We start from the raw sequence: 288,358 nt of genomic DNA, 5'->3' as shown, positions 1-288,358 counted from the left end.
AATGCATTTTAATTAGAGAAAATTTAAGGGAAGGGTTTTGAGAAAAAAAAGGGTCTCTTTAAAAAGCTAAAGTTAAATTGAAAGTAAAAAGATAATTATTGTAAGATTTTATTTCTGCGCCCTTTATTAGTATTGGATTTTTTTTTCTTTAAGTTGATGTTCTGCATTAGGAAAGCACAGTTTGGGAAATCAGTATCCTTGGTTAGAAAGAGTAAATGACACTGGGCTTTTGGAGTGTTTGAGAGGGTGGTGTCCCGCTGGTATTTTTGGTAGCTCTTGTTTGTAAACCTTTGGTAGCAAAAAATTACAAAGCGAAAAGACCTTCTTGACCTCTTTAGAGAGGTCAAGAAGGTGGTTGTCCCACTTTTCTTTGAGCTTCGTTTTTTGTGAAGTTTCAAAATGAGAAATGTAATGTTTGATTTTTTTTTCAGTAAAGAACAAATGACTTTGGCCTTTCGGAAAGTTGTTAAGACCGGTAACCCCACATTCATTTCGGTAAAATTCTGTTCACTTTAATTTTGAATTGATCATTCGTTTGAACTTCAGGTCATTTTATGTCTTATTTATTCATTCATTGTATTTTCTGTTGGTTTTTACCTTGACTTAATATAAGACTTAATTTCTGCTCGTTTTAGGTTTCAATTGTTATTGCTCTGTACTTTTTTTCAGTTTCTTTTCTTGAAAACATTTTTCTTAATTAGTTAGCGTTAAAATCCCCCACTATAATGGAACAATTTTTAAAAATTCAGCAAAATTTGTGGATGAATATTTAAAGTACTTACGGAATAGCTGTAAGACCAAGCATTAAATACAACAGCTATATAGCAGCAGTCCACAGCAAACGTTTTTATCTCAGTTCTAGTAAACGTGTCACCCATTTTTAAAACAAGAGAGTAAATTGAATATTCACAAGGTTTTTTGAGCAGTGAAAATAAAGCTGGCAAATTGCAAATAATTATCCTCTTAACCAATTTAATTTCACCTGAAAATCAAACTTAGAAACTTAGAAATATGTTCAAACAAATTTTAAGCTTGTACAGTAAAATGTGGCAGAAAATGTCCATTTTGAAGGTTCTATATTAATAGTCTTGAATTCCGTATAGTACCTGCTCTACAGTCCGTACTATCGTGCCGTATATCTGCTCTACGTCCTTACGTGCCGTATATCCGGTCGTTCCGTATAGCTACAAAATCTGTATATCTGCACGATTCGTATGTGTCAGCTGTTTGCTAAAAGTTAGTGGGTATGTGACTTGAAAGTACTTTCAGAAAACACAAAAGAAAAACATAACCAACCCCTTGATCTATGTCCTTAATATTTACTTACCCTCCTTAGGCCCTGTGTAGTTTTGAAAACATTCGGTTTCTTTTTGTTTTATAAAATCGTCAATTGCTTTAAGATGGATGGTATCAAATTCCTCGCCCGGGTCATACAATTCTTGAAGAATGTCGATCTCCATTATTTGCTCTAGCTTATCTATACTGGATCTTCATTGTTCACCTTACACCTGCTTCAAAGAAACTGAGTCTCCTGTTTGAAGATAAAAGGTTCTTAAATTCTCAGGAGTTTGTATAGTCCCCAAAAAGACGACTGAAACAAGGCAATGCGCAAAACCAAATTAAAGCGAAAGAAGTTAAATTTAACCGTGCCTAAATAGTCTCAATATTAAATGAAATAAATCTACTTCTTAAAAGATTGGTTTTCCCAAACGTAAAAAGGAATAAATTATTTGCGAAGGATTAAAGGAATAAGTTTCGATGACCATACCTTTGTGTTTAGTATACTTAAAGCAGATTAAATCATTTTCATACACGATGTAGATGAGGCTCGGAAGTAGAGTAGGCCTAGAAAGTTTACTCTCTTCTATCTTCTTGGCCGAAAATACTTACCCAATATGCCATATGTGAGTACGACCACTTTCGTTCAAAGGCACAAACAGAACAGCCTCTGAAAATCATGATTCTCATGTACCACTGGGCCTAGTACTTGCCCCATAAGTTTAAAGTTAATAGGAGACAACAACTGCCCATCTTTCTGCATAAAAGCAAGTGGTTGGGGATGGTACTGGAGAAGATACGGGCCTACTTTTTGCTCCCAATTTTAATTTGATTTGTTTAAGGGATTGTTATAAGGGATTAATTAAAAAAGATACTATCCGGAAAAGAAGTTTTTCAAAGAAAAGTAAAGGCCATAATAATCTTAAGACCAGAAGAAATCTAAATCTACTATATTTAAAACTCAAAATGACCTGAAATTACTATTAAAAAATAAATGAAACCCAAAAAGAACAGAAATTAAATAAACAATCATAGCAAACAAACATAACAACAGATAATACTGTAAATGAATAAATAAATCTTAAAAGGAGTAAAACTTAAATTGAATATACAAATCGAGCTTAAAATGAAAAAAATTCACTACAAACAAGAGTTTGACTACTGCCACATTCCCTAACTGTAAAAGTCGAAAACCTACCGCGTCACTGGCGCTTTACTGAAAACTATATGTGTCTTGAACAGTCTTGGAAAGAATTAATAAACTAAAACAGAGTATGCTATATATAGTGTTATTAATTGTTGAAAGCTCATCAGTTCAAGATTTTATTTCACTACAATTTTATTTTCATTTTCAATGCTGAAATAACTGGAAAAGAAAACATTTGTGATATATAATTCGCTTTCAGTAAAACGCCAATGATGCAGTAGGCTTTAGACTTTTACAGTTAGGGAAAGGGGCAGTAGCCAAATTTTTGTTTGTAGAAAAAAAATAGATTTGTCTTTGAAAGTCTTGGAATTAAATAATAAACTTAAATTTTCATCTTTATTTTCGATGCTTTAATAAGTACAAAAGAAGTTATTTGTAATATAATTCGTTTTTAGTAAAGCACCAATGATTCCGTAGGTTTTTGACTTTTACAGTTAGGGAAGGAGGCAGTACCCGAACTCTTGTTTGGAGAAATTCCAACTGATAAAGTCTAAATCCTAATGCATCATTGAAGATTTACTGAAAGCTATGGTGTTGAACAGACTTGAGAAGAAATAATAAATTTAATTCTTGTTCAACTCTAGAAATCAACTCTTGTTATTAATATTTTCTTTTTCTTTTTAAGCTTGATTTGCATAATCAATTTAAGTTTTATTCTTGTTAATATCTATTTATTCATTTATATTAGTACCTGTTGTATGTTTATTTACTATGATTTTTTATTTTATTTCGGTTCGTTTCAGGTTGGATTTGACCATTATTTGATTTATTTGTATATTGCCAAAACTATTTAACATTTTGCGTATAGTAAGTATTTCAACCTCATTTTAAGTACGGCCGTTGAGTGAGAGAATAATAAATCTTGAACTGATGAGCTTTTAGCAATTAATATTATTATATATCAAATACTCAAGTTTAATTGTATTATTTCTTTCAAGACTGTTCCAGACTGCGAAGCTGATGGAGTGGCTCGGGCCCATAACGCGTCAAAAGGGTGGTTCATTGCCCTCCAATTTGTGGTATCCCGTAAAAAATTCATTAGAGCTTTTATAACGTAATCGAATAAACCCTACTCCAAATTTTTTCGATCAGAAGTTTTTTCTAATGTGAAACTGTTTAAAGGATTCCAATATAACTAAACGTATTGAGGCACCCTTGACCACTGAGTAGGCTTTTCAAATAGTTCATGGTAAAGAATTGTAAGTAGGGAGCGATTTGGACTAATAGCAACCAAAACTTTAAAAAAAAAACTTTGAAAACAATTGATACATCAATAGAATTGGATTTTTATCCCAATTCCAAATATATAAAACTCATTAAGTTTAATGTTACCCATCGAAAGCTAAAAGCCTGAGAACCTAAACTGTTTATTTGTTTCTTTGTTGTTTGTTTTTTCCCAGATGGTGACACTAGTAGAGTGCTAAGTTATACTTCTAAGGGTTTATGTTCCTTCCTATGCTATTCTAAGGGTTTATGTTCCTTCCTGTGCTGTACTACGGGACCTCTACACCTTTTCAAAGAGAGTGAGTATCCTCTCACACCTATGTTCCCTTGGTACCTTTCCCAGCAAAGTGATGAAAATCACGTCTTTAGCAACTTCGTTCATCATAACGTGTTTTTTTTAACCAAAAACTAGAAATTGTCAAATACGATATGCCTTTACAGACTGGTTTAGACACAGGTTTCTAAGCCAAAACTTTTGATTGTCACATTACGTAATCAAAATTGGTCTCTGAGGCAACATCTATTTTTTGGACAATTAACTTAACTTGATAGTAGTTTCTTAGGAATGTCTGGTTGCTAATTACAAAATCGGATGCTACACTCAGAATTGTTTGATTGACATATGCTGTTAAAAGCTAACTCAATTTGCAAAAAGGGATAAGGGATTCGCGAATTGGACTGTACGAACGATCTTATTTGAATAATAGGCAAAAAAACAGAGCTAGATAAAATTTTCGAATTAGATCATATGAAGGGGGAGAAAAAGGGTTAAACTGATTAATAGTTAAAGTAACCCTGAAGGGCTTGTTAACTCAGACAATTTGCTATAAATTTGGAACAACACCAATCTATGAAAATTGTTAACGAATATAGTATGATATTATGAGTTGACCTAGATTTACCTCTCCGATGTGTTCTGTATAATACACAAGTGGTGTTTGAACAGTGTTGTCAATTTAAAATAGGGTCTAACGTTATAGTATAATAAAAGGTTGATACTAAGAGAGATGTAGATGGGGAGAAAAGAATTTTAATAATGAAATTCAGAAAAATCCATTCAAATCCTTGCAAATTAAGTAGTATGGTGTGTTTTAGAATAAACCGTCAAGGATAAAAAGCATCAACGACCCTAACCACAAGAGACTACAACCCCCATAGGTCTCCAATATCAACAAGCTCAGGGGGCCCCCTGCCCTCCGACTTTTTGCCCCTCCCCATTTTTATAGTTTTTTTAGAAGTTTTTTTTTAACTTTCTTTATTATTTTTTTAACATGATAGTATTTTCAACTTTTTTTTACATCTCTTAGAATGACATGTAACATACTTAAAACATAAAAAAATCACATTTAATATTTTCCAAATTCAAAATGAGAATGATATAGAAATGTTAGTCGCAACTTTTACTATTAGAAAAATATTGTTTGTAGTAGCACTTTTTTTTATTGGACTAGATTTTTTTTTGCACTTTGAAATTATTCAACTTTCTTTTCACGTATCTTAAAATGACATGAAATGTGCTTATGGCTCTAACAATTGTACTCTATGCTTGCTCAGAGACACGATGCGGCATTCCCAGTGGTACTCTATGTCGTGACAGTAAGTGTACCATTGGGTAGTGTACCCAATGGTACACTACCTAGCTTACTGAATGTATTAAATCAGTATTTTTTACACAGTGGAACAATAAACACAACTCATATCTCTAAGAAGTGAAGATGAAGCATTTTAAGAAAGTATGTTCACAAGATAGTGTTATTGTAGCATTGAATGCTGACAAGGAGAAGTATTTAAAGCATGAAATAAGTACAAATTGTAGAACTATCGGAAACGTATGCGTGCATTGTCATGACAGTAAGGAATTAAATTTCTTTGGAGTACCAAAAAAATCAACTCTTATGATGGTGGATATGCGAGATTGAGATCTCCAGAGATGATTGCACTCAAAGAGAATGCCAACATAAAAATAATAGTTGATGAAGAGGGGTATCTTCTTGCTAGTGCTTGTGGTAACATGTTATCCAGTGTTAAACCATATCGTCAGCTTTCGGGTATTAGCATTCAAATGAAAGCAAAGACGAAAAGAAAGGCCTATTCTTCTACTAATATCATAAACCATACCTTGTCTACGTGCCGGAACTGTTACCTGTATAAAAATAGTGTGATAATAGACAGTGAAGTTGCCGGAAAAATAATAAGGGTATTGGCAGAAAATATCACTAAGGAACATAAATATGAATCGATGAAAAACAAAATACAAGCAAACGTTACTGCCATTGATCAAACATTCAATGAACCAAATAATACCAAAGACGAAAAGCTTATTGAGCCTGTCGATGACACACCTGTAAAAATTGTGTATGACTCAAAATGGAATAATGATTTTTCTACTGATTACGAACTAAGAGAGGACAACAGTTATAGTATAAAGAGAGAACATGGTGAACCATTTTATGAAACAGATTCAAAATGTCTAAAGTTGTTCATTGATATTAATAATGTATAATAATAATATTTTTTTGTGTTAATATTCAACATGACATTATTTCATTAAAAATATGTTATGCATTACATTGCTATTTCTTCATTGTTTTTAGAGTAAGCCAGCATATCAAACGTTTAGAATGTCTATTAAAACATCGGATATGTAAGAAAAGGAATTTGCATACATCATATGTCGGATAAATAGGTTAACATAGAGAAAATCTGAATGAATAAATTCTCTATCAACATCTATTGACAGATACTTGGGATAGCTTTGACGAAATTTAAGTATCAGAGTGAATAAATTCTCTGTCAATGTCTTTTGACAGATACGTTTGATAACACTGACATAATTTAAGTATCAAATTGAACAAATTCTTTATTAAAATTCTTTATCGATATCATTTGTTGAGTACGTCAGATAACATTGACAAAATCTATCTATTAGAATGAATAAATTCTTTATCATCAGCCGTTGTCGGATTTGTCATTATGAAAAAATTGTAAGTAAGTAAGTAACAAACTCTTTCTTGAATTCATCTCTTGGATACACAATACAGAAATTATAAAAAAAAATAATTGTAATTTCCAGACTTCATTTGCATATAATAGATAACGAGAGCTCTATGACTCCTCCCCACAATGAATTCTAAGGGTTTTATGACTCCTCTCTAAAATGAATTCAGATGGTTTTAGGACACATCCCCCTAGCCATAACTCCATTCAACCTTGAGCGAAGGTATAAAAGCTTGATGAAGTACTTCTATACGTAACAACTACATTAATAGCTTCCAAGATGATAGGACTGTATGAAACAGAATTTATCGGTTTAAAAAAATCATCTTGTAGTGTTATATTTGAATGTGCATTTTTATTATCGTCTATAGAACTCGAAGAAATTGACTTTTATCATTGGATAGTGAACTATAATATGTTTGAGTATGATAAAAGCTTGTGGAGTACTACATTACGTTAAATAAACAGACTGGGATTCTACGTTAGAGTGATTACGCCACTTAATAATAGTGGTCAGGAACTGAGAAATGATCAGGAGGAAGTCAGTGAAATTTTCAGCTTTTTCGGGGTTGAAGCACTCTATGTAAAGGGTAATGTCTCTACAGATAAGGCTTTAATTCAAAAGCGTGACCCTTGAATTCCAATTTTCAATCTATAAGAAATTAAGTGTCTTAAATTTGATGGGGCTTTTCACCGTCCTGAAGACGAGGTTAGGTTCTTCGCGCAGTGGATACCTAAGGACATACCTGATCGCGATAAATGCATGAGAGACGGTGAACTTTAAGTACTATTTTTATGTAAATATGTGTTTTACCTCCAAAAATCTATTAATGTGTTTAAGCAATAAATATCTTTAAGCTTAACCCGTCTTTATTCTTTAGAATAGTTCTATTCATTTCATTAAATTATGAAGAAATTGTAAGTAACAATTTCTTTCTTGAACTCACCACTTGGATACACAATGCAGAAATTCCTTTCAAGAAATTATGAAAAAATTGTGAGTAAGTAGCAAATTTTTTCTTGAATCTAACAGGCATACAACAAACACATATAAATATATGAATTCAGGCATAGAAACCGACAGAGACAGGCATTGAGATAGGCAAACACCCGCACAGACACATAAGCAGAGGAAGTGAGGGAGACAAATACACATATAAATGTAATGATTCTGACATACAAACCGACAACGACAGGCATTGAGATAAGCAACCATCCTCCCAGACACATAAGCAGAGGAAGTGAGAGAAACAAAAACACGTATAAATATATGGATTCAGGCATACAAACCGACAGAGATAGGCAATGAGATAGGCAAACACCTGCCCAGAGACATAAGTAGAGGAAGTGAAGGAGACAAAAAACATGTAAATATATGGATTCAGGGATACAAACTGATAGAGACAGGCCTTGAGATAGGCAAACATCTACCCAGACACATAGGCAGAGGAAGTGAGGGAGACAAAAACACATATAAAATGTAAGGATTCTGACATACAAACCGCCAAAGACAGGCATTAAGATAGACAAACATCAGCCCAGACACATAAGCAGAGGAAGTGAAAGAGACAAAAACACATATAAATATATAGATTCTAACATACAAATCAACAAAGACAGTCACTGAGATAAGCAAACATCCGCCCCGATGCGTAGGCAAGGAGAGTGAGAGAGCCAAAAACACATGCAAATATGTTGATTCAGGCATACAAACCGATAGAGACAGGCATTGAGATAGGTAAACATCCACTAAGACACAATAGCAGAGGAAGTGAGGGAGACAAAAACATATATAAATATATGGATTCTGACATACAAACCGACAAAGACAGGCATTGAGATAGGCAAACATCCGCCCAGACACATAAGCAGAGGAAGTGAGAGAAACAAAAACACATATAAATGTAGGGATTCTGACACACAAACCAACAAAGACATGCATTGAGATAGGCGAACACCTGCCCAGACACATAAGCAGAGGAACTGAGGGAGACAAAAACACATATAAATATATGGATTCAGGCATACAAACCGACAGAGACAGGAACTGAGATATGCAAACACCCGCCCAGACACATAGGCAAGGAGAGTGAGAGAGACAAAAACACATGCAAATATATTGATTCAGGCATACAAACCGACAGAGACAGGCATTGAGATAGGCAAACATCCGCCCAGACAAATAAGCAGAGGAAGTGAGGGATACAAAAAACACATATAAATATATGGATTCTGACATACAAACCGACAAAGACAGACATTGAGATAGGCAAACGTCCGCCCAGACACATAAGAAGAGGAAATGAGAGAGACAAAACACCTATAAATATATAGATTCTGACATACAAATCGACAAAGACAGGCATTGAGATAAGCAAACATCCGCCCAGACACATAGGCAAGGAGAGTGAGAGATACAAAAACACATGCAAATATATTGATTCAGGCATACAAACCGACAGAGACAGGCATTGAGATAGGTAAACACCCGTCCAGACATATAAGCAAAGAGAGTGAGAGAGTCAAAAACACATATAAATATATGGATTCTGACATACAAACCGACAAAGACTGGCACTGGGAGAAGCAAACATCAACCCTGACACATAGGCAAAGAGAGGGGGAGAGATAAAAACACACTTTGGGCGCGCCACTCTAAGTAAACCTAGATCAACCAAACTTTTTGAATATCTCTCTCACTATTATTGTGTGTCTGAGCGGGTGTGCTGCCATCTATAATTGATCTAACCTAAATTCAACGAAATAATGCATAGTCATATCTCAATGCCTGTCATTGTTGTTCTGTATGTCTGAATCAATATATTTGCGTGTGTTTTTATCTCTCCCCCTCTCTTTGCAATTGTGTCAGGGTGGATGTTTGCTTCTCCCAGTGCCAGTCTTTGTTGGTTTGTATGTCAGAATCCATATATTTATATGTGTTTTGACTCTTTGCTTATATGTCTGGACGGGTGTTTGCCTATCTCAATGCCTGTCATTGTTGGTTTGTATGCTTGAATCTATATATTTGCATGTTATGTGTCTGGGCGGGTGTTTGCCTATCTCAAAGCTTGTCTCTGTCGGTTTGTATGCCTGAATCAATATATTTACATTTTTTTGTCTCTCTCACTCTCCTTGCCTATGTGTCTGGGCGGATGTTTGCTTATCGCAATGCCTGTCTTTGTCGATTTGTATGTCAGAATCTATATATTTATAGGTGTTTTTGTCTCTCTCATTTCCTCTGCTTATGTGTCTGGGCGAATGTCTGCCTATCTCAATGCCTGTCTTTGTCGGTTTGTATGTCAGAATCCATATATTTATGTGTTTTTTGTCTCCCTCACTTCCTCTGCTTATGTGTCTGGGCGGGTGTTTGCCTATCTCAATGCCTGTCTCTGTCGGTTTGTATGCCTGAATCAATATATTTGCATTTGTTTTTGTCTCTCTCTCACTCTCCTTGCCTATGTGTCTTGGCGGATGTTTGCTTATCTCAGTGATTGTCTTTGTCAATCTGTATGTCAGAATCTATATATTTTTATGTGTTTTCGTCTCTTTCACTTCCTCTACTTATGTGTCTGGGCGGGTGTTTGCCTATTTCAATGCCTGTGATTGTTCCTTTGTATGTCTGAATCTATATATTTATATGTGTTTTTGTCACTCTCGCTCTCCTTGCCTATGTGTCTGGGTGGATGTTTGTCTATCTCAATGCCTGTGATTGTTGCTTTGTATGTCAGAATCCTTACATTTATATTTTTTTTTGTCTCTCTCACTTCCTCTGCTTATGTGTCTGGGCGGGTTTTTGCTTATCTCAGTGCCTGTCTCTTTCGGTTTGTATGCCTGAATCCATATATTTATATGTGTTTTTGTCTCTCTCACTCTCCTTCCCTATGTGTCTGGGCGGATGTTTGCCTATCTCAATGCCAGTGATTGTTGCTTTGTATATCAGAGTCCTTACATTTATATGTGGTTTTGTCTCTCTCACTTCCTCTGCTTATGTGTCAGGGCGGGTGTTTGCATATCTCAGTACCTGTCTCTGTCAGTTTTTATGCCTGAATCCATATTCAGGCATACAAACCATAATATATGTGTTTTTGTCTCCCTCACTTCCTCTGCTTATGTGTCTGGGCAGGTGTTTGCCTATCTCAATGCATGTCTTTGTTGGTTTGTGTGTCAAAATCTTTACATTTATTTGTCTTTTTGTCTCTCTCACTTCCTCTGCTTATGTGTCTGGGCGGATGTTTGCCTATCTCAATACCTGTCTTTGTCAGTTTGTATGTCAGAATCCATTTATTTATATGTGTTTTTGTCTCCCACACTTCCGCTGCTTATGTGTCTGGGTGGGTGTTTACCTATCTCAATGCCTGTCTCTGTCAGTTTGGATGCCTGAATCAATATATTTGCATGTGTTTTTGTCTCTCTCACACTCCTTGCCTATGCGTCTGGGCGGATGTTTGCTTATCTCAGTGACTGTCTGTGTCAATCTGAGTGTCAGAATCTTTATATTTATGTGTTTTTGTCTTTCTCACTTTCTCCGCTTAAATGACTGGGTGGGTGTTCGCATATCTCAGTACCTGCTTCTATGGGTATTTGTTGACAAATCATTACATTTATATGTGTTTTTGTCTCCCTCACTTCCTCTGCCTATGTGTCTGGGCGGATGTTTGCCTATCTCAATGCCTGTTTTTGTCGATTTGTATGTCAGAATCCATATATTTATATGTGTTTTTGTCTCACTCACTTCCTCTGCTTATGTTTATGGGCGGGTGTTTTCCTGTCTCAATGCCTGTCTCTGTCGGTTTGTATATCTGAATCCATATATTTATATATGTTTTTGTCTCTTTCACTTCCTCTGCTTATGTGTCAGGGCAGGTGTTTGCTTATCTCAGTACCTGTCTCTGTCGGTTTGTATGGCTGAATCCTTACATTTATATGTGTTTTGTCTCCCTCACTTCCTCTCTTATGTTTCTGGGCGGGTGTTTGCCTATCTCAATGCCTGTCTCTGTCGGTTTGTATGCCTGAATCCATATATTTATATGTGGTTTTGTCTCTTTCAGTTCCTCTGCTTATGTGTCAGGGCAGGTGTTTGCTTATCTCAGTACCTGTCTCTGTCGGTTTGTATGCCTGAATCCTTACATTAATACGTGTTTTTGTTTCTCTCACTTCCACTGCTTATGTGTCATGGCGGATGTTTGCCGATCTCAATGCCTGTCTTTGTCGGTTTGTATGTCAGAATCCTTACATTTAAATATGCTTTTGTCTCCCTCACTTCCTCTGATTATGTTTCTTGGCGGGTGTTTGCCTATCTCAATGCCTGTCTCTGTCGATTTATATGCCTCAATCCATATAATTATATGTGTTTTTGTATGCCTGTGGGATTCAAGAAAGAATTTGCTACTTACTTACAATTTTTTCATAATTTCTTAAAAGGAATTTTTGCATTGTGTATCCAAGTGGTGAGTTCAAGAAAGAAATTGTAACTTACAATTTCTTCATAATTTAATGAAATGAATAGAACTATTCTAAAGAATAAAGACGAGTTAAGCTTAAAGATATTTATTGCTTAAACACATTAATAGATTTTTTGAGAAAAAAACACATATTAACATAAAAATAGTACTTAAAGTTCACCGTGTCTTATGCATTTATCGCGATCAGGTATGTCCTTAGGTATCCACTGCGCTAAGAACCTAACCTCGTCTTCAGGACGGTGATAAGCCCCTTCAAATTTAGGACACTTAAATTCTTCTAGATTGGAAAGTGGAATCGTAGGGTCACACTTTTAAATTAAAACTTTATCTGTAGGTACATTACCCTTTACATAGAGTGCTTCAATCCCAAAAAAGGTGCAAATTTCACTGACTTCCTCCTGAACATTTCTCAGTTCCTGATCACTATTATTAAGTGGCGTAATCACTATATCGTAGAATCCCAGTCCGTTTATATAACGTAATGTAGTACTCCACAAGCTTTTATCATACTCAAACATATTATAGTTCACTATCCAAAGATAACAGTCAATTTCTTCTTGTTCCATAGACAATAATAAAAATGCACATTCAAATATAACACCACAAGGTGATTATTTTAAACCGATAAATTCTGTGTCATACAAACCTATCATCTTGGAAGCTATTAATGTAGTTGTTACGTAGAGAAGTGCTTCATCAAGCTTTTATACCTTCGCTCAAGGTTGAATGGATTTATGGCTAGGGGGATGAGTCGTAAAACCATCTGAATTCATTGTGGAGAGGAGTCATAAAACCTTTAGAATTCATTGTGGGGAGGAGTCATAGAACTTTCGGTATCTATTGCATGCAAATCAAGTCTGGAAATTACAATTATTTTTTTTATAATTTCTATATTGTGTATGCGCGAGGTGAATTCAAGAAAGAGTTTATTACTTACTCACAATTTTTTCATAATGAAAAATCCGACAACGGCTGATGATAAAGAATTTATTCATTCTAATAGATAGATTTTGTCAATGTTATCTTACGTACTCGACAAATGATATCGATAAAGAATATTAATAAAGAATTTATTCAATTTGATACTTAAATTATGTCAGTGTTATCAAACGTATCTGTCAAAAGACATTGATAAAGAATTTATTCACTCTGATACTTAGATTCCGTCAATGCTATTCCAAATATCTGTCAATAGATGTTGATAGAGAATTTGTTCATTCTTATACTTAGATTTTCTCTATGTTAACCTATCTATCCCACATAAGATGTATGCAAATTCCTTTTCTTATATCTCCGATGTTTTAATAGACATTCTAAACATTTGATATGCTGGCTTACTCTAAAAATAATGAACACATAACAATGTAATGCATATCATATTTTTAATGAAATAATGTCATGTAGAATACTAATACAAAAAATATATTATTATTATACATTATTAATATCAATGAACAACTTTAGACATTTTGAATCTGTTTCATAAAATGGTTCACCATGTTCTCTCTTTATACTATAACTGTTGTCCTCTCTTATTTCGTAATCAATATAATAATCATTATTCCATTTTGAGTCATACACAATTTTTACAGGTGTGTCATCGACAGGCTCAATATACTTTTCGTCTTTGGTATTATTTGGTTAATTGACTGTTTGATCAATGGCAGTAACGCTTGCTTGTACTTTGTTTTTCATCGATTCATCTTTATATTCCTTATTGATATTTTCTGCCAATACCCCTTTTATTTTTCTGGCAACTTCACTGTCTATTATCACACTATTTTTACACAGGTAACAGTTCCGACACGTAGACAATATATGGTTTATGATATTAGTAGAAAGGTTGGCCTTTCTTTTCGTCTTTGCTTTCATTTGAATGCTAATACCAAAAAGCTGACGATATAGTTTAACACTGGGTAACATGTTACCACAAGCACTAGCAAGAAGATGCCCTTCTTCATCAACTATTATTTTTATGTTGGCATTCTCTTTGAGTGCAATCATCTCCGGAGATACTGAAATAATCCAACTCTTGCATTTCAATAAAAAATTTAAAATGAACTTTGAAAAATCAAGAGAATGTAACTGTGACAAGGTAAACCACGACAAAATACTACTGAAATATTCCAACTCTTGCATTTCAACGAAAGAAAACCAAAATGAACTTTGAAAAATCTAGAGAATGTAACTGTGACAAGTTAAATCATGACAAAACGCTACTGAAATATTCCAACTCTTGAATTTCAAAAAAAGAAATTCCAAAATGAACTTTGAAAAATTAAGAGAATGCAACTGTGACAAGGTTAACAACATCAAAACACTACTGAAATATTCAAACTCTTGCATTTCAAAGAAAAAAATACAAAATGAACTTTGAAAAATCAAGAGAATGTAAATGTGACAAGGTAAACCAAAACATAACAATACTGAAATATTCCAACTCTTGCATTTCAATGAAAGAAATTCAAAATGAACTTCAAAAAATCAAGATAATATAACTGTGACAAGGTAAATCATGACAAAGTAATACTGAAATATTCCAACTCTTGCAATTCAATGAAAGAAATTCGAAATGGACTTTGAAAAATTAAGAGAAAGTAAGTGTGATAAGGTAAGCCATAACAAAACATTACTGAAATATTCCAACTCTTGTGTTTCAATGAAAGAAATTCAAAATGAACTTTGAAAAATTAAGAGAATGTAACTATGATTAGGTAAACCACGACATAACACTATTGAAATATTCCAAATCATGCATCTCAGTGAAAGAAATTCAAAATAAACTTTGACAAATCAAGAAAATGTAACTGTGACAAGGTAAACCACGACAAAATACTACTGAAATATTCCAACTCTTGCATTTCAATGAAAGAAATTCGAAATGAGCTTTGAAAAATCAAGAGAATATAAGTGTGACAAGGTAAACCACGAGAAAACACTACTGAAATATTCCAACTCTTGCATTTCAACGAATGAAAACCAAAGTGAACTTTGAAAAATCAAGATACTGTAACTGTGACATGGTAAACCATAAAGAAAAACTACTGAAATATTAATACTCTTGCATTTCAACGAAAGAATTTCAAAATGAACTTTGAAAAATTAAGAGAATGTAAGTCTGTCAAGGTAAACAATCAGAAAATACTATTGAAATATTCCAACTCTTACATTTCAACGAATGAAATTCAAAATGAACTTTGAAAAATCTAGAGAATGTAACTGTGACAAGGTAAACAAAAAAAAAAAACTACTGAAGTATTACAACTCTTGCATTTCAATGAAAGAAATTAAAAATGAACTTTGAAAGATCAATAGAATGTAACTGTGACAAGGTAAACCACCACAAAATACTAATGAAATATTCCAACTCTTACATTTCAACGAATGAAAACCAAAATGAACTTTGAAAAATCTAGAGAATGTTACTGTGACAAGGTAAACCATAACAAAACAATACTGAAATATTCAAACACTTTCATTTCAACGAATGAAATTCAAAATGAACTTTGAAAAATCTAGAGAATGTAACTGTGAAATGGTAAACTACGACAAAACACTACTGAAATATTCCAACTCTTGCATTTCAGCGAAAGAAAACCAAAATGAACTTTGAAAAATTAAGAGAATGTAACTGTGACTAGGTAAACCATGACAAGAAACTATTGAAATATTCCAACTCTTGCATTTCAACAAAAGAAATTCAAAATGAACTTTGAAAAATTAAGAGAATGTAACTGTGACAAGGTAAACCACGACAAAACACTACTGAAATATTCCAACTCTTGCATTTCAATGAAAGAAAACCAAAATGAACTTTGAAAAATTAAGAGCATGTAACTGTGACAAGATAAACCACGACAAGACACTACTGAAATAATCCAACTCTTGCATTTCCTCGAAAGAAATCCGAATGAACTTTGAAAAATTAAGAGAATGTAACTGTGGCAATGTAAAACACAACAAAACACTACTGAAATAATCCAACTCTTGCATTTCAATGAAAGAAATTCAAATGAACTTTGAAAAATCAATAGAATGTAACTGTGACAAGGTAAACCACGACAAAACACTACTGAAATAATCCAACTCTTGCATTTCAATGAAAGAAATCGAAAATGAGCTTTGAAAAATCAAGAGAATATAAGTGTGACAAGGTAAACCGGAACGAAATACTACTGAAATATTCCAACTCTTGCATTTCAATAAAAGAAAACCAAAATGAACTTTGAAACATCTAGAGAATGTAACTGTGACAAGGTAAACCATAACAAAACACTACTGAAATATTCCAACTCTTGCATTTCAATGAAAGAAATTCAAAATGAGCTTTGAAAAATCTAGAGAATATAAGTGTGACAAGGTAAACCACGACAAAGCACTACTGAAATATTCCAACTCTTACATTTCAACGAATGAAAACCAAAGTGAACTTTGAAAAATCTAGAGAATGTAACTGTGACATGGTAAACCATAACGAAACACTACTGAAATATTCAAACTCTTGCATTTCAATGAAAGAATTTCAAAATGAACTTTGAAAAATCTAGAGAATGTAACTCTGACAAGGTAAACCACGAGAAAGTACTATTGAAATATTCCAACTCTTGCGTTTCAACTAATGAAAACCAAAATGAACTTTGAAAAATCTAGAGAATGTTACTGTGACAAGGTAAACCATAACGAAACAACACTGAAATATTCAAACACTTGCATTTCAACAATAGAAAACCAAAATGAACTTTGAAAAATCTAGAGAATGTAACTGTGAAAAGGTAAACCATAACAAAAAACTACTCAAATAGTCCAACTCTTGCATTTCAATGAATGAAATCGAAAATTAAATTTGGAAAATTAAGAGAATTTAACTGTGACAATGTAAACCATGACAAAACACTATGGAAATAATCCAATTCTCTCATTTCAACGAAAGAAATCCAAATTGAACTTTGAAAAAATAAGAGAATGTAACTGTGACAAGGTAAACCACGACAAAACACTACTGAAATATTCCAACTCTTACATTTAAACGAAATAAATAAAAAATGAACTTTGTAAAATAAGGAGAATGTAACTGTGAAAAGGTAAACCATGACAAAACACTATTGAAATATTCCAACTCTTGCATTTCTACGAAAGAAATCCAAATGAACTTTGAAAAATTAAAAGAATGTAACTGTGACAAGGTAAACCGCAACGAAACACTACTGAAATATTTCAACTCTTGCATTTCAGTGAAAGAAATTCAAAATAAACTTTGAAAAGTCAAGAGAATGTAACTGTGACACTGTAAACCATGCCAAAACACTACTGAAATATTCCAACTCTTGCTTTTCAATGTAAGAAATTAAAAATCAATATCGAAAAATTAAGAGAATGTTACATTTACAAGGCCAACCATTGCAAACCACTATTGAAATGTTCCAATTTTTGCATTTGAACAAAAAATAACCAAAATGAACTTAGAAAGATCACGAGGAAATAACCGTGACTTGGTAAACCACAACAAAACACTATTGAAATACTCCAACTCTTGCATTTCAATGAAAGAAATTCAAAATGAACTTTGAAAAATTAAGAGAATATAAGTGTGACAAGGTAAATAATGACAAAACACTACTGAAATATTCTAACTCTTGTTATTCAATTAAAGAAATTCAAAATGAACTTTGAAAAAACATGAAAATGTAACTTCGATAATTTAAACCACGACAAAACACTACTGAAATAATCCAACTCTTGCATTTTAAGGAAAGAAATACAAATGAACTTTATAAAATCAAGAGAATGTAACTGTGACAAGGTAAACCATAACAAAACACTACTGAAATAATCCAACTCTTGCATTTCAATGAAAGAAATTCAAAAATGAACTTTGAAAAATCAAGAAAATGTAACTGTGATAAGATGAACCACAGCAAAACATTACTGAAATATTCCACCTCTTGCATTTCAACGAAAGAAATTCAAAATAAACTTTGAAAAATTAAGAGAATGTAACTGTGACAAGGTAAACCACAACAAAACACTACTGAAATATTCCAACTCTTGCATTTCAATGAAAGAAATTCAGAATGAACTTTGAAAAAATAAGAGAATGTAGCTGTGACAAGGTAAACCACAACAAAACACTACTGAAATAATCCAACTCTTGCATTCCAATTGAAGAAATTCAAAACGAACTTTGAAAAATTAAGAGAATGTAACTCTGACATGGTGAACCACAACAAAACACTATTGAAATATTCCAACTCTTGCATTTCATCGAAAGAAATCCAAAATGAACTTTGAAAAAATAAGAGAATGTAAGTGTGACAAGGTAAACCACAACAAAACACTACTGAAATATTCCAACTCTTGCATTTCAATGAAAGAAATTCAAAATGAACTTTGAAACAATAAGAGAATGTAACTGTGACAATGTAAACCACAATAAAACACTACTGAAATATTCCAACTCTTGCATTTCAATGAAAGAAATACAAAATGAACTTTGAAAACTTAAGAGAATGTAGCTCTGACATGGTAAACCACGAAAAAAACACTATTGAGATATTCCAACTCTTGCATTTCTTCGAAAGAAATCCAAAATGAACTTTTAAAAATCTAGAGAATGTAACTGTGACAAGGTAAACCATAACAAAACACTACTGAAATATTCCAACTCTTGCATTTCAATGAAAGAAATTCAAAATGAACTTTGAAAAATCTAGAGAATGTAACTGTGACAAGGTAAACCACGAGAAAATACTATTGAAATATTCCAACTCTTACATTTCAACGAATGAAAACCAAAATGAACTTTGAAAAATCTAGAGAATGTAACTGTGACAAGATAAACCATAACAAAACACTACTGAAATATTCCAACTCTTGCATTTCAACGAATGAAAACCAAAATGAACTTTGAAAAATCTAGAGAATGTAACTCTGACAAGGTAAACCACGAGAAAACACTATTGAAATATTCCAACTCTTACGTTTCAACGAAAGAAAACCAAAATGAACTTTGAAAAATTAAGAGAATGTAACTGTGACAAGGTAAACCATAACAAAACACTATTGAAATATTCCAACTCTTGCATTTCATCGAAAGAAATCCAAAATGAACTTTGAAAAATCAAGAGAGAATGTAACTGTGACAAGGTAAACCACGACAAAACACTACTCAAATATTCCAACTCTTGCATTTCAACGAAAGAAATCCAAAATGAACTTTGAAAAATCAGGAGAATGTAACTGTGACAAGGTAAACCATGACGAAACACTATTGAAATATTCCAACTCTTGCATTTCATCGAAAGAAATCCAAATGAACTTTGAAAAATTAAGAGAATGTAACTGTGACAAGGTAAACCACGAGAAAACACTACTGAAATATTCCAACTCTTACATTTCAACGAAAGAAATTCAAAATGAACGTTGAAAAATTAATAGAATGTAACTGTGACAAGGTAAACCACAACAATACACTACTGAAATATTCCAAATCTTGCATTTCATCGAAAGAAATTCAAAATAAACTTTGAAAAATCAAGAGAATGTAACTGTGACACTGTAAACCACGACAAAACACTACCAAAATAATCCAACACTTGTATTTCAACGAAAGAAATTCAAAATAAACTTTGAAAAATCAAGAGAATGTAACTGTGACACGGTAAACCACGACAAAATACTACTGAAATATTCTAACTCTTGCATTTCAATGAAAGAAATTCAAAATTAACTTTGAAAAATCAAGAGAATATAAGTGTGACAAGGTAAATCATGACAAAACACTACTGAAATAATCCATCTCTTGCATTTCAATGAAATAAATTCAAATGAACTTTGAAAAATCAAGAGAATGTAACTGTGACAAGGTAAACCACGACAAAACACTAGTGAAATAATGCAACTCTTGCATTTCAAAGAAACAAAAACAAATGAAGTTTGAAAACTCGAGAGAATGTAACTGCGACTAAGTAAACCATGACAAAACACTAGTGAAATATTCCAACTCTTGCATTTCAATGAAAAAAATTCAAAATGAACTTTGAAAAATCAAGAGAGTGTAACTGTGACAAGGTAAACCACAATAAAACACTACTGAAATATTCCAACTCTTGCATTTAAATGAAAGAAATCCACAATAAACTTTGAAAAATCAAGAGAATGTAGCTCTGACAAGGTAAACCACGACAAAACACTATTGAAATATTCTAACTATTGAATTTGATAGAAACAAATTCAAAATGAACTTTGAAAAATTAAGAGAATGTAACTGTGACAAGGTAAACCACAAAAAACACAACTGAAATATTCCAACTCTAGCATTTCAAAGAAAGACATTCAAAATGAACCTTGAAAAATCAAGAGAATTTAACTGTGTCAAGGTAAACCACAACAAAACACTACTGAAATATTCCAACTCTTGCATTTCAATGAAAGAAATTCAAAATGAACTTTGAAAACTTAAGAGAATGTAGCTCTGACATGGTAAACCACAACAAAACACTATTGAAATATTCCAACTTTTGCATTTCATCGAAAGAAATTCAAAATGAACTTTAAAAAATTAAGAGAATGTAACAGTGACAAGGTAAACCACAACAAAACACTAGTGAAATATTCCAACTCTTGCATTTCAACGAAAGAAATCGAAAATAAACTTTGAAAAATTAAGAGAATGTAACTGTGACATGGTAAACCGCAACGAAACACTGCTGAAATATTCCAACTCTTGCATTTCAATGAAAGAAATTTAAAATGAACTATGAAAAATCAAGAAAATGTAACTGTGACAATGGTAAACCACTACTGAAATATTTCAACTGTCCTAGTCGATTACGTCATTCTATGCCCATAAATGGATTCCCGTCAGGACCTCCTGATAGGGTTCTACCGATTATGTAATCAATTTCTCAGAAATCCAATTGTCTTAGTCGATTACATCATTCTATGTCCATAAATGGATTCCCATCATGACCTTCTGATAGGGTTCTATCGATTATGTAATCAATTTCTCAGAAATCCATTTGTCCTAGTTGATTACGTCATTCTATGCTCATAATTGGATTCCCGTCATGACCTTCTGATATGGTTCTACCGATTATGTAATCAATTTCTCAGAAATCCAATTGTCTTAGTCGATTACGTCATTCTATGTCCATAAATGGATTCCCGTTATGACTTTCTGATAGGGTTCTACCGATTATGTAATCAATTTCTCAGAAATCAAATTTTCCTAGTCGATTACGTCATTCTATACACATAAATGGATTTCTGTCATGACCTTCTGATAGGGTTCTGCCGATTATGTAATCAATTTCTCAGAAATCTATTTGTCTTAGTCGATTACGTCATTCTATGCATATAAATGGATTCCCGTCACGAGCTCCTGATAGGGTTCTACCGATTATGTAATCAAATTCTCAGGAATTCTCTCCCTTCGATTACGCAGTCAATATATCTCTTCCCCACCTTCCCCTTTGAAACAGCAAATAAATTCCCCTTTCTTGAATCGATAATTCCCCTTAGAAACATCAAATTAATTCCCCTTTCGTGAATCAATAATTTCCTTTAGAAACAACAAATTAATTCGCCTTTCTTGAATCAATAATTCCCCTTAGAAACAACAAATTAATTCCCCTTTCGTGAATCAATAATTATCCTTAGAAACAACAAATTAATTCCCCTTTCGTGACAATCAATCAACCTTGACATCACCTGTCAGACATTAGTCTAACTGTTTCCTAATTCCTGGAAACTCTTAGCTTTTGCCTCGAGCATGCACTTGGCCAAAACAACAACAACATCAAATAAATCGACCTTTGGAAATTTAGGTCATTGACCCACTTCGATTAACTACGTGTTCTCCCTAGGGACTCTATGCCCATATATGGTGTACTCGTGGGAGTTTTTAAAAAAAAGTGTCCGGATCGGGATTCGAAGGGGTATTGTACTCGTGGGGCTGGTACCCCCCTTTCTACTATCGCTTTTGCGCAAAAGTTTTTTCCAACAATTCTTTAAGAAAGACAGCGCAATCACAGGGGCTGTTGGATTTCAATGGGAAGCATTTTAAAATAACTTAAAGACTAGTGAAAAGAGCGAGGGTCAAGGGCGGGGCAGCCACCTTCATATACGGAACGATTTATGTTGATTTTAAGTTTTAATGTTTTAATGTTGTTTCTTATCTTGGTGTGAAAAAAGCTTGTTTCTTTTATTTTATCGCTATCAAAGTATTATATTGCTAATGTAACTGTAATCAGTTGTAACATTAATTAAAACGAATGATTTATTTCAGTTAAATAAAGAGTTTTGTTAAATTAAGTTAATAAAAAATAAACCACTGAAATAAATGTAACACTTGAAGGTTCTTTCCGCTGTCAGACTTGAAATAGAAAAAGACATATCAGCATTTTCAGTAGAATGAATGTTTTTTAGTGATTAGAGCAATGTTAGTTAAATCTGAGCTTTAATATATTGCTATGGAAAAAAGTAAACTGAAAAGAAATCTAAAGCAAGATCTCATTTCAACTGATTTTCAAGAATTCTAGAAACAGCAATTATGTTTCCTTTAGCATTTTTTCTCAGCAAATAGTATTGGATACCTTAGTATTTTGGACACAGCTCAGACTAACTAATATAAAACTTTTTTCTTTTTTTTCTTACAGAGTTGTAGCATCCCCAAAGGTACTTTAACGACACCCATAGCCGATTTCCATTCTTCCTGAATGATTTAAGAACACGAAGAAGTTTAAAAATGATTCCCTCAAGACGCAGGTGTTATTAATTTTCTTCAAGACGCAGGCGCTTGTTACATAATAAAAGTTGATGCAAGTGTAGGAATTTATTGCTAGGGTCCCCGTTGGAATTTTCTGACGCCCGAATCAAGATGCAAACGTATGCGTTACGTAACATTTTCTTTGATTGTTTAAAATTCCGCAATGTCCAGGAAAAACCTTCAGGGCCCGCTAGTGAGGAACCTTCAAAATGCCAGTCCCTAAAGAGTAATTCTACCGGGCCCCTAGCAACCTTTTCCACCGGGGATAACTTATCAAGCAATTCAACCGGAGGCCCTAGCAACCAATTTGACCGGAGACCCTAGAAACCAAATCCAATGGGGTTCTAGCAGTCAATTCCAACAGCAGCCCTTGTAGCAAATTCCAACGGGTCCCTAGCAGTCAATTCCAACCGGCGCCCTAGAAACTAACTCCAGCGGGGCCCTAGCAATAACTTCCAACCGGGGCCCTAGCAACTAACTTCACTAGGACCCTAACCTAACCACCGGGGCCCTAGCATCCAATTTTACTGGGGGCCAGAGCATCCAATTCCAACAGGGGCCCTAGCAAGTAATTCCATCAGGGGCCCCATGAATTCTATTCAACCGGGACCCTGGCCTCCAATTCCTAAGAGGGGGGGGGGATCTAGCAACAAATTCCAACGGGGGCCCTAGCAGTCAATTCTAATGGGGGTATAGCATCTCATTCCAAAGAGGCCCTAGTATCCAATTTTACTGTCAAGACATTTTTCAAGACGTTTCAAGACATTTCAAGACGTTTTTTAAGGAGTTTTCTTAAAAACATTTTTCAATACGTTTTAAGACATTTGAAGACGGTTTTCAGGACATTTTTCTTTAAGGCGTTTTTCAAGACGTTTCAAGACATATCAGGACCTTTTTAAGAGGTTTTTCTTCAAGAAGTTTGTAAAGACGTTACAAGACATTTCAAGACGTTTTTTAAGACATTTTTTTTCAAGACGTTTGTCTTCCAGGATTTCTTTAGTTCTTACGTAATAGGGAAAGTTTACCAGTATTAAGGATGACACATTCTCGTGTGACATGTTCCTTCAGGCTCCGTGGGGAATCCCTACTTGTAACTGAGGAAGACACACATGTGGGATTTTACATAATGACGATGCACACATGGGTGTTACGTAATATTATAAGAGATTTTTTCAAGATTTCATTTTTCTTTCAAGACGTTTTTTTCAAAATTTCACTATCTTCAGAGGATTTTTTTAGGGAACCTTTATTATTCAAAGATTTTTGTCCGCATTAAGATTCGAAAGGGATTTCCCCTCTACGGAGTCGTGCGCTAGACAGCTGGATCAAGAAAGCCTTTCTAATATTTTGATTCGGAGAATACTTTCTCATGAAAACATTTTAAAAAATCTATACATCGCGTGTTTCCTATGTCTGCAATAACTGACGTGCGGGGGAGAAAATCCATTACTGGAAAATGGTTACATTTGACGGGCACCTGCATGTTAAGTAATACTTTAAGGGGTATTATCAGGTAATATTGGGGATTGTTCTTAGTATATTTTTTACTAATAGTTTTTTACTCTATTGGAATGCGCTATCAGTGTTGAAATAAAATCAAGAGTATCATTTTGGCTAGAATATGGTACACCTTCATATTAGATCAAAAGTCAATCTTTTCGTCTTTACTACACAAAAATATACAATTACATTAGAGGCAATCTTGAACGAGCATACCTACGGAAATAAACTAACAGATGCTTAAATTGCATTAGCGAAATATATTGAAGTTTAATCCTGGAACAAGAAATCTAAAGAATGAAGACTTTTTTATGCATACATGTTTTATTAATAAAAACAAATTTACAAGCATTATTAAAATACTTTATTCTTAGGATACTTAAATCAATGTTATACAGGTAAGAGTGAGGTATTTTCAACTAGAAAGTCGTCCAATCGAGGATTATCAACATTGATGCTGAGATATCCACCATAAGTATATCCACAATATTAAAAATATAATAGTGCATGAAAACCATGACTTTTAACTAATAAATCCTGCTTTATTGAGAGGAGGGGATTGACTTGTTAGTGGAAAGTTGAAGGGAGCACAGGACATATGATTTAATTCTATATTTTGTTCATTTGTTCTTGGTATTATTTTCTGGCAATTCCCAGCCTGTGAGACTGAATGGCTCACAAAAGGCACCCTCTGGCAAGCATTGTCACACATATGGCATTTCAATGGCATTTTCCTGCAAAAATATCCGTTTACACTAGAATCAATTGTTTAAACTTAATAAAAATCCCCAATAGCATTTCTTCTGATGATTCCTGGCAATTGATGCCAACGAAGAAAATTGTACCAGCCTGATGACACCATCTGGCACAGAGGGTTTTTTCAGGGAATCCTTATAAACCAAAGATTTTTGTCCACATTATGATTCGAAAGAGATTTCCCCTCAACGGAATGGTGTGCTAGACAGCTGGACCAAGAAAGACTTTCAAATATTTTGATTCGAGAAATACTTTCTAATGGAAATGTTTCAAAAAATCTATGGATCGGGTGTTTCCTATGTCTGCAATAATTGACAAGCGGGGGAGAAAATCGATTGCTGGAAATTGGTTACATTTGACGTGCACATGCTTGGTAAAGCCAGTCTCCATTTGGCAGATTCTACAAATCTGCACCGCCAATCTGCAAATTTTATTTCAATGGAGGCTTCTTTTCCGGTTCCGTATTGGCAGTTTGCAGATACTGCAACCTTCGACGTTGCTTTTTCTGCAAGATGGAAGATTTGCAGAATCTGCCAAATGGAGACTGGCTTTTAGGTAATACTTTAGGGGGTATTTTCAGATAATATTGGGAATTGTTCTTAGTATATTTTTTATTAATAGTTTTTAATATATTGGAATTTGAAAGCGCTATCTGAGGGGAAATACAAGCAAGAGTATCATTATGGCTAGAATGTAGTACACCGACATATTAGATCAAAAGTCAATTTTCTCCTCTTGACTACACAGAATTTTACACTTATATTAGAGGCAATTTTGAACGAGCATACCTCTGCATATAGGCTATGCGATGCTTAAATTGCATTAGTGAGATATATTGAAGTTGTATCCTGGAAGAAGAAATCTAAAGAATGAAGGCTTGTTTTGTACATACAAGTTTTATTAATAAAAACAAATTTACAAGCATTATTGAAGCACTTTATTCTTAGGATACTTAAATCAATATTATACAGGTAGGGGTGAGGTATATTCAATTAGAAAGTCGTTCAATCGAGGATCATCAAAGTAAATGGTGAGAAATTTGCCATACGTATATCACAGGATTAAAAATGTAATGCTGCATGAAAACCATTACTTTTAAACAATAAATCTAGATCTATTGAGAGGGGACGGGATGACTTGTTACAGGTAAATTCAAGGGGCACCGGAAATGTGACTTAATACTATATTTTGTTCATGTTTCTTGGTATTATTTTCTGGCAATTCCCAGCTTGTGAAACTCAATGGCTCAAACACGGCACCCACTGGCAAGAATTATCCAATATATGGTATTTTACTGGCATTTTTCTGCAAAAATATCCATTTACACTAGAATCAATCGTTTAAATTTGATGAAAATCCCCAATCACGTGTCTTCTGATGATTCCTGGCAATTGATGCCAGTGTAGCACATCGTACCAGCCTGATGACACCCTCTGGCACACATTATCACACCTAAGGGATTTTCAACCTTTTCCTCACAAAAATTAACTTATAAACTAAATATGACCATTGATGTTATTTGACCAGTGGAAACATGCCGTTTCATTGTTAGATTGCGATGTTCCATGACAATTCCCAGCCTGTGAAACCCAATGGCTGACATAAGGCACCATTTTGCAAGCATTATCATACATATGAGATTTTTTGAGTATTTTCCTGCAAAAATATCCGTTTACACTAGAATCAGTCGTATAAACTTCATGAAAAATCCCCAATAGTTTTTCTTCTGATTACTCCTGGCAATTGAGGCCAGTGTGGCACAATGTACCAGCCCGATGACACTCCCTGGTGTACATTATCACACCTAAGGGTTTTTTTAATCCTTTTTCCACAAAAATAATTTTATAAACTAAAAATGGCCTTTGTTTTTATTTGAACAGCGGGAACTTGCCATTTCATTGTTAGATTGCGATGTTTCATGGCGATTCCAAGCCTTTGACACTCAATGGCTAACAAACAGAACCCGCTGGCAGGCATTTTCGTACATTCAGCTTTTTTCGGGTATTTTGATGCAAAAATTCCCGTTTACACTAGAATTAGTCGTTTAAACTTAGTAAAAAAAAATAGGGTGTCTTCTAATGACTAATGGCAATTGAGGCCAGCGTGGAGCAATTTAACAGCCCGATGACACCCTTTGGCGCAAATTATCACACCTAAGAGTGTTTCAACCGTTTTCCTACATAAATAACTTTATAAACTAAAGTGGCCATTGTTCTTATTTGAACAGCGGGAACTTACCATTTCATTGTTACATCCCGATGTTCCATGGCAATTCCCATCCTGTGACACTCAATGGCTGACAAACGGCACCCTTTGGCAAGCATTATCATACATATGGCATTTTTGGAAATTTTCCTGCAAAAATATCTGTTTAAACTAGAATTGATCGTTTAAACTTATTGAAAATCCCCAGAAGTGTTTCTTCTAATGACTCCTGGCAATTGCGATCAGCTCGGCACAACATACCAGCCTCATGACACCCTCTGGTACAAATTATCACTCCTAAGGGTTCTTCAACATTTTTTTTCAAAAAAGTTATCTTATAAACTAAAAATGACCGTTGTTTTTATTTTAATGGCAAGAACTTGTCATTTCATTGTTAGATTGTAATTTTCCATAGCAATTCTTGTAACTCTAGCCCACTATGGTTGGCCCATGCCCCCCCCCCCTTGTGATACATATTATCATTCCTAAGGCATCTTCGGACATTTTCTCCATAAAACTATGCATTAAATCCAATGGTTCATGTTTTATCAAGCCGCCCCCTCGTGGTGCCCCCCATGGCAATTCACACCACTGGGGTGATACTTAGCTGGCCCGTGGCATCCCTGTGATACATTTTATCATTCTTAAGGTATTTTCAACCGTTCACTGATTCCAGAATTTTGTATTCGGCTATCCCATGGTAATCTATGGTTGGTCATCGACAATAGTTAGTTTATTGTACGTTTTTAACCTGTGTCATTTGTACATATCTTAAAGTCTTTTATTTTAAAAGTTTTACTATTAAATATTTCAAACTTTCAGTTTTAATTGTTTTAGTTTTAAAGTTTAATTTTAAATTATCAGTTTTAAAACTCGGGTTTTAAAGTTTTTTATTTTAAAAGGTTAGTTTCGAAAATTGATTTGCCCTTAAAGTCTAAGTCATAGTTTTATTATTAAAGTTTAACTTAATTTGTTTCAAGAAGTTATAGGTTTTAGGGTTTGAACTTAAGAAATTAAGTTTTTAATTTTTTATTTTACACTTTAAAGATTTAAAGATTTTACTTTTAAAATTTAGATCTTAAAGTTTCTTTCGATTTTAAAGTTTTATTTTTAAAGTTTTTTTTCTTAAATTTAAGGTTTTAGTTTTAAAAGTTTTTAGTTTTAAATTAATAGTTTTAAACTTTTTCGTTTTAAGGTTTTTGTTTTAAAGTTTTAGCTTTAATATTTACTTTTCTAGTTCTTAAGCATTAGCTTTAAAGTTTTATATTGAAGTTTTAGTTTTAAAGTTTAGTTACAAAATTTTAGTTTTAAAGTTCTAATTTCAAAGGTTTTAGTTTTAAAAGAATTGGTTTTAAGGTTTCAGTTTCAATTTTTTGGATTCAAATTACTAATTTCAAAATTTAGGTCTTAATTTTTTTGTTTTACATGTTTTAGCTTTTAAAGTTTTTCTAAGATTTTCAGTATTAAAAGTTAAGTTTGAGTTTTAAAAGTTTTATATTTAAAATGATAGTTTTTAAAAGTTTTCAGTTTTAAGGTTTTACCTTTATAGTTTTAGTTTTATTTTTTTCTGGCTTGAAGATTTTTGTTATAAACTTTTATTCTGAAGTTTTGGTTTTGCAGTTTGATTTTTACGGTTTTACGAATATGTTTTGCATTAAATTTTCAGTTTTAAAGTTTTAATTTTAAATTTCAATTTAGAGTTAGTTTTAGAAATTTTAGTTTTAAATTTTAAAGTTTCTGTTCTAAAGTTTAGTGTATATTTTCAAATGTTAAACTAGCTGTTTTAAAGTGTATGTTTCATTTTTCTCTTAAATCAAAAAATGGTTTTAAAAGTTTTTTTATTTGTAAAGTTTTAGGATTAAAGGTTTAGTTTTAAAGGTTTTGTTTTAAAAGTTTTAGTTCTATAGTTTTAAACATAAATTTTTTGGTTTCAAATTATCATATTTTGAGTTTAGATCTATACTCTTTTATTTTAAAAGTTTTAGGTTTAAAAGACTTTATTTTAAGGATTTTAGTTTTAAAGATTTTGGTTTTAAAGTTTAGATCTTAACGCTTCTTTCAATTTTAAAGTTTTAGTTTTAAATAAGGCTTTAAATTTATAGTTTTAGTTTAAAAAGCTTTTAGTTTTAAAGCAACAGTTTTTAAAATTTTTGGTTTTAAGGTTTTTGTTTTGAAGTTTTTGTTTTTTAAGGTTTCAATATGCTAGGTTTGTACTTTAAAACTAAAACTTTAAAACTGAAACTTTAAAACTGAAAATTAATGCAAAAAAACTTCATAAACCAAGAAAACTAAAACTAAAAAACCGGAACTTCCAAATAAAAGTTTACAAGATAAATTTTTAAGCCAGAAAAACAGAAGCTTTAAGATCTAAACTTTAAAAGTAAAATCTTTAAAACTATAAACTGTAAAATAAAAACTCAAAACTAAACTTTCTAAGTTAAAACCCTAAAACCTATAACATCTTGAAATAATCAAGCTAAAACTTTAAAAATAAAATTATGATTAAGACTTTTTGGGCAAAAAAAGTAATTTCAAAACTAAAACTTTTAAAATGAAAAAAACTTTAAAATCTAAGTTTTAAAACTGATAGTTTAAAATTAAATCTTTAAAACTAAATATATTAAAACTTAAACTTTAAAAAATTTAATAGTAAAACTTTTAAAATAGAAAGGCTTGAAGGTCTGTAAAAATGATACTGGTCGAAAACGTACAATAAACTAGCTATAGGTTGATAATCTATCAACCATAGATTATCATGAGACAGCCACATGCAAAATCCTGGAATCATCGGAAGGTTGAAAATACCTTAGGGATGATAATATGTATGACAGGGATGGCAAGGGTCAGCCACATATTGTCACGGTGGTTTGAATTGCCTAAAGCCTTAAAATTGCCTAATTGCCTTAAATTTTCAGTTTTACAGGATTAATTTTTAAGTTTTAATTGTAAAGTTAGTTTTTGAAGTTATAGTTTTAAATTATCTATTTTAAAGTTTTGTTCTAAAGTTTCCGTTTTAAAGTTTAGTTTAAAAAAATAAGTTTTAAATCGTCAGTTTTAAAGTCTAGGTTTCATTTTCTCTTAATTTAAGAGAAAGTTTTTTACGCTTAAAATTTTAGTTTTAAATTTTTGTTTTAAAAGTTTCACTTTTAAAAGATTTCATTTTAAAGTTATTAATTTTGAAGATTTTAGTTTTAACGTTTTGATCTTAAAGCTTCTTTTAATTTTTAAGTTTTAGCTTTAAAAGTTTTTTCTAAGGTTTTGTTTTTGTAAAAATAAAATACTTCATTGAGGTTAGTTTTAATGTTTAAATCTCTGAAGTTAGGTTAGTTTGCGCTAGGTTGACGTGGCACGCCGCGTCAACCTAACGTTAACTAACTTAACTTAAAAAGTTTCAACCTAGCGTAAACTAACATATCTTAAAAGTTTTAAACCGTAAAACCTTGTGGGAATTTTCTTGAAAGACTGTGATTTAAAACGTTAAAAATAAAAGATAAAATTGTAGAAAAAAACTTGAATTTTAGGACTAAAATATTAAAATTAATACTTTAAAACTAGAACTTTAAAACTAAAACTTCAACTAGAAAATTAAATCATTAAAACTAAAAATTTAAAACTAAACAATAAAACCCTCAAAGAAATAACTTTTTAAGACTATTACACTAAAATTAAAAATTTTTAAACTCAAATTTAAAACCCGAAACTTCAAATAAAAACTTTAAGAGTAAAACTTCAAAACTAAAAAAAGAACTTTCAAAACTAAAACCTTTAAATTAATAAGAACTTTAAGACCTAAACTTTAAAACTAACATTTTAAAACTAAAGCTTCTATAACTAACTTTAAAATTGAAACTTTGAAAAAGTAAAGCAAAAAAACTATAACTAAGACCTTAAAACTAAAACTACAAAACAAAAACTTCAAAATAAAGTTTTCAACCAAACTTTCAAGCCAGAAAAAGAACAAAAACATTAAAACTAAAATTTTAAAGGTAAAACCTTAAAACCGAAAACTTAAAAAAATTTATTCCTTTAAAAATAAAACTTTTAAAACTAAAACGTTAAACTATAACTCACTAAATCCAAAAAAATAAATTGAAAATGTTAAATAAAAAAAAGAATTTTAAGGCCTAAACTTTAAAACCCGTAATTTAAAGCTTTTAAAACTAAACTTTTAGCACTGAAACTTTTGGAAAAACTTTCAAAGCTAAAGCTTGTAAAAAAAAATGAGACCTTAATTTTAAAACTGATAATTTGAATCAAAAAACTGCGACTAAAACCTTGAAACCAATACTTTTGAAACTGCAACCTTTAAAATTAAAAATTTAAAACTATAATTTTATAACTAAACTTTTAAAATATAACTTAGAAGCAAAAGTTTAATACTAATAATTAAAAACTATAAAAGTAAAATAATAAAGTTAAGACTATAAAACGAAAACCTTAAAATCATAAACTTTTAATAGCTATTATTTTAAAACTAATAACTTTTAAAACTAAATCTTTAAATTTGGAACTCTAAAAGTAAAATCATAGATAAAAACATTTAAAGTTAAAACTTAGAACTTGAAAGGAGCTTTAAGATCTAAATTTTAAAAGCAAAATCTTTAAAACTTTAAACTTTAAAATACCATCTTCTAAAAGTAAAACTCAAAAAAAGATCTAAACTTTAAATCTGATAATTTGAAACCAAAAACTTTATGTCTAAGACTTTAAAAGTAAAACTTTAAAACAAAACCTTTCAAACTAAAATTTTAAAACTTTATGCTTAAAACTTTCCAAAAAATTCTTTTTTTAAGCTACCTTTTAAATTAAGAGAAAATAAAACGTAGAATTAAAAACTGATAGTTTAAAGCTTAAATTTTAACACTAAACTTTAGCAAGGAAACTTTAAAATAAAAACTTTAAAACGGACAATTTAATATTAAAACTTCTAAAACTAAATTTAAAATTAAAAGTTTTTAAACCGAAAATTTAATGCAAAACAACTAATCGTAAAACCTTTAAATTAAAACTGCAAAACCAAAACTTCAATATAAAATTTTATAATAAAAATTTTAAAGCCTGAAAAAAAAACATTAAAACTAAAACTTTAAAGGTAAAACCTTAAAACTGAAAACTTTTAAAAACTGTTGCTTTAAAAATAAAACTTTTGAAACTCAAACTTTACAACTATAACTCAAATGAAATTTTAAAAAAATTAAATTTAAATTTTTTAATTAAAAAAAATACGGCCTGAACTTTAAAACCGATAATTTATACTTTTTGAAACTTTTACTGCTGTAACTTTTGGAAAAACTGTCAAAGCTTAAATTTGTAAAAAAAATTAAGATCTAAACTTTAAAACTGATAATTAGAATCCAAAAATTTTGTAAATAAAACCTTGAAACCCAAACTTTTAAAACTAAAACCTTTAAAACTAGAAATTTAAAACAAAAATTGTAGAACTAAACTTTAAAACTAAGACTTCAAAATAAAATTTTAGAACTAATACATAAGAACTTGAAACGTAAAACAATTAAGACGAAAACGAAATCTTAAAAAACGAAGACTTTAAAACGAAAACCTTAAAACCAAATTTTTTTTTAACTATTACTTTAAAACTAAAAATTGTTTAACTAGAACTACAAATTTAAAGCTTTATTTAGAACGAAAACTTTAAAATTGAAAGAGACCTTATTTAAACTTTAAAACCAAAATTTTTAAAATAATGCAAAAGATATTCGTAAAACCTTAAAACTAAAACTGGAAAACCAAAACAACAAAGAGCACTATAGCGTCTGTTTACCAATCAAATGAGCCCCTTCTGAAGTTTATATGACCACGCTTTCTATAAGAAACCTTTTATGTCCCCAGGGCATAACTTACAACCCTTGCCCTGAGGGCTGGTTTTTTTTATCATCAAAAACATAATTTCCAGACCTTTCTGATGCGCTGAACAAAATGGCTATCTCAAAATTTGGAGTTTAGGTATTTGGCGAAACTATGAGCATAGGGGAGGGCATTTGCCCTCTGATCACTTTCTACTAAAACATGGAACTAGTCCTCTCAATTTCCAATCGAATGAGCCCTTTTTGAAACTTCTACGACAAAACTTTCTATAAGAACCTTATATACCCCCTTATATTATATTCTTATTGGGGAGGGTGGTCATCCTCAAAGACATAAATTCCAGACCTTTCAACTACATTGAACAAAATGGTCATATCAAAATGCTGATCAGGTGTGTTTGGGAAAATGATGCGCATGGGGCGGGGATGTTTCTCCCACTGATTACTTTCGACTACTGAAAAGGACATTAGACCTCTCAATTTCCAATCCAATGACCCTTTTTTAATTTTTTTTTCGACAACACTTTCTATAAAAACATTATATGCCCTCGGGGCATAACTTACAATCTTAGCACTGAGGGCTGTGGGGGGGTGTCATTTAAACTCCTCCTAAACACTCCCTAAAAATTTCACCTTAAGACCCTTTATGTCATAGGTTATAATAACTGTAGTGGTAGTAATAATTGTACACACATAGGATCTTCTCGCCTACTTGGAATCCGTCACAACCTATCCTTAAAAGTCTAGCTTCACCATGTAAGCCGTTCTTGAGATATTAGTTTGCCACCTTTTTGAAAATCTACTTATTCATAGCTCACTTTGAATTGTCTCACTTTCAACGTAAATGTTCCTTGGAAGCTTCACATTAATACCCTTAACCTCTGTAGTAGAAATAGTTTTGGTAACAGTAGTAGCATTAGTAGCAGTATGCGCATTGCATCTTCGTTTTTCTTCAACATTCCCTTCAACAAACGCTGAGAGTTTCAACTTAGTATCATCAACCGTCCTGAAGCATTGCTGATACGTCCTCTTGAAAGTGTAAGGAGGCCTTATTTTTGGGTAATTTTGGTAACTAAATTTCAGTAAAAGTTGGAATCCCCTTTGATCCAACAGATCAGAAATAAACCGACTATTTCAAATTAGTTAAATTTGAATACAACTTTGTATAATACACTTTGTGTAACTAGTCATAAATCTTGTAGTGATAATTCTTTGTTTAAGTATCGAACGACTTTTGAACACATAATACATAGTTGAATACCCGAATTAGACCATTTTTGTATAAAACAAGGAGGAATGTCCTAAAGTGTTACAACATTTCAAGCTAAAATCAAGGGCTCGAAATACTGAAAAAACTACTTTATAACAAAAAGGTTGGTAATTGGCTAAAAGAATGGGGGAAGGTCGCTAAGCGAATCAAGTACCAAATTGAATAAAATGTACGGATAAGAGAAAATAGGGATTATCTTGTGAGGAGAGGAGGCTAGAAGGCAACTTTAGGTAAGTAATGTTTTTAACTAATTATGGCAAGTACCTGCCTTGTCTCAATTTCTTTATATATAAAGTTAAAATAATAATATTAAACCTTTTCGTCACTTTGACTAAGCCGAGAAATCCTATTTCTGTGTTGAATTAAGTTGTCAATTAAATTTCCTTAGAGAATAACACTGATATAAAGTAATTAACTTCTGAGATACTTCCGTCCCTTGGGATAAATCAAGATCCTATTTGAATTAGTTTAATACTTACATTTTAGCCACTTGGAGTTAAATTGGAGTCAGGGTGAAAATCCCCCTTTGAGGGTTGCCAATAGATTTATAAAAAGTTTTGAATCTAACTGATAGTGAAGTAATCTTGAGGTCCTTTGTGATTAAGTAAAGGATGCGTAATCTAATTAAAATTTATTAGAAGCGGAATTACCCACATAAATAACTAAGGACTCTTATTAGATCTTATTCTATTTTTGGTTATTGGGTTCATAGTTCCTGAAGTATATTTCACTTAGTCAAATCTTGAGCCATTTAGACAAAAGACAGCATTTTAAAGGTTAAAATAAGCTAAAATCAATTTATTCCCAGAAACTCAAATTTGTGGAAGAAGCTTCGATTAACCGAAGGTGTGAGAGGGGAAAACCCTAACCAAGAAGTCCACGTTAGGAGAGTCTTGGCACTTCCCTTTTTTAGCCTAGTGTCCCTTGGAACTTAGCCTGACATTTCTAAAAATCTTACACCCAGAAAATTAGAACTGTCAGACAATAACATTACTTACCTCCTTGTTAATTCTTCTGACGTGTATACGGATGAGGACCCTGTTCACCTTTTAGTCATTCTTTCGTTTCTTTAACCCCGTACCGACTGTTTATACAAAGGTGGCGTCAATGATTATATATACAGGTTAGGGAAAAGGGGAATAATATTGTCAAACTACGAATTTCAAGTCCTTTCTGTCTAGATATATTCAATTAAGTGTTTTCTTTGCTGAAGTTAAAGCTTATCAAAAGTCCAAGGAACCCTAATCAATTTTACAAGATATAACAATAGTATATCTTTTTTTGTGTTAAGGTAATAAATTGGTACTAATTAAGTACGGTTATTCCTAGTTTGGCTCCCCTGAGGAGCGAAAAGTTGAACCAAAGGATTTTAATACCCCAGAACTCAATCCTTGACTAGCTACTCAAGCGTAACTCCTTCAATTAAAAGTATTCGATAGAACTGAACTAAAATTAGCCATTTTTTCGATGGATCACCTGTGTACCAGAAGAACAAACACCCACATAAAAAGATTAACTAACCCTGAAGAGAGATATTTGGAAGAGTTTATGGAATTACAAAGTTTCTCCTTTTTTTTTATTTGATTTAATAACAAGTTTAGTTGTCACTGGATTTTTGAGTACCGATTCTTACCAAACACTTTAGTTTTTTTCACGCTACCACTTTTGGTCCTAAATAGTAGGGCAATTTTACAAATGGTGTCTGCGGTACTCAGGCTCGGTACAACTTTCGTTTAATGGGGGTGAGAATTAATAAAAAATATAAATTTTGGTCAAATTTAGTACTCTGTTCCTCCCAAGAAGGCGTGTGTTCAGTTGTCTGGCGGTTGTTTTCTGGCTTATTAGTGACAAAAAGGTTTTAACAGTGTTCATTTTAGTAGTAAGTTTTAACCGCGTTCATTTGAATATTAATTTGAAACAGTATTAGTTTGAATAATAATATTGACAGTGTTTATTATTATAGATTTTTTTTTTCCTTCTTTCTTACGAGTATTCGTCTGTAGCTTAACGTTTTTTGTACACTAGGTATTTTGAAAGTAGGATCGAACCTTATTGCTGAGCGAAATTGGTCTACTAATCTTGACGAGTAAATAGCACTATTAGAGAATAAAGTCCCAATTCATTTCTTTGGAATAAGTAACGAAGAAATGAAAAGATTCCAACTAGAAGACCCTGAAATTAAGGTGGCAATCAGGGAAATAATGGAATTAGTAAATACACTCTTAAGCTTAAAATCTCCCTAAGATGCTTATAGAAAAAATGAGAAGTTTAAGGAGGGTATAAATGAACAGTCTAGCCAGACTGGGTTGACGAGGCCCTGTAAGGGATATGAGTTTGTTTAGTTAGCTTAAGCATTCCCTGGGATAACAAAACATCAGAAATAAGTTCAGAAATAAGACTAATGGAGATGATCTACCTTCTATGAGAGGGAACAGGCCTGGCAGGGAGATATGCTTGACCTCCGGATCTATTCCTAGCAAACTGGGTGAGGTCAGTGTAGGAAGAGTCAGTCCAAAAACGTGTGGAACTGAAGACGGGACAGTTTTAGAGGGGAGTGAAATTGAATCCTGTGTAAGACAAGTTCTGGCGGTGAAAGTTGCAAAGACCAGGACTATGGAAGGAGTCACTGGCACATATAGTTCGGCTGGGTCCGAAACGCCCACGGATCTAGACATCGAGAGGAGTGAACCGCAAAGAGAAAGACAAGTTCGAGCGGTGGAACTTGAGAAGACCCACACTCAGGAAGGGGTTACTGGCAGAGATAATTGGGATGGGTCTGGAATACCGACAGATCTAGACGCCAGAAGGGTCAATTTAAGGTCATTTTACGAAGGAAAACTAGTTAATGGAGTCATCCATTTCACACATTCAGGTCTTTTTTTCTGGGGGCCCAAATGAGAGCTGTCAAGACCCTAAATAAATTAAGACAATGTGGTGTCTTTGAAAATATTTACTGCCAGATTTAAGAGGTAGTAAAGAATCATTAACTCTGTTTGAAAAGAAATAAAGTTAGTGTTAATTACCCCACTTTTAGAGATAATATTTTCCCTTGTGACCTCTTTCATGTTCGGTCAATTGATACCACAGGAAAATTGCAAATTAGCGTGAATGTTGACCTATGCACATTGGCAGAAATATAGTAGTAGTACCATCTAAGGAAAATTGATGGGTGTAAAACGCATTGCCGGTAGGATTTAGAATATTGTTCAAATAAAAAGACACTGCTCATTGGATTTTAAATATTGTTGAAATTAAAACAAACTATCCATATGATAATATCCGCAAAATACAGGATAAGAATTATAGAAATTATACAAGAGATTCTTTGTAATGTACCCATAAACTAACTTAAACTAGTAATAATTTGTGACAAAGGAAAATAATTAGTAACAAAGGAGATGAGTTCAGAAGTTTCAAAAGGTTAAAAATTTCATAACTCGTATTTTTTTTTTCAAATAGAGAACGGGCACAGACTTTTTTTTGTATTGTAGAATATATTCGTTATTTGCCTTTGGGTTTTTAAGTCTTCCATTGTTACTAGACCTTTTGGCACCTTTAAATACTCTTTCAAGCATTCACCTATAATTTAAAAAAATGTCTCTAATATCGTAATCAAAGTACAGTTATAACTGTCAATATAGAAGAAGAGTTATGACTGAGCCATCGTTTTACTTGATGACGCCATGCTTGAATTACACAAGCCAAAAAAATGAAACGTCTGAAGCATAGTTTAAAAGGCTTATATTAAGACCAAGTTATGCTCAAGTATTTTTTTAATAACTTTTACCAGATTCAGGAGAAAACACTAAAACGTTCTACTAAATTTCGGTAGACGAAATTGAATATTTCGTCCATTTAGTAGTAGTATAAGGAGAAATTGAGTTACAATGGACCTTAAAAATTTGTGTTCCATTTTTATTCTTTTTAAAACAAAATTATGCTAAGATTTTAAGTGGTGGAGATTTTAAGGTGGCCTTTTTTTTATGTAATTTTGGTAGCTCAATTTCGGTAAAAGTTTGAATCCCCTTCTCCAATAGATCAGAAATAAAGCGACCAGTCCTAAGTCTTGTAGTGACATATCTTTGTTTAAGTATCGAAAGATTTTTGAACCCATAATAAATAGTTGAATACCCAATTTAGACCAGTTTTGTACAAAACAAAGAGGAATGTCCTAAAGTGTTACAACATTTTAAGTTAGAATCAAGGCTTCGAAATACTGGAAAAAACTACTTTTTAACAAAAATGTTGGTGATTGGCTAAAAGAACGGGGGAAGGTCGCTAAGCGAATCAAGTACCAAATTGAATAAAATTTACGGATCACAGAAAATTGGGGTTATCTTGTGAGGAGAGGAGGCTAGAAAGGACCTTTTGGTAAGTAGCCTTTTTAAATAATTATGGCAAGTACCTGCCTTGTCTCAATTACTTTAAAAAGCATAGTTAAAATTATAATATTAAACCTCTTCGTCACTTTTGATTAAAGGCGAGAAAATTCAATTTATGTGTTCAATTAAGTTGTCAATTAAATTTCATTTGAGAATAGCACTGAAATAAAGTAATAAACTTCTGAGATACTTCTGTCGCTTGAGCTAAATCAAGGTCCTGTTTGAATTAATTTATTACTTACATTTGAGCCACTTGAATTTAAATTGGAGTCAGGGCGAAAATCCCCCTTTGAGGGTTGCCGAATAGAATAATAAAGGGTTTTGAATCTAACTGATGGTGAGGTAACCTTGAGGTACTTCGTGATTAATTAAAGGATGCGTAATTTAATTAAAATTTATTAGAAGCGGAATTACCCACATAAATAACTAAGGACTCTTATTAGATCTTATTCTATTTTTGGTTATTGGGTTCATAGATCCTGTAGTATATTTCACTTAATCAAAGCTTGAGCCATTTAGACAAAAGACAGCATTTTAAAGGTTAAAATAAGCTAAAATCAATTTCCTTTCAGAAACTCAAATTTGTGGAAGAAGCTTCGATTAACCGAAGGTATAAGAGGGGAGAAAACCCTAACCAGGAAGTCAACGTTAGGAGAGCCTTAGAACTTCTCTTTTTTCCAGTGCCCCTGGAGCTTAGCCTGGCATTTATAAAAATCTCACACCCAGAAAATTGGAACTATCAGACAATAACATTATTTACCTCCTTTTCAATTCTTCTGACGTGTCTACGGATGAGGACCCTATTCCCCTTTTAGTCATTCTTTCATTTCGTTACCCCCGTACCGACTGTTTATACAAAGGTGGCCTTGATGCTTATACAGATAGGTTAGGGAAAAAGGGAATAATATTCTCTAACTAAGAATTTCAAGTCCTTTATGTCTAGATATATTCAATTAAGAGTTTTCCCTGCTGAAGTTAAAGCTTATCAAAAGTCCAAGGAATACTAATCTCTTTTACAAGATATAAAAAAAAGACATCTTGGTTTGTGTCAAGGTAATAAATTGGTACTAATCAAGTACGGTTATTCCTAGTTTGGCCCACCTGAGGAGCCAAAATTTGAACTAAAGGATTTGAATACCTCAGAACTAAAGCCTTGACTAGCTATTCAAATGTAACTCCTTCAATTAGAAGTATTCGATATCCCTAAACTAAAATAATTCCCTTTTTTTCGTGGATGACCTGTGGACCAGAAGAACAAACACCCACATAACAAGATTAGCTAACCCTAAAGAGATCTATTTGGAAGGGTTTATGAAATTACGACGTTCCCTCCTTACGTTCTGTTTCAGACACCACCATGAAATGCCTACAAGGTTTAAGGTTTTAGGCGTTATTATTAATACCATATTTACACAGCATATTAAATCTCCTGACAGAGAACACTCGACAGAATCAAAAAACTCGACAGAGTCAGTATCTACCCATGATCATCAAGGCACAGGATGGGGCTGATTGCCCTCTCCAGTCATTTTCAACTCTTAAAAGGTTAACTTTCAGTTTTCACTTGATTTAGCCCACTCCCTTCTGCCAAAATATTTAGGATTGCTCCTTCCTTGTGAAACGATCGTAAAGAAAACACATTGCCTCATGAAAAAAGAAATACATATATATGCTTAATGATCCTTAGCAGTTCTCTCATTCGCAAGGAAATTGGAGCTTATTATTTGTTATTTTCTAAGGAGAGGTATTAGAAAGTAAGCCAATAGGAAGGAAATAAACTATTATAACAAGACGAACCTAATTCCTTTTGCGATGCTGATCAATAGCTCTTGATGATATCATCATAAAAGTAATATCAAGTTCCTGAACAGCAAATCCATTCATCATTTTGAAAATTTGAAGTTCTGCAGTGTTACTGTGCGTCTAATTGCTATTTCTTCATTTGTAATTCATACTGAGAATTAGCCGAGAAGGATAATATCAGATTTCCCAAGATCATATTTCATTTGGTGAGCGTCTGGGATTCATACTTTCTTCGTTTATTTGGTTAAAAGTTAGCTGTGAGCATCCTTTCCACTACGACTTTATCAATATAGTTTTGCTAGAAAAATCTAAACTGAGGTTACAGCTGCTACTTGGTGCAATAATTGGGAATCACAGAGAATAATGGACTAACCATTTATGCAGACAAGTCAGTGAAGATATCCGTCACAAATTAACACCTTCTTCTTCATCAGAAGAATAGGAATTTAGAGCAGGTCAAGGAGCTCATGTAACTGGGTGGCTTATTTTAAATATGGTGGCGAAATGAGGACCAAAATAAAACACAGTTTATCTGAAGTCCTCAATAGATTAAAGCCCGTTTTGATGAGTAGAAAAATAATCCCTACGACTAAAGCTATGTTTGTTTAGTAGCAATGTACTCTAAGCATTTTCCTATGCTATTAAGCGCTGGAATATGAGCCAGCAGCTCGAAAAGACGATTTTCTCATTTTTAAATATATGCTTGAAAATATAAGCTGGCACCAAATTTCATAATAGAACTGGCCTGCTGGTTATTAACGTTCATCTAAAAAATAGGAGAATGATTTGTTTTGGAAACATTTTTTTTCTGTGTAACAAAGCAGCCTTTCCTTTACTTGTCATAATAGAATACCAGACTGCGAAAGAAAATAAGATTGTCCAACTAATACCTTAGGGCAAACTCTAGACCGATATCTTAAGGTGAAAGAGACATTTTTAGCACCGAAATGTGAAGACGTCACCACTCTGGCAGAATTTTAGAACGATTGGAGAGGTTTCATCAACATCCTATGTGTCATTATTGGTTCTGGAGAGAATTGAGGTTTTATGGTATCTACTATACTCTAAACATCTTTAACTGCTAAAAGAATTAGAGCTTACCCAAATTTTCATGAGCAGTAACAATACCCAGGGTAAAAAATGATGTGGGCACAATATGTTTTTTTTGTTTTTCTGGCCAAGGTCCTTCGTATAGAATGAGTTGCTGTAGAAACTTTGAAAGGGACTATTCCCATTGGATATTCAAAGTTCTAGTTTTTTTTTTAAGAGTAAAACGTGATTGGAGGGCAGCCAGGACTCCCACGCCCATCATTTACTTAAACACATCCAATTGAAGTTTTGAGAGATAGCCATTTTATTTCAAATAGTCCAAAGGTCATATAACAACGTTTTCAGGGTTTAAAAAGTAAACCAGAGCCTGGGGACAAGGATTGTAATTTATGCTCTGTGGGCATATAAGGCACTTATGGAAGAGTCAAAAGTCCTTTTTGACTCTTCCCTTTTAAGAAACGAAAGTGACGGAGGACAATGAGAATATAGCTTTGGCTATATTCTTATTATGAGCTTTGGCTGCCACCAAAGCTCATAATAAGAATAGCCTGCCTGTTATTACTGTTGTTCTAAAAAATAGAGGTAAGATGGGTTTGGGAAACCTTTTTTTGTGTATCAAAGCAGCATTTCTTTGACTGGTCTTAATTGAATACTTGATTACAAAAGGAAGTGAAATTGCCCAAGTAATAACTTAAGGCAAATTTGTGACTGATAATTAAAAACCAAAGAGACCTTTTTAGCACCGAAACGTGAAGAAATCAACACTGTGGCACAGTTAAAGAACGATCGGAGACGGTTTGATAAACATCCTATGCGTCATTAACGGTTCTGGAAAGAATCAAAGTAGAAAATATCTACTAAACTGTAAATATCTTTAAGTGCTGAAAGGATTGGAGCTTACCCAAATTTTCATGAGCAGTAACACTACCCAGTTGACCTTAATCAAGAAATATAACTTTAAAACAACACATGCAAAATTTTCTTAATGCTAATCGACAGCTTTTCCATTCAACCGAAAGGATGGTCTAATTAAAATAGTGTTGCTCGTTACAAACCGATTAGAAAAAATGTATCGCAAAAAATCACTAACTAGAAATATTCTTTACTCGCACCTTGGATTTACTTAAAAAGTCTAGTGAATTTAACTCAATGGTTGTCTAGTTGAGAATATTTCTTACCTGCAGTTCTCACTTACCGCAACAGTTGGCTTGAAAGGGAAGCCGGCTGAGCAAGACACCTCGCAATTGCGACCTAGGTAAAAGTTGAGTTAAATTCAAAGCAGAACATCGTCTGGCTAGTTTTTCGGTAAATATCTAGGTGGCGCAATAACTTAGCTAGTATGAAAATGAAATCATCATTTGATGCTTTTTTTATTCTCTTTCATAATTCAAAAATCGCTTCTGGGGCTAATTGCGTCTTGAGCACTAAAATGGGCCCCAAAGGTATTTTATTTTTGTAACCACACAAAGAAGTTATCAACACTAGTTAATTTATTGAAAAGTGTAAAAACATATCACTAGTTTAAAAATAACAGTAATATATGCCCAAACTACTTTTTTATAACAATTTAAACTTCATTTATTAGGCAATTAAAATATAAAACGTTTTCCTACCGTTTTAAGTTTTTCGAATACCGTAGACAAAAATAGCGCTGAATTGTGCGATTCGAAACTTTGCCGTCAACAATTCAGGGTATATATTTGCTCATTAGTGGGTGGGTAAATTTCATGGTGAATTTGCAGTTGGCCATATAATTTAGCTAGGATGAAAGTGAAAACATCATTTGATTTTTTATGCTCTTTCATTATTCATATAAAATACCTTTGGGGCCCCTTTAAGGGCTCAAGATGCAATTAGCCCCAGAAGCGATTCTTGAATTATGAAAGAGCATAAAAATATGAAGGTCTAAATCGGGTCATAACTTTCCCAAATTTTCGTTGATAATTTTCCCAAATTTCGTTGATTATTTTCCTAAATTTTTCACATGTTTTTAAAAAATTTGGGAAAATAATCAACGAAATTTGGGAAACTTATCAACAGAAATTTGGGAAAAATTATCAGTGAAAAAATGGTAACAGTGGTCCAAATCGGGTCAAAACGTTATACAGTTACGTGGTGACATACCTTTCAAGAATTGTGAAGTAGACAAAACCCATCTCCTTTGTCACGATCATTAATTGCGTGAATTTTGAATGCTTTTGAATGCTCTTTTTACAATTTATTAGATTATCTCTGAAATACTCTTTTTAAATAGGCTAAATCAAGTCCAAGATTGTGATTCTGTTGTTCCTGTTTAGGAAAGATAAATCTTGGTAAAAATAATTGTGTGAGTACTGGGGGTCTTATCCTATAGCCTTGGGATATATCTGGTCCCATAAGGGAAGGGGGATAGGTAATAATTGTGATAAATTATAGCCTAAATGCCTAGCACATGGGTTTAGATAATTAGGACTAGGCTAAGGTGTAAATGTATAAGCAGTCCATTACACAAGGAGACATGCTAATAAAGCAATTCTTACTTTATGATATGCAAAATGATCCTAGTTAACATAGCCTATTTTCAAGGAGGAGAATTAAAATCAAGTAGGCAATTTTGCAGGCATCAAGACAAGGCTAATTACAGAAAAAGTCAAGACAGACACTCCAAGTTATTGAAAGGCAAATCTGGGATAAGCCCATTTTAGGATTGTGTAAAAATGATGTCATTTCATTTGTTGATAGATAAGTCTATCATCCATCCAAAGGTCATTCCTAGGGTGGAACTAAGGTAGATTAGTCATAGAATTAAGGGATGAAAGATTAGGCTAGATTGATGTTAGGTTGTCATGTGACAGACAATGTCCACTAGAATTGTAAATAAAATCTGGGACTGATTTTGGTTAGACTTAAAAGCAGCAAACAAGTGAAACCTAAGCCTAATCAGCTTGGCCACTTGTGGTCTAAAGCTGAAATACCATGTCAATATATTGATGTAGCCTATAACCAACAAGTCCCCTGGAATTGCAGGCCAATGGTGAAACCTATAGTTTCCCAAGTGTTTGGTTGAATACATTTTGCATGATATGCAAAATGATCCTAGTTAACATATTTGGTACAAGTGCATTACACATACACTTTTATGTACTAATGACAGACAAAACCCATCAGACTGGTTATTTTAAGAGACCACTGGAATGCAAAGAGTAGTTTTCATTGTGTTTTCAATATTTAAACTGTTCTTTTTTGTGGTTTAGGGGAGGAAAAAGGTACCTAGGTTAGGTTATGCATTTGATATATGCTATGCTTTTCAAATGTTGATTATAACTACTTTCAAAAAATAATTCCAACCAGCAAAATCAGAAAACCTTTGGTTAAAATTCTGGTTGGAGCTACTTTTTGTTATCTTAGAAAGAAGTTAGATAAGGAAAATAAACACTTCCTGGATGGATGTATAGACAAAATTATGTCATAGTGAAGTATTTTGAAATACCTACCTCTACTCCTTCTCAATCTAGTGGGCAATGGTATCTCTCTCCCTAGCTAGCTGAAATATTTTTAAGGTCTAAATTTCACAGCCTTAGGTAAATTTCTTGTTGTTTTGTAATTCCAAGCATTCGCATATTACCTTAATTCGCACTTCGGAGCAAATTAAGGTCCATACTGGATCTGTTGTGCTCCGGGTCAAATGATGGCAAAAATTCGTCACGGTGTTAGGGCCCAGTGACACGCCATAGGAGAGGTCTGCTGGAGAGATGCAATTTAAGCCCACTCGGTAGCGGTGGCCACGAGGTTGGTATGGCCCGTAAAGACCATTCTCAGTGGTATAGAGCTGACACCGCCTCACAACAGCAACTTCGGATTGAGTATGCGAGATGGTTGGGTATGATAAGCAGCATCAGCCTCCTAGCAAGACACTTATTATGATAAAGTTGGCATCAGTCAGTAGTTGAGTGGGACGGACAGTCCCACTCATATTTCCATGGCTTGTTATTCCATTCCATGTCAAGTCTGGACTTGAAGGACGCAGCCGTAGGTGCAGTCGCCGTCTCAGCTTGAAGGCTATTCCAATCGTTGACAAAACGCTTAGAGAAGAAGTGTTGCCGTGTTTATGTTTTAACAAAACGTTTTGACAGCTTATGTGAGTGTCCTCTTGTCTGGTGCTGACTTGAATGTTTGGTAAAGAGGGGGTTATTTGGTTGTGCGTTATACTTGTAGGTCAGCATCATATCACCACGGCGGCGTCTGAAGACAAGTGTTGGCAGCTGCATGCGTTCCAGTCTCTTGTTGTATGGGAGATCTCGTAGGCCAGCTATGCATTTCGTGGCACGTCTCTGAACTCCTTCGATTAGACTGGTGTCATTCTTATAAGAAGGGGAGGTGAGACACGTACCAAAATCCAAAAACGGGTCTAACTATAGCCTTATAGAGCCTTAGAAAGACTGTACGGGAGCAGCTGGTTATAGTGCATTTGAGGAGACCAAGGCTTGAATTTGCTTTTGAAACTGCTTGTTGCCAGTGGCCGTGGAACTTCAGTTGTTCATCTATCAGCACTCCTAGATCTCTTTCTTCGGGACTTGTCTTTAGTACTAAGCTAGCCAGTGAATTGGGATCGGACATGCTATACTGGTGATGGAGGTTGTTGCTTCCAAAGTGAAGGACACTGCACTTTGATGTGTTGAATTCAAGTAGCCAGTCTTGTGCCCACATTTGGATTTTATGAAGGCCATACTGCAGACTTTGTTGGTTTGCAGGCCCAAACAGCTTGGAGTCATCGGCATAGAGAGTGATGTTGTTTTCTGTTCTGTTCATCATATCATTGATGTATATAAGGAATAGGGTAGGGCCCAAGACAGTACCTTGGGGGACTCCGCTTACAACATCACATGGTTCGGAGAAGACCTTATCGCCATTATTTGTGAAGAGTCAAACCTGCTGACTCTGACCAGTCAGAAAGTCCATGATCCAATTGACCACGTCCAAGTGGGTACCTGCTGCTGAAAGTTTCAATCTGAGACGGTTGTGTGGTACCTTGTCGAAAGCCTTGGCTAGGTCCAGTAAAATCAGGTCCACAGGGGTTCCTTTCTCCAGGTAATCTGTTATGGTGCTGTATGTCTCAAGGAGATTGGTCTCAACCGATTTTCCTGGCAGAAATCCATGCTGGTCGGGGGAAAGTATATTATTATTACGGAGATGTGTCAAAATATCAGCATTCACCATCCGCTCAAGGGTTTTTGCAACCACTGAGGTTAGACTGATGGGTCTGTAGTTTTTGGCTTTGGTGCGGTCACCTTTCTTGAATATTGGGGTGACATGGGTCAGCTTCCAGTCTTTGGGTACCTTTTTTTGAGTCAAGCGACAGTTGGAATATATTGCATAGTGGTTGTGCAATTTCTTTGGCAAGCTCCTTCAATAGTCTTGGGTGCAAATTATCAGGACCCGCGGACTTATTGACGTCTAGTGCTTCAAGTCGCTTTTGGACGACAGGGGGGGGAGAGTAGAATAGGTGGCAGTGGGGTAGGGATGTCGTATGGTGGACTATGAGGAAGAGGACCATCTGGTTCATTGGTGAAAACCGACGCAAACTGCCTGTTGAGGAGTTTGGTGATGTCCTTTAAGTTGGTCAATTCCTTGCTATCATCTGTACTGAGTGCTTTTACTGACCGTCTGCTATGGTCCTTACTTGATACATACTTCCAGAACTTCATTGGGTTTTTCTTACTATCATCTGCTAGCTTGGACTCGTACCGTACGTAAAGTTGTTTGGTTAGGCTTCTTAGCTTGTTTCGAGCTTTCGCAAACTTTTGGTAGTGTTCTTTTGTGCCTTCTTTATTGTACTTTCTCCAGTATCGTCCCTTCCTGTTTCTTTTCTTATATATATCAGGGGTCATGAAAGGCAGCATTTTGGGCTTCGGCGTGAGTTTTAATAACATGTGTTTTTTTTGAAGTGTAAGTAGCTCGTCCTTTAGGTTAGCCCATTGTTGGTCGACGTCCCCTTGAAGTAAAGGTGACCAAACTACGCCTTCCAGCTCTTTTCTGATCGCCCCGTAGTCTACATAAGTTTTCTTTATGTAATAATTTTTTATCTTACGAAACGACACATTCACTTCTAGGATTATATGATCGCTCTTTCCTACAGGAGGTAAGTAATTTTTGTTCTGAAGCTTGTCTTTATCCTGTAAGAACACTAGGTCCAGTAGAGTCGGTCTCTGGAAGAGACTGCCTCTAGTAGCTTGTTCGACAATCTGGTAGAGATTAAGGTTGTGAAGGCAGTCTGTGAATAGATTCGTGCTTCTGCTTCTGTTCGTAAGTAAAGGTATATACGGATATCCATCCTTCCATATGAGGTCAGGGAAGTTGAAATCACCAGCTATAAAAAGGTTCCCCGTGTAATTCATAGTTGCTTTATGCAGCATTGTTGCTATTGTCCGCTCGGTTTCTTGGCAATCAGAGGCAGATGGGCTTCTGTAAATACAGCCTACTCTGGTTATTACTCCACCGCTGTCATCACATAGGTCGAACCATACAGATTCAACAAATTGTGAGTTACCTGGGAGACATAATGATTGTATACTATAACATGTCTTGAATAGCGCCAACAGACCACGCCTGCATTCTGAAGACTGTAGGTTTGACATGACACCATACCCTGGAATCTTAACATGCGAAACTTTGGGCCTGTTTCTACTGAACTTGGGACAAACATCGGTCAATAGGATCAGATCATAATTTTTGGAATAAATCACGGATTTCAGCTCGTTCAATTTGTTAGGAAGTTGGTCGACGTTAGTAATTAGAGCATAAAAATCTGTACTTACTCGTTTTTGGTGTTGCTTACTCCGTTTGTTGGTCCTGTTGCCCGGTTGATCCAAGTCCTCATCTGTTTTGCCTAAAGTGGTTGCTGGTGCCTTCGAGTTAGAAGTGTAGTAGCGTCTAGAGCGTGTTTTGGTTTCCAATGAGCTTTCACTAGTCATGGATGAGAGTCTTTCCATAGAAAAAGCACTAACATGTTCGGTACCACCCATATTTACATTATTTACATAGTTCACAACTTGGAAATCTGCATTGGTTTCGGAGGAGAGACTTCTCCTCCGCTTTTCGCGTTTTTTGACACAATACGAAGGTCACGGATTGCGAGGTTTTTTTCACCACCAGCTATTCTGTCCTTAAGCTCTGCAACAAGTGCTTTATATCTCTCTCGATCTTGTTTCGATTGATCATGGCGGAACTGTACTGCTCCTTTCCTTGAGAGAGACTCTTTCAAGATCTGTTTTTTAATTTGAAAGGATGACACAGTAAACAAAAGGGGCGGTGCCGTATTCCGGGTTGGATTGCTAGCCTGTATATTCTGCTTTAGGCGACGGACATTAGTTAAGGGACCGCAATTGATTCCGTACTCGGTTGATAAAAACTGCTTGAGAGCGTTAGTGTCATCAATGGAAGTGTCAATACCGTATACAACAATTCCTGAAATAAAACCTTTTGACAACCCATGTATACATAACAAGTTTTGATTTAGTTCAACATTCTTCTCACCATTTCCTGAAAGACCCATTTTAATGCCCTTTGTATTTTGGGAAAGTAGAAGTCAAACATGCATACCTTTTCTGAATAACATATAATATATGTAAACAATGAACAAATTGCATTACTTACAGCCCTTTACCTGAGACCTTGGGATGGGGGTGGAGGGGGGGGGGTGACATCCCCAAATGCATAATTACTCTACCTTTCAACAATGCTGATAAAAATTGATGTCTCAAAGTTTTGTTTGGATTTTTGTTTTGGGTGTGGGGGTGGGGGGGGCTGATTGTTCTTAAAAAGGGCACTATAAATTCCATTTTCAAATCAAATGAGATCAATCTGAATTTCATATGACCACCCATTCCATTAAAACCTTATATGCCCCCAGGATATAACTTAAAGCCCTTGCCCCAGGGTTCTGGAGCAAAAAGGGCACTGGAATTTCTGATTACCAATCCAATGAGCCCCCTCTGAAGTTTAAACAGCCACTCTTTCTGTAGAAAAACTTATGACATAACTTACAAATATTGTCCAGAGCGCTGTGGGGGGGGGGTGTCATCCTCAAAGACATTTTTTCCAGACACTATGTTGAACAAAATGGCTATCTCAAAATTTTGATTGGATGTGTTTGGGGAACTGTTGGGCATGGGAGGTGGTTCATTGCACTCCAATTGCTTTCTACTATAAAAAATGGCACTAGCCCTTTCAATTTCAAATTGAATGAGCCCTTTTTGAAGTTTCTATGACAATTTCATTGATACAAAGTGCCCTGGTAAAGAAAAATTAATATATAATACATTGTGCCAACATTGTTCTTTGTTTAGGTTGCACTATTGTGCTACCTATGATTTCTCACCATTGGAGATGGCCCATGTTGAGTAGCATGCGTGCATACTACTAAAGAATAAATCATACCATTTAGCTCAAAACATAAGATAATCTTTGAAAATTGTGTGAATACCCATTTCCTAATTATATTCACGTTTATGCTGATGTTGCTGTTAAACATTCAAAAGCTGGTGCAGCTGCTTGTATCCTGGACCTAAACTTTAATGTTTTGTTCCTCTTACAAGTAATTATTCAGTACTTTCTGCTGAATTGTGTGTAGTACAACTTGCATTAGATTCTTTCAGTGGTCTGTTAGATACTTTATTTGGGTTAGACTCTTTAATACGTCTTCAAGGAACATCCTGTTCCTGTCAAAATCTCTTTTAATCAATTCATCTTTTAAGTCATCTTTATTTATTTTTTCAATTCTTTTATGAAATAAAAGAATTGATGATTTTGCAAGTAAGAACAGATGATTTTGCAAGTAAGGCTTTTTGAAACCATTAACAATCACATGTTTGATATGCGAATATTTTATAGTTTTGTACTGTACTGTAGGAACTTTGTGCTGACATTTATTATTATATTCAGTAACAGCATTGGATTCTCAATTGTATGATATGTTTAATTTTTAGATATCTTGTACCTGATCCATTGTAAAAAGGTTCATATGAATCCCACCATTGAGCTTGCTGGAATAAAAGCCTACAATCTAGCATCATCTAGCCTCTATGACTAGGCTCTGTACATTGAGTTGTTGCTCAAGGGTAATTGTTACTCTAAGAGTGATTCTCTTAAACTTCAGTTTATTTTTCCATTTTTTAAATTAGCTACTGTCACTGGCCATTCTCTGTAGTTTCTGCAGCCGCAACAAAATAAAATTGGATGGTGATAAACACAATTATGTGGTTTCAGTTGATTCACGTTTGTTCTATTTTTATATTTTTTTTTTTTTTTGCTTGTTTTTGTATGTTTTGAAAACTAAATTGGTATCACTTCTTTTCTAAGCAAGAACTTCTTTGGGTCCACAGTTCCTTTTTACATTTGTTACCATGACTAAAATAAGGACAAGACACCAATCTTATCTTCTCTCAAGTATTCTTTGAATCCAAATGATCAACAGTGAAACTTTAATTTTCCTGAGAATTTAATTGATCCCAAAAAATAGAGAATTTAAAATTTAACTGAATTTATAATTCTAAAACTTTAATTAAAATTAATTTACTTGCACTACCTTATACCTATTTTACAAGTCATTTATGTCCCCTCCCTTCATTACAGTACTCAGAAAAAACAATTTTTATGTACACTATACTATTATTTTTCCTTCAATGGCATTGAAACATAAATTAAAGGGGAATGTCAAGAGTGTGAAATTGGACTTTACAGTTCCTACTGGTGGTGCTGATCTCTGTTTTCTAGCCCTTCAGCAAGGAACTGCAATGTGAGGGGGGGGGGCAGCCATCCTTTGATTTTGCAAACCCTTCTACCTTTCCCAGTTGAGTTTTAACTGCAAGTATGCTGACCTTTTCTTCATCATCAAAGGTTGCAAATTGTTTAGATTTTACTGTATCTTGTTCTTCATACTTCATTTGATTTTTCTAGACTGTTGAGTTTAAACTGTTGATATATATATTTATATATATATATATATATATATATATATATATATATATATATATATATATATATATATATATATATATATATATATATATATATATATATATATATATATATTTCTCTAGTGTTTAATGTTTAATGCTCTTATTGGTAAGAAATCTACATCTCTATCACTCATAAAATATATAAGCCACAAGTATTTGCTCTCATGTTAGCAGCTTTCACATGAAAGATTCTAAGGGCTTTAGGCTGTCAGATGAGCAAGATTGGTGTCTTAGTATAACTTTTTGAATCTTAATTGAATAAAAACATCTATTTTTATATATGGTAGCATAAACATTCAATTAATCAGTTTTTCCACTTACAGATGAACATCTTGATTTGATAACAAATCAATTGGGATCTGAACATCCTTCTTGGGGCAGGCGAATGATATTGGGCTATGTTGAAAGCAAAGATTTAAGAGTGCCAGCAGAAAGAATCAGGCAAAGCATGTTGAGGACACAGCCGCAACTTGTAGCAGATCGTGAGCATAGACGTCTTTCTAGGCGTGTGTATAATGTACCTCATGCTCTCAGCTTGTGTCATATTGATGGCAACTACAAACTTATTGAGCAGGTACGGTATTATTGTGGCACTATCATAGAAGATTTTCCATCACATGACTCTCAGAGTGGTTACAACTCCTCCACTAAGTAATGTTAATATTTTCCTAATCTACTTATTCCAGGGAATCTAACATCACTTTTTTCCAATATACCTTAACCACCTACACAAAAGGTGTCCTTGGGCTCTACGTACCCCCCCATAACAGTGGTCATTTTTACTATAGCCCTTTTTATCATCCCCTGTCTAACCATCAATGAAATAAAAAGATGTGTTTTTGTTTACCTTTATAAAATCTAAATTTACATCTATTTCAGGGATATGCACAGGCAATAATCACTCTTACTACTACTAATATTTCTAACAACTAATCACAGCACCAAGCCGTCTGAGGCAACATGGCTGCGCACATTCCTGATCAAACCTATTCTTTTCAAAGCCTCCCTCTTTACACCCTGCCAGGAAGTTCCCATTTCCTTTAAATCTTTCTTTAAGACATCCTTCCACCCCAACTGCAGACAACCTGCTTTCCGTTTAGGCCTAGACAGTTGGCCGAAAAGGAAAAACTTTGGCAATCTGTCATTTTTCATCTGCAGAACGTACCTTAACCATCTCGACCTTTCTCTCATTATAGCCCTAGAAAGCGGGATTGAGTCACACTTTTTATACAGCCTACTATTGGAAATACAGTGAATCAGCCAGGTACCCAGAACAATCTGTTGGCAATTTCGTTGGAAAACATTCAACAAATCTTCATTTGCTTTTCAGAGCACCCATGCTTCAGAGCCATTTTTGACCACTGTCATCACTGTAGGTGTATTTTTTTTCGTAAAAATCAAGTGTTTGTACAAGGCAACATTGATGTAAATATTTTTAGAGGAAATCAAAGATGTCTGGAACTCCTTGGTGTGAATAAGCAAATATACTAAAAAGACTTCTTTCCACACCCTGGGGTTGTAAGGAGAAAACCTTACTCCAGTTTTATAAATCACATATAAGACCCTATATTGACTATCGGCTCATTGTCTATGGTGCATGTGCAAAGACCCAGATGCAAAAAATTGAAACAACACAAAATGATATAATACGTCTCATATTTGGTCTTAGGAAACCCACAAGCACCAAGTTTCTGCCTTTGGAGAGTGGATTAACAACAATAAGGGAGAGACGTAGGTTTCTCTTGATAAAACATCTTACAAAAATTGAATCAAATAGCTCACACATATTACATAATTGGTTAAGAAATCCAGCCATGTATAGAGGTATTGCCGATGAGTATGCCAATATTCAAAAGAAGTTCCATGTGCCAGCAAAGTATATTGCACTTAGTTTCCCCCAATTCCCTCCATGGAATTGGTCATCTCCCATAATAAATACTGAATTTTCAAAATGGAATAAAGATTTAACCCCCATCTCTTTTGTTCAGAAAAAATTTGCAGAACTTAATACAATTACCTATAAAAATCACTTCCAAATGTTTGTTGATGGGTCAAAAATGAAAGAGAAGGTTGAAGAGATTATTTAATAATTTATCTATAATGTCTGCTGAGTTAAATGCCATAATCATGGCATTAGAATACCTTAAGCAAAACCAATCTTTGATTGAAAATTTGAATAATATTATCATCTATTCCGACTCTTTATCAAGCCTGGAGCTGCTGGCCTCAGCTCCTCAATATAAGTTGGACATTGACACTTATCATTGTCTCAGTATTATTGATAATCTTGCTTCAAGTGGCATAAACACTTACTTTCAGTACATTCCTAGCCACTCTGGCATAAGTGGTAATCATCAGGTTGATGAAATAGCAAAAAATGCTATAAATATTGACCAGCCAAGTGGGAGACCAATTCCAATTAGAGATATTTACAGATGGAGGCTATCAGATATTAATTTTAATAAGATTAATACTATCCTTTCCCCCTTTCCCAATAAGCATCTTTCTAAAACTTATCATAGAATTCGCTCTGGAACAAATGGACTAAATTTCCTTGCATTCTCTTATAAGCTTTCTAATTCAAGTGGCTCAATTCCCCTGTCCCCTCTTTGCAGGCATTGTAATATGAATAATGAAACATTTGACCATTGCCTATTTGAATGTAATATGCTGACGTCTGCACAATATACCTTGCTTTCTAAACTGTTAAAATACTTCAAACACCACAAAATCCCACTATCAGCCAAGAGCCTAGCCAACTATACCTGCACATAGAGCATAGAAATCGACATCTATCATCTTATATTTGAACTCCTAGAGTCGAAAGATCTGCTGAAAGATATCTGAATATATCTAATAAATATGAGGCAATCAAGCCAGTAGCTCTGTAGCCCACAGAGTGAAGCAAAAGGAAAAGGGCTAAATAGTGTTACTGAAAAGCCCGCCTGCTGTAAAATAGAAGAAGAAGAAGAATAAGGGTTTCACAATGGCCAAAGCATCCAGGATTTTATCAGAATGCCAAAATTCGCAATTGCAAAAGGTACAGTCACAACAGAAAAGACTGTTTTCACCAACTACAACCCCCATTGATAACAGTATTAAAAAAAGAAAAGGCTCCATGAGATTCTTCTGTCTTGCATATTGTGATCAAAAAATTGTACCAAAAGATAAATCAAAGTACAATGAAGCAGGCCTTGGTCCTTCCACAGTAATCATTGATAACCCAGACATGTGCTCTATAGGCTTTATAAAATTGATTGAAGATGCTTATCCAAAACTCAAGGGATATGGAGGTTTTAGTTTTCTTCGAACCTGCATTGGCTCTAAGGCTGCAAGTTTGGAACTTATTCAAGATACCCCAGGTCATGGCATGAATCCAAGAAGGCTGCGTTCCAAATACCCTGGAAGTGGTATAGTCTACTTGCTACCTCTCCAGTGTAATCTCTCATTAACAAAGGTAAAAAAAATAGGTGTTTTCTGATGAAAGGAAAGAGCAAAATTTAAGTTTAAAATGAACATAAAGCATCACCCTTCTGCCCGTGTAGTTTAGTCTAATACTTAAAATAAAATTTTATTAATTAAACTTATTGAAAGGACAACATGTAGAGGTGAGTTTTCTGTTGGAAACTAGGTTTACTCCATTGCAGTGTTATATTTGATTTGTGTTTCTACTTGTGTACATTGCTAGTAATTTTGCAGATATTCTGTATTGGTTGAGGAACTGGAATTTCTTTGTTTCAAGTCTTGATTTTGTTCTTTAGTTTTATTAATAGAAAAAAAATATACTATTATGTTGAAAGTAATTAGCAAAATGGAAATTGAAAACAAACAAAATGATCACCTCTCCATCCATGCTGAATACTTATCTGGAAAGTTTTCTAGCACTATAATGAAAGCAAAGAACAAAACATTAAAGCTAAATTATTCCTTAAAAACCAGGTTTACTGGATGCAAAATATTATTTTCTGCTTTGCGTTTTGACTGATATGCTAGTCTATTTGACAAATAAATATGTTGCTTCAATTATGAGTAACAATTTTTGTCTGTTTAGTGTAAAAATCCTCATGTGACACTGATTCAGGAAAGTTAACTATCATATCCTGATTCAGCTTAAATTTATTTTGCGATTGCAAAACAAGCTCATGGAATTTAAAGTAAACCCTCAAAAATGATGTAAGATCAAAATAATGTGTACACCATTGAGATTGCCATATCCTAAAGTACTTAACCAGAGGTTTCCAGTCTTCAATGTCAAAAATTAAGGAAAATGGTATTTTGACAGGGGTCGTACATGCGAAACCCCTGTTTTTTTGGGCTGCTCAGAAGGTCACTTTTTTGCCATGTCTAGGTTAATGCTTGAATTGTCTCTCAAATTCATGCCTATAATGGAATCATCAATACAATCCAAAAGGGCCATATGAAACTTTGATCTGGTGCTATCAGTCTCAATATATAAAAATTGGATACATGAAAGCATTCAAGTGCCTCTATGTTCAGCATCAGGGTATGAGGCTCCTTTCAAAATTACTAAAACTTAAATTTTCATGATATAACTTTGACTTGAATAATGGTTGACTTTTGAATTAGCATTATTTCAGGATCTTTTTGCACATGACAGTTCCCTGGAAAATGTATTTTTGTATCTTTGGTTACTATGAGTCAATCTTCACTTTACTAGGTTGCAGTTACTGCTGCAATACATTTTGTCTTTTGTATGCACAGATTTGGATATTTTAAGTTCCTAGAATCAGTTTTGAAAAATACAATGGTAATAAAATAAACCAATGTAAGACAAATAAAGTCCAGGTACGAGCAAAGTGTTAAATATTCCTGGAAGTAAATAGTTTGCCATGAAATTACCTGCCAATTTAATTAGTAGATTTTTAGAAAAAGCTTTTTTATTTAACAAATGGGTAAAAGAACCTATAAATCTCTAGACAATGTTAACAAACCAAAATAAAAACTACTTCATGCAAACCAAATTTAACTTTGTCTCTCTCTTTTCTTTTTTTATAACTTTTATTTCAAACATATTAGAAAAAAGTCAGTTACTACCCCCAGGTTTACTTATTTTATGACTTAATATTTAATAAAAATAGGTAATATTTAACACTGACCTTCCAAATTTTGTTTAAAGATGCAACATATTCTCTGTGACCGTACTTTCTGAAGGAAGAGCTTGAGATGTTACTGGTAGAAAGTAATTAAAATCCTAAATGGGAAACATGTAAGGGAAATTTTGAGAAAAAAAGAGGGTTGGGGGGGTCTAGTTGTTATTGGATCACTTTTGACTCTTAAAAACAAAATTACAACTTTCAATTTCTAATCATTTCAGTCCTCTTTAAAGTTTATACAACCACCTCTTCTATAAAAAAAAAACTATATATACCCCCAGGGCATAAGTTACAACCCTTCCCCTGGGATTGTTATATTGACCCTGAAGTTTTGTTATCTGATTGTTGGACTATTTTAAACAAACTGGCTATCTTAAAATTTTGATCAGATACATTTAGGGAAAAGAGGGTGGGTGTGTTTTGGGGGTGCGGGGGGAGATGTCCTCTGATCAGTTTTGACTCAGAAAAACATAGCTAGAACTTCCAATTTCCAATCAAATGAGCCCTCTGTGCTATATCTGTGCTGTCCAATCAAATGAGCCCATAATGCTAATGAAAAAAAAACATGATGAAAATAGAATACTTTATTAGCAAAATTATGAAAATTACAACTTGGAAATATGCTCCCAGAACATTGAAATGTCCTGAAGAATCATGTTAAAATGAACTTGGCCTTCTGCCTTTACTGCTGCCTGCCACATGTAGTCTACTAAGTATGAACGTAAATGGTGGTGGGATGTACCTTGGTAATGATGTACATTTGTTAACTGGGAAATAAATGAAACAAACTACAGCAGCACATGGTATTTTGCTTTTAGAAAACCATGTATTGACACACAAATTCATGGTTTTCAAACATAGCCTGGTGTTACACTTCCAAAAATGTTACTTCTAGTAAGAGTACAAAGCCATGGTGGTTCATTGATGCAGTGTTTTGTTTTGGGCAACAACCCCTTATCCTGGAAAAATATAATTGCTGTTTTTGGTCCTTGGCAAATCCCAAATCTTAATCTGAACATCCATGGTAAGACACTATATTCTATCATTAGTCAAAGCAAACTAACCGGTGTCCTCAAGAATGATGAACTAGATCAAGAATTGCGTAAATAATGAACTTTTCTTTGTCTTTTGAGATGGTCAGCCAATGCTGAAGCTCCTAATTTAATAATTCACAAATGACCTTCACAATTTTGCTACTAAAGTATTCTATTTTCATTATACTTTATTGTCACCAAACTTCACTTCTTGGGTGTGTTTTATAAATAGACACCAAGTATCTTTCCTGTACACAGGCAGCAAGCCCATAATCTTGGATAATATATATGTATGTATATATATATATATATATATATATATATATATATATATATATATATATATATATATATATATATATATATATATATATATATATATATATATATATATATATATATATATATATATAGTTAAATATTTGTGATTAGCTGATGATTATGACTAGGCTAGACCAGTTGGAATTGGCTGACTTTGTGCAGTTACAAAAATGATACAAAACTTCTTTGTGCAGTTACAAAAATGAAATATCTTTGGGGCCCTTTTAAGGGCTGAAGATGCAATTTGCAACAGAAGCAATTATTGAATTATGAAATAAAATAAAAAAAAGCATCAGATGGTGTTTTCACTTTCATCCTAGATAAATTATAGTGCCACCTAGAAATTTACTACCTTTTGTTCCAGTTTAGGAAACAAAGATCCTGATTAAAATATTTGTCTGATTGCTGGGGTCTTATCCTATAGCGTTGGACTGTATTTGGCCACACAAGGACAATTACTATTATAATAATATAATAATTGGTCACATAAATTTTAAAAAGATAATCTACTGGTGTATTTTCTTTTTCATACATAATTTCTGCCCTAAACTATATTATTACCTTAATCTTTTTGTTTGAAACGGCGTGCAATTGATGATTATGACAATGGAGATGGGTTTGCTTTGTTTCAGTAATGCTGAATGAGACCAACTGTTAGGTGAGTTTTAATTTCATCTAGGATATTTTTTAAGCTAGTTGGGTCAACTAAGTCGCATGATAATGTTCCACCTGTTAACGCAAATAGAGCAAATTCAAATTTACTCACATCAGAAGCTAAATTTAGTAACGACATAGTTATGATGTCTATTGAGATTTGTATACGTCGCCTTCTGCTATTTTTACTTGGTGGTATCCCTGAGTTAAGTCAAGGGAGGTGAATATTTTATTTTTGTTTGAAATCGAGTCCAAGATTTCATCTATTCTGGGAAGTGGGAATTTATCGATAACTACTTGTTTATTAAAGGCTCTGTAATCTACCACTAATCTAAGGTCCTTGTTTTTTGGGTACAAGGATCACAGGAGAAGAATAAGGGCTAATACTGGGTCTGATTATTTCTTTTCGGTCGAGCTCCTTGGTTTTATTTTAATCCACTCCTTATGTTCGTATGGAATACGGTATGGTTGTTTAGCAATCGGTAATCCTGTAGTTTGTATTGCTTGTTCGTAGAATGGAATTAGACCTATGTCATTCTCGGATGTTGAAAAAACGTCTTTAAATTCCCAAAGTAGTTCGCATAACTTAAGCTTTAGCGGGATATTGGTGATATGATTTAAATCAAATTTTTCCAAAAATTGGGTTTTGGATAGGGGGTATTTGTTTTCTTGTGTATTTATATTATTTAGTTTTCCCCTGATTTTTTCCAATTATTTACGTCTACTTCTGACACAACTTGTATCTCTACTAGGCATGTTCCCTTTTTTAAGTTAATTACATCATTTTCGTGGGTATTGGTTATCCAAATGTAACCCTCTCCTTTTTTGTAGTTTATAATTTGTTCTTCACATGTTAAATTTTAGGGATATCCTCTATTGGTGAAGCAATCCAAATTTCATTTTTGTCATTAATTGGTTCAATCATTTGTGATATTTGGACTCTTTGTATTGATTTAGGTGGAATTTTGGTTTTACGCACTAAGAATCCGTAGTATTTTCCAGAGATTTTTGTATTTATTGAATTTAAAACAATTTTGTTAGGTTTATTCTTAGAGGGTTCTACTCTTACAATTTCTTTCCATAATTTGGTAATTTCCTGAATTTGTTTGTCTCTGTATTCTTTCATATCATTTATTTTCACCTTTGTGGAATTGTTTTGGATATTGTTCACTCTGACCTGTTTCTCCAACGGATAGATAAATTTTGAATTAGCTACGTCCAATAGTATGTTGTTTGTTTTTAAAAAATTTGAGCCTATTATCGCCTCATAAGGGAAATTTTTACAGATAATAAATCTAGTAGGGAAACTTCTATTATCTTTACTTATGGTCAGGTATATAGATCCTTTAACCTCTGAATTATAACCTGTCATGCTTGATAAGTTAGGATGTGAATAGTTTATTCATTGTTTGATGTGCCTGGGTAATCCATTAAACACGGATGTATTTATTACATTTACAGTGGCTCTGGAGTCTATTAGGGCATTAAAATAAATATTTGCAACACTAAAATTGTTAAATATTGGTAATATTTTGTTATTTTCTGCACTTAAAAATGGTATTATTACTTTTAGAGACCTATAAAATATTCTGCCGCCAAAATTAGGTCTTATGGGTTTTGGAGGCTTGTGTCGTTTCCCTGGGGTGCCCAGTTATTTGGTGTCGAACTTTCATTTATTCTATTTTCATTATTCTGGTTATTTTGCCAATTAGCATTGGCATTTTTATCTCGTCTGTTTGCATATTTGGCGCTAGTATTCCAATTACTTCTTGGGTAACTAGTTCTCCCTCGGTATTGTGACATATGGCGTTGGAGATTTTAATTATTGTTATATCTACCTCTGGTTAGGGAGGTATTTCCTCTATTGCCTTTCATACCGTACCCACTATTGTTTGTTTTCCTGAACAAACTTTTATTTGTTCCGCCGTAGTTAGAGCGGTAACTTTTTGAAAAATAGTTCTTTGCTATGTGCCCTATGCGATTACATGCATTGCACTTTATTGGTTGGTCAAAGGTTGTTAGTCTGGATTGGTTATTTTCTGAAAAACTTACTAATCTTTGCCTTGTTGGGTTTTGATTTCTAGTTAGGTTAGGTTTTGGCGATGTTTTTCGTGAGAAAAATCGCGGGGAGGGATCTCTCGAGGATTTGGGCGTTTTTGTTTCTACGTTGTTAATTGATAATTTTTGATGTTGCAAGACAATATTGTCAATTTCACAAGTTCTCTAGACCTCCTAAACTGCTAATTCCAAGTCTTCGATGTTTTTTGAAATTAATAGACGGTAAAGCTCAGGGTTAAGTCCCTGTTTGAAAGCATTAAGTATTATTTTTTCATATAGTTCTCCCCCTCCTGGGCCATATCGTGCTTCTGTCGAGATTCTAATCTTATGTAAGTATTCTCTTAAATTTTGTGTTTGTTCGAACGTGACTACCCCATGTTTTAATTTGTTCAAAGAACTAGTGTCAATGAATCTTCTTTCAAATGCCTGTTGTAATAGTTCTACCGAGATTATTGGTGAGTTTGGTTCGGTACCTATTAAATTTTCAATTTGTCTTAAAAACGTAAGCGCTTGGCTTTTTAATCTTAGGAGTAGCATGTTTTTTAATACTTTTGAATCAACTTTTGTCATTGATAAAAATTTGGCCAAATGAATATTGAATTGGTCCACGTGTCGCCTTAATATTCTGGGAGGGATTTTGCAATTTCTACTGAAGCTGCAATTAATTGATGAGCTTTTAGTAGTTCTTTTTGCTCCTGTGCCATTTCACTGCAAATATATTTTTCCTACTTTTTTTTAGTTTCTTATTTGGGTAATTGTTTATTTCTAAAGAAAATTTGTAAGGTACACATCACTAGAATAAACAGTTACAGGAAAATAAATAAGAAAGATTTTTGTTATATTGTCAGTTGTCAGTCCCTCTCGTGAATTTCTCTAATTTCAGGCTGCGCCAAATGAAACGGGGGGGGGGGTATATTTAATTTATAAGTTTACTTTATCTTAAGGGGCTTTTTACATCTTAAGGTTGTTTCTTATTTTTCATTTAGAGGTAGCAGAATGAAGGGTTTGAATCCCTCATCCTATGAATTGTATGAAATGGGATCTGATTGAGTTTTGTTACCTCTATCTTGAGACTAAGGACTACGGGTTTAGGAATACCTTGTTACTCTTATGATTCTGATTGCCAATGAGAGTGTTACCTAGAGTTCGCGAGAGGCTTGTCTGACATCTGACAATACAAACAAGAAAATCATAATAAACAATGAAGTTATTAGTACTCACTTAAAATGAACAATTGACAAAGTTCAAAATGACAATTTGTGGGCAACGCCCAGCAAGTATGTTATACTTTGCACGTAAGCCATTATCCATAGCTATTGCAAAATTGTAGGGTGATTTAAAATGATTCTTTTTTCAAGAGATGCAATTTTTTGCTTCTATGCAAAGGAAACGGCTTTTCTTGGCTGTGCAATATGTTGCACTCCCTATAGGTTAAATATATGGCTGATTTTATTTATTCTACATGAGTTTTTGTGTTTTTTCATTTAGTTGATGTCACTTGCTTTGTGTTAAATATATATGTTTCTTTAAATAAAGTTTCTTCTTTCTAAAAGGAAAATTATTAATTACTGTTTGTTTACATTATGTATAAATTGTGAAGGAATACCTGGCCCCTCATTTCCCAGATTTGACTAAAAGTCTTTGAAGTATCTGATATCAAAATAAATCTGATACAATTTGACATTTTTATTAGAGATGACAGAACAGCATTAAAGCTGTGCATTTGCTTTGCTAAAAAATTGCTTAAAAAAGTGCCAAGTTTCGAGAGTTACGTTAATATTCTTCTTGCTGATTAGTATAATTGTTTTTAAAATCCCTTCTGTTTTAAAGCAATTTAATGGTTTTTTAGAGATGACATAGAACAGCATTAAAGCTGTGCATTTGCTTTGCTATAAATTTGTCTTAAAAAAGTGTCAAGTTTAGAGAGTTATGTTAATATTCTTCTTGCTGATCAGTATAATTGTTTTTAAAATCCCTTCTGTTTTAAAACATTTTAAGAGAGATTCTTGGCCAACCATGTGTATATTGCTGTCACAAATGATTTTGCTTAAATGAGCTGCTGGAAAACAAATAGAATTTTTTATTTATTTATTATTTCAAGACTAAAATATCACAAGGCTAAGCATTCACAGTGCTTGTTTGTATCTTAATTAAATAGAATCCCTGCTGGAGTTTTGTTGATACATGTCTTAAAATTTATTTTTTTATTTTTTTTATTTTATTCAATAAAGGAGAAAGCCATAGGCTTGTCGCATAAACAAAATATTTGTCTAAATAAATATATTGTTTATGGGACAGTAGTGAAAATGGCAGCTACTATGACTTGAGTTTTTTTTTCTTTGGTAAACGTTTTGTCTGTTTTCAAATTTGTACTGAATGATATTTTTTTATAGATGGCATTCATCCTGGCTGTTCATAGTTTCTGTAGTTTTGTATGTAAGTTAGTTTTGTATTTCTGCCACTGTGTTTTCAACAATCATTTAAAAGGATTGGTAATCAGTAGTTCTACTGCCATTTTATAGGGTCAAAGTGATCAGAACACAGCAACCTCCTTCCCTCTTCTATTCACACATGTCATGTTTTCCAAAGATGCATCCAATAAAAATTTTGAGACAGTCCTTTTATTAAAAATAGTCCAACAATCATATAACAAAGCTTTTGGGGTTGATACAAACCACCAGAGCCTAGGGGCAATAGTTACAAGTTATGCCCCTGGGGCATTTAAGGTTCTTATGAAGGGATGGTTGTACAAACTTTAGAGGCAGTTCATTTGGTTGAAATTAGAAATTCTAGTTCCATTTTAAGAGACAAAAGTGATGGAGACCAACTAGTCCCCCCCAACTATCCCCACCAAACACATCTGATTGAAATTGTGCAATGTCCATTTTGTTCAGGGTTGACACATTTCCCCAGAACCCTGGATCAGGGCTTTCAGTTAGGTCCTTTGGGTATATAAGGTTTTAATGGAATGGGTGGTCATTTAAAATTCAGACTGATCTTATTTGATTTTAAAAAGGAAGTTATAGTGCCCTTTTTAAGAGTCAAAATGATTTAAGAGCAACCAACCCCACCCACCCCCCAAACCCAAAACAAACATCCAAACAAAACTTCAAGACATCAATTTTATGCTGTAAGTTATGCAATTTGTTCATTGTTTACATATAGTATATGTTATTGAGAAAAGGTACGCATGTTTGACTTCTAGTTTCCCCAAATACGAGAGGCCATTAACATGGGTCTTTCAGGAAATGTTGAGGGGAATGTTGAACTAAACCAAAACATGTTACACATATATGGGTTTGGAAAAGGTTTTATTTCAGGAATGACTGAGTATGTTAATTTGGATCTTTCAGAAAATATAAGGAAGATGAACAATTTATTAAAAGGCCATATATGCTGGCTACTACTACTACTGCTGCTTCAACTAATACCACAACTACTATAACTAAAACTACTAATTCTGTAGCAAGTACTACTTAGGCTGAGGATATTGGAAACATATCTGAGAAACTGTTGAAGGGAAAGTTGAACTAAATCAAAACACACTAAGCATCTACTACTATCAATACTGGTGCTACTACTACTAATAATACACTATAACTGCTACTACTGTTCCTACCACTACCACTGCTACTTTGATACTAGTAGAATTAAGACTACATATATAATGGTGAAAATTTTACAGAACATTGAGGGAGATTTTGAACTAAATCAAATATAAAAAATAATTGAGCATCTATTTGCCATATAATGTAAAACCAAATTACTTCAGGATTCCTTTTCCATGTCAAGAGCCTCTAAATAATCAAACAAGGAAGCTGTTTTTTAGGGAATTTGTAATAAATATATTTTATTAAGTTTCTAAGCATAGCTATTCAATGATATATACATTTTAGTTCATTTTTGATGAATTACCCAGTTATTAGTGTTATATTTTAACATAATAAACATGGTTTCATCACTGGTTATTTACCCTAATTTTGTCAAAAGATTAGAATGAATGTATAATAAGAAAATACTCACTAACCCTGTAATATAACAGCAGATCTGGACTGACCACTAAGCAAAAGCCTTCTTTCGGCAGTACTTATAATAATGCCAAGACTTTCAGAGTCTTCTTTCCATGTTTTTCCTTTTTCTAAGATATTGGTCAGCTCCTGCAAACATATGTTTTTCTTTGGGCAAGGCGTCACATTTAACCCTTTCAGTCCCGAATTTTAAGAAAGCTTGTAGGATTTTTTTAATAGTCATTTCTGAGAGAGAAAAATGCGCTCTTTCTAGTGGTGTAACTTGCATCTTTGAATCACCGCTTGGTGGTGCAGAAAAATTATGTCCTCATATGTGGACGGTGGGAACTAAGGTTTCTAATTTTTCACAATTTCCAGCAGAATCATTTGCGAACAAAAGTATCATCTATTTATTTTCAATTACAAAACACTGACACTTAGCGTGTGTGAAAACTCTCAAAACATTCAAGGCACAAAACCTTTTCACATTTCACACACTTGATCCGCGACTTGCTAGTACACGACTCTAGCGAACAGCGTCCTGCGTTGGCGGCATTCGTCTTGGTAGGCCAGTGGCCAGTAAGTCCTTCACAGCGAATCTCGGGTGCAACAATGCAATTATACTTTCGTTTTCGTGTCTGAGAAACCGACGGTGACTGGGAAGGTCTCCCGCGAGGTCTAGCAGATGCTGCAAAACCAGTTTTCCCGGTGTTGATCAAAGTTCTTGCTACACTGGCCTTGAACTCCAATAGGCCAAGCTCTTTCAGTCCAGCGTCTAAATCGTGCTTTTCCATCCCTGCCTTTTGTGCCTTTCGATACAGAATCCACGCACTTACAACTGCAACGTCAACGAAGTTCCAAAAGACCTTCATGTAGTATTTTTTCCCTCTCCGGTTATGGCGGTACAAAGCAATGAAATAGTCCATGAGATCGACACCTCCCATTGATTTGTTATATTCTTGAATGGCATATGGACGCCTCACTGGTACTTGCATTCGGTCTTTCTTTGAGCACCTTTTGACTTCATCTTGAGGTTCGACACCAGCGTAGGTGGAAATGGTGTGGACGATCTTGTTATCAAACCAGCGCAAAATTGTGACATTGTTATTTGTGACGACAGAACTTGCTCCACGACCCTCAATCTTCAACTCTCTTTCTGGCTTCAGCTTGGAAGCTGCTTCTGCGATTCGATTCTGTCTGACTGTCCCAACGAGATGAATCTGATTTCCAGCGAGATACTCAGCTAGCGAAACTGAGGTGAAGAAGTTATCAGCATAGATTTTATAACCTCTTCCAGTCAATTTCTGGGAAAGACGAGCAACGACATCACCACCAACGCCTAATCCAAACGTTTCTTTCCCTACCGCAGCTCCTTCATACATTTCGAACTCGTGGATGTATCCCGAAGAACTAGCTCGAGCCCAACATTTCAAACCCTAAGGTTTGGGTTTGGATTTGATGTACTGCTTCATTTGGGAGCGACCTTTGAAGGGTATCATCATTTCGTCTATGCTGTGGTGTTCTTCGAGAGGACCATTTTGTAAGAATGTACTCTTCAAAACGTCAAGAACCAGTCTTACTTTGAAAAATTTATCATTTTCCCCACTCTGCGCTTCATTGAAATGAAGGTATTTGGAAATTTCGTCAAGACGATTGCGAGACATTGAATCAGCAACAATCGGAATCCGCATTGCTTCGTCAGATTTCCAGTACCACTTCAGGCGCGGGTATTTGAGGTAAGGGATTACTAGGTTTATCCCCAGGAAGAGCTTCATTTCATGTACAGAAACGCTGAAACTGCTACCTTGTGAAACAGCATAGCGGGTAGATTCGAAAGCAATTTTCTCGATCAAGGCATCTGGGAACAGTCTGAGGAAAAACTCTACTGGCTCCTTCAGCAATAGAATGTCTGGCAGCAATTCATCACGGTCTGCTTGGAAGGTCGGTCGCGCTCCTGCTAATGGATGGTCAGCAGCTCTCCAAACACCCTTTCGCTTGCTTCCATTGTTAGAACTTACAGCTGGGGTCTCAGAAATATGAGCACTTGCAGATCAATAAATAACATCCTCAATAATCGTAGCGACTGTATCGCTTTCACTTGCACCGTTGAATTCACAGCCGAGTTCCGTTTCTTGATCGTCAAGCAGCTCGTAGAAGGTTTCCGCATTTCCTGGAAAGTCAGATGGATCCCATGTGGGATCGCTGTCATCTTCTTCGCTTGAAAGATCAGTAACATCGAGATCGTCAGAGACGACAAGGCAATCTGCAGCACTGAGTTTTTTCGTCTTTCCATTCCTGAAAGAAACACTATGCCGATTATTCACAGATTTCGGATTTCCGAGATGATGCGTATCGTGACGTAACACATTTAAGTACGCATTCCCTTCTTAGACCACACAGCCGTTCTATCACAAACGAACAAAATTCCAAATGGGGATAAATCCATTTATTTAGACAGTGAAAAAAACATTTTTTGACAGTGTTTTTTTCACTGTCTAAATAAATGGATTTATCCCCATTTGGAAATTTATTCGTTTGTGATAGAACGGCAGTGTGGTCTAAGAAGGGAATGCATACTTAAAGGTGTTACATCACGATACATCGTACATATGGGGAAATAAGACCTACCAAGCACACAACTATAAACTCAACATTTCTTTTGCAATTAGAAGACACAGAAGACTTTGCCATCTTTATTACAAATTTATTTTACGTTTGGGCCATATTAAAGAAGAAAATTTACATTGAGACTTTGAATAAACTCTGTCAGTGAATTTTCTCTGAAAATAATCCAGTGAATAAGCCAGACGTTAATTATTTTGAGAATGACCTGAAAAGTCACTTTTGTGTTTATATAAATTTTCTAGTTTCAGTTATGTTATTTTATTAATAATAATGATGACGAGTAATGTATTTTAAATATAAATATCTTGACTTTTTTACATGTTTTTTTTCACTTTCTAAATAAATGGTTTTATCCCCATTTGGAAATTTATTCCTTCGAGAGGATGCGATCCCATGGATACGATTTTACTTGTTTTTCCGGTCTTACCGTGCATGGAACTCTGAATTTCCCATTGTCCACAAACGAGGAAATGTGCTTATCGAATACCTTGGTGCCCTCTAGCAACAGAAATCGTAAAAACAACAAGAGACCCCTAGATGTCCCTTTGACATTCACTACTACAGTGTCATCGGTCCAACTACCCTTGTTTCCCAGCGTCCACAAACGGGGACAAAACGCAATGGCGATGTGCTGATAACCCAGAGTTGCAAAGATGATGTAACAGTTGTCTAAGGAAAGTTTAATGACATAATTTTCTACAGCAAAGATCCCAGACTTCCAAATCCAGCCCTTATCAGAGTAAAAAAATTTATACAAGGAAGAATTCTTACCTTTCTGATGTTTGACCTACCTGAGACTTTCTATCGGGCTAGAACGCATGGCTTACCTTAGATGGCGATACTGTGTACAGGTGAAATACTTGAAAGACACTTCTCTAACAGATGGCATGTCAGTGATTTCATTATATTTTCACTGGATTCTGGGATGAAAGATTAAAGATTTGTCCTCAATTGTGATCGGTGGGAACGAAAGGGTTTTTCCTCTGTGTGATAATTATATCAAGAATTATAATTATAATCAATTTTTGGAATTTCCTTCTTCTAAGGGCATTTAGATATTTATATTTTTAGTTGGTAACAAATTTGTTGGGTTACATAGAAGCAGGATTGTTATCTAAATGTTAGTCCTTATCAAAACAAGGAATGCCAACATCTACCCTTCTTTAACTATCAATTCTTTTTACCTACTTAAAATCAAAGAATACAGAGTTTCAGTAGACATTTTTCTTCTCACTTAAAACAGATACATTCAAATAATGTGCATTCAATGATTGTGACAAAGGAGATGGGATTTGCTTCATCAATATAATCATGTTGTTGTTCAAATGTTTAGACCCAATTTTCCCACATTGCTTTTTTGCAACATACATTTTTGGCCCAAAAATTTGCCCTACTATTCTCATTTTTCATTGATACTTTTTCCCTAATTTTGTAGTAAAATATTGGGAAAATGTATATTTGGATGGATGATAAACAGATTTATCTATCAACAAATGAAATGGCATCATTTTTATACAATTCTAAAATGGGCTTATCCCAGATTTGCCTTTCAATAACTCGGACTATCTGTCTTGGTTTTTTCTATAATTAGCCTTGATGCCGGCAAAATAGCCTACTTGCTTTTAATTCTCCTCCTTGAAAATATGTTAACTAGGGGTAAATTTTTATCAAATCACATTATTGACTTACAAATAAAGTGAATATACCACTCAATGCATTTTTTATGCTCTTTCCAAATATAATACTCATTTTTGTCAGAAATGAATTTTACCCCCTTTCCTATATACCAATTCAGGGTATATATTTGCACATTATAGGGCTGAGGGTAAATTTTAAAGTTACCTCCCGTTTACATCATAAATTTGTAAAAATTTACCTAACTAGGATCATTTTACATATCAAAAAGTAAGAATTGCTTTATTAACATGTCTCCTTGTGTAATAAATTGCTTATATATTTACACCTTAGCCTAGTCCTAATTATCTAAACCCATGTGCTAGGCATTTAGGCTATAATTTATCACAATTTTTACCTATCCCCCTTCCCTTATGGGACCAGATATAGCCCAAGGCTAAGGATAAGACCCGCAGTACTCACACAATTATTTCGATCAAGATTTATTTTTCCTAAACAGGAACAACAGGATCGCAATCTTGGACTTGATTTAGCCTATTTAAAAAAAAGTATTTAAGAGATAATCTAGTAAATTGTGAAAAGAGCATTCAAAATTCACGTAACTAATGATTGTGACAAAGGAGATGGGTTTTGTGTGCTTCACAATTCTTGAAAGGTATGTCAGCACGTAACTGTATAACGTTTTGACCCGATTTGGACCACAGTTCCCATTTTTTCACTGATAATTTTTCCCAAATTTTTGTTGATAATTTTCCCAAATTTCGTTGATTATTTTCCCAAATTTTCTACAAACATGTGAAAATTTGGGAAAATAATCAACGAAATTTGGGAAGTTTTGATCCGATTTTTACCTTCATATAAAAAGGCATCAAATGATGTTTTCACTCATCCTAGCTAAGTTATTGCGCCACCTAAATATTTACCAGTTTTTCAAATCCTCAGCAAACTATTCACTTTATTTGGCAGTAGTGTATGTCTGAGATTTAAATTTGGGTCACAGTCAAATGCCTACTTAAGTTAAGCTCCCGCCTGCTGCTGCTGCCTACTTAAGTTAAGCGTGTTTTGTATGTTAGTGACACTGTTTCTTGATGCTATCAACCTAAGAATATCGATTCAAAATTGAGACACATAGGATAGGGTAAAATTCTAGTTTAGCTACATTTTGCTATCTTGGAAAGAGGGTAGGTTAGGAAAAATGAAACTTTCAGGGACTAGTCTACAGACTAAGGTAGGCCTATGGGTAAAGTTCTACGAAATCATATTATTGAGTTAGGACTAAAGTGAACAGGCTACACCATTTGATGCCTCTTTTTATGCTGATTACGAATATAGGCCTAATAAGCATTTCTATTGTAAATGAATTTCAGCCCCCCCCCATATATAGGCTATACCTAACCTACCCCTTAATGGGCATATTTAGGGGGGGGGGGGCTGAAATTCATTTCGGATAGAAATGCTTATTATATTCATAATCAGCATAAAAAAAGGCATCAAATGGTGTTCACTTTAGTTCTAGGGTAAGACACCCAGTAGTTGGACACTTTAATCACTTTGAAAACTTTTTGACATTTAAACTACTCTAATTACTGTATTATACCACCTAGAAACTTAATTTTTGTATCAAAAAATTTCTGAACAAGTAGGTTACTAATTCAAATAGTTTCACTTGTACAGCACCTCCTATTTTTGAATTTACTAACAAATGACAATTCTGCCTAAACTCGGACATACAAACTGCTCATTGTAAATAGTGATTAAAATATTATAATAGATTATGTCCGAGCATAGGCAGGTGGCCAACTACTGGGTGTCTTACCCTAACTCAATAATATGATTTTGTAGAACTTTACTGGCCTATGTCCTGTGAAGGTATTTTGATGTACCCACCTCTGCCCTTCTTTGTGTAGTGGCCCTGACCTCTGATAAATCAGTAAATATCTACCAAATCATATTATTGACTTATGCATAAAGTGAATATACCACTAGATGCCTTTTTTTATGCTGATTATGAATACAATAATCATTTCTATTGGAAATGAAGCCCCCCCCTATATATGCCATTTCAGGGTATATATTTATACATTAGGGGGGGGGTAGGGGCAAATTTTGTTTCTGATGTAAATGGGAGGTAAGTTTAAACTTTACCCCCCCCCCTAATGTAGAAGTAAATCCCCTGAATTGGTAAATATAGGGGGTGGGGGCTGAAATTCATTTCTGATAGAAATGATTACTATATTCATAATCAGCATAAAAAAAGGCATTGAGTGGTATATTCACTTTATGCATGAGTCAATAATATGCTTTGGTAGATATTTACCAATAAATCTTTGAGTTATAAAAGGCAAACCTTGCAAAATGATCTTCTGCTTAAATGAAGTACAACAAAACTCTTTTCACAGTTTTATGAGGTTTCAAAGACTTAAACAATCAGACTTGTAAAACTCTACAAGGGTATTGTCAAACCTAAAATATACTTGTAGTATGGGATTACAATTTTGAAACCCCACATTAATATAGATTCAGCTGCTTTATAAAGGGTTTAAAGACACACCACCAAACTTCTCTCTGGTTGTAAAGACTTGAGCTTTGAAGAATGACTGTCGAAACTGAATATTCTCACCCTAAAATATAGATAGATGAGAAGAGATGAAACAAGATACAACTGTACAAAGCAAAGTAGACTATAACCTGGAGAAACTTTCTCTCCAGAAGTAGGCCTATTTTTACCCTGCAAAAAAACATCACAAGAGAGCACCATGAAAAATTGTTCAAATCTGTAGCAGTGTGACCTTCCTCTTGAGAGCAGTGACCTTTGATGATATTTAAAAATCTTTGCATTATAAAGGTGAAACCTTGCAGAATAGGTCTACTGCTTAAATGGAGTTCAAATAAAGTGTTTTCAGCTTCACAACTGTGTTCAATCCCAATTTATGAGGTTTCAAAGATCTACAAGTACATTTCCTAAATTTCAAAAACATCTGTTTTTATGGCTTAAAATTCTACTCAAATAATAGGAATTGCATTTTCAAAACTAGAACCAGAGAAAAAGAAACTGAAGAATAAGGTAGCCTATAATGTTGTTTTGTCAAAATTCCAATAGATGTAGACCTGTCAAGTAGTCAAATTTCTAAGACTTAGAAATCAGCAGATCATTAACATATTACCTGGGCAATATCTTCCTTGGGCATGTTTTTGGTCCTGGATTCATTACTAAAAGTTTCATTTTCCTAACCTCTATCAAAGATAGCTAAAAGTAGCTTGTCCTTGATTTATACCTCAATTTTTAGAGTATCTAAGCTGTAGATGACTGGACAGCACATCCTGAAACAATCATGAAATTGGAAACTTTAAATAGTTTCAAAAATGGTCTTGAGTAACTTTGGAGAGAATATTTAGTATAAGCCTAGAATTAGGACTGTTGAGAAGGAAACATTTTAAGAAAACAATTCTAATTAAATAAAATGCAGAATAATTGTATTTAACATATTGTAACTGCAATTCCACTAGCCTACTTTACAAATACCCCCCCCCCTTAATGTGCAACCATATTGCCTAAATTACATATTTCCTATACATTTTTCCATTTCTTGATTTCATCACAGTTGGTTTAATTTACAGGTAGCCTACATAGGGTGGAACTAGTGACAGAACAAATATTTTGAGAATAAAAAAAAATTGAAGATAGATACTTTGTTTTTGCATACAATTCAGTTTGTTGCTTATATCTTTGTTCTAATAGTCTGCACTGCAAGGTGAAAAGTATTGATTGAAGCATAAGATCCAAATTCACTATGGCATGTATTGTTCTCTCAGCACATGTTCAGCTGCAATGTGATGCACCTAAATAATTATTAAGTAGTTGTCTTAGCGAAATAATTATTAAAAAATATTACCAGAAACAAAAAAAGTAGAAAGAAGATATTTCAAGATGTATTGAAAGAAAAGAAGACTATTTAGGCTCTGCATTAAACATGGTGATAGATTGGTATGTATTATATTACAGATATAATTACTAGCAGGACTTACAATATTGAGTGAAACTTTTCCACAGAAAAGAAGGATGTAAATGAAATGACAAATGAAGATAAATCTGAATAGACTATTAAACATGTATTAAGTTTTGGAAGATAACATAAATATTTAAAGAGTTTTTTAACTGCTAAAATTATGCTACATCTACCAGCTTCTTTTGCAGCTCTTAACATTGGTATCAACTGAAAAATATTTACAGACAGCAAATTTTGAAAACCACATTCATAGATTGGTTGAAACACTTATTTAATAACATTTGAAATGAAATAATTGAGAGAATCAAAGCTAGAAGAATAGACATCCTGGTATCAGACAACGTTTTACTGTGCAGTGGCTCTTTCTTCCATTAACATATTTGAAGTCGTTACAACATAACAAAAACATAATTTATTGTTGACCAATATTTGTAAACTTTATCTGGATGAGTTTATTCATGTGAGACTTCATCAATTTATGTATGGTATTCCAGAGTTAGACAAACAATTAGGAGAATGTCAGTGGATATCTTTGAGGAGGAAGGGGAGGATTGGCCTAAAGAAAAATATTTTTTAGGGCCAAAATCCCAAGAAGGTCCTTCTTGTCTAAATCAGTTCAAGAAACAGGTTACAACACAAAGAAAAAAAAAATTTAAATATTAAGACCTCTGCTTCCTTTCTATCAATTCTTTGATATCTTTTATATCAATTTTTTTACATCTGATCATATCTTTTTCATGAACTTAATCACCACCTCAAAATTTTGCTTTAACTTTAACACTAGAACTTTAAAATTTTGCTTGAAAGGATCCTCTCTCCCAATATTCTACAACAACTATTTCACTATGATTATACATGATGATGAATAACCTAAATAAACTTGCATCAGCAAGTGTCTTTCTCAGGAATTTGCTGCATTTTGATAGAGGGTGGGTTGGAATCTCTATAATAGGGTTTTCACACTACTTGAATATTTTAGTGTCTTATTGGGGTTGTTTCTCTCCTTTTCTAAAATATGCAATTTTTCTTCTGCTCATAACTTCTGGTTGGTAATCTGAACAATGCTCAGGAAGTGTCTTTTGTTGCCTTTTTACAAATTGTCATTTTTGTCTCTATGTTTTCATATAATTCACCTGTTTTATGCTGTTCAGGGATTTAATCACACTGGGGGAATTTTTGTATGTCTCTGTAATAGTTCCGTTTCTTAGGTGGAAAGCTGGAAATAGATCCAGGTATTTTCTTAGGGGGGGGGCAATTGCGGGTTTTGCCAATTGTGCCACACTGTCATCACTGTAATATTACAATTTTTGTTTAGAGTGAAAGTTGTATGTATTTCCTGGAAAACTGATGGTTTTTATTCATTATATATACATTGTTGATTAAAAATGCTTGTTTTATCAACTTTCAGTTTATTTCCTTTACTTTTGAAAGATGTTCTCTCAAGAACTTTACTCTCTCAAATATAGCCTAAGGAATAAGCCTAACTAAATAGTAGTGGGTTATATTAGTAAAATATGAAATACATATTTACATTCTAAAGTTAAAATATAAATCAGAACCTTTTATATGGTATATAATCAGAAATATTAAGATCAAAAATGTATTTTTTTTTATTTCTTTTATAAACTCTGTGTTTCCATTCAGGAATGAATAAGGATGCCAAAACTATTTGAAATACTAATTTTATTTGCTGTAAACTACCCCCTTTCTAGCTTTTCTTTCAGGATTTCTAATCTCTCCTTTTTTTTGGCAAGACAAAATTTAGTGCACATGTAAAACTTTGGTGGCTCAAAACAGGTACATGCTGATAGATCTACTAGCATAGTAGTTTATATTGCCAATTTTACCAATTTGCCTGAAACTTTTGATCCTAATTTCAGTGCACAAATTTAAGAATCAGGTTGAGCAGTGCCATAAGTTTTACAACAAGAGTCATAGGGTGTGTACATCTTAAGAAGCTTATAGGCCTATTCAAATTACAAAGAACATGACCCACCTTCTCCTAATTCTTGTATGAGATAATTAGGCGAGTCCTAAGCCATATCCACCTCTTCTTTGCATTCAAATTTCCTCTCCTTTCATTATTATTTTTGTCCTTATTGTCTCTCCTTTTATTTCAAGATAATTGGAAAATATCATGCCTGTAAGCGTCAATGGCTTCAAATCTATCTAAAATACAAAAATAGAACAGTGTTACTTAAGCATTATTAGTGCTATTTGCATCATTCACATTAATGCCCAAAAATGAATAATTATTATTACCATTATTTGTCAATTAAGACTAGCCACTACACCAATTAAGGTGGTTTTAGCTATAGAAAAACATTTATTTGCCTCTTTCTCTGCCACTGAGTTGTTTAAGTGTTAAATGTAAACTACCTGAAAATGGTGGTAAAGCTAAGGTTATGCTATCATTGCATGGAAATAACTAATGCTAATTTCCGTAGCTTAAAGCTTACCATCTTTATTTCAAAACTGTTAACAAAATAAAGGTGTCAATGTGCCATTAGGCACAGCAGCATAAAGAGTATTGCACCATTAGGGCAGTACTTGGGTGGTATAATATGAAAAATGCCTGTATTTTGGTATTGTCATTAAGAAAAAAAAACATCCTGCTCCTAGATTTTGAAAAATACTTTTTTTGTGCTTTCATTCAATAATAAAAATAAAAGAATCTTTGCCACTCAACATTTATAGAATTTGTCGTCCCTGGAAGCCTTTAAAATTATGAACAGGATTACCTACATACCTAGATGGGCAGGAGACAATTGAAAAAGTGTCATCCACGCCAATTATATTGCTGTATCATGGATTTTTTTAGAATTGTACTCTTTGGCTTGTTTTACTACCCTCCCCTCTGTGTGTGCCACCCAAAGCGCTTGCCTCTTTTCTGCCTTCCCTTAAGGCTTTGTTAAGGTGTCAATCAGAGGTAAGTTTTCCTTATTTCAGAAACTGTAAACAAAGAGATGTCAATGCTTTTGAGTGAACTTAATCATGCTGAAACATAACAAAAACAGTAACTTGCAACCCCAGTTTAAATGTTCAAATACTCAATTTCAGTTATAGTCAGAACATATTTTACCAACAGGCTAAATACCTGGATTGGAACCTGATTTCATCGATTACGTTCAGCTTGTTGTCTGCTAGAACTGCCCACACGCACAGTGGCCTAAAATTTATGTACCAGTAGGCATCTGAATGTAATATTTTTATAGTACACAGAGAAACTTTTAGTTCCCACAAGGTATTGAATGCACTTAATATGCATTTAGCATTTAATATACTATTAATTGAAAAATAAAGATAATAAAGAAAAAAATAATGACAAACAAGTAAAGAGCAAAGTTGAAACAGACAAAATTATTACTTCACAGCCTATCTAATATGTATCAATTAAACTAGTCAAAATAAACCAACTATCTTTCCCTAAGCTTTTAGGATTATAGAAAACTAGTGCTTTACTGAAAACATAGAAGTCAAGTATAAAGAACAGGAATATAGATTTGGGGGGTCAAAAGTGAGTATGTTGCCAGACAACAATAAACAAATTTAAAAAGTTTTTCATAGTCTTACACCAGTTGTAACATCAGTAAATTTCAGTATACAATTAAAATTATCTTAAAAACATAAGTGTAAAATTAAATATTTTTTGTTAATAACCACAAAGTAATTGAACAACATAAAGAAATATTGGATTGACTTATCAGGTAGCATTTTGGTCTTGTCAGCTATATTACCAATAGTGAGTAATATACAGTCTTAAATTGTAAGAAATGTCCTTTAGTATTACTTTAAATGAAGATCAAATAAGACATCATATGAACTCTGGAAATCCGATTATTTGTCTCTATACAACAGTGAATTTCAAGCTAAAACACAAATTCTAAAGCTAGTCTATAGTCCTAATACGTTCAAGATAACTTTACTTCAAAATTGTGTATAAACTAATCATGACATGTCCTTTTCAGAACCAAAACGATAGCCAGTCATTGAACTAACCCATTATGCAAAAGTTATACCAAATTAAACGTAAAAAATAATAAAGCAAAATCCTAAAATGGATTGTTGCTTTATCTTCAAAGGGATTGATCATATTTCTATTCTGTAAAAAGTGTCCTTAATTGGTTTGCTTTTACTGTACAAAAACTCCTATATTATTTTATGTTTTCAGGAAAGCGCTAGTTTCCTACAATCCTACAAACACAAGGAAACATAATTAGTTGGTTTATTTGTACTAGTTTTATTGATATATGTTAGATAGGCTGTGAAGTAATATTTTTTGTCTGTTTTAAGTTTCAACTTTGCTCTTTACTTCTCTTGGAAAACGTTTGTTTTTTTTTAAATTAATCTTTGTTCGTTTTTGATTAAAATTGAATGTAGAAACAATGCTGCCATGATCTTTTTTGTTTATACAGAATAATTTTTGTTTGTTTTAAGTTTTAATGTTGCTCCTTAGTTTCAGTTCAAAACTTATTTTTAATATAATTTGTAATTATCACCAATCTAGGAGAGATAAGACACCACTAGAAAATACTAGAAACCTTGACAGCTACAAAAACTTTCAGTCTATAATATAAAGTTCATTGTCCATACTTCACAAAACAACACATTTTTTTCAGGAACGTTTGTTTTTCGATGAACAAAAACCTGGTTTTACTCGGTCGACTTTGCCTGAAAAAGCCATAATGAAGACAGGGCTTTATAAATCACCTAATGACTAGCAGAAACTAGATGGCTACTGTAACAAAAGAGAGCTGTTTAAGGGCTCATTTGAAAGCTTATATTTATACTAAATCGCTTTTTATAAATTTGACTTGATAGCACATTCCCAGAAAGTGCACATCCGGTTGTATCTCCTATTTTTTTAAACGAAAAAAGTGCCTTTTCCAATAAAATGACCAAAAAAGGTGTCTTTCAAAATCTAGGCAGGAGCAAAAAACTAAGGGGGCAAGGATTTCCCTTCCCCTCAATTACCGCCGTTAGAACTAGCACATAGGCTTCATCACAGAATGAAGTTTGAAGGTTTAATTCAAAATTGTTCATTATTCAAGCTTAGTTTTTGGTAGATTTTAGTTGAAAAGTTTTTAGTTTTAGTTAATTTGTTTTCGCAATAACTTTCATTTTCAAGATAAGTAGGTGATTTATGAAACTTACTAAGAGGGTTGGGAGGGTCAGTATATGTGAGGGATTCTTATAAACCCCCCAGTTAAGGGATTTGGACCATAATTTTTGCAATGGTACCGTTTTATGCTTCCAAACTCTTCCACTTAAGAAGTGGTGCCGAAATTGCCGTTTTTAGTGCTGTATGACACTTTTTGTTGGTAAAGTTGATAAAAAGCACGTAGATATGAGTAATCATAGGCAGTGCGCTAGTGCTGCCTAAGTAAAGAACGATGTGGGCACAGTGTGTTTTTGGTTTCTCCATACCCGGGAACTTCGTATTGAAGGAGTCGTCGTAGAAACTTCGAAAAGGGCTCATTAGATTAGAAATTGGAGTGGCTAGTGCCCTTTTTAATAGACGAAAGTATTTGGAGGCAACACGCCCCCCCCACGCCCATAAGTTCCCAAAACACATCCCAAAAAAATTATTAGACTGCCATTTTGTTCAGTGGAGTTGAATTCCAGATATAAAATATGTTTTTGAGGAAGACACTCCCCCACAACCCTCAGGGTGAGGGTTTTAAGTTATGCCCTGGGGGCATATAAGGTTTTTATAGATGGTGTTGTCGTAAAAACTTCAAAACAGGCTCATTCGATTGGAAATTCAAAGGGCTAGTGCCCTTTTTAATAGTCGAAAGTGATTGAAGGGCAACTAGCCCCCCTCCACGCCCATTATTCCCCCAAACATATCCATACTTTGAGATAGCCATTTTGTTAAGCGTAGTTGTTTTCCAGATAGAAAATATGTTTTGAGGAGGACACTCCCTCACAACCCCCAGGTCAAGGGTTTGGCCCCCCCCCCATGCCCATCATTCCCCCAAACACATCCAATGAAAATATTGAGATAGCCATTTTGTTCAACGCAGTTTTAAGTTCTGGAAATTAGGTCTTTGATGATGACAACCTCCTCACAGCCCTCAGGACAAGGGTTGTAAGGTATGCCCTGCGGGCATATAAAGTTTTTATAGAACGCGTTGTTGTAGAAACTTCAAAAGGGCTCATTTGATTAGAAATTGAAATGGCTTGTGCCCTTTTTAATAGTCGAAAAGTAATTGGAAGGCAACTAACACCCCTTCCACGCCCACCATTTCCCCAAACACATCCAATCAAAATTTTGAGATAGCCATATTGGTCCACGCAGTTAAAGTTCAGGAAATTATACTTTTGAGCAGGACACTCCCCCCACAGTCTTCAGAGCAAGGGTTATAAGTTATGCCCTGGGGGCATATAAGTTTTTATTGAAATCTTTGTCTTAGAAACTTGAAAACGGGCTCACTCGATTGGAAATTCAAACGTCTAGTGCCCTTTTTAATGGTCGAAAGTGATTTGAGGGAAACTAGCCCCCCTCTCTTGCCCACCTTTTCCCCAAAAACATCCAATCAAAAATTTTGGATGGTCATTGCATTCAGTGTTTTGGATTTCCAGATAGAAATTATGTTTTGGAGGAGGACACTCCCCCACAGCCGTCAGGGCAAGGGTTGTAAAATATGCCCTGGGGGCATATAAGGCTTTTACTGAACGCGTCGTCGTAGAAACTTCAAAAATAACTCATTTGATTGGAAATTGAATTGGCTAGTAACCTTTTAATAGTCGAAGTGATTGGAAGGCAACAAAAACCCTTTCCACGCCCAGCATTTCCCCAAACATATCCGATCTAAATTACTTGATAGCCATTTTGTTCCACGAAGTTTAAAGTTCAGTAAATTATACCTTTGAGCAGGAAACTCTCCCCATAGTCTTCAGGGCAAGGGTTATAAGTTATGCCATGGGGGCATATAAGGTTTTTATTGAAATGGGCAACTAACCCCCCTCTCACGCCCACCATTTCCCCAAACACATCCAATCAAAATTTGGAGAAATCTATTTTGTTCAATGTAGTCAAAAGTTCTGGAAATTAGGTCTTTTAGGAAAAAAACATCGGAACCTTCAGTGCCAGGGTTGTAATTTGTGCCCTGGGGGCATATACGGCTTATATAGAAATCTGTTGTCGAAATTTCAAAAGGGGCTCATTTGATTGGAAATTGAAATTGCCCTTTTTAATAGTCGAAAGTGAATGGAGAGTAATTCACCCCCCTCTCAGGCCCATCATTTCCCCAAACGCATTCAATCAAAGCTTAGAGATAGCCATTTTGTTCAACGTAGTTGAAAGTTCTGGAAATTATGTATTTAAAGATGACAAACCCCTGAGAGTCCCCAGGGCAAAGATTGTAAGTTATGCCCAGGGGGTATATAAGGTTCTTAATGATAAGAGTCGTCGTAAAAACTTCAAAAGGGGCTCATTCAATTGGAAATTGAGAGGGCTAGTGCTCTTTTTAGTAGATGAAAGTGATTGGACGGTAAGTAATCCCCCTCTCACGCCCACCATTCCCCCAAACGCATCCAATCAAAATTTTCAGATAGCCATTTTGTTCAATGTAGTAGAAAGCTCTGGAAATTTGGTCTGTGAGGATGACAACCCCCTCCCCCCACCCAGCCCTCAGGGCGAGGGTTGTAAGTTATGACCTGGGGGCATATAAGCTTTTTACTGAAAGCGTTGTCGTAGAAACTTCAAAAGGGATCATTTGATTGGAAATTGACAGGGCTAGTGCCTTTTTTAATAGTTGAAAGTGATTGGAGAAAGACTAACGCCCCTCTCACTCCCGCCATTTTCCCAGACACATCCAATCAAAATTTTGAGATAGCCATTTTGTGTAACGTAGTTGAAAGTTCTGGAAATTGGGTCCTAGGGGATTACTACCATCCTCACAGCCCTTAGGGTAAGGGTTGTAATTTATGCCCTGGGGCCATATAAGGTGTTTATAGGAAGTGTTGTCGTAGAAAATCGAAAAAAGCTCAGTCGATTGGAATTTGAAAGGCCTAGTGCCCTTTTTAATAGTTGAAATTAATTGGAAGGCTTGACATTTTTATAGTAAAGATCGATGTGGATATAATGTATTATTTTATTTGTTGTTGTTGTTCTTTAGACCAGGGCGCTTTGTATCAAAGGAGTTGTCGTAGGAACTTCGAAAAGGGCTCATTCGATTGAAAATAGAATGAGCTGATGCCCTTTTTAATAGTCGAAAGTGATTGGAGGGAAACTAGTCCCCCTCCCACCCCCACCCTCCCATTTGACTTTATGTTTAAAAACTAAATGTTGCCCTAAGATGAAATCAAAATGCACTGTTAATGCTAATTCCCAATAAGACATCTCAGCAGTATCCCAAGAACGACTGAGGTTTTTATATTCAAAATTTTGGGGCTGCTTCTGCTCTTAAAATTTAACCAAATCAAAATAGCGTAAGTGTATCCAAGCTATCAAAGAAATTAAGCAGATTTTTTTGCGAATGGTATCAAGTTTTCCATTTCAGGTCAACTAGAGGAAGTATGGAACTAAATTAAGCACTACTATTTGTTTCCAGATTTTTAAGAGGGTGTATGTTGTTAAAAATTGCTGAAAATGTTTCTCCAGCATACAAATAGCAGACCAAACTATAAATTCTTAAAAAAAAACGAAAAGATTTAAAGTATTATTTTGTTTTTCTCTGAAAAGACTATGGCGATATAAAACGAACAGAAATTAATTAAAAAAACTTTTCCACAAAATAAGTTTTTCAAAGAAAAGTAAAGAACTCCATTAAACAAAAAATTAGCAAAAATAAAATCAAATAATCTACCAAGCGTGAAACTACAACAAATCAGCATCGATAAATAAATGAAACCCAAAACAAGCAGAAATTACAATAAATAACCGAGTCAATCTCAAAACGAGCGGAAATCAGCATAAGTTGGGCTCAAAACCCCTATGCCTTCCCAAGGCCAGAACATAATTTGCACTTTACTGAAAACAATACAAATGAATGTGCATTGTCAGTTTAATATACATTTACTGATATTTAGTAATCAAAATCTTAATATTATTTGATTTAATAAAGTTATAAAAGTAAAAATATTTATAATTTTTTCAGTAAAGTGCAAATTATGTTCTGGCTTTGGGAAGGCATAGGGGTTTTGAGCCCAACTGATGTTAATTTCTGCTCGTTTTGAGTTTGACTCGGTTATTTATTGTAATTTCTGCTCGCTTTGGGTTTCATTTATTTATCGATGCTGATTTGTGGTAGTTTCACGCTTGGTAGATTATTTGATTTTATTTTTGCTCATTTTTTGTTTAATGGAGTTCTTTTCTTTACTTTGAAAAACTTATTTTGTGGAAAAAGTGTTTTTAATTAATAGGTTTAAAATGAGCTATCCTGGGATAGCTTTAAAAAATGAGTGCATCATATTTGCAAAAATAGTGGATTATCTGAAAGTAATAACAAGAAGGGACAAACCATTATTGAAAAGAAAATCCACGCTGGAATCGAACACATAATAATCTGATTCGAACTCCAGTGCTGTCCTAACAGAACCATACTTCTAACGATGTAATTTAATATATTTGTGTTTGTAGGACTTTAATTGCGTAGCTTATTAAGGGGGCCTGGATTAGGAATTTGCTGGAGATTTTCTTGCAAACCTCCAGTTAAGGGTTTTAGACCAAAATTATTACAATTTTGCTTCCAAGCAAAATGGTTTGCTTCCAACCGTTCTATGCTTCCAAGATTTTCCACTTAAGAAGTGGCACCAGAAGTGTTGTTTTCAGGGCCATATCTTACTTATGAATCGTAAAGTTGATTAAAAGCACGTAGATATGAGCAAAATTTTTCAAATGAGCCATTAAACATCACTCTAAATAGTTCTGGTAGCGCACTAGCCCCAGCTTTTCCACTTGAGACATGGCACCAAAAGTGCCGTTTTTAGTGTCATTTGAAACTTGCAAATGGTGGAATTTATAGGAAGAACGTAGGTATAAGCAATATTTTTATATGAGCAGTCAAAATTCCATCTAAGATGTTCTGGTAGCCCGCTAGCACCCCTCGAGAAACGGCATAAAAAGTGTCTTTTTGTTGTGCCATATTGCACTTGCAGACGGTGGAATTTATATAAACCACATACATATGAGAAATATCTTTTGAATGAGCTCTTCAGCATCTCTATGATACTCTAGTAACCTGCAAGGCCTGGAAAGAAGAAGAAAAAAAAGACCGTTTTAACATATTTTAATTTTTAGTTACTATGGATGGTGGTCCGCTATTTACTAGGTTTCAGCTAATGCTTCAACCACGACAAAGAGTATATTACAAACTCTCCCCAGAAACTAGTTAACATTTAAATCTGTGAAATCTAATATATGGTAGAATTTTTAAAAACCTATTAAATATAAGCAATAGCTTTTAACTTAGCTATTAAACATTTATCTATGATTACCTTAAATCGCATTGTCCAGTGAAATAAGGAAAAAATTCTGTAGAGTCGCTGGTTGCTGGTCAGTGATGATGGGGAGCCATTGGTCCGGTGGCGTTCCATTCTGTTTTCCATGGTTTGGTGGACCAATTCTTATCAACGGCGATCGTGAATGCATCGACAGAGGAAGCGGTGACAGCTGCATTGGGAAGACTGTTCCAGGGGGCCACCACTCTATTGGAGAAATAGTGGTTGCAGAGTCTGCTGTGAGCTCTCTTCCGAAGCACCTTCTTACTATGCCCTCTTGTCCTGGATGGTTTGTCAAGTTGGAAAGGCTTCCGAGAAGAGGAATTGATATGCAGTAGCTTGTAAGCCACGATGACATCACCCCTCCGTTGTCTGTAGACAAGTGTTGGGAGCTGTAGTTTGTTTAGGCGAGATGGATAGTCGAGGTTCTTGCATCCATCAACAGCTTTGGTTGCGCGGCTTTGAGCAGACTCTATTTTCTGTTGGTCACCCTTATTCAGGGCCTGGCAACACACATCCCAAATTCCAGAAATGGTCGCACGAGACCCTTGTACAGCTTTGTTATGAGTTTGGATGATCTGCTACGTACTGTACGCCTATTTATTCCAAGGGTCTGAGATGCTTTGGCAACCGCTGTTTGTGTGTGTTTGTGGAATTTTAATTCTTCATCGACGACTATTCCCAAATCTCTTTCAGCAGCTGAAGAACCAATCGATTGACTAGAACCATCCCCTCCACTCGTATGGTACTGCCACTTCTCATTCTTTTTCCTGAAATGGACTGTCTTGCATTTCTGAATGTTAAACGCAAGCTTCCATTGACGGACCCAAAGGGAAAGTGAATCCAGGTTCTCCTGTATAGTGGCTCTTGTTGCTGTCGACTCCGCGGGCCCAATAAGCTTTGAATCGTTGGCATAAATGTTCATCTTATTTCTTACAGCCCGTGGAGCATCATTAATGAAAATATTGAAAAGTGCTGGGCTCAAGATTGTTCCATAGGGCACACCACTATCAACTCCAGTAACTTCTGAGAGGAATTCTTGCCCCTTATCCCCAAACACTTTAACTCTCCGCTTTCTTCCTAAGAGGACCTGCATCACCCATTCAACAACCTCTGCATGTATACTGGTAGCTAAGAGCCTTTGCAAAGTCTAATAGGATCATATCAGCAGGGATACCCTGGTCTAGCAGTTTGGTGACATATTCATATGCATCAATAAGATTTGTCTCAACCAAGCATCCAGATCTGAATCCATGTTGGCTATCAGTAAGTAGTTTGTTGTCAATCAGGTGCTTCGTAACAGCGGTATTCACAATTCCGTCGAGGATTTTACTGACTGTCGAAGTGGTACTAATGGGTTGGTAATTGGCGGCACAGATCCTGCTTCCATCCTTGTGAACAGGTGTAATATTTGCATTTCGCCAATCTTGAGGGACTTGTTTGGTATCAAGAGATTTCTGGAACAGTTTTGCTAGGGGGAGGGCATGCTCCGCATGAGCCTCTTTCAAAGTCTGAGGGTGAACCCCATCAGGACATCTGACTTATTTGGGTTCAAACTTTTGAGCCGTGATTCCACATCCAAAGTGTTGACAGTAATAATTTGCATCTGTTTCTGAATATCATATTCCGGCATCTGGGGCAAGGGGGCATCTTCTGGAGGTGTAAAAACTGATTGAACAGCTGGTTCAGATTTCAGCTATATCTCCAGGATTGCTTATGGTATTCCCATTAACTGAGAGTTCCGTTGCTGAATGTCTTCCGGGCTTTCGAGTGGAAGTATACTTCCAAAATTTCTTCGGGTTTGTTTTTGACGCTGAAGCTAAAGACTCCTCATACTTTCTAGTAACTTCTCTTGTAAGGTAGCGGACTTGGTTTCGTAATTGTTTGATTTGCCTGCGTTGGGACGTCCTTGTACCTTCTCCAGAACTTCTTTTTCTTTCGAACTGCTAGCTTGAATTCTCGTGTGATGAAAGGGAGCGTTCTTGGTCTTCGTTTCCAAGTGGTTGTTGTGTGTTTTGCAGTTGTCTCACTGAGGACTCTTTTCATCTCAAATCAAGTTCCCTCTGCGTTATTCTTTTTAACAAAAGACCAATCAATGATGATGGCGTGGTAGCCTGCTAATGTTTCAGTAGCTTACTGATAAGCAGACGATTTATGAAACTTACCAAGGGGGCTGGGAGGGGGAGTGTACGGGAGGAGTTCTTGTAAACCTCCAGTTAAGGGGTCTGGAACATAACTATTACAATAGTACCTGCTTTGTGCTTCAGAGATTTTCCACTTAAGAAGTGGTACCAAAAGTGTTGTTTTGAGTGCAATCTTACGAATGGTAAAATTGAAAAAAAAGCACGTATATATGAGCAATAGCTTTCAAATGAGCCATTAACCATCACTTATAAGTTCTGCTACCACAATAGCCCCAGCTTTTCAACTTGAGACACGGCAACAAAAGTGCCTTTTTTAGTGCCATTTGGAACTTGCTGATGGTGGAATTTATGTGAAGGACGTAGATGTGAGCAATATCTTTTATATGGGCTACAAAAGATCTGTTTACGATGTTCTGGTAGCTTACTAGTGCCATCCCTTGAGAGCACGAAAAGTGCCATTTTAGTGCTATACGGCAATTGCAGATGGCGGAATCTATAAAAAGCACGTAAATATGAGAAATAGCTTTTGAATGAGCCAATGAGCATCTCTATGATGTTCTGGTAGGCCACTAGGCCTGTTGAAAAAAGAAAACGAAAACTGGAGACCGATCAGTGCTACCGATGCCAAAAAAAATATTTTCCTTGTTGTTCAAGAAGGGGGACTGTTCCCTGTACATACATTGTCGACCATGCTGATTCCAATTTCCAATGGTACACTTTTCGTTTTGATCTGACGCCATTTTCGAGGGTTTTGAGGCTTTTTTTTAAATCACCATAAATTCCCTTTCGCAATAAACTTTTCTTTTAAGACGAAACGAAATGATAGTTACCATTCCTGGGTCAGTGGCAGATGGCAATATTTTTCACTAGGCAGTTTTTTTCAAAACACGTTTTTTAACTTTTGGTTACTGAGGGCTGGGGTTCGCTCTTTACTAGGTTTCAGCTACCGCTGCAACCATGATAAAGAGACTAAAGGTTCAATTCTAATTGAATAAATAAAATCAAAAAAGTAAAATTCTATTTATAATAAATAAAATGGAATAAGTAAAGTTTGAATAGTGTAAAATGTATTTTCATTTCAGTGCTGTGATCAGGCTGCGCGATAGTGCTTCGTAAGTAATTTTAATTCTTGTATTAATATTTGACACAATAAATTCGTATCGTAAGTAAAGAACGGTGTTGGCACAACGCATTATTTATTATTATTATTTTTTTGGTTTTAGACCAGGGCACTTCGTATCGAAGGAGTTCTTGTAGAAACTTCGAAAAGGGCTCATTCGATTGGAAATTGAAGTGGCTTGTGCCTTTTTTAATAGTCGAAAGTGATTGGAAGGCAATTAACACCCCTTCCACGCACACCATTTTCCCTAACACATCCAATCAAAATTTTGAGATAGCCATTTTGTTCAACGTAGTTGATTTCCAGATGGAAGTTATGTTTTTGAGGAGAACACTCCTCCCACAGCCCTAAGGGCAAGGGTTGTAAGTTATGCCCTGGGGGCATATAAGGTTTTTATTGAAAGCTTTGTCGTAGAACACTTCAAAAATGGCTCATTCAATTGCAAATTCAAAGGGCTAGTGCCCTTTTTAATAGTCTAAAGTGATTGGAGGGCAACTAACCCCCCTCTCACTCCCACCTTTTGCCCAAAAACATCCAATCAAAATTTTTAGATAGCCATTTTATTCAACGTAGTTGAAAGTTTCGGAAATTAGGTCTTTGAGGATGACAACCCCACAACCCTTAGGGCAAGGGTTATAAGTTATGCCCTGGGGGCATATAAGGTTCTTATAGAAAGCATTGTCCTAGAAACTTCAAAAAGGGCTCATTCGATTGAAAATTGAAATGGCTATTGCACTTTTTAATAGTTGAAAATGATTGGAGAGCAAATAACCCCCTCTCACGCCCACCATTGCCCCAAACACATTTCATCGAAATTTTGAAATATCCATTTTTTTTCAACGTAGTTGAAGCTTCTGGAAATTAGGTCTTTGAGGATGATCCCCCCCACAGTCATCAGGGCAAGGGTTGTCAGTTACGCCCTGGGAGTATATAAGGTTCTTATAGAAAGCGATGCTGTAGAAACTTCAAAAAGGGCTCTTTCGGTTGGAAATTGAAAGGGTTAGTGCCCTTTGTAATAGTCGTAAGTGATTGGAGGGTAAATAACCCCCTCTCATGCCCACCATTTCACAAAACACATCCAATCCAAATTTTGAGATAGCCATTTTGTTGAACGTTGTTGAAAGTTCTGGAAATTAGGTCTTTGAGGATGACACCCCTCTCCACAGCCCTCAGGACTAAGGATGTGAGTTATGCCCTTGGGACATGTAATGTTTTTATAGAAAGCATTGTCGTAAAAATTTCAAAAAGGGCTCATTCGATTGGAAATTGAAAGGGTTATTGCCCTTTTAGTTGTCGAAAGTATTCGGAGGGGAAAAATTATTTTTATTTCTTTCACTTGTCTATCTTTTTAACATCAAAAATCTTATAATATTTGAAGGAAAAAAATCAGCACATGTATGTTAGACTTAAGAGGTCGATTTTTTTCAATAATTCACTTTGAATATTTTTCATTGAATCGAAATTTGTCATGTGGAGTTATGAAGGATTTGGACGTATAAACCTGATCGTATTTATTTCTACTTCTTTTCAGTTTGAATCTTATTTATTTTAATTTCTGTTTATTTTGGGTTTCATTTATTTATTGATACTGATTGGTGGTAGTTGTATTCTTGGTAGATTATTTTATTTTTTTTTATTTTTTTTCGTTTAATGGAGTTCTTTACTTTTTTTTAAACTTATTTTGTTGGAAAAGTTTTTTTTTAATTAATAACTGGAAAAGAGAATATTTGTAATATAATTCGCTTCCAATGACGCAGTAGGCCTTAGATTTTTAAAGCTAGGAAAGGAGGCAGAAGGTAAATTCTTGTTTGTAGTGAAACTAAATTTGCCGTGAACGGTCTTGGGAAGAAATAAGGTTAAACTAAATATTTAATATATAATGATGTCAACTGCTGAAAAGCCAATCAGTTCAAAATTTGATTTTACTCTGATTTCATTTTATATTTTCAATGTTGCAATAAGTACGTAAGAAAATGTTTGTAATAAAGCACCATTTTCTGTAAAGCGCCAATGATGCAGTAGGTTTTAGTCTTTTGCAGTTAGGGTTGGAGGCAGTACCCATATACTTCTTTGAATTAATGTTTGTTCGTTTCAATCTTGATTCGCATATTTAATTAAATCTTTATCCGTTTTAAGGTTTATTTATTCATTTATGTTAGCACATGTTTTATGTGGTGTGCGTGTAACTGAACCCCAAGCCACTGAAGCCCTGTAACTGAACCCCAGTGTAACTGAACCTCCGTATAACCGAACCACCATGCAACTGAACCCCCGTATAACCGAACCCCCGTGCAACTGAACCCCTGTGCAACTGAACCCTCGTGCTTTGAACCCTCATGCAACTGAACCCCCTTTAACTGAACCCTCGTGCAACTCAACCCCAGTGCAATTCAACCCCATTTAACTAAACCCCCGTGTAACTGAACCCCCATGTTGCACGGGGGTTCAGTTGCATTAGGGTTCATTAGCACGAGGGTTCAGTTGCACGGGGGTTCAGTTGCACGAGGGTTCAGTTGCACGGGGGTTCGGTTATACGGGGGTTCCGTTACAATGGAACTGTTTTATGTTTGTTTGCTATGATTGTTTTTTTTAAGCTGGATTTGCTTGTTCAGTTTTGGCTGAAGGAGGCAGTATCCATATACTTTTTTGAATTAATTCTTGTTCGTTTCAATCTTTATTCGCATATTTATTTAAATCTTTATCGGTTTTAAGATTTATTTTTTCATCTATATTAGTACAATAAAAGAATAAAAACAAAAGCAATACGAAACCGGAAGAATGGAAAAACAATAACAGTGCAAGAAGAGATAAGAAAACTATAAACAATATACTTTTTAAAAAGGAAACCAAAAACAACTGACCCCACCTCCCTCCCCTTCCCGCACAAAAAAAGCAAACCAAATGTATCTAAGCTACTCCAACCCCATCCAGGTAATAAGAGTCCAGCCTAATGCAGGTTAGATTTTAATTACTTTCAGTTTTATTGATAAGCAATTCTGATTTCCCCCTTCTGTTCTTTACTTGATTAGTTGCAATTCCTTTTTTCTTATTGTTAGACGTTTTTGTTCTTTTCTGGTTCTTATCGGCATTGAGTTTAAAATTGGACAATGTGGAAGATGGTTGGAATAATTTAGAAAAATAGTTTATGAAGTTGCTGAAGATGTCTTAGGGAAGAAAGCTAGGACTGCAGCTAAGAATATTAGTGAAAAAGCTTTGTGTTTAATAGAAAGGAGAAGGGACTTGTACAAGAATTATCTGAGTGATAGATCATATGAAAACAAAAGGAATGTAAAGAAAGTGGAGAAAGCATTAAAATATGAACTAAGGACGCGTGAAGTGGAGGTCATGGATAATTTGCCGAGGATCTAGAAGACGCATCTAGGCGGAATACTTGGGCGTACGTAGCTTCTTGTCTAGGGGGGCAGCCGATTCTGTGATGAAGGGCGGGGGGGGGGAAGCTGAAGTTATATTGTCAGTTCACAAAACCTTACATTGCCAGCAAGTTCTATCATCCTATCATTATATTAATAAGTAATCACATGTATGTATTATTTTTCATTTAAAAATGTATGTATTACTTCCTTTGGTGATGACACTGCGCTAACAGTATTTGCAAAATTCAGTTGATGCTTTAATAGAAAAAGCTAATAATGCCCTGAAAAGACTGGAGGTGTTTATGAGTTTAAGTTTGCCATGTGTTAATGTAAAGACGTTTTTACTGACGTTCTGTAGAGTGGGTAAGTCTGTCGATGTAAGCGGTAAAGTCTTGCTGTGTGGAAAGCCTGTTGTTCAAGTAAATTCACTGCGGTATCTTGGTTTCTTCATTGATTCTAATATTAGGTGGAAACTTCACAGCGATACAATTTCAGCAAAAGTTGCCCGTGGAGTAGGAATGCTTAGAAAAGTGAAGCATATTCTGCCGCAGAGTACTCTTCGTACGATATATTATCTAATCATTTACCCGTATATATCATATGGATGTGTTGTGTGGAGCAGTAACTCTTATGTGAACTAAAAGCGTGTGCAAGTGTAACAGAGTCATGATTACGATACGAGAAGCTGTGATAATTTGGTTGTGGAGCTTAGAAATAGTGTGATATCAGGCTTTACTTTAAAGTATCTTGGTCCTTCTGTTCGGAATTCACTTCCTGTGAGCGTTAGGGCGGCTGAGTATCTTCCTCAATTTAAAAATAGATTAAATGAGTATTTCTGGGGGAATTAGTTGTTTATTGTTTTTATTAGTTGTTTAAGGTTTTTTTTTGGGGGGGGGAGTGAATGGAAGGGCTGGGGGAGGAATGGGTTGATTTGCTGCGGAGGAGTGGATGGAAGGGGTCGGGGGAGGAGTGGGTGGATGGGCTGGGGGGAGGCTGGGAGTTGTATTTGATGATGGTTATTGCTCTGGAAGTGTGTGAATGAAGGGGATTGGCTTAGTTTTTTTTTTCCTTATTATTTGTTTGTGGAATTGATTCATTAACTTAGGTTGATTTAGGAAGAGCTAAGAGCTACGCGATGTAATCGCTACGCGTTAGCAAAAATTATTATTTTTTTACCCTAGCGTAGTGATTTCTAATTATATTGGCTTGATTTTTTGTATATTTGATGAAATAAACCTGAAACTAAAAATCATCAATAAGCTTCAGCATTGATCTTCTTAGATTAGATCTAAATCCTTCCAAGGTCGTATTGCTTCTTGTTTGACTTTTATTTTGTCATTTCGGCTGTTTATTTCCAACTTTTTCAACCATCTACCTTTTATCAACTGCTTTTTTAGCCATCTAACTTTTTTCAACTGCTTTTTCAACCTTCTGCTTTTTCAACTAGACCCCGGCGCCGCACCCATAAGGGAAGACCGGCGGCAGCGGGGCAAAAAACAGCACGCCGCGCCCCCGGTAAGATGTCGGCGGTGCGCCGCCGGCGCGATCAATGTTGACCGCAAACATCAATGTTTTCATCTGTCTTTCTCCAATCACAGCTTCAATTTACAACAGATTCGAGCCTATTCATGAGTTCAAAAATTCAGAAGTCGCTGGCTGGAAACTGGTCTTCTTTGTTATTCATCAAGAGAAGTAGAAATCTGGTAGAAACGAAATGGCTGTGGCGTTTCAAAACCCTTGCATAATACGAGTAGTTCAAGTATCTATTAGCTATGTATTCTTAACATAAATAATTATCAAAATTAGTAGTTTTTTTTTCATCGAGCATTGCATATAAAATTTCAAATACCGTATCACAAAATTCATCAGTTATCTGGGTAAAAACTTTGAATATAACTTTGAACTTAGAAGCTTAATTTTTTCATAATGCCCTTTGCCTATATCTGTTTTGTCACATTTAAAACAGTTGAAATGGGCGACTTCGATATTGATTGTTTACAATTACAATTTAAATTTCAGCATTGATCAGCAAGAAGTTACAATTTAAAAAAAAATGCATTTTAAAGTTTTTTTTTTTGGCTTCTTTATAGAATATATGTCATGTAGGCTAAGGCTGAACTGCTGCTTTTTTATCGCTTTTGTCTGCTCTTTTAGATATTATTCATTTTTTCTTTTGGGGATTCATTCCAAAGTATAAACTCATAAATACCTAATATCAGCCAAATTATAAACTGTATCTAAAAGGAGTAAATTCATCAAATTGAAAAATACATGATGAACACTTCACATGAGAACACTTCAATTACAATGACACAAAAAACACTTAATAGTTTATTCGCTATGAAGAAAAATGAAGGGCCAGCTATTTTCTTAGGTAGAAAATGAAAAGCTCATCCCTTTTAAGTGTAATTAAATAAAATGATATGCAGACCGAAGTAGCTCCAGGAAGATGTTGAAATGTTCATCCTAGTTCGTCGCTTTTAATCCAAGCAAAATGTTAGGACACTTAGTATCAGTTAATGAGTTTAAGCTTTGATTTCCAAATGCTCACAAGAATTACCAAATTTAAGAAAGTCGCAACAGTAAGTCACCTGTGGTCAAAATACTTAGACTCCTCTTTGATCCCCACCCAGGCTAAAAGCTTCTGTTATGGTCATTTCCATGGAAATCTCCAAAGAGTTTCTTTTTAAAATAGCTTTCAAGCATAGTTAGGGGTATTTAGACTTTTTTGCTTTTTTTCAAAGCTTTGAAAAAAGTGTTATAATATTCCAAATGTTAAATTTGTGCATATTTTTGGTAATCATTTGTGGGGTGATTGAATTTTCAAAACCACTGTAGATATGTAAGAACGTTGCAACATCTAGTACCCTAAGGTCACAAGACTGTCAAAGACTCCTCCTTGAACCTCCAAAATTGAAAGCTTTTATTATGACCTGGTCTTTTATTGTAACTTGGGCACTGGACAAAGTGTGCCATTGTCACTTGAGTGCAACGTTAGGTGGTGATGTCAATATCACTTTCGGCAAACCAATTCGTTTTAGTTTGAATCTACCTGGTACTTATGAATGAGTGTTTTCAAAGTAAACCCGTTTCATAAATAAGAAAAAAACGGGTTGGACGCATATGTCCCTTTCCCTTTGGACGATAAAACCATGCAAGTACTGTATCAAGTATAACTCACAAAAATCTTGTTAATTTTGTCAACTTTGCAACTTTTTGGCATCCCTGCTTTCAATAAAAAAAAAAATCAAGGTACTATCACTTAAATATAATAACTCCCAATGCTCCCCCTCTGGATACCATCTTGAGAGGATACCGTCTCTGCTTTAAATAAAAAAATTAACTTATTGGCACCTCTGCTTTAAAAAAAAATCGAGGTATTATCATTTAAATACGATAGCTCAATCCCCCCCCCCTCTAGATACCACCTTGATAGGATGCCGTCTCTGCTTTAAATTAAAAAAAAGAACTTTTTGGGATCCCTGCCTTCAATAAACAAAATTTCGAGCTATTATAATTTAAATATAATAGCTCCCCATCCCCCCCTCTGGATACCACCTTGAGATGATACCGTCGCAGCTTTCAATTGAAAAATAATTTACTGAAGAATTAACAAGGTCACTATATGGCTCAAACAAATACGCAAACTACCTCTATCGAGCTTAGTGTTCCTTGAAAAATATTGAGGGTATGAGTAAAGGAGTACAAAGACAACAACAAAAATGTCGAAATTATTCAGATATACCTCAAATTATTGTAAAACTGAGTGATAGATTCGCCATGGCATTCCATAAGATCCAAAGAATCTAAATAAAAGAGAGCACACACAAGAGCCAAATAAGGCCAGTAGCCTATGAGAAATTGCAAAATACCCAAGACAATGAACAAGTCCCAATAAGGGGTCCTAGGTCTATCAAAATATTTCAATGGTTTCCCAGGGAATTTGATATTATTTTCTTCTGTCTCCACTTTAAATGAAAAAAATAATTATCTTTTTGGCATCCCTGCTTTCAATAAAAAAAATGAGGTATTATCCTTTAAAAATGATAACCCCCTATCCCCCTCCCCTATAAACAATAATTTACAATTTATTTATGAATCATATTTTTGGGGTAGCTTCCGGTTCAATCTTTAATTCCCTAACCTTGTACATAGCTTAGTCTATAGCTAAATTTTGTCTCAACCGTTGGCTATTTTTTTTTCGGGGGGGGGGGGGTAAAAATTTTCCAGAAAAAAAATTGTATTTTATATCAGGTGTTCAATAATTGAGGATTAAAAACTAAGAAAATCTTATCTAAAAACAGCCAAAAAAAAAATCTGCAAACTTACAATTCAGCTGCAGAAACAATCTGTCGGCAGTCAATTTCAAAATCCAACAAAAGGCTGAAGCTGTATAGTAGTGAATGCGTTCTATAATTCTATTAAATAACTTTGTTAAAGTTATCAAATAACTTTGGTCCTCAGTTTTATAGATTATGAGCAAGCGTTCGATTTTGTTGATAGAAGAGCTTTAGCAAAGGTTTTATCCTTGTATGGTATACCAGCCAAATACATTAAAGGGATTAGTGCTCTCTACGAGAATAACACTGCTGTGGTTAAGGTAGGAAATGAGGTTAACAGCTGATTTCGTATTAAATCAGGAGTTGAGCAGGGCTGTGTTCTATCCCCCTTTATATGGATTATTTTGATGGACTTTGTCTTAAGGAGCACAGGAAAGGAAATGGGAGACCACGGAATAAAATGGGTAGGAAAAAGTCTCCAGGACTTAGATTATGCTGATGATTTAAGCATCCTAGATGAAAGTGTGAGCAAAATAATGAACTTTTAGAGGTTTTGCGAGTTGAGAGTGCTAGAATAGGTTTCAAAATTAATGTTAAGAAGACTAAGTCACTAAGGCTAGGAATAGTTGAAGATGAAAAGGGGACATTGGTAACGAAAAGATTGATTAGATGGGCAGCTTCACTTACCTTTGTAGTATTATTAGTAAAGACGGTGGGCGTTGTGCGGATGAAAGATGACAGATTGCCGAAGATTGTTCTTTTCGGCCAACCGTATAGGGCTAAACGGAAAACAGGTCATCCTCGTTTGGGGTGGGAGGACGTCAAAAAGAAAGATTTAAAGGAAATGGAAGCTTCCTGGGAGGGTGTAAAAAGGGAGGTTTTGAATAAATTTGGATGGAAGAGGAGAGTGCGGAGGTGTGTTGGCCTTAGGCGGCTTGGTGCTGCGGTGAGTTGTTAGTAGTAGTAGTAGTATCGGCATTGAGAATGCCTCGTTTGACGCATCTAAAGATATTAGCGGTCTTTTTAATCTTTCCTTGTCCTTTTTTGGTGGCCGGCGTTTACCCCCCCCCCCTCCGGAAAATACACCCGACGGGAAATACCCCCCCCCTCACGGAAAATTCTCCAAAGAAAAAAAAGAAAATCCCCCCCCGCGCAAAATATTAACCCCCTGCAGCTGGTTGGTCTCCAATCCCTTTGGACTTCAAAAAAAATGGACTAGAACTCTGAATTTCTGATCTAATGAGCACAGTCCGAAGTTTCTTTAACCTTGAGGTGGAGGTGTTAAGGGGCAATCCCCCTCTTGTACGGAATAAATTATGCTCATTTTGGGGTGTAAAGTTATTCTTTACTTACAGAATAACAGCGTTGACCAGAAATATACCCAGAAAGCATAAGGGAGCAGATATCAATTTCACATTTTGGATGCTTTTTTTAAAGTTTCTTCACTAACCCCCCCCCCCCCCAAAAAAAATGTTTGCTGGAAAATACCATTTTTCTGGCTATTTGTTGGGAAACTTTTCACGGAGGGGACTACCGGCATGATTTTAAAAACAATCAGAAATTAATGTCTTTTTCAAATGAAAGTGTGCAAGAAACATTTTTCACCACAAGAAAAATGTCACATTTTTCATTTTGCAAGAAAAAGTTCTAAATTGTATTTTAAAAAAAAATTGAGGAAATGCTGTTAGTATTAAGCTAAAAGATTTTAAATTATTTTTTATTGGTTGTTGTTTGATTTTCGAGTAGCCAAATGGGTATTAAAAAGATGTTAGTGGTTTATTTATGTGTTATTAAAGAAGGATTAGAACGGCGTGCCTAAAGATATTGTAAGGGGCACAGCTTTCTACTCCTCCTAGGTATGTTTGGGGGTTGACGGAAGGTTGGGAGGATGGAGGATAATGTATAGTTGATTGAGAACAAGGTTTTATGAAAAATATTTGTGTATTATTAATGTATGTCCATGGTGAAAGGGGTGCGCTATGGCGGAAGGGCACCCTGCAAAACCGGGAATGGTATTTTTTTGTGGTTTTGAATTATTTTGTAGTATACCTTGTTTTCGTCAATTATGTTTGGCTACCCAAATCCAAAAATCATAAAATAAAAGTTGTTTTTAAATTAGTGTAGGTGACATTGAAGTTTGAAGTTAAGTGAAAACGATTATTATGTCACCGAGAGGAGAGGAGGTGGGATTTAATTATATTTTAAAAAAAAAGAAACATTTTTCACCCGAGATCGTCCGCAAGAAAGTTTCTCGGTGGAATTGTCTCAGGGGGGGGGGTATTTATGCGTGAAAAGAACTTTTTACAGCAGAATTTTTTCGTGGGGGACGGAATTTTTCATGGAGGAGAGCCAGATTTCGCGGTATTAATTTGAGAAAGATTCGAAATTAAATAGAAAAAAAAAAGTTTTTTAACTGAAATTAAGGAGCAAAATCAAAACTTAAAATGGACAGAAATTATTACGTATACTTTAATATAGTTTAGTATATAGTATAGCTATATATTATAGTTTAGTGTATAGTAAACGTATACTTTAGCATACGTTTACTTTTAATTAATCGTAAGTTTTGACGCAAGTTTTCCCAATTCTTTAAGAGTGACTCCTGAAATAGAATGGCCGTTTAATAGTAAGCTTTTTTTTTAAGAATTTACAATCAATAGTTATGAAATAGTGTCGGTGGGTGCAGAGTGGGGACAGCGGATGGCGCCTGAAACCGCCTTGAGGGAGGCAGATTTTCCGGCATAATCTGATTAATAATCAGATATTGAAATTTAGAAAAATAATTTTTTTCAACTGAAGGTACAGAAAAATATTGAAAAAGACAAAAAATTAGTCCATATATGAGTGGGGCTGCACCCTCCTAAATCCCTTGCTATTTATACTAGTCTCTATTGCTTTGACAAAGCTTTTATTCTAATTAAGCGGCCTTAGTGTTTGTGAATTTTTCCCAAAGAATTGAGAAAAATACTTCGCTCTTTATGCTAAAGTATGACTTTGCATCCCAATTCTTTACGAACAATAATTGAATCGCACGGTTCGTTAAATTAGAATAAGAAGCTTTTTGAAATTTCTAAATATTGTTAGCGTGAAGAGCGAGGTATTGTGGAGAGGGTATCCTCCTCATGGTTCTAGGTGTTTACCGTCAGTGGAAAATACCCCCCCCCTCCTGTGGCAAATAGGCTGGGGTTTTGGTCAGGAAAAGCTAAGTGACAGAAGAGAGTAACAAATACCACACTAGTAAATTTGATATTTTCAATAGTTTCACTTTTTTGTATCTTAATTTACATTTACGTAATTGTTGTTTTTAATTTCTAGTGCTGTATTTTTTTGTGTACTTATAATGTGCGACATGGGGTAGCACGGGGGATTGATATCTGCTTGACAGCACGGGGGCTATATTTTAATCCCAGCTGCAGTAGAGCTAATGGGAAAGGGGTCCACCATTCAAATAAATTCTGAAGGAATATTTATGTATTCCCTATGCATCACAAATAAACCAGGAGAAACTAACTATCTATCCATCTATTTTATTTCAATGTGTGTTTAGTATTAATATTATCCTCATAATATGTATGTTGCTTGACTACAGAGACTCTTATTTGAAAATATATAATTTTGTGTCAGTCTATGGAGCTGTGATGCATTTTCAAAATGACTGTAAAATCATTTGGGCTGGCTAACCCTGGTCAAGATCTTACAGGGGGTAATTCTTTATGCTTGAGCGAAGGTAGCGAAGCTGCTAAATATTCGAACCAAGGGGAGTGAGGCCCGAGTATGCCGGCATTATCAGGATGGACCAAGACTATGACGTTTCACAAATGCCTATTTTTGTTAGCAGTGTGAACAGTGCAGCCAGATTCGGTAATACAGTCCGTAATTCAGTTAAAATTCATATCGAAAGATGAATTAGATCGTGTTGTTGAAGGCGGAATCAAGATTGAATATGGTTTAGTTCAATTTACTGTACGTTGCCGATCGAGAAACCGATGCTGTGTCACAATTGTCAAGTCTTTGGTCAATTTTCTAGAGATTGTTCTAATCCAACTAAATGCAGCAAATGTGACGGTAATCATAACTTCTGTAGCAGAAGCTGTCAGATACAGTCCTTTACCTGTGTCAATTGTGGTGGTAGTCATCAAAGCAACAATCTAACATGTCCAGAGGTCAAGAAATACCTACCTGTTCGAGGGCCTGATGTTAGAAAGGAAACTATAAATCGTGCGTGTTAGCATAAGCTCTAGTCCTAGTGGAATAATTTCTGTATTTTTTTCAGGATATTAATGGCGTCCGGGAGAAATTAAGAACTCTTGAGAATCTGCTATTTAAGTATGATATTGTCTGTTTAGCCGAACACTTGCTTAATGTGAATAATTCTCCGATGCTAAAAGTTTCGTCTAACCATTTATTTTTTATTGGACCTGCTAAAACTACTGTTGGCTATCCATCTGGTGGTTCATTAGTTACTGTAAATAAGAAGTTTAGATGTAGTTGTTTTGAATCTAGAGATCTATACCTCGCAGTTGATTTAGGTAGTATTGTTCTTGTATGTGTTTATATGCCAACTAATTATCAAAATGCTAAATCTAGCTGACAATATGCGTCAGCTTGTGCGTCCCTGTCAAAATTACTGCATAAAGTTAATTCATCAAATAAATCGCTTGTCATATGTGGTGACTTCAACTCAGACCTCAAAGATGCTTCTGCACCTTTTACACAGTTGCTCCTTTCTTCAGTGCCGAGAGACTTCATTTTTCCTTTCAGTCCAAATCTTGCTCTGATGTTCACCATTCTGGTTCCACTTCCGATCTTGATTTTGTCCTCTCGAATATCCTGGAACTCCAGAGTGTCATTGTTGACGTATCTGATGGTATGTTAACAAGTGACCATTTACACTTAAAGTTTTGTATGAATTTGTTTATTCCACTAATCAGTCAGCAGCCTGTGGTTTGGAAGATGCACTGGGATAATATTGATATACCACTATATCGAAGTGTTTTGGATTCTATGCTATCTAAGATCAAAATTCCTTTTAACCTTCTTTCTACAGTGCTGAATGGCAGCAGCCTGGATCTAGATTGCTATCTTACTGATGTTACTCATTCGATTTAAGCAGCCGCCTCAGCCGCAGTACCATCTGAGATAATTAAGAATGGTACCCGGAAAAAGGGCTGGAGCGATGACCCAGAGCTACAACTTGCAAAGAACCGTCAAATGTTTTGGCTTAAGATCTGGGTGGATTGTCATCGCCCCATATCTGGTTTAATTTTTATGATCCTTAAATTGATTAAATAAAAAAAACAAGTTTTTTTAAACTGAAAGTAAGGAGCGACATTAAAACTTAAAACGAACAGAAATTATTCTGTACATGAAAGGGGCTGTCCCCTCTTCAACGCCTCGTTCTTTACGCTAAAGTTTTTTGTTGTTTTAAAAAATAAAGTTGTGAGACAGAGTCAAACTTTAGCGTAAAGAGCGAGGCGTTGAGTAGGGGACAGCCCCTGTCATATACGGAATAATTTCTGGTCGTTTTAAGTTTTAATGTCGCTCATTACTTTCAGTTTAAAAACTTGTTTTTTTTATATTTAATTTCTGATTGTTTTTTAGTTAATGCAGCTTTTATTTTGGATCACCGTCATTGAATAAGTAAACAAAATTTGCATAGAAATTTTACTTTTCTTTTGCTAAATGGCTGTCTCTAAATTTGGTTCTGACGTAATTTACTAATTAATTTACGTAACCCTAGTCAATACCTTGCTCTTTAAGCTAAAGTTAGAATTTTGTTCCAATTCTTAAAAAATGACCTCTTAATCGCAAAGGCCGTTAATTAGAATAAATAGCTCTTATGAAAGTACTAAAAAATCTTTGGCTTAAAGAGCGAGGCATTGACTAAATGGTGAACCCAATCATATAGCTAATATTTTTTGTTCGTTTTAAGTCTTGATGTTGCTCCTTACTTTCAGTTGAAAAATTTGGTTTTTATATTTAATTTCAGATTTTTTTTTTTAATAATGGTGGGAAATCTGGCGCCCCCTTCATAGCAATGTCCCTTCCCCCATGAAAACTTCCTTCATGAAAATATCCTCCCATATAACCCCCGACCCACCCCACCCCCCACTACCAGAAAAAATTCCCCCTGCAAACGTCTATATACTTCCCAATAACCAATACTATATGTTAACATTGGTAAATTTCATAACTTTCAGCCCTCCCCCTGGGGGCTTCGAGGGATTAAGTCATCATAAAAGACATAGTTATAAATTTTCGACCATGCTGAACAAAATGGCTATCTCAAAATTTTGATCGGGTGACTTTGGAAAAAAATGAGCGTGGGAGGGGGCCGAGCTGCCCTCCATTTTTTTTTGTCACTTAAAAAGGGCACTAGAACTTTTAATTTCCATACCAATGAGCCCTCCCACGATATTCTAGGACCACTTGGTCGATACGATCACCCCTGGGGAGAAGAAAAAAAAGCAAAAAAACACGCATCCGTGATCTTTCTTCTGGCAAAAAATGGAAAATTCCACATTTTTGTAGATAGGAGCTTGAAACCTCTACAGTAGGGTTCTCTGATACGCTGAATATGATGGTATGATTTTCATTTAGGTTCTGTAATTTTTAGGGGATCTTTCCCCTTTTTTTGAAAATCAGCCAAATTTTCTTAGGCGCGTAACTTTCGATGGGTAAGATTAAACTTGATGAAACCTATATATTTGAAATCAGAATTAAAATCTGATTCTTTTGATGTATCTATTGGTATCAAAATTCCGTTTTTTAGAATTTCGGTTACTATTGAGCCGGGTCACTCCTTACTTACAGTTTGTTACCACGAACTGTTTGACTAAAAAAAGTACCGGAAAGCTGTACTGCTCTTCAAGAGAAGGCAAAGTATCAAAGTTCACTTCATCGTCTTGTTCGCGTTCTAACCCTATTGATGTAACTTCCTGGGAAAAACACTTCTACTCGTTATTGTCTGATCCCTACCACTGGACACAACTTTTTGACAGATTCTCTTTTGCCATTTTTCTCAACTAGAAATCTTGTTTCTATCTCAACATCGTCAGTTCTTACGCTAATTCGTCTCCTAAAAAAAGGAAAAGCTATATGGCGTTACTTTTCCAAGCTTGTATTGTGCAGTATTTCGTACCGACTGCGCTATGCGAGGGCATTGTGACGTGTGTCCCATAAAAGAATATTGCAATTACTGCAAAATTATTTGAAAAGATTCTTCTTTTAAAAATCTCGAATAGGTGTGATCATGGATATCATCAGTTTGGTTTTCGCGCGGGTCTTGATGTTGGGAATGCACACGCAGTTTTCTTGTCTATTTTGGAGAGGTATCAGAGAATAAAGAAACCTTCATATGTTTGTACAATACATATTTCTAAAGCATCTGATTCGATCCTACACTCCCAAGCTGTTTCTGCACTTTCGAGGAGTGGGGTAAACCCATTCATTTGTGCCTCCCTGTGGCAATTGTATCAAAACTCTTCTATACTTGTCCGCGTCGAAAATCTTTGCAGCAGCCGAATTTCTGTGCGTCGCGGAGCAAAACAAGGCTCAAGTGTTATTTCCTGCAATATTTAATAATGCCATCCGCTGTGCAAGCCGCAGAATACCGTATTTTAACATCGAGCCATCCATTGATGCAAGTCACCTTTCGTACGCAAATGACATTTTTCTGTTGTCTGATGATTTGCAATCGCTACAGGCTACTGTGAACAGCCTTTATGCCTGGTTGTCTGACATAGGGATGCCAGTTGCTTCTGCTAAAACTGAATATCTCGTTTTTGGTTGTCATCACCCTTCCGATTAAGAAATTCAGATTGGCCCTGATACAATTTTTGCGACTACTCTCAAGTACCTTGGACTTGCATTCGGGACCTCGATTCGTAACAAGGCCACTAACAATAAATGTATTGAGAGAGAAATTGAGGAAGTCCTATGGACGTTTTTCTAGAGTTAAAGACCAATTTGACAAAAAAAATACTTGATCGGCTTTATAACTCGTTTTTTGCTCCCCGGATGTTTTTTCTGGTGCCATTATGGAAGTTTTTTTTATCACGTCAGAATGTTCTTATTTGGTCTCGCAACAGTTATATCTCCAAATGTTACGGAGTTTTTGAGATATGTCACAAGATGGATGTCTTAGAAAGCAGATTCAGACAGCGATTTGTGTATGTCGTAGATTTCCCATTGGGGTGTATTTATCGTTTGTTCATTGCTAGTGAATTTTTTAGAGTTTGCAATAATAAGTGTTTTTTATGTATGTTTCTTTTTTCTTACTCCTAAGTGCATTTTTGTATGAATTAATTAAAAAAAATTCCGAAAAATAAGTTTTTCAAATAAAAGTAAAGCCCTTTTTAAACTTAAGCTCAGCAGATACAAATACCTTTAAAATTCAAACTCAAAACAACCAGAAATTACTATTAAAGAATAAATTAAACCCGAAACGAACAGAAATTAAATAAACAATCATATCAAAAACATACAAAAAGTAATAACATAAATGAATAAATGGATCTTAAAGCGTGTAATGCTTATATTGAATATGAAAATCAAGCTTAAAATGAAATAAAATATTTTGCTATTGAAGTAAAAATGAAACTTAAAACGAACAGAAATACAATAAACAATCAATGCAAACAAGCATACAATAGATACTAATGTAAATTTATAAATAAATCTTAAAACGAGTGAAACTTAAATTGAATATGCAAATCAAGCTTGAAACGAACAATAATCACTACAAACAAGAGTTTGGGTATGACCTCCTTCTCTAGCTGTAAAAGTCTAAAACCTACTGCGTCATTGGCGCTTTACTGAAAACCAGTTTTATGACAAATATTTTCTTTTGTGCTTAATATTGAAAATAAACATTAAAATTAGAGTAACATTTTGAACTGATGAGCTTTCAGCAATTAATATCATTATACATCAAATATTCAGTTTAATTTATTAGCTCTTTTTAAAGTTGTTAATGACGAATATAGTTTCCCTAAAAACAAGTGTTTGGATACTGCCTCCTTTCCTAACTGTAAATAAAAACCAAAAGTATACTGCGTCATTGGTGCTTAACTGAAAACGGATTATATTACAAATATTTTCTTTTCCAGTTCTTACAGCATTGAAAATAAAAATAAAATTACAGTGAAATAAATTCTTGAGCAGATGGATCTTTCAAAAATTAATATTATTATACATCAGATATTCAACTTGATGTTGTTTATACTTTCCAAGACTGTTCAAGACGCATATAGTTTTCAACAAAGCGCCAATGATGCAGTAGGTTTTATACTTTTACAGTGAGAGAAGGAGGTCATACCCAAACTCTTGTTTGCGGTGATTTTTGTTCGTTTCAAGCTTGATTTGCATATTCAATTTAAATTTCACTTGTTTAAGGTTTTATTTATTAATTTACATTAATATCTATTGTACGCTTGTTTGCATTGATTGTTTATTTAATTTCTGTTACTTTTCTTTTACTTTACTTTGAAAACTTATTTTTCGGAATGTTTTTTTTAATTATTTTTGTTTGTTTTTGATTGCAAAGTTTTTAAAAATTCCTTATTTCAAAATCAAACTTAAAAAAAAATCAAATATTCATCAAAGTATCAAAACTGATATCAAAGTAACAATATCAAAGTGAAAAAATGGGTTTGTGTCAACCTCGGAATTGTTATTATCTGATGTTTGAACTATTTTGAACAAAATTGGTATCTCAAAATTTTTATCCGATGGGTTTGGGGAAAAAGGGTGAATGGGGACTAGATTAAGCTTCGGTCTATTTTGACACTTTAAAAGTGAACCAGAACTTTCTATTTTCAATCAAATGAGCCCTCTCTGAATTTTATACGAATATCCCTTCTATAAGAACCATATATATCCCCAGAGTATAACTTACAACGCCTGTCCCTGGGCCCTGGGGGGGTTGTGTCTACCCTGGAGTTTTAATATCTGATGGTTGAACTATTTTTAACAAAATGATCACCTGAAATTTTTATCGAAGCGATTTATCCATCCGATACACCCAACGGCGTGGAGGGCGGGAGGGGCTAGTAGCCCTCTGATCTTTTTTCACTCTGATAAAATGAACTACAACTTTTAATTTCCATTCAAATGAACCCTCTCTGAAGTTTATACGAGCACACCTTCCATAAAAAAACATATAGGCCCCCAGAGCAATACTTACAGCGCCTGCCCCGGCCCTGGGGGGGGGGGAGGGTTGACACAGGAGTTTTCCTTATCTGACCTTTGAACTATTTTTAACGAAATCACCATACGTAAAGGAGTTTTTGTTATATGATCTTTGCACTATTTTTAACAAAATGGCTACCTCAAACTTTTTATCAGATATATTTGGAGAAAAAGGGCTTGGGGGGAGCAGTTGCCCTCTGATCACTTTTGGCTCTTAAGAGGGCACTAGAACTCTCCATTTCCAATCAAATTAGCCCCCTTTGAAGTTTATATGACGTCCCCTTCTATATGAAGTGCCTCTGGGAAAAAAATAAATTGAGTGTAGGGGGAGGCTATCTGCCCTCCAATCACTTTTGACTCTTAAAAAGTGAATTACAACTTTCAATTTCCAATCAAATGAGCCCTCTAGGAAGTTTTTCGAGCATTCCTTCCGTAACAACCATATATGCTTCCAGGGCATAACTTATAACGCCTATCCCCGGGCTCTGGTGGGCTGTGTTGACACCGTAGTTTTTTGTTATCTGAACTTCGAACTATTTTTAACAAAATCTCTATCTCAAATGTTTGTTTGATGAATTTAGGGCGTGGAGGAGGGGGGGGCTAGTTGCCCTCTTATCTCTTTTGACTTTTAAAAAGTGAACAAGAACTTTCAATTTCCAATCAAATGAGCCCTCTCCGAAGTTTGTACGAGCATACCTTCCATAAAAAATATATATGCCCCTAGAGCATTACTAATAACGCCTGTCTCCGGGCCCTGGTTGGTTCCGTCGGCACAGAAATTTTTCTTATCTGACCTTTGAACTGTTTTTAATGAAATGACAATTATAAAAATTTTATTGGATGGGCTTGGGGAAAAAGGATGTGTAGGGGGGGGGGGCGAGTTGCCCTTGGATATCTTTTGAATCTTAAAAATTGAACTAGAACTTTCAATTTTCAGTCAAATGAGCCCCCTCTGAAGTTCAAACGAGCATCCTTTTCATAAGAACCATATAGGCCCCCAGAACAACACTTACAACGCCTATCCACCGGGCTCTGGGGGGCGTTTTTGTTATCTAATTTTTTGAACAATTTCCAAAACACTTACTATCTCAAAACTTGTAGCAGACGGGTTTTGGGGAAAAAGAGCAGGGGGGGGGCTAGTTTAACTCTCTTGACTCCTAAAAAGTGAACTAGAACTTTCAATTTCCAGTCAAATGAGCCCTCTATGAAGTTTATACGAGCATCCCTTTCATAAGAACCATACATGCCCTTAAGGCATAACTTAGAACGCCTTCCCCTGTGCCCTGGGGGTTTCTATTGACACCGGATTTTTCCTTATCCGACCTTTGAACTATTTTTAAACAAAATATATATCTCAAAATTTTTATCAGATGGGTTTTGAAAAAGAAGGCGTGGGGGGGAGCTAGCTGCCCTCGGATCTCTTTTGACTATTAAAAAGTGATCTCGAACTTTCAATATCCAATCAAATGAGCTCTGAAGTTTATACGAGCATCCCTTTCATGAAAACAATATATGCCCCAGGGCATAACCTATAACGCCTGCCCCCGGGCCTTGGGGGGTTGTGACGACACCTGAGTTTTTGTTATCTTACTTTCAAGCAATTTTTTACTTAATGGATATCTCAAAATTTTTATTGGATACATTTGGGGGAAAAGGAGCGTGGGGGGGCTAGTTGCCCTCCAATCTCTTTTGACTCTATGAACTTTCAATTTCCAATCATAAGAGCCATCTCTGAATTTTTTACGAGCATCCCTTCAATAAGAACCATATATTCCCCTAGGAGATAACTTACAACACCTGCTCTCGGGCCCTAGGGGGCTGTGTTGACCCCTGAGTTTTTGTTATATCGTCTTTGAACTATTTTAAAAAAAAGCTATCTCAAAGTTCTTATCGGATGGGTCTGAGGAAAAAAGGGCTTGGGGGACTAGGTGCCCTCCAATCTCTTTTGACTCTTAAAAAGGGAACTAGAAATTTCAGTATCCAATCAAATGAGCCTTCTGAAGTTTATACGAGCATTCCTTTCATAATAACCATATATGCCCCCAGGGCATAACTTATAATCCTTGCCCTGAAGACTGTGGGGGATTGTCCTGCTCAAAGGTATAATTTTCAGAACTTTCAACTACGTTGAACAAAATGGCTATATCAAAATTTTGATTGGATGTGTTTGGGGAATAGTGGGCATGGAAGGGGTGTCAGTTGCCTTAGAATCACATTCGACTATCAAAAAGGGAGCTAGTCATTTAAATTTCCAATCGAATGAGCCCTTTCTGAAGTTTATACTTAAACCTTATATGCCCCCAGGGCATAACTTACAACCCTTGCCCTGAGGGCTGTGGGGGAGTTGTCACCCTCAAAGATCTAATTTCCAGACCTTAAAACTACGTTTAATAAAATCGCTATCTCAAAATTTTCATTGGATGTGTTTCGGGGAAAGGTGGGCGTAAGAGGGTGGTTAGTTGCCCTCCAGTCACTTTCGACTACTAAAAAGGGCACTAGCCCTTTGAATTTCCAATTGACTGAGCCTTTTTTGAAGTTTCTACGACAACGCCTTCAATGAAAACCTTATATGCCCCCCAGGACATAACTTAAAACCCTTGCCCTTAGGGTTGTGGGGAAGTGTCCTCCTCAAAAACATATTTTCTATCTGGAAATCAATTATGCTGAACAAAATGGCTATCTCAAAATTTTGTTTGGATGTGTTTGGGGGAATGATGGGCGTGGGGGGCTTGTTGCCCTCCAATCACTTTCGATTGTTAAAAAGGGCACTAGCCCTTTGAATTTCCAATCGAATAAGCCTTTTTTGAAGTTTCTATGACAATGCCTTCTATAAAAAACCTTATATGCCCCCAGGGCATAACTTAAAACCCGTGCCCTAAGGATTGTGGTGGAGTGTTCTCCTCATAAACGTATTTTCTATCTGGAAATCAACTACTCTGAACAAAATGGCTATCTCAAAATTTTGACTGGATGTGTTTGGGGGAAAGATGGGCGTGGGGGGGGGCCTAGTTGCCCTCGAATCACTTTCGACTATTAAAAAGGGCACTAGCCCTTTGAATTTCCAATCGAATGAGCCTTTCTTGAAGTTTCTACGACAACGCCTTATATAAAAACCTTATATGCCCCAGGGCATAGCTTAAAACCCTTACCCTGAGGGTTGTGGGGAAGTGTCCTTCTCAAAAACATATTTTCTATCTGGAAATCGAGTACGCTGAACAAAATGGCTATCTCAAAATTTGGATTGAATGTGTTTGGGAGAATGATGGGCGTGAGGGGACCGTGTGGCCTTAACTATAGGTAACGCTACAGCGTTGCCTCTGATAGAGGGTTCAAATAAATTATTATTATTATTGGTCATAGAGAAAACCTCTAGGCTAAATCTGCAAGGAATAATTGACATTCAGAAATAAAGCCTGGTGCAACGTGCTAATGTAGGATGTTCCGTGAAATATGCTGCTCAGCTGCCTCTAGTTGACTACAAATTTTTTCAATCCTCTGTATATAAACTGGATTGAATATTAAAAAAAAATATATATATATATATATATTGACCAAAGATTTCAATAGCTTCAGGTACCCAAGGCTGCATTTCCATTTGGGGTTGTACAGAAAAGGGTAGAAGTAGATCAACTAACAGAATGACAAGAAAACTGTTTTTAGCAGTTCCTTTGGTTGATTTACTTTCCAGTTTGTCCGGAAAACGCCAACAGAAGGGTGGTTTAAGACTAAATCTGAATTTGGGAACCTACAATGTAATGAATTTTGGGCATATGGACCTAATTATAAGTTCCTTGTGTGCGACAAAATTAATCAAAAATTTAAGATTAAGGAGATGACAGCTAAATGTAGGCTATGTGCTTCGAAATTGGAAGATTTAATGAAAAATTTAACATACATTTCTTCTAAAGATGCGCATGATAAGCCTTATTATTTGTAATCTGGCTCATTGGAAGGTAATGAAGAATATTATATCACCACTCAGTAAGCAAAAAAAAGAGGGTATGGCCACTGTTTGAAACCATTGTAATAATTGTCTTGAGTCGCCAAGATGCCAGTCAGTCACTTTTTGAAACATATACACTATTTTGTTCAAGGCAATATTTTCAACCATAAAGCCTATGTAAGAAAAATCATATTAGGTACATTCATCAAGAAGAATTCTGGTCAATATTAGAAGAAAACAGCGAAAAATTTTATTGCAACACACCTCATTTTGAGATGTAATAAGACCTTTTGCAGGTGGCTAAAGAAAATATTCTCACAAACCTCTGATTGATGTCTGGTTGATCTACTGAAAAAAAAAGAAACTTTTTATTCCAGTGGCGAAGATTTGAAAACTATAGTTCAATAAATTGTTGATTGATTCATGCATGCATTTTCCTTCGAAGTTTGACTTGATGTTAGTCAGTGTAGTCAAAAGCCTTACAACTTCTTGTCTCTCGCACAAACTGTACAAAATCTTTCATTTGTAAATCTTTTATCATGGTTCTAAAATTAATTTGCATCTTTATTGGATCAGATTTCGCAATGTGTTCACATATTTTTTTTTCCTGTTTCTCTTTTTCTTTAGTGTTGATTTGTTTATATATTAGGTTTTAATTCGCTGAATGCCTTGTCTATGATCATTTCTCTGTTGAAATTACTGAAGGGGCTAATCACTTAAATTGTCCTAAACAAAACCATCGCTGAAATTATTAATTGATTTATCGTGTCTGCACACATGGGGGGGGGTGTATCCATCTCCTTGTTTGGTTCAAATGACACCCCTACCCCATAGATGGAAAAATAATAAATAGCGACCCAAAATCTACTTTGTCTGATTGTATGCCCCTCCATGTTGAAAAAGCATTAAACCTTTTCCCGTTTGTATTGGACCGTTGTGCGTAATGTAACTTTGTGCATTATATAGGAAATGTAAATACAGTAGATTGGATGGGTGGGAGCTTGCTCATCTGCACGTGCTTCCATATTATTCTCTTTCTATATTTTAAAATGATGAATTCCCCTATAGTGCACATTGCTACACGTAGACGGGGGATGAAGAGATCCCTCTGATACGTATCCGAGGAAAGTCTGTTGCTAAAATGATAATTTATACCTTCATTTTCTCCCTCCCCTCTAAATCTTTGACCTACAAGTATCTACTGATGTTACTTAATCACAAGCAAAAGTAATAGTGACTCAATTAAAAAGACATCTTTTTTAAACGATTTTATTGCTCATACCAATTTTCAGAAACTATGTATGTGTCATATTAACAGCGTGTATACTCTTGAGATTTGCTGTCGAATAGTAATTTTTTGCTTTTATATTAACAGAATGAGTGATGAAGAAATTCCTGAGGCTGCTGAATGCCAGCGTCTGGTTGAAAGCTTTGTTGAAATTACAGACACAAATGAAGCAGTTGCCCAATGTTTTTTGCAGGACAATGACTGGGAGTTAGAAAGATCTCTTGAACAGTTTTTTGGTTCTGTTCAACCACAGAGTGATTCCAAGCCTCTAGCAAGAAAAGCTTCTCCAGTACCTGATGACTCACCAGGTGCGAAGCATCTTAAACTTGAGTCAGCGCAAGATGAAGCAAGATCAAGTTTGTCTCTTCCTGAACTTATAAAATCATCAAAATTGACTGATAAGAGACCGTCACATTTTCGATTTTTAACTTGGAATCTTGATGGTATGGAACCAAAATGTTTGAAAATACGGATAAAAGCTGCAGCAAAAGTAATAGAAAAAGAAGGCTATGATATAGTTTTTCTCCAAGAGGTGACAGAGGAGACTCAGAAGTACTTAGAAACTCTTCTGCCACAGTACGTTTTTATTTCCGCTAATTCTGACGGAGCCCCTTACTACTGTATAACCTTACTAAAAATATTCTGTGTGTACCAAGATTCGTATAAAGTGTTGCCTTTTACTAATTCTGTAATGGGAAGAAACATACTGCAAGTTCATGCTCATGTTGGGGAAGTAAGATTGCTCCTTATGAATGTGCACTTGGAAAGTACAAAGGAATTCTCAACACAAAGAATTGTTCAGCTAAAAGAATGCTTCAAAATTGCCAATGAAATAAATGATGCTAATATTATATTTGCTGGGGACTTAAACCTTCGAGACAAGGAGCTTGCTGAAGCAGGAGGATTACCTGAGAAGTTTTTTGACGCATGGAGTGCTTGTGGATCTAAAAAAGAGTACCAGTTTACATGGGACTGTTTAAGAAATTCAAATCATCAAATGCCGTCAAAGTTTCAGCCAAGATGTCGCTTTGATCGAGTTTTTGTAAAGCCTGTGAATATTACTATTGCTGATTTTAAGCTTACAGGCATTCAAAAGATTAGTGGTACCACTGTTTTTCCTTCAGATCATTGGGGAGTTGCTGTGAACTTTAAACTTCCTTGAATTGTTTTAATGCCCGATTTAATTGTGTGTTTATACAGTTTTGATTATTAAATTAATAATTGCGTATTTTCTCTCGATATTCAAAAACCTCGGTTGAATATTCAGCGTTGTCTTTGTAAAAAATAATACCTCTCCAGGGGATTATTTCTTTTTATTTAATTTTTTCTCGACCTTATCATTTAGGACAGATGGTGATAGAAAATTGGGATATGGTTCATTTACTCACCATAAAAATTCTACCGCTGTTTTAGGGGAAAAATTCAATCGAAGGCTTTACACCTTCAGTGCCCCACGTGCCCCTGCAGCCCCTCGATGGTTGTTTGGAATTTCACAATAGCCACTTTTATTAAAGCAGTCAAAATGTGCCACTGAGGATAACATCATCTTATCCATGCAGTCACCAGGACAAGAGCCGCATATTGTTTAAATGGCCCATGTAAAACAGATTGTTCGTGAATAATATCGTTGTGAACACAATAGTGACTTAGGAAAGAGTGATGGGTCTGCAATGTATTATTGTAATTTTTTTTTTTTTATTTGGCCTGATCATACTGAACAGGTGGTTATAAAAACTGGGGTGGGGATCATTCGATTGCGAACTTAAATTTGTAGTACCGTTTTAAGGGTCAAAACCAATCGGAAGGGTATCTGATGCCCCTCCTATAACCCAGCTGTCTTCTGGAGTTCTGTCTGGCATCAGATCTAATTTTTAGGATAGTCAGTTTACTAATTATAATCATAAAGTCAGAAAAATATGCCTCTATAGGCGACACGATGTGTGCAGCCCCGGGACGAGGGAAGCAAATTATGAAAATAGTCCATTCTACATGACTAAAAGGTTGCCATTTTAATACACACAGCTTGAAATGCTGTACAGGTTGACAGATTTAGTGACGAATGCGCCAATGCACGACCTTAAAGCCCCTGAAACTAGGAGGCTCTGTAAATAGCTCTCCATAGTTTAAAGCCGGTTGGCTGTCTCGCCATACTTCAGCTTAATAGCAGTTTGGCAATATTACCGTTAAATATTTGTTTGGTGGCCTAAGTAAGCACTTCTTTGTTGCGTGGCCTTTTTTTGTATACTTAAAGAGCGCTAGAACTTTAAGTTTTGTCTCTTGAGTGATCCCTCTCCCGTAACCATACATCCACTGAATCAAGTCTAGTGTAAAAAGTAAACAGTCAAAGAAAAACAAATTTGTGACGATCATAATTATTGGGAAAAGTTAAAAATTTCGTATTTTCGGATATATGAGGGTCGTTCGGAAATTAAAGTGCTTTTGCATAAAAAATTAAATAACTGATGTAAAAATAGTAACACTTTGTTTGCATTCAACTTGATGCTTAGGTTCCTTTTCTACGTAGACGACTGGTGTCATCTTGATGCTCATGGGGGCTATGTGTATACTGTAGATACTACTGTGTATACTGGATGCTCAACGGCTTCCTCCTTAAACTGCTGAAGTAAGTCTTTTGTCAATGCAGCTGAGATAACGGGCTTTTTTGTGAAGAAGAATGACGCTGCCGGTCAAAAGTTTTTTTTTTTTTTTTTTTTTGAACAGCGAAGTCAATTTAACGTCTGACAGTAGGCCTTTTGAAGTTTTTAGCACTTTTAAAAAGCTTCCTATTTTAATTAAGCAATCAATAAACATTTGTGTTTCAGGAGTCGTTCTTAAAAAATTGAGACAAACAGTCGAACTTTTGCGCAAAGAACAAGGTATTTAGGAGGGGGACAACCCCTTCATATACAGAATAATTTTTGTTCGTTTTGAGTTGTAATGTTGCTCCTTACTTTCAGTAGAAAAATAACTTGTTTTCTACTTAATTTCTGATCGTTTTTAAATAATGTCGTTAAATCTGGCTTACCCTCCATGAAAAATTCCCTTTCCTCACGGGAAAGTCCTCCGTTGAAAATTCCTAACTACGTAAAATACATCCCTTCCCCTTAAAATTTCTGTCGGACAATTCCATCCTCGCTTAAACCCCCCTCCCCCTCTGTAAAATTTCTGGGAGAAGATTCAGCCTGAAAAATTCTTAGTATACTTTCAATTGAAAAACACTAATTTCTAATCGTTTTTTCGATTACTCCAGAAATACCCTCCTTCCGTGGAAATTATTTCCCGGAAATCTAAACTCGCTGAAAATTGTCCCTAGACTATCCCCTGCATCATCTCCACATGCAAAATTGAGTAGGCAAAGAGAAATAAGATAAATAAAAATAATTTCGTATAGGAATTCTGTGAAATCCCTCCAGTTTAAAATTTCCCCTAGAAAGTTCACTCCAAGAAATTCCCTCCTCATGGAAAATTATCCCCATGGAAACTCACCCCAAGCACCCAGCACAAAATCCTCCCACCCTCATCCCCCGAAAAATGTCTGTATGCTTCCCAATAACAAATATTTTACGTAAACAATGGACAAATTTTAAAACTTAAAGACCTATTCCCAGGGGCTGGGGGAGGGCTCATGTTATTTTCAAAGGCATTTTTTTTGGACTTTTCAACTATACGAACAAAATGGCTATCCCAAAATTTTGATCAGTCTAATGGGGGGAAAAGCGGGCGTGGAAGGGGGGTTACTTGCCCTTAAATATTTTCGGTCACTTAGAAACTACGCTAGAACCTCTAATTTCCGTTCAAATAAGCTCTCTCCCGATGTTCTAGGACCATTGATTCGACGCGATCACCCCTGGGAAAAAAAACAAATAAACACGTATCCTTTATCTTTCTTCTCACAAAAAATACAAAACTCCACATTTTTTGCAGATAGAAGCTTGAAACCTCTGCAGTTGGCTTCTCGATACGCTGAATCTGATGGTTTAATTTTGTTGAAGATTCTTTGACTTGTACGGGGTATTTCCTCCTTTTTCGAAAATAAGGCACATTTCCTCAGGCTCGTAGCCTTTGAAGGGTGACACTAAGCTTCATGATTGTTATGTATTTGGAATCAACATAATGAGCATAATAATTCTGTTTTTTAGAGTTGTTTTCGAAACAACTGTTCAGTTGTTTCGCTCCTTACTTACAGTTCGCTACTATGAACTGTTTGATAAGTCTTACTGTAACCTGTCTTTAACAGTATCCTGCTTCTTCGAATATTAAAGTGCGACGTCTTGGCCACAAGTGTTACGAAGTCAAGCTGACCATTGCAATTCCAGTTTCTACGCTAAAGCTATATTGCTTTGCACAATTCTTCTTCTATTTAACAGCAGGCGGGCTTTTCAGTACAACTATTTAGCCCTTTTCCTTTTGCTTCACTCTGTGGGCTACAGAGCTACTGGCTTGATTGCCTCATATTTATTAGATATATTCAGATATCTTTCAGCAGATCTTTCGACTGTAGGAGTTCAAATATAAGATGATAGATGTCGATTTCTATGCTCTGTGTGCAGGTACAGTTGGCTAGGCTCTTGGCTGATAGTGGGATTTTGTGGTGTTTGAAGTATTTTAACAGTTTACAAAGCAAGGTATGTTGTGCAGACGTCAGCATATTACATTCAAATAGGCAATGGTCAATTGTTTCATTATTCATATTACAATGCCTGCAAAGAGGGGACAGGGGAATTGAACCACTTGAATTAGAAAGCTTATATGAGAATGCAAGGAAATTTAGTCCATTTGTTCCAGAACGAATTCTATGATAAATTTTAGAAAGATACTTATTGAGAAAGGGGGAAAGGATAGGATTAATCTTATTAAAATTAATATCTGATAGCCAAGATTTACTCCAAGCTAATTAACTCGTCTTCTTCTTCTTGCTTCGTTATTTGGGATGCTAATGCATAAGGTGCATGTGATGCCAGGGCCTGCGGCAGCTAGGAATCGAACCCCTATCCAACCAGAGATCAATTCACTCCGCCACTACAGGATTTAACTGATCCTTATAAGGTATGGAGTGTATATTCTAGGGATCACACCGAGCAAGCTGTATACATAGAATTTTCTTTAAGCATTTAACCATTTCTTTAACCAATCGTCGTAGTCAAATTATAATTACTTGAAGAAAACACTTTAAACGATGACGCGTTTAATTACTGAATTGACCAATTCATGTAAACCCTCATTTGCGAGCTTCTGCGGCCAGGTGTATCAAACTTGAGGCTTCTTGTTCAATAGTCAAATGAATGTTATAATCCATATCATGATACTAACTCTGTTTAAGCGAACTTGCAAATTTCCAGCTTTAAAGCCTTTTCCCCTGACAAACCATATTTATAATATTATCAGTGGAACAACAGAGTTCGTAAAACAAGTTCATAAAACTTAAACTCACAATCAAACCCAGAACCTGGCAAAATTCTCAAAAGACTGCACTTTTTTTAGCAGAGTTATCAAATTCTAACATCCACAATATAGATTATGAGGTCACGATGCTAATTTTCAGTAGAACAGTATTTTCATATACATTGTCAATGGAATGACATACTTACTGTCCAGATTATCAATTTTCAAGTCAATCTGTCAGTAGAAAAGAATTTTAGTTGTTTAACCTTTCTTTCAAGGAAAAAACCAACGGATAAAGACCTGAAAACAATCACATTTGGATTAAGCATTCAATGCTCTTCTGAGATACCTCACTAACTAGGCATCCAGCTGTGACAGCGAGTTGTTGTTTTTCATTGGTATTGTGTAATTTTTTTTTTTTTTCAAATCTGTGAGGTACTTTTCGTTATGATTTCTTGAGCATGTAAGAAAAGATGCTTTGGGAGTCATTTTATATTTCTTAATTATTTAAAGAAAATATAAAGTTCCAATTTCGATCCATCTGTGTATTTTAGGCAAGACAACCAACAAGATTTAATGCAAAATCAAGTTGATTTCAACTTAACGACGGACGATCAACTGATACATTGAACTTAATATACTAAAGAAAGTTTTGTTTCAATTGATCCATTGAACTTAATATACTAAGCTATAGAGGATAACGCCGGTATTTTTTTCTCTTCTTAATCCTAACTGTACGTTCAAGTCTAATCAAGATACGTATGTATGTATTGAAAGTATGAATTCGTAAAAAAGCTGTTTTCCAATATTGAATGCATCGAAGTTTGTCACATTGAGTAAATAGTGAAAGCAATGTGTAGCATAGAATTCAACTATTACCTTTTCAATCTTGCTTTCATTTATCTTCTTTGTAGATATCATAGAAAAAAAATATTCAACCACAGCTTAACATTCAATGGAGAGCAGAAAGACAAATAGCAGCCCTGGAAAAAAATCAGCTAATACCATTGCAAAGACCAAAGGAAATGAACAAGAAAAAGATGCGTTTACCTTGGATGAAGAAGTAGATTGGTGTGTCAAGCGCTTGGAGATTATTCTGCGTGCAGAAAAACTACCACAAAAGAAAGGTATTGTGTATTTTGTCCTGTTGTGAAGTGCATGTTGCTTTTTTCTATTAGCAGTGTCACTTGTTTTTGTTTTTTTTATTACTATTATTAAATGCCATAGAAATACGGTAAATGCTATGCTGAACCCACTTTATTATTTCATCACCACATGCAAAAAAATGGACAAGTAAAAGTGCTTTCTTTTTTTCGAAAAAACTGCAAAATCAAATAATAATCAAGTTTGCAGAGAAAATGCAATGTCTAAAAATAAGCTAATTTGTCACAATCAATTTAGTTTTACTATTCTAAAAGGACTCATATTCTCATCGCCAATTTTTGTTTTAATTTTTTTGTTTGCTGTAATTTCTGCTGATAATCTTCAAGGAGGCACACTTGTGCCTCTATAAAGAGGCGACCCACCACAATGTTAAGCGATTTCAGGTCCTAGAGGTTGCAGAGAGACGGCGGTGATTGCATTTTGTAGCCCAAGCTCAAACTAAGAAACGTGCAAAATTTCATCCTCCTCCGACTTTATCTTCATGGGTAAAAGTGGGCCGGAAGTTTCGACCCTCCGACCACAGCCCCCCTTTAACGTTGTCCGATTGGGTTGAAATTTAGAGGTTAAGCTTTTCTAGGGCCTAGGAGCTTATCCTCGAAATTTCAGCTCAATCCGATCACCTCGTCCCTGGTTTTTTCAAAAACCAAATATAGCCACTTAAAGTTCAAAATTTTTTTTTCTTCTTAGCCACGCCTACAGGCCACAGTTGGCAGCTGATCCGGGTGAATGTGGACTCATTCGAAGCAGAATTCGACCTGTTAGGGCCTTTTGATATTTTCAGACCGAAAAAATTATCCTCCGAATTTACATTTACGAAAAACCTCGTTTTCCTATAAGAACCCGCTATAAGCGGGCTCTTATCGTTTTCCTATAAGAGCCCGCAAGCCCGCAAGCTATCAAATCAGCTAACAGTTAGTCAAGCAATAATAAGTAATAAACTGTACAAAAACGTGCAGAAATTATTTGAAAAAAACTACGTTTTTTTCGCCTAAAGAGTTAAAGAGGCTGAGTTACAAGGTTGAACCTTAAAACGTACAGGGATTAGGAGGCACAGTTGGGGGTCTGCCGCCCCCCAAACCCCCCGCTTTAGCAGCCTTTAAATAAAAAAAAATTTTTAAAAAGAAAGTAAGGAGCGACATTAAAACTTAAAACGAACAGAAATTATTCCGTATATGAAAGGGGCTGTGCCCTCCTCAACGCCTCGCTCTTTACGCTAAAGTTTGACTTTCTCACAACTCTTTTTTTTAAACAATAAAAACTTTAGCGTAAAAACTCTGTTCTGTTGCAACTGTTAGTGTGTTTAAATAGATGCATGTCTAGGTCGTTTATGAATATAGTTCTGTTATCTTTACTAATATGCCATTAAATTTATGCAGCCACTCAATTGTGCTGTAACCTATATCTTGTTTCAGTTGAAACCCTGATTAAAGCTGTCGACACACTGAAAAACAAAAATTCGCCCTTGCCAAGCAAGCGTATGGTGATGAGGAAATCTATTGGAGACTATCAGACCCTAATGAAGCAGGAGAGAGCGAAAACACTAGAAGGTAAATTTTTAGTCGTTTAATTTGCGTAGATATACTCTTCGGTCTTCACTTCCTGGGAAGTCTCACTTCCTGTGACTTTAATCGGGACGTTTTTATTTGCGCCTCTAACACGTGGCTTTTCTTTCAGCAGTGAACGTTCACTAGTCTGTCTCATGCAAAATTCGCAGGCAGAATGTGGGTCAGGTAGGGGGGGGTCCTTTTCAATAAGAGAATTCATTGTATTGTTTTTTTTTTTTGGCGTTTTGAAAGAGTTTAGTGAATTAACTGCTTCGTAGGAGGTTGTTCTGGTTAAACTCGCCTCCAGACGTGATTTACATGTTTCACATACGCACATTATTTTTTCATTGATTTGGTGCCAATTGAAACATTGTACCATCAACAGGGTTTAACACAGATTTGAAATGTGAGTCTAGACTCTGATTTGTATAGAATTAAATAAAAAAAAGAAGTTTCTAAATGAAAGTAAAGAGCGATATTAAAACTTAAGGTGGACAGGAATTATTCTGCATAGTTGACGCCCCCTCATTTCACCCTGCTTTTTGCGCTGAAGCTTTATAATGCTATGCTGAAAGCATTTAAGAGTGCAACAAATCTGTGACTGCTTATCTTTTAAGCCAGTTCAATTTTCAGTTCAATTCATTTTATTTAACATCAAAATACATTTAACAAATATGCCAATACCCGCCCCAAGAAAGAAAGATACCAAAAAGCACTTGCGACTGGGCGGGTATATACAACTCATTTACTAATTAATGATTAACTATAAAAAAAAAACAAATAATAATAATAATAAAAAAACAAAAAACACTAAAAAACAAAAAAAAATCAATCTCTCATCAATTCATTTAATAATAATAATAATAATAAAGATAAATAATAATAATAATAATAATAATAATAATAAAGAAAAAAAAACAAAAAACTATGAACCTTGACCTAACAAATATTTTTCCAATTTATTTTTAAATAACCCCAGGTGCTCAGCCGCCCGAATGCTCTCCGGAATAGAGTTCCACACATTAGGTCCTGAAAATCTAGTATGGAAGCCGGCCCTGGTTCCACTTCTATTCGGAACAATGAAATCACTAGCATGATGAGTTTCATAATGGTGCAAAGACCTATTGTCATTAAAATAATCACGAAAAACCTCTGGACTAACATCATTCCAGCATTGATAAGCAAAAATTCTTATTTGGTAGTCTCGTAGCTGTTTTAAGCCAGTTTGACTGAAAGTTGTATTATTTAAAGAAAATGCACAGCAAGCAACTTTTCCATTCTTGTGAAAAATACATTTTATTCCGTTCTAATTGCCCTTGTGCTTGAGCAGTCGTCCAGAAAGCATTACTCTATCTATTTTTCCAGAGTTTTATTTGATAACCGGTCTGTAACAAAGTTTCGTCTTTATAAACTACATTTATGCTTCGTGATGAATAGTATTCTACAGTCAGACCTCTGAGACTGGGAGGCTTTCAAGAGTCTGAAAATGTTTCCTCGACGGGTCGAGAATTATCACGGGTCAAAATGATATGGTGTGAAAATGTCCTGTGGCGTGACATCTTTTGTTACTTAAAAGGACAGTAGACGTTTATATGTTCGTCCGAATGAACCCTCTTTTAATAAGCTACGACTAAGGACTACGGATGGTCACGTACTGACCATCTTTCTATAGAAAAGGAAAAAAATCCATATTTTTTAAAAGTACGAAAGAACTTGTCATATTTTTTTCAATAGTTGCTTTAGGGTTCTTATACATATCGAATTTCGCTGCATAATTTCCATCAAAACGGCACATTTTTTTCGGGGGAGTTCAGTTTCTATTTCTAAAACTTTGCAAATATTCATGTGGTAGCCATTTTATGAGGAACTTCAAAATTTATACATTTTATATATATTTAGAACCAGGATAATTAGTGGATCTTGTTGTTGCATATATGTTGATCAAAACATTGTTTTAAGAGTTTTGGTTCCAATTGACAAGGGCCGCTCTTTACTAACAGATTGTTTCAAAAAAACTGTTGGATCCAAGGTTCTTTAGAATGTGAAGGTGGCAACTACTCCCTCTTTTAATCCCTATTTTACATTTAAGATTAATATATTGATTCGAAAATCATAATCATCCATGAATCGTGTTCCTTTCCAAATAATAATTCAGACAGAGAGAGAGAAAGAGAGGGGGATGGGGAGATTGAAGTACCAGACAATTTACAGTTTCATGGTTCTCAAGGTGAGTTTTTCGGAAAAAAATCGTCATTATACAGATGTCTCCCATAGACACTGGAGAGGTAGGGGGAAGGGGCAATGACCCTTCGGGGAAAACATGGGAGACTATTGTTACAGTATACGAACATTCTCCATGGTGGTTTTGCGATCGCAGAAGTGTCGTAAGGGTCCATGCAACTCTTCTTGTCAGACAATGTTGGGATGTGACGCATTATTGCAAAATTCGTACCGAAACTGCTGGTACGAACGAACATCGCGTACGAGCGAACACTGAATATAAATGACTGTAATAGTTTGTTTGAAACTAAGTAGTTGTTTGACAAAATTGAGGAGAGTCAGGCCAAATCGCAGGGCGTGCCTTGAACACTGACAATAAATGGAAAAAACGCTAGAATCCCTGCATCAATGGTCATAAGACTATTTTCAAGGAGAAGGTGGAAACCAGAAGTAATGGGGTACGGTTTAGTTTTTTTTGTAAAATTATTATTTTTTTAGTTTCATATGTCTATTTGTCTCTTTTTATCATTTAAATAGTTAGACTCCATTAAAATAGATCAAATTTAATAGAATACCACAGGCTCACGCAACAAATATACCTACAAGGGGGGACAAAGGACTAGAATCACATGTCTGCAAAAGTACAAAATTTGTAATATTTGGAAACAATATGACGTTTTCTGGAGGGAAAACAAACTTTATTTTTAACCTCAGCTGTACCCACTGAAAAATTCCTATGGACGCCCTTGTCATAATACCAAGACCGAAGTAGCAGATGGGTCCCAAAGTTTCTCCAAGGGATTATAAAATTCAAAAATTCGCAATTTTAGGCCGAATAACAGGATACCAAGTAACCTTAACAATTTTCCAAAATGTTTCAACTGAAGGGGGGAACAGGCTGGTGGACAATGGTTTTTTGTCACTTCTATGTGTATTTATATCTCAAAACTTTTTTTTTCCTTTTTATTATGCGAGCATTAATTGTATTTTTGGATTTCTCGTGTGTAGGGGAGGGAGCTCACTCACTTGGAATTAAGACTCTCGCCCCCCCCCCCATAGAGGAATCGCTCCTGTTAAGAGTTGGAGCGGAGAAAAACTCAGCGTGTTACTAATTTGAATAATCCAATCTGCTTTCTGACAGAAGAAATGCTAAGAATGACAAATTTAATAGTTTCAAATGTACATTTATTTGATTATTGCGATCTTAGCACAGAAATTCTTTAAAAAATAGGTTAAACTGTCATCAGTCTGGTTCTAATAACCGCCATTTCTAGCTTTATAAATAAAGAAATAACATTGATTTTAACTAAACCTTGTTAAATCGAAGCATAAAATAAATTTGTCATTTCACCTTTCCTTTAGGAGTAAATAATTTATTATTACTATTATTATTTTAGCAGAAACCAAACCGACTTCAGATCTCAATTCTCTGGTGCATATTTTCGTCCAGAAACATAAATTGTTCCGCGTTGAACAAACCGGTTTCAGTTCTCAGTTCCCTAACCATGTTTAAAGCCATTCACCCAACCTTCGATGTTTCTTATTGCTTGGCCACCCCCGATTGACCAAAGACGCAGAAAAAGACAAAAAAGAGAACTAATATCAATCTGTGAGCAAAAAGACAATTGATGCTGAAGAAAAATAAAAGTTCAAATAGGGATAAAATCCTTTTAATAGACAGTGATAGAAATTCACAAAAATACCAGATATTTCGGTCACTGCATATGTGACCGAAATATCTGGTATTTTTGTGAATTTCTATCACTGTTATCATCATCACTGTCTATTAAAAGGATTTTATCACTATTTGAACTTTTATTTATCGTCATGGAAAGGCAGTGTGGTCTCCGAAATTATTTAGATGCTGAAGAATATTGTTTGTTTATTTCGAACTTGAATTATCCACTGGAAACTTTGCTTTTATCCCTCCAATGTTATTGGGCTTTCTGACATTATATTTTATACATTGGCTTTGCGGAATTCCTTTTATAATTTCTTTTCTTTTTATATATCTATATGTTATCTAAGTTTTAATACTTGTGATTTCACAAAGTGATTTTATGCTTTGAAATATATTCACTAGAGACAAAAATAAGATTTAGTTGAATTTGGCAATGTTGATGTACTTGAAGCCCGATTCTCAGAATACTATTATTTGTTACTGCTTACAGCAGTGCCAATCCACCTTGGGCCAACACAGCTATCCACACTCCACCGTCGCTCCATTCTGCTCAGAACACCATTTTTAAGTTCCTTCCATGACTTTCTTAAATATTTTCTTTTGAAGTTTTTCCATCTGATTCGAGGTCGTCCTTCTCTACGTCAGGCCCCATTTGGAATGCCGAAAACCGCGATTTTTGGCAGCCTTCGACCGTAGAACATGACCAATGAAATTACAGGTATATGAGTGTTCTCGACCAGGATAATGTTTCCCATGTTTAAGAGATGCAAGTTAGGAGATAGATGCTGTGGTTTGGTTCTAGTGCAGTCTAACTGTGCAGGACTGATTCTTCGTTTGCATCTCTGCCCGTTCAAAGCTGCATCTTTAAATCTTTTTTGGCGCCCAATGTAAAGACTGTTTGAAAGAAAATACAAATGTTTCGGCAAGGCACCCAGCTATTCCATTGGTTTTCTCGTGACGCCCAATGCTAACTTTAATTGGATTTTATATACTATCTTTTTTCGTCTTTTTAGAAGCTTTGCCGGTGCTGAAAGCAGCTACATCATCCGCAAAAGGACTGGTCGCAAGAAAAAAACAGACATTGCCTGATGAAATGCATAAGAAAGATGAATTCTTTTTTAATTTTTGTATTGATGGTAAAACACTTGAAAAGGATTAATAAAATATTCTTCATGTACATTGTATGACTATGAACCAGGATTTTTGTAGAGAAGAGGCATTTTGAATGCTATGTTTGGCTTTTCAAAGGTTCGTCTAGTTGGTCTCGGGGGTAAGACGTCCTCTAGTTTTGGAGTATAAGTCGCCCTTTTAATCGTCTCCGATACGTATGTTTTCGGATCAAAGGCTTCGGCTGATCGTACCATCGACATCAACTCACCCTGAAATAAGATACAACAATCTATGATTTACCGAGAATTAATTGCATGTCGATAATTAATTAGAGTGACAATAAGGGCTCTTACTTATCTGGGTTTTAAAAATCAAATCCAAGTTTTTTTTTTCGGACTACTAGATTCCTGCATTATATTCTTACTTTTTTATGATTATGAAGGGAAATTTTCTTATGCCTGATATTATGATCTAAACTGGCTATTCATTTTTGGAATAAAAAAAGCAGAAAATTGGGGGATAATCCGAATATTCTATGTATGAATAAAAAAAAACGATTTTCCAGTCACAGCTTCGTCGTCATGACAGTATTTTGCTAAAGAATACCCCGTTTGAAGTTGGTGCGGAAAAAAAGAAATGTTAGAAAGCTCTACGTTTAATAAAAAGAATTGAACCATTTGAAAAGAATGGACCTTCACTTGATGAATGGGAAACTCATTTTACGGCCCATCCGAATTCTTTTGATAATTTTGAACGACTTTAGCATGTTGATCAATTTTTTAATAGAGTAGTTCTTTTGATTCGCATGACATTTCTATTTCATTTGATTTTTTATTGACTGCATGTAGTAACTTAAAATCACAATCTTCTGAAGACCATATTGAGATTTGATAAAATTACGTGAAACCCACTCAATCATTTATTTGGATGGGCTGCATTTTCATTGCTGCAGCGACAGCTACAACCTAGTAAAGAACGAACCAGGGAAATACTTATGTTTAGAGATGAATGGTGCACTGCACGCCAGTGTTACCTCTGAGACTGGGATTCTAAATAAAAACACCTTTGAATAGTTCTCAGAATTTTCGCTTGATAATATTCTGGCCAAGCTGGCGCCAAAATGTTCAACCGGCCAAAACATTAGAGCGCGACAATTTCCTGTGGGATTATCGCTTTTATTACTAGAAAAGGGCACTAGATCTTTAAATGCCCATTTGAACAAGCCCTCTTTTAATAATCTAGGACTACAGACTAAGGATGGATATATATTTGACCATCCACTTTGGAAAGTAACAAAACTCATAAATCGCTTTAGGTATCTCATATATATTCTATTTCACTGCATAATCAGGGTTGCAGCGATAGATGGAACGAAGGAACCACGGCCCAAAGTAACGGGAAGTTTAACAACCCGTTTCGAACAAAAATGTCTAATGAGGAAAATTTGCGATTCGGAGCTGATTCAGAGATGGTAGCTACAATCTCGGTTAATCTTAATCGCAAAAATTTATTGCGAAATAAATTTATGGGAACCCCTCCCAAATGGAGAGTCGAATCAAATAGAAAAGAGCGCCAGGGAATCCCCATTGCCAAAAACCCAAAACAAGAAAATTGCAGATCCCACCTTGAACAAAAGGAAAATGAATAGCAAGTTTTTTTGCATGGGTAGACTGATGTCTATTTTTTCTCCTCATTTTTTTTCATCCCAGGGGTGACTGTATCGAACCAGTGATATTAGAATGTTAGGAGATGGCTCCTTTATTCGGAAATCGCAATATCTAATGCCCTTTTAAGTAATGAAAGTGATAGTGCTCTATCAAAGTGGCCTTTTCCCCATTTTGTGCCATCAAGTATCAATTTTGCCAAAAGATAGTCAAAATGACCAGAGGTGCAAATTAAAAAAAAAACTTTTTTTTTCTCATTTTTCAAAATGAAAGGCTCAAAACCTTTGGTTGAGGGTGATAGACAACAAAAAATCGATGGACGATTTCAAAGCCTTCAGCTGAGGGTTGTAGACGAGGAAAATTGACACACTGGGCATTTTGACTCTCTTAGGGCAAAAATCTATGTTTTATGACCCACAATAGCAGAAAACCCTATTTTAGTGTGGCACAATCTCTTTTATTACTTAAAAACAGTACTAAATATTGCAATTTTCGTTCAAATAAACCCTTCCCAACACTATACGACCAACGGTTAGACAAGATCGTCCTGGGATAACAAAGAGGGAAAGAAGGAGACACATCAGTGCTATCCTTGCATAAACTTGCAACCTATTTTCCTCGTTGTTCATGATAGAGACTACAATCCTCCAGCGGTTAGCTTTTGACAATGGTGATGCCCTGGTGCACTTTTCATTTTGACCCAACTCTATTTTCAAGGGAATTCCGGTTCTTGTTCGAATTCCTATAAATCTGTTTTCGCAATAAACTTTTACTTTCAGTATTAACCGAAATGATAGTTACCATTGCTGAATCAGCTTTGAATGATAAATTTTTTCACTAAACCATTTCGTTCAAAACGTATTTTCAAACTTTCGGTTCATACAGGCCGTGGTTTGTCCTTTACTGCGTTGCGGTTATCGCTGCAACCATGATTAAGCAATGGTTGAACATGTACGAGAACCATAAATCAGCTATCAACAAATGATGAAACGTCTTACTTTTTAAGAAAAGAATGGTAGCCCATAATCCTTGAGTATTGAAAGAGCTCATACGAATGGACATTTAAAGATCTGGTGCCTTCTTTAGGTAACAAAAAATCACCACACAGGAAACTGAGCATGTCTTGTTGAACATTATTCAGTGAAATTGAACATGTTTGAGAATCCTAAAGCAGCTATCGACAAAATATGAAATTTATTATTTTTCCAGAGAAGAAAAGTCATGAATGTGCCATCAAAAGTCTGCACTTCCAAATCACCGAAAGAGGATTCATTCGAGGAGGGATTTAAAGATCTTGAAACTTTTTCGAGTAATAAAACAGATCACGCCATGGGAAATTACGATATTCTAGCATTTGGACCCATAGAACAATAATTCTGGCGCGAGCATGGTCAAAATTTTATCAAGCAAAGTATCTGAGAACTATTTAAAGGGAAGTTATTTAGCCTCCCAGCCTCAGGGGTACTGCTGGCATGCAATATACTACACGTCTCAAAACATAAACGCAACCTATTAAAATGAATGATGGAGCAGATTTCAGATGATTTGAATAAAAGCTATCATGGTCTTAAGAAGATTTGGGATTAAATTACGACATTCACTCAATAAATAATAAAATGAAACAGAAAAATCATGTGAATTAAAATAACTAAATTTGATCAACATGCTAAAGTTGTTCAGAACAATCACAAGATTTTAAAAGGTCTGTAAAATGAGTTTCCAGCTCAACAAGTGAAGTTTCATAAGTCTTTTCAACACCATCTTACTATATTCAAAGGTGTCAGTGGGATGGGGGTAAGGATGGCTTCAGCCCTCTAGAAGATTTTCCCGAAAACTCATAGGAACAAAAATCCATATCCACTCAAAAATGTAGGCCTACGACATAAATATGGCGAAATTATATCAATAATTTAAATCACACCTCAATATTTTTATGCATATCTATTGCCCTTTTAAGTAATAAAAGAGATCTTGCCTCACCAAAGTGACGTTTTCTGTCAGTATGTGTCAGCAAACATCAATTTTTGCCCAAAAAAAGTCAAAATGTCCAGGATACCAATTTGATTTTTAATTGTCTAAAACCCTCACATGGGGCCTCTTTTTTACACCCCCCGACGAAGTTCCTATTTCCTTTAAATATTTCTTTATGACATCCTCCCACCCTAGACGAGGACGACCTGCTTTCCGTTTAGCCCTAGACGGTTGGTCGAAAAGAACAATCTTCGGCAATCTGTCATCCTTCATCTGCACAACATGCCTTAGCCAACTCAACCTTTCTTTCGTTATAGCCCTAGAGAGTGGTATTGAACCACATTTTTCGTACAACCTATTGTTTGAAATACGGTCAGTCAGCCGGGTACCCAGCACAATCCTTAAGCAATTTCTCTGGAAAATATCTAGCAAATTTCCATCCGCTTTTCGAAGCGCCCATGCTTCAGAGCCATATTTGACAACTGTCATCACTGTAGCTTCTAATATTATAATCTTGGTTTGCAGGTTTATCTTCTTATTCTTTCAAACTTTTTTAATTGTGAAAAAACACCCTGAGCCTTGGCTATTCTACTTTTAACATCTTCACTGCTCCGACCATCTTTACTAATAATACTACCAAGGTAAGTGAAGCTGCCCACTTGATCAATCTTTTTATTACCCAACGTCACCTTTCCATCTTCACTTATTCCTAGCCTTAGTGACTTAGTCTTCTTAACATTAATTTTAAAACCTATTCTAACACCTTGAACTCGCAAAACCTCTAAAAGTTCATTCATTTTGCTCATAGCTTCCTCTAGGATGCTTAAATCATCAGCGTAATCTAAGTCCAGGAGACTTTTTCCTCCCCATTTGATTCGGTGGTCTCCCATTGCCTTTCCTGTGCTCCTTAATACAAAATCCATCAAAATAATCCATACAAAGGGAGATAGAACACAACCCTGCTAAACTCCTGATTTAATACAAAACCAGCTGCTAACTTCATTTCCTGCCTTAACCGCAGCAGTGTTATTCTCGTACATAGCACTAATCACTTTAATGTATTTGTCTGGTATACCTCATCCAGTTTGGCACACCGAAAAAGGAATGCAGAAATCCAATCAACAACATTTGAACAATTTCTATTGTATTTTCATGTGATAATTAAAAGGGAACGCTAAACTTTGTTGCAAGGTCTTTTTTTTAATCTAAAAGAATGTTATCAACTTGGCAGTTTTTATCAACCATATTAGTTGCAAAACTGATCGATTAAGTATTTTGAGAACTGTCTTTCTGGCGTTTGTTTTATAAACGGACATGTTATAAAATACTTTCCAGTGCAATAGGATCGTATTGGGATGCAAGGCGTTAAGCACAAGCTATTGTCATGGTTGACCACATGATTGGCAATGATATCAAATAAAGGAATATCATCAAACATCCTCAAGTAGAATACAGTTGTTTATGGGCTAACTTAGTCCGAAAACGAAATTCTAGATGAACTAAGCCACAAGAACATGATATTTGTATTCATATAACAGCAAAAGCTTAGTATTTGGCGACAAAATAACCTACAAGTAATTACAAAACCCTATTAAGAGCTATGATACCTCACACACAGAGAGGGGAGAGGGTCTCTATGAAACAGTTCAAAGGAACGCCTCACCTTCCAAATACTATTAACACCACAAGCAACTCATCACAGCCCCAGTCGCCTGAGGTCAGTAAAGCAGCACATACTCCTCTACCATAAATTGTACAAACCTGCACATTTTACTTCCCCTATGAAGCTCTTGAGTTTTCGCCAAACCATTTCTAAGGACCTATTCACCCTCAATTCAGGGGTAACATGCTTTATGTTTGCCCTACATCATTGGCTAGAAAGAATGATTTTTGGCAATCCATTAAACTTGGCCTGTCCACCTTAATTTTTCTCTTGAAAGTGCGATTGATCCACACTTATTCAAACATCCTATTGTTAATACGTGGTCAGTGAAATGGTTACCTAAAACTATCCTAAGACACTTTTTCTGAAAAGCATCTAGCATATGTTGCTCAGCTTACTGATGCGCACACATTTTAGATTTATATTTCACTTTTGGCATTTTTATGGCCTCCAATATTCTAAACCTTAGCTACAAGACATCTTTCGATTCTTCCAAACTTTGTACATCTTCACGGCATCCACTATGTTTACTAAGAATACTAGCCGAGTAAGTGAAACTATTCCTCTGATTTATCATCTCGCAAACTAATATTGCCTCTTCATTCTCATTTCTTACTAGTCTAAGCAAGTTAGTCTTCTTAACACTAATTTTCCAGCATATTCTCCCACTCTGTACTCTCAAAACCTCGAAAAAAAACATTTGCTTTGCTACCATTTTTATCTAGAACACTCAAGCCATCTATATGATCTGCTTCAAGGAAGGCTTTACCTTCTCATTTATTACCTTGCTCCCCGTAGTCTTTGTTGCGCTCCTTAGCTAAAAAGCCATTAAATAAAGTTATATAGACAAGGATAGGACAGAACCCAGATAAACTCCCGATTCTATACTGAACTAACCTCAACAGCAAATGGTTTTATCATTGATGGATGAGAAATGTTGAAAGCGGCCATTCCTAAAAAGGAGAGGGATACTACTCCCCTGCAGAACAAATCTAGTCACTTCTTTTACGTTTTGACCCCTTCAAAAGAATCCAATGGTATCTCTCCCCCTTCTAATTGGTAAGAGAGTGTACCAATGACAGTAATGATGGATTTAAGAGTCAAATTAATCTTATTCTCTGCATGAAATTAGTTCATTTACAACATGAACCATACGGGTATTTTGAATTCTCAGGTATTTTATACACCGTAAAGTTATTTCTGAGGGAGAGGGGTCAAAATATTCTTGTTTGACATGCACCTTGTTATACTTAAAACTATTTGGTAAATAGTTTCTGTACCATATAGGGTACTTTTTAGTTGGTTTCAAATTTGTTCAGCAAATAAAATACAACACTTCATAATATTACAATACTCATAATTTAACCACTGAGAAATATCACAGGGCATTTTTATGGAGCTTTGCAAGCTTAAAGTAGGCTAGAATGAATACGCAATAGAACAGTAAAATACCTGGAAAACCTTCTCTTTTCTTTGTTCTCTTCGCATCCTAATTCTTTCAAATACAAACTTCATCCTCTTTCTCAACTTCTTCAGCTTATGTTTCCTCATTTTCCTTTTTCTAATAACAATCATCCTTGCAGCTTCTATTCTTGGAAAAGGCTTTGACGGATCACCGATTATTCCCCTGCTTACATCAGGAGAATTGATTTCCTTCACTTTTCTGAAATTGGGAAGTTCAATATTTGTGATCAGAGGAACACTTGAGGGTGCCTTTCTATAAATTATATTTGTGTTACAGATTCCAATTTGCAATACAATTGGAGGTACTTCTACAATTTTTGGGCGTTGACATTCAGCAGATCCATAAGCTCTTGCAAGGGTAGTGCCCAGAGGATATGTAAATTTACCTAAATAAAAAATAGGTGCTGAAATAGATTATCATCTAAATTGAAGTATTGTGGAAAACAAAATGGAAGTAATATACATCTAAATGAAAGCTGATATATGCTCATTAATTCCCATTAACTTCAAAACAAAAGATTGTATTTAGGATATAAAGACGTTCAAAAACAGCATCCAAGACTTTTATCAAAAGAAAAAGAAAGAATAATGTTTTAAAATTATAAGAAGTAGAACCAAATGAAATGAGACAAGTCAAGTCATCAAAGCTTTATTTAATCCTGAAAAGTGATTTATTGCAATACCATTTTGCTTATGCTTATAATATTTTGTTGAAAGGTAGAGAACTACAGCTGTGTTTTGTTTTTGGAGCAAAACTTGTATTTCTTTACCTCATCGGGATAGGCGACATAAAAACTCAGTTAAAGGGAGGGAAGGGGTAATTCTTGGTTGTAATCAACTTTTCGAAAAAACAGGCTCGCTAATAAATTAAAACGTTTTAATATAAAAGGAAGGTTTTCTCATCAATTTTTCAGGGGAAAAAGTATTTCCAGAGTTATGTTAAAAAAGCCATTTATACATGATAAGGAGCTCCAAGTGCTTTCAATTGTATGTTTCCTTCTCTCACTATATTATGCTTTCATTTTCTGTCAGTAAATTTTAAGCTTCTATGTTTATTAAAAGAAACACCTGAGTTGTAGAATAACACCAAACAATGTCAGATAAATACAAAAAAAAGCTTTGACTCTTTTTAAAACTTGGAAATATATTTTAACTTGCTCTATGCGCCCCCTCCCCCTGTAGCTGGTTGGTTTCCAATCACTTTTGACTTATAAAAAAAGGACTAGAACTATCAGTTTCTGATCGAATGAGCATCATCCGAAGTTTCTACGACCATGAGGCGGAGGTGAGGATGAGGAACGGGTAGCCCCCCACCCATCAGGAATAAATTCTGCTCAATTCGATGGTTAAGGTTACTCTTTACTTTCATAATAATAGCGTAGACCAGAAATATTCACAGAAATCAAGAGGGATTAAATATCAATTTTATATCATCATATTTTTCTTATGATTTTATATCATCATATTTTTATATCAATCATATTTTTGATGTGCTTTTTAAAGTCCCCCCCCCCACCGAAAGACTATTTCCAAAACTAGCCCAAACTAGCCAAAATATTTGTAAGGCCTAAACAAATGTCACTGTCTTAGGTAAAATCTCTGTTGTTTTACAATTCCAAGCATTTGTAATTTGAGTTTCTACAACAATTCTTTCTACAAACACCTTATATGCCCCCAGGGCATAACTTACAATATTTGCCCTGAGTTGTGTCTGTGTGTGTGTGTGGGGGGGGGGGGGGCGGCATCCTCAAAGACTTAATTTGCAGAAGTTTGAACTACGTTGAACAAAATGAATATCTTAAAATTTTGATTGGATGTGTTTGGGTAAATGGTGGGCATGAGAGGGGGGCTAGTTGCCCTTCAATCACTTTCAACTATTAAAAATGGCACTAGCCCTTTCAATTTACAATCGAATGAGCTCTTTTTGAAGTTTCTACAACAACTCTTTCTATAAAAATATTATATGCCCCCAAGTAGACCCCGAAGCCGCGCCGAAAAGTCGGCGGCGCAGCGCCGAAAAAAACGGCGGCGCGCCGCCTAGCTTGCATCAGCGCGCTGTCGCCGCCGCTGATTCTATCGGCGGCGGCGTCACTAATAATTCGCCGTTTTTTTCTCTCTTTTTTGCTTATCGATATCGACCTTCGAGCTTCAACCGTGATCCCGGCTAATCTGTTTCTTAAAGATAAATACTGTTATCTTGGGCTCGCCATGTATATCGGTTCGTAGGAAGGAGAAAAAGAAATTTTTCTTGAAACAAAAATTCTACCTTCCACTTTAAAATTCTGCTCATTTTTCTTTCTGATTTTTCGGATGAAAAGAGATAGGTAAAAGATCATTAGGCGGTTCAGGATGTTATCATAGGCAGCGCAATCGCGCTGCCTAAGCAAAGAACAATGTTGGCACAATGTATTTTTTTTTTTTTCATACCAGGGCAATTCGTGTCAAAGGAGTTGTTGTAGAAACTTCGAAAAGGGCTCATTCGATTGGAAATTGGAATAGCTAGTGCCCTTTATAATAGTCGACTGTGATTGGAAGGTAACTAACGCCCCTTCCATGCCCGCCATTTCCCCAAACACATCCAATAAAAATTCTAAGATAGCCATTTTGTTCAGAGTAACTGATTTTCAGGGAGAAAATATGTTTTTGAGGAGATTACTGCCCCACAACCTTCAGGGCATGGGTTTTAAGTTATGCCCTGGTGGGTATATAAGAATGATGTTGGCCAGGGCACAATGTTTTAATTTTTTTCCTTTAGACCAGGGCACTTCGTATTGAAGAAATTGTCGTAGAAACTTCAAGAAGGGCTTATTCGATTGGAAATTGGAGTGGCTTTCGCCCTTTTCAATAGTCGAAAGTGATTGAAAGGTAAATAACACACCTTCCGCACCTATCATTTCCCAAAACTCACTCAATAAAAATTTTGAGACAGCCATTTTGTTTAACGTAGTTGAGAGTTCTGGAAATTAGGTCTAGAGGATGACAACCACCCTCACATCCCTTAGGGTAAGCGTTGTAATTTATGCCCTAGGGGCATATAAGGTGTTAATAGAAAGCGTTGTGGTAGAAACCCAAAAAGGGATCATTCGATTGGAAATCGAAAGGCCTAGTGCCCTTTTTAACAATTGAAAGTGATTGGAAGGCATGACATTTTGATTGGATGTGCTTGGAAAAAAGGTGGGCGTGAGAGGGGGATTAGTTGCCCTCGAATTACTTTTAACTACTAAAAAGTCACTAGCCGTTTCAATCTCCAATTGAATGAGCCCTTTTTGAAGTTTCTACAACAATGCTTTCTATAAAAACCTTATATGCCCCCAGAGCATAACTTATAAGCCTTGCCCTTAGGGCTCTGAGGGGGTTATCATCCTCAAAGACCTAATTTCCAGAACTTTTAGCTACACTGAACAGAATGGCTATCTCAAAATTTTGATTGGATAAATGGTGGGCATGAGAGGAGGGTTAGTTGCCCTCCAATCACTTTTGACTATTAAAAAGGGCACTAGCCATTTCAATTTCCAATCAAATAAGCCCTTTTTGAAGTTCCAATGACAATGCTTTCTATGAAAACCTGATATGCCCCCAGAGCACCACTTACAAACCTTGCCCTAAGGGCTGTGGGGGGGGGGGGGTTGTCATCCTCAAAGACCTAATTTCCCGAACTTTCAACTACATTGAACAAAATGGCTGTCTCAAAATTTTGATTGGATGTGTTTGGGGAAAAGGTGGGCTTGAGAGGGAGGTTAGTTGCCCTCAAATCACTTTCAACTATTGTAAAGGGCACTAGCCCTTTCAATTTCCAATTGAATGAGCCCTTTTTGAAGTTTCTATGACAAAGCTTTCAATAAAAACCTTATATGCCACCAGGGCATAATTTACAACCCTTGCCCTGAGGGCTGTGGGGGGAGTGTCCTGGTCAAAAACATAATTTCTATCTGGAAATCAACTATGTTGAACAAAATGGCTATCTCAAAATTTTTATTGGATGTGTTTGGGGAAATGGTGGGCATGGAAAGAGTGGGCTTCCAATCACTTACGACTATTAAAAAGGGCACTAGCCATTCCAGTTTCCTATCAAATGAGCCCTTTCCAAAATTTCTACAACAGCTCCTTCAATACAAAATGCCCTGGTCTAGAAAAAAAAAACAGAAAAAATAAACAATACATTGTGCCAACATTGTTCTTTACTTAGGCAGTGCTATTGTGCTGCCTATGATTGTGCTTCTAAAATTCGTTTGTGTAAGCCTCTTCAAAGAGAAGAGGGACTCTTCACATATGGGAATCTTGGTTGGCCTCATTTATATTTTTCAGAATGTGGAAGTAATAATATCTTTTTCCTAAGTTTCCTTCTCAACAACCCTAATTTTAGGCTTATACCACAAAGTGTTGCTTCAGGGCTCAAAGTTGGATATATGATGGTAACAATTAGGGTTAAAGAATGCTTTTTGGGAAAGACCACTTTTCTTTGGCATTCCATAAAAACAGAGATGGATTATTAGACCACCTGCATTTTACTACATCATGATGCAATGTGAGGGCAGAAACAAGAGCCCATCTTCTTGGCAAAATGTTCACCAATGATTTGTCAGCATAAATTAAAAATGGTTATATTTTTAGAGTCTAAAGAAAATCCAGGTCTCCAAATCGATTTTTTGCAAAAATATGAACTCTATGAACTTTTGACCACACAAATATGAACTATATGAACTTTTGATTGTGCTTTTAATGAACCAATTATGAAGCTAAATTTACAATTTGTGCATCTCAGAAACTATCCATGGACACAAAAAGCAGTAGTTGGTGTTTTCATCACTAGTGCACGTGTTCTTCTTTTTTTTCATTAATTTTATCAATACAACAGAACAAAATACAACACTACAAAATACTCCATTCTATTTCTTCTTGTTGGCAAAATAGGATAAAATTTAGGAGGACTTTTGTTTCTTAACCCTACTCTGTATCAGATCAACCTCTCTGGCTACCTTATCTTCTCTGCGCATCTTCCAGCTCAATGCCTCAATCATACTTTGTGCAAGGCTTATTTTCACAGTCATTGGTATCTATGGCTTTTTTCAGCTTCTTGAAGAAGCCTTTCTGAAACTTGTCTCTTCTCTCCTTTTCAACTGACTTCTTCAAAATCAAATATTTTTACAGGTGTTCAATAATCTTCTTCTCAGATAACATCCTCTTTTTTTCCTCTTCTTTCCTTTTGGACTCCTGTTCAGCCTGTCTAGATTGCTCAGCTTCCAGGATCTGTCCTGACCAAAAAGTCACATTCAACATCAGCATTTACTAGAGCTGCTTTTACTATCTTTGAAACAAGGGGATATTTTGTCTGTCCTTGATAGTTTTTCAGACTAAAAACTGAGTTCCTTAAAACATCAACCATCAATGAAGTCAATGTCTTAGACAAACTTGGTTCCAGCTGGAACAAGTTCCATTCATCAATAGCAGCTTAAGTATTAACATGGAAAGGCAGAAATCTAATGATTTCCACAAAGTTCTTGTCTCTGGATTCAAATCATCTGGCTGCAGGCACTGGAAATTCTGAAGGGCACTTTGACCTAGTGATTCCTCTTCAATATGGTGTCAAGTGGCCAGGTAATCAGTTCTTGTACTACTCCTGAAGTTCAGAGCATCAACTTTTTGTTCCTTTGACCAGGGGCGGATCCAAGATTTTTTTTTTAGGGGGGGGGAATAGGTTGATCTGATAAACTTGCATTAGGAGCAAGTTTAATTAACGCAAACTTGCATTAATTAAGTAAATTATACTACTTTAGACTACATTAAGGGGGGAGGGTATCCCCCTCCCCCCTGGGTCCACCACTGCCTCTGACATGCATTCTTCCACAACATACCTGCATGCTACTTTATTGGATGTAAGAAATCCTGCTTGAATAGGAGAGTTCAGAAAAAGTTTTTCTTCTGAATATCAGTCAAAGCATTTTGCTTGACAAAACAGCTGGTAGTCATCATTACTAGTCAATGCATTTTGTCATAGAGAATATGGATAGGTAGTTTTTCACATTGAAACAATTCTGTGAACTGAGCAAATAGCTGTCCAAAAGATATAACAAAGAGGACTAATGCTTTGTTGTGGTACCCTTGGGAAGACTACAAGATATCTCTTGGTATCTGCTGGACTTCATCAGTTCTGGTCTTTTCTTAGGGATGAATTTTAGGAAATGCTCATCAAGAGTATCCCATTGCTCATCAAGTCTCAGCTGAATAAAACTCTTGCACATTTGCTTTGCTTGTCCTTTATAAGGAAAAAAAACCACAAGTGCTTTCCAGCTGATGGCAAGAAAAATATGAACTTTCTGAACCTTTTTTTTCTATATTATGAACCCAATGGGAGGCCTGAAAATCAGCTTTTAGTTAATATTTGAATATAATTGAAAGGATATATAGGGTAAAGGTACCAATGATATGACATTGCAATTTTGGAACCCCTGTCAAAATTTACATTCAAAATGGAATAACTATGCTTAGCTTTGACTTTGAGTGCCATCTCTTGAAACTGTTTTTGTGTTCCAATGATAGGAAACGTTGAAATAATATCCAGTAAACCCAGATAAGAAAAGAACATTTAATTCAGTCAGTTGACAAGAAAGGAGCTCGTGACAATTTTTCAGGTATGTAATGTTCAAACTCTGTTTACTTGGTTATTTATTGCCAAGAAAAGTTGGGATTAGCACCAATGCATCAGAATATATCTGATTTTATTTGAATTCTAGTCACACTAGTTTTTTCTTAATAAATTTAAATTTAAATGGCAACAAATATTACATTGTCAAAAATAGGTTCCAAGTGTCAAAAAATTCTTCTTTCATGCAGTGGAATACCAGGTGCACTAAAAATATTCCTTCAGTCAAATTCAAATATAGATAATGGCCTCTATAAATTGATTTATTTCTTTTGCAAATATCTTGTAGCAAACTTGTCAATATTTTTGACAGACAGCAACAGGCCCTGTCAAAATATAGGTGATTCTGTTGAAACTTTGTTGAACATGTAAAACAAATGAGAAATAATTGGTGTCAAAATTCCAGGGTCCACTGAAGAAAATATAGCTGTTGAATTTATGGGTGCCTGCTACAGCCAAAAATTGCCAAGGTTTGCAAGGAAGTCATTTTTCCCTTTCCTTAGCACTTATCAATATAACTAAAAAAATTCTACAATTTGGAAAATCTTATTTTCTGGGGGGGGGGGTAAACCCCTCTCCAAAAATATCCTGACCTATGTTTTGGATGAAGCTAAGAACCTGCATATGATAATAAAATCCACTAAATCAAATACAATGATCATAAACTGCATAAATTTCTTGAAATCCACTCCTGTTTTCCTAGACCCTATCCCTTCCAAAATGCTAGTGAAACAATTTTGTTATACTAAATACTATTTGTATTTAATGCTATGTATTAAAATTTGTTCAACAAATTTGGTTATACTAAATACTATATACTTGAAACAATTTTGTTAGTTTTATTATTTCTACTTTTGAATAGTGTTTTATACTTTTATAAATTTAAAGAAAAACAAAGAAACAAGAATATACATTTTAAATACAGTACACCCAGTTCCACCCACAAGGTATTCCCCAAGTAGGCCTATTTTAACATATGTTGAATGCACCAGGTTCTGCCCACATGTATTCCCCAAGTATTTCAACATGTGTCAGATTGGTTCTGACCTGTGTTGAAAAAAGGTAGCTTTTTTGTTGTGTTGAATTTGTAGGTGAAAGTGCTCTAATTTCAAAAAATTGGAGTTTTGTACCCTTTTCAGATAAAACTTCAAACTTCTCATCAAACAATTAGCCTAGATTCCTAGATGTTTCCCTATATACTGAAACCCTCTTCAAAACAAAAGTCTTTAAATTAGGACTTCTGGAATAAAAAACTTATTTTTTACAAAAACTGTCAAATCGTCAATACCTTTACCCTACATCAAAATAGCATAATTAATATCTACAAAATATGCCCTTGTAGGTAAGTCAATAAACTAATGTCTTTAATTGTTTGATGTTAAATATATTTAACAATAACCATATTGACACACAGTTTATATTTTGAGCTATTCATTAATATATACAATTCTTCTCAAATCCTCTTTGATAAAAAAAAGTGCAATGGGTATTTGTTTAGCCTTGTGACACCTGATAAGGAGACATGTTAAGAAAACAATTCATACTTTAAAATATGTATAATGATCCTAGTTCTTATATTATCCAACAGGAGAACCTTTATCATCAAGTCTTTCCTCTAAAAATCCTCAAAAGAGAAAAATTTTCCAAATATCACCACGTTGAAAATTCAATGCTTAAGTCTTTTGAAATTGCTGCTGTAAACTGCTGGCAAATAAGTTGTTTTATAGATAGCGTTTAGCATGTGTGTCAAAAAATGTGTTTAAAGAAAAAGTAGTGGTAAATTGAAATTATGGAAATTCCATGCATCTTTTGTAACCTAATCTAACCTCATAACTTCAATTCAAAATCAATGGATTTTTTATATAATTTTTTTTATATTATTTCATTTCTTTTCAATGCTGTTTATATTTTGTATTTTTGGTTTTTCGCTGAAAATACAACATTTTGATTTTAACCACTGCTTTTAATATTTGTATTTATGCCACTGCTATTCCCCCTTCGCCACTACTCTTTAAAAAAAAAATATTAAAAAGACCGGCATGAACGCTATCTATAAAAGAACTTATTAGGCGGCAATTTAAAAACTTTAGCATTGAATTTTCAAAGTGGTGATATTTGGAAACTTTTTTTCTTTTGAGGATTTTTAGAGGAAAGACTTGATGATAAAGGTTCTCCCTTTGGATTAAATAAAAACTAGGATGATTATACATATTTTAAAGTAAGAATTGTTTTCTTAACATGTCTCCTTATCAGGTGTCACAAGGCTAAACAAATACCATGCAAGGGTTTTAGTTTTACATAAATTTGCTCAATTGAACATTGTATCTTACCCCAGGCTAGTAGTCTATATGTGGAAATGGCAAAGGCTACAAAAAAATGTCAAGTGGTGTGCTCATCTGCAATATAGCAAAGTACATAATTTAAGAAAATAAAAATTTATTTTAATTTCAAGTTTACTTCTAAAATTTTTATACTCATAAATTTTGCTAAGATCATTAGAGGTTACTGCCCTTTGGAGGGGAATGGTGGAGACAGCAGCTGAAAAAATATTCTCAAAGTGTAATTTAGGCTCTGAATCTATTTCTGTAAGTTTAAAATTAACCTAATCATGTTATAAGGAGTATTACTAACCTTTAACAGACAAATCCCAGAGGCGTTGACTAAAAAATATTTTCCAAGGGCTAGCCAACATTTTAAAGTTTAAAATATTTTGCTCGAAAATGAATGTTGTCATATACCCCTTGCCGAAAAAACGTAAATGCTCCTTCGGTGCAAGACACGACAGGATCTTCTATTGACAAAATACCACGATAAATAATTTTCTAAACTGGTAGAGGGGGAGCAGGGCTCGATTTGTCGGCCATAAACAGATATAAGAAAATGCCAAAATAACAAAAGGATATCAATAAAAAAAAGTATACAAGGTAGGAGACAACAGAGGCCACCCCAGCACGAAAACACCACAACAAATTTCATAAAAATATCTATTATTTATCAATCCCAACATCCAGTCAAAGAACTAGTTTTGAAATATGTCTTTCGAAGAAAGTCAGCTCTTGAAACTTGGGAACATTTCTACTAAATTACTTTTTATTTACAATATAAGGAATCTGGTATCTGATTGAGAATCTAGCTCTTTCCACTTTGATTGGGGGAAGGCGATCCTTCTTGGAGCGGGCGTGGTGGGCAGGAAAAGTGGGAATTTCAATTATACCCAAATCATGGAAATAGATTGTTGAAGATTGGATATCATAATACCCAGGTCTTTTAGTTGTTTGAGATTAAGTATATTGAGAAAAACAAATAAAGTTTGGGTTTCCGAGAGATTTTGAAGCCTCACTGGGCGATGAACAAAAGTACCCATAATTCTAATTGGCTTATTTGAATTATCTGAAGAGGTTACAGATGAACCATAAATGGGTTGAGGTAGATTACAGGGCAATAATTAAGATATGATTCAATTACAGAATGGTATAAAATTTTTAGGATGAAAAAGGAAACACATATTTGTGTTATCATAAAAACATTTGTGTTTGTGATGACAACCTAAGTTATGGGCAAGTTTCAATCTCAAATAATTAGAATGCTTACGGAAAGATAAAAGCTCATCGAGAATAATACCAATGTAACGAAATGAATTTACTTTTTTTTATCCTACTTTGGTTTACAATTAACTCTTCTATGAAAATTCTATTTACTGCCCGCTGTGACCGCCCAAAAATCATGAATTCTGTTTTGGAAAAGCTCGGAGCTAGGTAGTTACATACAAACCAGTTATTTAAAGATTTTATTGCTTTCACCCTTTTCTGAACCAAAAAAGATGGGGTTTAGCTTTTATTGTCAACACCGTATCATCTGCAAAAATTACTGATAAGCGCCTCGGAATTTTATTTATATAAATCAAAATAGTAATGACCCTAATATTGATTCCTGGGGGACTCTAATGTCATCAATAACAATATGGCTTGACAGGTGCCCATTTATTTCTATCTGAATTTTTTGGCAATGCAGTCAAGATTTTATTGGATCTGGGTCTTTACCTCTAATACCTGTGGTACTAATTTTTTTTCCCAGCAAAATTTCATGTTTAGCGTATCAAATGAAAAGATCCCTGATGATATAGATGCATTTAAAATATGAAGCAACGGGACATGGATTACAGAAGCAAGTTCTTTTTAGAATATTTGTGGAGAGCCGATCTAGACCTTGGGAATTACCATTATTTAAATTAATAATGACTTTCTGGAACTCACCGAAGTAACAGGGGTCAGGAATATATTATAATTTTCAGATGGCGGGAGATATTCTTTATATTAATAAAACGGAGATTCAAGGGAATTCAGTTCAACAGTAGCACTAATATATGAAAAATTATTACAAAAATAATTTGCAACAACATCCTTCCACTTCAATTCAATACCATTGTCATTTATGATCACTTCAGGGTGTATTGTCTTAGTATTGTTTCCAATTTTTCCTTGATTAATTTCCATGTAGTTCGAAGTGAATCAGACTCTTTAAATAAATTTTCATAATAAATTTGTTCACTTGTTCTACTTGTCTAAATGTGTTAAACTTGTTCACTTGTTTAAAGTCGTTCATGGGTCTTTTGTATTTGTGAACAAGAAAAATATATGGTGCTCGTAGATACATCTCTAGTCAAGTATTTCCTATGTATTTTAGAGACAGTATCCCCCTTATCCAGACTGACGTATCCTAAGACCATGTTCCCTAGGTTTTGTTTCCTTCCCGCCTCTGATCCTCATCTTCAAGAGCCTTGTTATTCTCTCAAATAAAAGCTTGAAAAAAAAAATACAAAGGAAGAAAAAAATTGTTGATGTCAACTCTAAACATTTTAATTTTGTTGCGGAATGGTACAGTTTTTTCAATATTGAATCACAAATTTAAAGTGTAATAGAGGTGTTAGTGAAAATGAAAAAAATTACAAGTCTGTAGTAATTATTATTTTACTGTGTTTTCTACAAAAGTATGCTGTTTTAAATAAATTACTAAGTTAATTTTTTTCTTAAACAAAACGAAATTTGTAATTTTGAATGTCTATAGCAAAATATTTGTTTTAAAATGTTCTTCTGTAGATAAATTACATAAAATATATTAAAAACACTCTTAGAGTATGCCCTGAAACACCTGCCACTCCATAGCAAAGAACGGTGTTTTTAAATTATTTGCTTGTCGTGAAATATAAAATGGTGCAGTAGAAACCTAGGCAATACTTTCGGGAAGACTTTTTTAGTTTCACGATTTTCCGTTAGGTGACGATGATGTCACGAGTCTTTTGAGTCATTTCCTAGGGTCTTATTTGGTATTTTCAGGGGTTGCCCACTAGTGATATACACATTAATGTTTATGTTTTTACCGGATGCATTTGTGAGCGTCACAGGACATTTCGGAATTCCTACAACATTATTATTTTCTCTCATACCTAAAAAGCTCAAAGAGAGGCTAAGTTATTGCATCTAAGGGAAAAAACTGAAAGAATATCTGCTGTTGTTTGCTTGTTAGGAATTCTCTATTCTAGACCCCCAAGAGACACGAATCCGTTTTTTGCGCTACAACCTACTCGGGGATTGTTTATAGGCTATGAATTTTCTGTTTTTAGACCCCCAAGAGACTGTAACGTGTTGTTTATGACTCCCTGAGACTCCCATCGGTTGTTTACGGGTTATGAACTTTTGTATTTCCAGACGCTCTACAGAATACCATTTATTGTTCATTGGTTAGCACTTCCTTTCAGTTCTATTTCTGAAACAAATCCCATAGGGTTTCACCTGTTGTTCACGAATTCACAGCGAGTGAATGTTCCAAAATACCTCCCACAGACTGCCAACAGTTTCTACGCTAGGATACCCAAAGTAGCATGAATATTGCTGGATTATTCACACTAGCCAAAATTAACCATAGAGAGTGCTTGGCAAAGCGTTCAATTATAACCAAAAAGTTCGATATTTTCAACAAGTTCAAGTACATATTTAAATTGATTGCGACATTTTTGTAACAACATTCTCAAGTCTATTAATGCCTGATTTTAAAATCACATTTGTATGGGTTTGGTGAAATGAACATACTTGGAAAAGTGTAATTCAATTTTTTTTTTCATTGAAATGCAATTCTAATTATCGCCACTTATTATTTAATAGTGAATACTTGCTATATAAACTATCTAATTTTGAAGCATAATATTATCCGTAGAGCAAATTCTTTTTATCACCCCTAACCTCCACTCCAACCTTCAATCCTTACAGATTGAAGCGAGTAATTTTTGATAATATGTGTACTAGGGTTACTATGCTTTTCTTTTAATACTGATTTTCATATCAACCCTATAAACTCTTCAAATTCATAACTTTAACAACTTCGCATTTTTAGTTTGTAACCCTTGGATTTTAATAACTAAAACCGAAAAAACTTCACTTCATTAGCCTTAAACTCATTTTTCTAAATTTTTTCAGTATTTTATTCTCTACCTTGAACCTTCCCCGCCAGGAATTTTCTTTTATTTTCTGTTATAAAGACTTTCGGACGTGAAGTAGAAATCTTCAACTTTTTATTATTTAACTTTGTTTAATGAGAAGATCTAGTGTCTAATTTGATTCTCAGACAGCATGTATCGGATAAAATTCTCATTATACCCCAGGTAGAGCCCAGATCCCCTACTCGAACCTTCAATTCTATCACAATCACGGACTATTTTTAATAATATTGTATGGAGGGTCATGTCTTTGGGTGAAATATCCCCCATTGCGTTATTTCAATATCACAATATAATTCTTTTTAGCCCACGATCTTGCGAGAACAATTTTAACAACCGACCAGGTAAAGTTTGTATCATTCAGAGCCTTCATCAGTTTTTATATCATTTCAGAGCCTTCTAACCCTTCATACACCAGAAAATGAATTCTCCCTCCCATAATGGGTGGAATCTTTTCATCTTGGAGCCTCTTTCCTCACTCAAAAATTTTAATTTTACAGATTGATGAGGCTATTTTATATATACCAAGTTTACTAATTTTTTTTTCAACTTAAGTCTAACTGTCGTGTCTGATTTATGATTGCTTAAATAGAGTTATTAGATTTGTGGACATCCCACGAGCGAATTATTTATATTACCCTTATTCTTCAATTCATAAATTTAGCCAATTCTCTTTTTTTTTGGTTTTGTTCTAAGCCCATAACTTTTAGATTTGAATAACTAAAACTTTTGAAATTTAAAATCTTTTTCAGAATTCTACTCTCTATTGTGAGCCCCTCCAAACATTAATTTTCTTTTTTTCGTGTAACCTTTGGCCCTCTTAAGCAGAAACGTGAGCAGAAATAAAGTCAAATAATCTTCCTAGCGTAAAATTACCACAAATCACCATAAATAAATAAATGAAACCCAAAGCGAACAAAAATTATAATGAACAACCGAGCGAAACTCAAAACGAGCAAAAATTAACATGAATAAGGATGAAAACCCCTATCCCTTTTCAAGACCAGAATATAATTTGTGCTTTACTGAAAACAAATGACAGTGGATTGTCAGTTTGATAAGCATATACTGATAATTATTCCTTAAATTTTTAACAATTTTTTATTTATTTTTTATTTGTCAAAAAAGTGAAAATATCAAAATGTATTTCGTTTTTAGTAAAGTCTGAATTATATTCTCGCCTTGAGAAGGTATGGGGGTTATCAGTCCTACTCATGTTCATTTTTCCTCGCTTTGGGGTTTGAATTGGTTATTTATTGTAATTTAATTTCGTTTTGGGTTTCATTTATTTATTGATTGTGATTTGTGGTATTTTAGGAAGATTATTCTAGGAAGAATATTTTACTTTATTTTTGCTCATGTTTTGTTTAATGAAGCTCTTTAATTTTCGTTGAAAAAATTGTTTTTTGGAAAAAGTCTTCTCTAATTAATTTCTGTTCGTTTTTTATTGAAATAATCTTTTTTGTGCAAATTTTATTGTATATCTTTACTGTTTTTTTTTATAAGAATCCATAGTTTGGCTTGCTATAAGTAAACTTTTCACTAATGTTTAATCCTGACACAAATAGTATTGTTTAATTTATTTTATGCTTCCTCGAGTTGACCTGAAAAATAAAACATGATACTATTCCCCAATAAAACTTTCTATGCTCTTTGACAACATGGATACACTTAGAGTCTTTTGATTTATTTAAATACGAGAAAATCATATTTTAGCCTGGGTATCCATAACATGTTTTTTGTATTTTTTCCCTCACTGCTAGTGCAGTGCTAAAATATCTTAGAGAACTATTCAACCACTTCTTTGAAAGCTAATACTCATTTCAACGTACTTTTAAAAAAATAGTCATGATAGCACCAATTAAGTGTCATTAATTTAATAAACGAAGTTTTTCCGAGGGAAGTAAAGAGCGAAGTTGAAACTTAAAAGGAACAAAAAACCATTACTTCACAACCTATCTAAAATATATCAATAAAAGTAGTAGCAAATAAATCAACTGATAATATTTCCCTATTTTCCTAGGATTAGAGAAAATAGTGCTTTACTAAAAACACAAAACAATATAGGAGTTTTGGTACGGAAATTGTAAACAATTTAAGGATACTTTTAACAGTATAAAATTAAAGCACTTTTAGATTTTTGCTTTATTTTTGTTATTGTTTAGTTTGGCATCACTTCTGAACAATGAGCTCAGTTCAATGATTGAATGTCGTTTTGGATCTGAAAAGGTCATTTCGTGATTTTTTTGTATACAAGTCCGAAGTGAAGGAATCTTATTAGTATTAAGACTACAGACTCGCTTTAGAATTTATATCATAACTTGAAATTCTCCCTTTTTTCGAGAGAAATAACTGGATATCTAGAGTCAGTATTACGGTTTATCTGTTCTTCATTTCGAGTAATACTGGGTGAAACCAAGATGTTACCTGAAAAATCATTTCATTATTTTGTATGCTGTTTTATGACTTTAAACATATTATTTTTATGCACTCTGAAAAACGTTATAAATTAGTTTGTTGTTGTGAGGCTACCTTTTCACTTTTGACTCCCAAATCAATATTCTTGTTTTTACATATGGCAGTTGTGTTTTCAGTAAAGCGCTAGTTTTCTGTAATCCAAAGACATAGGCAAATATCACCAGCTGATTTATTTGCACTAGTTTTATTGATATATATATATATTAGATAGGCTGTGAAGTAATAATTTTGTTCGTTTTAAGTTTTAACTTAACTTTTTACTTCCCCGGAAAAATATTGTTTTTTAAATTAATCTTTGCTCTTTTCTGATTAAAATTTAATTTAGAAACAATACTGCCATGATATTTTTATTTACACGGAATAATTTTTTTTCGTTTAAGTTTTGCTCTTACGTTTCAGTTGAAAACTTATTCTCTTATATAATTTCTAGCCACCTCCAATCTAGGGGAGATGAGACACCTCAGCCCTTATTAAGGAGCTGAACGAAGAAGCCGTACAAGAATTGAAGGAAAAAATAAGTTTAGGGTGGAAAAAAAATCAAATATAGTGTCGTTTATTTTTGTAATTTTTTTAAAGAAGAAATAGATGTTTAATTCCTCGTTTAAACAAAAACAAATTTAGTAGCACTTAAGAAAGTAGCTTCAGGCGAGTAGCTTCGATACAAAAAGTTATCTAAGGGGACAGGTATGCATATCCATATGCTTGTGAAAAATTGTATTAGCTTAACAGAAATATGCCTTAAGGCTTAAGGAGTCATTTGACCTGTCCCTATATAGAAAAGTCACTCATTACTTAGAAATGAATAGAAATTTCAAAAACAGATCATTCCTTGAGTACGTACGATAAATGGTATTACAAAATAAGTTTGCTTTCATTTCAAAAAAATTGGGAAGAATTACCTGAATTCTCCTACGGAACTGTGTTAATTTGTCTTTCTTTCTCTTTGGATGCGCAATCTTACGTATGGAGAGAATATTACAGTGGAATTATCAAATCATCAGTGAGACTCCGCCATTCTTCTTGAAGCTGGGCAGCGGCTAACACATCGCCCAGTCTGGCACAATAGCAGTGTTAACTGTTGCTCGGTCTTTTTCGTACGCCTGGCGTAGAGTATTCATCAGCCTGCCTCTGCGTCTTGAGCCCCCTGGATTCCATTGAAACGTCATCTTCAGTAGTCTACTGTCCAGTATGCGTAATACACCAAGAAAGTGCCAGCATCTATGCTTGATTACTTCTGTGATGGGTGGTTGCATGGTGCGGTTGTGCCAGCGGACATGCAACAATCGTCGGTGACAGTAATTCTGAAAGGTAAGCAGACGTTTCTCTAGAGTTTGGCCGAGTTTCCAGGTTTCAAGTGAGATAGTAGTATGCTCATCACATTCCTGTTGAAGAGTCTCATTTTGAGCCTTTATGTGAATTTTGGATATTTCCATATTGATGAGAGCCGATTCAAGGTAGTCTGTGCCATCCCAAATCTGGTATGGACATCTTTAGCTATGTTGCCTCTCTCTACAACTATACTGCCAAGGTATCGAAAGCATGGTACTTGCTCAACTCTTTCGCCCTTATGGAAAATCTCGAGAGCTTGACCGCGGCAAACGGCTATACATTTTGTCTTCTTTACGTTAAAGTGTAGTCCCTCTTTTTTGGCTCGGTCTGTTACATGGTTAAAGAATTCTTATAAGCTTTATCTAGGAGGGTTAGGTCGTCAGCAAATTCTATATATGACATTTGTTTTGAGGTGCTAATTCTTGCTCCTTTGCCGTTAGCATTTTTGACGATGAAGTCGATGACAATGATGAGCAGGAAGGGAGATAGCACGCATCCGTCGTTAACCCCCAAGTGATTTTTAACCATCTTATGTCACCAGTACTGGTCCGAACGCAGCATTCTGTTTCTTCATACACGACCATTATCAGATTTACATTTTCTTTGGAAATCTATAGTGGTATAAAATCTTCCACAGGGTTTCTCGACCGATTGAATTGAATGCTTTTTTGAAGTGTGTGAATAAGGTCAGAAATTTCCTCCTCCGTTCATAACTCTCTTCAATTAGCATTCACATAATGAAGATAAGGTCAGTGGACGCTCTCCTAGGTCTAAAACCACTTTGTTCCTAGCGGAGTTTTTGGTCTATCTGATTGATGATTCTATTTAATAGTATTAGACTGCAGAGCTTAGCAGCTACAGATGAAAGGGCGATCCCCCTCCCGTTTCCACAGGACTTGACATCTTCTTTCTTAAATAGTTTTACTATAATGCCTTTGCTCTAATCTTTGGGAACTTTTTCCGTTTCCCATACGGTTCTGAAAGGGTCAGCCAAACTGTCGTAAATATGCCCAATGAAACTTTTATCATTTCAGCAGCAATGCAATCACCAGGTTACTTGCCATTTTTTAACTTCTTAGTGGCACTTAAGACCTAAATGAAAGAGATTGAGTCTAGGTTAATGTCCAAGTTGAGTAAAGGTACTTCTGGGATATGGGGTGTCTGAGGCGGTCTAGGTCGATTAAGAATATTCTCAAAAGGTTCTGCCAAATATTCTTTAATCTGCTTTTCAAAAGTTAGGAGGTTTCCTTTATTGTCTTTCACAGGACCTTCGGCAGTTTTGCACGCTCCACAATTTCATTCGTTATTTTGTAGACGAGCCTTAAGTCACATTTCTTGGCAGCTTCCTCTACTTCAGCTTTGGCTTTGGTGAATTTACGTTTGTCATTTCATGTTTGCTTCTTGACTTCCTTTTTCTTCTGAAGGTGCGCTATCCTTCTGTCTCTTTAAGGCGGTGAGTTCAGCAATGGTCTTTCATATTTCACTGGGAATTATCTTTCTTTAAGTCTCTTTCGGACGCCTAGGATCTCTTTCGCAGATTCTGCATAGGTAGATGAGAATGCAGTCCATGTCGATTCAACAATTCCTGTGTCTTCGGTGTTGTGACTTCCCAGTACTTCAATTCGATTTTTGAGAGATAGGGAAAACTTTCTCTTCGTTTCTGTTTTCTTCAGCTTGTCCACGTCAAACATTTTCTGAGTATGTCCCCTTCCTTTTGGAGCTCTAAGTTTGATCTGGACTTGGCGATAACTAGTTCATGGTCTGATCCTAAATCAGCACTTCTCATAGCTCTTACGTCGAACAGACTTTTTCTTCGAGGTTTACTCCAAGGAAAAGGATCGATCTGGTTTTGGGTTCTGTGGTCCGGGGACGTCCAAGTGTATTTGTGATTGTTATGTGGAAATAACGTTCCAACGATCAACAACCCATGTTCAATAGCTGAGCCATTTTCATTCAGGCTACCGACGCCATGCCTTTCGATAACGCTGGATGCATATGCTGTGTCGTCGCCAACTTTGGCATTAAAATCTGCGAGAACACACATCATGTCATGCCAAGGTGCAGCTCTTATCACATGTTTCAAGGTACGATAAAATTCATATTTGATATCACTGTCTGCGTCATTTGTCGGAGCATAGACTGAAACCAGTGTCATTTTAGATTGTTGGGAAGCAAACCTGATTCTCAGGATACGACTGATAACTGGTTTCCATTCTAGTATGGCTTTGGAAGCTTTTTGTCCAAGAGTAAACCGACTCCCTTGGGGCGGTAGTTATCCCGTCCAGAAAATAATAATTTATATCCTTTCTGTATTTCTGTCCTGAAGCTGAGCCGACGAACCTCGCACATAGCAAGGATGTCTAGCTTAAATTTAAATGCCTGCTTGGGAAGTTCATCAAGTCCCTTATCCTCTCGCAATGTCCTTATATTTCAGAATCCAAGGTGTAGGTATTTTTCACAATCATAAAATCAGTCCGTACGCAGGCAGTGTTCATCATCATTGAGAAGTCCGGGTTATCTATCACTGACCTTTCTGTAACCATTAATTTAACCAGGGAATTGATAGTTAGCCCCTAGCACGGGCCCCCTCCTTTTTTCTCATTGTTGATAATAGTCTATGTGCATCTATTTACCTCATATATGTCTCATGAGAAAGGAATAGAATTACAAATTGGAAAAGAAAAATGAGGAAGGAAGTAAAATTTATTACAATGAAAATATGAAGAGGGTGTATATTCGAGTGAAACTATCTGCGATCCCTCTGTATACAGTCGCGTAATTTCGTCAAATACTAGGGGGGGCAAAGGTGGTGCCAATTTTCCCAAATCAAGTGAAAATACCTGTAAAAACTAAAAAAATATACCCTTTGGTATCATAAAGTTACTATTCAGTAGGCCACTATAAAAGTACTATAAAGGTATTTTATAGTTGAAAAAAGTCATTAATTCCTTTAAAATTTCACTTAAGCAACTGCACAGGGTTAAGTTTAAGGAGTGACTTGTACAGTGAACATAGACTGTATGGGAAAACATTCACGGACTAATGCAGCACAACCTTGAAACTGGCCGCTCATAGATGAGGCTCCATCATAATTTTGCCCCCTTAAGTATTTTAATTTGTTTTCAATTTAACCTAAGTTTTGTATCAACCAACTAAGGCCTGCTATCAACCAACTTTTATATTTCGAAAAGCCTATTGCTGTGGATTTTTGTTTTGACATGATGGACAATAAATTAACAAACAGGTGTGTAGAGTTTTATATAGACACTGAAAAAGCACACGCGTGATTTAGATACAGTTCAAACGTCTTAGAAGCCTGAGGTTTTAAAAGCACGTGGCTTACTTGGCGGCAGCCTGGCATTGTTCTCAACTGCATTTTTATAAAACAAAATTTTTCGTGTGGAGATCATCACATATGATCTACTTGTTTTGCATACGTTACTTTATATCAATTAGATTAAAACCCGTAATGAATTTGGTTACTTTTCAAGATTTTTTTGATTAAAATTTTATTTTGTAAAATAAAAAATCATTCATTTTTTTTCCTCGTTTTTTTTTAGATTTGCAGCGTGTATTATCCTTTCGTATTAGTCAAGATCTATAAGAATGTCGACTCTACAGGACAAATTTCCCAAACTTAGGTGGTCGGTTGTATTTCCATTATCTCCACTCCCCCTGGGTTCGCCCCTGAAGGCTAGGAATAAGTCAATATGAAAAAGTGACGTTGGGTAACGAAAAACTTGATCAGGGGACAGCTTTACTTATCTTGGTAGCATTATTAGCAAAGACTGTGAAAACAGTGAATATGTTAAAAGTAGAATAGTCAAGACTCAGGGTGTGTTTTCAAAGTTAAAAAAAAGTTTGGAAGAATAGGAATATAAGTCTGCAAACCAAGATCAGAATATTGGAGGCTACAGTGATGAAGGTGGTCAAAGATGATTCTGAAGTGTGGACGCTCCAAAAAGCGGATAAAGATTTGCTAGATGTTTTTCAGAGAAATTGCCTATGAATTGTTCTGGGCACCCGCTGACTGAGTATATTTCAAACAGTAGTCTGTACGAAATGTGTGATTCAATCCCACTTTTAGGGCTATAATGAGAGAAAGGTTTAGATGGCTAGGGCGTGTTCTGCGGATGAAGGATGAGATATTGCCAAAGATTGTCCTTTTCGGCCAACCGTCTAGGGCTAAACGGAAAGCAGGTCGTCCGCAGTTAGGGTCGGAGGATGTCACAAAGAAAGATTTAAGGGAAATGGGTACTTCTTGGGAGGGTGTAAAGAAAGTGTCTTTGAATAGATTTCGGTGGAGGAGCGTGTGTAGCTATGTTGGCCTCAGGCGGCTTGGTGCTCCGGTGAGTTGTTAGTAGTAGTAGTAGTAGCGCCTTAATTTTGCCTTTAAGTGTTTGTTCAAGTAAAAGCGATCTTGGATATCTTAAAGAAAGAAACGAGCTAAAATATATATTTTTTCTTTTAGTTTGGTATTTCGCTCCAATCCTTTTATAGTCTCGATTGTTCTGTGGAAAAAGAGAGATCTTTTTGAACACATAAAAGGAAAAAAATCAAACCTAAATAGAGAATAATTTCTATTGTCATTTTTATTGAATGATGTTTGATATTTCTTCTTTGCCATTCAATCCATTTGCTTCAATTATTTTTGCTCTCAGTACGGATATGTCTATTACAGTCATCAGTAGACATTTCATCAATATCTGTCAGTGGTGCTCAAGAAAAGCATTTCAATCGAGAAAAGAGAAGTTCACACCAGATTAATAATTATAAGCTTATGGTAAACTAGAGTTCAAATAACTTTTAAGCAATCTGGGTATATTTTTTATCGCCATAGAAGGGATGTCTCAAATTTTGACGTCTCAAATTGGTATCAAATTTAAAGTTGTCCACAAGAAAATAGCTACCCTGCTGACCGAGACTGAGGTGAAGCAGAATGTTCAAGTGCAAGAACATTTTTTTGAAATTGACTTATTGAGAGACGGTGACTTCTCTTCCTAATGAGGGGAGTACTGTAATAAGTGGAGTCAGTTATATTAGATGGTAAAATAAATTACAATAATTTTAAAATACCAGTTTTGAAATCTGAAGAAACAGGATGATTTGATATAATCAATAGATGAATTAAAAAAAAATATAAAAAAAAAAGTTTTTCAGAGAAATGGAATGAGCTCTATTAAGCCAAGAACGAGAAAAAATAAAGTCAAATAATCTTCAAAGCTTAAAACTACCACAAATCACTATCAATAAGTAAATGAAACTCAAAACAAACAGAAACTACAATAAATAGCCGAGTCAAACTCAAAACGAGCAAAAATTAACATGAGTAGGGCCGATAACCCCTATACCTTCTCAAGACCAGAACACAATTTACGCTTTACTAAAAAAAAAAAGACAAATAACCGTACATTGTGAGTTTAATTGACATATATTGCATTTCTTCCGTAAAATTTTAATATTTTTTCATTTATGAAAGTAAGAAAGGTGAAAACACTTAAATAAAGCACAAATTGTGTTCTGGTCTTGAGAAGGCATATGGGTTATCAGCCCTACTCTTGTTAATTTTTGCTCATTTTGAGTTTGACTCGGCTATTTATTGTAATTTCTGTTCGTTTTGAGTTTCGTTTATTTGTTGATAGTGATTTGTTGTAGTATTACGCTTGTAAGATTATTTGACTTTATTTTTGCTCATTCTCGGATTAATAAAGATCTTTACTTTTCTTTGAAAAACTTGTCTTGTGGAAAAAGTTTTTTAAATTAATTTCTGCTCGTTTATTATTGAAAAGTCTTTTTCATGGAAAAAATAGTATTGTATGTCTTTTCAGTTTTCTTCTATAAGACTCCATAGTATTGGTTTAAAATTAATGTTGGAGAAATTTTTCAACAATTTTCAATCCTGAGACAAACAGTATTTTTAATTTAATTTTATAACTTCTGATGTTGACCTGAAAACTAAAACTTAATATCATTCCTAAATTTTCTATCTATGCTCTTTGATAACCAGGATAGACTTACACTCTTTTTGTTTATTTAAATTTTAAGAGCAGAATTAGTAATAGTAGTATCTCCAAAAGTTTCAACTTAATACCCCAGTCATTCTCAATATATTGACGAAGTTTCTAATTGGCAACCATTAACACAATGACTTTTGATTTATTTTAAAGCATAATGGGCCAATTGCAAAATTGTAGGGAGTTGGCATGCCTAATTTCTCTAAGGACATAGTTGCTGGACCATTCTACTATGGTGAGCGAAATGGCTGTCTCAAAATTTTGAATGGATGCGTTTTGAAAATGATTGGGCTTGAGAGAAATGCTGGTTGCCCTCGAATTTCTTGTTACTTTTAAAAAGTGCACCAGATACTCGCGCTGTAATTGGATTGCAAGGGGAAGACTTCCCCCTTTATATATCTACTAAAGACATTTTAAAACAAGTAAAAACAAAGTGCAAACATTCTAGGTGTATTTTGTTTTCAGTAACGTGCAAATTATGTTCTGGTCTTGAAAAGGTTTAGGGGTTTTCAGCCCTACTCAAGTTAATTTTACTCATTTTGAGTTTGACTCGGTTATTTATTATATAAACTAATTTAAAAAATACGTTTAAAATGTTTCAACTTTAATAAGTTAAAAGTTATCTAAACTGTAAGGAATGTACATTACTATATGTATGTTAAACTGACAATTCACAGCCATTTTTTTCCAGTAATGGGCAAATTATGTTCTCGTCTTGATAAGTTATGGGGGTTGTCAAAGACATAATTTCCATACCTTTCAACTACACTAAACAAATGGCTATCTTAAAATTTTGATTCGACTTATTTTAAAATTTTGATTTTTTGGGAATTGATTGGCGTAAGGGGGGGGAGAGGTTGTGGCCCTCTAATCGCTTTTTACCATTATAAGATAACACTATTCCTTTCAATTTCTAATATAATGAGCCTTTTTCAAAGTTTCCACGACAACAAATAGTCATCTCAAAATTTCCAACCGATGCATTTCGGGAAAATACGAGGCTTGGAGGGGGCGGGTTATCCAACCTCCGATCACTCTGAATTTTAAAAAGGGCATTAGAGCTTCTGACTATAAATCCAACAAGTAACTTCCGAAGTTTACACGATCACCCTTTCTATGTATATCTTATTTTGCCCCCAGACCAATAACTTACAACCCTTTCCATGAGGGCTGGGGGGGGGGTGTCATCCTCATAGACATAATTTTCGGTCCTTTCATTTACGTTGAACAAAATGGCTATATCTCATAATTTTGATTGGATGAGTTTGGGGAAAGCGTGGGAGAGGGGCTATTTGCCTTCCAATCACTTTCGACTATTAAGAAGGGAACTGGCTGTTTCCATTTCCATTTCAATGAGCTGTTTTCGAAGTTTCTTTGACAATAATTGGAAATCTCAAAATTTCTATCAAATTTACTTTGGGAAAATGCGAGGTGTGGGTGTATCCAGCGCCTGATCACTTTGAATCTTAAGATGGGCATTAGATTACCAATCCAACGAGCCCCTTCCAAAGTTTATACGATCATGATTTCTAAATACACCTTATATGCCTCCAGGGTATAACTTACAACCCTTGCACTGAGGGCTCGGGGGGGGGGGGTTCATCCTCAAAGACATAATTTCTGGACCTTTCAATTACGTTGAACAAAATGGCAATCTCAAACTTTTGATTGGATGTGTTTGGGGAAATGACGGGTGTGGGAGGGGGGTTAGTTGCCCTCCCATCACCTTCGACTATTAAAAAGGGCCCTGGCCATGTCAATTTTCAATCGAATGCACTCTTTCAAGGTTTCTAAGACAATAAATGGCCATGTCAAAGTTTCTATTGGATGTATTTCGGAAAAATATGAGGTGTGATGGGGGAGGGGGGTATCTACTCTCTGATCACTCTGAATCTTAAAAAGGGAACTAGAACTTATGATAACCAATCCAATAAGTCCCCTTTGAAGTCTATACGATCACCTTTTCTATACAAACATTATATGCCCCCAGGGAATAACTCACACCATTTGCCCTGAGGACTGTGGTGGGGGAGGGGGGGGTTGTCATCCTCAAAGACATTACTTCCAGACCTTTCAAGTACGTTGAAAAAATGGTTTCTTTAAATTTTGATTAGATGTGTTTGGGGAAGTGATGGTCGTGGGTAGGATGTTAGTTGCCCTCTAATCACTTTCGACTATTAAAATGGCACTAGCCCTTTCAATTCCAATTGAATGATCCCTTTTCGAAGTTTCTACGACAACTCCTTCGATACGAAGTGTCCTAGTCTAAACAAAAGAAAAAGAAAAAAATTATACATTGTGCCCACAATGCTTTTTACTTTGGCAGTGCTATTGCGCTACCTGTGATACTAGATACTACTAACTATTAACTACTAACAATTCACCGCAGCACCAAGCCATCTGATGGTAACACAGCTACGCACGCTCCTTCTCCATCTCAATCTATTTAAAACCTCCCTCTTCACACAATCCCAGGAAGTTCCCTTTTCCTTTACTTCTTTCTTAATGATATCCTCCCAGCCTAGACGTGAACGACCTGCTTTCTGTTTAGCCCAAGACGGTTGGATGAAAAAGCCAATCGTCTAGGGCTATCCTCAGTCCAAAACTCAGTTGAAACTTCACCTAATTGTAACAATTTTAGTTTACTTTTCGCTAGCTCGAGTCTTCAATATTAGCAAGTTACGAGCTCTGGTCTGTTAAAAGTGTGCAGTTAATTAGCATGAGTTTGTAGTATGCATCTGTCCAGTGGGCTAGCTTCTGAAAAGAGATTCCGCAGCTAAGGTTGGCTCAAAGGGATCGCCCTTAAAAAGATCCTTGGCACAAAAAGCAACGACTAACGGTTCTCGCCTAATAAGCTGTTCTTTCGGCTATAATATCTGGCAATCTTGCAAACTACAATTTACTAGTGTTGGGAAAGAATTTGATTAAACGATATATCAAAATATCGGTAATTTTATTTTCGATATTCGATATATTTATTTCGATATTTCCGATCCGTTTTCATTCAGATTAACTCTTGGCTTTGCAACGTTAAAAAAAAATTGGGTACTTATATGTTAGCCACTGTACACTCGAGAATCTGAATCTATAAAATCATACAAAAACCGGTTTATTGCTGTTTGTATACGGAGACAATTAGCTTCGATTCAGTGGAAAACTACATTGTAGCTATGTTTTAATAAATATTTAGTTGGTATTTTGGTTTATTTAGGTTAGGTTATTTATTGTATGCAGCCCCGCTATACTTAACTCCCACTCCACCATCCCCCTAGTGTGCAAATATACAGCCCAAATTATATGTATCCTATCTATTTCCCAAGCTCAGCAGTTGTTTCAACCCCGTACCTGTAGATCCAAATTCTCGAGTGTGTAATGGCCGATAGAAAAGTACCAACAATTATAATAAAATTGTATTTTGCACAATTTTTTTAAACTTTGAATAATAGAAAATCAAGCAATAAAAACAAACTTCGACTACAAGAGTGAATATCATAGAAATCTAGACTTGAAATTACTCGGGCTCAGGGTAAAGAAAGATGACCTACTGACTACTTTTGGCTTTTCAAACTCAGTAACATGTCAATGTTTTTTCCCTGAGCATTTGTTCTACCTTTCAGTGATTAAATAAAAAAAAGAAAACAGGTTTTTTCAACTGAAAGTAAGGTTCAGCATTAAAACTTAAAACGAACAGAAATTATTCCGTATATGAGAGGGATGCCCTTCATATACGTTTTTTCTAGTATTTTAAAAACAAGCTTCTTATTCTAATTAAATAGCCCTTGTGTTTCAGGAGTTGTTTTTAAATAATTGGAACTCTTTAAAGGAGGGGGTAACTCCCCTCGCATACGGTAGGATTTCTTTTTGTTTCAAGTTTCAATATGTCTCCCTAGTTTCCGTTGAAATTTTTTTTTTATTTAATTTTTGGTTGTAGTTAATTTTTTGTTAATTTTTGTAGTTAATTGTAGTTAATTAATTTTTGTTGGTTAATTTTTTGTAGGAAATCATCACTACAAATCAGTCCCTGCTGAAAATTTCACACAGAAATTTTCTTGTGGACAATTTCGCCTAGAAAATTCTCTTAAGCCTACTTTCATTTGAAAAAAAAAAGACTTGTCTTTCATTTAATTTTTGATCTTTTTCAAATCATGCCGGAAAACTCCTTCAACAGAAAATTTTTCATTGAAACCCCATCCTCCGAATGGAAAGTTTCTTCCACGGAAAATCCTCTGATGAAGAATTTCTCCCGCGAAAAATTTTGACATGGAGTATATCTCTTGCGGAAAATTCCGCCACGAAGAATTACTCCCACTGAAAACTTTCCCATGGATAATGTTTCCCGTGGGCCCTCCCTGTCTCCCAAAAAAAAGTATCCCAGGCAATTTTAACCTCTTTGCAATTTAATCCAAGATAATATCACCGGAACATATCTAGAGGTTAAATTGAATCGGCAAAGAGAAAGTAAAATAAATTTGATATAAGAGTTCTGGCAAATTCTCCCGTGTAATATTTCTCCTTATAAGTTCATCTTCAGAAACTTTCCTGTCCATGGAAAATTCTCTCCATGGAAAATCCCCTTGCGCAAAATTTCCCTCCCTAAAAACGTCTGTTTACTTCCAAATAACAGAAACTATATGTAAACAACAGACAAAATTCATAACTTATAGCCCTTCCCCCGGGTACCATGGGGGGATCATGACAATTTCCTCGGAACATCTCTACATCAAAAATTGAATCGGCAGAGAAACATTAGGACGAATTTCGTATAGGAGTTATGACAAATTCTCCGGTGTAAAATTCCCCCTTGTTAGTTCAGCCCCAGAAACTTCCCTGCCCATGGGAAATTCTACCTGTGGAAAATCCCCCCACAGAAAATTCCCCTCCCCTAAAAAGGCCTGTTTACTTACAAATAAAAAATACTATACGTAAACAATAGGCAAATTAATAACTTAAAGCCCTTTCCTCGAGTTGCAGGGAGTCAGGTTATCTCCGGAGGAACATTTTTTCGATCTTTCAACTATGGTGAACAAAATGAATATCTCAAATTTGGGATCGGGTGTTTTCAGGGAAAAAAGGGCGTGAGAGGGGGGCTATTGGCTCTCCAATATCTCGGGTCACTTTAAAAGGGAACTAGAACTGTTATTTTCTTTCGAACGAGCACTTTCCCAACATTCTTGGGTCTTTGAATTGATGCGATCACGCTGGCGAAAGAAAAAGGAATAAATAAACATGCATCCGAGATTTTTATTCTGACAAAAAATACAAAATTCTACATTTATGCTGACGGGAGGTTAAAATCTTTACAGTAGGGTTCGATGATATGCGGAATCTGATGGTACGCTTTACTTTAAGATACTTTAACTTTTTGGGGGGGGGTTTCTCCCCTTTCCCAAAAATAACGCAAATTTTATCAGGCTCGTATCTTTTGATGGGAACATTAAACTGAATGAATCCTATATATTTCGATTCAGCATAAAAAGCCAATTCTCTTTTATATGAGCAAGGCCTATCAGCTTAGAAGGCATTAATACAGCCAAGGCCTTTTGGAGGTTCTCAGCAACATTTGGAAGTCCTCCTGACTAAACGTATTTTTAGTTTGAGAACAGGCTATACCAACTTATGGATACAGGTAAGTATGCTGTGTATCAGCATGTATAAGTCAATGGATTAAATACATCATAGTTCTTCTTCTCGCCCATTTCCCAAACAATTTTCTATGTTGGATCTCTTCTGCAGGACGTTTACAAGTAGCAGAAAAGTCCGAAAATAGTCAAATAAGTTCAAATATCGTTTTCGATATCGATGATTTCGTTTCGATATTCGATATCGATATTTGCTCTGATATATCGATATATCAATATTGATATTAAATATCGCCCAACACTACAATTTACTCAAAATTAAGAACTTATCCCCCTGTAGCTTACTCAGACAGGGCCTTTGCTAATCTTGGAGAAATACTCTAGTTAAAGTATATATTTCTCAAATCTGGACAAAAGGTCCCTAATCTTGGAGTGGTATATACTGCTTAGAAATTAGAGACTGAGCTTGCTGAGATTGGGTGATTGCATTTTAGAATAATATAGACCTAGGCCTATTTGTTTTCAACTTTGTTTATGAGTTTGAATTAAGCACTATTTTTTAGTATAACTGTTATCAACAATTAACTCTAAAACATAATATATATATATATATATATATATATATATATATATATATATATATATATATATATATATATATATATATATATATATATATATATATATATATATATATATATATATATATATATATATATATATATATATATATATATATATATATATATATATATATATATATATATATATATATATATATATATATATATATATATATATATATATATACAAATTCAGGGTAGGCCTATATTTCAATTTAAGGTAGCATATTTTTTTTACATATTAGAAGGAGGTAGTAGGGATAAAGTTCACTTCTGATGCAAATCAATGTTGAATTCTGATTCAGGATGCAATTCTGATCACAGAGGTAGGTTTGAGCTTTACCTACCCCTCTCCTCCTGCCCCTAATATGCAAATATATAGCCTACCCTTAATTGGTGCATATAGGGGTGAGGGTAAAGTTCATTTCCAAGGCAACTGCATGTTATTCAGGATTCAGGATACAATTCTGACTAAAGAGGTATGTTTATTATTTAGCTACCTAAATAGTCTGTCAATATAAACATTACCCAAAAAAAGTCTAGGCTATTCAGATCTTAGAAAAAAAATACTGTCCCTAAACAAGAATATCCCAGCTTCTCATTTAGATAGGAATGTAATGTTTTTGACAAATTATTAAATTTTAAATAACTTTAATATGGTATGCAGCACAAGTAGGCCTACCTTTGGAGATACAACACCCCCCCCCCCACCCCCAGATCTTTTTTTTAAAGCTTCCATACCTTTTAAAAGTTTGAAAAATATATGTTATTGGTTTGTTTAAACTCAAAACACCTGCAAAATTTTTACTTGACAATATCTGAAGTTTTTAGATTTATACCAAATAAGTACCAAGGGGCCTCCAGTGTTTAAAAATTAATTAGGCTACACTTATTGGCTTATACAAAAAGTGTCGTGTATGATAGAACTATGCCATGCTGAGCAAACTGTGTGGCACACATGGGCTCCAAGATGTGTACCAGGTGGGAGAAAGTAGGTGACCCCTCTGAAGTCCAGGTTAGAGATAAGAGGTAATATTTATTTTCAAAAGGCTATCAAAAGCTCTCATAGAGCTAATTTTGCTTCATATATCTAAGAGAACAGAAAAAGCAAAACAAAGAAACAAATAATACAGCAAGAAAAGAAACACCAATCAAGCATAAAAATAGTCAATAAAAGTTTAACACAAAAAAAGAAAAATTCAAAGTCCAAGAACTAAAATGAACTTTGTGCAAATAATGACAAAAACAGAAAGGGCAGGGATAAAACAAAATCACAGACAAGAAGAAAAATACTGTCAAATTTGTATTCAAAATCAAATACCATAAAATAGAATAAAAAATAATTAAAATAAATTAACTGTCAAAGAGAAATATTTACAATTAAAGAAAGGATTACAATTAAAGGTCAAAGATTTAAGAATAAAGGTCAAAAATGAAATATAGCATAAATAAATATCACAAAAGGGCAAAATAAAAGTGACCAAAGATAAACAGAAAAAAATGACCCATGATTATTGTGAGCATACACCAACAACTAAAATAAGGGACAGAGAAATTAATTTTGTGCAGGACATAGTTCAGGAATTACTTAGGGACTCCAGAAAAGAGGGGATAAAACGTTTCCAGAGCCTCTCAGTAATAATATGGATCAGTGAATACATTGGAATTGCCAAGGAAGCTAAGCAGGAGAGTCAGGGTTTAATGGGGTTTTGTAAATTGGGAAAGATGTCCTCAGTACAAGATTATTGCAAATTGTGACACCAAGGAGTTTAACATGTTTCACAAGCACTTTGGGTGGGATAGGGCCAAGGAAAGTGGAGGTGGATGTCAAAAAATTTATCATCATTATATCTGATTTAGTGGAATTTACTTTCATATTTAGGTCCTTAGCTTCATCCAAAATATGCATAAGGATTTCAAGAGAGTCACTTTTAACCTTCCTGTGACATATGGTACTTAAAGGATTGACAAGTCATCCATGTATTTCCACCTTTGGTGGAAATCCTTACCAATATCATTAATTATAACTAAAAATAAAAGTGGCCCCAATAAGGCTCCTTGAGGAATTCCACAATATATAGGGAGGGGGTTAGAGAAAATATTTTTATATTTTACAACTTGAGATCTATTTGAAAGAAACAATATTTATTAACAGAGGATCAAAAGCTAGATTAAAGGGAAGTCACTAAAACACTTTGAATCAATCAAAGAAAAAAAGGCACAGGACATTAGCACTCCAATAGAACCCTTTAAAACACGGCTCATAAAAACGACTGTTTCCGAGAGACTAAGAGCAGAGGTAGTTACGGTCAATGTCTCAACTAGCATTCGGGGGTATGCAGACAAAATTTTTTGGTCTGTATGTTTGCAGTTGGGTAAAAGCAGAGATGATGAGACAGTACAAAAAGTACAATTACATACTTTTACACAAGGGTTACTGAAAAAACTACTTTGGCTAATATTATCATGGAAACTTGAAAATCTCAAGCAGGCTTGGTAGAAAAAGGGGTAAAAATTGATGATGCTATGGAAAGTTTGATCAGATGTCAGTAAATAGCACAGAAAACCAAGAAAACTATATAAACTATGGAAGGGGGCAAAAGCGTGTGAGCTTTTCGGAGCCAGATCATGAACCAAAAAGGTGCAAGGAAGGCTGAAATCTCTCACCATGGACTGACTCCTCCCCATTTGATGACCAACCCCATGGTATTAGATCCTTACTGTCTTAGAATACCAAGCATGGACACCCACCTCATCCTACTGAAGACAATATAGAGCAAATAGTGACAGGTGATGAATATACAGAAATAGCTATGCACCCCTTGCGGAATGGTAGAGAACCAAGCAATATAGAAAAAGAATCAATTGCTATCATTATGGAAAACCAAATCACTTTGTGGCAGATTGTTGGCATAGAATGCATAAGGAAGGCCCAACATACACAGCAAGACACCAGTTCAGAGCACTGGGGGCAGAAATTTAAGAAGGCAGTGAAAAAAAAGACTTGGCAAACATTAAATAACATTCCTGAATTTATACCTAGGAATCAAATTGTAAACAATACCCAAGCTCAAAATTGTAACATGGAAGAGAACTGAAAAAGCCCCCAAAACTTTTGGACAAATGATAGTGGGCATTTAAACAGATTAACCAGCTTGTAAGGGATGACAGAGCTGTACCTTTTCAAACACCCCTATATAGTTTAGAATATTGTGATATGGAGATAAATAATAATTTACCGATTTTGCATTGTTTTAAAATTGAATGTTTCCAAAATTTATTGTGTTTACTTGATACAGGTGTGTCAAAATCCTTAATTAGAGAGGAGGTTTTTGAAGGTTTCCCCCTAGTTTGCGAAATTACATCAACAGATCCCAGAATACCCTGGCATTGATAACAGGTCAAAAACTGATAATTTTGGGTGAATGTCCATTAAAATTTGGTAGAGGGAATAAAGAAATAATGGTAACAGTGATAATATTTAAACAACTCCCTTCTTCTTGTATTTTAGGAGTGGACACTATAAGGAAATGAGAAATCGTGTGGAAGCTCCTAACCAATAATATAACCATAACCAAGCCAAACAAAACTGATAGACAAGTTTGTGGAACAACAGATAAAAATAGTCAAGGTCTGGAATATAATTTAAAATTGATTGTAAGAATTTCTTGTGATTGCATGTATGACTTATTTACTAAGAATTAAATCTCTTCTTGGTATAGCCTTGTTGATGTTTTTGTTTGTACTATTTGATTCATAACAAGTACCAGGTGAAAAACAATATTGTAGACAAGACAGGAAAGGAATTGAAAAGGGTAATTGGTTTTGGGAACTTGCCGCTGTTGGTTGCTTAGCTTAGATGTGAGTACAAGTAAATTGTTCCTTTTGAGCTTCATAATGTAAATTTACCTTGTTTCTACAGCATGACATTGAGCCTTGCTGTAATAATTTAAATATTATGGAACATTTTATTTGTTCACATAGTAGTTATTAGTCAGTTTATCTTAATATCATAAAATTATTATTTCTATATGAAGATTGTATTTATATTACAAGTTATAAATCTCTTTTGATTTTCTTTTTAAAGCAATACATTTAAAATCCAAACAATAATTCTTTTCAAAATAAAACCTTTGCTCTTTTTTAACTCTTGTGTTGTGTTCACTTTATCTCAAGTCCTAGGCACAGGTTGTTTTTAGAACTTCTTTGTGTATTTATTTATGTTCTTTTATATATTTATTAACTGGCAGAATTTGATGTCTGCATGCTACTCTAACTCTTATTAATTCTCTAGACTCTGTCTAAACCAGTTACTTCCTCAATTTTCATGGAAAAACAAATCGTTAAAATTGAGAAAGGTATTGCATATTTAAAATTATCAAATTTAAGAAGTGATAAGGTAAAGCTAAGCCAAGTAACTTTAAGATCAGCAAAAAATATTTCAAATACAGATACAAAATCACTAGGTAGTCCAAAATTAAGCATAAATCTTACAAGTCAAGAGCAAATTTTGCCAAAACTACAACTGTAAAAAGATTACAGAATGACAAAAACCGATTTTCTAAAACATTTTAATTTAGAACATTTACTGGGAAATGTTAAAACCCAGGTGGGAAATATCTTATGGGATCATAAATAGACTTTCGCAAAACACAAAGCTGATTATGGCTTAACCCACCTGATTACACACACGATACCAACAGAAGGGCCTCCCATTAAAAAAATCCCAATATAAGACCCCTTAACATTTAAGATCATGGCTAGATGACCAAAATAAAACAAATGGAAAAACAGGGGGTCATTAAAGAGGGTGTTAGCGAGTGGTGTTTTCCACTAGTAATAGTCAGGAAAAGAAGAATACATAGAGGCTACGTGAAGAGTTCAGGGTGCTAAATGCAGTCACGCTGAAAGATTTCGATGAAATTTCCACGAATAAATACGACAATGGATTCGCTTGCAAGATCTAAATACTATAGTAGCTTTGACCTAATAGTAGGGAATTGACAAATAGTCATGTACCCAGAAACAAAGCACATAGCAACAGTAATTTTAGACAATAGAAGAATATACACATATGAATGTATGCCTTTTGGCTTATCATTCATCCCAAACTCTTTTCGCCAACTAATGAATTTAGTATTAAAAGACAATGAACAATAAAGAAGAAGCGACACATTAGCCTATCTAGATGATGTAATATTATCTACTGAAAATATAGAAGACCATTTGAGTGGCCTTAGAAGAGTACTAGGGAAATTCGAAAAAGCAGGGTTAAAACTAAAACCAGAAAAGCTAAAAATTGTGATACTAAAATTGATCTTTCTCTGACAATTGATAAATCAAGGTACAATTTCGCCAAATTCAGAAAAATTCACAGTGATAGAGCAATTAAAACCACCAAAAGATCAAAAAAGCTGTAGATCAGTATGCAGTTTTCTAAGCTATTTCAAATGATATTTTAAAAATTATGCGGCAATAGCTCAGCCTTTGACAAATCTTTTAAAAAAATCAGGCAAATTTGAATATACAGAATCTAAATTCTGAAGTGGAAGAATCAATAGTCCAATATGCCAGCCGCTCTCTGACAGAGGCAGAAAGAAAATATTCAACAGCTGAAAGAGAATGCTTGACAGTTGTAGTTTTTACCGAATATTTTTGCCTATTTTTGCTTGCAAAAAAGCTTTTGTTCTTTTCAAAAAAGAACACTGAAAATGGAATGAGATTTGAATAGAGCTTATCAGTAAATATACCAAGGAAAGTGAAAATGACATGCGATTGGAATAGAGTTGATCAGTAAATTATACCAAGATCAGTGAAAAGCTGAGGACTGGAAAGAGTTGATCTACAAATTGTACCAAGAACAGTGAAAATGAAATGAGAACTGAATAAAGTTGATTTCTTAAGATTCATAGAACAGTGAAAATTAAATGGCATTTGAATTGGTTTGATCAGTAAAAGTACCATACACAGTGAAAATGAATGACATTTGAATTGGACTGAGCGGGAAAGTATACCAAGAAAATAAAATGGGATTTGAATAGGTTCAATCGATAAAGGTAAGTACGAAGTACGAAAATCGAGTCGTGAAAATTAAACGGGAATTTGAATAAGTTTCATCGATAAAGATACCAATAAACAGTAAAAATGAAATGGGATCTGAAATGGTTTGATGTATAAATATACCTAGAAAAGTGAAAATCAAATAGGATCTAAACTTTTTGATTGGTACATGTATCAGGAACAGTGAAAATTAAACGAGCTTTGAATAGGTTTGATTGGCAAAGATACTTAAAACAATGGAAAATTAATAGGATTTGAATTGGTTTGATCAGTAAAAGTACAAAGAAACGTGAAAATGAACGGCGATTTTAATGAGTTTGATCGGTAAAAGTTCCAAGAACGTGGAAATGGAGTTTGCAATTGTTCTTCTTACTTTTACCAATCAAATTGATTCAAATCTTATTTAATTTTCACAGTATCTTGGTACTTTTATTGATTAAACTAAGTAAAATTCCCTTTCATTTTCACTGTTCTTGGTATTTTTACCATTCAAACGAATTCAAACCCAATTTTGTTTTCACTGGTATTGATACTTTAACAATAAAACCGGTTCAAATCCAATTTCATTTAAACTGTTCTTGGTACTTTTCCTAATCAAAGTAATTCAAATACCATTTCCTTTTCACTGTTCTTGGAAGTTTTACAATTCAAATCTTATTCACATCCCATTTCATTTCGATTGTTTTTACTTTTATTGATTAAACCGATTAGAATTCGATTTCATTTTCACTGTTCTTGGGAGTTTTAATAATCAACTCCATTCGAATCGGTTCATTTTCTCTGTTCTTAATATCTTTGCTGATCAACTCTATTCAAATCTTTTCATTTTCAATTTTCTTGGTATCTTTATTGATCAGCTCTAGTCAAATCTCATTTCATTTTCACTGTTCTTCACTGATCAACTCTACTCAAATTTCATGTCCTTGTCAATATTTTTGGTATCTTTGCTGATCAATTCCATTCAAACCTTATTCCCGTTTCACTGTTTTTTGTATCTTTACCGACCAGTCCCTATTCAAATTTAATTTCATTGTCACCATTCTTGCTGCTTTTACTGATCAAACCTCATTTCATTGTCACTGTTCTTTGTGCTTTTGCCAATCGATCCGATTAAAACCACCTTTTATTGCCACTGTTCTTGGAGTTTCGCTCATCAAACTGTTATAAATCTCTTTTGATTTTCTTTTTAAAGCAATACATTTAAAATCCAAATGATAATTCTTTTCAAAATAAAACCTTTGCTCTTTTTTAACTCTTGTGTTGTGTTCCCTTTATCTAAGTCCTAGGTACGGGTTGTTTTTAGAACTTCTTTGTATATTTATTTATCTTCTTTTATACATTTATTAACCGGCAGAGTTTGATGTCTGCACGCTACTCTAACTCTTATTGATTCTCTAGACTCTATTTAAACTGGTTACTCCCTCAATTTTCGTGGAAAATCAAATAATTAAAATTGAGACAAGGTATTGCATATTTAATATTATCAAATCTAAGAAGTGATAAAGTAAAGCTAAACCAAGTAACCCTAGGATTGGCAGAAAAGATTTCAAATACAGATATAAAATCACTAGGCAGTCAAAATGAAGCATAAATTTTACAAGCCAAGAGCAAATTTTGCCAAAACTACAACTGCAAAAAGATTACAGAATGACAAAAACCGATTTTCTAAAACATTTTAATTTAGAACATTTACCAGGAAACGTTAAAACCCAGGTGGGAACTATCTTGTGGGATCATAAATGGAATTTTGCAAAACACAAAGCTCATTATGGCTTAACCAACCTGATTACACACACGATACCAACGGAAGGGCCTCCTGTAAAAAAATTCCCATATAAGACCTCTTACCTCTTAAGATCATGGCTTGATGACCAAAAAAAACAAATGGAAAAACAGGGTGGCATTAAAGAGGGTGTTAGCGAGTGGTGTTTACCACTAGTAATTGTCATGAAGAAAAAGAATACATGGAGTTTACGTGTAGATCTTTGCGCGTTAAATGCAGCCAGAATAAAAGATTTTATGAGATTACCACGAACAGATATGATGCTGTATTCAGTTGCAGGGTACATTTACTATAGTAGTTTTGTCCTGAAAGCAGGATATTAGCAAACAGCCATATACCAAGAAACAAAACACAAGGCAACGGTCATTTTAGATAATGGAAGAACATTCACGTTTGAACGTATGCCTTTTGGCTTATCATTCACCCCAAACTCTTTTAGCCAACTAATGCATTTAGTAAAAAGACAATGAACAATAAAGAAAAAAAGGACGCATTAGCTTATCTAGATCATGTAATATTATCTACTGAAAATATAGAAGACCATTTGAGTGGACTTAGGAGAATACTAGAAAATGAAACAAATCAGGGTTAAAACTAAAACCAGAGAAGTTAAAACTTGTGATACTAAACTTGATCTTTCTCTGACATTTGATAAATCAAGGTACAATTTCGCCAAATACAGAAAAATTCACAGTGACAGAGCAATTAAAACCACCAAAAGATCATAAAAGCTGTAGATCAGTATGCAGTTTTCTAAGCTATTTCAGACGATATATTAAAAGCTATGTAACAATAGCTCAGCCTTTGACAAATCTTTTTAAAAAATCAGGCAAATTTGAATGTCCACGGGATGCTTTAGAAGCACTGAATGCACTAAAAAGGGAATTATTGAAGGCTCTGGTACTTAAAAAGCCAGATTTGTCACAAGAATTCTGTTTACAAACAGACGCGTCAGCTTGTGGAATCGGAACGGTACTACAGAATCTAAATTCTGAAGGGGAGGAATCACCAGTCCAATATGCCAGCCACTCTTTAACAGAAGTAGGAAGAAAATATTCAACGGCTGAAAAAGAATGCTTTACAGTTTTAGTTTTTACCGAATATTTTCGCCTATTTTTGCCTGCAAAAAAGCTTTTGTTCTTTTCAAAAAAGAACACTGAAACTGGAATGAGATTTGAATAGAGCTTATCAGTAGATATACCAAGAAAAGTGAAAATGACATGCGATTGGAATAGAGTTGATCAGTAAATTATTCCAAGATCAGTGAAAAGCTGAGGACTGGAGATCCGCAAAATATACCTAGAACAGTGAAAATGAAATGAGGTGATTTCTTAAGATTCATAGAACATTGAAAATTAAATGGCATTTGAATTGGTTTGATCAGTAAAAGTACCATACACAGTGAAAATGAAATGACATTTGAATTGGGCTGAGCAGGAAATATACCAAGAAAATAAAATGGGATTTGAATAGGCTCAGTCAAAAAAGGTAAGTACAAAGTACAAAAATTGAGTCGTGGAAATTAAAAGGGAATTTGAATAAGTTTCATCGGTAAAGATACCAATAAACAGTAAAAATGAAATGGGATCTGAAATGGTTTGATGTATAAATATACCTAGAAAAGTGAAAATCAAATAGGATCTGAAACTTTTTGATCGGTACAAGTATCAGGAACAGTGAAAATTAAACGAGCTTTGAATAGGTTTGATTGGCAAAGATACTTAAAACAATGGAAAATTAATAGGATTTGAATAGGTTTGATCAGTAAAAGTACAGAGAACCGTGAAAATGAACGGCGAATTTAATGAGTTTGATCGGTAAAAGTTCAAAGAACGTGGAAATGGAGTTAGCAACAGTTTGATGAGTAAAATTTCAAGAACACTGGCAATAGAAGGTGGTTTTAATCGGATCAATTGGCAAAAGCACCAAGAACACTGACAATGAAATGAGGTTTGATTTGGTTTGATCAGTAAAAGTAGCAAGAATAATGGCAATGAAATTAAATTTGAATAGGGACTGGTCGGTAAAGATTCCAAAAACAGTGAAATGGGAATGAGGTTTGAATGGAGTTGATCAGCAAAGATACCAAAAATATTGACAAGGACATGAAATTTGAGTAGAGTTGATCAGTGAAGAACAGTGAAAATGAAATGAGATTTGACTAGAGCTGATCAATAAAGATACCAAGAAAATTGAAAATGAAAAGATTTGAATAGTCGATCAGCAAAGATACTAAGAACAGAGAAAATGAACCGATTCGAATGGAGTTGATTATTAAAAATCCCAAGAACAGTGAAAATGAAATCGAATTCTAATTGGTTTAATCAATAAAAGTAAAAACAATCGAAATGAAATGGGATGTGAATAAGATTTGATTGGTAAAAGTTCCAAGAACAGTGAAAAGAAAATTGGATTTGAACCGGTTTTATTGTTAAAGTATCAATACCAGTGAAAACAAAATTGGGTTTTGAATTAGTTTCAATGGTAAAAATACCAAGAACAGTGAAAATGAAAGGGAATTTTACTTAGTTTAGTCGATAAAAGTACCAAGAATTATGAAAATTAAATAAGATTTGTATCAGTTTGATTGGTAAAAGTATGAAGAACAATGAAAATAAAATAGGATTTGAATTAGTTTGATTGGTAAAAATACCAAGAACAGTGAAATTTAAATAGGATTTGAATCATTTTGATCAGTAAGATTTGAAAGAACAGTGAAACTGAAATAGGATTTATATAGGTTTGTTCGGTAAAGATACTAAGAACAGTGAAAAGGAAATAGGATTTTAATTAGTTAGATATGTAACAAAAGAAAAACCAAGAATATTGAAAATGAAAAGGAATGTGGTGTGCAAAACTACAATGGAATAGATGGCAACACTCTTTTTTTTACGTTCACTGCATTTTAGTTAGGTTGCTTTAAGTTGGCACGCCAACTTATCCTAAAGCAACATAACTGAAAAACAGTGAACGCGAAAAAACATAGTACTGTCATCTATTCCACAATAGTCTTGCAGGCCACTTTCGTTTTCAGTGTTCTTGTTTTTTTTGCGTAGACCGATTCAAATCCTATTTCTTTTTCTTGGTATCTTTAACGAACAAGCCTATTAAGTCCTATTTCGGGCTCACTGCTCTTGCAGCTTTCACTGATTAAAATGATTTAAATCCCTTTTAGTTTTCACTTTTCTTGTAAAAAAAAGAGTGGCAACACTATTTTTTTTACGTTTACTGCATTTTAGTTAGGTTGCTTTAAGTTGGCGCGCCAACTTATCCTAAAGCAACATAATTGAAAAACAGTGAACGCGAAAAAACCTAGTATTGTCATCTATTGCACAATAGTCTTGCATGCCACTTTCGTTTTCAGTGTTCTTGTTTTTTTTACGTAGACCGATTCAAATCCTATTTCTTTTTCTTGGTATCTTTAACGAACAAACCTATTAAGTCCTATTTCGTGCTCACTGCTCTTGCAACTTTCACTTATAAAAATGATTTAAATCCCTTTTAGTTTTCACTGTTATTTAAAAAAAAAAGAGTGGCAACACTATTTTTTTTTACGTTCACTGCATTTTAGTTAGGTTGCTTTAAGTTGGCGCGCCAACTTATCCTAAAGCAACATAACTGAAAAACAGTGAACGCAAAAAAACCTAGTATTGTCATCTATTCTACAATAGTCTTACATGCCACTTTCGTTTTCAGTGTTCTTGTTTTTTTTTAACGTAGACCGATTCAAATCCTATTTCTTTTTCTTGGTATCTTTAACGAACAAACCTATTAAGTCCTATTTCTGGCTCACTGCTCTTGCAACTTTCACTGATCAAACTGATTTAAATCCCTTTTAGTTTTCACGGTTCTTGTTATTGTTACCAACCAAACTAATTCAAATCCCATTTCATTTTCATTGTTCTTCGTACTTTTAGCAATCAAGTTTATTGAAATCTAATTTAATTTTCACTGTTCTTAGTACTTTTATCAGTCAAACTGATTAAAATTCCCTTTCATTTTCACTGCTCTTGGTATTTTTACTGTTTAAACTGATTGAAACCCCATTTTGTTTTCACTCTTATTGGTACTTTAAAATAAAACGTTCCATTTTCCCTCTTCCTTATACTGATCAAACTGATTCAAATACCATTTCATTTTCACTGTTCTTGGTACTTTTATTGATCAAAGCGACTCAAATCCCATTTCATTTTCACTGTCCTTGTTATCTTTACTGATCAACTCTATCCAAATCTTCTGTGATTTTTACTGTTCTTGTTTCTTTGTTGAACAACTCTTCTCAGATCCCATGTCATTTTCAATTTTCTTGGTATCTTAACCGATCAGCTCTTTTCAAACCACATTTCATTTTCACTGTTCTTGGTATCTTTACCGACCAATCCTTATTCAAATTTAATTTCACTGTCACTGTTCTTGCTACTTTTATTAAGCAAATAATTCAATTCTCATTTCATTTTTCCTTTACTTTTACCAGTCGATTCGATTAAATTCCCTATCATTGCCACTGTTCTTGGTAGTTTCACTGATCAAACTGTTTCAAACCGAATTTCAATTTCACTGTTCTTGGTACTTCTACCAATTAAACTGATTAAAGTCCACTTTCATATTCACGGTTCAAGTACTTTTACTAATTAAAATCCTTCTTTATTTTCACTGTTCTTGCTACTGTTACTCGTAAAAGCGATTAAAATCTTTATTTATTTCCATGGTTCTTTGTACTTTTAGCGATCAAGCTTGTTTAAAATCTCCTTTCATTTTTATTCTTCTTGGTATTTTTACCGCTTAGCCATATTTAAATATCATTTCATTCTCACTTTTCTTGGTACTTTTACTGGTGAAACTTATTCAAACCAAATTTTATTTTCGTTCGTCTTGGTACTTTTACTGCTCAGAATTATTCTAATACCATTTGATTTCTACTTTCTGGGTAGCTCTATCGATTAAACCTAATCAAATCCCATTTAATTTTTACTGTTTTTGGTACTTTTACAAAATCAAACCGATTCAAATATTGTTTCATTTTCACTGATCTTGGTATCTTTACTGAATAAGCCTATTCAAATCCCATTTAATTTTCACTGTTCTTGGTACTTTTATAAGCCGTTTCAGATTCCATTTCATTTTCACTGTTCTTGGTACTTTTATAAGTCAAACCGTTTCAGATTCCATTTCATTTTCACTGTTCCTGCTACCTTTACTCGTCAAACAGATTCAAATTCCATTTCATTTTCACTGTTCTTGGGATCTTTACCACTCAGCCCTATTAAAATACCATTTCATTTCCACCTTCTTGGTACCTTTATCGATAAACCTATTCAATCCCATTTCATTTTCTCTGTTCTTCGTCTGTTTACAAATCAAACTGATTCAAATACCTTTTAATTTTTGCTGTTCTTGGTACTTTTATTGAACAAACTGATTAAAATTCCCTTTCATATTTTTACTGCTTCTGTTTCTTTATTTATCACACTGATTCCAACTCCATTTTGTTTTTACTGTTCTTGGTACTTTTGTCAGTCAAACCTTTTCAAATCCCATTTCGTTTTCACTGTTATTGGTACTTTAACCAATTAAACCGTCTCAAATCCCACTTAATTTTCACTGTTCTTGGTACTTTTGTCAATCAAACCTTTTCAAATCCCATTTTGTTTTCACTGTTATTGGTACTTTTGCCAATTAAACTGTCTTAAATCCCATTTAATTTTCACTGTTCTTGGTACTTGTACTGATCAACTGATTCAAATACCATTTCATTTTCACTGTTCTTGGTACTTTTACCGATGAAACTTATTCAAGTTCTCATTTAATTGTTTTATTCACGGTACCATTACTGATCAAACCGATTCAAATCCGATTTCATTTTCAAGGTTTGAGGTATTTTTATTGGCCAAGTCTATTCAGTTCTCATTTCTTTTTCACTGTTCTCGATATCTTTACTGATCAACTCTATTCAGTGCTCATGTCATTTTCAATTTTCTTGATACATTTACGATCATCTCTATTCAATATCATTCCATTTTCAGTGTTCTTGGTATCTTAACCCATCATCCCTATCAAAATCCCATTTCATTGTCTCTGGTCTTCGTACGTTTACTGATCAAACCTATTCAAATACCAGTTCTTTTCGCTGTTCTTGCTTCTTTTACTGATCAAACTGTTTCAGATCTCATTTCATTTTCACTGTTCTTGGTATCTTTACTGATCAAACCTCTCAATTCCCATTTAATTTCCGCTGTTCTTGTTACTTTTGCTCATCAAACCGGTAAAAATCCCCGTGAATTTTCATGGTTCTTTGTACTTTAACCAATCAAACCGATTGAAATCCGTTTTAATTTTCAAGGTTCTTGGTACTTTCACTGTTCAAACCGATTCAAGTCCCATTTCATTTTCACTCTTTTTGGTATCTTTACCACTTAGCCCTATTCCAATAGCATTTCATTGTCACTGTTCTTGGTACTTTTACTGGTCAAACCAACTCAAATTCCACTTCTCTGTCTCTGTTCTTGGCGCCTTCATTGTTCAAAGCTATTAAAATTCTATTTTATTTTCATTCTTCTATATATATATATATATCGCTCAGCCCAATTCAAATACCATTTCATTTTCACTTTTCTTGGTAATTTTACCAATTGATCTTGATTTAAATCCCGTTTCATTGTCACTGTTCTTTGTACTTTTACTGACCAAACTGATTCAAACTGCATTTAAATTTCAGTGTTTTTTGTACTTTTACCAATCAAACTAGTCAAATCCCATTTCATTTTCATGTTCTTGGTATTTTTACTGATTTAACCTACTCAAATCCAATTTTATTTTCACTATATTTGGTACTTTTACTGCTCAAACTGATTGTATTAAAACGATGTTTTATTTCGACTAACATAACATTTAAATTTATTTTCTATTTATTTTGTTTACTTTTATTGCTGTTTTAATATATTAACTTAAGATAAGTTGCTTCTATCAAAATCATTGTTTTGTTTTGATTGATCTAACGTATATATTTATTTCCTTATTTTTTGTTAATGTTTGACGTTGTTTTAATATATTAAGTAAATGAATGTTGCTTTTATCAACTCATTGTTTTATTTCAACTGACCAAATACTTGAATTTTTATCCTTTTTTGGGGGAAGGCTGCCCCTCCTCCTTCACGGGCCTTACTCATTATTAAAAATCATGATTATATTAAAAAAAAAACACTAGTTCAATTCTATTTAATTACCACTGAAATCAACAGTTCCCCACCTCGTCATTTTAATGCTTATACAACACACTCTTCCCTTAAAAATTTTATTAAAGAATAACTTTTCCTGAAACTTTTCAAGTTTCTGTTTATATTCTGATCAGAACCAATGTAACCCAACATTTAGCATAATGCAAGCGTAAAAGACCTTTTATATAATCAGATTTTGACAGACCAAGTATGAATGTAGATTGTATCTGTAATCCTTTAATAAGGATTCTACGAAGACTGGTCTCCTTCTGTCCATCGATGGATACATTATAATAGCACGTGCTGAAGGGTATGTTTGACGAGTAAAACGCTAGTTTTCTGTAATCCTACAAACATAGGGAAATATCATCAGTTGATTTATTTGTACTGGATTTATTGATATATGTTAGATACGCTGTGAAGCAATAATTCTTTTTCGTTTTACGTTTCAAATTTGCTCTTTACTTCCCTCAGAAAAACTTTTTAAAATCAATCTATTTTTAAATCCGTGTAATTACTGCACATTTTCTATATCTAAATAATTGTGAGTTTTTTTTTATTATAAGTTTATTTTTAGAAAATAAATATTTGTATAAAAGGAAAAATTTCTTAATAACAGTTTTAAATTATCAAATACTAAATTAAGTGACAGACTAGTATACAGTCTCGTAAAATCAAAGGAGTGCACTCTTTTGGCTAAAAACTGTTGCCAAAGAGTCGATCACCTGTAACAATTTATTTCCATTCCATTATGGACTAAGATGAGGAATTTTCTTAAGTCCAAAACAGTAGGCTTTAAATTAATTTCTAATTTCCACTAAAATTAAAGACAAGACAATGGCAACAATTCTGATTGCTCATCTAGATGCCCCTGCAATAAAACGCAGTTTTTGGGGGATTTCTATGAAATTATGCCATCCAATATAAGAAAGGGAACTTAATGTCATTGTCATTAATCATTATATTAAATTAAAAAAAAAAGCATTTCCTCAATATTTTCGATTAAAATGTTATCCTCTAAATGAACCTTTTTATAAGTATTTTTTGTAAGTAACTCCTTTGATAAAACATCACAATTGAGTCTGTGACAAATAATGGCAAAATTGCTATTAGGTTTATCTACTGGTAAAATCTTAAATTCAATCTGTAGATTAGCGATCAATTGCTTTATATTAGTATTATAAAACATTGAATGCTTGTTAAGTGTATGGGAATTAGTACATATATTAGAAGTCACAGACACTTTTAGTTTTAATTTCATAATTTGCGTGCATTTATATTCAAGGAGATCTATATCAGCTTTTCTGCTCAGAACTATGCTTTCCTTGTGATTGTTTTTTTTCTTTTATTTCAGGCCCTTTTTAATGCGTTCATATGTAATATGACATCCGCAAATGTGTTTCATTTTGTATTGGATCATGCCTCCAAGCTGCTCACAGATAGTGACTGTAACTTCATTCGTAACTATGTTGATATAGACTTCGTCACAAATGAAGAAAATATTCATCCTAACTATGCTCTTACAAAAGGTAAAGTGACCGTTCCGGTTATTATATCCCATCAGCACCTCGCTTTGACCTCCAACTTCTGAAGGACATCTACAGCTACAAGAACTTATCAGAATCGATATCAAAAACCGCCATGAACAAAATAATAAGACACTTATGAGAGGAATTGGTGGCCGTCGCCTTCTTTGACGCCGACGTATCAAATGACACCAACATCATATGGTTACGGCTCTGCAAACATCAGGAGCCGAGCATCCTCTGAAGAGAATAACAGTGGACCCGTTGACACTGGGGGAGAAGAAGTTGGAAAACTTTGTCAAGCAGAATACCAGCAGATTCTTCAGCATTACCGGACTGCCTTCGTCATTCCTAACTAAGAACATTGATTTGTCGTCAGTTGACGAAGACTACCAGTCAGTTAAAAATATAGTGCACAGCATGGGGGTAATCAATGACACTGCCGAACGTGGTGTTGCACTAATGGATGACTGTAACAAACTACACACAACGTCTGAAGAACAGAAACTGTTTCTGTTGCTAGTAGTCAAGGAGTAATGACAGCGCTACAGTGATCGAACCAAAAAGACACTGATGGACCAATCTGAAGCCCATATGTGAACGGTGTAGTTTGATAATTTAAGTGACAGGACACTATTACTATTGCTGGACACTATTGCCAATCACTTATTTTCTGTTTTGTGTACAGCAACTATACGACGTGTGGTAGGGGTTATCCCCATCACACCCTCCGATCCCTCTGAGTCTTAAAAAGGGAACTAGAACTTCTGATTACAAATCTGATGAGCCACCTCCGAAGTTTACACGATGACCAACATTTTTATTGGATGGTTTTGGGGAAATGGCGGTCGTGGGAGTGGGGTTAGTTGCCCTCCAATCATTTTCGACTATTAAAAAGGGCACTGGTCCTTTCAATCGAATGAGATGTTTTCGAAGTTTCTACGAAAACAAACGGCCATCTCAAAATTAAAATCCGATGCATTTCGGGATGACGCGAGGTGTGTGGGGGGGTACCCACCCTCTGATGACTCTGAATCTTAAAAAGAGCACTAGAACTTCTGATTACCAGTTCAATATTCCCCCTCCAAAGGTTATACTATCACTCTTTCTACATATACCTTTTATGCCCCCATGGGCATAACTTACAATCCTTGCCCGAGGGCTTTGGGGGGTTGTCATTCTCAAAGACATAATTTCTAGACCTTTCAATTACGTTGAACCAAATGGCTATCTCAAAATTTTTATTGGATGTTTTCGGGAAATGGTAGGCGTGGGACGGGGGAGGGGTCAGTTACCCTCCAATCACTTTTGATTATTAAAGAGGGCACTGAAACTTTCAATTTACAATCAAATGAGCTGTTTTCGAAGTTTCTTCGACATTAAATGGCCATCTCAAAATTTCTATCATATGCGTTTCGGGAAACTACGAGGTGAAGGGGGGGGGTATCCACCTTCTGATCACTTTGAATCTTAAAAATGGCACTAGAACTTCTGATTGCCAATCCGATGAGCCCTCTCAGAAGTTTATACGATTGTCCTTTCTATATATATACCTTATATTCCCCGTGAATAACTCACAACTCTTGCCCTACGGGCTCTGGGTGGGGGGTGTCATCCTCAAAGACATAATTCCCGGACCTTTCAATTACGTTGAACAAAATTGCTATCTAAAGATTTTGATTGTATGGGTTTGGGGAAATGGTGGGTGTTTCCCTCCAATCACTTTCGACTATTAAAAACGGTACTAGCGCTTTTAATTTCCAATCGAATGGGCTCTTTTCGAAGTTTCCAAGACAACAAGCGGCCATCTCAAAATTTTTGTTAGATGCATTTCGGGAAAGTATAAGGCGTGGGGAGGGTATCCATTCTCTGATCAGTCTAAATCTTTAAAAGGGCACTGGAACTTTTGATTACCAATCCAATGATATGCCTCCGAAGCTTACTCGATCACCCACTCTATATATACCTTATATGCCCCAGGGCATAACTTATAATCCTTGCCCTGAGGACTGTAGGGGGGTTAACAACCTCAAAGACCTAATTTCCGGACCTTTCAACTACGTTGAACAGAAAGGCTTTCTCAAAATTTTGATTGGATGTTTTGATGAAATTCTAGGCTTGGGAAGGGGATTTGCTCTCCAATCACTTTCGACTTTTAAAAAGAGCACTAGCCCTTTCAATTCCCAACCTAATGAGCTCTTTCTGAATTTTCTACGACAACAAATGGCCATCTAAAATTTCTATCAGCTGCATTTCGGGAAAATACGAGGCGTGTGTGGTATTCAACCCTCCGATGACTCTGAATCTTAAAAAGGACACAAGAACATCTGATTTCCAATCAAATGAGGCCATTCTGGTGTCTTTACAATCACCCTTTCTATACATCATATGTGCCCCTGGGGCATTACTTATAACCCTTGTCCTGAGGGCCTTGGGAGGGTTTTCATCCTCAAAGACATAATTTTCGGACCTTTGATTTACGTTAAAAAAAATGACTATCTCAAAATTTTGATTGGATGTGTTTGGGGAAATGGTGGGTGTGGGAGGGGGTTAGTTGCCCTCCAATCACTTTTGATTATTAAAAATAGCTCTTTCAATTTCCAATCCAATTAGCCTTTTTTGAAGTTTCTACGACAACAATTGCCCATCTCGAAATTTCTATCAGATGCATTTCAGGAAAATACGAGGTGTCGGGTGGTGGTATCCACCTCCTGATCACTCTGAACCTTAAAAAGGGCACTAGGAGTTCTGATGACCAATCCAATGAGCCCCCTCCGAAGTTTATACGATCACCCTTTTTATAAATACCTTATATGCCCCCGGGGCATAACTCACAACCCTTGCCCTCAGTCCTCTGAGGGGGGGGGGTCATCCTCAAAGACATAATTTCTGGACCTTTCAACTACGTTGAACAAAATGGCTGTCTCAAAATTTGGATTGGATGTGTTTGGGGAATGGTGAGCGTGGAAGGGGTGTTAGTTGCCCTTCCATCACTTTCGACTATTAAAAAGGACACAAGCCCTTCCAATTTTCAATAAAATTTGTCTTTTTTGAAGTTACTACGACAACTCTTTCAATACGAAGTGCCCTGGTAAAAAAAAAATATAATACATTTTGCTGACATAGCTCTTTACTTAGGCAGCGCTATTGTGCCGCCTATGACATACTTGGGAAGATTGCAGAGTGGGATTAATATCTTACTGCATGCACTTTCATGACTTTTTTTTCTGAGTACCAAAAGTGCTTTGTCTTATGCAGGTGAAAAATTCACGGTTTTTTCTTTCTTTTCTTGTCTTTCTCACGGGTCTCAGACAGGTTTTTTCGATAAAACATTCCTTTGCCACAGCTTTCCAGTTCAGATATGGTTCTTCGATCTGGTTCTCCAATCCTCGTTTTCCTTTCTTTTGTCGAAATTGTTCAGTTTAACAATTTGTTAGTTTGCTCTGCTTTTGTTATTTTACTCGATATCTCGGAAATTGGTTAGGTTTTGGTGCTAAATATAAAAAAATAGCAGGGAAAGAACATAAAAAGAATGCACGTTACCAACTAAGTGACCCTTCTGAAACAGTTCAAGTGACAAAAAAGTTCGAGATTAAACAATTACATTCGTCTTTGTTGGATGACGTTTTTTTATGTTTTGAAGGGGAAATAGGTAGATTAGATAAAAATTATAAAAAAAAACTTGCTTAATGATATTTTACCCTTTATGGGGTTTGAGCTTTGATTTTGTTTAATTTTAAAGTTTGAGGTTAAATTTAGTGTTCATTTTAATTTCTAATCTTTGTAGGTTTCAATTATTCCTTCTCATTAATTTCTGTTATGGTTAAGTTTTACTTGATTAATGATTATAATTTGTGGTCAATTTGAACTTGATTAGTACTTCAGTTTTTTTTTGTGGTATATAAAAAAAATACTAGAACATTTAGACCTATTCTTTTTAATAATAAGCTCAAGATACTGTAGTCTTTAGGACGTTTGAAGCGGTTCCAGCAGCCTGATTCATTCTATGCTTGTTTCTGTTTTCTTAATCGTTTAAGGTTGTTGTTTCTGTTCTATTGAATGTTTAATTTATTGGTTCTTAGTCCTTTTCCTTGAATTGTAAGTTTGACTTGCTTTATTTTCTTCTCATTGTAGAATTCATATATTCATTCATGGGATTGTTCATCGTGAGATTGTTCCAAATTTTCATTTCACTTTTTTCATTATGCAAGCCATGTAGCTCAACAACCAGCAGAGCTATCCTTTTTAATTCTTCATAAGTCTCCTTATGCTTTAGTTTTCGGTTCAGTAATACCTCACATCATGTTTAGTCCATTGAAACCCTTTGGCTCGAACCATTTTGTTCTTCGTTTTTGCTATGATGTCTCCTTGAATCAGATTTTGTGCACTAAAACTTTCCAGCCGGTTGAACGAAAATTGTGATTTGTGCACTTAAGCCCTTTTGGCAAAGTTGCGTTTTGAAGTCCTGTTGGCCAAGGGTACATGATATGTAATTTTTGAATCAATTAGGTGTCAAAAGCACATTCCTTGCGCTTAAGCCCTTTGGTAAAAAAAAATTACTTGTGCTTCGAGATCCCCTTGGTCGAGGGTAAATGCTCTGCAAGTTTCTAGGCGCTCAGTTCAATCATTAGAACTATTCTAAGTCCCAGAATTCCCTTTGGTCTGGGTCAGGCAGCTAGGTTGGGGTTCGCGTTCATAAGAAATATTCTAACATTCCATGCTTTGAATGGGTTAATCGAAAGTTTTAAAGTCAAGTAGTTCTTTTGTCTGGGCTGATCAAAAATAATCAAATTCCCGTAACTCGTTTTAGTCTGAGCCTATTAACGAGTCCTTTTTGTATGGGATGATCTAAAGTTTTCAAAGTTTGATAACTCTTTTTGGCGTGGGTAGATCAAAGATTTTCCATATCTGGTCATGCATTTGGATCTGGATTGATCGAAGCTATTTCAAGTCTGGTATTTTCTTTTGGTCTGCGCTAATTAAAAGTATTCCAAGTTATCAAATTCACCGGTCGTGCGTAAACAAGATTCTGTCGATACTAGAACTTTCAGTTTCTTATCGAGCCTATTTCCAAATTCTGCGATTATCCACTCTGCACTTGTCAATGCTATTGTATTGACTTGGAATGTCTTTTCTTTTCAAAAGGTCAAACTTGAACTGCCATTGAAACCCTAAAGAGGAATTTAATAACCCGGTTTGTTTCGTTTTTGATAGCCAGAAACTTAACAAATTTGTAGGACTTCGGCTGCATTGAAATTTCCCCAAAAAATCATTTTTAATTTGTGGCCAATTTTTTTTTGCAAAATTTGCCTGTTCTGATACTTCGAAAAAGAGTCATAAACAAACCAAGTTGAATCATCTCCAAGTAAAGTAGGATATTTAGAATTTTTATGAAATTCTTTTGTAGGTTCGGGTATAATTCTAGTAGCAGCTGTTTTTGTTTCTTTCCTTTTTATTACTAGGATTCTATTCGTTATAGTCAACTACTGGTGCTCCTTTCATGCTGACTTTCTTATTTTTTTGTTTCAGGAACATACAAGAAATGTATTTTCATTTCCCAATGGCCGCTTTGGGCTTTATGTTCTTCTGCTTCGTCATTCTGCCTCTTTGTGGGACAAAAGAAACTACTCAGTTTATCAGTTTTGGCAACAGGAACTTTTGTGATTTTATATGAATATCAATGCCAAAGAAAAAAACAAAGGCTTTTAAATGACCTGAAAGAGCTTTTCTTGCTGTGGCAGAGTTTTTCTGAGCAGGTGCGAAAAATACTGCAGTTCCTGAAAGAACTAGAACTTGTTGGGAAGGGTTTTATGTTGTAAGTATTGTGCTATGTCGGGTCGCTAAAAAATACGATTATTTATTTCGAGAACATTACTTCTTTTTTTGCTTCTGTCATGTGTCGGAAACAAACATTTTGTTGAAGATGAAATCTTTTCGTTTGAATATCATGATATAGTTAGATCTTGTATGAAAATTAATTAAAAAAAAAAAAATCCAGCTTTTCGTACGGAAGCAAAGAGCCAATCGGAAATCTAAAATGAAAAACAATATTTGCTTCGCAGATTATCCAAGATGCATCTACAAAACCAGCTCAAAGAAAATAACTCATGAAATTTTACAATATCTGTAGAATTCTAAAAACTAGCGCCTTACTGGAAACACCGAATCGACCCCTAAAACACATGATATTCTCTTAGGAGCAGAAAATTCCATAAAATGTCTGCAGAAATTAAAAGACTAATTTATAAGGTTTTCAATAGTCTTTCACTGACCGTAATATCAACAATTATTAGTATACAATTGTAAATTCTCGAAAAACTCAAGCAACATCAGTTTTCAGGAAAGTACTAGTTTATAAAATTCTATATATATTAGAAAATATCATGAGTCAGTTTATTTAAACTAGTTTTGTACAAATACCTTACCTAATTTGCGAAGCAATAATTTTGTTCGTTTAAAGTTTCCACTTCACTCTCAACTTCCGTAATAAAAGTTTTGTTTGTTTAAAGTCAATTATGGCTGGTTTTATTTTATTTTTTACATGCACAATCAACCCTACTAAGACTTATGTTTAATTTAGGCGATGAAACTAAAGAAATCAATAAGATTTTTATTAAAACAGGATGTTTAATAGAGGTTTTAATCCTTATCTCCCTGTAATCTCTAACAATAGAAACTATATTACCTTTATTGTGCTTCCGAGCCTTTCTACAACGGATATGGCTTCAAAAGGTATTATTTTTGGTACCATTGTCACTTTACGATGAAGTTATTATGATGAATTTGTAAGAGGCTCGCAGAGAGAGACAATAGCTTATAAATGAGTCATTACACATCTCTGCGATATTGTAGTAACCTGTGAGTCTTGGCGGGAAAATGAATTGGAAATAATTAATGAGATTCATGCTAACCATGGATAAACGCTATTATTCTCGTTTTTCAAGATGGGTGGCTAAAAACCTCCAGTGGAGGATCTTAAACCATGACGCGTCGATTGGCTATTTCGTAGATCGCCATTATGGTCCTCACGTCTGGAATATACTAGCTCGTGACGTGAAGGATTCTCCTAGTCTTCCGGCTTTGAATTCCTGGGTAAAGAAATTCATTTTATCGTAGGAGTATTTTCGGTAAATAAACCGCTTTAGGTTGTCTAATTTATCTGGGTTGTGACTATTGGATTGACTAGCGTGATATTGTCAGTCTGATTGATTATTCATTTTTTTTCCAGTAGGTGGTATGTTTCCTCTTTTTTTTTATTTGAGTCCTATTTACATTATCGAGTGGATGCAAAGACTGTTTTTCACCTGTTATTTCACAGTTCACCAGGGGGGGGGGACTTGATAGATCAAGTCAAACAAATTTGTCTAGTTTATAGGTCATTGTTAATTAGAATTGTTTCTTTGAATAGCACTGAATGGCCGAGATTTGAAAACGGTCGCTCAACCAAAATATATTTAACTACTATCAGAGCTTAAGGATTTTGTTATTCTTTGCTTGTGTTGTTGTGAACGTTCCCAAAGTTTACTGGGTTCTGGCGATGTAATAATTTCTGCAATCGCACAGTATTTGATATATCTCTCTTTGACAGGTAAGTCAAAGACTTACCCTGTTACCTTTACAAGATTACCTTTACCTTGTTATCTTTACAAGAGCTAATGAGATTCATAGTGTTTGAGCTACTTTTAAGAATAATGGATAAATTATTTTGTATACATTTTTTTTCTTTTTGAAGTAATTTTTGAATTGTAAAATATTTCAAGGTTTCTTAGGGAAATCTAGAATAGGAGGCTTTTGATTTTAAGAGAAGGTTTGTTTTAACCTTTTGGCAATTACATTATTAATGAGAGAGATTGGATAACCATTTCCGAAAAGTATGTAAAAACATTTTCCTTTCGAATGTAGGGCTCTGAGCAAATATCCAGGAAACGATCCACAAGAGAAATTACTACACCTTTTTTAACCTGTGGAGAATGGTTAAAATTAAAGTGAACGTGTCTGTCACTTGGTGTGGGCATTTTATAGTTGTAAAATTGAGCTCATCTGTACAACACGTAATCAAATAATGCAGGAGTCGTATTTTACCTTTTTCTTTCTCTTCGTTGCTGCTAACAGTTTGTCTTTAAATTAATTACTTTAATAACGATAAAAAATCTATTGAGCTCAAATGGAAAACTCGGTTGGATGCATGTTGTGATGATACTGATAAAGACTTCCTGGTGCTAGATATGTTAACTGCCCTTCACTCTTCTAATGCGTGTCTATGTCCACAATTTTCTGTGATACTTGATTTGGTTTTCTTGTTGTCGTTGGTGTTCATCTTTTTTGTGGGGCTGGGGGGGGGGGGGACTAAATTTAGACATTTAATATTGAAAAAAATTTGTTTGAAGCGAAGTCCCGTATGCCATTTTTTTGCTAAGTTTACAATCTAACCTAATTCATTTTTCCATTCTACTACCGCTTTTGTGTAATTTTCTTTTGGTCAAGTATTTTTGTGTTTGGAAAAAAACGCACTTCAACCAAAAACTGTTGGTAAAAAAAAAACGAAGGAAAATCTGAAAGTTCCTCTCTGAGAATATTTTTTTTTTTGCTTTTTAATCCAAAACACTAGAAAATCCAGTATGAAAGAACTATGGAGGGTAGAAAATCTTATTCCATTTTGAAATTCAGCATTAAAATGCTATGTTAAAAAACATTCATACCATCAAAACTTGTTTGCTTGAAAAATCGAACCATCATTTAACTGAAAAATGGCAGCATATTAAGAAAAGTCATGCAAAATGTAAGTAATACAACATCCCTGAATTCAGAATGAAAAAGTCCTATCAATACCATTTATCTTAGTTCAGCCAAAATTTTTCTTATTCTGATCTCGACTCGAAACCTTATACGAATGCTATTCCAGATTCCGTTTTTAAGAAGATTTGTAGTTTGTTTTCGTTTGTTTTTCAATTATGATTTGCTTGTAAAAAAAAAATTACTCAGTGTCTTGAAGGCTAATTTAGTAAGTTACTGATCATTTTTCTTTTTAACTCGTTTTAATTTATAGTCCTATTGCAAGTCTTTGTTCGGCTTCAAGCGCAGAACCAGGAAGTGAGAATCCGCTCCTGTGTAGGGGCTTGCGAAATAACATTTACAGCAGCATGACCCAAATGTGCCAGCTGATGGAAGATGGTCTTGCTCTTGTTCGGTCCTCGTTATCAACAGCTACTAGTGATTCGGATTCCTATTATTTACTTTGGAGGAAATATGCTGATCGATTTCCGTTCGAACGTGCTGAAAGTTTGACCAGTCTGAAGGTAAAAGTCCGTTTGCTACGTATATAGTAAGACAAAATACAGGATAATCGTAAACTTGGCTACTTTGAGTTTTCTGTGTTGAGTTGAAAGGGCTGTCGTGTAATAAACTGTAAGTAAAGAGTGACCTCTGACAAGAGTAACCGACACTAGAAAAAATATAGCAATATTTACATGGAAAGGATCTTCGTTCCTCTGTGATTTCAAGTATGTAAAGTTTACCAAATTTAACCTAATAAAATGAAAGGAACCCATCAATATTTGTTAGGTTAACTAAATGTGTGTAATTTTAGAAAAGAGGAAACGGCTTCGAAAACAAAATCAACCTGAAAATTGCAGTATCGAACTCTGAATGCCCAAATGTAATATATCTTTTTAGAACTGTCAAGCCCCCAAGGATGAAAATTCGAATTTTTCGGATTTTGTGCTTACACGCACCTGTTTAAATGACGCGTGTTTTTGTTTATTTTCTTTCTTGTGTTTTTTCACTAGGGGTGATCGTTCGAAACAGTAGTAGTAGTATTTTATGGAGGGTCTCATTCAAACGGATATCACTAGTTTTGGTGCCTAGCTCCCTTTCCTGGCCAGTTTTGCCCCCAAGCCTCATCGTACCCAAACGTGTGTCGCATAAAAATTTCAAAGTATCTACGAAAGTTCGAAATATTAAAAAAAAACATCTCTAAAGGTAGTAAAACCCGTTGAGCCTCGGGGCAAGGCCTCAAGGCTGTGGAAAAAAAATGCACGTTTGTTATATATAAAAGAAGTAGTTTATACAGTTTTTATATATAGGTGAATGAAACTTCCAGGAAAGAATTTATGGCTAAAAACATACCCTGGGAAAAACCTAACCCTTGGCTTACGGTCGCTCAATACGTAATGCTCGAAAAGTTTCTTGTCTTTTAGTTTCAGGTTTGTCACTATGCAATTCGTACAGTCCATCCATATCGTTAGTTGTATGTTTCGTTGGTCTGATTTTGCCTTCTCGAACTCATACTGATCATTTTAGAGTAAATCCTTACGATATTCTGGATCCAAGTAGTTTTTGAAACATGGTTTTCAGTTTCAATTGTAAAAATAACTTCACTCTTTCATCACTATTTATTCAAGTTGCTGTTCATTTATTGGCCTCTGCATTTTTGGACGCAAATGAAACCCTGTACAGATCATTCACGTAAAGGATCAAGAATGTCCAGAAGGTTATAAATCGACCATTACAATTTAAGTAGTCATCAGAAACAGAAATTAACTTTGCTTTTTGAATATTTTACATTTGAACTTTATAAGAGAAGTGTTATTAACCTGTGTTAATTTCCGGATCCTCCTTCGGTTTTTAGGCCCTTTAGTAGGCCTATATATGGATTTTAATCTGTGAATTCTGAAACACCTAAATTTTCAGGTATTTATTAAAATTCGTTAATTTGAGAAACAAAATACAGATTGAGCGACAAGATTACAATGGAGTTGTCCAAACATCGTCAGCCTTATTTAACGAAGGAAATATGAAAGGCTTGATGATGGAATGCTTACAAAAAATGTCTTATATTTGTATTATCCCTTGTTGGGGTAGCATTCTTAGCCTCACTTGCCAGGTGCTTCGTTTTCTTACCCAGGGCTTCTTTTCTTTTCGTGGTTTTCCTCTTTATGTCTTCCATTTCTTCGGTATAGAAATTTTGACAGAATTAATGTCGTACTATTCGTCACCTAAGTTTAAGAGGTCAGCTTTCTGATCGGGGTTTATTATGTCGTTACATTAAATGTAATTAAATAAAACAAAAAATCAAACATTTATCCATTGATAATCAACAATGATTAAACGTGATTATTTACTTAATGTTGAATAACCAATGTTTTCCCTTCCCTGAATGTCCCTGAAGGACACTGATTCGAAAGAGTTATAACATGTTTGGGGTTAGGGAAGGAAGGAGTCGGGCCCTAGGAAAGTTTCTGAAGACTCGGTATTAGAGAATGTCAGTTCTTGTATGGCTCCGATTTAAAGAAGGTGTACAACTGTCAACCTTTCAAATAAATCATAGGCAGCGCAATAGTAAAGAGCGCTGTGTGCACAATGTTTTATTATTTTTTTTCACCAAGGCCCTTTGTATAGTTGGAGTTGTCGTAGAAACCTCTGAAGGAGCTCATTTGATTGGAAATTGAAAGCTCTAGTGCTCTTTTGAGAGTCATCCTCCTACCGACACCCATCAATTCCCCTAATACATCCAATCAAAATGTTGACATAGCTTTTTTTTTCGGAATATTTGAAAGGTAACTATGTCTCTGGGGATATCAACCCTCCCCTCCCCCACAGCCCTCGGGGCAAGGGCTATAAGTTATGCCATTCGCCTATTGTTTACATATAGTATTTTATATTGAGAAAAGTGGACATGTTTGACCTTTAGTGTCCAAAAACACGAATGGTGTTCAGGTGAACTTTTTAGAGAATGTTGAGGGGAGTGTTGAATTAAATTAAGACACGGTATTTGTATACGGGTTCTCAAAAGGGTGTAACTCAGGAATAACTGATTATATTAAATTGGAACTTCCTGAAATGATTAGGGCGATGGTCGATTGACCAAAAAGGCAATATTTTCTCATTGCTGCTACTGCTACTGCTTCTGTGGCGAGTACTACCAAGGCTGAGAGTATTGAAGTGAAAATTTGAGGAAATGCTGAGGGCAAAGTTGAACTAAATCAGAACGTACTATGTGCATACAGATTGCCAAAAGGGCGTATCAGCAATATCTTTGGAACGGCTCACCGCATCGAACTGAAACTTCCAAGGCATAATAAGGGGATGTTCAGTTGGCCAAAAGGCAATATGTGCATACTATTACTGCTACATAGAACATATAAAGACATGGTCCATGTAAGGCCATGTGCATAGGTCATGTAATATAAATAATATAAGTAAAAAGTAGGGAATAATAGATATCAAGTCCAAATTTGCATGTGAAACGAAATTTTATGATTAATTTGCCCAGTCTTTGCACACAACGATAAAATAGTTTTCTATCCCCTGCTCTAGAACTGTCTTTATAAAATGTTTTTTTGAGGTAAAGAAAGGGGCCGAAGATGGCTCTTGGAGGAATTATTCGTCTCATGTACAGGTATGTCTACAGGTCTTAATTGAATCAATAACGTGATGATTTTATTCTACTTTTTTTAGGAGCTTTTCAATTTTTGGTGTATTCTCTGCTCCCAACTGATCCGGCAAATTTTACTTGGAGTTTTTCTGCCTAGAAACGATAATGTTGTTCAAGCCTCTTTGGAAGCTCTTGTTCTATCCTGTTTGAACGTTAGCCGATCGTGTTTTAATGAAGTAAGCAATCATTACAAGTATTATATTTCCTGGAAATCTGACGAATCTGTTTCGAAAGGCTTTAGGAAAGTCAAAGAACCGTTAGGTTTACTTGTTCAATCTATAGAAGTACATCTTAGTGCTATGCGTTTTTTAACTGGTCAGCTAATTCTAGAGGAAAAGGAATCTTTGGACATAGACGACCTAATCAATAAAATCCAAGAGGAAAAAAACAGTATTACTCTAACTATAGATTCACTGCTTACACAAATAAGAAAGAAACCAGTTGTGTCTAGTCCTACAAAATCAGTGGAATTAAAATCTCTTTACTTGGAAGAGGAGCCTAAAAAAGGTGAAAATGTAGTTGATGGACCATATTTTGAGGAGAATGAGGATGAAGTGCTTGAAGCTTACAATATGAATGAAGACAAAGATGATGATAAAAATGAGGAATTGTATTTTTCAAGAGAAGAATTCAAGAAACTGGCTATGGAACATAAAATGCAGTCTAGTCTGCTTTTAACCGAGCTTCGAAATGTTTTAAAGCATAAGGCTCAAGATTGGGCTGAAAGGGAGGCAAAAGCGCTGATGAAAAGATATCAGAAAGATTTAAGTAGAGAAAAACAAGAGGCAGAAATTGATAATGACCAGCAGAAAGAATATCTTGTTTCACCATGTAATAAGAATGAAGGAGAAATTTCTGCTGATATTTTACACGGAAGCTTAGAATTTGTTTGTAACGTGGAAAGTGATACTGAAAAAGAGAGAGATTTTCCTCCTGCTCAACTTGTAGACTATCATAGTGCATCTCGCGACATTTTCTTCGGAGTGGCGCAAGAAGCGAAGAGCTTATTTGCTTCTAGAACCTTCCAAGCTGAGGAAATACTTGGTGACGAGGCATCATCGTCTGATGATGATAAACAGTGATAGATTTGGCCACGATAAAACGATTTTTCTTAAATACAAAAATTCAATCATCATAATTTTTGAGGGTTCTTAACTAAGCTGTTAAACTACCTTTATTTTATGTTATATTATACAAACTTGAATCCCATTCAAGCCCCCACCCCACATATAATTTGATAAGAAACTTACAACAAAAAGATCATTAAAGTAAAACTTTGGTGTTTTTTGTGGTAGATTACGTCTGATAAAATTAGAGTCAAGCAGACAAGTAACCTTTGTGACACTGTGAGTTAAATATGAAACCCAGGAATAGCAAGTACCAAACAAAAAATGGTTGGGAGTGTAATTTCTAAATGAGGAGTAAGTCTATGTTTAATGATTTTTTTTAATTTCAATTGCCTCCTAAAAGAATGTGGGAAGCAATTTCCTTCAAATATTAAAGTTGTCTCATCAAAAAGAACTACATGATCTGGATATCCAACAATGTGGAGGCCAAAGCAGAATCAATATCCACGATTGAGCAATAACCTTGAGAAATCCATAAATTCATCTTAACCTTAAGATAGATAAATAAATGAGAAGGAATTTGTTATGCAATAATCTTGAGAACAAAAAAAAAACACCATTATACTTACCGTTATCAAGACGAATCACTGAATAGCTCCATGACTGTTTCATAATATAATAAGGATGAGGAATTACGCCTTGTGTGATTTTCATCTGTATATTAGACCTCGAGTTTAGGTAATATTTTCCATCTTTTGCTTTTTTATTTTTTTTACAGCAATAGTGACTTTTAAAAATAGAGAAAATAATCTACTTCCTAAAGAACCAACTTGCCTGTAAAGTTTGAAACATGCGGCTGTTGTGATCTTACGCTTGAATATGTTATATTTCTTGCTTAAAAACCGTTACAGAATCCAGAGGAAGTTGCTGTCTTGTTAATTGATTAAGTTTATTTATTGAAAAATTAATCATTGCATTTTTGAAGAAAACGAGTTTTTTTTATTTTGATTGGTGCTTTGAATGATTTACTACGTGTTAGTTGAAGTTTGATATCGTTTCAATATAAAATTTTGTCAATTATATATCTTGTATATGTTGATGTTTAATGCTCCTCCTAGGGCATGGTTAATATTTACCTAGATCAGCTGATAACCTGTTTGTTTTTTGTTTATGTTCTTTTCAATTATATGATATTTTGTATAATAAAACAGTATAATTATGTCTTAATATGCTATAGATCTTATAGTAATCGTTTAATGAACTACTTTAAATCTTTACTATGCATAATTTTAAAGTCATTAATTTCATTTCGGGATAGTCAGGTCAGACTCGTAAAGTAAAATTTTTCAGAATTCTTTAATGACAGTAGGTTGTTCCAGACTCGTGAAATTTGTCGACTGGCAAATTTGCTGTTTCGCATAGAAGTTCAAATAGGATTGACTTCCTGCCAGGCTTTCAGGGAACTCTATTCCGGGGAGTAATTGGGTGACTGAGCATTGAGGGCTGTTTAAAAGTAAATTAAAGGGTCATGTTTTTCGTAAGGGCTCATAGTTTTTCGGTTTTTGTTTATTTATTATTGTTATTATTATTATCTTCGTTACTGTAACTATTACTATTAAATCATAGGTCGGTGAGACATTTTTTTTTTAATATTTACGTGTGTGTAGCCATTCTGCTCCAAACGTTTTTTGTTAATTTTTTGTGGGGTAATATGTAGTTAGTTGATGTTTCTTTTTTGTAATAAACTAAATTGAATCTGATTCAATTAAAATACAGCTAGTAGCCCCTTGACGAAAATGTCGTTCTTGGTATACCTTTTCCACTCCGTTACCATCTAATTCTTTATCTTAACCCGCGTTCAAAAGAAATAATTGCAAGTAATTGCAATAACTTACTGAATAAATGTTTATTTTGCTCTTTTGAACGGAGTTTGAGCATCAAAATAATTTTCTTGCTAAAAAATCAAAACAATTTTGCAACATCATATAACCTTTGAAACAAATAAAAAAAATTGTTAACTTATGCTATAGATGAATATACCAGAATTTTTATTCTTTAAAAATAGGAATTGCAGCTTATTGAGCTCTGAACCACTATAAGCAAATAATTAGTTTAAATTTGTTTCGGTTTGTTTCAATTTTTTTCAAATTTCTCTGTTAATTTCAAATTATTTTAAATTACTTTCAGTAAGCGCTTTTAAACAGAAATCAATTGCATTTTTTATTGAAGGACACAAATTATAAAAATCAATCGCAATAAGCTTATTGACCACAGGGTTAGTTAACTCCTGGTTAAACTCAGATACTTTTAGCTCACTACAAAGTGTCCATTATAGATTTAGGCCAACATATTTTTTGTATTGTAATGTGCTCTATTGATTATAGCATGATAGAAAATTGATAATATATACTAATAATTAGACATCGAAGTTCTTCCCTTTCTTGTAGAAGCAGTAATTGGTCTGTTCTGGAAAACAAATATCTTCTTAGGGGACAATGACTAAATAGCTACTTGATGACGATGTACTTTTAAACGTGATTTATTTTGAATCTAAGTCTAGAAGCCTAAATTTTGACTTCTCTACCTTCAGCTAAAGCATTTTAATAATAGAAATACACGAAATTAAAAAAATACCAGATAATGCTAAAGTATTCCCATGGTTTCCTAGTGCTTCACAATCGGAATTCGCTTGATTATGTGGAAGGCAATAGTCCTGTAAATGGAAAAATGATTAAAGAGACGGACAAGATTTTTAACCAAACCGAAATATTTCATATCATTTTTTAATCTTTAATTTATAATGTTCAGTTTAAAAACAAGGCACTTTCAAAAATTCCATGTACTGGATGTAACTTTTCTATAATCGAGTCTTAAAGCTGTACTTTTTGTTATAGGCTCTTTTTTTTGTATTTTCATCCCAAATTGCAACGTTTGATTCTTTACTATTATATTAGTTCTTTGCTATTATATTCTTTACTATTAAATTAGTTTAAGCAAGCACTTTTGAACTCAAATCAGCAATTGCATTTTACGTTGAACGACACAAATTACAACGTTTCATTATTTACTAATATAATTAGTGTCTGTACTTTAACGCCCCTGCTAAAGGCATTTCCATCCCTTTTTGGGCACTTCTAACACTATGGTTGGATTTTTTTTTTTTTTTTTTTTTTTTTTTTTTTTTTTTTTTTGTAATGAAGGGGACAGGTCTTTCCAGAAATGAAAAAAAAATCTTTGTCCCTTCACTACAGAATAAACAAACACAATATCCCGCTGGTTTTCCCCTTTTGTTATTTGGTACCGGTGCTGCCCATGTTTTGTATTTGTTCACTTGTTTTGTCCCCCCCCCCCCTATTTCTATATCCCTTTAAAAACTCTTTTTAGCCCCTTCCTGAAACTTATTGCTGACTCTAGGTGGGAGCAAGGGGCAAGCTAAGCCTGGAAATTTCTGAGGCGGTAGTACAGTTCTAGGAAGCAAAGCTTAGCCCCCCGTCCTTGGGTAGTATAGGAAATCCGTCAGAGCGCCTCAACGGGGTGAAGGGATGTAAACATAGCTAAGCTCCACGCCGAGCAAGATGATGGCTAACGCGCTACGGATTGAAGAGATTGAAGAGCCTAGTCAACGCCACAGCATTTGCACTGGGTTCTGATTCATCTAGAAGATGCAGCTAGACGGTAAAATAGTATAATATTGTACTGGATTTTTTGTAAATTGAGAGGGAGTGGTCAACCTGGACTTGTCCCAGTTAAAGATATGAACGGTGTCATAATTAGTGGTAAGTAAAGAGTTAAAGAGAGATAGGCAGAACATTTTGAGAAAGGATGTGAAAGAAGATTTATTTTTTGAGGAAGAATTATTGACGATACTGAAAGGATTAAAAAAAAAAATTGGTTTGGTCTGTTTTGATTGGCGTTTTCGGGTTGAAAAACCTCTTCTTAGCTAATATATCCGCTATGGGTTGCCTCTCGTAGTAGCATACTATTTATGGGCTTGAATATATAGTAAGTCACAGGTAATAGGCTTGATATTGTCTCTGCAAGATTCTGACTTGTTGGTAGATACTATTGAGACGAGTCGCTCTTACTATACAGTTCGTTGCCACGAACTGTTTGAAGAGCTGAAAATCATGTTGTGACCAAGATGGGCCCAGGATTGCACAAAGCATCCATTCAAACTATGATTCCAAGGACTTCTTGCTGTCCGGTTCTAAGCCGGTTTAAACGCTTCTGTGTTGACTTGAGAAGATATGTTAGTCCCCGTCCTACACTGGTTCTGGGACCATTGATTTTCCTGAGGCCAAAGTAATTTCAGTGATTTAAAGAATATGAAAATTACAACTCCGTATGTTACAACATTAAAAAAAAACTATCATATCGAAATTTTTACTGGTGTTTCATATACGGAATAATTTCTGTTCGTTTTAAGTTATAACGTCGTTCCTTACTTTCAGTTAAAAAACTTGTTTTTTTCTTTTAATTTTCGAACGTTTTTGAATTAATGCAGGTTTTGATATTGGCTTACCGTACATGAATAATTAAAACAAAATTTGCATATTAATTTTACTTTTATTTGGTTAAATGGCTTTCTCGAAACTTGTTTAATTTTATTTACGAACGTTTTTATTAGTAATAAATATACGTAACTTACGAATTAACTTGCGTAACGAACTTCTATGTTCATATATTTTTAATAAGTATATTAGGGGGCTCGCCCCCTAGTCAATACCTCGCTCTTTAAGCTAAAGTTCAAATTTTGTTCCAATTCTTTAAAAATGACCCCTTAATCACAAAGGCCGTTAATTAGAATAAATAGCTGTTATGAAAGTACTAAAAAATCCCTGGCTTAAAGAGCGAAGTATTGACTAGGGGGTGAACCCAATCATACACGTAATATTTTCTGTTCGTTTTAAGTTTTGATGTTACTCCGTATTTTCAGTGGGAAAACTTTTTTTTTATGTTTAATTTCTGATCTTTTTTTTCAATAATGCTGGGAAATCCGGCGCCCCCTTCATAGCAATGTCTCTTCCCCCATGAAAACTTTCTTCATGGAAAGATCCTCCCACATAACCCCCGACCCACCCCCTCCCCTACTACCAGAAAAAATCCCCCCTGAAAATGTCTGTGTACTTCCTAATAACCAATACTATATGTTAACATTGGGTAAAGTTAATAACTTTCAGCCCTCCCCCCGGAGACTTCGGGGGATTAAGTCATCCTAAAGGACATAGTTCTCATATTTTCAACCATGCTGAACAAAATGGCTATCTCAAAATTTTGGTCAGGTGACTTTGGGAAAAAAATGAGCGTGGGAGGGGGCCTAGTTGCCCTCCATTTTTTTGGTCACTTATAAATGGCACTAGAACTTTTAATGTTCGTTCCAATGAGTCCTCCCACGATATTCTAGGATTACTGGGTCGATACGATCACCCCTGGGAAAAAAACAACAAAAAAAAAACAAATAGACACGCTTCCGTGATCTTTCTTCTGGCAAAAAATGCAAAATTCCACATTTTTATAGATAGGAGCTTCAAACCTCTACAGTAGGGTTCTCCGATACGCTGAATATGATGGTGTGACTTTCATTAAGGTTCTATAACTTTTAGGGGTCTTTCCCCCTTTTTTCGAAAATCAGCCAAATGTTCTCAGGCACTTAACTTTTGATGGGTAGTACTAAACTTGATGAAAGTTATATATTTGAAATCAGCATTGAAATCTGATTATTTTGATGTATCTATTGGTATCAAAAACCCGTTTTCTAGAGTTTCGGTTACCATTGAGCCGGGTCGCTCCTTACTTAGTTCGTTACCACGAACTGTTTGATAAGGAAGCTGCTAAGTCTTGTTTAGGAAGGTAGCAATAATTGAATACTAGTCGCTCATTTAATGACTAAAAAGTGCAGGGTATCAATCATAGTAGTATTTGCCCCTGTAGAACTGACTGGCGGATTATAGTAGTGACTCAGATAAATTTGAAGTTCAGCTACAGAAATAGACAGGTTTCCAGGTAGAAATATGGTGTTCTTATTAGGAGATTTAATGACCAGGTCAGTAGAAATAGGGATAGATGGTATCCTACCCTAGGTAAATTTGGTGTATGAAAAGAAAACAGTAATGACTACTGACTGCTGCAATTTTGTAGGTATAACCATCTAGTTATAACCAACACAGTATTTGGTCGTAAAATGACCCATAAGTTAAAATTGTATACACATGATGGTAAGACAGCTAGCCTTATTGCAAACCGAAGACTGGAAGGATCAATACAAGATACTAGGGTATATAGGAGGGCTGTTATAGATGTTAAAAGTAAAGATCACCATCTAGTAGTGTCTAGGGTTAATACAAAGCCGAAACTTAGGAAGGGTAACTACCTACAGGGAAGCTAAAGTTTGGCTTTTTGTACCAAATTTTTTAAGAAGACCAGAGCCATTTAATTAGAATAGGAAACTTTTATAAAGTGCTAAAAACTTCAGCGTGAAGAGCGAGGTATTTTGGAGGGGGCAATCCCTTCATATTCTGAACAATTTCTGTCCGTTTTGAATTTTAATGTTGCTCCTTACTTTCAGTTAAAAAACGTATTTATTTTTTTATTTATAAAAAAAACCTGTCATTCTGAATTGCTACAAGACCTGCTAAAAAAGAGACATACGCCACTTAGTGGTGTATGTCTAATTTTATCTTTGTAACGGTACAAGATAAGGCAAATCTGACTATGTATCGGCACTGTTTCTGTTTTTATTTCTGTTTCTATTTTGTCTAATCTGTTTTTGTTTTTCAAAGAACAGAAACAGGACATCTGCTTTTGTCAGACCTGTTTCTGTTCTGTTTTTTGTTAACCTGTTTTTTTCCGTTTCTGTAATTTTTTTTTACCTGTTTTCTGTTAGTTTTTTTTTTAGTTTTACCAAGTACTTGCGTTTAGCTTACTACCTTAAGGGGATTGAAAAATCTTCATGCTTTGGTCACCTCCTTCACCTTTGTGTAACCAATGCTCTCAAGTTCTGAAGAAGTCTCAAGTAGAGAGCAAGAGATTGATGCAGACGAAGATGATCTACCTGATATCATAGATGAGGATATTGCTAATACCGTGTCTGATACAAATGACCCTGACAAGAGTAGAATGTATCTATTGAATACTACCGGTCCTATAGGAAGACATTTCTACCGGTCCTATAGGAAGACATTTCTACCGGTCCTACAGGAATTACCATTCTATTTGCGTGAAGCTATAGGAAAAACATTTCCACAGCATGTACTTATGGATTTGCTTGCCTTATGTTCCTTGGCGTCTTTCCAGAGCATGTACCTATGGATTTGGGTGGATTATGTTCCTTCCTATGCTATTCCAGGAGCTTATGTTCCCTCCCATGCTGTTCTATAGCACCATGTTCCGTCCTATGCTATTCTAAGGGCTTATGTTCCCTCCTATGCTATTCTAAGGGTTTATGTTCCCTCCCATGCTATTATAAGGGTTTATGTTCCCTCCCATGCTATTCTATAGCACTATGTTCCTCCTTTCGTTATTCTATGGGACTTCTACGCATGATTAAACACGTTTTGCTTGTGTCCCGTTGGTACCTTTCCAAACGAGCGGGGATTCCCCTCCGGTTCCTACACATTGCAAAAAAGTGAGCAGTATGAGCGAGGATTCCCCACACAAGTGTGTTTAAACTCCAAGTTTTTCAACCAAACTGTTTTTTGAGTCACATTTTTTTTTACAAGTAAATTCGTTGTTTCACTATGATTCAATCCCAGCGCCCCCCTGCTCTGAGTGTTGAAAATGATTTCACGACATTATTTTAATTTTTTTTTCTTGTCCCAAACTATTTTTTTTTTATCATGAACCGTTTAGAGACCAATTTGATTAACTTGGAGAAAGTTCAAATAGAATCGTCACTGATATTGATATTAGTGCGTAAACTACAAACTGACAAAAATATCCAGAACTTTTTTTTTTCTTATAGCCTTGATTTTGAAGACATTTCTTCATCTTAATTGGCTTTAGAAATATCATGCAAAATAAACTAGCCAAACCGTTATTACTTTGTTAAAATTTGAGCAAACAAAAAGGTTGTAAAGCCTAATTGGTCCGTTTGTGTTCAGTTTTAAGCCAGTAAAAAGAACGAACCATCTTATAGTAAAATTTAAAAAAAAAGTAAATTCATTGTGTGTCTATAATTCAATCCCAGCGACCTCCTGCTTTGAGTGTTGAAAATGATTTTACAACATCAATTTAGTTTTTTTTCTTGCCCCAAACTATTTTTTTATCATGAACCATTTAGAGACCAATTTGATTAGCTTGGAGAAAGTTCAAATAGAATCGTTACTGTTATTGATATAAGTGCGTAACCTACAAACTGACGAAAATATCCAGTACTTTTTTTCTTATAGCCTTGACTTTTAAGACATTTCTTCATCTTAATTGACTTTAGAAATGTGATGCAAAATAAACTAGCCTAACTGTCGTCGCTTTGCCGAATTTTGAGCAAACAAAAGGATTGTAACACCTGATTGGCTCGTGTGTATGCAATTTCAGGCCAGTGAAAAGAACGAAACGTCTTTGAGTCACTTTAAAAAAAGTAAATTCGTTGTTTCTCTATGATTCAATCCAAGCGCCCCCCTTCTCTGAGTGTTGAAAATAATTTCAAGACATTATTTTAGTTTTTTTTTCTTGCCCCAAACCGTTTTTTTTTATCATGAACTGTTTAGAGACCAATTTGATTAACTTGGAGAAAGTTAAAATAGAATTGTTACTGATATTGATATTAGTGTGTAAACTACAAACTGACAAAAATATCCAGAACTTTTTTTACTCATAGCCTTGACTTTGAAGACATTTCTTCATCTTAATTGGCTTTAGAAATATCATGCAAAATAAACTAGCCAAACCATCGTTGCTTTGTCGAATTTTGAGCAAACAAAAGGATTGTAACACCTGATTGGCTCGTTTGTATGCAATTTCAAGCCAGTGAAAAGAACGAAACGTCTTTGAGTCACATTTAAAAAAAAAAAGTAAATTCGTTATTTGTCTATGATTCAATCCCAACGCTCCCATGCTCTGAGTGTTGAAAATGATTTCACGACATTATTTTAGTTTTTTTTTCTTGCCCCAAACTATTTTTTTATCATGAACCGTTTAGAGACTAATTTGATCAACTTGGAGAAAGTTCAAATAGAATCGTTACTGATATTGATATTAGTGCGTAAACTACAAACTGACAAAAATATCCAGAACTTTTTTTTTCTTATAGCCTTGACTTGGAAGACATTTCTTCATCTTAATTGGCTTTAGAAATATCATGCAAATTAAGCTAGCCTAACTGTCATTGCTTTGTCGAATTTTGAGCAAACAAAAGGATTGTAACACCTGATTGATTCGTTTGTATGCAATTTGAAGCCATTGAAAAGAACGAAACGTCTTTGAGTCACATTTAAAAAAAAGTAAATTCGATGTTTCTCTATGATTCAATCCCAACGCCCCCCTGCTCTGAGTTTTGAAAATGGTTTCACGACATTATGTTATTTTTTTTTCTTGCCCCAAACTATTTTTTTTTATCATGAACCATTTAGAGACTAATTTGATCAACTTGGAGAAAGTTCAAATAGAATCGTTACTGATATTGATATTAGTGCGTAAACTACAAACTGACAAAAATATCCAGAACTTTTTTTCTTATAGCCTTGACTTTGAAGACATTTCTTCATCTTAATTGACTTTAGAAATATAATGCAAAATAAACTAGTCAAACCGTCTTTGCTTTGTCAAATTCTGAGCAAACAAAAGGATTGTAACACCTGATTGGCTCGTTTGTATGCAATTTCAAGCCAGTGAAAAGAACAAAACGTCTTTGAGTCACGTTTTAAAAAAAAAAGTAAATTCATTGTTTCTCTATGATTCAATACCAACGCCCCCCTGCTCTGAGTGTTGAAAATGATTTTACGACATTATTTTAGTTTTTTTTTCTTGCCCCAAACTATTTTTTTTATCATGAACCATTTAGAGACTAATTTGATCAACTTGGAGAAAGTTCAAATATATTCGTTACTGATATTGATATTAGTGCGTAAACTACAAACTGACAAAAATATCCAGAACTTTTTTTTTCTTATAGCATTGACTTTGAAGACATTTAATCATCTTAATTGGCTTTAGAAATATCATGCAAAATAAACTAGCCAAACCATAGTTGCTTTGTCGAATTTTGAGCAAACAAAAAGATTGTAACATCAGATTGGCACGTTTGTATGCAATTTAAAGTTACTGAAAATAACGAAACATCTTTGAGTCAAATTTAAAAAAAAGTAAATTCAATGTTTCCCAATGATTCAATCCTAGCGCTCCCCTTCTTGGCGAGTTGAAAATGATTTTACAACATTATTTTATGTTTTTTTCTTGCCCCAAACTATTTTTTTTTATGATGAACCGTTTAGAGACCAATTTTATCACCTTGGAGAAAGTTCAAATAGAATCGTTACTGATATTGATATTAGTGCGTAAACTTCAAACTGACAAAAATATCCAGAACTTTTTTTACTCATAGCCTTGACTTTGAAGACATTTCTTCATCTTAATTGGCTTTAGAAATATCATGCAAAATAAACTAGCCAAACCGTCGTTGCTTTGTAGAATTTTGAGCAATCAAAAGGATTGTAACATCTGATTGGCTCGTCTGTATGCAATTTCAAGCCAGTGAAAAGAACGAAACGTCTTTGAGTCACATTTTTTTTTAAAGTAAAGTCTTTGTTTATCTATGATTAAATCCCAGCGCTCCCATGCTCTGAGTGTTGAAAATGATTTCACGACATTATTTTAGTTTTTTTCTTGCCCCAATCTATTTTTTTTATCATGAACCGTTTAGAGACTAATTTGATCAACTTGGAGAAAGTTAAAATAGAATCGTTACTGATATTGATATTAGTGCGTAAACTACAAACTGACAAAAATATTCAGAACTTTTTTTTCTTATAGCTTTGACTTTGAAGACATTTTTTCATCTTAATTGGCTTTAGAAATATCATGCAAAATAAACTAGCCAAATCGTCGTTGCTTTGTCCAATTTTGAGCAAACAAAAGGATTGTAACACCTGATTGAATCGTTTGTATGCAATTTCAAGCCAGTGAATAGAATGAAATGTCTTTGAGTCACATTAAAAAAAAAAAAAAATTCGTTGTTTCTCTATGATTCAATCCCAACGCCCCCCTGCTCTGAGTGTTGAAAATGATTTCACGACATTATTTTATTTTTTTTTCTTGCCCTAAACTATTTTTTTTTATCATGAACCATTTAGAGACTAATTTGATCAACTTGGAGAAAGTTCAAATATAATCGTTACTGATATTGATATTAGTGCGTAAACTACAAATTGACAAAAATATCCAGAACTTTTTTTTCTTATATCCTTGGCTTTGAAGGCATATCTTCATCTTAATTTGGTTTAGAAATTTCATGCAAAATAAACTAGCCTAACCGTCCTTGCGTTGTTGAATTTTGAGTAAACAAAAGGATTGTAACACCTGATTGGCTCATTTGTATGCAATTTCAAACCCGAGAAAAGAACAAAATGTCTTTGAGTCACATTTCTAAAAAAAAGTAAATTCGTTGTTTCTCTATGATTCAATCCCAACGCCCCCCTGCTCTGAGTGTTGAAAATGATTTCACGACATTATGTTAGTTTTTTTTTCTTGCCCCAAACTATTTTTTTTTATCATGAACCGTTTAGAGACTAATTTGATCGACTTGGAGAAAGTTGAAATAGAATTGTTATTGATTTCGATGTTAGTGCGTAAATTACAAATTGAGAAAAATATCCAGAACTTTTTTTTTCTTATAGCATTGAATTTGAAGACATTTAATTATCTTAACAGCCTTTAGCAATAACATACACAATAAACTAGCCCACCCGTAGTTGCTTAGTCAAATTTTGAGCAAACAAAAGGATTATAACACCTGATTGGCTCGTTTGTATGCAATTTCAAGCCAGTGAAAAGAACGAAACGTCTTTGAGTCACATTTAAAAAAAAATAAATTCGTTCTTTCTCTATGATTCAATCCCAGCCCTCCCCTGCTCTGATTGTTGAAAATTATTTCTAGAAATTATTTTAGTTTTTTTTTTCTTGTCCCAAAACATTTTTTTATCATGAACCGTTTAGAGACAAATTTGATCAACTTGGAGAAAGTTCAAATAAAATCATTAATGATATTGATATTAGTGCGTAAACTACAAACTGACAAAAATATCCAGAACTTTTTTTTCTTATATCCTTGACTTTGAAGACATTTCTTCATCTTAATTGGCTTTAGAAATATCATGCAAAATAAACTAGCCAAACCGTACTTGCTTAATCGAATTTTGAGCAAAGAAAAGGATTGTAACACCCGATTAGCTCGTTTGTATGCAATTTCAAGCCAGTGAAAAGAACGAAACGTCTTTGAGTCACATTTTTAAAAAAAAGCAAATTCGTTGTTTCTCTATGATTCAATCCCAACGTCTCCCTGCTCTGAGTGTTGAAAATGATTTCACGACATTATTTTAGTTTTTTTTCTTGTCCCAAACTATTTTTTTTTATCTTGAACCGTTTAGAGACTAATTTGATCAACTTGGAGAAAGTTCAAATAGAATCGTTACTGATATTGATATTAGTGCGTAATTTACAAACTGACAAAAATATCCAGAACTTTTTTTTTCTTATAGCCTTGACTTTGAAGACCTTTCTTCATCTTAATTGGCTTTAGAAATATCATGCAAAATAAACTAGCCAAACCGTCGTTGCTTTGTCGAATTTTGAGCAAACAAAAGGATTGTAGCACCTGATTGGCTCGTTTGTATGCAATTTGATACCCGAGAAAAGATCAAAATGTCTTTGAGTCACATTTTAAAAAAAAGTAAATTCGTTGTTTTCTCTATGATTCAATCCCAACGCCCCTCTGCTCTGAGTGTTGAAAATGATTGCACGACATTATTTTAGTTTTTTTTTCTTGCCCCAAACTATTTTTTTTATCATGAAACGTTTAGAGACCAATTTGATCAACTGGGAGGAAGTTAAAATAGAATCGTTACTGATATTTTTATTAGTGCGTAAACTACAAACTGACAAAAAATATCCAGAACTTTTTTTCGTATAGCCTTGACTTTGAAGACATTTCTTCATCTTAATTGGCTTTAGAAATATCATGCAAAATAAATAGCCTAACCGTCGTTGCTTTGTCTAATTTTGAGCAAACAAAAGGATTGTAACACCTGATTGGCTCGTTTGTATGCAATTTCAAGCCAGTGAAAAGAATGAAACGTCTTTGAGTCACATTTTTTTACAAGTAAATTCGTTGTTTCTCTATGATTCAATCCCATTGCCCCCTGCTCTGAGTGTTGAAAATAATTTCACGACATTATTTTAGTTTTTTTTGTCCCAAACTATTTTTTTTCATGAACCGTTTAGAGACCAATTTGATCAACTTGGAGAAAGTTCAAATAGAATCGTTACTGATATTGATATTAGTGCGTAAACCACAAACTGACAAAAAATATCCAGAACTTTTTTTTTCTTATAGCCTTGACTTTGAAGACATTTCTTCATCTTAATTGTCTTTAGAAATATCATGCAAAATAAACTAGCCTAACCGTCGTTGCTTTGTCGAATTTTGAGCAAACAAAAGGATTGTAAAACCTGATTGGTCCGTTTGTATGTAATTTCAAGCCAGTGAAAAGAACGAAACGTCTTTGAGTCACATTTTTTAAAAAGTAAATTCGTTGTTTCTCTATGATTTAATCCCAGCGTCGCCCTGCTCTGAGTGTTGAAAATGATTTCACGAAATTATCTTAGGTTTTTTTCTTTCCCCAAGCTATTTTTTTTATCATGAACTGTTTAAAGACCAATTTGATTAGCTAGGAGAAAGTTCAAATAGATTCGTTACTGATATTGGTATTAGTGCATAAACAACAAAATGACAAAAATATCCAGAATTTTTTTTTCTTAAAGCCTTGACTTTGAAGACATTTCTTCATCTTAATTGTCTTTATAAATATCATGTAAAATAAACTAGCCAAACCGTCGTTGCTTTGTCGAATTTTGAGCAAACAAAAGGATTGTAACACCTGATTGGCTCGTTTGTATGCAATTTCAAGAGTTGGGTTCATTAATGTTGAAAACATCAAGTCCCTGTATGAATTGTATCTGCACCAATCCCGTCGTGGCAATTGCTTTTATTTTATCGTATGACTCCTGCCAAATACTGTAACAATAGTAGATTTGTTTTTGGCTTTTCCACAAACATTTTATCGCAATTTTTAATTATTTTAGTTAAGAGTGTTGTTTTGCCCGACATTGACGGCCCACGCAGACACGATCTAAATGGTGTTTTAAATTGATACATGTTCCTTTCAACAGTTCACCTGGACAAGTAACTGTAAACCATAGTTTACTAATGACTAATAATTTCCCTAGAAGTCCGTTCAAGAACAATAATGAGAAGAACAAAATCAATAAAGAATCATATTTCTTGTATTATAAAAAACAACACTTTACAGAAAACAAAGAAAAATACACTTTTTTAATTTATTTATAAAAAATGCACTAGAAAAATACACTTTGAATAATATCACTTTTTTTAATTTGAATGTAACATGTATATTTACAAAAGCTCGAAAAAAATCTGCTCTAAGTAAAAAAAAGATAACTTTGGTAGTGGAGGTGCGCCCCCCCCCCCCCCCCCCGCAAACGGCCGCCCCCCCCCCGGGTCGCGACCTCTACTTGCCCCTTCTCTGGCCACTGTACCCTAGCCACATTGTAGTAGAATTCCAACATGAGCTTTTTAGAGATCTCCAAGATGGCACTTCCTGCAACAAGATTTTTATTCAGGACAATGTTTCTTTTTTTCTATTCAATCGTAGAATGTCCGGGCTAAAGATTGTAAAGGAAGTGTAATTTGGGTCGACAATACTTCCATCACATTGTTTGGGATCGGTCACGATGTTACAACGATTCCTATTGCGAACACTCTCGCACATTTTACCAAAAGCCAAATTCAAAATGAGCTTATAAATGTACTAGTTGGCTTTTATCGGTGCTTAAGAGCTGTTTCTCACAAAGGTGTCAGCGACTATTATTAGAGAGAGTTTTCTGCTAAACTGGAACGCTATATAAGCTATTGTGACCTTCAAACCGTTTCTATGCATTCATTTTGAAGTTAAGTGACTTGAAACAATATCTTTTTTTCCGGAAGAAGGTCAGCAATAAGTTTTGGTTTTGGAGGTGACCAATGCAATCTGTCCACCTCGACTAAACGCCTATTGCGGGGGCTCAAAGAGTCCCTAGTCACAAGTCTATTGATGCACGGGAAAACGAAATCCTTTACTGAATCGTGAAGCTCAACTGGTATCTCCCCATCAATTTAAAAAAACCATCCAACCGGCCCATTCTCCTCAACACTGTCAATTTTGAGGAAATGGGGAGCTTGAGGGTCACTGAGCCATTTATAGTCATCGCAGGGTAGCGCATAATGGGACATGGCCGAGGGGTAGAGAGAATTCATATCAAGGAAAACTGCATCCGATTTTGTCCCCGACTTTCATCAAAATGGACCATGCTGTATGCGTTTCGGCAAAACCGCTTTAAAGAGTATGCGATTCGGCAAAGGAGAGCTGCAAAATAAAAGCAGTTAGAGACGTCTTACAGAGACGGTTAAGATGTAGTTTCGTTGCCTCCAGAGTCAGCTGTAGTTTCGGCCCACTCATCACATGTTCTTTCTTCATCCAACTTGTCAGGGTCATTTGTATCAGGCACGGTATTAGCATTATCCTCATCTATGATATCAGGTAAATCATCTTCGCCTGCATCAATCTCTAGCTCTCTACTTGAGACTTCTTCCAGGTTATCATCATTCTCGTTCAGCAAATCAGCCACTTTCATCAAAACGGACCATGCTGTATGCGTTTCGGCAAAACCGCTTTAAAGAGTATGCGATTCGGCAAATGAGAACTGCAAAATAAAGGCAGTTAGAGACGTCTTACGACAATGTCAGTTAGACCATTCGAAAGATAACTGTTTTTGCAAAAAGATAGCGTTTGTAACTCAGTTTCGACAAAATTCGTTATTTTCGGCAAAACCGGTTTCAGGCGACGAGATAGCTGAAGTTACTTAACTGTCTCTGGGTTTACAAGATCCGGAAAAAAAATCAGAGAAAAGGAAATAAAACAATACTTTAAAGGCAAATGATTTTACAGTTGTAAAGAATTCCTGTTCTGCAAGAAAAATAAAATTATAAGTTACTAAGTGGGGTAAGATAAGATTTTTTTTCTAAAAATTTCTATCACAAGCCCAATGGCTCGAATTTAACTTCGGGTCTTCGGCAAAAAAAAACACGAAAACTAAAAAACTGGCAAATAATGCCAAGACAACGATATCAGAATGAAAAATTAGTCGTTAGTCAAAATGATTCATTATACTATGGACAGAGGTTCATAGGCAAAATCCGATTCTTCTCGGTTTGTCCGGTTATAATAAAAGGATAAAGCTGCGCCTAGATGACAAATCGCTTGGAAAGAAAGATGGAGGTTTCACAATTTATATTAATAAGGAAATTCCAACTTTTAAGATAAAGGTACCTACGCTTGATGAAAATGACAGGATTCTTTGAGTGTTTGCAAAGCCCAAACGCCTAGCCTCCCATTATAATGGCATTGCTTTTTGTGGCTTTTATTACTCGCCAGGACAAGATGTCAGTTCTTGAAAACCTTTTTGAGAAAAACGTCAATTAAGTACTGACTACGTAAAGGGCAAATACTCCATGGATGGTATGTTCCTGCTCATTGACGCTAATGAACTACGACTAAAGTCTTTAGAAGGAGGATTAGATCTAAAACAATTAGTTAGTTTTCCAACAACAAATGGTGAAACAACTCTCGAACGCATAGCTACTAACATGTCTCAGTTTTATAGGAAACCATCATCAGGCCCCTCAATAGGTGGAAACTATCACTTCACCCTCGAGGTACACCTTACGAGTAAAGTCCGGGCTAAGCACACATTTGAAAAAACTACGAATCGGGAAATCACAAATGACGGATTGTTCGGTCTCGGTAATTAGCTCACAACTGCAAATGCAGATGGAATGGCCACTGTTTTTAAGAAAAACTTTTCGCCAAGTACCATTTCTATTTTCCTGAAAAAGTTAACAAACGGTTTTCAGCAGATAATCCATACGTCATAAAAGAAATCAAAGCACTAAGCATGGAAAGGAGACGACTTTTCAGAAAGAATAAGAAAAAAACAACAAGCGACTACCCTGAAGAATAAAATCAGAGGAATGACCCAACAGGCTGCAGCGGATTCCTAGTAAAAGGATGTATCTCACGTAATGGATACTAGGCCGGGACAGCGGCACAAAATGATAAAGCAAATGACAGGTAAAACGCAAGCTTGACCTGATTTTGGTTATGATAAAAAGGATAAAGAAACTGCAGATCGCCTAAACAATCACTTGGCAGCGAACGTTCAGTCACTTTCACCACTAAACTCGGAGGGTTTTCCGGTTCCATCATCAATTTTTATGGATTACTGAATCATGACGTAATCCCAAGTTCGCCTCAAATTAAAGTAACTAAAGAGGAACAGTATTACACCATTCATAGGGGTTTCATAGCCCTTATCCCCAAAAAGGAAGCCGTCTGTGATTTTGCTAGTGTGCGTCCTATTACGATGATTCCTATTTCTACCAAGATATAAAAAGTTTCATCGCTAAGTGGCTAAGAGTTTGTATTCTGGATATAATTGATCTTCAGCAGTTTGAGAATATTTCCAAAAGTTCGACGAGCCATTATTTAGTAAGTTTTGTGGTAAAGTGGTTTTATGGTATTAGGGTGATGTTGTGGTTGTTGCCTTTATTTCTCCTTTTATAGGGGAGATAAACTATGGCCTTAAGGTAATTAAACTTTGGTAGCGTGCCTGTCATCCTTCATCTGCACAACATGCCCTAACCACCTCAACCTTTCTTTCATTATAGACCTAGTGAGCGCTATTGAACCACATTTTTCGTATAGCCTATTGTTTGAAATACGGTCAGTCAGCCGGGTACCCAGAACAATCCTTAAGCAATTTCTCTGGAAAACATCTAGCAAATCTTCATCCGCTTTTTGGAGCGTCCATGCTTAACAGTCATATTTGACCACTGTCATCGCTGTAGCTTCCAATGTTTTAATCTTGGTTTGCAGACTTATGTTCCTATTCTTTCAGTCTTTTTTTAACTGTGAAAAAACACCCTGAGCCTTGGCTATTCTATTTTTAACATCTTCACTGCTCCCACCATCTTTACTAATAATTCTACCAAGGTAAGTGAAGCTGCCCACCTGATCAATCTTTTCATTACCCAACGTCACCTTTTCATCTTCACTTATTCCTAGCCTTAGTGACTTAGTCTTCCTAACATTAATTTTCAATCCAATTCTAGCACCCTGAACTCACAAAACCTCTAAAAATTCATTCATTTTGATCACACTTTCATCTAGGATGCTTAAATCATCAGCATAATCTAAGTCCAGGAGACTTTTTCCTCCCCATTTGATTCCGTGGTCCCCCATTGCCTTTCCTGTGCTCCTTAAAACAAAGTCCATCATAATAATCCATATAAAGGGGGATAGAACACAACCCTGCTTAACTCCTGATTTAATACAAAACCAGCTGCTAACCTCATTTCCTACCTTAACCGCAGCAGTGTTATTCTCATAGATAGCACTAATCACTTTAATGTATTGGTCTGGTATACCATACAAGGATAAAAGCTTTACTAAAGCTCTTCTATCAACAGAATCGAACGCTTGCTCATAATCTATAAAACTGAGGACCAAAGGTGTTTGGAAACTCAGGCACTTTTCAATTATTAGCCTAAGAGTGAAAATTTGGTTGACACATCCTTTACCTTTTCTAAAACCGCACTGCTCTTCTCTTAAAACTTTGTCTACGGCATCTCTCAGTCTAAAAAGTATCATATTACTAAGCAATTTGCTACCTACAGAGACCAGACTAATGCCTCGATAATTACCACACTCATGTTTATCACCTTTCTTATAAAGTGGATTGATTAAGGTCTTCCTAAAATCGTTAGGTACTTCCCCTTTTTCAAAAATCTTATTCATAATCTTCAGTAACTTATTTCTAACCTCAGAGCCACCATATTTAAGAAACTCATTTACCACCCTATCAGCACCCGGAGCCTTATTATTTTTTAGTCCTTTTAGTACTGTCGCTAATCCCTCCTCACAAAACAAATCTTCCTTCACATCAAATGTATCACAAACTTTTTCATTTTCCTCTATATTTTTTTTCTGCAACTCTATCTCGGTTTCGAGGGACTAAATTTAGATTATAGAGGGGTTGGCTATAATACAATACTTTTATTCAGTTAACATACACCAGTACAAGGTTTAATAATATATATATATATATATATATATATATATATATATATATATATATATATATATATATATATATATATATATATATATATATATATATATATATATATATATATATATATATATATATATATATATATATATATATATATATATATATATATATATATATATATATATATATATATATATATATATATATATATATATATATATATATATATATATATATATATATATATATATATATATTCCGCTGGGACTGATGGTTCCAGGGAGACAACAAGTATCAGAAATTTACAATAAGATATAATACAATAAGATACTTAGACATTTACAGTAATCCAACATTATTCCATGGTATTTCTAATATCAACGGGCCAGTGGTCAGTCCGGCATAAGATTAGTATCAGACAGCCCCTTCCCAAAAAATGTATCTTTTACACATTTCCTCAACCAAACCTTATCGGAACCCACTGACGCACATAACTAGGAAGTGGTAATTTCCCAATGTCCAATTAAGCATACATCTGCCAGTATATGTTCTTTATCTTAATAAAAAGTGGTATTTCTAAACTTTTGTATATGCGTCTTAATATTTTACTAAATTCCAAATTGACTTAATTAGAAAGTGTCACCACAGTTTGCTTGATAAGAATTTTAAAGCATCTGAATGAACTAGAGCGCTGGGTCAAGCTCATTGCGACTGAACTAAGGAAAGCAATCGACTTGATCCGTCATAGTACCCTTATCCATAAGCTACTGAAAAATTTTAATGTTGATGCATGTTTGGTAAGAATAGTTGCTAGTTTTTTTTCTTATAGAGGTTCAAAAACTAAGTACAAATCAACCTGTTCTAACCCCCAGCTAAACTACTGTAAGGTTTTTCACGGACCAATTTTAGGCCCTCTACTTTTTGGTTATGGTAAATGAGATGGCAAATGATGAGTCAGATTGCTTGACGTTCGTTGGTGATTTATCGGATAAATTATCATTGCTGAAAAGGATGTTTCAAGCGAGTCAGATAGGATTATTATGGGTTTGTCACGCCAAGCGGAGGAGGATAAAATGGTCAACAATCGCCAAAAATCACTAGTATTTACTTTTTCTTTTCTCAGGGACAACTCATCTCTTGCTTTACAGAATGTTTCAGGTTGCAACGTCAAGGACATCAAACTTCTAGGAATATATATTAAAGATGACCTGAAATGAAAAAAAAAGACACAGGAGATGATCAAACGGGCAGACCTGGGTATCCTATCTTTAAAACTCCTTGCTCGTAATGGTGTCCCAACCCCCTACCTATTGCGTATTTTCCTTGCTTTTATCCGACCGCTGGTAGATTATGCTTCTTCCGTTTGGCATTACGGCCTGATTTTAGATCAGAGGGACCACCTGGAAAGGATCCAATGCCGAGCTCTTCTGGTAGTTTCTAGATCCCCCAAAGTCCCTTATCGCTCCCTTGTAAAATAATTTTCCCTTACAACTCTTTGTTAGTGATTGCACAGACAGATTGCCGAAGATTGTTCTTTTCGGCCAACCATCTAGGGCGAAACGGAAAGCAGGTCGCCCCCGTCTGGGGTGGGAGGACGTCATAGCCTAAGGCACGCTACCAAAGTTTAATTACCTTAGGGCCATAGTTTATCTCCCCTATAGTTTATTCCCTATCGGCCCACGATGAGTGGGCACACACAGATTGCCGAAGATTGTTCTTTTCGGCCAACCATCTAGGGCAAAACGGAAAGCAGGTCGCCCCCGTCTGGGGTGGGAGGACGTCATAAAGAAAGATCTAAAGGAAATGGGAACTTTGTGGGCGGGTGTAAAAAGGGAGGCTTTGAATAGATTGGGGTGGAGGAGGAGCGTGTTCAGCTGTGTTGGCCTCAGGCGGCTTGGTGCTGCGGTGAGTTGTTAGTAGTAGTAGTAGTAGTAATATTCCCAGCTGGTACGCCTCATTAGTCAGGTCATAGCCTAAGGCACGCTTTCAAAGTTTAATTACCTTAGGGTCATAGTTTATCTCCCCTAAAAAGGGAGAATAAAGGCAACAACCATAACTTCACCTTAATACCATAAAAATCACTTTACCACAGCTGGTGGTGGTTGCAAAAACTGGGTCGAGAGGACTAAATAAAATTTAATTTTTGAAATAAAATGGCTATACCAGAGGAAAAAATGGCTTCCCTATCAACGGTACTTGAAATTGCAAAAATTATACCAGAATACTCGGGAATTTCAGATGTAGATTGGTTTATCGAAAAATTGAAAATTTTCGACGAAATCACGGAAACCTAAAAGTTTAAAGCAGGCTATAATCCTCGTAAAGACTGAAGTAAAAATTGACGAGGTAATGAAAAAATTCGTTCAGATGTCAATAGATAGGACAGGAGCACAAGAAAGTAAAAAATATGAAAGGGGATAGAAACGGGTAAGCTTTGAAAAGCCAAATAGTGAACCAAAAAGGTGCAACGGAGGCCAAGGGTCGCCGTCTAGGGAAGTAGCTGACAGATTCTATGACTTTGAGTCGTTAGCAGCTAATAACTATAGAAAATATGGGCACACACCCCCACCAAAGACAGATAGTTGGAGAACCAACAATGACAGATCAAGAATATTTAGAAGTAACCAGGAAACCAAAAAAAAATTTAAGAGAAAGTTTAATTACTATTATTGTAGCAAACCAAACCACTTTGTGGCAGATTACTGGCATAGAATACGCAAAGAAGGCCAGACGTACAAGACAAGACACCGGTCTAAACGCAGGAGGGTAGAAATTTAGGAAGGCAGGGAAGAAATAATGCTTGGCAAACGCCGAATAATATTCCTGAATTTAGGCCTAGAAATCAAACGGTTAATAACACCCAGGGTCAAAATAGCGACGCTGAAGAAGACTGGGACAACCCCAGAAACTTGGTCAAACAGTGGGTATTTAAACGGAGGAACCATCCTGTACGGGTCGACACAGCTGCATCATAACAAAGACCCCTATATAGTTTAGAGTGTTGTGATACAGATGCAAATAATAACAATCTACCGATTTTGCGTTGTTTTAAAATTGGGTGTTTCCAAAATTTACCGTGTTTACTTGATACGGGTGCGTCTAAATCATTAATCCGAGAGAAAGTTTTTAAGAGGTTTCCTCCTAGTTTCAAAATCGCGTAAGCAGATGCCAGAATACCCTGGCATCAGCAACAGGTCACAAGCTGACAATTTCGGGGGAATGTCCATTAAAATTTAGCACAGGGGATAAAAAAATAACAGTAACGGTGATAATATGTAAGCAGCTACCATTTCCTTCTATTCTAGGAGTAGATGCTATAAGAAAATATGGGATCATATGGGAACCCCTTACTAATACAATAACCATAAGCCAGCTAAACGAAACTAATAGGCAAATCTGCGTAGGAACAGATAAAGAGAGTGACGATTCAGATTGTAACTTAAAAATAAACGGAAAAATCACAATAGAAGGCGGAACAACAGCTCAAGTGCTAGCGACATTAAATACAAAAGAAGGAAAGGTTAAAACAATGGATGAAAAGTATTGTATTATAGCCAAACCCTCTACAATCTAAATTTAGTCCCTCGAATATTCCCAGCTGGTACGCCTCGTTAGTCAGGTCATAGCCTAAGGCACGCTACCAAATTTTAATTACCTTAGGGCCATAGTTTATCTCCCCTGTAGTGTTCTCCCCTATCGGCCCACGATGAGTGGGCCGAAACTACAGCTGACTCTGGCGGCAACGAAGCTACATCTTAACCGTCTCTGTAAGACGTCTCTAACTGCTTTTTTTTGCAGCTCTCCTTTGCCGAATCGCATACTCTTTAAAGCGGTTTTGCCGAAACGCATACAGCATGGTCCATTTTGATGAAAGTCACTGATTTGCTGAACGACAATGATGATGAACTGGAAGAATTCTCAAGTAGAGACAAGAGATTGATGCAGCTGAAAATTATCTACCTGATATCATAGATGAGGATATTAATAATACCGTGTCTGATACAAATGAACCTGACTAGTTGGGTGAAGAAAGTACATTTGAAGAGTGGGACGAAACTATATCTGACTCTGGAGGCATCTCTAAGGGACTTTGGGAGATTTTGAAACTACCAGAAGAGTTCGGCATTGGATCCTTTCCAGGCGGTCCCTCTGATCTAAAATCAGGCCTTAATGTCAAACGGAAGAAGCATAATCTACTAGCGGTCGGATAACAGCAATGAAAATACGCAATAGGTAGGGGGTTGGGACGCCATTACGAGCAAGGAGTTTTAAAGATAGGATACACAGGTCTGTTGTTTTATCATCTCCTGTGTCTGTTTTTTTCCATTTCAGGTCATCTGTAATATATATTTCTAGAAGTTTGATGTCCCTGACGTTGCAACCTGAAACATTCTGTAAAGCAAGAGATGAGTTGTCCCTGAGAAAAGAAAAAGTAAATACTAGTAATTTTTAGCGATTGATGACCATTTTGTCCTCCTCCGCTTGGCGTGACAAATCCATCATGACTCTATCTGACTCGCTTGAGACATCCTTTTCAGCAGTGATAATTTATCCGATAAATCATCAACGAACGTCAAGCAATCGGACTTGTAATTTGCCAACTCATTTACCATAACCAAAAAAGTAGGTGGCCTAAAATCGTTCCGTGAAAAACCTTACAGTAGTTTAGCTGGGGGTTAGAATAAGTTGATTTGTACTTAGTTTTTGAACCTCTATATGAAAACAAAACTAGCAACTATTGTTACCAAACATGCATCAACATTAAAATTTTTCAGTAGCTTATGGATAAGGGTACTATGACAGATAAAGTCGATTGCTTTCTTTAGGCTTGTCATGATCGATGGCTTGTGATAGAAATTTTTCGAAACAAATGTCTAATATTACTCCACTTAGTAACTTATAATTTTATTTTTCTTGCAGAACAGGAATTTTTGTTTCAGCTGTAAAATCATTTGCCTTTAAAGTATCGTTTTATTTCCTTTTAGCTGATTTTTTTTCCTGATCTTGTAAACCCAGAGACGATTAAGTGTCTTCATCTCGTTGCCTGAAACCGGTTTTGCCGAAAAGAACAATTTTTGTCGAAACTGAGTTACAAACTATATCTTGTGTAAAAAAAAAAAGTAGTCTTTCGAATGGTCTAACTGACATTGCTGTAAGACGTCTCTAACTGCCTTTATTTTGCAGTTCTCCTTTGCCGAATCGCAAGGCCGAATCCAGGGGGGGGGGCTTATCCGGTTTGGACCACTCCCCCCCCTCCCGAAATTTTTGACCGAGTCGGAAATTAGTCAAAAAATACCTTTAAAGACAAAACCTTACCAGAAAAAAAATATGCTCCCGCACTAAATCCTATTGCATTTTGTGGGTAAACGGTGCTTATCAGCTTACGCAATTAGTTAACCGTAGGTTACCCCATGTTCACCTGACCTTGTATAGTAAATTAGGGTTAATATGCGCTATTATCCTTTTGCATTTTGTGGCATACAAAACTCCTATTGCAATTTTGTGGGTAAAAGGTTGTGATCAGCTTACACAATTAGGTAACCCCATGTTCGCCTTATTATGCAAGGTCAGACCTTGTATAGTAAATTAGGATTAATGGGGGCTCGAGGTAAATTTTATAAGAGTGCAAGATCGTCAGTTCAGTTGAGTTCAATTTCGGACTTGGATAAGAGAAGAGCGATTTTCAACATGAAGAGGAAGTGTGACATTACGTCGTTTTTCGCGCCCAAGCGGACCAGGGATGTTTCTGACAGTGGCGTTAGCGGGACGTCTGTGGAGCATTCATCTACACATGTGGATCTAAAGGGCACTGGAGCCATCGTTGAAGCTTCTGAATCACGGACCCTGGAACCAACCACGACGCCACACGCAACTGCCCCAACCCAGTCTCTGTCATTGTTTGCAAATGACATCAGTCCTTTTGTCAACAAATTCTCCAGTCTCCATGTAAATTCTAAACTTCGTTTACTGAAGAGCCCTTGGACTCCAGATATATCCTATATTTTACAAGTATCCGAAATACGGAAGCTGAAGTTTCAGTTGGTTGTCCTACTCTAAGTCTGAGGACGCTTCTTTTTGTAGATTTTGCGTTCTGTACTCGTCAGAGACAGCTGACAAAGGCTGCCACCAGCGCTTGGGGAATCTATTCACCAAACCATTCAGGAACTGGAAGGATGCGATAGAGTGCTTCACAGCTCACCAACAAGCAGGGTTTCATAGAAACTGCATCGTATTGGCTGAAAACTTCATTTCTGTCTCGGAGAAAAGGCAGGACAATATCGCACACCAACTAGACGCGGCAAGGAAAGCGCAGGTTCAAGAAAATTGCCAGAAGTTGCGACCAATTGTTGAGACGGTGATATTTTGTGGGCGGCAGCAGCTTACCCTTCGTAGTACTAACGATTCCGGCCCCATTTCGGTCTCGGATCCAGAACCTTCCCACAATGATGGCAACTTCCGAGCACTACTGCGGCTGAGGGCGAGACACGGTGACGATGTTCTGAAGAACCATCTTCTTTCTGCTGCTGGAAATGCCACATATCTTTCTCCCATCATCCAGAATGGTATTATCGCCGCATCCGGGGAGCTTCTTCAGCAGTCTATTGTGGAAAGAGTAAACGCAAGTCCATGCTTTTCGGTGCCTGCCGATGAAACGGCGGACGTTTCGAACACGGAGCACCTGTCTGTTTGCGTCCGCTACACATTCAAAGGGAACCTGCATAAGGACTTCCTTGGTTTTGCACCAGTTTCTGATTTGACTGGGCAAGGTCTGGCTTCATCAATCCTGCGATTTCTCGAAAGCCCTGGTCTTAATCTGAACAAGAGGGTTGGTCAGGGATATAACGATGCAGCTGCGATGAGTGGGCATCTTAGGGGTGTCCAGGCTGTTATACGTGAAAAGTGTCCGAAGGCGCTTTACGTCCATTGTAGTACGCACAGTCTCAACTTGGTCATTTCTTCTGTATGCTCCATTCTGGCGTTTAAGCATTTCTTCGGTGTCTTGTCACAAGTCGGCAGTTTTTACCATACTTCCCCACTCAGGACACATAATTTAAAAGAGAAGATCAATGAAATACTACCGGATTCAAGGAAACATACTTTAACCGGACTCTGCAAAACAAGATGGGTGGAGCGCCACGATTCAGTCGTCCGTTTTCATGAGCTGTACCGACCAATCCTGCGATCCTTGGAAGCTCTTGAAGAGAACGGAAGTGCAGAAACTTTTACAAAAGCGGCGCAGTTGCTGGACATGATGAACCAGTCGCAATTTGTTGTGTGTCTCCATGTGGTCAAAGAGCTTTTCTGCCTTACGCTTCCACTGTGCAAGACTCTTCAGTCAGTTGACTGTGATTTGGCAACTGCATGCAGGCACGAGAAAACTGTCCTTTCAAAAAGAAAGGAAATGCTGCTACTGCTTTCACGTCTATTTTCGACGAAGCTCAGCGTTTTTCCATGGACTTAGGACTGGAGATGACTCGTCCAAGGACGAGAGGCGGCCGGAGTATGCATGCAGACGATCTAGACCTTCTCAACCACTATAGAACCTCGCTCTTTATTCCTTTCCTGGACCACTTCACTTCCGAGCTGAAACAACGATTTGTGATTCACCAGAAACTGCTGTCAAATCTCAGCATCCTTTCTCCTGCCAAAATTGTTTCTATCGATCTGAAGACATTAAACCTTGAGTCATTGGTTGAATTGTATGGCGATATTCTTCCCGAGCCAGACTGTCTGAAGCAAGAAATTGAGCTATGGCGCATCAAGTGGGAGAATGTTCCGGTATCAGAGAGGCCTACTTGTGCTGTGTCTTCGCTTCAGGCATGCGACGCCACCTTTTTCCAAATGCTTTTCTTCTTCTGGCTATTCTTGCGACGTTACCTGTTAGCACTGCTACTCCGGAAAGAAGTTTCTCAACGCTCAGAAGGCTCAAAACCTGGCTGAGAAATTCAACAGGAGAAGAACGATTGAGTGGCTTAGCCCTCCATGCAGTCCATAGGAACGTTGACATCTGCCCAGAAAAGGTCACCGACATTTTTTCAGGGAAGAAAAATCGTCGCCTGGATTTCGTTTTATAGATGTTCGCCCTTACTTTTAGCTAAAAAAATAAAATAAAATAAAAAATATATAGACTACTTCTACTGTTTGGCTTCTTTTTGCGTTCTGTTTTTGCTGTCTTAAAAAAATAGCTTGTAGCATTTAACTGTATGTAAATACTTGTCTTGTTTTTGCGTTTGTAAAAAAAAAACAACAAAAAAACTTGAAGATAGGAAAGTAGGCCTAGTGGACGCGTCCTCGTTCGGAAGGGGCGGACTAACGGTCTCGAGCTGACGTAATGTTGCTCGAGGATGTTAGACAAAGTCCACCAGAAAAAATGGGGTAGCCCCCACCCCCGAACAGAAATCCTGGATACGGCCCTGCCGAATCGCATACTCTTTAAAGCGGTTTTGCCGAAATCCATAAAATATCCGTAAGAACCAAATGACAATTAAAACTTGCGTTTTACCTGTCATTTGCTTTATCTTTTTGTGCCACCTTCCCGGCCTAGTATCCAATAAGTGAGATACATCCTTTTAATAGGAATCCGGTGCAGCCTGGTGGGTCATTCCTCTGATTTTATTCTTCAGGGTAGTCGCTTGTTTCATTTTTTTATTTTTTCTGAAAAGTCAGTAGAACCCCATATTTACATACTGATGGGACTCCATATATGGGCATTGAAGAGATTTAATGTCCTTTGGAAAAGCCTGGACGAGATTTAATGTCCTTGGTAAAAGTGTTATTTCTAGACCAATCAGATGCCTAGAATCCCTGAGGGAACAAGATTGCACCTCTTTCTAGACCTGTTTGATGGTAATATTGTTTGTTGTTTGATATTGTTTGTTGTTTGATATTGTTTGATGGTTTGATGTTGTTTCTTAGTTCTGTTTGTTGGTTATATGGTTTGATGTTGTTTCATAGTTCTGTTTGTTGGTCAACTTGTTTGATGTTTCTAAGCCTATTACTCCGAACAGAAGTAACATAATTGCTGGATAAGAATGTCTAACGGGACAGGATCAATGACACCTATTTCTGTGTCATAAGGTTTCTCTTACATCGCAAAAGTATGCCGAAACAAAGGAACATTCAGAAATTACATTTAGGGGATTAATTGGGCGAAACGAATTAATCGACATATTAGGGATTTTTTTGCGTGAAACAGTTTGAGACATTTTAGAGGATGATTTGGAGTAAAACTCTGGGGTCATTATAATACACAAGTATACAATATTGGATTAGTGAGAGAATTATGAGTATGAACCATCAATGACTCTTACCACAATGAACCTCAACCTCCAGGGGCCACCTCTCCCCAGCCCCCAAGGCCCGCTTTCCACCATTCCAACTTTTTATTCATACAAACATCAACCAATAAAATGCATATTAAAAGAAATTTTCGTCACTATAAAAATTATACACTTCGAAACCTATATTTTCAAAGCACATTTTTGACCGATCTGCTAAAATTCTTGGCTAGAAACACTTTTCAGACGCTCACAAAACGTTGAAAGTTCATTATTTCCCTAATAAAATTCGGTTCATCTGTATTTTAAGAATCAGAGCATATTTTGTGGGTTTTCGCAAGAAAATAGCTTGTCTTTAACAAACATACCAATAGCTAATCGAAACTGTCTATAAATATACTAATTTTTAGTCCAATTGCGTAGCTAATAAAGTAACATTTAACATTTTTCTGATTTTTTGTGGTTTCTTAAGAAAATATCTCGTCTTTAACAAACTTACCAATAGCTAATCGAAACTGTGTACAATTTCTTAATTTTTAGTCCAATTGCGTAGCTAATAAAGGAACATTTGACATTTTTTTCTGATTTTGTCTGGTTTCGCAAGAAAATATCTCGTATTTAACAAACTTACCAATAGCTAATTGAAACTGTCTATAAATATCTTAATTTTTAGTCCAATTGCGTAGCTAATAAAGAAACAAACTTTCCAAATATCCGAAGCATGGGGGCTTTCATACATGCTACAACTGACTTTAAGGGAATACATTGTTTATGTAATTTCAATAAACCGTAAAATTATGAGTCAAGAGCTACCCCAAGGGATGCATTTTAGGCTACTTTTTTCTCAAAATAGCAAGAAATATGCTAGCGGCTATACTCATTCACTTTAGGCCTATTTTTTCATATTCCTTTATTATTTTAGTGACTCGAGTTCAGAAGGAAATTTGAGGTGATGTTTTATTTTTATGGATGTAAGGATTTTTATTGTTCACCATACAAGTGGGCTATCATTCCAAGAAGACATAGGCCAATTGATGTTAAGCGGCACAGTATCGTAACAAGTTATTTGCATATTCGATTTTTCAATTGGATTTCTTATAGGTGTTAACAGTGACCTGTTTCGATGCATTATTTACAGTATCCTGAGAAAATGCATATCACAGTGATTTGAGATGCATACTGGACACACAATTTCTTCTGATGGTTGGGTTCCATGTCCCCGCTCAAGAACCCGAAGTACCCCTCCCTCCACTAGGGGACCACCCCGAGCGCAGGCCACCACCGAGGGAGTATCCAATCCACCGTACGGTTTATCTCAACCCTATTGCAACCCAGGACAAATTTTTCAGTAAAAATATCAAAACGTGCAATGGAAAAAATTCTTGTTCCCACCCACCCCGCGCGATGCGGGGGAGTTTGGTCAGTATTGTCTCATTCCAGGGACGGAATCCGATCATCCCAACGCAATTCAGAGGGATTGCTCACTTTTGGATCGTACCGAGGAAACGGAATCCAGACTTCGGCTAGATGATACAAGAGGCTAAAAACGGTCTCACTCGAGATAATTTAAAGGTAGTAATAATAAGGAAATTATCTTAGAGTTTCTATAGCAACACTCTAAAGTCAGATCATCCCTGTGTGAGAAGAGTAGATGTCCAAACCGATAAAAAAGTATACTTATGGTCCAGAGCGGAATGGCGCTACGACACAGTTTTTACACTAGCACCAGCTCTCCACACATCCCCCCCCCCCTTGCAGACACAGAACGCTACCATTTTTTCTTTACTATTGTTAAATACTCTAAGCATTTCACCCCACAATGTTACACTATAAATACTCAAAGACATCCCCTCTCATCATCCCATCCTCCAAAAACATTTTCCAACATTTCTCGCTAAAAATTTTATTTTCAAGTCATTCATTCGGGCGTTCGCAAGCAATTACGACCACAGTGTAGCACTATAACTGCTCTAAGACATCCCTCTGCCATCACCACATCCCCCCAACCACAAATTTCTCTTAGAAGTAATATTTTTCCCACTCCGATATATGATAATACTACTAGTACTAACAACTTACTGCAGTACTAAGCCATCTGAGGTCAACAAAAGTACGTTTTATCGAGAAAATATTGGAAAATTTATAGATTATAGTATGAATGACATGTAAAAACTTAAAATACTACTACTACTACTAGCAACTCACTGCAGCATAAGGACACCTGAGGCCAATACAACTACGATTTATCAAGAAATATCTGAAAATGTTTAAGATAGGTGTTAAAGCTTAGAATATCTATTAAAAGTTGGATATATATGATATTAACAAACATGTAATTTTTTACAAGCTAGTTACGTAATAATTTTCATGTTTCATACATAGTTTTAAGTTCTGGAAATTAGGAGTTACGTAACAATTTCCATGTTTCTTTTGCATGCAATAGACACCAAGAGTCTTATGACTCCTCCCACACAATAAATTCAGATGGTTTTAGGACTCCTCCCCGTAGTCTTAAGTCTTTCTAACCTTGATACAAGATAGAAAAGTTTGACGAAGTACTTCACTGCTCAAACATTACATTAATAGCCTCCAGAATGATAGTACTATGTGACACAGGATTTATTAGTTTGAAAAAATCATCCTGTGGTGTTATATTTGAATGTACATTTTTATTATTGTCAATGGAACTTGAAGAAATTGCCTGTTATCATTGGATGGTGAACTATAACTTGTTTGATTATGATAAAAAGCTTTTAGAGTAATATATCACGCAGCATAAACAGACTGTTATTCTACGATAGAGTGATTACACCATATAATAAAAGTGGTCAAGAACTGAAAAATGTTCAGGAAGAAGTCAGTGAAATTTGCAGATTTTTTGGTTTTAAGCACTATATTTAAAGGGTAATGTACCTACAGATAAAGTTTTAATTCGAAACTGAGATCCTAGGATCCCACTTTTAAATTTAGAAGAATTTAATTGTCCTACATTTGAAGGGACTTATCACCATCCTGACGATTAGGTTAGGTTCTTTGCACAGTGGTTACCTAGGGACATACCTGATCGTGATAAATACATAAGACATGGTAAAAAGTTTCTTATATCATGGGATCCTCGTCTGTGGATGTTTAACAGTGAACTTTAAGTACTATTGTTATGTAAATATATATTTTTTCAAAATGTTTTTTTAATATGTTTAAGCAATAAATATCTTAAGCCTCAACCGTCTTTATTCTTTAGAATAGTTCATCGCCATGAAAATTATACTTTCAGATTCAGAATTTCAGAGATCACACTTTCAGGTTCAGCTTGTTGGAGAACCCTAAATGGTCGTCCCTAAAAAAGGTAAGTCAACCCTACAAGGTTAAAGAATTTCTATGAAATCACAGTTTCAGATTCAGCATGTCAGGGAACAGACCTTCAGGTTCAGCATGTTGGAGAACCCTAAATGGTCATCCCTAAAAGGGTATGTTAACCCTAAAAAGTTAAAGAATTTCTCTGAAATTACACTTTGAGATCCAATATGTCGGAGAAGTCATACATTACTTGTAAACTTCATGTATATCCCAACACCAAATTTTCGAAATGAAAAAGAAATATGTTACAGATCAATTCTAATTTTTTCCTGAGAAAATAAAAAGGTTCCACTTCAGTTCCAATTTTTCTCAAAGAGGTGAAACAATTTAAGGTTCTGTAACAAATTTTTCGTAGAAGATAGATAAAGTTATACTTTGATCGTGAATATTTGCCATGAAGATAAGGAGCTCGACTTTAATTCTGAGTTTTTTAGAAGAAGTGTAAATATGTTCATGTTCTCTTCTGAATTTTCTTAAAGAAGAGAAAAAGTGAGCTCAATTCTGACTTTTACCAAAGAAAATGGAAAAAAGCTTCTACTTCAACTCTTAATTTCTCAAAAGACATAACAAATTTTAAGTTCTGTTCTAAATTTTTCCGTAGAAGATAGGAAGACTTACACTATGATTGTGAATATTGTTCATGAAGATAAAAAGTTTCACTATAATTCTAAATTTTCTTAATTTCAGTTCCGATTTTTCTCAAAGAGATGAAAAAATTTAAAGTTCTGTTCCAAATTTTTTGTAGAAGATAGAAAAAAGTTATACCTTAATCGTGAATATTTGCCACGAAGATAAGGAGCTCGACATTAATTCTGAGTTTTCTCTAAAAAGTGCAAACCGTTCAAGTTTTCTTCTGAATTTTCTTAAAGAAGAGAAAAAGTTAGCTCAAATCTGAAATTAACCAAAGAAAATGAAACAAAAGTTTCCACTTCAGTTCTTAATTTCTCAAAGACATAAAAAATTTAAAGTTCTGTTCTAAATTTTTCCAGAGAAGATAAGAAAAGTTATACTATGATTGTGAATATTTTCCTTGAAGATAAAAGCTTCACATTAATTCTAAATTTTCTCAATGAATTGAAGGAAAGTTCAAGTTCTCTTCTGAATTTTCTCAATGAAAAAGAAATTAGTTACAGATCAATTCTAATTTTTTCCATGAAAATAAAATGTTCCACTTCAGTTCTGATTTTTCTCAAAGAGATTAAGAAATTTAAACATTTGTTCTAAATTTTTCAATAGAAGATAGAAAAAGCTATACCGTAGTTAACTGAATCTGAAAGTAGTTAATGTAGTTAACTGATTCAGCATACAAATGCTGAATCTGAAAGTATAATTTTCATGACGATGAACTATTCTAAAGAATAAAGACGGTTGAGGCTTAAGATATTTATTGCTTAAACATATTAAAAAACATTTTGAAAAAATATATATTTACATAAAAATACTACTTAAAGTTCACTGTTAAACATCCACAGACGAGGATCCCATGATATAGAATACTTTTTACCATGTCTTATGCACTTGTCACGATCAGGCTTGTCCCTAGGTAACCACTGTGCGAAGAACCTAACCTCCTCGTCAGGATGGTGATGTCCCTTGAAATTTAGGACACTTAAATTGTTCTAAATTGAAAAGTGGGATCCTAGGATCAAAGTTTCGAATTAAAACTTTATCTGTAGGTACATTACCCTTTACATATAGTGCTTCAACCCCGAAAAATCTGCAAATTTCACTGACTTCTTCCTGACCATTTTCCAGTTCTTGACCACTTTTATTATATGGTGCAATCACTCTATCGTAGAATCACAGTTTGTTTATATGGTGTAATGTAGTAGCCCAAAAACTTTTATCATAATCCAACAAGTTATAGTTCACCATCCAATGATCACAGGCAATTTCTTCAAGTTCCATTGACAATAATAAAAATGCACATTCAAGTATACCACCACAGTATGATTTTTTCAACCTAATAAATTCTTTGTCATATAGTCCCATCATTCTGGAGGCTATTAATGTAATGTTTGAGCAGCGAAGTACTTCGTCAAACTCTTATTTCTTTGCTCAAGGTTAGAAAGACTTAAAACTACGGGGTGGAGTCCTAAAAACATCTGAATTCATTGTGTGGCAGAAATCATAAAACTCTTGGTGTCTATTGCATGCAAAAGAAACATGCAAATTTTTACGTAACTCCTAATTTCCAGAACTTAAAACTAGGTATGAAACGTGAAAATTGTTACGTTGCTAGCTTTTAAAATATTACATGTTTGTTAATGTCATATATCTCTAACTTTTAATAGATATTCTAAGCGTTAACGCCTATCTTAAACATTTTCAGATATTTTCTTGATAAAAAGTAGTTGTATTGGCCTCAGGTGTCCTTATGTTGCACTGAGTTGCTAGTACTAGTGGTAGTATTTCATGTTTTTACATGTCATTCATACTATAATCTATAAATTTTCCAATACTTTCTCGATAAAACGTACTTTTGTTGACCTTAGATGGCTTAGGAGTGCAGTAAGTTGTTAGTACTAGTAGCATTATCATGCATTGGAGTGGGGAAAATATTATTTCTAAGAGAAATTTGTGGTTGGGGGATGTGGTGATGGCAGAGGGATGTCTTAGAGTATTTATAGTGCTACACTGTGGGCTGAATTGCTTGCAAAAGCCCGAATAAATAACTTGAAAATATAATTTTTAGCGAGAAATGTTGGAAAAGTTTTTTTGAGGGGGGATGGGATGATGAGAGGGGATGTCTTAGAGTATTTATAGTGTAACATTCTGAGGTGAAATGCTTAGAGTATCTAACAATAGTAAAGAAGAAAACGGTGGGGTTCTCTGTTTTCAAATGGGGGGGGGGGGGTGATGTGTGGAGAGCTGGTGCTAGTGTGGAAACAGTGTCGTAGCACCATTCCGCTCTGGACCATAAGTATACTTTTTTATCGGTTTGGACATCTACTCTTCTCACACAGGGATGATCTGACGTTAGAGTATTGCTTTAGAAACTCAAAGATAATTTCCTTATTATTACTACCTTTAAATTATCTCGAGTGAGACCGTTTTTAGCCTCTTTTATCATCTAGCCGAAGCCCGGATTCCGTCTCCTCGGTACAATTCAAAAGTGAGCGAACCCTCTGAATCACATTGGGATGATCGGATTCCATCCCTGGAATGAGACAATACTGACCAAACTCCCCCATATCGCGCGGGGTGGGTGGGAACAAGAATTTTTCCCTTTGCACGTTTTGATATTTTTGCTGAAAAATGTGTCCTGGGTTGTGACATGGTTGAGATAAACCGTATGGTTGATTGGATACTCGTTGCCTCGGTTGTGGCCTGCACTCGGGGTGGTACACTAGTGGAGGGAGGGGTACTTCGGGCTCTTGAGCGGGGATATGGAACCCAACCATCAAAAGAAATTGTGTGTCCAGTATGCAGCTCAAATCATTGTGATATGAATTTTCTCAGGATGACACTGTAAATAATGCATCGAAACAGGTCACTGTTAACACCTATCAAAAATCTAATTGAAAAATCGAATGTGCAAACAACTTGTTACAATACTGTGTCACTTAACATCAATTGGCCTTTGTCTGCTTGGAATGATAGCCCGCTTGTATGGTGAACAATAAAAATCCTTACATCCATAAAAACAAAACATCACCTCAGATGTTCTTCTGAACTCGAGTCATTAAAATAATAAAGGAATATGAAAAAATAGGCTTAAAGTGAATGAGTATAGCCGCTAGCATATTTCATGCTATTTTGAGAAAAAAGAAACCTATAATGCATCCCTTGGAGTAGCTCTTGACCCATCGTTTTACGGTTTATTGAAATTACATAAACAATGTATTTCTTTAAAGTCAAGTGTAGTATGTATGAAAGCGCCCATGCTTCTGATATTTGGAAAGTTTGTTTCTTTATTAGCTACGCAATTGGACTAAAAATGAAGGTATTTATAGGCAGTTTCGATTAGCTATTGGTAAGTTTGTTAAAGACGGGCTATTTTCTTGCGAAACCAGACAAAACCAGAAAATAATGTCGAATTTTCCTTTATTAGCTACGCAATTGGACTAAAAATTAAGAAAATATACACAGTTTCGATTAGCTATTGGTAAGTTTATTAAAGACGAGTTATTTTCTTGCGAAACCACACAAAATCAGAAAAAATGTTAAATGTTTCTTTATTAGCAACGCAATCGGACTAAAAATTAAGATATTTATATACAGTTTCGATTGGCTATTGGTAAGTTTGTTAAAGACGAGCTATTTTCTTGCGAAAACCCACAAAATTTGCTCTGAATCTTACAACACAGATGAAACAAATTTTATTTGGGAAACAATGAACTTTCAACGTTTCGTGAGCGTCTGCAAAGTGTTTCTAGCCAAGCATTTTACCAGGTCGGTCAAAAATCTGCTTTGAAAATATAGTTTCGAAGTTTATAATTTTTATAGTGACGAAAAATTTCTTTAAATATGTATTTTATTGGTGGATGTTTGCATTAATAAAATGTTGGAATGGTGGAAAGGGGGTCTTGGGGGTTTGGGGGAGGTGGCCCCTGAAGGTTGAGGTTCATTGTGGTTAGAGTCATTGATGGTTAATACTCATAATTCTCTCACTAATCCAATGTTCTATACTTGTGTATTATAATGACCACAGAGTTCCACTCCAAATCCTCCTCTAAAATGTCTCAAACTGTTTCACCCAAAAAAAAATCCCTAAAATGTCGATTAATTTGTTTCGCCCAAATAATCCCCTAAACGTAATTTCTGAATGTTCGTTTGTTTCGGCGTCCTTTTGCGATGTAAGAGAAACCTTATGACATAGAAACAGGTGTCATCGATCCTGTCCCGTTAGACACTCTTATCCAGCAATGATGTAAACTTCTGTTCGGAGTAATAGGCTTAGAAACATCAAACAAGTTGACCAACAAACAGAACTATGAAACAACATCAAACCATATAACCAACAAACAGAACTAAGAAACAACATCAAACCATCAAACAATATCAAACAACAAACAATATAACCATCAAACAGGTCTAGAAAGAGGTGTAATCTTGTTCCCCCAGGGATTCTAGGCATCTGATTGGTCTAGAAATAACACTTTTACCAAGGACATTAAATCTTTTCACTGCCCATATATGGAGTCCCATCAGTATATAAATATGGGGTTCTACTAAAGTCGTCTCCTTTTCCTGCTTAGTGCTTATCTCGTCCAGGCTTTTACCAAGGACTTTAAATCTCTTCAATGCCCATATATGGAGTCCCATCAGTATGTAAATATGGGGTTCTACTAAAGTCGTCTCCTTTTCCTGCTTAGTGCTTTGATTTCTTTTGTGACGGATGGATGATCTGCTGAAAAACGTTTGTTAACTTTTTCAGGAAAAATAGAAATGGTACTTGCCAAAAAGTTTTTCTTAAAAATAGCGGCCATTTCATCTGCATTTGAAGTTGAATTTATACAAGCCCAGTTTTCAGTCGTGAGCGAACTACCGAGGCCGAACAATCCGTCATTTGTGATTTACCGATTCGTAGTTGTTTCAGATGTGCACATGGCCCGGACTTTACTCGTAGGGTGTAGCTCGATGGTGAAGTGATATTTTCCACCTACTGGGGGGCCTGATGATGGTTTCCTATAAAACTGAGACATGTTAGTAGCTATGCGTTCCTGAGTCGTTTCATCCTTTGTTGTTGTTGGGAAATTAACTGACTGTTTTAGACCTAATCCTCCTTCCAATGACTCTGGTCGTAGTTCATTAGCATCAACGAGCAGGAACATACCATCCATGGAGTATTTACCCTGTATGTAGTCAGTACTTAATTGACGTTTTTTTCAAAAAGGTTTTCAATAACTAACATCTTGTCCTGACGAGTAATAAAAAACACAAAAATCAAAACTATTATAATGGGAGGCCAGGCGTTTGGGCTTTGCAAACACCCAAAGAATCTTGTCATTTTCATCAAGCGCAGGTACCTCTATCTTAAAAGTTGGAATTTTCTTATTAATATAAATTGCGAGATCTCTTCCTTTTTTTCAAGAGAGTGGTCATCTGGGCGCAGCTTTATCTTTTTATTATAACCGGACAAACCGAGCAGATCCGGATTTCGCCTATGAACCTCTGTCCATAGAATAAGGAATTATTTTGACTAACGAATGATTTTTCATTCTAATATCCCTGTTTTGGTATTGTTTGTCAGTTTTTTAGTTTTCGTGTTTTTTGCCGAATACCCGAAGTCGAATTCGAGCCTTTGGGCTTTTAATAGAGTTTTTTTTTTAAATGTCTTATCTTATCCCACTTAGTAACTTATAACTTTATTTTTCTTGCAGAACAGGAATTTTTTCAGCTATAAAATCATTTTCCTTTAAAGTATCGTTTTATTTTCTTTTCGCTGATTTTTTTTTCCGGATCATGTAAACCCCAGAGACAGTTAAGTTTCTTTAGCTATCTCGTCGCCTAAATCGGTTTTGCCGAAAATAATACTTTTTGTCGAAACTGAGTTACAAACGCTATCTTGTGTAAAAAAAAAGTTCTCTTTCGAATGGTCGAACTGACATTGCTGTAAGACGTTTTTAACTGCCTTTATTTTGCAGTTCTCCATTGCCGAATCGCATACTCTTTAAAGCGGTTTGCCGAAATGCATACAGCATGGTCTGTTTTGATGAAAGTCTCTGATTTTCTATAGCCAATTATTCGATACAAACGTCAAAATTTTCAAACTGGCTTTTCTCGGATTTTTGGAGAAACAAATTCGGCGAAACCGCTTTCAGGTGACGATCTGTTAATAATTCTTGGGTCAATTCATGTCAAATGAAAAAATAATAACAGTTAAAAATTTTCTTATAGAGGCCTTAAAACTTACCTGAATTAGCCTCCCTGATGCTTTCTGGGTGTAAGTTGTCACAAAATCTGCCGCTTCTCGGCCGCAGTTGTTTGCCATTCTTCTGGTGCCACACGCTATAAATGCGCTATGTGAACTGGAAAAGTATGATAAATGCTTAAAGCTTGGCTAGCGATGACTTCTAGTTTATAGAAACAGTTGCTTTCTAGAAAAAATCGATATTCCTGATAGAATATTTGATTTTTCTTCGACTTTAAACCCCTCCCCATTTAGAAAAATTTTGACTTCCTTCAACCTGGAGATTATGCTTATTTCTACAGTAATAATTATATCAGTTTATGTTTGTTAGATTTAGTTTTTAAGGAGCCTGAGGTCCGGACGTCAAAATTAATGCCTCAATTTCCCGTCGCAATAGGCGAGATTAATCACCTTTTTCTAAATATTAATTTAGAAATTTTTTCCACAAAATAATTTTTCAATGAAAAGTAAAGAGTTCCATTAATCCAAGAATGAACAAAAATGAAGTCAAATTATCTTTGAAACTACCACAAATCACTATCAATAAATAAATGAACAGAAATTACGCAAAACGAAAACGAATAGAAATTACAAACTCAAAACGGACAGAAATTACAATGAATAGCCGATTCAAACTCCAAACGAGCAAAAATTAACATGAGCAGGGATGATAACCCCCATGCCTTCTCAAGACCAGAACACAATTCGCGCTTTACTAAAAAAAAAACAAATGACCGTGGATTGTCAGTTTAATTGACATATACTGATATTTATATATTTATAAGTTTTGATATTTTTTCTTATTTATGAAAGTAAGAAAAGTGAAAGCATTTCAAACGTTTTTGTTTTCAGTAAGGCGCAAATTGTGTTCAGGCCTTGAGAAGTCATGGGGGTTATCAGCCCTACTCTATGTGATTTTTTGCTCAATTTGATTTTGACTCGGCTATTTATTGTACTTTCTGTTCGTTTTGATTTTCATTTATTTATTGACAGTGATTTGTGGTATTTTTACGCTTGAAAGATTATTTGCCTTTTTTGCTCTTTCTTGGCTTAATGGAGCTCTTTATTTTTCTTTGAAAAATTGTTTTGTGGAAAAAGTTTTTTAAGGGTTAACTTCTGTTCTTTTTTATTGACATAGTCTTTTTCATGGAAAATACTATTTTACATCTTTCCAGTTTTTTCCAGGATTTTTAATCCTGACACAAATAGTATTTTTTAGTTTAAATTTATACCTTCTCAAGTTGACCTGAAAAATAAAACTTAAAAGCATTCCCAAAAGATTCTATCTATGCTCTTTGAAAACCTGGGCACACTTACACTCTTTTTATTTATTTAAATCGTAAGAGCAGAAGCAGTAATAGTATTATCCCCAAAATTTCGTTCTCGATATCCCCTGTCGTTCTCGATATATTGCTGAGTTGTCTTATTGGCAACCATAAACACAATGGCTTTTGATTTATTATAAAGCAACATTTAGTTTGAAAGCATAAAGGACCAATTGCATAATTGTGGGGGGGTTGACATGTGTGATATCCGTAAAAACATAGTCGCTGGACCGTACTACTATGCTGAATAGAATGGCTGTCTCAATGTTTTGACTGAATGCCTTTGGAAAATGATGGGGCTTGAGCGAAAGGCCTGCTTGCCCTCGAATCTCTTGTTACTGATTAAAAGGGCACCAAAATTTTTAATTTGAATCAAATTAGCTCCATTAAAAGTTTCAGTGATAGTTCTAGCTATTGTAGTGTTGCTGCCTATGGCATTGCTTATATACTTTGAAAATACTTTGATATTTTGATATTTGATATTTTTATATACTTTGATATTTTGAAAACCTGCATGCATACAGTGTGTTTTTCCTTTAATTGAAACTCCTAAACGTTTCAAGAGTTTCATCTTAATATCTTTAACGTCACTAGTTACATTAACTGTTGGGGTTATATTGAAAGTATGCATATAGTGCCTACTGCCTTGTTCAAAATCCCCCACAACTTACCCTTAAAGGTCTAAATTAATAATGTAAGTTGACATAATATTTGCTGACAATGTGGGGAAGTTGTTATCCCCAAAGACATAATTACTTAACCTTTAAATAATGCTGAACAAAATAGTTCTCTTAAAATTTTGAAATTTGTAATTACTACATTTTAGTAATTACTACATTACTAAATATTGATATAATATAATGTCTGTTGGAAGGTCCAAAAAACAAAAATTTGCAGTTTCAGTTACTATAAGCGATGATTCTTTGGAACCAACACCTGAACTATCAAACATGATAAGATGTGACAATCGACAACCTCGACCATCAATTGCGACAACACAAATACCGGCAGCTAAAAGCAAAAGCCATTGCTAAATTGTATGAGGTAATCAAAATCCAAAAGCGTGCTGAAAATGAAAATGAAGAAGCAAGATACGGGCGGTTAGAAGATATGCAAAAACGACAATTAGAGCGTGTCAAAAATGAAATGAAGAGAAAAGACACACGTGGTTAGAAGACATGCGACACCGAGCAAGTGAGTGAGTCAAAAATCAAAATGAAGAGCAGACACACACGGTTAGAAGAAAAGCGGCGGCGTGTCAAAATGAAAATGAAGAGTAAAGACACACGCAGTTAAAAGACATGCAATACCGAGCATGTGAGCGAGTCAAAATTGAAAATAAGGATTAAATACACACGCAGTTAAAAGAATAGCGGCGGCGTGACAAAAATGAAAAAGAAGATCAAAGACACACACGGTTAGAAGACATGCGACTCCGAGCATATGAGCAAGTCAAAAATGTAAATGAAGAGCAAATACACACGCAGTTAAAAGAACAGCGGCGGCGTGACAAAAATGAAAAAGACACACGCGGCTAGAAGACATGCGATACCAAACATGGAAGCGAGTCAATGAAAATCAACTTGGACAGCGACAATCAAAACGTGTGAAAATTGATAATGATAGCGATCATGATTGGGTTTGGGATTTTGACATGCATAAGCTCATTAATGCCTACCATACCTTCGTTAAAAAAACAAAAGGTTGGCAAGATATATATATATAAATAAATAAATATATATATATATATATATATATATATATATATATATATATATATATATATATATATATATATATATATATATATATATATATATATATATATATATATATATATATATATATATATATATATATATATATATATATATATATATATATATATATATATATATATATATTTCATAATGACGAAAGACAAATCGAGGGAAAGCGAACGAAACAAATTGAAAATGATAGCGATGATAATTAGGTTTCTGATTTTGACATAGATAGGGTAAAAAGCCTACCATACCTTTGAAAATCAAAAACCTGTAGTAGATAAATTGTTGGAAGAAAAAGAATTTTTTGTCCCATCACCTGAACATTTAAAAGAAACAAAGGTTCGGCAATACGTCTTTCATAATGACAAATGATAAGCCGAAATTTTTAAATTTTTTGATTTAAAAAATATATTAATTGTATAAGACTGCAAAGATAAAATCCATTACTCCAGCATAATTATATCAAATGCCTTGAATCGTAAAGCAAGATTGAAGAACTTACCAACAGGTGTCTCGAAGCAGCTCGTCATTTAAGATTCTGTAATTACGACGAGCATCCAATCCTCGGAGAAGATCGTAATACAATTCGTTACATTTTGAGTGACCAAGCACAGACTTGCGAAGACAATTAGAATGTTTCAAGAATTCTGAAAAATATAACTTATATGGTTTCTCTAATTTTGGGATATGGTTGTGTGGGAGTCAGGGGTGGATCCAGGATTTTCTTTAGGGAGGGGGTGCATAATAGGTTGCTTCGATAAACTAGCGAACAAAGAAATACCCGCAATTTAAAGGGAACCTCGACAATTACGTGTCGTAGGTAGGTAGTAGAAATGGTCGTAAGTTTAATCTAAAATCTGGTGAGGGTTAAAGTTCTAATAAATTTGTTAAGAATGTATTTCCTCTTAAAAAAACACATTATTTTTGGCTAATGTGTTTAGTTTCTTCTCCTACACATTGGGAAGTTTGTTGCGTTGACATTTAAATGCCCTCTAGATTATCAAAGTGATCAGTCCGAGCGCTTATTTGCCCTTAAGCACAATTGTTTTTCTTCTTACCTTTATAAAATTAACCACCAAAGATAACCTGTATTATTGTCGGTGACTTTAATTATTATTAATTTGGCTTTTCCGAAAAATTGGTTTCCAAAGAAAAGTAAAGAGCAACTAAAGTACAACTAAAGTGTATAACAAACATAAATCACTATAAATAAATAAATAAATAACTGAAACCCAAAAAGAACAGAAATTCCAATAAATGATCAACTTAAACTAAAACAATCAGAAACTACAGCAAATAGGAGTCGTGCTATGTCTTGTAAAGACCAGAAAGTAACATGCGCTTTGCTGAGAACAATTATTATTCCGAGCAGTTAATTGTCATATCAACTAAAAAAATAAATAAATAAAGAAAACACTCATGTTGACCAAGATTACTGAAAAGATCTAATGAAATGCAGATTGACATTTTATTATACATTGATGCTCATTCCTGAAAGTTTCAGCAATTTTATGTTTATTATTTTCAACAATTTGTGTTAACTTTATAATAGAGAGAACCTTTATAAATTTTTTTTTATTTCAGTAAAGTTCAAATGACGTTCTGGTCTTTACAAGGCATAGTGGATGTTAGCCATGCTTCTGGTTATTGTAGTTTCTGTTTGTTTTAACTTTAACTTGACAATTGGAAATTTCTGTTTGCTTTGGAATTAACTTATTTACTGATAGTGATTTATGTTTGATTTACACTTGAATTACTATTTGACTTTATTCCGCTAGTCCTATGTTTAATGTAACTCTTTACTTTTCTTTGAATAAATTGAACTACAAATTAAACTATGGTAGAGGCTAGCTTGTTTTCAATGTACTAATTTCGTAAGAGGCAAGAAATTGACTTGTATTAAGTTCTAATTTTATCTAGCTAAATCTTCGCATCAAAAAATAATTTGTGGGAAAAGTAAGTTTAATTTTGAGCAACCATACATTTTATTAGCCCACCGTGTCAAACTATGGAGATAAAGGCGACGATACCTTTTTTGTATTTAGGTTTTTTGAATTAGTTCCCATATAGAGTTCAGCGAGTTGATACTGGAATTGTTATCATAGGCAGCGCCATAGCGCTGCCTAAGTAAAGAACGATGTGGGTACAATGTGTTGGTTTTTTGTTTTTTTTTTGTTTTGTTTTTTTCTCCATATCCGGGCACTTCGTATCGAAGGAGTTGTCGTAGAAACTTCAAAAAGGGCTCATTCGATTGGAAATTGGAGTAGCTAGTACCCTTTTTAATAGTCAAAAGTGATTGGAGGGCAACTAGCCCCCCCCACGCCCACTATTCGCCCAAACACATCCAATCAAAATTTTTAGATAGCCATTTTGTTCAGCGTAGTTTGTTTCCACATGGAATATATCTTTTTGAGGAGGACACTCCCCCACAACCCTCGGGGCAAGGGTTTTAAGTTATGCCCTGGGGGCATATAAGGTTTTTATAGAAGGCGTTATCGTAGAAACTTCAAAAAAGGCTCATTCGATTGGAAATTCAAAAGGCTAGTCCCCTTTTTAATAGTCGAAAGTTATTGGAGGGCAACTCGCCCCCCCCCCCCCCACGCCCATCATTTCCCCAAACACATCCAATCAAAATTTTGAGATATCCATTTTGTTCAGCGTAGTTGATTTCCAGATAGAAAATATCTTTTTGAGGAGGACACTCCCCCACAACTCTCAGGGCAAGGTTTTAAATTATGCCCTGAGGGCTTATACGGTTTTTATAGAAAGCAGTGTTACGGAAACTTGATGTACAGCTCATTTGATTGGAAATTCAAAGGGCTAGTGCTCTTTTTAATAGTTCAAAGTGATTTTAGGGCCCCTAGCCCCCCCTTCACTTCCATCATTTCCCAAAGCACATGCCATCAAAATTTTGAGATAACCATTTTGTTCAGCGTAGTTGATTTCCACATAGGAAATATCTTTTTGAGGAGGACACTCCCCCACAACCCTCGGGGCAAGGGTTTTAAGTTATGCCTCGGGGACATATAAGGTTTTAATAGAAGGCGTTGTCGTAGAAACTTCAAAAAAGGCTCATTTGATTGGAAATTCAAAGGGCTAGTGCCCTTTTTAATAGTCGAAAGTGATTGGAGGGCAACTAGCTTCCCGCCGCGCCCATAATTCCCCCAAACACATCCAATCAAAATTTTGAGATAGCCATTTTGTTCAGCGTAGCTGATTTCCAAATAGAAAACATCTTTTTGAGGAAGACACTCCCCCAAAACCCTCGGGGCAAAGGTTTTAAGTTATGCCCTGGGGGCATATAAGGTTTTTATAGAAGGCGTTATCGTAGAAGCTTTAAAAAAGGCTCATTCGATTGAAAATTCAAAGGGATAGTGCTCTTTTTAATAGTCGAAAGTGATTGGAGGGTAACTAGCTTCCCCCCACACCCATAATTCCCCCAAACACATCCAATCAAAATTTTGGGATAGCCATTTTGTTCAGCGTAGCTGATTTCCAAATAGAAAACATCTTTTCGAGGAAGACACTCCCCCAAAACCCTCGGGGCAAAGGTTTTAAGTTATGCCCTGGGGGCATATAAGGTTTTTATAGAAGGCGTTATCGTAGAAGCTTTAAAAAAGGCTCATTCGATTGGAAATTCAAAGGGCTAGTGCCCTTTTTAATAGTTGAAAGTGATTGGACGGTAACGAACCCCCCTCTCACGCCCACCTTTTCATAGGCAGCGCGCTAGCGCTGCCTAAGTAAAGAACGATGTAGACACAATGTGTTGTGTTTTGTTTTGTTTTTCTCCATACCCGGGCACTTCGTATCGAAGGAGTCGTCGTAGAAACTTCAAATAGGGCTCACTCGATTGGAAATTGGAGTGGATAGTGCCTTTTTTAATAGTCCAAAGTGATTGGAGGGCAACTAGCCCCCCCCCCCCCCCCATCATTCCCCCAAAAACACCCAATCAAAATTTTTAGATATAAATTTTGTTCAGCGTAGTTGATTTCCAGATAGAAAATATATTTTTGAGGAGGACACTCCCCCACAACCCTGAGGGTAAGGAATTTAAGTTATGCCCTGGGGGCATATAAGCTTTTTATAGAAGACGTTGTCGTAGAAACTTGAAAAAAGGCTCATTCAATTGTAAATTGAAAGGGATAATGCCCTTTTTAATAGTAGAAAGTGATTGGAGTGCAACTACCCCCTCACCTCACGCCCATCATTCCCCCAAACACATCCAATAAAAATTTTGAGATATCCATTTTGTTCAACGTAGTTGATTTACAGATAGAAAATATGTTTTTGAGGAGGATACTCCGCCACAGCCCTCAGGGCAAGGGTTTTAAGTTATGCCCTGGGGGCATATAAGGTTTTTATAAAAGACATTGTCGTAGAAACTTCAGAAAAGGGCTCATTCGATTTGAAATTCAAAGGGCTAGTGCCCTTTTTAACAGTCGAAAGTAATTAGTAATATTTTTGTTGTTGTTGTTGTTTAGACCAGGGCACTTCGTATCGAAGGAGTAGTAGTGGGAAGTTCAGCGAGTATTGTCCCGGCAAAAAGTTAACCGGATCGGCGTCCTTTCCTATAGTCGATAGTGGTTGGAGGGCAACTAATCCCCCTTCCACTCCCACCCTCCCATTTGCCCATAAGGTTAAAATAATATATTCTGAGTTAATATTAAACAAAAATACAGTGTCAAGATGCTAATTATTAATAAGGCACCTCAGCAGTATCCCAAAAACGACTGAGGGTATTATGTTCAAACTTTAGAGGCTACTTCTGCTCTTAAAATTTAACCAAATCAAAATAGTGTAAGTGTATCAAATCCATCAAAGAAAGTAAACAGAATTTTTTGCGAATGGTATCAAGTTTTCCATTTCAGGTCAACTAGAGGAGGTATGAAACTAAGTTAAACATTACTATTTGTGTCCAGATTTTTAAAATGGTGCATATTGTTAAAAACTGCCGAAAATTTTTCTCTAGCATACAAATAGCAGGCCAAACTATAAAGTCTTAAAAAACGAAAATATTTAAAGTGTTATTTTCTTTTTCCATGAAAAGACTATGTCAATATAAAACGAACAGAAATTAATTAAAAAAACTTTTTCCACAAAATAAGTTTTTCAAAGAAAAGTAAAGAACTCCATTAAACAAAAAATGAGCAAAAATAAAATAAAATAATCTACCAAGCTCGAAACTACCACAAATCAGCATCGATAAATAAATGAAACCGAAAACGAACAGAAATTACAGTAAATAACCGAGTCAAACTCAAAACGAGCAGAAATTAACATAAGTTGGGCGCAAAACCCCAATGCCTTCCCAAGGCCAGAACAAAATTTGCACTTTCCTAAAAAGAATATAAATGTTTTTACTTTTATAACTTTAATAAATCAAATAATTTTAACATTTTGATTACTAAATATCAGTATATGTATATTCAACTGACAATGCACATTCATTTGAATTTTTTCAGTAAAGTGCAAATTTTGTTCTGGCCTTGGGAAGGCTTAGGGATTTTGCGCCCAACTTATGTTAATTTCTGCTCGTTTTGAGTTTGACTCGGTTATTTATTTTAATTTCTGTTCGTTTTGGGTTTCATTTATTTATCAATGCTTATTTGTGGTAGTTTCGAGCTTGGTAGATTGTTTGATTTTATTTTTGCTCATTTTTTGTTTAATGGAGTTCTTTACTTTTCTTTGAAATACTTGTTTTGTGGAAAAAGTTTTTTTAATTAATTGGTAATAAAAGTGGGTTATTTTCTACGACTGTACTAGACTATTCTCTCCGAACCCTGGTAGGGTTAGGAAGAGAGTATTGGGAGTTATGGTAATTGTAGAATCCGCCGGGGGACCTGTTCCCCTCCAAGCATATATTTATTACTGGGTGCACAGTTTCGTGGCACTTAGAGCAAAATAGTGTGATACTTACCCCCCCCCCCCATAGGTATTACATCTATCGTACCCACACTGGCTATAGTATCAGTGCGGGAAGAACTCATAGAGCCCGTAGTCCCGCTCGAGCGCGATACTGTACCCTAGCGGAGGCCAGTAGTGGCACTGGTGACGCTGTACCACGTACACTGGAACCGTGATGGGCTTTACAACTATTATTAGAATTTGTTGCAAAATTTTATCCAAAATTTAAGTAGATAGCCAAAATTGTAGTTCTTACGTAGAAATACTGAGAAAAATTACAAATATTTTTTTCATTGACCCATGAAAAAAAAACATCTCATTTAAAAACGAAGAGAACCCTTTTATCTCAAAAAAGAATATTAATAAATCGAGAATTTCTTAGACTTCCGGAAATGAATATAACTATGTATTTTAAACAATCAGTCTGCTTTCATTAGTCTTTCCTTGCTAACTATGGTGATTTTCGTTCTTTTTTTGTTAGTTGTGTTGATATTTAGACAGATAAAAACCACAGAGTTTAAAGTGCATATCTTTTTCAACAAAAGACAGATCAATAATGCTCTGGCTTTTAAAAAGCCTAGGAGGCATTAGTCGTAGGCTACTCCTTTTTGTGCTAATTTTCGTTCGTTAAAAGTATGTTTTGATTACTAATTATCATTTTCTTATTTGTTCATTGACAGTAATTTATTGTCCCTTTAAGTTTGTATTATTATAGCCTATGTCTTCATTTCTGCTCGTCTTAGTTTATTATAGTTCTATGCTTTTCTTTGAAGCACTTTTCTTTGAAAACATTCTTTCATTACTGATCGGACTGAAACGGTCAATTTACGGTGGTATATATATATATATATATATATATATATATATATATATATATATATATATATATATATATATATATATATATATATATATATATAAACTCCCATTTTGAATTGTTCCCGTTTACCAACGCTTTCCCCGTTCGTTCTGATTTTAAATGCAGGGTCTCCATCTCAAGTTCATCTATATAGAAATGAGAAACTGTGCGAATTCACTCATTAGAGGATCTACAGAACAGAAGAAAGGTAATCAAATGGTATTTATGACTAAAAAGAAAATATGACATATAGTAGCTATTTCTGAACAGCCACAAGTTTGCATTCGTTAGTCCTTAGTCTTTTTTTTTCTTTTATTTACTCATCTACACTACGGCTCTTTTAAACATACACTCAATTAACCTATTTCGGATTAAAATCTCATTTATTTTTAATTGTTATAATTTTATTTTCTCAAAGAGATAACTGTATGATTTACCTGGTAAAGACGAATTTTATTTCCTTTTCAGCCTATTGTACCTCTTTTGGACGAGAATTGTACATTCGATACCCTTTGACGCTGATAAAATATCCCCTGCCTAGTACACGTAGATGACTCCAAGCATGCTGTCAAAACATAAAATTGTAATAATTGAAAATACCACTTACACTTACCAAATCTAAGTTGTGTTTCTTGACATATTTCTGAGAGAACATCTATAGCCCCTTGAATTAGGTATCTGTAGACTTCGTACTGAGACTGAGAAAAACATCTGATGGTATAATCTTCAATGCAGTCAAGACCAAGATAGGACGACCTATTGAGAAATAAGGCAGAAAAACTTTTTCTAGCGACTGTTTCAGTTTTATTTCATAAAATCACTCAAATAACAAGCTAGGCTAAGTTCTGATAATGAGATTTAGTTAAAGCACTAGGTGTGAATGTATATCCAGTTGTCAATACGTTGTGAATGTATCCAGTTGTGAATGTATCCAGTTGTCATACGGTGCGCAGGTGTAAACAAGGATAATCAATGATTAATTTTATCGATACAGAATAATACAGAGCTCTGGGGCTGAAATTCATCATCAGTTATAGATCTTAAGCATCAAGATTGCAGTCTAAGAAAGTTATTTTGATTGGCACTTACACTAAATTACACTTAACTATTATAAACTATGCGATTTGTCGTGCGTTTGTTCTAGGATGCACTCATTTTGCTAGAGCAGGCTATTTGTAATAGATTTTAGAAAACTCTAAAATGATTTTTGTTATAATTATTAAACTTTTTAAAAAATAATTTAGGCACCAATGGTCTGTTTAGGATCAAAGTAATCCAGGTAGTTTGATTTTGCTCCAAGAACCACGAAAAATACTCCTTTTGAATTTGAAAAGTCCTTTTGAAAAGTCCTTGTTAATATTACTACTAAAGATTTTCGGTTGGATGAAAAGGAGTATTTTTAAATTTAGTCATTTTGTTCAACGTAGTTGAAAGTTCTGGAAATTATGTATTTAGGGATGACAAACCCCCCAGAGCCCCCCAGGGCAAAGGTTGTAAGTTATGCCTTGGGGGAATATAAGGTTTTTATAGTTAAGAGTTGTCGTAAAACTTCAAAAGGGGCTCATTCAATTGGGAATTGAGAGGGCTAGTGCCCTTTTTAATGGGCGAAAGTGATTGGAGGGTAACTAACCACCCTCTCACGCGCACCATTCCCCTAAACATATCCAACGACAATATTCCGATAGCCCTTTTGTTTAACATAGTCGAAAGTTCTGTAAATTAGGTCTTTGAGGGTAACAAAAGGACTTTTTACCAAAATCACTATTCATCGCCAATTTTTTAAGTATATGCAGATTTCCTCCAATATTGAAATGTGACTCTCTACTAGAGTCTCCTTTTTATCCCACTTAGAATCCTTTTTTTTTACTTCTCCCTGCCATCGGCTTATGAATTACGAAGGGTTGCCAAAAAGGAGCAACCGCGGGAAGACGTGTGTCCCAGAACCACGGCCAATGGCCTTGATGAGACTGAAAAAAACTGGTCAGCACCGTCTCCTGGTTACTATTTTCGTATTATACTCTGACACGAACTTGTCAAACCGTTTGACACTACTCATATGCTTGCTGTAGTCTGCAGTGAGTATGGGCTTCTGTAGTTCAATTCACTTCTTTTATCTTGAATGTACCTCGTAATTTTGTTAATTTTAACAGAGATTGAAACCACAATGATGTTCTAATTGTCCTTTCCCTCCGCTGTTGTCCTTTCTTGCTGTAGTCTGCAGTGAGTATGGGCACCTGTAGTTCCATTCACTTCTTTTATCTTGAATCTACCTCGTAATTTTGTTAATTTTAACAGAGATTGAAACCACAACGATGTTCTTGTTGTCCTTTCCCTCCGCTACTATCACGTTGCCGTCAAATCGGTTTTTAAAAGATTCCCCGGCATCTCTCTTGAAATCTTCGACTGAAGTCTGGGAATTTGGGAATGGGAAATGGGAATTTCTCGGTACGATTTTCTATGGCAGTGCCACTGGCCCTGTAGCCTTAGTTTTTCAAACTTACCAAGAGCTCCTACGATTTAAAAAAAGAACCGTCAAAATAAAGTGTATTATATGAAGCGTTTTCCCAAACTGCAATCATCTTATAGACTACTTGATCACCAAGACAATTCCCTTCAACAGGATTACCTCTCTCCCCACTGTATATATTGAAGTTGAGAAGGTATCCTTTTCAAAATGTCACACAAGTCTTAGTTGTTCAAGTCTAGGTTTTTTTTTTTTTTTTTTTTTTTTTTTTTTTTTTTTTCGCTGAGTGACTTCCAAAGTGCGTTGCAATTTAAGTTTTCTTTGAAAACTCTAAACTTCATGAAGTTCTTGGGAATAAATTTGAAAAAAAAAAATCGAAGCCTGGATCTCTTGTTGGCCTCTTGAGCTTCGAGGTTGAAGCTCGAGGCTGAACATGTCTTCAAAATGCGTGTACTAATTTAACTCTGTGTTTGCCACTACAGAAGACCCGTGCCACTTGCAGGGGATCCAGCTCTTCTAATATGGTCTAATACGCATTTTCCTTTGGAATTCAGTGATATGAAAAAGAAGAGACTCGTCTTTTTTTTCGACACCCTTTTCGGTGCAGGTGAAGATGTGGCTGTTTTTCTATCTTACATATCATAAGTTCCAGTGACGAGATTTTGCTTGTTCTTCGATATAAAATTTGAAAAAAAAATCTGGAAAGTCTATTTTGCGACCAGGTGAATCAATCTTTCCTCTGATCTAGGCAGAGGTCCCGTCGAAGACTAGTTTCGTCGCCCAAGTTTTTCTTTCATTCCGGGATAGTTATAGAGTTTTCTTCCCTCTCAACCCTTTCCTTTGTTCTTGGACGTGTTCTGGGTTTACCGCAGAGGCATCCTCAATGGATGGGATTGTTAACTCCAAATGACATTCACCGTGAATGTCATTCAGTTCACCAATGGCATCCACCTATCAACATCAAAATACGTAGATGGCTTGACTATCACAACAGTGCTGTATATTTCCCTAGACGGTTGTTTCCTGACTGCATTTGTGGCATAACGTTAATTTCATTAGTTTCATCATCGTGTAGGAACACACGTGTCGCATTTTCAAATATGTGAACCCAACTAGGAATTTTGTCAGCATAGAAGTTTTTTTTTTCATTCACCGCTATTTTGATGGGGGCCTAAGAAGTTTGATTGTAGAGGGGCACTGTGAGCCCCGGACAACAACAAAAAATTACATTTTTACTTACCAAAGGTGATAACAAAGCTTTCATATGTTAAGGTAACGAAAACCAGAAAAAAAAGTGTCTACCAATTACCGAGGATGTTCTGAGATGATCATGTTTTCTTTCACTACATGCAAAACATTAGGGATTAAGTATGTCTTCTTTTTTTTCCCAAGCAGCTTCTCTCTGTTTAACAATCTCCTACAAAATTTAATCGCGCTGCCCCTCAAAGCTTAAAATGTTGCTGAAGTTTGATGGACTGCATTTGAAATCACGGAAACAAAACCTGAAAACGACAAATTCTGGTAAAGCATTTTATCATCCCTTAATCCGTCTGCAATATTCTTAGCTGAAAAGCCTAAGCCGCAGCTGAGAAAAAATAATTCTAATTTGTATTTCCGTTTGAAAATGTTGATTTAGTCAAACGGGTTAAATCGGAGAATAATGAAGCAACAAAATAAAATAGGCATCCTATAAATACAAGTTTTACAGATCATTGTTATCTTTACTTCTACCTCTTATTATGCCTTGTTTTTCATGAAAATTCAATCTCTTCCGACCTTCGTCATGAAAGTTTAAAATCCTCCTGGGTTTATGTTTTCATCTTTGACTACCCCGTGGAGATAAAATAAATTGCTTACCTACATGCTTGATCGAGCACCTCCTCCGAAGTTGCAAAGGCCACGTGTTGAGTCTCAGCTAGCCAGTAAAGTCCATCTGAACATTGAGAAAGGAGACGTCTTGCACAGTAGCGACTATTATTTGGTATTGTTAAATTTTTAATTACGGATTTTCTCTCGGATAGTTCTGGAATCAAAATATGTAAAATCCCTCAGGCTTTCTCATAATAAACTTTTATTTAACTACAATGAAAATAATGAGAAAATAAATACAATTCAAGTTTCTTATAAGAAGAAATTTTTAATGACAAGTAAAACTACAGTAGTAAGGTATGTATCGGTTCGTAACAGATCTCACATGCCTGAGGGGATCCTCATCCTTTTCTTGGTAATAGTTGAATATCTGAATTTTCTTGACAGATTGGTTTATGTTTGAGTTTTCACTTTAGTTGGCCCTAACTCAATATCTCACCCTTCCTAATAATTTTTTTTCAATCATTTCCTGGCCCTAACTTGACAGGTGATCCACTGTTCCCACAGTTCTTAGCTCTAGTTAGTACTTCTCAGTTTATATAAGATAGATCGGTTTAACGCTTTCAATTTTGTTTAACCCTTTGTTACCTTTGCCGAAAATCTTCATTGCCTCTTTCTCCAAATTCCATCTTTGCTTAGGCCTCTTGTTTCAATTGATGAAAGATGTCATGTTTCTACTCTAAGCAAATGTTCTCTTTGCCTTGATTCGTGAGAATTTTAACAAGATCCAGAAAAGTCTTCGGCCATATTTTTCCTGCTAACTTACCCTGCCTTGCTGACATGGCCGTCATAAGCTCCATCGCTGAGTAAGATAAAGTTAACGTAAACAATACTCAAGTGTTCCCTTCAAGGCAATATATCGCGTACTTGAATGGAAAAATCTTAAATTAGAAAATTAAACTTCAATGGTCGAGAAGGAGCAAAGTAGTTATTAATAAGTTATTCGACGAAACACATTAAAGTCTAAAAGCAAACAAAAAGTTAAAAAGTTGAATGAAATGAAAAAAATAGTAACCTAGAGCATAGATACCACAATGATAGCCTGATTTTGAGATTTGCCTGATTTTTGAAATGGGGTGGAAAATACCCCTAAAAGTCAAAGAATCTTAATAAAAATCACACCATCAAATTCAGTGTGTCAGAGAACCCTACTATAGAGGTTTCAATCTCCTATATTCAAAATGTACAATTTTGTATTTTTTTTTATCAGAGGAAAGATCACGGAGGGGTGTTTATTTGTTTTTTTATTGTTGTTTTTTCCAAAGGTGATTTTATCGACCAAGTGGTCCTAGAACATTGGAAGAGGACTCATTTGAACAGAAATTAAGTTCTATTTCTCTTTTTAAGTGACCAAAAAGATTGGAGGGCAACTAGGCTCCCTCCCAAGCTCCTTTTTTCCTCAAAGTTGTTCGATAAAAAAATTTGAGATAGCCATTTTACTCACCATAGCTGATAGACCCAATAACTATGCCTTTGGAGATAACATGATCCCCGCAACCTCTCAGGAAAGGTATTTAATTTATAAAATTTCCCTATTGTTTACGTATAGTGTTTGTTATTGTGAAGAATTCATAAATTTTTTGGGTGGTAGGGGGGCGAATTTTCTACTTGGGGGAGTTTCCACGGGGATACTTTTCCATGGGGAGGAAAGTTTCCGGGGGTGAACTTTTCAGGGGAAATTTTTCACTTGGAGAATTCGCCAGAATTCCTATACGAAATTCTTTTTACATGTCTTGCTTTCTCTTTGCCGATTGAATTTCACGCGTGGAGATGTTAAGGGTTAATGTTCGGGTGAATTTTCACCCGGATTGAATTGTCTGGAGGATATTTCCGTGGATAGAGGGATTTTTCCGCAGAGGTTGAGCCAGATTTCCTCGCGTTATTTAAAAAAGATCAGAAATTAAATGAAATAACAGATTTTTTCAACTGAAAGTAAGGTGCAACATTAAAACTTAAAATGAACAGAAATTGTTACGTATATAAGAGGTATTGTCCCCTCTTCAACACCTCGCTCTTTATGCTAAAGTTTGAATTTTGTCCCAATTCTTTAAGAAGGACTCCTGAAACACAAGGACTGTTTAATTTGAACAAAAAGGAACTTTTTTAAATGTACTAAATAACTTTACCGTGAAGATCGAGGTGTTGAGGAGGGGGGTATCTCCCCTCATATACGTAATAACTTTTGTACGTTTTAGGTTTTAATCTTGCTCCTTAAATTCAGTTAAAAAAACATTTTTTTTTTTTAATTGAAAAGAAAGAACGTGGTTGTTACGACTACAGGTCAAATCGGGCGGTTTGGCTATATAGTGGAAAGGTAGCACAGCTATTTATTAACAAACTACGAACTCTATAGACTACTATATAGAACCGCTTCACCACGTAAAAATGCGGCGTAGTGACCAGCTCGTAACCTAACTTCAAGGTAAGGGTGGGAGCTCAGAATCCCCACATATCTACCCTAAGAAATCAGCCATTCATGTACTGATAACAGCAGAGAATTAGGATCACTGCTGAGCATGCAAAATAAGTGCACGGGTAGAGTGTAAAAGAGTGCATGTCAAACTTCCCTTACGATGGTGTTACAAGAAATTCCATGCCCAACATAAATTGTCTATTATACTAACCTTCATTAAGCAAAACAGAAGACATGTATCCATACACGTCATTCCCATATGGGAACACGGTACCGTGGTTACACCTTTGGCGTGAAAAAATAGTTCAAGTTCAAGTAACTGGTATTGGGCGTTTTTATGTTACACGACCCTTTAGTTTCAGGAGTAAAACTTAAGCATAAGAAGTGAGCAATTGTTGAGGTGGGTATCCCCCTTCATATACAGCACAATTTATATTTGTTTTAAGTTTTAGTGTTGCTCCTTACTTTCTGTTTTGAAAAACGTGTATTTTTATTTAATTTCTGATGGGTTTAAAAATAATAACGGGAAACCCCCCTCCCCTTTCTGTTGAAAATTCCTATTGTGTAAACTCCCATCCCGCGGAAAGTTCCCCCGGACAGCTCTATTCACGCTCTAAAATCACCATTTAAAATTTTTACTGCGGACGATTTCCGCTGGAAAATTCTGCTTACTTTCATTTGAAAAAAAAATTGTTCTCTTTTGAATTGCTGATCGTTTTTCAAATCAAGCTGGGATCCCCTCTCCGTTGATAATTTCCCATAAATCTCGCCCCCTCCAATGGAAAATTTTTCTAGAGGAAAATTCCACCATGAAAAATTTCTCCTTCAGAAAACCGCCTCCCCACGGAAAAATCCTCCCAGACAATGCTCTCCCCACACAAAAGTTCCCCAGGACAATACCCCTGAAACATCTCCACATGTAAAATTGAGTCGCCAAATAGAAAGTAAGACAAATAAAGAGAGTTCATTTCCTCTTGGAAAATCCTCCCTTAGAAAATTCTCCTCTACCCCGAAAAATGTCTGTGGATTTCCCAATTACAAATGCTATATGTAAACAATGGACAGATATTAGTAGTATCCATGTATAAGGTCCGAACCCTACAAGGAATTGCACAAGAATATACAGTGCAGTTTCACCGGTATATGGCCTTACCACGGGCGGGCATCTATTACTACAGAAGGGACATGCCTTACCAGACGGGTTTCTGCGTCAACACCCATCTTATGAGCCAATCGGAGATGTTTCTAATAACGGGACTCCATATACAGTAACCTGATTAGCATAGTAATCTGATCCAAATATAAGGAGTGATTTTTATTATAGTTCATATTAGTAAGAGAATTGAATTCTGAGAGAGAACAGTTTATTATTATTTGACACGATATTAGCAAAGAAAATGAGTGCTACGTTTACACTATTTGAGCTTGATGGTGGAGCAGGTAGCAGCAATGATACAAAGGCGAGAGTACCAAGGTGGCAGTGGAAATTACACGAAGATGTAGACTAAACCTTGAATGGGACGATATATATGCAAGATATGTGATATCATTGAGACAATTTAAATTGGAGGAGAAATTAAGCTTTGCAGTGAAACTGAACATTGTGCATATAAATAGACTTCAAGCTACTTTAGATAAACTAGTGAAATATATCGAGGATAATAAATTGAATCAGTGATAATTATTGTTGTAATTATGTTCATTAAAATTGTTGCTTCAAAATCGAAGATATTTTTTTCTATAGTAGGTTAGCGTATAATTTTAAAGTAGAAAAAAAATCATGATTAGTCTGAAGTCGGTTGTGAAAGTGTTAGGACTCTAAAAATGGGTAGATATGAGAAAAAGAAAATCATAGGGAATCTTGTGTTTATGGAAAAACGTTTGATTCTAGATGACGATTTTCTGGAGTTATCTGTTCAAAGGAAGATATTTTCTCAGGGAATGATTGTCGATATAATAAAAAGTGATTCCCCGAAATTAGACTATTGCATGAAGCTTTCACGTCGTGGCCAAAGGCATTTACACAATTTATTGACATATTAATCACGACAAGACAAAACGATATTGTGGATTTGCTTTTAAACACACACTAGCTTAGAAATTTAAGACTATGAGTTTTCATAAGAAAGATTTTGTTCAAAGAGGATTTACTTTTCTCTCTCTCCCACTGAAGTTGTTGATCGTAGCTCAGTTTTATTTCGGTGGTGACAGTGTCAACACATGAAAAAATGTTCCATACATGTCCACTATGCATGTATACACTGGGCAGCTGGTCATCATGTGAGAATTGTAAAATGATTGATGAGTATGATGAAAAGTGAAAATTATGCAACCTGTATAAATTGCATAGAGGATATGCTGTACAAATGAAAGGTTGTAATTCCTGTCTTGAAGAGGTGTGTGACTCTCACCCTAGAGGACACCTATGCTCTAATTGCCATTATGATAAATGTAATCAGTAGGAGAATGCACATCTGGTATGTTTGGAAAGAATCCTAAACGTGATTTTAGTTTATTGCTAAGAGACTGGTATCGTCGTGGCTTTAGATTGCTTTGGGAGGAGGAACCAGGTCTACAATTCAACTGTTGGAATAACAAAAGAATTTCATTTCTACATCATCGTTGTGAAGACAATGGCTACTATGATTATAAGCCTAGTGATTTTTATTTGGCTTTTACAGAATGTGATTCACCACTTGAGGACACTGTATGTGACATTGATTCAAATAAGCAAATTGAAACATGCGAATTTTACAAATTGACTGAAAATTGTATCATTGACTATACAAAGAGACATGAAAGAGTTAAGTTACATTATGCTATAGGAAATGTTACCCTGATATTGGAACACATCGTATCAGTATATAGTGAATTCAAATGATCTACCTGCATTAGTTGTCGTCGAAAGATCCATTTACGTAGCAGAAGATGAAATGTAACCAGTGAAAAAGACGTTATTATCATGTGTATGCATTATTTTTATTGTTAAATAATTCTGTATACATCTTTATAACATTTTATTCGTAGGAAGCTGAAATCAATATTAATCACACTTGAGATTACGTTCTCCACTAGAAAGTCGTTCAATCGAGTAAAGTCAACGTAAATGCTGAGAAACTGCTTGTAGGTATAGCCACGACATCTGAACATGAAAAAGAGTAGTGCATGAAAGCCGCTTGTCACAGTCGTTAAATCCTGTACTCTCTTCTGATTTTGAATAATAGTTTTCCCACTGCTCTCAATAAAGTTGCTGATGTGTGGAGTGTAGAAATTATATGATAGGCCAAGAGTATACAAAAATTCGATATTCTTCGCTGTTTGAAAGACGCATAGCCAATGACCTGTCTTCAAACTCGATGGACTGCTATTAACAATGATTAGGGTATTGTTAACACTTGGAATTTTTTCAATGAAGTCCGATGGTATGCAATAGGAGTTATATTGGGACATCTATAAATCCATATTAAATACGCTGATTATTTGGTTTGTGTTCATGGTGCAAGGTCTAGTAACACACTGCCATCGGGTGTGATTTCCTAATAGGTTTCAAATTGACTCAATGATATTAATGTGATACTTTCAGTCAAGGCATCGGCAAATGTGCACTCTAAACGTACATTCCCCGTTAGTGCTATGCTCTTATCCTGGGTGCCAGACAGGTCCAAAACAATTACACCATGATTTTTTAAAAGCACTGAATCGGTTATTCCATTTTCAAATAGTTGTGAATCATGATCTAAAGATTGCATGGTCAACTTATACAGAGTTCAGTAGGATTTCTTATCAAATGGTAGAGTGTACAGTGGATTTCCATTCACTTTGCACACAAGGCTAGATAGACCAAACAAATTAAAATCATGGGGGATGCACTCCAATATCGAACGGCACTGATTTGGCGAACGGCACTGATTTTGAATAATAGTTTTCCCACTGCTTTCAATAAAGTTGTTGATGTGTGGAGTGTAGAATTTATATGATTGGCCAAGAGGATAAAAAAATTCGATATTCTTCGCTGTTTGAAAGATCCATAGCCAATGGCCTGTCTTTAAAGTCGATGGACTGCTATTAACAATGATTAGGGTATTTTTAACAGTTGGACATTTTTTCAATGAAGTCTGGTGGTATGCAATAGGACTTGTATTGGGACATGTATAGATCCATATTAAATACGCTGATTATTTGGTTTGTGTTCATGGTGCAAGATCTAGTAGAACACTGCCGTTGGGTGTGATTTCCCAATAGGTTTCAAATTGACTCAATGATATTAGCGTGATACTCTCAGTCAAGGCATTAGCAAATGTGCACTCTAAACGTACATTCCCCGTTCGTACTATGCTCATATCATAGGTGCCAGACAGGTCCAAAACAATTACACCGTGATTTTTTGACAACATTGAATTGGTTATTCCATTTTCAAATAGTTGGGAGTCATGATCTAGGGATTGCATGGTCAATTCATACAGAATTCTGTATGATTTTTTATCAAATGATAGAGTGTACAGTGGAATACCATTCACTTTGCACACAAGGCTATATAGACCAAAAAAATTTCAATGCCGTGCGCATGCATTCTTCACCCCCAACGACTCAACTACATCCAGCACTTGCATGGTATTACTAGAGTCGGTTTCGGCGTGTGCGTGAAAGACCCCTATGGCTTCATGTATTTTAAAACGATTTAGATTTGACGAATCGTACACGTCTGTGAATTTGGCCTCGCAGTCCAAAGCGGTCTTATTGCTCTGCAGGAGCGTGTTCTGAAAGTTTTTAAAACGTAAAATCGCCCTATCTCCGCATGACATTTACAGTGTTTCAGCCGATGCTTTAACTTTAAATTACTGCGAAATTTTGAGAGGCATTTTGGACAGTAATAGCATACACACCCATTTTTACCCTCCCCCAAAACCCTACTAATATCGGTTATTAGATTAAAATATCCTATTGAATCAGGGTCTGAAGCATCCGTGTATAGAACCCAGACCCAATGCTGCACTGATTCAATAGACGGAGCCCTGACTGGAAATAATACACCCTTTTTATCAGAACGCTGACCCTCTTCAAATTCTGTTTCATACTGTAGCACCGTAACACCAATCTTTAAATGTTCATTAGCCCGCTCACAAATATCCACCCCTTTTAATGTTACGGGAAATTGACCCTTTAAACAATCTAAATCTACTTTAGGAAACTTTGACCCATCCCCATTAGCTGCCAATTTATCCAACTTTCTCTTAAAAGCATCTTTTTGCAGAGGTCTAAAGGCGGCAATCCAAAATGCATACTTGAGACACTGTATTCTAGCATCGAAACAGATTCATTGTATTCCCTGACAACCCTCTAAATCTGAATGATATTTTAAGATAATTTCTTAAACCACATTGGCCTGACATCACATAAATAAATAAAAACTAGAAAAATTGGGTTTTTTATTGGCAAATTTAATATAATTAAAAAACGATGCTATTTTTTATATAGTAAACACTCCTCTCTTCTTCAGCGCGAAACGAAACGATGTATCAATAAAAACCAAAAATTAAAAGAATTAAAAACAACTACCTAAAAACCATAAAAGCGAGTTATTCGCCAATATCCGCGATTTGCACAAAATCCAAAAAATATGAACTGCCATCGACGTTGCTAGTATCCGTCGATGGCAGTTCATATTTTTTGGATTTTATGCAAATCGCGGATATTGGCGAATAACTCGCTTTTATGGTTTTTAGGTAGTTGGTTTTAATTCTTTTAATTTTTGGCTTTTATTGATACATCGATTCGTTTCGCGCTGAAGAAGAGAGGCGTTTGTCCTCTCGAAATATTCGCTTCGTTTTTTCAGTATCTTCATTTGGCCTATAAAAACCCCATTTTTGCTCGTTTTTCTTTCTTTAAATGATATTTTAATTTAATACCCCTCCCTCCCCTAGCCCCACCTCTTAAAATAAATTAATTTTTTAAATATACAAATATTAACGCTTAAATTCTCAATAAATAAAACAACTGACTCACTACCCCCTCATCATAATTGTCCAGTTTAGTTACGATGCTGCTTACCCAATCTAAAAAACCTCCTCATAATTTGCCAAATGTGGGCGAATTGCTAACATTTCTTTATGTAAGTATTTTGAACAGAAGTCGCTCGCATTTTTATTTCAAAAATTTATTTTTAGTGCTATTGATGCTTTTAAAATTTCCCTCCCTCCCCAAACCCGCATATGTTGTTCAAGAGGGGCTTGTTAACATAGGAATAAGTAATAGCCAGGGGGTCTGACCCCCCTGACATTAAAGAATTAAAGCGGTCACCAAAAACGGCCGTATAGACATTACTATGATGCAAGGCAGAGTTAGATCAGAAAAAATCTGGCAGTATAAATTCTGGTGGGGGTAATGTTTCACTACTCTCGTCAACCTCAATAGTGGGGGGTGGTATAAAATCTTCAATAGAATCATCACCATCACAACCAGTCTGTTCAATTGCATTAGTTGGACGTGGGTTGAAATCACCCTATTCACTGAGGATACCTTCCACGTTGTTTGGGGATAGTTGATCTAGCAAGCCTGCATTGTCTTTTAACGGAATTTATTTATGACTATTAGCAAGAGAACCCGGTTTAGATACACTTGTGGGGCTATCCCTCAAATATTCATTTATAAACATATTTTTCCATTCCGGGCCCTCAGTCATATCTATATCACAAGTTAGATCCTCCAAGCTACCTATATCACCAAAACATTCATTCAAAAAGGCCCTTTGCCATTCTAAATTATCATCAAGTACCACACTATCCATAGAATCCATTTGTGAAGGCTCATAGAAAATAAATGCTCCTTGAGCTGATGTCGATGGAGACGATAATTTCACCGATGTTAATCTATAAAAACAGGATTTATTTTCCATGTGCAATATCCACTATTTTATAAAGTAAAAAAAAATGTGCCAATTTTTTGCTCCACTCCGTCAAAACTTACTTTTCTCCTACTATTATGTTGGATAAATACTTGTCCACTTCAATCATTTAAAGTACGTGCTGACAACTTAATTTATATTTCCCCTTTTTTACGATATTAACTTCACAGAAAATAATTGAGCAGAAAAAAGCCCGGCACTTATTTAGTAGTTGGTAAGCACACAAGAAGTGAAGTTTGGGTAATACCAATGAAATATAAGAGAGTATGATAAAAAATATTTGTCATGGAGTCAACAATACCTCACTAGAAAGCCATAACCAATTTTTCGTATAGCATCATTGAGATTTCAATGCGCTTCTAGTCACATGTTTACCGGCTACTAAATAAGTACCAAAAGTCCTATAATGTATCTAAGTTAAAACACTATCTGATTAAGATACAAAAACTTTTCTAGTTTTTTGCTCCATTCCCCTCTTCTTCTTCTTCAAGAATTAGCCCGTTAGTTAATACGCACACACACATACACACATACACACACTCATACAACTAGCTGATTTAAAATTATTAAGAGAAAAAATTAGAATATTTAGCATACGTAATCAAAGACATGGCATTCGCTTAATTAAGATAGGCACGAAATATGCATTGATTTCACATTTCACGCCGTGCGCCTAGATAGAGTTTTGCTACGTAATTTATTATTTTGCAAGTCAATTAGAATGATAACAATCTCGGAAGAGCCTTTTTGCTACAACCACAGAAAGAAATGAGTTTACTCTTGATTCACGAAATTATCAGAATATCACGAAATAGTTTCAGAATATCTAGCCCTTCTCGTCTCGTAATTGGAGAACTATAGATTTGAAAATAGTTTTTAACAGCCGCGAACGAAAAATGGCTATTTTTTAACTTTGCTTAATTCGTGAACACATAAATGGCTAGCATATGGGAATGCGATATCAAAAGAAACGGGTATCCGAAGGTCAGTAGATCATTGCTACAGCGCTCCGTCTCTGATTGTCCAAGGCGCGAAGAGGTGGTCTACCCTGCAGGGAAGCACTAGATGGAAGATAAACACTTCCTGGCAAGTTAAAAAAGTTAAACGGTAATCAACTTGATTACCTTTAATTCAACCAATATTTGTGTTTTCAGTGAAGCTTAATTAAAACTGTGTCCTTTGGGCATAGATCTGAGTGGTGCCTACACCTCAATTTTGGTAATTCTAGTATGTTTTAGGTTTAGGTTCATTTTTATTGTATTTTTTGTCTGTCTTAGGCTTTATTTGCTCATTCATGATGGTTGCAGCGGCAGCTGCAGCCTAGCAAAGAGGGAACCACAGCCCATAGTAATCAAAAGTTGAAAACCTTGTTTTCAAAAAACTGTCTAGTGAGAAACAACGGCTCATTCAAAAGCTCTTTCTCATATCAACGTGCTTTTTATAAATTCTGCCATCTGTAAGTGCCATATGGCACTAAAATGACACTTTTTGTGCTATTTCTCTAAGGGTGACACTAGCAGGCTACGAGAAAATCGTTGACAGATCTTTTATAGCTCATATAAAAGATATTGCTACGTCTTTAATATAAATTCCACCATCATCAAGTTCAAACGGCACTAATAACGGCACTTTTGGTGTCGTGTCTCATGTGGAAAAGCTGCACTGTAAAAAAAAAAATTTGATTTCTAAAAAAATCTTTTGCTCAATTCAAACATGTCAAAAAAAATCCAATTTTTCTATAGGAATTGTGACTTGCTTATTGAATCCATACAAGTCACACACCAAATCCAATTTTTCTGTTGGAATTGTGACTTGCTTATTGAATTCCAACAAATTATTGAAATTATTGAGATTTATGTACTTTTCAATAAAAAAAAGGACATTTTCAACGCAAATAGGTTATATTAATCAACACGGTTTGAACTTCAACAGTAGTTTGAAGTTTCTTGAATATCATTTTAAATTTGACTATTGAAAGTAATATGTTCAGCATAAGTCCAATTCAAATATTTAAATTATAGCAGAAAAAGGGGAATGCTAATTGAATTTTGAGTATAAAAATATAATTAAAAAAATAAGGAAATATATTTTTACTTTGAAATAAGTTGAGCTTTCTTGTCAGCAAAATGAACACGCAGAAATTTATGAACAAGCATTATCTTTTAACTTTTACAATCGCTTTTTTTAAATGCATTTTTTGTGAGTTTCTGTAGGTAGAAAATTTCTTAAGTTGCTACCCTAACCTTAACAGTACTGCTTTTTGAATTCAATTTTTTGTAATTAATAACGAAAATCCTTCTCTGGGAACAATTTATGTTTTTGCGATGAACGTCATTTTTGTAATGAGACCCAAAAAGCTTTTAAAAAAAAATTCTTCCCTGGATTTGCCATAAATTTGCCGCTTACGCTGAATAACCAAGTAAGCAAATATATCGAAGAAAAGAAGACGCCTGTAAGGGTATTTTAGTCCTTTACGTACACGTAAAGGAACCAAAAGCTTCCCCAAAAAAGAGAATTTTCTAAAATAGTGTACATTTCAACTGGACTCAGAAATATAACACTTTAATAGCATGAATCATGCTTCAAAAACACCGGTTTGCTACAGGATTAATTATAAAATAAGACTTTAGCCCAATAAATTTTATCAAATTGTTCATAGTGTTAAACTGTAATTAAGGAGCGACTCAGCCCAATTGTAGCCGAAACTCAAAAATGGAATTTTGATAACAATTCATAAGAATTGGGTTTTTATGCAGATTGCAAATATATAAATTTTATTACGTTTAATATCTACCCACCAAAGGCTCCAAACCTCAAAAGAAAAAAGGATTTTGAAAACAGGGAGCCTGATGTTCGAAAAAGGGAGAAACACCCCCCAAAAAGTCAATAAATCTTAATATAAATCAGACCTTCAGATTCAGCGTATCAAAAAATGTTATTGTAGGGGTTGTGATATCCTATCTGCACAAATGTGGAATTTATGTTTCTGAAGTTTGGTTGATTCTAATGAAGTAAAACAAAATAGGATAAAAATATAATAGTTTAGAAACAAATTTCAGCTTATATTTGCACATTAGGGGTGGGGGGTTTTGGTAAAGCGTATCATTTATTAAATACCTAACCAAACCTAGGTACCTTTTTCCCCCTAAACCCCAAGAAACAATAGTTTAAATATTGTAAGCCCAATAAGAAATCACGCTTTACAATCCATTTCTCTATTGAAAGAAACTCGTTTCGAAAGAAACCCGCATCTTCCCTATATAATATAGAGCGTGTGTTCCAGATAGTACATAAGTACCAATGTATGTCAACGGAAGGTATTTTTAAGTACCTATATCCACTCCTTCTCCCTCTGGAGGGTCCTTAAATTTGCCTATATGACAGGTCTATACTTATTGAAATTTTGACAAAACAACATTTTACCTTAATTTTCAGTTATCAGTTTCTTTTTCTCAAGGTTTTAGCTCCGAAAATGCAAATCCGGCTATTTGAGTAAAATTTTCAACCATATCAATTTTGTTTCTTTCCCCTCCAAATTTAGGAAATGTATTTACAGATCCTTTAAAACCTTATAAATTGGGATTGAGCAAAGTTGTGAAACTGAAAACATTTTTGTTGTACTTCATCTAAGCAGAAGAACTATTTTGCATGGTTTTAATTTTATAACACACAGATTTGATGAGGCGGCGAACAAGAGATTTGATGAGATCTAATGAGTGAGTCAAAGGTATTAAGAAAAGACAGGATTCGTGGCATTATTATTGCAACCGTTAAGCTCTGGAGGTAGAAAAAAAGTGGGAAGTCTTTCTTTTATTTGTGCCTCGATTTGATTTCATCTTCATTTCAGTTCCGCTAGTCACTGTTTTCCTCATTGAAAGATATTTCTTACTCAAGTGTCTTCGGTCGGCCTGCTTCGGTCGGACTACGCCATTGATTTACTGATTTCCACCATGAAAAAATGCAGCCGTTAAGAGGTGTCATATTATCTGGGAGAAATTTTTTGTTGTAATTTTCTGTTCTTGTAAAATAAATGAGATTATTTTTTGGTATTTATTGATGCTTCAGAAAGAAGAAAGTTAAACTGAATCCTGAGCACTAGATATTAGACTGTAGACCTAGGAAATTGAACAACGCTAGTTATGGAAATCCAATAAAAGAACGGGAAATCCAGCAAACAAGATGGAAATCCAATAGGGATTTTTAAGTCCAACATGTTGTTTTGTCAACAAATTGAAAGTTCAACTCGTATATGGGAATTCAACATTTTTGTTCCTCAACAAATTTGAAATTCAATAATGACCATGGAATTCCAAAATGGTCTCCAATATTCAATTTCAGCTGTTGAAATTCCAATTTTGTTGTTGATAAACATTACAAACAATTTTCGTTGAATCTGAAACGATTACTTTTTACATTGTGGGCCTCTTATATACGTGTTTTTTTTTCAATTTTTTTTTCACTAAAATAATATAGGATTGAAACAAAGCTTATGATTCCCCATTACCATTGGAAAAGCTGGGGATCGGAGAACTGGTATCAGTATTATAGCCGTTTTCTAAATCCTTAACTAAGAGCTTACAAGAACCTCTCTTAACCACTTTCGTTCCAGATCTTTTAGTGTGTCTTATGATTCATCTGCTCAACAGTAAGCCACTGAAACATTAGCAGGCTACTACACCGTCGTAAATAGATGTTTAATGGCTCAACTATAAGCTATTGCTTATATCTCCTAGGTTTTTAAAAACTCTACCATCTATTAGATTTCACAGATTTTAATTTTAACTGGTTTCTGAGGAGAATTTGCATTGAACTCTTTGTTATGGTTAAAACATTAGCTGCAACCTAGCAAAGATCAAACCACAGCGCATAGTAACTAAAAGTTGAAAAATGTTAAAACGGTCATTTTTTCTTCTTTTTTACAGGTCTAGCAGGTTACTAAAACATCATAAAAACATTCACAAAACCTCATTCAAAAGCTTTTTCTCGTAACTACGTGGTTTGCATAAATTCCAGCGTTTGCAGGTGCCACACGGCACGAAAAAGGCACTTTATGCCGTTACTCGAGGCGTTGGGTTAGCGGGCTTCCAGAACATCTTAGATAGATTTTTGATAGCTCATATAAAATATATTACTCATATCAACGTTCTTCCTATAAATTCACCCATCTTCAAGTTTCAAATAGCACTAAAAATGGCACTTTTGGTGTCATGTCTCAAGTGGAAAAGCTAGGGCGATTGGGCTACTAGAACTTTTTAGAGTGATGTTTAATGGCTCATTTGAAAACTTTTGCTCATATCTACGTGCTTCTTATCAATTCTACCATTCGTAAGTGAGATATAGCACTCAAAACAACATTTTTGGTTCCACTTCTTATGTGGAAAATCTTGGAAGCATAAAACGGTATCATTGTAATAATTATGGTCCAAAACTCTTAACTGAAGGTTTGCAAGAACACCTACAACTCCCTCCTACAGTCCCCCTTAATAAGCTACAAAAGTAAAGTCCTATAAACACCAATATATTAAATTACATATAAGAGGCGTGGTTCTGTCAGTACAGCGCTAAACTTCAAATTAGATTATCATGCGTCCGATTCCAGCTTGAATTTTTTTTTTTTTCGATCATGGTTTGTCACTTCTTATGATTACTTTTCAGAAAATTCACTATTTTTGTAAGCGTGATGCACTCATTTTTTAAGGCATATCCTGGGAAGGCAGATTTTAAACTTATTACTCATATCTACGTGCTTTTTCTCAATCTTACCATCCAAAAGTGCCATATAGCACTAAAAACTGCACTTTTGGTACCACTTGTTAAGTGGAAGACTTTGGAAGCATAAAACTGTACCATTGCAATAATTAGGGTCCAAAGCACTTAACTGGAGGCTTATAAGATCCCCTCACATATATTTCCCCTCCAGACCCTATTAGTAAGTTTCATAAATCAACTAGTCATATTAAGAGTAAAAGATTATTACGAAAAAAATTATTTAAAACTAAAAAGTTTTCAACTAACCATCTACCAAAAGTTAAGCTTGATTGATCAACAGTTTTGAATTGAAACTTCAAACTTCACTCTGTGATGAAGCCTGTGTGCTAGTTCAAACGGTTGTAATTGAGGGGAAGGGACGTCCTTGCCCCCTTAGTTTTTGCTCTTGCCAAGGTTTTGAAATCACCTTTTTTGGTCATTTCATTGGAAAAGGCATTTGTTTCGTTTAAAAAAGTTGGGGAAACAATCAAAAGTGCACTTTGTGGGAATGTGCTATCAAGTCAAATGCATAAAAAGCGATTAGGTATAAATATAAGCTTTTAAATGAGCCCTTAAACAGCTTTCTTTTGTTAGAGTAGCCTTCTTGTTTCTGCTAGTCTGTAGGTGATTTATAAAGCCCTGTCTTCATTATGGCTTTTTCAGGCGTTTTCTTAAAAACAGCTTTTTGCTCATCAAAAAACAAACGTTCCTGAAAATCATGTATTGTTTTGTGAAGTATGGATAATGAACTTTATGTTATAGACTAAAAGTTTTTCTTAGCTGTCAAGGTTGTTTGTAGTATTTTTTAGAGCTGTCTTATCTCCCCTAGATCGGTGATAATTTGAAATTATATTAAAATAAAATTACAACTGAAACTAAGAAGTGACATTAAAACTTAAAACAAGCATACATTATTCAGTATAAATAAAAAAGATCATGGCAGCGTTGTTTCTGCATTAAATTTTAATCAAAAATGAACAAAGATTAATTCAAAAAAACAAAGTTTTTCCGAGGAAAGTAAAGAGCGAAGTTGAAACTTAAAACGTACATAATTATTACTTCACATCCTATTTAATATATATTAATATAACTAACACAAATAAACCAACTAATTATGTTTCCCTATGCTTTTATGATTATACAAAATTAGCGCTTTACTGAAAACACAAATAATATAGAAGTTTTGGTACAGTAAAAGCAAACCAATAAAGGACACTTTTTATAGAATTAAAATAGTATCAATCCCTTTTAAGATAAAGCAACAATCCATTTTAGGAATTTCTTTATTTTTTTACGTTTAACTTGGTATCCCTTCTGCACAATGGCTCAGTTCAATCACTGTATCTCGTTTTGGTTCTTAAAAGGACATGTCATGATTAGTTTGTACACAAGTTCAAATTAAGGCCATCTTGATAGTATTAGGACTATAGACTAGCTTTAGAATTTGTATCGTAGCTTGAAATTCACTCTTGCATAGAGAGAAAAAATCGGATTTCCAGAGTTCATATTGTGTCTTATTTGATCTTCATTTCAAGTGATACTAAAGCATATTTCTTACAATTTATGACTGTATATTACCCACTTTTGGTATTATAGCTGGTGAGAGCAAAATGCTGCTTGATAAATCAATCCAGTATTTCTGTATGGTGTTCAATTACTTTGCTGTTATTAAAAAATATTTAGTTTTACGCCTATGTTTTTAAGATAATTTTAATTGTATACTGAAAGTTACTAATGTCACAACCGGTGTAAGACTATGAAAAGCTTGATAGATTTGTTTACTGTTGTCAGGCTAAATACTCACTTTTGACTCTTAAATACATAATCCTGTTTTTTATACTTGACTTTTGTGTTTTCAGTAAAGCGCTAGTTTTGTATAATCATAAAAGCATAGGGAAACATAATTAGTTGCTTTATTTGTACTAGTTATATTAATATATACTCAATAGGCTGTAAAGTATAAATTTGTGTCCGTTTTAAGTTTCGACTTCGCTCTTTACTTCCCTCGGAAAAACTTTGTTTTTTTAAACTAATAGTAATATGTGACTGACCGTATTTCAAACCATAGGATGTATGAAAAATGTAATTTAGTGCCGCTCTCTAGGGCTATAATGAAAGAAAGGTTGAGGTGGCTAGGGCACGTTCTACGGATGAAGGATGACAGGTTGCCGAAGATTGTCCTTTTCGGCCAACCGTCTAGGACTAAACGGAAAGCAGGTCGTCCTCGTCTTGGGTGGGAGGATTTCATAAAGAAAGATTTAAAGGAAATGGGAACTTTGAAGGAGGGTGTAAAAAGGGAGGCTTTGGATAGAATGAGATGGAGGAGGAGCGTGCCTGGCTGTGTTGGCCTCAGGTGGCTTGGTGCTGCGGTGAGTTGTTAGTAGTAGTTGTAGTATAGTAATATTTTCAAGTTATGGGGCTCTACTTCTTATATTAGATAGTTTCTGCTCATTTTAATACTTAAATGTAGTCTTTAATTTTCTTAAAAATATTTTTTTAACAGTATATTGATGCTTTCATCATTAATATATTGAAATAGTAAAAAATTGTGGGCCAAAAATTGTAAAATACTAAAGCATAAAATCTTCAAATGAAAATAAAACCTAATTCAAAAATTACAACAAAACCTTTGAGATTGATGATTATATCCTGGATTTCACTTCTTAAAATATTTCTTGGATCAAACTCTGCTCGCACGTCTCGAAAACTTAATAAAAATATCATAAACCGTGAAACCATCATCATTATATGAAAGAACCTTATTGATTCATACATGAAACTGTCTTTACTCCTCAAAGTTGATAAACGGACTTTTAAGGGATTAAAAGTAACTTGATACTATGAATGGCTTCTCATTGAAAAAACTTCGCTTGCATTTTTTTTTCTTTCATAGAACCAATACTAGACAAGAATCGTGGCTTCCGGGCAATAAAATTGGATCGAATGTCTCATTAGAGGACATTAGAGATGAACGTACTTTCACAGGATGTTGGAAATCTCTACAAATTATGTACTTCCTGCAAGGATATATTGGTACTTTATGGATTAAAGAATTTTTACAGAGGCCTTCAGGCCAAAGTTTATAAAATTAGCAGTATGATCATTCCCTATCTCACCCATTATAAAAACCTGGACCGAGGTGCGAGTGCTCCAGAGAACGTTTTTGCAGATATAAACATAAGCGGCATCAGATCTTTTCACGGGTAGAAAATTTAGATTTCTCTTGGACGCGAAACTTAGCTTCAACGTTGGAACACTAATTTTGAAGAAACTAATTTTAAATTAATTTATTCCAATACATACATGAAAATCGGAAGTTAGTAGTGCAATGTTATTATTAGATGTTTTTAGGAATTAAAAATAGGTTTCGAAGTCTCAAGTTGGTTTCAAAGGCATTTTGAGAAAGTTTCTGCCAAAATACGTTCCAGGGTAATTGGACCGCTGATGGCAGATCAAATGAGAGGAGCTGTTTGTACGCACCGATATAACTATATATATATATATATATATATATATATATATATATATATATATATATATATTATTATATATATATATATATATATATATATATATATATATATATATATATATATATATATATATATATATATATATATATATATATATATATATATATATATATATATATATATATATATATATATATATATATATATATATATATATATATATATATATATATATATATATATATATATATATATATATATATATATATATATATATATATATACTACGAAAACTTTACGAAAAAGAAAGTTTTTTTAAAGAAAAGTAAAGGCCATATTAAACTTAAGATCAGTACAAATAAAATTTTCTGAAAGTTCCCTAAGAATTTTACGAAAAACTCTTCTTAACAGACGTTTGGTATTTTCTTGGATAGGGCTATTATGGCAACTTTTACCACAGCAACCAATAATTAGAACCCAAGTCCTAAAATTGGTCTCAATCAGGAACCCTCATCGCTATCTAAATTCACAAAGTGCAAAGATTTTCAAACAGAGGTGTTTATTGTTTAAAGTTCAGGAAAGGTCTGCCCATTCCATATGAAAACATTGATTGAAAACGACAGTAGTCTTATCTAGAAAATAAATATCGTAGAAAATAAACATCACGACGCGAAAAAAAAAATGATAAACCATCTAGTGGCGAATCCAGAGGGGAGGGCGAGGGGTGCCCCCCTATAGTAGTCTAAATTAGCGTAATTTACCTAATTAACGCAAGTTTGCATTAATTAAACTTGCTCCTAACGTAAGTTTGTCGGATTAACCTATTTTGCGCCCCCACTCCCTAAAAAAATCCTGGATCCGCCCCTGAAACCATCACACCTACTCCACCACTTATTAGAAGAAGAAACAATTCCTTATTTTCACAAATTTCATCAACCCCCCGCCCCCTTTTTTATAAAATTCTAAAAAGGCCAATCAGTTGAGTCAACTGTTTGTAAATAATAGATTAAGTCATAATTTGTATATAAATTAAGTCATAACTGTGAGATGTGACACTTGCAAACAACTTGGCTGGCTCACCAAGTTTTTTTCTGATTTTGCAATTACGAATAATGCACTTTGTAACCATTTCTCATTGATTGACGAAATGATTGACGAATAACCATTTCTCACTAACCCGCTAATGCAGAAATAAGTGGGAGGAGCTTTTTGTTCGCACCGAGAATGAAGACCAGAAATGATCTTTGATAAACTTACTGGATAATTCTATAAACTGTGCTTCAGGCGTACCCAAAACCGGATCTTTGGGATTCTACCAAGTTTCCTGTCAAGCTACATACTTAAATCAAAGTCAATGCAATAACCACGACTAAGAAAAGGGCAACATGTCTTCCTTGTATTTTTTCCTAGGCCCCAATGCATAATTCCCAAGGCCATAGAAAATGGGATAATGCCTTATTAAAACTTACTATAATTGGCGTTTTACTGTAAACTATATGTGTCTTGAGCAGTCTTGGAAGGAACTAATCAAATCAAACTGAATATTTGATATAATGATATTAATTGTTGAAAGCTCTTCAGTTCAAGATTTTATTTCAATGTAAATTTCCATCCCTATTCCAAATGATTTTTTTTACATATTAAAATATTTAAACATATATGATAGTATTGGAGGAGGAGTAGTGGAGGAGGAGCGTGCGTAGCTGTGTTGGCCTCAGGCGGCTTAGTTCTGTGGTGAGTTGTTAGTAGTAGTAGTAGATAGTATTCCAGTGATGTTGCTTAAAATATTGTATAAGAGGTTAATTCCCTTACACTGCAGTAAAAGTTAATACCCTTACTCTTTTCGAACGCGCACCCATGATAAAACAATCCTGCGTGTTAAAAATAGAAAAATTTTGATAATGTACAATGATTGAATGAAACGAGAAAAGGGAATTCAATAAATATAACAGAGGTGCTCGTAACTATGATTCTTCAAATTATTTCATTTGTCAAACAGTTCGTGGTAACGAACTGTAAGTAAGAAGCAACCCGGCTCAAAAGTAACCAAAACTCTAAAAAACGGAATTTTGATACCAATAGATATATCAAAAGAATTGCCTTATTATGCTGATTTCAAATATACAAATTTTATTAAGTTTAGTTTTACGCATCAAAGGTTACGAGCCTGAGACATTTCCCCTGATTTTTGAAAAAGGGGGGAAGCAACCCCTAAATATCCAGCGAGCTTAATGAAAATCACATCATCAGATTCGGCGTATCAGAGAAGCCTATTGTAGAGGTTAGAAGCTTCAATCAGCAAAAATGTGGAATTTTGTATTTTTTGCCTGAAGAAAGGTCACGGATGCGTGTTTACTTGTTGTTGTTTTTTTCCAGGGATGATCGTATGGACCTGGTGATCCTATAATATTTAGAGAGGGCTCATTTGAACGGAAATTAAGAGTTCTAGTGCCCTTTTTAAGTGACCCAAAAAATTGGAGGATGACTAGGCCCCCTCCCCCTCCCCTTTTTTCCCCAAAATCGTCCGATCAAAACTTTGAGATAGCCATTTTGGACATCATAGTTGAAAGGCCCAATAAATATGCCTTTAGGTATAGCATTAAAAAACCCCCACCCCCCACTGCCCCAGAGGAAATGTCTAGGTTATAGATTTGCCTATTGTTTGCACATAGTATTTGTTATTGGGATGTATGCACACATTTTCGGGTGGGGAGGGGGACAAATTTTCTGCTGGGAGTTTTTCTACGGGGGAATTTTCCACGGGGAGAGAAGTTTTCAGGGAGTGAACTTGTCAAGGGAAACTTTACACTGGGGGAATTAACCAGAATTCTTATAAAAATTGTTTTTATGTGTCTTGTTTTCTCTTTTCCGTTTTTCAACTGAAAGTAATGAGCAACATTAAAACTTAAAACGAACAGAAATTATTACGTATAGAAAGGGGGCTGCCCCCTCCTTAACACCTCGCTCTTTACGCAAAAGCTTGAATTTTGTCCCAATTCCTTAAGAATTACTCCTGAAACAATATTGCCGTTTAGTTAGAACAATACGACGCTTTTTTAAAAGTACTAAAAAACTTTAGCGTAAAGAGCAGGGTGTTGAGGAGGGGGCAACTCCCTTTATATACGTAATAATTTCTGTTCGTTTCAGTTGAAAAAACTTGTTTTTTTATTTTATCAAACAGTTCGTTGTAACGAACTGTAAGTAAGGAGCGACCCGGCTCAATAGTAACCGAAACTCTAAAAAAATGGATTTTGATACCAATAGATGCATCAAAAATATCAGATTTTAATACTTATTTCAAATATTTCAGTTTCATCAAGTTTAGTCCTACCCATCAAAAGTTACGCGCCTGAGAAAATTTGGCTGATTTTCAAAAAAAGGAGGAAAGACCCCCTAAAAGCTTTAGAACCTTAATGAAAATCAAACCATTAGATTCAGCGTATCAGAGAACTGTAAATGTTTCAAGCTCCTATTTGCAAAAATGTGGAATTTTCTATTTTTTGTCAGAAGAAAGATCACGGAGGCGGGTTTATTTGTTTTTTGTTTTTTTTTTTTCTCCAGGGGTGATCGTATCGACCCAGTGGTCCTAGAATATTGTGGGAGGGTTCATTCAAACGGAAATTAAAAGTTATAGTGCCCTTTTTAAGTGACCAAAGAAAATGGAGGGCAACTAGGCCCCCTCCCACGCTCATTTCTTTCCAAAGTCAGCCTATCAAAATTTTGAGATCGCCATTTTGTTCATCATGGTAAAAAAAAATAATAAATATTAGTAGTAAGCGCCCAATTACTTTCAACCATACACGCAAACCTACGCCTGAGGCATAGATATGTGTGTATGGTTGAAAGTAATCGGGTTACCAGGGTCATTTGCCTATTACAATGACCTTCCGGTTTTTCTGGTAGGTAATTCTAATCTAGAGGTCAATACATCTTTCAAAGAGGAACGAGTACGCAATACCGGTCCTAGTGTGATTGATTTTTTGGACAATTGCCTTTAGTCAAGAATAGTTTGTTAGGAGCGTGTTGTTGCTGAAGCTAACTCTCATTGGAAAAAAGGGGTATAAAGCTTTTTTGTTTTTGATAAGAATTGCACAATGAATGTATCGTTTGACGTGGGCATTTTTTATGAGCCAATCAGAGGTTGTTCAATATACGATAACTTGATTTACGGTTGTGATTTGAATAAAAGAAATGGTTATGTTAGTTTTTGTTTATTCATAAATATTTTGGAGGGTAGTATTCCCGTCTGTATAGTGCATGAACTGTTTATTCTTTTTAAGAATTTTATATTTTATTTGCTTTAATTTTTTGTATGCTGTAATAAATCTATGGGATGTTGTTAGACATTTAGTTTATTGATGAACGTATTTGGTATTTTGAACCAAGTATTTTTTTACTCTGTTAGAACTATTGTGGATTTGTGTAAATTGTTTTTGTATTTGGTGAGAATAATTTTTATTTTGTAATACCTATTTTGGATTTCCTAGAACTTTCTTTATTTTTTAAGAATTATTTATGTTTCGTAATAACAATTTGATTTTGTTTTAACTTTTTATATTCTTTAATAAATATTTTTGAATAAAGAGGATCTGTTTGAGTAGTGTAACTAGTTCTTCTAGTTTTGTTTCATCTATTTTTTATTCTGCGTTTACTATTTTGGAGGTTACTAAATTATTTTTCTAGGTCGTAATAAGTATTTTGTTTTTTAAGAACGATTTTTGGGAGTTGTTTGAACTTTTTGTATTCTGTAAGAACTACTTTCGGTGTTGTTAGTCTTTCCGATATTATCTTAAATAATTTATTTTAATTAATATTCAATTTTTAATTATTCAAATTATATTTTGGAGGTGTGTAAAGTGTATTTTATCGTGATTTTTATATTTGTTTTTTTTTATTTAATCTTTTTGATTTTATTAAAACTTTTTTTATTTTGCAAGAATTGTTTCTGCTTTGTAAGAATTATTTTTTGAATAAGTTTGAATTTTTTGTATGCTATAATAACTATTTTGTATGTTGTTAGACATTTAGTGTGTTGAAGCAAGTATTTTGTATTTAGCACCAAGTATTTTTTATTCTGTTAGAACTAATGTGGATTTGTGTAAAGTATTTTTGTATTTACTACGAATAATTTTTTTTTTTTAATAAATATTTTGTATTTATTATAAATTTTTGTATTTTTTAATTATTATTTATTTAATTTAAGAACTTATTTGTATTTTTTTTTATATTTTATATTATTTAATAACTATTTTTAATTTTTTTAGAAATCTTTTTGTTTTGTAATAAGTATTTTGTATTTTGTAAGAACTATTTTTTATTCTGTTAAGACTATTTTGGATTTGTCTAAAGTATTTTTATATTTTTTAAAAACTATTTACGGATTTTTCTGAAATTTTCATATTCTTTAAGCACAGTTTTCGATTTTTTTAGAATTTTTGCTATTTTTGAAAAGCATTTTATATTTTGTAGTAACTATTTTTTATTCTGCTAGAACTATTTTGGATTCGTTTAAAATATTTTTTCTATTTTGTAAGAATAATTTTTGTTTTGTAAGAACTATTGTAAGTAAGTAACAAACTCTTTATTGATGTCAACACGTGGATGGTCATCTAATATACTAAAAAAACTACATTGCTAATTAAACTCAAGTTATTAACTTTTTTTTTTCTCTTTATCACACCAATATTACAAATATATTAATTATGTATAAATTTAATTCAAGAATTACCTAAAAAATTATCAGTGGTTAGCCGTTTCTTTCTTGAATTCAACTCCTGGATACGCACTACGGAAATAAGATAAAAGAAATTATTAAGAATTAGCAACTAAGAATAACATTATTTCATGTATTTACCTAATTAAATTTCTACATCATGTAGCTAAGTGAAAATTGTTTGTGATAAAGAGAAAAAAAAAGTTACTTACTTGCGATTTTTTCATAATTTCTTGAATGAAGTATCTGTAATGTATATCCGAGAGGTGGACTCAATAAAGAGTTTGTTACTTACTTACAGATATTTTAAAAATTTCTTGAATGAAATTTCCCTACTGTGTATCCAAGAATTGACTTCAAGAAAGAAATGGTTACTTAATGAGAATTTTTTCATAATTACTTGAATTAATTTCTACAACGTTTATCTAACTACTGAAAACCATAAAGAGTTTGTTACTTAATAATAATTTATTAATTATTTAAATAACTAAATTTATTTTTTTTTATAAATAAGTATAATTACATAAGTAATTTTCTTAAGAGAATTATAATTTTTTAAAAAAATATTGAATTTAATTTATAAATCTCATAAGTAAATAGTGAAATCAATAAATATTTTGTTAATTACTTAGAATTGTCTCATAATTTCTTGAACGAAATGTCTTTTTGTTTATCCAACAGGTTAATTCAAGAAAGAATTTGCTACTTAGACTGAGAATGTTTTCATAATTTCTTGAATTTAATTTCTGCATCGTATATCTAACTCGTGAAAACAATAAAGAGTTTGTTACTTACTTAGAATTTTATCATAATTTATTGAATGAAATGTCTTTTTGTTTATTCAACAAGTGAATTCAAGAAAGAATTTGCTACTTAGTTAAAATTTATTCATAATTTCTTGAATTAAATTCCCGTATTGTGTATCTAAGAGTTGACTTCAAGAAAGAAATTGTTACTTACTGAGAATTTTCTCATAATTTTCTGAATTAAATTTCTGCATCATGTCGCTAAGTAAAAATTGTTTGTGATAAAGAGAAAAAAAGTTACTTACTTGCGATTTTTTCATAATTTCTTGAATGAAGTATCTGTACTGTATACCCAAGAGGTGGAATCAATAAAGAGTTTGTTACTTACTTACAAAGATTTTCAAAATTTCTTGAATGAAATTTCTGTACTGTGTATCCAAGGGTTGACTTCAAGACAGAAATGGTTACTTACTGAGAATTTTTCATAATTTCTTTAAATTAATTTCTACATCGTTTTTCCAATTCGTGAAAATAATAAAGAGTTTGCTACTTACTTAGAATCTTTTCATAATTTTTTGAATGAAATGTTTTTTTTGTTTATCCAACAGGTGAATTCAAGAAAGAATTTGCTACTTAGACTGAGAATTTTTTCAGAATTTCCTGAATTTAATTTATACATCGTATATCTAACTCGTGAAAACAATAAAGAGTTTGTTACTTACTTAGAATTTTGTCATAATTTCTTGAATGAAATGTCTTTTTGTTTATTCAACAAATGAATTCAAGAAAGAATTTGCTACTTAGTTACAATTTTTTCATAATTTCTTGAATGAAATTCTCGTATTGTGTATCCAAGAGTTGACTTCAAGAATTATATTGTTACTTACGAGTTCACTTCAAGAAAGAAATTGTTACTTACTGAGAATTTTTTCATAATTTCTTGAAATTAATTTCTAAATCGTTTATCTAACTCGTGAAAACAATAAAGAGTTTTTTACTTACTTAGATTTTTGTCATAATTTCTTGAACGAAATGTCTTTTTGTTTATACAAGAGGTGAATTCAAAAAAGAATTTGCTACTTAGACTGCAAATTTTTTCATAATTTCTTGAATTTGATTTCTACATCGTATATCTAAGTCATGAAAACAATAAAAAGTTTTTTACTTACTTTGAATTTTTTCATTAGTTTCTTCAACAAAATGTCCTTTTTTGTTTATACAGCAGGTGAGATCAAAAAAGTATTTGCTACTTAATAGCTACTTTTTCATATCCATGAGTGGACATAAGGAAAGATTTTGCTACTTAATTAAAAACTTTTCTTAATTTCCTAAATGAGATTTCTGCATTGTGTATCCATGAACTAACTTCAAGAGAGTTTGTTACTTACTTAAAATTTTGTCATAATTTCTTTAACTAAATGTCTTTTTGTTTATCCAGATGGTGAATTCAAGAAAGAATTTGCTATTTACTTACAATTTTTTCATAATTTCTTTAATGAAATTTCTGTATTGTGTATTCAAGAGGTGAACTCAAGAAAGATTTTGTTACTTTAGTAAATTTTTTTCACAGTTTCTTAGATGAAGTTTCTACACTGTGTATCCAAGAGGTGACTTCAGGAACGAGTTTGTTACATGCTTACAATAGAAGTATGTTAAAGAATAAAGACGGGTTAAGCTTAAAGATATTTATTGCTTAAACGTATTGACACATAGCGCAAAGAGACACACAAGGCCGAAAGAAACATACAGAGCTCAAAGAGACACAAACAGCCAAAAGAAACAAACAGAGACCAAAGAGACTCAGACACCCCCAAAAGACACAGAGTCCAACGAGACACACAACGCTTAAAGAGACACACACAACACACACAGACACCCACACCCAAAAAAGACACAAACAGCTCAAAGAGATTTACACGGCCCCAACAGAAGCACACAACCAACAGACAGACAAAAATCCAAAAACGACACAAACAACCAAAAGAGTCACACACATACCGTACAGATTCAAACTGCCAAAAGAGATATAGAGCATAAAGAGAAACACACTGCCTAAAGAGAAACACACAGGATAAAGATACATAGACACAGACTAAAGAGACACACACAGCCCAAAGATACACACACACAGCTCAAAAAGACAAAAAAAAACGCCCATACAGACAAATACGAACCAAAAATATACAAACCCTCAAAAGAAAAATAAATTGCCCAAATATACAAAAATGTCCTATGAAAGACACAAACAGCCAAAATAAATACACCTAGACCAAAAAAATACAAACTGGACAAAGAGATATACAGACTAAAGAGACACACACACACAGACCAAAATGACTCAGACAGCACAAAGAGATAAATATAACCCAAAGACACACAAACACCCCAAAGAGACATAAGCCCAAATACAAAAACACAGCACAAAAAATACTCAAAAATATAAAACATAAAAACAAAGATAAAAAAGACTAAAACATTCAAACTATATGAACCCCAAAACTAGACGAACAAAGACAAAAGAAACCACACAAGACCAAAAAAAAGCCAACCGCCCATAATTACACAAAGACAAAAGGATACAAAAGTCCCAAACAGACACAAAAAGCCCAAATAGTCACACACTACACCTAAGAGACACAAACACCCAAAACAAAGACAAACAGACAAAAAAGACACAAACAGCCAATACATATACACAAAGCCAAAATAAAAAAACACAGCCAAAAGAGACAGAAGCCCAAAGAGGCAAACAAATTCCAAAAAAGACTCAAACAACCCAAAGAGACACAAACAGATCAAAAAGACTCAAAAAGCTCAGAGAGACACACACACAGCACAAAAAGACTCAAACAGCTCAAAGACAGGCACAGCCCAAAGAGACAAGAGACGCACACATCCAACAAAGAGACACATTGCCCGGAAAGACACAAACAGCCAAAAGAGGCTCACAAAGAGATGCAAGCAAATAACATGGGAATTCCTATACATGCAAGCAAATAACATGGGAATTCCTATACACGCAAGCAAAAAAACGTGGCAATACCTATAAATCCAAGCAAATAACATGGGATTTCCTATGCACGCACGCAAATAACATGGGAATTCCTATACACGCAAGCAAATAACTGGGGGATTCCTATAAACGAAAGCAAATAACATGGGAATTCCTATACAAGCAAGCAAATAAAATGGTAATTCCTATACAAGCAAGCAAATAACAAGGGAATTCCTATACACGCAAGCAAATAACTTGGGAATTCCTATACATGTAAGCAAATAACAAGGGAATTCCTATACACGCAAGCAATAAAGGATGAGCTTCTTCGTCTGTGTATTTTTCCATTTTTTTTTTAGAAAATTATACTTGACATTCACCAAAGTTGTAAAAACAGTAAAGAGTGTGCTGCACACTTAGAATTTTGTCACTGCATCTTTATCAAAAATTCTTTTTTGTTTGTCCCGCATCTGGATTAAAGAAAGAATTTGCTACTTAGTTACAATTTTTCCATAATTTCTTGAATGAAATTTCCTTATTGTGTATCCAAGAGTTGACTTCAAGAAATAAATTTTTAATTACTGATATTTTTTTAATAATTTCTTAAATTACATTTATAAATAATTTAGCTAAGTGAAAATTGTCTGTGATATAGAGAAAAAAAGTTACTTACTTGCGATTTTCTCATAATTTCTTGAATGAAATATCTGTACTGTATATCCAAGAGGTGAAATCAATAAAGAGTTTGTTACTTACTTACAATAGTTCTTACAAAACAAAAATTATTCTTACAAAATAGAAAAAATATTTTAAACGAATCCAAAATAGTTCTAGCAGAATAAAAAATAGTTACTACAAAATATAAAATGCTTTTCAAAAATAGCAAAAATTCTAAAAAAATCGAAAACTTTTCTTAAAGAATATGAAAAGCTCAGAAAATTCATTAAATAGTTCTTAAAAAATATGAAAATACTTTAGACAAATCCAAAATAGTTTTAACATAATAAAACATAGATCTTGCAAAATATAAAATACTTGTTAAAAAACCAAAAGATTTCTAACAACATTAAAAATAGTTCTTAAAGAATATAAAAGTTAAAAAAAAATCCAAATCATTTCTTAAAAAACATAAATAATTCTTAAAAAATAAAAAAATTTTTAAGAAATCCAAAATATTTATTACAAAAAAAAAATTATTAGTAATAAATACAAAAATACTTACAAAAATCCACAAGAGTTCTAACATAATATAAAATACTTTGTAAAAAATAAAAAATACGTGCTTCAACACACTAAATTTCTAACAACATCCCAAATAGTTATTAGAGCAGACAAAAATTCAAACTTATTCCAAAAATAATTCTTACAAAGCAGAAACAATTCTTGCAAAATACAAAAATATTTAATAAAATCAAAAATAGTTATTAAACAACAAAAACTATTATTAAAAATATAAAAAATACTTTACACAAATCCAAAATAGTTTTAACAGAATTAAAAATAGCTTCTGCAAAATATGAAATACTTGTCACAGAGCACGAAAATTCTAAAAACACCAAAAGTAGTTATTACATAATACAAAAAGTTCAAACAAATTCCAAAAATAGTTCTTAAAAAACAAAAATCATTCATACAAAATAAAAAAATATTTTAGTAATCACCAAAAGATTAATAGAATAATAAAAAATAGTTGTTGCAAAACTATTTGAACTTTTTAAAAATCAAAACTATATCTTATATAGTCAAAAAATAGTTATTACACAATACAGAAAGTTCAAACAAAATCAAAATTGTTCTTATGAAACATAAATAATTCTTAAAAAATATAAAAATTTCTAAGGAATCCAAAATAGGTCTTACAAAACAAAAATTATTCTTAGTAAATAAAAAAACAATTTAAACAAATACACAATATTTCTAACAAAGTAAGAAAATACTTAGTACAAAATATCAAATACATGCTTCAAGACACTCAATTTCTAACAACATCCCAAATAGTTATTATAGCATACAAAAAATTCAAACATATTCCAAAAATAATTGTTACAAAGCAGAAACAATTCTTGCAAAATACAAAAAGTTGTAAGAAAATCAAAAATAGTTCTTAAACAACAAAAAATAACATAACCCTTACTCTTAATCAAATCCCAATCGCAAATCAAGTTATCTTATATTGAACAACTTCTGATTTGCTCATAAAAAAATGCTCAAGTCAAACAATACATTCATTGTGCAATTCTTATCAAAACAAAAAAGCTTTATACCCCTTTTTTCCAATGAGAGTTAGCTTTAGCAACGACACGCTGCTAACAAACTATTCTTGACTAAAGGCAATTGTCCAAAAAATCAATCACACTAGGACCGGTATTGCGTACTCGTTCCTCTTTGAAAGATGTATTGACCTCTAGATTAGAATTACCTACCAGAAAAACCGGAAGGTCATTGTAATAGGCAAATGACCCTGGTAACCCGATTACTTTCAACCATACACACTTATCTATGCCTCAGGCGTAGGTTTGCGTGTAGGTTGAAAGTAATTGGGCGCTTACTACTAATATTCTTTTAGTATGACTTAATCCCCCAAATTGGCCGGGGGGAGGGCTAAAAGTTTTGAACTTTACCCAATGTTTACATATAGTATTGGTTATTGGGAAGTATACAGACGTTCTCAAGGGCGATTTTTTTCTGGTAGTGGGGGGGAGGGGTATGTGGGAGGATCTTTCCATGGAGGAAGTTTTCATGGGGAAAGGGATATTGCTATGAAGGGGAAGCCAGATTTTCCAGCATTACTTAAAAAACGATCAGAAATTAAATAAAAAAATAAAAAAGTTTTTCAATTGAAAGTAAGGAGCAACATAGTCAATACTTCGCTATTTATTCTAATTAACGGCCTTTGTGATTAAGGGGTTGTTTTTAAAGAATTGGAACGAAATTCAAACTTTAGCGTAAAGATCGAGGTATTGACTAGTGGGCGAACCTCCTAATATATGTAATAAAAATATAAGTAGAGGACTAAGTACCATTTCTATAGCGCTATGTTCCCTCCCATGCTATTCCATAGCGTCATGTTCCTTCTTATGCTATTCTAGGATTTTATGTTCCTTCATGTGCTATTCTAGGAGATAATGTTCCCTCCCATGCTATTCTATAGCGCTCTGTTCCTTCCTATGCTATTCTAGCAGTCTATGTTCCTTCCAATGCTATTCTAGGAGTTTATGTTCCTTCCTATGCTATTCTAGGACTTTATGTTCCCTCTCATGCCATTCTATAGCGCTATGTTCCTTCCTATGTTATTCTATGGGACCTCTACACCTTTTCAAAGAGAGTGAGTACCCCCTCACACCTATGTTATACTTCTATAGCACTATGTTCCTTCCTATGCTATTCTAAGGGTTTATGTTCCTTCCATGGTGTTCAAGGATGATTTACTCCTCTCTCTCTCTATCCCACTCAATTTGTTGTTGCTAGCTCAGTTTCATTGTGGCAGTGAGAGTGTCAACACATTAAAAATGTTCCCTACATGTCCGCTATGCATGTACACACTGGGCAGCTGGCGATCATGTGAGAATTGTACAATGATTGATGAGTATGATGAAAAGCGTAGATTATACAACCCGTGTAAATTGCATAGAGGATATGCTGTACAAATTAAAGGTTGTAATTCCTGTCTTGAAGAGGTGTGTGACTCTCACCCTAGAAGACACCTATGCTCTAATTGCCACTATGATAAATGTAATCAATGGGAGAATACATATCCTGGTATGATTGGAAAGAATCCTAAACGTGATTTTAGTTTATTGCTAAGAGATTGGTATCGTCGTGGTTTTAGATTGTTTTGGGAGGAGGAGCCGGGTCAGCGATTCAACTGTCGGAACAACAAAAGAATTTGGTTTCTACATCATCGTTGTGAAGACAATGACTACTACGATTATAAGCCCACTGATTTCTATTTGACTGTGACAGAATGTGATTTGCCCCTTGAGGAAACTGTTTAAGACATTGTGTCAAATAAACAAATTGAAACATGTGAATTCTGCAGAATGAATGAGAATAGTATGATTGATTATTCAAAGAGATATGACAAGAGTGAAGTTACACTCTATTGTAGAAAATGCGACCCTGACATTGCATCACATCAGGTTCAGTATACTGTGAATTCAGATAATCTACCTGCATTAGTTGTTATCGACAAATAACTATACCTAGTAGAAGATGAAATCTAAAGAGTAGAAAAATCATTTCTTATAATGTACATACATTATTTTTATTAATAAACAATTTAACATACATTTTTAGAACATTTTATTCGTAGGGCACTAAAATCAAAATTAAACACGCTTGTAAGTATATTTTCCACTAGAAAGTCGTTCAATAGAGGTAAGTCAACGTAAATGTCGAGAAACTGCTTGTAGGTATAGCCACGACATCTGAACATGAAAAAGAGTAGTGCATGAAAGCCACATGTCTTAGTCGTTAAATCCTGTACTCTTAGTTGATTTTGAATGATAGTTTTCCCACTGCTCTCAATAAAGTTGCTGATGTGTGGAGTGTAGAATTTATACGACAGACCGAAAGGATCAAAAAATTCAATATTCTTCGCTGTTTGAAAGATGCATAGCCAATGGCCTGTCTTCAAAGTCGATGGACTGCTATTAACAATGATTAGGGTATTGTTAACACTTGGAATTTTTTCAATGAAGTCTGATGGCATGCGATAGGACTTATACTGGGACATGTATAGATCCATACTAAATACGTTGATTATTTGGTTTGTGTTCATGGTGCTAGGTCTAGTAGAACACTGCCGTCGGGTGTGATCTCCCAATAGGTTTCAAATTGACTCAATGATATTAACGTGATACTCTCAAATCAAAGCATCGGCAAATGTGCACTCTAAACGTACATTCCCTGTTCGTACTATGCTCATATCCTGGGTCCCCAACAAGTCCAAAAAAATTACACCATGATTTTCTGAAAACATTGAATCGGTTATTCCAGTTTCAAATAATTGGGAGTCATGATCTAGGGATTGCATGGTCAACTCGTACAAAGTTATCTAGGATTTTTTGTCAAATAATAGAGTGTACAGTGGAATACCATTCACTTTAAACACAAGGCAAGATAGACCGAAAAAATTAAAATCATGTCCAGGATCCAACGGCACAGCCACTCTTCACAAAGGCCAAAGTCAATTTTGATGGGATTTCTCCATTGATAAATGATGAACCGGTATAGCTACGAGAATCGGTGGCAATTTGACGTTGATTGGTGATTGTATGGGGGACAAGAAGTTTAATGTTGTTGCCTTGGCTCTTAGCTTTTCCACTGCCAATGAACCAAAGCTCATAACCTGTTGTTTTTGGATGTGGAGAATTGCCGTTGTCATAATGACATTTGTATCGGATGCTGCCAAAGTGTTTTTCTCAAAAGGAAATTCGATGGGGCCAGTTGCAACTTTATTTCAATATTGACATTGGGGGGTAACCATTGGGATATATTGAATATCTCATGATTTGATTTTCCAAGTAAATGATACTCCTGGCTCACTGCAGTAGTCAACTCACCGTCAGTATCAACACCTGATCGATATTCATAGCCCAATGATTGTCCTCTCAACTCCTTGTATGCCTCTGGTGTCATCATCATAAATTGTATATAGCTTGCAGAGTTCGACAATTTATTGCTAGTGCTCACAAATGTTCCATTAATGAACATAGTAATATGTTTGAACATGTTATGTATAATACTGTTTTCAAAGAATAGATCGTGGGAAGCAGTTGGAGTTATGTTATCTGCATTTTTATTCACCGCAACATTTAAGTCAATAAATGTTGATGACAAATCAATGAAATAGTCTTCATTGGAAAATATTTGAAAGTGTATATTCTCCGAGAGGGGTTTTTGGGGATGAAATTGTTCATAGTAGCCATACTTGACTCTGACATCAACATTTTGAGCATTGAACAGATTCAGTGAGGGACTGATTGATGGATGTGATTCCTTGGGAAGGAGATAGTCATCTAAGGAGAAGTAATCCTTCTTTGATCTAACAACCTTTTTCTTTTTCTTCTTCTTATTGGTCTTCCTCGTTTTTTTTCTCAAAGTCCTTGTTGGTGTCCTTCGCTTCCCGCCTGGGTGGAGACTGATGAGTGAATGACGTGCATGCATCATTTTCAATCCCTTCCCATTTTGCCGAGATTTTAATTGCTCACCAACGGCTCTTGCCGAAGATCTAATATTTTCCTTAACACTCTCCTTGAAATTCTCATCCGATCCCCAGTCCTGTAGTGTTGAGGCAGCAAAATTTGATGCAGCAGGTGCAATAATTTTTCTGGCAAGGGGTAGTGCAAAACAAAATAGCCTAGCAAACTAGCTACCAAGACCATAGCCAGATATTGTAGTACGCCCCTTGTAGTACTCCGACCCATTGCCTATTTAACGTGAACTCCGAGCACCAATATAGCAATCGATGTCGGGGCAGACAAATGGAAATCTCCTATTGTTCATTTAAGGTGGCGTCGCCAACAATGGGTCGAAAATGACATGTAATCACTGCTAAACCTTTTTTTATTGCTAGAGGATCACCTAATTCACTTCTTAGTATCAGCTGACAGAGTTCCAAATGCGAAGTGTTTACAGGAACATACAGAAGATGCTTTATACTATAGTGATGAACAAGTTCATGGGTTGTTTTTTGTTCAAAAACACGTAGGAGGGGGACATTTGACTTACCAACTCTCGATCTTTCCACAAAAGATGCATAGAGAAATATGCAAGAGTCCGAGGCGAAACCAGGTGGATAATCAGCAAAAATAACTTGATCCATCCCGTAAACGGCGCCAGCGTTTTTCCCATTGATCATATTCTGTTTAAAGCCAGGAACGTCTCTCAGATTATCATTGAGAATAATTATTTCAGTGTCAACAGATAAGATAGTGTAAATCCTGTTGTGTTCCAATATCTATTCTGTATAAAATGGACGATTCCTACGATTTTAAATAGTTGTATCAATTGTACAAATAAAAAATTTCGTACCGACGTATCCAACATATTTCAAGTTGGCAGTTGAATAATTGCCAGATTTAAGTTCTTCAACCCGTTCATACTCGACAAAGAGTGACCAATCGAATGGTATAACTTTTATGTCATACACACGATCCTTTCTCAGGATATCATAGGTATTTCTGAAAATAAAGTCAACAAGCACCACTTCATACTTTCCGTCATCGAATTTGAAGGCGGGGGAGAGTTTCGTCCAAAAATCACTAGTTTTATTCAAGTCGTTGTAGAGAGGATCAGAAACGTTGGACTTAAAAGTTATATAGAAATCATTGGGCATTGTCAATATCTTCAACACCGATCCAAGAATCAAAATCAGAGTTGTATCCTTGCCACCGAACAAGTAACTATTTCCTACCTCTGCGAGTACGAGTCTTTAATATCTTTTCAATTTGATATATTTCACTATTATTTTTAAGTTTTTGTAGTTCATAGTCATAAAAGCCGCACAGAATCTCTTCATCTCTGGTATCGCGCAAACAATAAGTTATGGGTTTAGTGTCTAGGATTTTTGCCACTTTAAAAAGTTCTGTGGACCACAAGTAATTCCCCTTTCAAAAACATTAGTTGTTCTATTAATTCGAACAGTATCACCAACATTGAATTGTTTCTTCTTGACAATCGTTTCATTGGAATACTATTTAAGAAATGTGTCACATGTATCATGATATGAATTATGATCTTTCATTGGGGTCTAGTTGGACTGTGAACGATGGAGTGGTTGATTATAGATCAACATGATATTATATAGATCATTAGTAAAAGAAGGTGTATTTTTCACTCTACAATATCTTGAGATTGAAAGTCTAATAATTCTTATCAATCGTTTAGCAAATACAGCCTTCATAGGGCTATGACTATGATAGAGCAGTGTATTATATTTCACTCGTACTTTTGCAACATGGGGATTTTTAAATTCACTACCTCGATCCGTTTGAATTTTTTTCTACGAATCCTGTTCAAGAATACTTTCAACGGCCTGAGCAACTTCAACACCTCTCTTTGATCGCAATGGAATGGCATATGCATAGCGACTAAAAACACTGATTGCAAGTAGAATGTACTTGTGCGGTGTATTGTGACGTCTTTGAATCTCATCTAGAGTTAAGAGATCTGTTTGCATCATATGCAATGGGAAAAAGGCTTCAGTTTTTTGATAATGATCAGCACGAATTCTATGATTTCTATGCAGAGTGTAACTTGATTCATTATGTTGATAGTCTTGTACACTTTTAGTGTGAACATCAGTGACTTTGGAAAGAGAGGTGGGGGAACTTAAACTCCCCACGTCACCAATATTTTCGTAAACACGGTTCAGAACTTTAATCATTTTGAATGTAAATGTGGAGTGTAACATCCACTACCCATTTGTATACTGATGGTTGGTGGGTATGTTGGCGATGAAGTTGACTTGATACGTCTTCACTTTTGTCTAGCTTTCAATGGCGTACTCCTCCTCCTTGTTGTAAAGTTTTTACTGGATGTGCTAGCATTTTACAAAATTTATTTAAAATCTTCTTCTTCTTCATTTTATATTTTTATGGTGTTGTTGAAGTATGTTAATTTATTTTTCATCTTTTTCGCCCATTGCTAATAATGCGGTTTTTAAGTTATAATCTATTTAGAAAGTAGCGTATATGAGTGTCAAATGATAATAGTCCTTTACGATTGGTCACCATATCATAGATTAAATCAAGTAGATTATAGCTCTTGCCCTGAATTATAATCCCCTTCCCACTGCTATCAACTTGAATATGATCTTGACCACTTTCCATGAGATATTTTATGAGTCGTTTACTTTGTTAAAGATATGAGTGGGGCAATATATTTCCAAATTTCAATACAAATGAATACAAATCCTCTATATTTAATTTTTTTACAGCAGCAGCAGCAGAAACCTGAGATGATTCTTTTTTGTGATTCATATCACTGGCCTTCGCAAGCTAGGACTTATTTTTGTTGTCTCGGCAAATTGCATCTTGAATTAAATACAGTTTTTTTATCATCTTAAATATTTTTCACGTCGATTAATTTACTCATATTTCTTTCAATGGGGTCCATAGGGGAAAGAGTATCTTTTATCGGATTCAATTTATAGGACTTGACCATTCTCTGGAGTAAACTGCTTACAAGTCCTGCAATTATCGGCAGTAAAATTGTGAAAAAGCTACCGCCCGCCTGAAGAAGACGTTTCCTTTTAAAATTCTTTCCTTTGTTTTTAGAGGTCAATGTACGTACAATGGAATGATGTTGTTTTGCCTGTTGCTTAACTACTTCTGGCTGTTGAACATAGCCCTCGGTCAAATTTAAACAAAGTTCAGATATTAGATTAATGAAATTATTGTCAATACCATGTTTGAGTATGGCTTTCCTAAGCGAGGGTTCTGAACTGCGTAGAACTGAAATAAATGTCTATTTTCATGTAGTTTCTTCAGTGTTATGATAGCAACTAATGGGTCTTTTTACTGTTTACGGGGAGATATACTGTAATTTCATTGTCAGAAATATCTGTGACTACACGCAAATCCTTGGATGTATTTTGATTAAGATCCAATAGGATATAGCCGTAGGGTTTATTAGTTGCCTGATTGTATACTGAGAGCAGAAATTTAGGTCCCCCAAGGTATATTTGTTTATTGAGAGTTATTAGCGAGCTAGAATCACGAACAACTCTGTAGATGATATAGTAGGTTCAGTTCAATGCAAGTGTTCGCATACATTTGCTCTAATGAAAGAGGTTATGTAGAACCAGAGTAATGGAAATCTGTTCATGATGAGAGCGAACGGTGAACAATTGCAGCATTTCCTGGGATCATTGTTCAATAGATTCAGCCAGATCGTCAATAATCAGCCAAGAGTTTGGTTCAATAATGTTGAAAACATCCAGTCCCTGTATGAATTGTATCCGCACCAATCCCACCGTGCCAATTGCTTTTATTTTATCGTATGACTCCTGCCAGATACTGTAACAATAGTAGATTTTTTTCGGCTTTTCCACAAACATTTCATCACAATTTTTAATTATTTTAGTTAAGAATGTTGTTTTGCCTGACATTGATGGCCCAAACAGAAACGATCGGACTGCTGTTTTAAATTGATATATGTTCCCTTCAACAGTTCACCTAGACAACTAGCTATAGACTAGAGTTGTTGAATGACTAAATAATTTCACTATTACTAGTCCGTTCAAGAATAATAGGAAGAACAAAATCAATAAAGAATCACATTTCTTATATTATTAACAGCACTTTACAGAAAACAAAGAAAAATACACTTTTTTTTAAATTTATTTATAATAAAGAAAAAATTTATGTAAAAAATGCACTAGAAAAAGCACTTTAATAAATATACTTTATTTATTTATAAATACAGCATTTAATGAAAAAAAATACACTTTGAATAATATCACTTTTTTTAATTTGAATGCAACATGTAGCCTATATTTACAAAAAAAAATTTGCTCTCAGTAAAAAAAAATATAACTTTGGTAGTGGCGGTGCCCCCCCCGCTGGCGGCCGGCCGGGCATCCCCCCCCTCGGGCCTCTCGGCCTTGGGGGGGGGGCCAGCGGGGGCCGCGCCGCCACTACCAAAATTATCTTTATTTTTTTTACTTAGAGCAGATTTTTTTTGTAAATATACATGTTGCATTCAAATTAAAAAAAAGTGATATTATTCAAAGTGTATTTTTTTTTAATTAAATGTTGTATTTTTAAATAAATAAAGTATATTTATTAAAGTGCTTTTTCTAGTGCATTTTTTAAATAAATGTTTTTTTATTATAAATAAATTTAAAAAAAGCGTATTTTTCTTTGTTGGCCTTTGTGAAGTTGGATCCTGGACTGAATCCCCCCATGATTTTAATTTTTTCGGTCTATCTAGCCTTGTGTGCAAAGTGAATGGTATTCCACTGTACACTCTATAATTTGACAAAATATCTTATAGAACTCTGTACGAGTTGACCATGCAATCCCTAGATCATGAATCCCAATAATTTGAAAATGGAATAACCGATTCAATGTTTTCAAAAAACCATGGTGTAATTACTTTGGACTTGTCGGGGACCCAGGATATGAGCAGAGTACGAACAGGGAATGTACGCTTAGAGTGCACATTTGCCGATGCTTTGACTGAGAGTATCACCCTAATATCATTTAGTCAATTTGAGACCTAATTAGAGATCACACCCGACAGTAGTGTTCTACTAGACCTAGCACCATAAATAAAAACCCAATAATCAAAGTATTTAGCACGGATCCAGACATGTCTGAGTACAAGTCCTATTGTATACTATCGGGCTTTACTGAAAAAATTCCAAGTTTTAATAAGAGTCTAATAATTGTTATAAGCAGTCCCTCGACTTTGAAGATTTGGTGTGGATCATATATACTTCAAAGTGCACAGATTATTGAGTTTGGTGATTCTCTTGGCCTGTCGTATAAATTTTACATTCCATACATCAGCAACTTTATTGAGAACAGTGGGAAAACTATCATTCAAAATCAACGAAGAGTACAAAATTTAACGACTAAGACATGTGGTTTTCATGCACTACTCTTTTTCATGTTCAGATGTCGTGGCTATACCTACAAGCAGTTTCTCGACATTTACGTTGACTTACCTTAATTAAACGACTATCTAGTGGAACATATACTCACAAGCGGATGTAATATTGATTTCAGTGCCCTACGAATAATAGGTTCTAAAAATGTATGTGAAATTGTTTATTAATAGAAATAATGTATGTACATGATAAAAAATGACTTTTCTACTTTTTAGATTTCATCTTCTACTAGGTATAGGTATTTGATGAGTTTACAATTATGCAAGTGAGATATCTTTGGATACCTGTAATAATGTCTACGATCATTAAATCTAGCTATATATGGTGACTATATATGGAGTCCTTTCTGTAAAAACATCTCTGATTGGCACAGAAATGGGTGTAGTTGCAGAAAGTGGTCTTGCAGGTCTTGTAAGTTTCGCGGTGCCTACTCTGATTGGCCCAGAATGGGTGGAGCTGCAGAAAGTGGTCTGCTCGTTTACACGATCTAGTTCCATATCTAGTTTCAAATGTATAGATGCATCAGGCTGTTAGTTCAGTATATTATTATACTGAAGCAGATAAAATGATCAATATTGGTCACAATACCACAACCCATGCTTTTCAATATTGCATAGCAGAGTTTTAATTGATGAGTGGGCATTAAAAAACTTAGGAAGTGAAGCTAGACGTTTCTGATCGCAGGGAAGAAATACATTTATAAGTACATACTGACCAGGTCGTATTGCCATAATATTAAGATGGAAGGAAGTAAATGTTCCTGTAGCAACACGATGACAATCGTTCATTTTCTGATTTATTGAATAATCAGAGGCAACGCTATAGCGTTGCCTATAGTAAAGACCATACAGCTCCATTGTTTTATTATTATTTTTTCCCAGAGGCACTTCATATGGAAGGGATCGTCGTAGAAACTTAAAAGGGGGCTCATTCGATTGGAAATCGAGATTTATAGTGCCCTTTTAAGGGTCAAAAGGGATTGGAAGGCAACTAAAACCGCTTCCACGCCCACCAGTTCTCCAAAGACATCCAATCAAAATTTTGAGATAGCCATTTTGTTCAGCGTATTTGATTTCCAGATAGAAATTATGTTTTGATGAGGACACTCCCCCCAGCCCCCAGGGAAAGGGTTGTAGGTTATGCCCTGGGGGCATAGAAGGTTTTTATAGAAAGCTTTGTCGAAGAAACTACAAAAAGAACTCATTCGATTGAAAATTCAAAGGCCTAGTGCCCTTTTTAATAGTCAAAAGTGATTGGAGGGAAACTAACCCCCCTCTCATGCCCACCTTTTCCCCAAATCCTTCCAATCAAAATTTTTAGATAACCATTTTGTTCAGCGTAGTTGAAAATTCAGGAAATTTGGTCTTTGACGATAACAGCCCCCCCCAGCCCTCAGGGCGAGGGTTTTAAGTGATGCCATGGGGGCATAAAAGGGTTTTTATAGAAAGCGTTGTCGTAGAAACTTTAGAAAGGGCTCATTCGATTGGAAATTTAAATGGCTAGTTCCTTTTTTAATAGTCGAAATTGATTGGAAGACAACTGACACCCCTTCCACGCCCACCATTTCCCCAAACAAATTTTGATATAGCCATTTTGTTCAACGTAGTTGAAATTTCTTGAAATTATATGTTTGAGCAGGACACTCCCCCCAGTTTTCAGGGCAAGGGTTATAAGATATACCCTGAGGCATATATGGTTCTTATGGAAGGAATGCTCGTATAAACTTCAGATAGGGCTCCTTTGATTGGAAATGGAAATTTCTAGTTCACTTTTTAAGCGTCAAAATATTTCGTAGGGTAACCAGCTTCCCCCCCCCAACCCTTTTTTCCTAAATGCATCCGATAAAAATTTTGAGATAGCTATTTCGTTGAAAATAATTCAAAGATCATATAACAAAAATTCCGGTGTCGACACGACCCTCCAGGGCCCGTTGGCAGGGGTTATAAGTTATGCCCCGGTGATATATATGGGTCTTATGGAAGGGATGCTCTTATTAACTTCAAAGAGAGCTCATTTGACTGGAAATTGAAAGTTCTGGTTCACTTCTTAAGAGTCAAAAGAGATTGGAGGACACCTAGCTCCCCCCCCCCTCCACGCCCTTTTTTCTTAAAACCCATCAGATAAGAACTTTGAGATAGCCTTTTTTTAAATAGTTCAAATACCATGTACCGAAAACTTCGGGGTCGACACAGCCCCCCAGGGCCCTATGACAGGCGTTGTAAGTTATGCCCTGGGGGAATATATGGTTCTTATTGAAGGGATAATAAAAAAAAACTTCAGAGGGGGCTAATTTGACTGGAAATTAAAAGTTCTAGTTCAATTTTTTAGAGTCAAAAGAGATTGGAGGGCAACTAGCCCCCTCCCCCACGTCCCTTTTTCCCAAATACATCCAATAAAAATTTTGAGATAGCCGTTAAGTTAAAAATTGCTCAAAAGTCAGAAAACAAAACTCAGGTGTCGTCACAACCCCCCAGGGCCGGGGGACAGGCGTTGTAAGTTATGCCCTAGGGCATATATGGTTCTTATAACAGGGATACTCGTATAAACTTCAGAGAGGGCACATTTGATTGGATATTGACAGTGCGAGTTCACTTTTGAATATTCCAAGCAGATCCGAGGGTAACTAGCCCCCCCCCCCCCACGCCTTCTTTTTCCAAACCAGTCTGATGAAAATTTGAAATAAACATTTAATTAAAAATAGCTCAAAGGTCACATAAGAAAAACTCCGGTGTAAATACAACCCCCCAGGGCCCAGAGGAAAGCGTTCTTAGTTATGCCCTAAGGGCATGTATGGTTCTTATGAAAAAGATGCTCGTATAAACTTCATAGAGGGCTCATTTGATTGGAAAAAATTCTCATTTGAAAGTTCTAGTTCACTTTTTAAAAGTCAAAAGATTTAAGGGTAACTAGCCCTCCCCCTCGCCCTCTTTGGCCCAAACTCATCCGCTACAATTTTTAAGATAGCCGGATTTTTGGAAATTGTTCAAAAATTAGATAACAATAATTCCCCCCAGGGCCCGGGCGATAGGCGTTGTAAGTGTGGTCCTGGGGGCGTATATGGTTCTTAAGGAAGGGATGCTCGTATAAACTTCAGAGAGGGCTCATTTGATTGGAAATTGAAAGTTCTAGTTCAATATTTAAGAGTAAAAAAATATCAGAGGGCGGCTATCCCCCCCCACACACCCTTTTTTCCCCAAGCCCACCCGATAAAATTTGTATAATAGCCATTTCATTAAAAATAGTTCATAGGTAAGATAAGTAACATTCCTGTGCCGACGCAACCCCCCTGGGGCCCGAAGGCATGCGTTATGAGTAATGCTCTAGGGGCATATAAAGTTCTTATGGAAGGGATGCTCGTATAAACTTCGGAGGGGGCTCATTTGATTGGAAATTGAAAGTTCTTGTTGACTTTTTGAGAGTCAAAAGAGATCGGAGGGCAACTAGCTCCCCCCCCCCTTCTACGCCCTAAATGCATCAGATAAAAATTTTGAGATAAACATTTTGTTAAAAATAGTTCAAAGTTCTGATAACAAGAACTCCAGTGTCGACACAGCCCCTCAGGGCCTGGGGGCAGATGTTGCAAGTTATCCCTTGGGGGTACATATGGTTATTATGGAAGGGATGCTCGTATAAACTTCCTAGAGGGCTCACTTGATTTGAAATTGAAAGTTGTAATTCACTTTTTAAGAGTTGAAAGTTGAAAGTTGAAGAGTTGAGAGTTGAAAGACACTCCATTTATTTTTTCCCCAGAGGCACTTCATATCGAAGGGGTCGTCGTATAAACTTCAAATGGGGTACATTCGATCGGACAATGGGGGTTCTAATGTCCTTTTTAAGAGTCAAAAGTGATCGGAGGGCAACTAGCCCCCCCTAGGCCCTTTTTCCCCAACTACATCTGATAGAAAATTTGAGGTGGCCATTTTGTTATAAATAGTTCAAAGATCATATAACAAAAACTCCTTTACGTAAGATCATTTCGTTAAAAAGGGTTCAAAGGTCAGATAATAAAAACTCCTGTGTCTACACAACCCCCCACCCCGGGGCCCGGGGCAGGCGTTGTAAGTATTGCTCTGGGGGCATTTATGGTTCTTATGCAAGGTATGCTTGTATACACTTCGGTGAGGGCTCATTTGATTTGGAAATTAAAAGTTTTCTTTCACTTTTTAAGAGTCAAAAGACATCGGAGGGCGACTAGCCCCCCTCTCCACGCCCTATTTTCCTCAAACCCATCCGATAAGAACTTTGAGAGCCATTTTTTCAAAATAATTCAAAGGTCACAAAACAAAAACTCCACTGTCGACACAACCCCCAAGGGCCCGGGGGCAGGCATTGTAAGCTATGTCCTGGGGTCGTATGTGGTTCTTGTGAAAGGGATGCTCATATAAACTTCAGGGAAGGTACATTGTAATGGAAATTAAAAGTTGCAGTTCATTTTCTCAGAGTGAAAAAAGATCGGAAGGCAACCAGCCCCTCCCGCCCTCCACGCCTTCGGGTTTATTGGAATGACAAACCAATCCGATAATAATTTGAGGTTGCCATTTCGTTAAAAATAGTTCAGCCATCAGACAATAAAACTCCGGGATCGAAACAACCTCCAAGGGCCCAGGGACAGGCGTTGTAAGTTATACTCTGGGGATAGATATGGTTTTCATAGAAGGGAGGATTGTATAAACTTTAGAGAGGGCTCATTTGATTGAAAATATAAAGTTCTAGTTCATATTTAAAGAGTAAAAAATGACCGAAGGGTAATTAGCCCCCCCCCTCGCCCTTTCCCCCAAACCCATCCAATAAAATTTTGAGATAGCCATTTTGTTAAAAATATTTCAACCATCAGATAATAAAAACTTCGAGGTTGACACAAACCCATTTTTTCATTGTGATATTGTTACTTTGATACCAGTTTTGATACTTTGATGAACATTCGATTTTTATTAAAGTTTGATTTTGAAACAAGGAATTTTTAAAAACTTGAAACTTTTAGCAATCAAAAACGAACAAAAATTAATTAAAAAGAAAACATTCCGAAAAATAAGTTTTTCATAGAAAAGTAAAGGCCATTTTAAACTTAAGCTCAGCAGATACGAATACCTGTTAAAATTCAAACTCAAAACGACCATAAATTACTATTAAAGAATAAATGAAACCGAAAACGAACAGAGATTAAATAAGCAATCATAGAAAAAAACACACAACAAGTAATAATATAAATGAATAAATAGATCTTAAAGCGAGTAATGCTGAGACTGAATATGAAAATCAAGCTTAAAACGAAAAAAAATCCTATTGAAGTATAAATGAAACTTAAAATGAACATAAATTAAATAAACAATGAATGTAAACAAACATACTATAGATATTAATGTAAACTAATAAATAAATCTCAAAACGAGTGAAACTTAAATTGAATATGCAAATCAGTAGGGAGTGGGGTTATATTTACCTTGCTGCTATACACGTTTGGTAGGGAGTACATAGTCCCTGAGTCCCAAGTTCAAGGTCACAGGGGAAAACCCCGAAATGTTTTTGTCAACAGAGACCTTGGGAAAAACTTTAGTTACATAACATGTTTGTGAACATTTTAAGATTTTGGGAAAACCTAACTAGTTTCTCATCAAGCAAGACCTTGGGGTAAAACCTAGTTACTTAACTGATTTGTCGACATGATTTGGGGAAAATCCTTATTGTTATTATTGATTTTAGAATTGGGGGTCAAATAGGAGAAAACCCCATAGCCTTGGAAAATACCCTATGTAAAGTGGGATATAGAGCTATTGACAGAAACACTTTGAATAGTGTAGATTAAATAAATTAACTGAATAAAATATCTGAGAAAAGGAAATGTTGTGATTCTGAAAAAGAGGTGAGTAATGTTTTATATATGTTATGTCACAATATGTAACACAATATGTTCGTGAGTAATGTCACAAATATGTTTTATGAAAACACATTTATAATTTATTTAGTTATTATAATGAATAGGTATAGACTTTAAGATTACAAAATATGTCCCAAGAAAAAATCACCCCCCTCCCCCCCCTTCCCTTGTCAAATATGTTAATTTAGAATGTTGCTATTTAAAAGTTTCCATGACCTAAACAGTCAAATCCCCCCCCCCTCACAACGGCTATATGATGCTCAAAAACGTTTACCAGTCACCAGTGACTGTCTTTGCCTAAGCTAGTCATAATATTATTAGATGTAGATTCACTATCACCCTATTCAGAGACGCTTTTTTCATTATAATGCTGAATCAGCATCATAAGCCCATTCTTTTGATATATGTTTAAAAGTTTCGTTAGGTTACGTTATGTTAAAAACGTTAGGTTACGTTAGTTTAAATCAGGTTACTTTAGTCTATGTTAGGTTATGTTAGGTTAGGTTAGGCTATGTTAGGATGTGTTACGTTAGGATATGTTACGTTAGGTTATATAGGCGTTAGGTTACGCTAGGTAACGGTAGGTTAAGTTAGCTTACGCTAGTGTACGTTAAGTTATGTTAAGTAACGTCAGATTAGGCTATGTCAGGATAGGTTACGTTAAGTTAGGCTAGTGATATTATTAGGGGCGTCGTTTGGGGGTGGCAAGGGATGGCAGTTGCCCCCTCCCCCAATAATC

The 288,358-nt window shown here is 34.9% G+C and overlaps 8 protein-coding genes across 12 annotated transcripts in view; 3 read left to right on the top strand and 5 right to left on the bottom strand.

Moving 5' to 3' along the window:
• Window positions 1-1,487, bottom strand: part of LOC148956421 (calcitonin receptor-like) — a 308,161-nt gene extending 306,674 nt beyond the window's left edge. The window contains exon 1 of the mRNA XM_089090777.1: window positions 1,328-1,487. Coding sequence (XP_088946903.1) covers window positions 1,328-1,460 — 133 coding nt within the window. The 5' untranslated portion in view covers window positions 1,461-1,487. The remainder of the gene's footprint in view (window positions 1-1,327) is intronic.
• Window positions 1,488-47,165: 45,678 nt separating this feature from the next.
• Window positions 47,166-48,725, bottom strand: LOC148956420 (uncharacterized). Its single transcript, XM_089090764.1, has one exon. The coding sequence runs from the start codon at window positions 48,723-48,725 to the stop codon at window positions 47,166-47,168; it is 1,560 nt and encodes a 519-aa protein (XP_088946890.1).
• Window positions 48,726-70,129: 21,404 nt separating this feature from the next.
• LOC148956418 (UPF0488 protein C8orf33) lies at window positions 70,130-123,110 on the top strand. Its single transcript, XM_089108102.1, has 4 exons — window positions 70,130-70,218; window positions 116,257-116,469; window positions 117,919-118,053; window positions 122,965-123,110. The coding sequence occupies exons 2-4, from the start codon at window positions 116,298-116,300 to the stop codon at window positions 123,108-123,110; spliced, it is 453 nt and encodes a 150-aa protein (XP_088964228.1). The 5' UTR covers window positions 70,130-70,218; window positions 116,257-116,297.
• Window positions 70,155-111,188, top strand: LOC148956419 (tyrosyl-DNA phosphodiesterase 2-like). 3 transcript variants are annotated; one of them, XM_089108070.1, is made up of 2 exons: window positions 70,155-70,235; window positions 110,048-111,188. In XM_089108070.1, the coding sequence occupies exon 2, from the start codon at window positions 110,049-110,051 to the stop codon at window positions 111,120-111,122; it is 1,074 nt and encodes a 357-aa protein (XP_088964196.1). In that variant the 5' UTR covers window positions 70,155-70,235; window position 110,048; the 3' UTR covers window positions 111,123-111,188. The 3 variants fall into 3 exon arrangements, with proteins under 3 accessions (XP_088964196.1, XP_088964190.1, XP_088964204.1); XM_089108064.1 differs by having other exon boundaries at window positions 70,179-70,305; XM_089108078.1 differs by lacking the exon at window positions 70,155-70,235 and adding an exon at window positions 76,004-76,103.
• On the bottom strand, window positions 123,054-139,167 carry LOC148956417 (uncharacterized). The gene is made up of 3 exons (XM_089108089.1): window positions 139,095-139,167; window positions 129,812-130,209; window positions 123,054-123,330 (listed from the first exon to the last, which is right to left on the bottom strand). Exons 1-3 carry the CDS (start codon window positions 139,153-139,155, stop codon window positions 123,139-123,141), a joined length of 651 nt encoding a protein of 216 aa, XP_088964215.1. The 5' UTR covers window positions 139,156-139,167; the 3' UTR covers window positions 123,054-123,138.
• Window positions 139,168-148,429: 9,262 nt separating this feature from the next.
• LOC148956416 (protein CFDP2-like) lies at window positions 148,430-148,915 on the bottom strand. The gene has a single exon (XM_089090726.1). The coding sequence runs from the start codon at window positions 148,913-148,915 to the stop codon at window positions 148,430-148,432; it is 486 nt and encodes a 161-aa protein (XP_088946852.1).
• Window positions 148,916-158,690: 9,775 nt separating this feature from the next.
• LOC148956415 (uncharacterized) lies at window positions 158,691-190,255 on the top strand. Of its 3 annotated transcripts, none has more exons than XM_089108024.1 (5): window positions 158,691-158,742; window positions 175,388-175,562; window positions 181,089-181,374; window positions 184,606-184,855; window positions 188,016-190,242. In XM_089108024.1, exons 2-5 carry the CDS (start codon window positions 175,415-175,417, stop codon window positions 189,072-189,074), a joined length of 1,743 nt encoding a protein of 580 aa, XP_088964150.1. In that variant the 5' UTR covers window positions 158,691-158,742; window positions 175,388-175,414; the 3' UTR covers window positions 189,075-190,242. The 3 variants fall into 3 exon arrangements, with proteins under 3 accessions (XP_088964150.1, XP_088964142.1, XP_088964156.1); XM_089108016.1 differs by having other exon boundaries at window positions 158,730-158,832; XM_089108030.1 differs by lacking the exons at window positions 158,691-158,742; window positions 175,388-175,562 and adding an exon at window positions 175,592-176,420 and having other exon boundaries at window positions 188,016-190,255.
• An 856-nt stretch (window positions 190,256-191,111) lies between these two features.
• LOC148956414 (uncharacterized) lies at window positions 191,112-259,972 on the bottom strand. The gene is made up of 6 exons (XM_089108042.1): window positions 259,825-259,972; window positions 242,124-242,289; window positions 238,416-238,558; window positions 231,542-231,686; window positions 227,952-228,066; window positions 191,112-191,772 (listed from the first exon to the last, which is right to left on the bottom strand). Exons 1-6 carry the CDS (start codon window positions 259,970-259,972, stop codon window positions 191,650-191,652), a joined length of 840 nt encoding a protein of 279 aa, XP_088964168.1. The 3' UTR covers window positions 191,112-191,649.
• Window positions 259,973-288,358: the final 28,386 nt, after the last annotated feature.

This window comes from Artemia sp. Qi Xiang Cuo, chromosome 1, assembly GCF_049724085.1.
Source record: "Artemia sp. Qi Xiang Cuo chromosome 1, ASM4972408v1, whole genome shotgun sequence".
Lineage (NCBI taxonomy): Eukaryota > Metazoa > Arthropoda > Branchiopoda > Anostraca > Artemiidae > Artemia > Artemia sp. Qi Xiang Cuo.
Note: the sequence above shows the minus strand (reverse complement) of the source record. Positions and strands in the feature narration are given on the sequence as shown.

What these genes read in the sequence shown, in the direction of transcription:
- LOC148956420 (XM_089090764.1), bottom strand. Translation starts at nt 48,725, where the DNA reads ATGGGTGGTACCGAACATGTTAGTGCTTTTTCTATGGAAAGACTCTCA.
- LOC148956419 (XM_089108070.1), top strand. Translation starts at nt 110,049, where the DNA reads ATGAGTGATGAAGAAATTCCTGAGGCTGCTGAATGCCAGCGTCTGGTT.
- LOC148956418 (XM_089108102.1), top strand. Translation starts at nt 116,298, where the DNA reads ATGGAGAGCAGAAAGACAAATAGCAGCCCTGGAAAAAAATCAGCTAAT. An exon ending in AAAACTACCACAAAAGAAAG is followed by an intron (nt 116,470 to 117,918) that starts GTATTGTGTATT and finishes ATCTTGTTTCAG; the next exon opens with TTGAAACCCTGATTAAAGCT. An exon ending in GAGAGCGAAAACACTAGAAG is followed by an intron (nt 118,054 to 122,964) that starts GTAAATTTTTAG and finishes TCGTCTTTTTAG; the next exon opens with AAGCTTTGCCGGTGCTGAAA.
- LOC148956417 (XM_089108089.1), bottom strand. Translation starts at nt 139,155, where the DNA reads ATGTTGGCTAGCCCTTGGAAAATATTTTTTAGTCAACGCCTCTGGGAT. An exon ending in CTGGGATTTGTCTGTTAAAG is followed by an intron (nt 130,210 to 139,094) that starts GTTAGTAATACT and finishes TTTTTTATTTAG; the next exon opens with GTAAATTTACATATCCTCTG. An exon ending in GAAAAGAGAAGGTTTTCCAG is followed by an intron (nt 123,331 to 129,811) that starts GTATTTTACTGT and finishes ATCTTATTTCAG; the next exon opens with GGTGAGTTGATGTCGATGGT.
- LOC148956416 (XM_089090726.1), bottom strand. Translation starts at nt 148,915, where the DNA reads ATGACACTGGTTTCAGTCTATGCTCCGACAAATGACGCAGACAGTGAT.
- LOC148956415 (XM_089108024.1), top strand. Translation starts at nt 175,415, where the DNA reads ATGACATCCGCAAATGTGTTTCATTTTGTATTGGATCATGCCTCCAAG. An exon ending in TAACTATGCTCTTACAAAAG is followed by an intron (nt 175,563 to 181,088) that starts GTAAAGTGACCG and finishes TTTTTGTTTCAG; the next exon opens with GAACATACAAGAAATGTATT. An exon ending in AAAGTTTGACCAGTCTGAAG is followed by an intron (nt 184,856 to 188,015) that starts GTAAAAGTCCGT and finishes TACTTTTTTTAG; the next exon opens with GAGCTTTTCAATTTTTGGTG.
- LOC148956414 (XM_089108042.1), bottom strand. Translation starts at nt 259,972, where the DNA reads ATGTATGAATCAATAAGGTTCTTTCATATAATGATGATGGTTTCACGG. An exon ending in AGAAACACAACTTAGATTTG is followed by an intron (nt 231,687 to 238,415) that starts GTAAGTGTAAGT and finishes TATATTTTTCAG; the next exon opens with AATTCTTGAAACATTCTAAT. An exon ending in CATCAGGGAGGCTAATTCAG is followed by an intron (nt 191,773 to 227,951) that starts GTAAGTTTTAAG and finishes TTCCATTTACAG; the next exon opens with GACTATTGCCTTCCACATAA.